Source organism: Photinus pyralis, unplaced genomic scaffold, assembly GCF_008802855.1.
Source record: "Photinus pyralis isolate 1611_PpyrPB1 unplaced genomic scaffold, Ppyr1.3 Ppyr1.4_LG10, whole genome shotgun sequence".
Taxonomy (NCBI): Eukaryota; Metazoa; Arthropoda; class Insecta; order Coleoptera; family Lampyridae; genus Photinus; species Photinus pyralis.
The window spans coordinates 19,507,023-19,761,471 of NW_022170250.1; the positions used below are offsets into that span (position 1 = coordinate 19,507,023).

The window sequence follows — 254,449 nt, forward strand, 5'->3', positions numbered from 1 at the left end:
AGCATATATTGTGCGTATGTTCTATCCATGATTTCATAAATATTTTAAGGTGGATAACCCACTTCAATAACTCCTTGCCCCCTACAAATAAGTCTTCATGAGTGCTGATAGGATGGCGCAGAAATTTAGCATGAAGAAAAAAAAAGGATGTGCATGAATTATTTAAAAAATAAACTGTATATAAGAAAGCTCTCTTAACGGCGCTCCCCCCTATAACATTTCCTATAATAGCAAAACAATTTCTTACCCCCCTAAGATAAACATTCCCAAAAGTAGTAGATTACATACCGAGGTGGGAAGTGGTTCATTACCTACGCCGAGAGGCTTTGGGCAATTATTTTGAGGAATATAATATGAGGTACCCGTGACATCCACGCCTGTCGGTCAATGAATTATTTTTATTTGTTACTCAGTTGTAAACGTTGATTAACAAGACAAAACGCAAACGGGTAAACGTCATCTTTAAACGCTACTGACTTGTAAAACTGACAGCTGACCTGTAAAACTGACAGCTGACCTGTAAAAATTTTACAAGTTAGTAATCTAGTAATTTCATTGGCCAGAATTAATGCGAAGTCTCGGTTACATGGATAATATGATATTTTAGAAATTTCTTCGAGATCAATTTAAGAACTAATTATTTACGTTTACCAATGAGTAACAAATAAAATATTGTACATTATACGCCAGGTAATAGTTTTTACTGGCTCTAGGAGATGACAGGCTCGCCTGACGGCTCGCCAGTCAACTTCTCCTATCGCCAGTAAAAACTCACTTACCTGGCTAATAATGTAAAATACTATTACATTACAGTATACATATAAGCAAAAGTACCTATACCTCGTTTTGGTCTAAGATTTTGGTATTCAACGTTACAGATCCTATTTTCCCCTAGACACTGCAAAACTAATTAGAATTACGGTTGGGGGCCTTTTCGGTAATGTGCTTCGCCTTTGAAATTCGCCCCTTTATAAATCGTATCGACGTAGCAGTGGAGTCATGCTATTTAGAGAACTGGAAACGGAAGGAAGAGGTAACAGGTGAATAGATTGAGGCTGTGTATATTTATGAGCTCCTCATTTTTGGCAGTTGTGATAATTCCACCACCGCTGCCGAGGGCTTCTTTCTGCGTAACAGGAACCCGCGCTACCCGAATTTGTTTGGCGTTGATACAATTCCTTTGGGAATAACTGAGGTAGTTCACATATAACAAGCGCCAATCATCGCAGTCAACCACTTTCAAGGTCACGAGTTGAAAATATAAGCTTAGCGATGCTTTCAATCAGTACAGTAGTGCTAGTAGTCCCTATACTGCTCGAAACAGTTGGTGAATCGGTAGCAGAAAATGGTTATTGCTATTGGCGTTCAAGGATTTAAAACATCCACAACGACATTTACGCCAAAGGAGTTGGCGGTATTTAATGGGCACCAAGTTGCACATTTTGTGTTCAAACCTCCATTTTCATTTAGCAGCTTAGATGTGAACTATCAAAGACAAGCAATCTGGCTGATGCACAACCACCATTGTATTAAATGGGAAGAAGGACATACACCGCCCCACTTATTTCCGATTATACTTCGCCGGCTAGTATCACCAATGGAGGCTATATATGTGAAAGGAAAGGAGAAGGCAGAATTTATACGAAAAACCTTATCGCAGGATGTCGTCGAAATCAACGAGGAACCTGCATTACCTAAATTGGAAGCCAGCTGTTTATATCATTCCTATCCAAAATGTCATTGTGCATTGGCAAACGTGTATTACATACATAACAATTATACAATGTCGTAATTGTTTAGTAAATAAAGCGATCAAAGTTTAACATTTATTCTTTCTCTTAATACCCTATAAATAAGGATGCCTATGTGCAAAACGATCGCAAGTGTACGTCTAGTGGTGGGGACTGGACGAAAAATCTTGGATAGAAAATGATAATATCGTATTGTAATTTTCGCTGTAAATTAATAAATAAAAAAAAACAAAAGCTTTTTTGATCTTTTTTTATTTTTCCTTCCAATTACCATACAACATATTTTTCATTTTTTCTAGTAGTAGTAGTAACGCTAACAAGAATATCGTACGTTTTATGGTAATCGTTCAGCAGCGGCGAGGGCCATATGCTGCTATCTGGACCACACCTCCAACCCAGGAGAGCGTTAGGATCTTGTGTACCGGTTCTTATATTTTTCAATAGCCACTCGTAGATTTTCCAATGGTGAGCATCTTGCCGTGGACTAAAATTATACCTAACATTCGACTCTTGGCAAACATCAATAAATATTTGCAGCGCATTAAAGTTTGCGTATTCTGCCACTGTGCACATAGCATCGTTAATGACATACGAACTATCCTTATACATACTACTACTAATTACATTATTTACACTATTTGCTCTTAAATCTGCGATAAAAGTTGTAAAATAAAACGATCCGCTTTGAGACGATCGTACTTTTGCTGTATCGCTTTACGCGCCTGAACTATTCGTCGTTTCAAGGCCATCTCCTTATTATCCATGATCAACGGAACAGGTAAACAGATATCAAAAAACAGATCAACTGGAACAGGGTCTGTTCCCCAATAAAGCTGTTATAGCTGTTATAGCTGTTCGGCTGTTATACCTGTTCAGCTGTTATAGCTATTCAGCTGTTATAGCTGTTCAGCTGCTAGGAAAACGAATGCAAATAATTGACGTTAAGACATACATGCTTCTTAAATTGAGTAGGATAAACATAGCTATTTTTACAGAAGGCCAAACGTATAAACTGGTAAACAGATAAACTAGTAAACAACTGAACAGGTAAACAGATAAACAGCTATAACAGAAACAGCTTTATTTAAAAAAACAGATATTGTTTACCTGTTTATCCGTTTACCTGTTTATCTGTTTACCTGTTTATCTGTTTATTTTGAAAGCTGTAGGTATAGGTACTTGATAACCGTGTTTTTTCAACTGAAAAATAAGCACGTTTTCACGGTAGGTATTATACATAGTGATCGAAACCTTTTCTGAAACGATCGTTTTGCACATAGGCATCCTTATTTATAGGGTATTAAGAGAAAGAATAAATGTTAAACTTTGATCGCTTTATTTACTAAACAATTACGACATTGTATAATTGTTATGTATGTAATACACGTTTGCCAATGCACAATGACATTTTGGATAGGAATGATATAAACAGCTGGCTTCCAATTTAGGTAATGCAGGTTCCTCGTTGATTTCGACGACATCCTGCGATAAGGTTTTTCGTATAAATTCTGCCTTCTCCTTTCCTTTCACATATATAGCCTCCATTGGTGATACTAGCCGCGAAGTATAATCGGAAATAAGTGGGGCGGTGTATGTCCTTCTTCCCATTTAATACAATGGTGGTTGTGCATCAGCCAGATTGCTTGTCTCTGGTAGTTCACATCTAAGCTGCTAAATGAAAATGGAGGTTTGAACACAAAATGTGCAACTTGGTGCCCATTAAATACCGCCAACTCCTTTGGCGTAAATGTCGTTGTGGATGATTTAAATCCTTGAACGTCAATCGCAATAACCATTTTCTGCTATTGATTCACCAACTGTTGCGAGCACTATAGGTACTACTGGACTACTAGCACTACTGTACTGATTGAAAGCATCGATATAGCTTATATTTCCAACCCGTAACCTTGAAAGTGGTTGACTGCGATGATTGGCGCTTGTTATATGTGAACTGCCTCAGTTATTCCGAAAGGAATTGTATCAACGGCAAACAAATTCGGGTAGCGCGGGTTCCTCTTACGCAGAAAGGAGCCCTCGGCAGCGGTGGTGGAATTATTACAACTGCCAAAAATGAGGATCTCATAAATATACACAGCCTCAATCTATTCACCTGTCACCTCTTCCGTTTCCAGTTCTCTAAATAGCATGACTCCACTGCTACGTCGATACGATTTACAAAGGTGCGAATTTCAAACGCCAAGCACATTACCGAAAAGGCCCCCAACCGTAATTCTAATTAGTTTTGTAGTGTCTAGGGGAAAATAGAATCTGTAACGTTGAATACCAAAATCTTAGACCAAAACGAGGTATAGGTACTTTTGCTTATATGTATACTGTAATGTAATAGTATTTTACATTATTAGCCAGGTAAGTGAGTTTTTACTGGCGATAGGAGAAGTTGACTGGCGAGCCGTCAGGCGAGCCTGTCATCTCCTAGAGCCAGTAAAAACTATTACCTGGCGTATAATGTACAATATTTTATTTGTTACTCATTGGTAAACGTAAATAATTAGTTCTTAAATTGATCTCGAAGAAATTTCTAAAATATCATATTATCCATGTAACCGAGACTTCGCATTAATTCTGGCCAATGCAATTACTAGATTACTAACTTGTAAAATTTTTACACGTCAGCTGTCAGTTTTACAAGTCAGTAGCGTTTAAAGATGACGTTTACCCGTTTGCGTTTTGTCTTGTTAATCAACGTTTACAACTGAGTAACAAATAAAAATAATTCATTGACCGACAGGCGTGGATGTCACGGGTACCTCATATTATATTCCTCAAAATAATTGCCCAAAGCCTCTCGGCGTAGGTAATGAACCACTTCCCACCTCGGTATGTAATCTACTACTTTTGGGAATGTTTATCTTAGGGGTGTAAGAAATTGTTTTGCTATTATAGGAAATGTTATAGGGGGGGGGCGCCGTTAAGAGAGCTTTCTTATATACAGTTTATTTTTTAAATAATTCATGCACATCCTTTTTTTTTCTTCATGCTAAATTTCTGCGCCATCCTATCAGCACTCATGAAGACTTATTTGTAGGGGGCAAGGAGTTATTGAAGTGGGTTATCCACCTTAAAATATTTATGAAATCATGGATAGAACATACGCACAATATATGCTCGGATGCAACTGTGATTATGCAACCACACTAGTGACAGTCCCATTCTGCATTCGGAAAAGTATGATACTGTGTTTAGTTGCATTAACTGCATCTTCGCGAAATGTCGGATGCAGTGTTGCAACCATACTAGCTCGCTTCTGCATTCTGGGTTGCATAACAAAGCTATTAATTTACATCTTTCAATATAAATATATTTTAAAAGTGAACTTAAGAAATTCTTCAACAAATTGAAAATCCTTTTTTCCAAGCGCCTCTCTTTTGGAAGAGTCCAGTTGTTTTGTCGACGGTTTGCGCATCCACCAGTTTGCAGCGGTATCCATATTTTTTAGGCCCGCCCGTAGGTCTTGTGCGCCAGTTCCTTACAGGTCGGTCGCTTCCAGAGCCGAAAAGTAGGCTGACGCTTTTCATTAGGTCTTCTTGACCTTTGCCGCTCGAGGGTTGTTGATGTGGTTGTGTGACTGTAATCAATCATCGGTTACGGTTCTACAAAATATTTCCACAAAAACTTACGGTACATTCGTAGGATTGGTTCCACACCACCTGAGTAGATATTAATTGAAGTTAATTTAAGGCATGCGATGGTGCTGGTATCCCAAAGTGATAAAGCTATGCAAAAAGAAAATATGCAGCAGCAACTCCATTCTATCAGCTGTGCTATGACCCTACTCGAAATGTTCCCCCATATTTACTGTAAACAAGTTATTATTTTTAACATGCGTGCGCAAAAATAGTAGGGGTGGGAGAGAAATATAAAACAGTTTGTACCTACTTCCGCAATAGTTGACCAAATTTTTTAATTATTAGATTCAAATTATCGTCGTCCTTCGTATAATACCGGGGGGAAGCGGGGAGGTCGCCGGGGGTGCACTGCCACTGCGTTTTTCTGCAGTCCTCGCATTATTTTAGTTAAGGACTGTTGTTGTTAATTTGGTTGCCGTTTTTTTTGTAAACTCTTCCTTTGCATTTCCGGTTTTTGGTTGTAAGGTTTGGGTACTTTTTCGCCATGACGTATGTAAGAAGAGAGACGCGAATGAACTAATGGAAAATTTCAACCAGTGTCTTTAGCGGAGAGAAGAGGGATGAGCTGCTACATGATGCTTGCAACAGACGTCTTTGTTTCAACACCTGCAGGGTCCGGGGGGGAATGTATTCGATTTAGATTCCAAAGTGCAAGCGCGCTATACAATTTTTCTTTGGTATACTTTTCTAATTTACCAATTATACCTATAGCGCAACTTGCCGGTTTACCTACTGTAAATGAAGATTTACTAATATTCGTATTTACCCTCTTATACGTACCTACTCTTATTTAGTTCCATACGTAGTTGTATGTCTACAAAATAGATTCTCAATGATAAGCAATTCGTGGAAACCAATTACAGCCACACGTAAATTATATCCTTGCTTTTTGGAAATTTTCCCCCGAGCAATGTAGTGCCCTTTATACAAGAACAAGGAAAACGCGATGTAGGTGCATAAGTACCTACGTATATATAGGCAAATGCCCCCACTAAACGCTAATGGAAAAGGTGCTTATCTAACTGCTGCTGCTGCATTTCTTTACTGCCTTAACTATTGCAAGCATTCTCGCGAAGTAATGATTAATTAAAAGGTGATGGGGAAAAAATTACTCTTCCAACTTTTTGACAAAAAACAAACGACTCGCAAAATCCTGTCATTGTTTTTTGATGTTCCGCTAACAGCTAACTGGCCAACTGCGCTTTATAGACAGATAGGTATTACGAAAAAAAAAAACCAATTTAAAATTTATTTCGTATGAAGGGCTACCGCAAAATGCGAAACTGTATTCTAGTTCTCCGAAACCACTATTTCTAATGAGGAATATATATTACGAAATGCTAGTAGGTACGTCCAATATTAATTACCCTAACGAGACATGTTTTATTTGATTTTAACCAAAACTACTTACCTAGATATCCTAAAGAATAAATAGGTGACTTCCTTGACGTATTTTACCGCGTAAGGCGTTTTCAAAAAAACAAAGCGCCCTTGTTTCCGACCGTTATTCCTGGAAATGGGAGTATGCATTTCAGATCTAAAACAAAGAATGTATCGTTTTCTCACTCGTTACACGTTCCGTCTTTAGTTTTCCGCTACGATCGCAATTTGCCTCCTATTTACTATAGTTAAACGTAAAGTGCGCGCGCGAGTCACACACAATATGACATCACGAAAATTCTCAACGTTTCGAGCATCGGGCGCGAAAATTTCGCAACAAACATTTCTAAAGCCACCTGTCGATCAACAACGGCTATCAACGACACGTTGGCGTTGGCTCCAGAAATAAACGCTGTGGTAAACAACGCGGTGTCTCTTAGGTAAATTCGTATCAAAATGGGATTCCATTGAAATAGATGCCCGTGTCATCACAATCAATTCGCCCCACGATTGTGTAAGTATACAACATTACTCTGATACCTTTTGAGTTGGGGCATGTAGATACTACGTTAAAAGTAATTGTTTTCTTGTTTTTACAGAACAGAAAATTTAGTGGACACACATCCGTAGCGCGGTTAGAAGGAGGATTTGCTACAGATTTTCTGTTTGCCTGGTGGGTTAGTACCTTCAATAAACGATTTTTTTTCATTCTCCAATTTTCTTTTTTAAAGTTGAAAATAATCCCTCAAATTGCTGGAAACGATGAGATCACCTACACTGCCTCCACTACCAACAGCTCAGGTGGAGCCCATGGTTGAAACTTTATCGTAACGGGCGAATTATTGATTACAGGGACGCAAAACAACTTGAATCTCTCTCGATGCCCTTCGTCGTTTTTCCGCACCAAAGGTACGTTGTGGTTGGAGCCCATTTAACGATCCAAGGGATATTCGCAACCTACACCTTCGAGGGGATTGCAGCGCAAACTACATATTTCAACACAAGAGGCGGGATGGAATTCAAAGGATGACCAGAGATGGCATTTTTTCTTTTCTTAATGAAACACGATTATTTGTAGTCTAATGGTTTTATTTACAACACTATTTACATAATCTTTTTTCAAAAATAGCTAATGTTTACATAAATTTTAAGTTTGTGGTCTTTCCTGACGGTCCTGCACTTGTAATGAACACCTCGTTTGTCTTCAAGGATTCTTGGAACTCGCTCAGCCGATTACCTACTTTGAAATACTCGTAGAACCGCAGTGGTAGTACGCATTTATAATTTTCTGTTTCCAGTACTATTCGGTCACCATACTTTGTGTTTATGATATCGATATTCAGAATTTTAAACTTTTCCTCCACTTCCATATCCTTAACGTTCTTAAATGCTTTACAGAATGTTTCATTGTTGAGCGCATTAAGATCCATTTTTTAACTGTTTGGAAAGCACTATCGGACTGAATGAAAAAACGCCCTGCAGCTCACCTTATATTTCCAAAGTGTGGCCTTGAAATCTACAGTAATAGATTTCTGCACGGTGATTGACAGGAGATAGAATTGTTAGCCCGGACGCAAACCCCGAAAGCAACTTAGTGTGATTTCAGTCCTACATTATTGAGAGTAGCTTTACTAGTTTTACAAACCCCAGTCCAGAACCGTACAAGCAACACATTCGAACCCACGCAGCACATATACAAACCTAGTTACTTGAAGGCCCCGATCAAATTATCCTACCCCGGAAGTAAACCACCACGATCAAATTGCCTTAAACGACCTTGAAACTTCACCGTCACCTGACAACAAACCTCCAGCCCAAATAGCTCGGACGCAAACCTCCGATACTTTATATCGAGCACAAACCTCGACTCCTTGACATTGACGTTAGCACAGGTGCAAACCTCGCTAGCGCAGTTCAGAACCACTCAATCCTAGTGACTTTTCTAGGGGGATTTTAGTGTGATTTAGAATCACCCGTACACTGCCATCGACAATACCCCTCGACTCAGGCGCAAACCAAATTACTTTAGCTCGGACGCAAACCTCCGATACTTTATCTGGAGCGCAAACCTCGACCCCTTGACGTTAGCACAGGCGCAAACCTCGCTACCACAGTTTAGAACCACTCAATTCTAGTGACTTTTCTAGGGATTTTCATCTAGTGAGATTTAGAATCGGTCATATATTACTCTCGACTCAGGCGCAAACCAAATTACTTTAGCTCGGACGCAAACCTCCGATACTTTATCTCGAGCGCAAACCTCGACCCCCTTGACCTTAACTTTAGCACAGGCGCTAACCTCCGATACTTTATCTTGAGCGCAAACCTCGACCCCCCTGACATTAGCACAGGCGCAAACCTCGCTACCACAGTTCAGAACCACTCAATTCTAGTGACTTTTCTAGGGGATTTTCATCTAGTGAGATTTAGAATCGGCCGTACACTACCATCGACAAGAACCGTCAGGCACAAACCGACTTACTTTAGCTCGGACGCAAACCTCTGATACTTTATCTTGAGCACAAACCTCAACCCCTTGACCTTGACGTTAGCACAAGCGCAAACCTCGCTACCACAGTTCAGAACCACTCAATTCTAGTGACTTTTCTAGGGATTTTCATCTAGTGAGATTTAGAATCGGCCATATATTACTACTCAAAACGTAGCGGCGAAGATGCAGAAGCAAAAAGATCTAAATTCATAGTGCGTTTTCTAATTGTCGAAACGTCCCTTTCGGATAGGGAGTAACTGGAATTTCTTGGTTTTTGGTATACCATAAAAAAACTAAAATTTATTAATCGGTAATTAACGGACCTAAAACTGGCAAAAGAGGTTTCGGTGGTGCTAAAACAATTTACATATTCCTAGAGGAAAGGTTGCAAAACTAATAATTCACTGCTTAACTCATGTGCACTATCAGGGGAAAACAAAATGAAAACACAGAAAACTCACTCCTCGTCTCCAAGAGCAAATAAGTAAATTCAGAAAGATCTTAGTAACGAAGCGCCAAACTTAAAACGCTTCTAGATACCGAGTGTTCAGCAAACCTGTCGACTCGACAAATATACGGTGTGGTCATATCTTCGGGTACGAAACTTCAGAGCTTCTGATATAATTCCTGTACGAAAGAAACTGTAAATCGTTGCGGTAATTTGCAAAGAAAATTTTAGTTTCCTATTTTTATGGGTAATTCAACTGAACTTAATTGGCAAATGTTCTTTAATTTCTTGAAGAAATTGTATTGTATAATTGTCGTCATATTAAAGCTTCAGTTAGTGAACTCATTGTGATTTAAGTGTAGCAGTGCATCCTATATGCATACGATTATTAAGAAATACGGGACTAAAGTGTCACTTTTTTCCCAGCAGTACACAATGAAATGTAAGAAAATTTGAACATTAACCGTAAACTTGTTTTTTGGATTTGAGAGGCATAGCTTCCTCGGGGGCGTTTTAAATAATCACATCTGCATTAACAAAAATCTTAAAATGAAACTGATATTTTCTATTATACCCTAACATAAATAACATTACAAGGTATCTTGATTCTACAATCAAACAAAGTTGTTTCCTTTAAATATTGCTGTAACTATTTATGAAAGTGCAAAAAATAGCGTGTACATCACAGGACGAGCATCCTAATGCCTGCACTCCCGGAACTAAAAGACACAACCACTAGCCAATGAGGGCGAAAACATTTATTTTGCTGATTTTAGGAGCGGTACAAATGTTCGTTGCGACATCTCCTGCTTCCAACGGAAAAAAAATGTCATAAAGGTTCCAGATTGTTCAAAGACAGCCATGAGATGGACGATCACCTTTGATGGTTCACTCTCGACATTGTCTATACAGAGTGTTATCGTTTTGATCCATCTTAAAGATAACTAATCGAAGTAGGTACATGTTTAAGAGCAAAAAAGGCTAAATTGTGCGTCTTCTCGTTTCATGGCCAGGTGTAGAACATAAAAACCGCCCTCGTACGATCATGACTTAGCAAAGTATACAATGGACTTGGCAGTCAACGTCATCCCACCTCAAAAATTATGTTAATTAATGTTTAGGTTTTTTATTGCCAACTTTTATAATAGAAAATTAAGTACTTACGTTGCTTATAATTACAGCTTTAAATTCCGGAATATCAATTCAAGGTTTATTGTATCTCCAAACGCTGTAACGCTCCTCCTAGAATTTTTGTTCTTACATGCACCGGTAATAGAATGGTTTAGGGTAATTGTGGTCGTAATTCTATATCGCTCTAAGCTAAGGCATAATTGGAGCATCTCGAAATTGGAGTGCCAATTACGTTTAAATTACATTTAGTTTCCTCCTATAATTAAAATCGTTGCCTATAACGAGCATAGAAAGAAAACGGCGTATTCTTAAAAGTGTCTTTCGTAACTTTATTTTTTCTTGTTAAACTTCTCGCATAATAATAAGATATTTTTTTCGAAGATGCGATTAAATTTACATAATACGAGAATAAATCTTGGGAAACTTTTGAGCATTAATACGTATCTGTGAATGCTAAACACTGTTTGGAATTTTTCTCGCCTTAGATGTGTGTATTTACCTTGTTGACCTAGAAATGTTTCTGTGTGGAAGGAATTTACGTAATTTGTCGAAACTTCTCACATTAAAGCAAATGTACCGGTAAAACACGTGCAATTATGTTCAATGATAACAATAAATCGGATAACAATATGTATCCTATAATCTTTGACTTATCTGAAAAATGCTGATATTGTAACCGCAGAATACATGCAATAACAATAATATCCATTCACGGTCCCAGTTCCCCAATCTGGAACATCTCCGCATTTAAGGTGCAAATCGTTCCATTACCAAGAAATAACAAGTTTAAAAAGTCAATATGCAAACATAAATGACGAGAGCGTATTTTCCTCCTAATAATATTAATGCTAGGACCAGGAAAAAATACCGGTAGGCACGAGATCCTTACCCCATTCTCTTTCAAATAAGCCGCCTATCGTCGAAGTCTATACAGTTTAATGAAAAATAGTGGAGCGTATACAAATACATACAAATTAGGGCGGTATGGAACACACAGAAGGAAACAATTATCTTTTTCCCAAAACTATCATGACAATTTTGAGATAGGGTTATAAAGTGTCCCTTAAGCAAAGCTACATTCTCTCCCAAAACGTTCAGCCCTTAGAACTTTCGTGTATGTCCCAAAAATGAAAAATTTCATGACACTCCCTACAAAATAATTATAACCATACTCATTGTCGTAATCATTTTGGGGGAGAGCGTAATACCGGGTGGTCTTGGGAGTATGGCAGGAAGAAGGAATCAATTACCGTTTCCCGAAAACCACCATGACAGTTGATTTTGCGTAAGGATCATCAATTCTCCCTAGTCCATTTTTCTAGTTTTCAGGGTCACAGAATTTAATTTCGCCGGTTTAAAAACTTCCGTTATTGTTCGTATTTATTGTAATAGTTTCTAACTCACAAGTTATCCTTTGAATTTTAGGGTCAGCAAATTTTAAATGACCCGTTTAAAATGTCATGCGTTTATACTTCGCTACCGTAGGCGCACGCAATTTTTTCCGCAAATACTCTCGGTTATTAGCTTGTCGCCCTAATATATGGAAACATTCTGCGGTGGCTGGCTTAACTGCGCTGGCGGCTCGTCGGAAATCAAATAACACACAATAAAATCCACCCTACGGTAAATTACAGGTGACCGGATTAACTGCACGCTTATTCAAATAACATAAAATGCGATCTGCAGTCACTTAGAGGAGGGCGACTTAACCGCACTGACCGCTTCATGCTACTTTTCTCTTGCAGTTTGCCGCGAGACAAAATAAAATCCACCCTAAGGTAACCTACGGGTGGGCGACTTAACTTCGCTCACCGCTCAACGCGCAATACCTGACGGTCCTCCCCGAACAACCAACTTCCCACCACATCCCACGACTCACCGGCGCCGGCAGCTTTCAAACGCATTTAAACAGTCAGACCGTATTTCAGGACCGCTTGCCTACGTACAAAATCGAAAAAAACGGTGGGGCTGGAGATGTGACCAGCCTAGGCACCATTTGCCTGGCCATATCTTTTTTGATCAAATCAAATGCCATTCTTGCCGTTGATGTGTATGTATTATTATAAATGTTGCTATGCGTTGTTTTGATTTGATTAATTCGATTTTAAAGTAAAAACAAAACAATCTACGCCACGCTTACTTTCTTTCTAATTTTCCAAGTTGACTCCATTTGCAAATAGCGGCTTTAAAATGTAAATAATCAGAATCGACCGTTTCCGTAAAGTTTCTAAAGTTCGGAGGGTTGAATTGACATTTGTTTGATAATAAACATCTTTGATACAATCGAGAGCGTCGAATGGCGAAAGTTTCCCGCTGATTATACATCCGCGAAACTGTTTGCTTTCGGAAGATGAAATATCGTTAATATTCCCAACATTGTCATGAACTAACGCTTTCTCTTTTCTTTCTTGCAGCAGTGGACTTGGATTTGTGTTCGAGCAGTGTCCAAGATGCGTTCGTTATTGCTGTGGAACAACAAGCGCGGGAGCGACTCGAGAGGCTCTCGGCTCTCAAACGGGTTACTCCCGTCGACATGACCAAACTTTCACAACAGGTAATGAATATTTTCAATAAATGTCGTCGTGACTAGTCAAGTGGAAATGTATTTCCTTCACGCAAGGAATAAGGAGAACAATCCCAGGGAGTTGTGGATATTATCGATTATACAGAATTTAAACAAGGGAGGTTTCTGCTTGAGAAACTAATGTTTATCTATTTGCCTACTCAGAAGGTGCGAGTTTCCATATTTATCTAATTACCTAAAGCACGCCCGATTGGCTGCTCTAACCTAAATTTCACAGATTTCGCAATCCTTTTTTAGATTCGAATTAACAAAACCCTTGCGCACTGTTAACTAAGTACCATATCGACAATATCCGCGACTTTTCGTGCATCTACCGATTGCGGTCGAGTACGGTACAATCAACACTTGACGCGACACCACTGTCTTCTTTTCTGTTTGACTAAACCGGTAACTTCATACCCATACAAAACATAAGCATTTCCAATGCTAAAAAGACCAAAAAATCCTTTTATCTATAGCTAAAAGCATTACAAGTGTACACACAAATCGTGAAGTCAAACAGTAATTAGAATTACACGCCTCGTTTTCTTGTGCTCCCCATTTGATATCAAATAGGCAAACATTATTCCAAAGTAGATTGTTTGTACAGTTTAACGTACCTTATCTTTTAACGCAAAACAAAGGCTATTATTTGCAATATTGATTTACTCGCATCATATCTTGTACCTAGAACAGAGCCAGCTTGAATGCGGGAACGTATGAAAGCAAATCGTTCAAGCGTTTGGCATTTCAATAAAGCAGCCAAAAATTAATTTACGATTGTTGGATGAACGTGTACCTATACATCACTCTAAAATTAGTCCACATTTTAATTCCATAATAATGACCTCAGGCAAAGTAGAGATGGGTGTAAATTTAAATTCAAAAGTAGGTAATTTACAAAAACTCGTAGTCAGAAGATACTTATCGAAATATACTTCCGCAACACAAAAAAAATATACTAATTACAATTTGGGCCTATGGAAAACCTTATGCACAAACGTCATTTCACGTAGCTTCGACGAAATTACCATTGAATCTTGGCGACGGCCGTCTGAATTCAGAAGGGCGCTTTCTGCCAATAATTTGCGATCAGGTAAAAACACTAAACAAACAGAGGAGCATATAAAGTGTGAGAAAAATCTAACGTTTGTCACGTCGAGCAACTCGAATACTGAAGTTGTAATCAACACCTAACGAAAAGCAATAATTCAAATGATTTTAAACTAGCAAAAGCAAAATGTTGATCGACAACGAGCCGTCGGTAAGCGGTGATGTACCTAATCCTAATTTTGGGTAAATCGGTGTTTCGTCAAAGGATTTCGATGTAGATAACAATAATCAGGTAGACAACCACGAAGTAACATGAAGAAAAGAGAATAAACCAGAAAATAAAAGCCTAAAATCAGTATGTCATGGTTATTACGCAATTGCTAGCACATACCGTAAACAGCTTAATTTGTAGAAATATATCAGCAAACTACACGATGGAATTTTACCAAAGTATAAGATTCCAAAATGGCCACAGCACACATAATGGCGGCATGTTCTTTCACAAGTAACAATCGACTCTGTTCTACAGTACAGGTAGTGAATAGTACAGTGACTTAAATTAAAAGTGAATAGTAAATTTGTATGACCTCTACCTCTAGCGGTAGAATATGAAAAGTGTTGCCAACAAAACTAACTACAAGGCATTTTCACGAGAAATATCTAGATAGCGCAACGGTTACTAAAAGGATTATAAACATTTAAAAAAACGTTACAGATGGAAGCAACGTAATGGCCTGGAGTTTGGTAGGAGAAAAGTCACATGGTCGCGGGTTGGTAGCTACCCTTTCATTCAAGGTATCAACGCCGTAAAGATGAGCTTCGAGATTAACCGGAGTTGGATTCGCAACGAGTTTAGTTACAGTTATTCCCATCCCTAGGCTTGTTGCTTTACGGCGAAAGTATGCGACGAACTTTGTCCGTGCACAAATGGCATGATAAATTAAATAAACAGTAGTGGAATAATGTTTATAAATTAATTTACAACAAAAATAAATAAATGTACAAATTATAGTCACTAAATCATGTGAGTAGACGAAAGTAGCGGCAGTCGGCGGTAGCATGGGTGTTCTGTTTGGCGGACGGTGGACTCGAGCGCCACCAAGGGTACGGCCTTGCCCATAGTCAAGGTCGGAGGTTGCAGCGGTTTGGCGGATCGGTCTTGGAAGCCTCGGACAAACTCAAACGGCAGCTCCACGAATTCTAAAGAGCAAGTGGCGGCCGGCTACTGGTGATTGTAAAACAAAATTAAAGTGCACAGTAAATATCTTAAGTGGGAACAGTAAATAATCGGATTCGGTAGCGGTATATACGAGAAAGTAAATACAGGAAAGCGAAACAATATCCCCCCCTATAATCAATGAAACGTAAAGTCACAACAAACTACCTTGCAATTAAGCCGAGCAGTAGAAATTACTGTGCAAGAAAAAGTAACAGTTGTAGACACGGTGCGGTAAATTTAATGTAAAAGCAAAAACTAAACGTGTGAATGCAAAATACATTTACGGAAAACTCAAAATTACGGTACCTACTTACAAAACGTAGCTAACGAAAGTGCAAAACGCAGAAAAATCAACCACAGATACAATACACAAGCAACAGGTTGCTAACCTTATGCATTTCATTGCATTCAGGTATATTTAAAAGCGCCATCTAATAAGCAGCAGTATAAACATGTACATTCCAAAACTGTAAAATTACGCTTATGGATTTATGCATTAGATTTTGCAGCAAAAGCTCAGTTTAGCTCCTATCATATCATATCGCTGTAATAATACCAATAATAAGGAATTCGAATTGTGCCAACTTTAGCGCGTTAAATTTTTTGCAGCCACATTTAATGAATAAATCCATTAGCGTCATTTTACATGTTTACACGCTACTTGTTTATACTATTACTTAATAGAGGGCGCTTTTAAGTATGCCTAAATGACCAATGCAATACATAAGGATCGCAATCTGTTGTTTATATCTATGGATCAACTTGCTATTCGGCTAAACACCAAAAGCGATCGCTGATTTAAATAAGGTACGGTTTCCAGTAAGTAAAGTAAATTTACGAAAAATCTCAAAAATTACGGTACTTACGAACGTCGCCTAAAAATACAAAAGGTATAATGATCCCGTCTAAACAACTGCTTTGCCTTTTATACGAGTACAATTCGGCTATGGCATGGAGAGATCGACGGTTTTCCAGCTTTTTTAATTAATTGTGCGGCTTGCTGAAAAATTTGTAATTGATATCAGCGCATGACCTTGCGGTTTTAATGCTCGTTTTAATTTACCATAGAAACAAAACAACAAAACCCTGCTAATAGTGGCTTAACATGGCTGAAATTCTAAAATATTAATTTGCCTCGTCTTCTAAATGACAAGAACTTTCGGACGCGACAAAGACAATTGAAATACCCTAACGGGAACGGTTGCAAACGGTGAATTAATTGCAGCTTTATTAACGGTAGCGGCGGCCGAAACACAACTATAGAAATTAAATCAAATACCTTTACCTTCTATCTTCAATTCCTAGAACCAACACAAATACTTTCGGCGCGACACTTTTTGTAAAGATGCCCACAACTTAAAACGCTTGCTTCTAGATACCGGCTCCACAAATATACGATGCATAACTTCGGATATGAAACGTCAAGGCGAAAAATAGGTGCTTCGTTACAAGTCTCTATGAACATCAAACAATTCGTTAACTTCCACTTGAACAAATGACCAAACATGAAAATGAAATGCCAATACCGAGTGTTCGCGCTGTTACGAAGTTAAAAACACCCATATTAACGTAAACAACATGGTATCAATTGTTCTTTTATCAAACACATTACTTTTAACACACCTAGTCAGCTTTATCCAACAATTTTGCAATACCATATAATTCCATAAAATAATACACCTGCACATTTCATACAATTTAAATGTATTATTAAATGAAATAAAACAATCAATCTTGGGCGTCCATCTGTCTTACACGTTTATGAGACGTTTTACGGTTGTGTTGAACTTTTCTGAAATTTTCTGTCTCACAAGAATTTTACGGATATGCAGATTTTATTCGTTGGTTTGTGTATGTTTAAGAACGAACTCCGGTGTATGATTAAAATGAAAATTTCTGTAACTCACTAGAATGTCAAAAACGTTATTTATACTTACACCAAGATCGTTGGAAAAAAGACCAAGAGCATTATCTTAATGACCAAGACATGAATTTGATGCATTTTTTAACTGTATTTAGTTTTTCTTGTTTAAATATTTTACTGCAAAAATAAAACCCATAAACGTTTTTTGTGCCCATGGGTATTTTTAGATATATCCTTATACTATTTTCCATTATCTAAAGCAACAGACTGCTTGACGAATACCTACTTCGACTATTTCGGTACAGGTTTGGGTATGAACTCAAAAAATTTCAGTTCATCTTAATATACTATTATCGAGCTATACGTATTTCAAGTCGGAAAAATTTTAATTAATCTTTTTTATCTAAAATTAAATTTGAAAATTTTTATATGTTCTGAAATGTATTTGAAAAATCTTCCAAAAATTAAAATCTCACAACGCGAATTAAATTAATCGATTAAATTAAGTCCAAATTCCACGAAATAATTGAAAATTCTGAGATGTCCTCGGAAACATCATCGATCACGTGATTCGTGAAAGGGACAAGAAAAATCGACATTGATTCCACTTATACTAGATACAAACGATTCAAGACAATAGCTAAGATAATAACCCATTTTACGTTAGCCAAGATAAGAACCACTTTATCCTTACGTAGGTACATAATATAGCGGCAGGCGTGCATAAAACCAAATAAGGTCGCTCATTAGTTACGTCACCGGAGGAATCCACGAGTGCCAGGTACTGGAAGGGAGGGTGTACTATTAACATGTAATCCACACAAAACAGAGATACGAACGTCACCCCCAAATTAGAAATTAATTACGCGTTTCATTATTATTACCGCACTAACCATGAGAGTTTCCGCACAAAGCAGCTCGAAATGACCACAAATTAATGTTGAAGAGGATTAAGATCTTGCACTTGGGGAAGGTCATTTTATGAAAAATAGAAAAAGCATTGAATTCTACAAAAGCCTAAATGTTCTTTTTAGTTTTGTGTTGGGTGTTTCTTTTTGTTTTATGATTAGCTGTGTTAAATTTGTCTGATTTTGTTTGCTTCTTCCCGTAAGCGTAACAGTATTGGCGGCTACACACAAAGAGCCGAAGCCATCGAAAATTTTATGAATGCGTGACGGGAACAAACCCACCAACCTGTCTCGGGTCGTCTACAAAATTGTCGTTTCCGCTACGGCCTAGATCCACAAAATTATTTTTGTAATACGAGAACGTGTCACTTGAGTGATCTGCGATATGTTACAAGTGATGAATAGGGCGAGGGCTAACGCACACAGCGAAAAGCGATTAGGGGTGGCGCCTTACGTAAAATTTGGTGGATTTCTTGAAAGCCATATCCAGTTACCCTTAACCTACACCCTTAACATACACGCATTATGTATACTTGACTTTATCAACGTCACCAGAGCCTGAGCAATATGTTCAAAATATCGATGTTACTTTTAATAATTACCTACTCACCTCACTACCTACACATAGGAATTATTTTTAAAACAGCAAGTACTATTAGATGAGTATTACTGAGAAGTACTTGAATATGAACTTTTACCATTTAATATAGATATACCATACTTTGGTTATTAAATGCCCTTTTGTTTTGTTCAAAATTTAAGAGTTTTAAATTGGTTTACCATAAACGCACAAACCGTTTTTGTCTCCTAAATTGCGTGTGACAACCTATTCAGTTGGGCGCCTCTAATCCCATTACTCTAAAATAATCTTTAAAATCAATCTAACGGCGACATTTGGGTACATACTTATCGTTTTTCCATGCGTCATGTCAGATTAATATTAATTATGTTGTCTAATTAATAAGTCTGCCGGTTCGATTGGCTGATTTGACGTATCTAATTACGGAAAATTTGGAAGCGAAAGCATCTGCATATAGCGGGCTACACAGGTTCTCTATAAAACCGTACTCTCTGCCTGTCTGTTCGGGGCGGTTAACACGATGAATCAATAACAAGTAGAATCTTTAATTCTGGCACGTTCGTCTAGAAAATCGATAAACAATCTGAACGATCCGATAGATTCGAAAAATCTACAGAAAAATTTAAAGAAATCGACAAGGTTGAAATGAGAAAAATTGAAAGAAAAATGGATTGCTTCAAAGAAGAGTGGAAGAATATGGACATATGGTTTGAAGACTTTCCAATCCTCCGATACTTTGTTTCTTTTTCTGTTCTTCGAAGTTTTTTGAATTTTTCGATTACTCTGGATGCTTGGGATTCTTCAGATATTTTGATCTTTCTGTGTTCCATCGGCATCGTTGGTATCTTCGGATTCTTTCATTTCTCCGAAATCTTGTAATTTTTGTCTATACTTCTAGTTTCGTACGATTTTTTAATTTTTTCAGTTTCTTCAGATTGTTGGCACTTTTCTTTCTTAAACATTTTTTCGATTCTTTTAGATTCGTTTCATATTCCTTTTTGTAGGGCATTTCCACAAAAATAAAAAATAAATGCGCTATTGTGGCCACTTTGTCCGTCCGGCTGTCCGTCCGTTCGTCCGTCCGTCCTCTCGTTCGTTGAGACGATACTAGTTTTTTTTATCTTAAGAGCTATTGTTCTACTTTTTTCGCTAAATGGTTCGTTATGGTGTCGAGGCTTGCACCGAGGAAGGAATTTTTTCTGCATTTATTGCTAAAAAAGTTATTGTAAAAAAACCAACAAACCGTTTTTTACATGTTCCATAATTGTACACTTTTGCCGTTTATTAACGATCCTAGAGATCGTTTATAATTTTGTATGTCTGTCTGTCTGTTGGTCTGTTCGTCTGTCCCTTTGTCTGTCCCTCTATATGTCCGTGTGCTTGATAACTTTGGTTAGAAATGTCTGATCGCTTTGACATCTCCGTTAATTATGAACTGAATTGCATGAAATTCAATATGGGCATAGCTTTAGCCATATAATACGCAATGCCAAGTTGAGTCGAATCGATTCAAAATTCACAGTGCTCTTTTTGCATCTCGACTATTTATAAACCGAATTGCAAACTTTTTTATTTATAAAAGTATTTGAATGAAATTTGATACATAGGCACTTGGAATAAATGAAAATCTAACGCCAGTTTCAAATGCGCAGTTCCAACTTTCTTATTTAGAAAAGCATTGAAATGAAATTCTTCTTATAAACAGAAATTGAAGTAGCACGTCAAAAATGGATTGCACATGTGCAACGCTATCTATCTTTCATATTTGTGGCGGATTTTTACGATTTTAACAGAAGTTGCATCTTACAAATGGGAAATGAATGCAAGTGGAAATGCGCATTTTGTAAGTCGTTTACGATTACTTTTTAACTTGTTTCTGATTCATGAGACCTCAGATTGTTCGAATTATTCAAAATCATTTGATCGAATCTTTCTCGTTGTCCAATTTCAGGAGTATTTAATTTTTTCGATTTTTCAGTTTCTTTAAATCTGTGACTAGGTATTCTTAAAATTACTTGAATTTATAAAATTCATTAAGTGCCTTGAATTTCTTCACTTTTCTTACAAAACTCATTGTAACTTGAAAATTATTTCTTCAACTCAGAAACCTCATGCATTACAGCCACCTTCAATAGCCTATTAGTTAATTTGGGTGCCCTGGATTGAAACGCCTTTTTTATGGAACTCCGGTCTCGTGACGGGACAGGGGATTATTTTGTTTTGTTTTCCCTCAAAAGATGAGATACTAGAGGCCAAGGTTGTCCTAGATATTCGCCCTTTAGTGCGACGGATATTTAAATACGTGGTCAATTCAACTTAATAAATTTGCATTTGCATTCTTGACGCAAAACAGTCTCATAATCAGTTTACTGTCTCGAGAATGAATTTGCTAACCTCTTTTGAAGGGAAGTTAATCCCTTCGATCTGCACGCATATCCTTTAAGTATTTATTTTCGTTTGGGCGATCACATTAATTTTAATTGTGTGATGTAGTGTGTCAATTGAATCAAAAACAGTGGTGCCGCGCAATTTTCTACTTAATTCTTCTTGCTACCTCGAAATTTTCACGTTAGGATACCGGTACTTGCTGACCTTTTCCAAACGTAATCCCCTCGGTTTTTTCGTAATTTAGTTTAATGTATCCACTCACTTCCGCCAGAAAAAGAGGTTAAATCGACCACATCGATTCATTAACCCATGCCTTGTGCATGTCCAACTAATCATGCACGCGTTTGAGCACAGCGCTCTATGATCTCTTCATTAGTAAGTTTTGGTCACGCAAAACACATTAAGATTGCATTATCACCCGTCAGACTGGCGCTGATAACTTTTCTCGAGCCATTAACCGATCACGACGCATCCGGAAACCAGTGACCCGGCAAATACATTCTTCTCTTCAAAATATTTTGGTCCGGTCTATCTGCTCAAGTGGTGGGATACTCTTCACTGTAAAGCGCTATTAATCTCAAATTTTGTCAATAAAGGGAACGCGAGAAAAAGTGCCTTGTCCAGCTGTTAATATTATGGATTATTTATTTTTGTTGTCATTAGGTAAGATGATTACTACTACGATATAGACAAAAGGATTAATGAAAATCATAGGATCTATGGTTTATTAAGGATCCTCAGATCCTTTATAGTTTTGTATTGTCGTCCGTCCGTCCGTCCGTCCCGTCCGTCCGTCCGTGTGCGCTCTAACTCTTTTTAAAAGTGGCCGATTGTGTTGAAATTTGGTATACGGGTACGTTGGACATTAAGAACGGACGCTATTGATTTTCAGGAAGCTGGTTCAACAGGAACAAAAGTTATACGACTTCGAGTGAATCGGGAACAGGAAAAACTGCGAACTCAATATAATAAAAATTAACATATTTCATTCCCTAGGTCATGTATCGAGTTCGGACTTTCGCTAGATTATTCCCTATGACTCTTAGATGTGTAACAATTCAATATAACTCTTCTCTGTGGTCTCGGTCAAAAGTTTTAGAGCAAAATGTACCCAAAATTATTCTTTACACATGAATTTAGAGTTGTAAAAGCTTTCAAACGCATTATCTTGATGCTGAAAGAGTTGATAACGTGCACGTTTGATAACCGCATGTGTGTGATTCAAAAATGTTAAATTATTTTTCTGAGGCCACATGGATTTTGATCAAAATATGTCAAAATCGTTAATTATGCACCAAAATCGTTGGGAAAAAGACTACGCGCATTATCTCAATGCCCAAGACATGAATTTGATGCATTTTTGGCGACCACGTGGATTTTGATCAAAACATGTCAAAATCGTTATTTATGCACCAAGATCGTTGGGAAAAGACTAGGCGCATTATCTCAATGCCCAAGACATGAATTTGATGCATTTTTGGCGACCACGTGGATTTTGATCAAAACATGTCAAAATCGTTATTTATGCACCAAGAGCGTTGGGAAAAAGACTAAGCGCATTATCTCAATGCCCAAGACATGAATTTGATGAATTTTTGGCGAAAACGTGGATTTTGATCAAAACATGTCAAAATCGTTATTTATGCACCAAGATCGTTGGGAAAAAGATCAAGAGCATTATCTCAATGATCTAAACATGAATTTGATCTATTTTTATGGACCACATGGATTTTGATCAAAACATGTCAAAATCGTTATTTATGCACCAAGATCGTTGGGAAAAAAAACCAAGAGCATTATCTCAAAGCCCAAGACATGAATTTGATGCATTTTTGTTAACTATAAAATGTATTTTGTAAGATTAAAATAAATTGTCGTTAAAAGTGATTGTAATACTGAGGATCCTTCGATATTTCGTTGTATCGGTTTATTTTGGTTAGAATTATAGTTCTGTGGCGATTTTAAGTTGGCAAGAGAGTGAGGACTGCGAAATAGTGGCGTGTGGTCGTGCTGAAAAGTCTTTAAGAAATAACCAAGTTAGTGGCTAATTCTTGATCCTCGAAAAGGATCCTAACAATATTCAGAAGTGGGATATAGAACGTCAAGTGTATTGTGGTCGATTAATGAAAGATCAAGCAAAATGGCGACTGACCAGACGAAACTAAATTGGGAAAATGCGAGAATCCACTTAGTTGCAGGGAATGGAGGTTAGTTTCACGTAAGGGGGGTGAAAATCCGTTTGCGGCCAGAGTTTGAATTCGAGTTCAGGTTTGACTTACGTGAAAGTGTGTCAGTTTCGTGGAGACGCATGGAGAAACGAGTACAAAAGTATTTGCATGAGAAACTGAGATTGTGCAACGTGCTAAATTTAACCTTTAAGAGAAAATTGAGTCTGAATTGGAGAGAAAGTATTAATTTCGTGTTTAATGGTCAAGGAACAAGGCGAGGCATGGTATGGTATCCTTGCAAAGAGTAACACGACTCGGTGAGATACAAGAATCGTGGCGACTGGAGAAAACTAGAGACACGATGCCGCATGTAAAGTCAAAGAGCGCACACAGATGGTAAACTGAAATAAACAGTGCGATGTTTCTATTGTGCGTCCGAGGGACATTATGCCAATGAATGTCCGCGTCCGAAAGATTATAATTTGTTCTTCAAATGTAAACAACCGGGTCATACAAAGGACTACTGCACGACACGGAACCTACAGGTAAAGAGCACACCCACACATGAACGTTCTGCTGAACAGACAACGATAAATGCGAACAATTCCAGCAGACACAGCGTGATGGATATCAGCGACCACTATTAGAGACACCGTGGTAGCTCCACCTCCTGTATACTCTCGTCCCAATTGAACTCAAAATCCATTGCCGTCATTATCGCGGGAAGCGCGTTCTACTTGACCATTTGCCCGAGGCCACTGGGCCGCGTTTAGGGAAAATACAAAACACGTTAAGATGCCAAGGAATTTTCAGAAGTGAACTGATAGGCGATGCGGTGATGTTGAGGAGTTTAAATTTCTCCCGGAGAGTCATTTCGTCATTTCACCACAACAGCCCAGGTTAGTCAGCTGAAGCTATACAAACTACCTAACGAAGAAGAAGGCGCATCCGATGACGAAGATGTGTATCTATCAGAGTACAGTCCAGGGAGAATCTTGATTTTTAGTTTTTTTTGTAATTAAATTATGATGTTAACTTACCTACAGGAGGACGCAATGTTGGCAGGACGCCCGAATTGATAGCATCTATGGTTTATTTTGCTTGGAATTTTGTTCTGTTGAGATTTTTAAGAGAAGCGTGTGATCGTGCTTAAGTTGATCCCGAATTTTGAATTAAACAATTATTAAATAACCGAGTTTGTGGCTAATTCCTGATCCTTGTTTATCGAAAGGAAGGCTAACACAAAGAAACGCCTCATATCCGTTCACTTGCGAGATAATGTTAAGATTTATCGACGACAGCGAGTGCAATTTTAAAATAAAATTGCGTTGGTTCCGTTGTGGCTAGACAGACGCCACGAAAAAAATGTAGTGTAAAAACTTAATAGTACGGAAATTGTGGTAGTGGTATTGAAATTGATTAACGATTCGGACGTCAGTATCGAGGACTTAATATAAAACTGTTCAAGTTTGCAACGTGAGAATAATGCCAATGCCAATGGTTGTTTCAAATTTTGTTTGATTGTGTGTCATTAAAATTGTACAGGTTATAATGTATGTGATGGTGATACATCTTTTTTTGTTCCAGCTAAATCAGCAAACGACAACAAGCGAAGACTTGAACGGTTTTTTAAGCAACTCCCCAATATACGTGACATCTTTGACCGCCACCGAACCTTTAAACAACAACCCCACCGTAAGCAAACCAAGCAGCGGAGCGATAACGACGGCGGTAGTCTCATCAAAAGAATCAATCACAACATCAAAATTATTGCCTCCGAATCAAACGAACGGACATAAATCTAGTGATATTATTTTAACTCAGCAATTTGGAGATAATTTAGATTTAAGTAAAGTGCCAAATGATGTTAGAGTAACGACCGCGGAGAGGGGTAAACCGGTAACGTTATCAAATCAAAATAGTAAGGACACCCCGCCTCAATCGTTAGATATAAGAACATTAGGTGATAGAAGATCGTCCTCGCCGTTTCAAAATGGCCGAACGGAAGTGCTTATAGGAGCGGAAGACAATAAGCTCAAAACTACCGCTATTGTTGAAAGCAATAATAATAAATTGGCAATCGATCCTGAAATTCGGTAAGTGACTTTTTTGTTACCTTTTGATTTGAATCAGCAGAATATGCCACAGAATTTATTACAAATGTAAAGTAGTAACAACAAATAACCAATTTAAACTATTTGTAGGTATTGCTAAAATATGGTACGACACTTTTTGTTTTATTACCAAATGGAAAGAATCATGATTCTACCTACATAGCTAGTAGGTACCTAGCAATTAATAATGTAATAAGGAGGTGTAATTAAATTGTTATCAACAATTTCTATGGAATAACGCAATTCTACATTAAGGTGTCTTGCTAGAAAATGTATGGGAACTATTTAACCTTGTGAAGATGTAATTTATATTTTAAATTAAACATCGTTTAAAATCAGAAATGCGGTTTCAACAACAAAAACAACAACCAAATCTAAATTACATTCAATTTGGGATCCAAAGCGATTTTTTTAGAAAATAAACAATAAATAAAACTTTATTCACACAAAAATGAAAAATTAAGTACCTACATTCATTACTGTGACGTAAATTATCGGAATACTAGATTTTGACTTTTTAATATAATGTTAGATTTCTTTCCTCAAAATTTACCTGCGGCTAGCTCAATGTTATTGTTATAACTCTTTTTTGGAAAGCAGACTGTGCTCCTTTACCGGAAATAAAATATTTAAAAAATCAACAAATTCACTCTATACACGGTGTCAACAAAAGAACATTTTTGTTTTTCCAAAGCACTCTTCTCAAAAAATTAAAAATTGTATTTTTAGGAAAAATGTGATACTGGACCACCATGTGTGATATATCGTTGTAAAGAGAAAAAAAGACGTAATCTCAAAATGTGAAAATTCAAAATGGCGTACATAAGAAAAACTAAAATTGCCACGTGTTTCTCCGTCATCTTGAAAGTTATTAATAACAGGATGCCATATTTGAAATCTCCATTAAAAAGTGTCCGAATAATGTGTTAATTAGAAATGGGTACTACGATTAGTTTATCATAACAAAATTAAAAACGAAAATCAGACATTTTCGTTTTTTCGCGATAACTTCAAAACTATTAAAGATATTTCAAATTTCTCTTCAGATTCTTATTCAGCACGAAAATTGGCAACTTTCTATCTCTTAAGATAAGTGAGATCCCCATAGTGGCACTCGAAAAAAAACCTTTTATTAGTTTACGATATATTCTATAAAAATGGGCAAAAAACAATGTTCATATATTTAGGCGGACTGTGCTCCTTTTCCTAAGAAGCATTTAATATGCTGGCGATATATTTTGAGTAGGTATTTTCAAAATGCGACCATCGTAGTCCACATCGTCTATTTGCGTTATCCGAATCGACCACGAACCATGGCCGCCAGCATTTTAAATGCTTCTTGGTTAGAAATCGGCATTTTAGAAAAGATTACAAATTAAAAACACTGCACTTTCTTAATGTAAACACAGCAGAATAATTTACAAATTACGGCTGTTATTATTTTATAATGCATCGTGTTTCATTTGTTTAATTTTCCAAGGCCTACCTAAAAGTGTAGGGTCCTTTTCCAAACAATCTTTCGCGCCAGGGACAAATACAGGAAATACGTCAAATAAGATATTATTTAAGCATTTTTATTAATTAATTAATTAATCTCATTTTCCCAATATTTGTGGTTAGGAACTAGATTTTGAAAAACGGTTTTCACCAGGGTTTTCACTGACCTGTTTGGGTGTTATTTGACTACTTTTTCATAACGAAAAAGTCATATCATTCCATTTGATTTTTTTGATTTTTTTAGGATTTTGGATCATAGTGTCAAAACATAGTGGCGGAGAAGGATTCAACTAAATGAACTATATTTTGGTTGATTCTTATGGCCCAAGGAATGCTCTCTTTTCAACAATACCAAATTTGTTACAATCGGTCAAACGGTATAGAAGTTAAAGCAGGTTATTGCAAAAACAATTGAACGCCCCACGCCATCTTTGTTTTTGAAATAACTAAGTTTATGTTTTTACGAAAATGATAGATAAACTCTTTAAAAATGTTAAAAAAGAATGTTTAAGTAGTTTATTATGCGAAATTTAAAGAAAATGCAATTTTAAAATTTAAGATGGCAGTTACAACTTGAAAATAAATTTATCTACGAGTAAAAAATTACACATTCACGGAATTTAAAGTTTCCAAATTGTCAGTGTTGTGTTTATCTACGTTGCCAACTTAAAATTTGTCAACGTAAAAGATGTTGCCAACTTCAGACAGATTAATTCTAAAGTTTCCTGTAGTTTTTGTTAATTACTTTTTAATTAAATTAAAGCCCCGAAATAGAAAAAATAGTATGAAAAACACGTGTTACAATGCTTTATTGTAATACTCCTATCTTGTGGACACTCGTGGCTCCGCTTCGCTACGCCACTCGTGCCACAAGATAGTCGTATTACAATAGGTCGCATTGTAACACTTGTCTTTCAATATACTATTCCAGCGATTCTTCATAAGCGATTTACCCAATAAATTTTTTTACCCTAATTCATACGACAAACGGTTCCCGAGATATGGTCGAGGAACAGTCTTATTGGGTCACCCGGTACAAAGTACAATAGGTACTACTCAACACTAAAAATCGCGCAACCCTAAAGAGATCCAACTCCAGACCTTTAAATGCCGGAAAGGAGCGTTCAGTGGCTTCAACTATTAAAATTTAACGTTACTCGAACTATCTCATATCAGTACTTACCATTATACTCGATTTTATTTTTCAATAGAAGGGTCACTAAATTTAGCCGCCCCCGTGTGATTTAAGATTCATGTTGAATTTGCGAATTGCGTGATTGCCAGTTAGGGTATGATTTGATGTTTGGTATTCCGTAATACCATAGCAATAGCATTCTCTAAACAATCATCTTACCATTTACCATGCAATGAACAACTGCAATATCTTATTCTAAATTACTGGTAGATGCTCATTTCAAATTAACAAATTGAAATGAAGTCTAACGAAGATTAATTATTATTGCAGTTGTACCATTATCCGTGTACTTAGTTTTACGCAAATGGACACGTCTTTCCATTTTGATTACAGCAACCTATTGATTAATGTAAATGTAAGACGCCATTTACTTCTTGAAAGTGCATTGTACTCGTACTCGATATCTGTTAAAGTTAACTGAAGAACGCCGTTATTCTGTATTGCCTCTAACATTTATACGTGTTTAGAAGGAAAACCATGTTCGAAACACTTTCCTTAACTAGGAATGGAACATCAATTTCATTTTCATTTAAACTAACGTAACAGTCACCCAGGAAGTGCTCACAATAGATTATTACAGCCAACTGTTGTCTTCTTCGATTTGGATATGATAGCAGATCACGGAGCTCGAAGGTTGTTAGGTATAAAAAGCTGCTATCATGGAAGCAGTATTTGGAAATTTTGAAACTGGCGTTAAATTTTCTTTTATTCCAAGTGGCTATGTATCAAATTTCATTTAATTACCTTCATAAATAAGAAAGTTTGCAATTCGGTCTGTAAATGGTCGAGATGCGCAAAGGACACTGTGAATGCTGATCGATTAGGCTCATCTTTTGGAATTGTGTTTTATATGGCTAAAGCTATGCGCATATTGAATTTTATGCAATTCGGTTCATAACTAACGGAGATGTCAAAAGGGCCTACTTTATTTTTTGGGCTACATTGCCAATTCACGAACTCCGATCTACAAATTTTATAAAGAACCCACCTGCAAAATTTCATCGTAATCGGTCCATTCGTTCATGAGTTATCGTGCTAACGGACGGACGGACGGACGCTAGGAGCTCGTTAATAAGTTTTGAGTTGGATCCATCGTTCCTCGAAATGGGGGTTGAAATATATTGTGTGATCAAAACTCTCTAAACCTTCCCCATATAGTTTTATTCGTTGAAGTTTTTTAAAAGTAAAAGCGACTATAGTTTCGGCGTACTGCCATCATCAGGCGACTAGAAGTGTTAAAAGTAAAAGCGACTATAGTTTCGGCGTACTGCCATCATCAGGCGACTAGAAGAAGGCAGTACGCCGAAACTATAGTCGCTTTTACTTTTAAAAAACTTCAACGAATAAAACTATATGGGGAAGGTTTAGAGAGTTTTGATCACACAATACTCGTTAATAAGGCCTAGGAGGGACGAAGAAAGGGGCCATAGGTAATACAGCGCCTTCCAACATGAGTTGTAAAATGCGCTATCAAACTTAGTAGTGCACCCTCCCCCCTCCAGCATAGTCAGGAAGTTCAGGAAGAGAATTCCTATAGACGGCTACTTTTCTTAGGGCCAAATTTTTATGTTATGTTTTGCAAGCCATGCTCACTTGGGACTTTTAATTTTCATTGATAAAAATGTGGGAAGCAAAAACCGGTCATAATTTTCAAATGTAGGTGTATTTCTGAGAATATTTGTGTGTGTCACAATCCTTCTTGGGTAGCCTTTTTTATTGGGAACGAATTTCGATTTTTTTAGTCGGGCACGTTTTTTTTTGCATAAATCACGTATTAAACGAAAGTAAACTTTTGGAAGGCAATTTTCATACAGCGCACGGAAAAGAGGATAAAAACACTAATGAATCTCTTTCTACCTAGCCAGCGTAAATTTCTCCTTCGTCATTGATGGAATTTCTCAGAAAGATTAAAATTCCGTTTAAAATGAAAATCCGCAAATGAATAGGACCGAAGTGAGATTTACTCAGGTAGCGGTGTCATAAAAGGAAACATGCAGCTTTTAGTCGCGTGCACCGTCGTTTATTTACATAAAAGAAAATGTAAATAGTGACGTATCGCGTTGCCGTCAGATGGATTTTTTTCTTATAGAAATGCAATGAACTTTAAACTTATGCAGGTACTCTACGGTGGTGGACAGACGAAGGGAAACGTGGGAGTTTATCGTTCCATTGTTTTGTGTAGACAGGTGTGTCGTCTAAGCTTTTACATTTTTACCTGTTGCTCGACGTCAGAGCCCTGCAGGAATTTCACCCTTGGAATGGTCGAGGGTGCGTGATACCAAAAAGGGATTTTTCAGAAACTACGCGCGTAGTTCTGTTATGATTAAAGTCGATCTTGTAAAGCCTCATTAATTTTGTGTAATCTAAGAATGCCCTGACTACTCTTCTGGTCCATTAGAAGAAACGTTCGAGTCCGTCGCCCTTTTTTGAATCGGTTTGTAGCATGGAACGTGCGCGGTTAGTTGCTCTAAACTAGTTTCCTATGTACCTGTTTACACCCACTTGTTCTGCAGTTGGTTAAGTATAGAATCTCCTCAACATTCTTCGCTAACATGTTATGTATGTAGTTAGTTTCTTGTAGACGGTCATATGTTCATGGTCATTGTTGGGAATCGGTGCCGGTAGTGAGTTGACTCGTATCCAGATCTAGTTAGTGATTGTGACGCGCCATTTATTGTTTAAACAAATGATAAAATAAATATTACCTCGCCACCCACTGTGTTTACACTGAAACAAAATTCCCATTTAAGATGAGGATTCTTAAGCATTACTGGTAAGTGCCTTTCCATGTTACACTTGACCTTATCTCAAGAAAGTTTACGGTAAACTAGGCCCGTTTAAAATTACCTTAGAGGTACTTGAACGGTTCTGTTACTCGTTAATTCCTTGTCATTAATTTGTTGACCACTTTCTCATCATTAACTTTCTTAGCGCTAGTCGTTCCAGTTTTGTTTGGTGAACTGGCCTGGCCATCCAGCGTTTGACTTAATGACACACTATCAAACTGTAATAAACCACTTTGGGGTCTTTAAATGATGTTCGCGCGCTTAATTGCGTATAGATTCTCATGTCGTAAAATTTAGTTATTGAGTACACCAAAAGACGGATCGTTTTATGTAATAATTTAATAATGTGTCAGGGAGATAATAACATAAATCGAGTAAGTAACATCCGAAATAATCGCACAGGCACAAAAGAAGAATATCAGCTGCTTAGGTATCTTTTTTATACAGTGGATCCAATTACCAAAACGAATTTTGTAATCAAGACAGGCACCCTGCGAAGAAGATCGTAACGCGCATTTTCTTACCCTACCGGTAACAAGTCATGCATTTTAATATCGTTGGCGTTTCCTGTAAACGTTAACGTCTGTTTTTACCTGGTAGATCGATCGTTGAAAATATGAAACGGAAACATAAATATTATAGAGAGTGAAATTCGAAATCAAATCACAATAAAAACTTTCGTATGATGATCAAAATGGAAAGGTTTAATTATCTCGGATCATTGAAAATCTTTCGAGATAATTTATGTTTCGGAAACATTATAAATGTGGGAAAATATATCAAGGTGAACTTTTAATTTCGTTTCTTAATTATGACTGAGAGAAAAGAACTTATTATTCAACCACTGATTATTATTATTTAAATAAATTTCAACGACCGAGAATATTCAACAATACTGTTTGGCAAAAGGTACTAGTCGTACATAAAACACAATCTCGAATGGAACTAATCTAATTCATCAGACCGGAAAACGCGCCAAAGCACAGAATGAGATAGTAGCCTTCAATAGGTAAGTGAAATTAAGCCTTTGACATGTCGCAGCATAACATAGAGAAAGCTCTACTCGCTACTGTATAGCTGACACTAGGTACTAATTGATGTAAACACGCTGGAATAACTGGTGGAATAGTTTACTACCAAAACCTTTAAACCTCGATCTGTCCAATTTTATACAATTTATTTCGAGTTATGAATTAAATTAAAAATTCAAATGTCTAATTAAGCGAATTTTCAGTTACATGGTATGTTCAGAATTAAATTTCCATTGCCAACTATGGTGCTGAATTTTTTAAATCGCCCACTTCCACCACTTATAACTCAAAAACGGTTGGACAATTTTTATGACCTATGTTAGATTCGTCTCCGGCCCGAACAGCAGATTACGCGGCAGAATAACTATTAAAATTTCGAAAAAAAAACACGACCAAAATATAAAGAAAATAACGATGTGCTTTAAGAGTGGATTTATGTTTGGTGACGAAATCGCACTGGACACATTTTAAATCCTTGGAAACCTTGTGTTTTATAATTAGATTTATCATTCGTTGCATAGTCACACTGGACACATTTTAAATTTTTGGCGATAAAATGCTATTGGGCATGTGCGGTGCAAAATATATCTCTGCTTGTGTTAGGTCTGTTGGCACACTTGCTCCTTATTGACAGTAGGTAAATAGGAGCCTATATACGTATAAAAATAAGAAATTAAGAGTATGTATATGTATACTTTAACTCTAACTAACTCACAATACTTTCAAATATTTAAAATGTGCACACTGTAATGGCATATGAAACGGTTAGGCCTTGTTAATGTACCCATATATGCGAGCTTCGCCGGGATAAGCGATACAACGTTCGTCGGGTCTGCTATTATCTATATCAGTGGTTCTCAAAGTGGGAGCAAGTTGCCGCAAGCACTTCATAAGGGTGCCGCGAGATTTTTAAATATTTACTTAATAAGCTTAAAATTACATAAATTAAAAAAGGAATTAAAATAATTATAAAAAATGAATGTTCGTTTTTTATTACAATTTTGTTTTTTAGTATGGGGAATCGAAAACGTCCTATTTTGGTTTTGATCCGTAACCATATTCAAGGTTGTTGAGGGTGTCAACATTTTAAGAGTTATAACGGCTTTTCGCATAAACTGGCCAAAATGACTCAAAAAACTCTACAAAAAAGTTCATTGCAATTTTTTTGTGGGTTCCTTTGTTTTTGAGAAGTTTTGAATTGAAAAGTTAAACTATTTATTTTATTTCACTACAAGACGAAGTTCTTTTGTTGCTTAATAAACGCCTCTTATTATTGGTTTTGTTGGAAAAGGTAAAGGTATCTCCCACTTAAATCCAAGACAATAAATTCGTCAAAAATGGTGGCATAATCGTCAGTTGCGTGACTCATTCAGATTCTTTTATATACTGCGGTTATACGGCTTTCGGTTCGAAATTTAACTACGAAATTCCTAAACAGCGGACGAAATTTTTTTGGTAGTTACGGGTCTAGCAGGAATAGCTGTAACAAATCAAAAATTAGAATTTGCAAACCAAAAAAATTCAACTGTAATTCACCACGGACCACAAAAAAATGGGCGGAGGTTCCTGTAACTTAGTGGGTACACTCGAGGGTACACTGTTTGAATATTTTAGAAACAGAACTGTTAATAGTTTTTTTTTAATTTTTAAAAACTATGTCCAGTGTCATTATCTTCTCAAAAATACTCAAATAAGACTCTCAAAAATTGGGGTAGAAATTTTAAGAAAATGAAAAAATCAGAAAGAGAATACCCAAAAACCTAATCCAAGAATTTTATTCCATTAATTGTCACCCTTTTTAGTCTGCAGTAGTTCTAAAAATAAAGCACTTCATTTCAAATTGTGACACTAAATTAGTATTCAAATTTCACTAATTGCTTTTTCTATTGTGTGTATTGACCCTCTTTTCCGCCGCTTTGTCCTGCAAATTACATACATACGAGTACATACTTAGCAGAACAATAAGGTAGGGAATACATTTCGAATTCGGATACTAAATTACTGACACACTAAGTCGATTTCTGGTGTGCTTTTCTATCTACATGGACAGGAATGGAATACAGAACAGGAGCAGGTCTTGGAGGACGCGGCACGAAAAAAAAGCAAACAAGGTCGCAGTAATAAAATATGCTTGTTCAATTAGATAAGAACTAAAGTAAATGAAGTTACTCAGATTATGTAACTACGACTCGGTAAGGCCTTCGGAACGCAGATAAAAAGAGCTTTTGCGATTGGCACAGCATTTTTTTAATAATTTGTTTTTTGGGCCGTCTTTATGCAAATAGCTTCAACTAAACGTATCTGTTGGTGATTTCAAAACTTTAGTGCCAATATTTCAAGAAAGGAGTATCGGAGGAGGTACTTGTTGACCTTCGGTGTATATTTTGTAGGTATTATCAGGAATAACATTTTCCGATTCACATCGCGTGGCAATTGGTATTCCTTAGTATACTCAAGATGTTTAGGGCGCATCCCTGCCTGTTTGAGCCTCTTTATTCCGCATTGGGCTCACAGCCACACAGTTTTGTTATGATTCGCTTAGATCTTATCGGCTGATCTTTTAAGAGACACCCCATTACTAGCCCCACGCTCTACTTTCGTCCATTAGACACCACAGAGACCTGTTCGCACCATCTTCTCTCTCTTTATCTAGGAACTTTCTCAGGAACCACCTAGAACTTCTTGGAGAAATCCTGCGCTCTTAGACGCCACCTAAATCTTGTTCCTGCTGTCTGAGACTATGTTTTTTGAAATCATAGAAAGATTGTAGCGGTTTAAGACTCGGACTCTAACCTCACAGGTTGAGTTGTTTCTTTTTCTGATGATTTAAATTGATTGCAGAAAACTGTAGCGTTTTTCGACTTTCGGGTTTCTTTTTGTGGTTTCATCGTCATCTCATTTCCTGGTGTATTTTTCTCACTCCTTTGGCGGTAGTCATAATTGTGTTTCCAGTCTTCACCTTGTATCTAGCCACCATTTTGCTTCTTAATGCAATTTGGGGTTTCCGATCCACAAGTCTCAGTCTTGTCATCTTGTTTCTACTACCAACTTACTTTCTGGTTAACTCATTAACTGTTTCCAGGGTTTTTGGAATGCAAACCATGGCTGTCTCGTCACGATCCTATTTCTTTACGAGGCAAGTTCATAAATATTCGAAAACGGCACTTGATAAGTGCCTACAGAAGTGACTACTTCTTTGTCTCTCACAATCTTTCACTCCTTTCTTTTTACCGCGATCTATTATAGGAAAAAAACGCGCGCTGTGGGGTTTGAACCCGCGTCATCATAACGGAAAAGCGGTGGCTTTTCAATGGCGCTATGCACCGTCCTATTTCATGTTAAATATCGCTTATATAGCAACAAATTAATCCGTACGTATGTGGCAAAATAAATAGTACTGAAATTATGAAACGTTTCTTATTTATGTATTTACTTTACATTATATAGCGTTCCAAACATTATTCATGACGACGTGCTAGATAAAACAGATATTCTTGACGACCTCTGTTCAGTTTCAAACAGTATTCGTAGCATTCGCGAAGGTTCACAAACATTGAATAAAGGTTGTTGCATGGCACGAAAATACCTTGAATTTTAACCCGCAATTCCGTAGTCCCATATGGTGGTATGGTACGGAAAACTGCATCTTTCAACATTCCCCATATGTACACGGTGGTTCAAATTTGTAGATTAAATGGGGGCAAAGTTGTCCCCTTTTTCGACTTAAAAATGCATTTGACATTTTTGAAAAATAACTGAGATATCACCTTAATCTGAATGTGTTATTAGAATTTTTGTAGCACGCTAGATTTAGAAGCTAGAAGCTACTACTTTTCTTATGGACGCCATATTTGATTTTTACGGAATGAGATAGAGGACGCAAAATAAGGAAAATCGTGACGGGTCACACTCTATAGTCGCTACCTTTACACAAATTTACAAGAAAAATGTCAAAATCAAATGTTTTGCATTCATTTCTCAACAAAACATCCACGGGTAATTAGATGTTGCTGAACCAACATGGTTATGTAGGAGATTCAAATGAATTTTGTCCTCTATTTCATTCTGTAAAAATCCAATATGGTGACCATAAGAAATAAGAAAGCAGTAGCCTGTAACTTTTATATCTAGCGTGATATCGAAATTCTGATAACATAGGTATTCAGATTCCCCGAAAAAATGTGGCCATAGAAGGTGCTATCAGGAACCGGTCCATTTCCCTGTTCCCATCGTTTAAGTTGGGCAAAATGAAAACGAAATTTGACATTTTCAGTTTTTGGGTGATATCTCGGTTATTTTCAAAGATTTTTCACAAATTTCAAAATTTTGTTTATCGTCACAAGAAGGGGCCCCCATTTAACCTGCACGGCACCTCCTACTGTTACGGACATCCGAATGGCGAACTAAAATTTTGAACCACCCTGTAGGAGTCGGATGGTGTTAGGTCTGGTGAGTGCGATGCGAGGTGCGATGGATGTGAGAAATCAGTGCCACGTGAAATAAACTGTTCAACTCAATCTAAAATGATTGCGCAGCATTCCAAAAGACTCCCTAGCCGCGTGACAGGTTACGCCGTCCTGATGAAACCATTGTTGATTACGTGGTAGGTTACTGGCACGACAAAATCGCTCAAGATCATGCAGGAATGGAGTAGCGCTCTTAATACAATTTAACGGGGTTCCATCGTCATCGTCAACCAAATACGGGCCCAATATGCCATGTGAGGATACAGTATACCAAATGGAAATGGTATCACGGTCACTGAAGGGATTGGTCGACGGTTAGATCGAGGCGTTCGTGTATCCATTTAAATGAATATGGCGAGGAATATGGCTTTCATCCTACAACCAAGCATTCGACAAGAACGACCCGTCCCCATAATCCGTAGTTACGTTCGTAGTATTCGGCTCTTATCCGCTGCAGTCAGACGCTGTCGGGTCTATTGTCAATTGTGTATGCAAATTCACCAGTGATATTCATTTTGAATGATGACCTTCGCAGGCTCCGCTTCGGCGATTCTGATTCAAAACCGAAACCTTACGATTACCCACTTTCGGAGATACGCCAGACAAACCGAAATTTGCCGATTTCGTTTTTATTTTTTTCTGATGTTATTTGAACAGATACAAAAAACACTTTCTCAGTGCCACTTTTTGGCTCTACAAGACACCTTTGAGAGATTTTCAGTACAACATTTCGTTTCGGAGAAATCATCAACTTTATTTTTTTTATATGGCTCGCAAATAAAAAAATAAAAATAAATAAATAAACACCTTCATCGGGCCAATTTTCCATTTTCCAGGAAATTTGTCCGAGAGGTATTCCTACATGATTAAGGCGTTGTGCGCGGGTGCACCATCCTGTTGAAACCATCACATTCCGACTTTTGTTTTTTGTGTCGTATTTTTGTATTATGTATCTTATACTTAAAATTTTAATATAACACATTAGATATCTCTCGAGATATCTAAAATTAGTACATAGTTTTTGAGAAAAATAAACATTTCGGTTTTTTGACTGGAAATAAGGGCGTGAAATGTCGCATCGTAAAAATATTTTGGTTCGATCAGAAAATCTGTCCCACTTTTATGTGTAAAGTTAAAAACAGTTTCCCAAAAACGTCTAAACAGTGCACTGTACAGTCATATACCGCTGGGATTAATTTCGCTTCTCTAATGATCGTATCTAGTAGTTTGTCCCAAGACTTCTACAAAACAGGAAGCACTTTTACTTAAGTACTTACCTACTCGTTTTTACCATGCCGAATGTAATTAACTACCGATATCCTTTTTAGGCTTCTTTAACGTCTAATTTTCCCATATCATTAGATGAGCAAGAAAGTACATTTTGTAATTGAATTGTTATGAGAGGCGCAAGCATGGAAAATTGTCATAATCAATTGTAGGAATTTTGTATACCTATTTGGATTTTTCTGTTTACGAAACACAAAAAGTGGTTATGCTTATGATAACCATACATTAGGTATAACTACATGTATTATTTTAATGACTTACTTATCTACTAAATAGTTAGGTAGTTGTTAAAATTGAATGCTTTGTTAGTAACTAATTCGAAAAAACCCGTAATAATTGTCGGTAAATCACTGTCTCCACTCCATGTTTCTTCTGGTTGCAGCTGCAGTACACAGAACGTGCAAGTTATAACGCACAGGCATAACTAATAAAGGAAATCAAAAAAGTAGCACAATGCACGAATAAGCTGCCATACTTGTATTTCAACTCTATGAAACTTATATTTCATTAGTTAGTCCTTTTCTGATTTTTTTAAATTCTATGTGTAGCGTACGTACAAAATCAATGCAAAATGAGGTGCAAATTTGATCATTACTACGAATGTAACAAGCTGCTACATTTACATAATACAGAATATGCGGCAATGGTTATTTTACATGTGGAGTCAGCACGCTTTGAGTGAAGTTACGAAAACGTTGAGTTGGCAAAATAAGTGATGTCTTGCGACCTATAAACACTGACACATATCGTGTAAAGTAGTGTACTACAAATACTACGCCATTCATAAAGAAGTATTGTAAGGTGTACCTATCACAGAAAACAGAATTAAGTTAATAAGTTTCCTTATTATTTGAGGTGAGTCACTTTTGTACCATCGTTATTAGGCTAAACCATTGATTACATACTACGAACTATATAATCAATGGCTAAACTAACTTATTGCAATGGACTTTTGATAACTTACTCCGTTTGACTTTTTGATGTCTGCGTCTGCCTAAGCCCTTGCTTCGAGGTTCGAATAGTCAAGTTTACAAGGTAGGTGAAATACCAAGTTTCACTTTCGAACTTGATAGCTATATAGTAACCAAAGAACTATGTTCTCCAGTTCTCTTCCTAATGGTAAAACACACCAACGGTCATTGGTTTTATCCTCTTCATCAGTGGCGCAATCAGAAATTTGCTTTGGGGGGTGCTAGAATTACGAGTTGTCTTAGTACCTACCCTTTGGGGGGGGGGGGGGGGTTGCTGAAAGAAGTAGTCCAAAACTCAATTGTATAAAATGATAATCAATGAATTTATAGCTAGCATTTCTTTGGTAGGCGATTTTTGTTAATTCAAAATAAATACCATTTTATTTTGTCGTTTTATTGTGAACTTACTTCAAAAACATTGCGATTTTGGACGATTTAAGAAACCCTCAAATTTTGCGATTTTGGGCGATTTCCAGGGGATATTTAAGCGATACGTATGAAGTAAACGTTGACAACCCTGACGCTAAGATAACTGGAACATCGAATTCATTTCATTTGTCCACTTCTTGTCTATGTGTAAGCCCTTACTCTCTTTAAAATTTTGGGGGGTGCTTTAGCCCCAAAGCACCCCCCTGGGTTGCGCCACTGCTCTTCATAAGCGTTAGTCATCACACGAGCATTGATTTAAATAATTTTTACTAGCAAATGAAATGAAGAATATCATTGCATGTCTTTCTCTGTTCTCGTTCTCTGTACCTCTGTATCTCAGCTGTTTTTAAAGACAGAGCTTTGGGTTTTTTCACGACCCTGTGCCACTTTTTTTGTGAAACTTTTAATACCACAAACACAATCAATCTAGCTGCGTTTGTTAATGAGATACAGGGCGAAAAGTTTGACTTGGTGAGCTGTTACTACCCATGTAAGATAGAAAAAAGTTAAAAACTGCCTATTTTAGATATTTTTACGTAGAATCCAGTGGCGTGGTTAAAACATTTACTGGCCACCGTTTCTGAGATTTGATGAAAAGTTGATAGTTTTTTAATGCAACACCCTGTATATCTTAACGTCAACTTTTTGCATTCATTTTCCAGATGTACGAATATCACAACCTATATTTCTTTTTATTTTAACCATGAATCAAAAATAAAAAACTTATTTTTTAGTGTTTATAAATAGTATGCCATGGACTCGGCCATGGATTCATGGAGATTTTGTTTTGCTTATTGTATCCATGGTAACTAAGACAGCCGATACCACGGTATAAGATAGTATACACCGTGGCCGATACCAATCAATATAAATGTGCAAAATATGATATATAATTATATAAAAAAAATGTAGGTCTTTTTCACACTATATCTAAGAAACAAACGTAGCTAGATTAATTCTGTTTCGATGTTAAAAGTTGCACAAAAAAGTGGTACAGGTCACGCACTACAGCCTCAATCAAAATAGGACACACGGTGTATTTGGACCTCTCATATCTTTCTTGTATGATTCACTGTTTACCTTCTTTTTTTTAACTAATCAGCCGTCTGCTCAGGAAATGTAATGTATCTATTTGCTTCATCTATAATTGACTTATCAACGCATTAGGTAAAGTATATAAAAGTATATAACAAAAACTGGGTAATGGAGGGACCAAAACAAATATGTTTTCTAAATAAACATTAATACCCTGAAAGTCACATTTCTTTTCTTTAAATTGTTTCTCGGCAATATATCGGAGGATCCAACTAAAGAATTTACTTAGGTTTTTTGATTTTGGAAAACTTCATACACATTTCTCCGAATTTCACGAGATTTCACGGCATATTTCTCAGATTTCATGTCGGACGTCAACAATAATGGACTCCCGAGTACACTTCACTTTTTAATTATAAATTCAAAAAATCTAATTAATATTTGAATATTTGCATTGTGTTGCATCATATTTTCTTCGCGATTTTGATAAACTTTGTATTAAGGTTATTTTTTTTTGGTATACCAGGTATAATGAGGGTGGGGGTGACTTTTTTTCATTTCCACTGTAGGGATCTCGTAAAACGTAAGAGATTCAAAGTCTGTTAATTGGGCAAAGTTATGCAGAATTTTATGCTGATTAATTATCATATTATTCATCATTTCTTGTAGCTCTACAAATAGCAAAGTTATGACCTAAACACGAAAAAATGTCATTTGCAACAATGCGCTGGCGTTCACTCATTTTCAAAAATATCAAAAAATACTTTTAACAAACTCTTAGTGATTTTTTCTCAGCTTTCTGATTGTATTAAAATATCGTTCATTACATGTCCAGAAAGGCTTTTCCCGTGTTTGCATGATTTCCCAAACGTCATGCGCCCACGGAAAAATCTTCCTTTCTGGATTGGTAATGCAATATACTATTCCTATCGAATTCTAACACGAAAATTATATAAATATGAATGGCATACACTCGGTTATACCCTTAATTTAGGTTCAATCATACAGTGTGTTCAAGATAAGAATGCACAGAATGGGGAAAGTTGTGTATTTTAAGGGTTAGTAAAATGATGTTTTAGAAATTCCGATCAGTTCCGAAGATATTCGAAAAAAAAACGAAATTAATCATATTCGTTTTTATAACACTTCCTCATAGGAACTACTGCTGAATCGGTTAGGTACTGTGCGATCAAAAATGAGTTGCTGTCGAGTCACCTTTGGAACTTTTGTTTACATGGAAAATCGTACTTAACTTGAATTTCCAAAAGCGATTCGACAGCAACTCATTTTTAATCGCCCGTTATATCTAACTTAGGTATATTATATATTCTATATTAGGATATATTATTGCTATGTTAGCTAAAATTTATAAAAATCCAAACAAACATTAAGTACGTCATTTAAAGGAATCATCAATGAATTATTTTGGCATTTTGTCAACGCCTACTACACAAAAATATTAAAAATGTAACAACAAACCTTTTTTCTGACTTAAATAGTAAACAATTTTTAACATTTTGGTGTAGTAGGCGTTGATAAAATATGCAACTTTTTCTGACTGTATCTCTTATGGTTTGCGATTACCCCATGCTTTGCATTCTTATCTTGGACACGGTGTAATAATCATAATGCCTTCTTTTTTGGACTTTCAACTGGAAATTACCATTTTTTTAAAATGCAAATGGGAATTTCGAGGGAAATCTTCGATCTCGTCCGAGTACAGTCTTTAAGGTTTAGTTCACCTCCTGAAATCTACTCTCTACTCTTCATGTTTACTCTCGTGTTTACTCTTCTTTAGAGTCGGTAGAATACATTCGTTCGGAATTCTTTTTGAAATATTTAGAATCAAGGTCGTCGATTCTGGGGTAAGTATTATACACGAACTTATAAATTAAGATGAACTGCTGATCAAACAGTTGCATAGAGGTAGAAATGGTCCTAGCATGGGCGCGGCCATGACGTTTTAGTTATTTTCTAGGGGAATTTTCCTAGTGCTCAAATTTTGAGACTATTGCATCCTTGGAAAATGACATGTGTCACAGTAATTTATTTAGGAAACGTGAGGTGAATGCTTGTTCATTAGTTGATTTGAATTTCGCGCCAAGTGAGTGGACATCATGGCTGCCCCCATGTAGGTGTCATTTGTCAATTCAGCATTAGCGGTCCACCTTAATTTATAAGTTCGTGGTATTATAGTATCATCGAGGCAGTGCCATTGTCATCATGTTCAAATTGAACTTCCGACTGAACTTCTTTCTGTGGAAATATTGATGGGTATTCATCCTAAATGCAGAGTGCTTTTGTCATTGCTAATTGCCAGATTTAAAGCACATGTGAGAGCCTCCTCTACTATTTTGTTTATCTCCTCCTTAGACAAATTAATTTTCTGAACTCAGGCTATTTGTTGTAGAGAATGACCCCGATCGCAAGTTGTGATAAAATCGCTCGTATATTTCACAAATATTTCCTCCACCACTCCGTTTCGAGAACAGCGGGTGATGGAGGGGTGTTGTAAATTGGTTTTATGGAGGGTTGGGGAGGGTCATCAACTTGTTTTCACTGTCATGGCACTCTAATGAAAGGTCACAACGGAAGGAATTAATTTCTGCCAACCACAGTTTTCCTCCCCGACCCCTTATACGCAATTTAGGTATTAATATACAGGGTGCTCATTATGTATGGAATATACGGTATATCTCGGTAAATATCGAATGTATATCAAATTTTTCTATATGAAAGTTGTTTAATATTTTATTTTCCCTAATAAGGCGACATTCAATTGTTTTCAGAATGTTACATCATCGAAAAGAGAAAAAAATCTCTATCAAATAAGCCTAATGAAAAGGTGCACTGAAATTTAAAAAAAAATCAATTGTTTTTCGTTACTCATTTGCTTTCTGACATAAAAACAATTGAATGTTGCCTTATTATGGGAAATAAAATGTTAAACAACTTATATGTAGAAAAATGTTGTATACCTTCAATATTTACCATGGGCACCCTGTATAAATAACATTAAATATAACTCTCGCTAGGAAAGATTGCCGGTCACAGCACACCTTGTGTCGATTGACAATCTATATTTTTCTTGAGATGCGAGCGACTTCCGGAATAGGATCGTGCCAATGTTGAACGAAAAGTCTTTTTGTTCAACATTGACACTATACTATCCCGGAAGTCGCTCACATCTTTAGAAAAACATAGATTGTAGACCGGGATCAAGTGGTCTATGACCGGCAATCTTTCCTGGCGAGAGGTTTATATCATTTGCAGGCACCATCAATGAATTATTTTGACATTTGGTAACGCCTACTGCATTAAAATGTTAATAATTTAATAACAAGCCTTTTTTCTGGTTTAAATAATCAACAATTTTTAACATTTTGGTGTAATAGGCCTACATATGTCAACATAATTCATTGATGGTTCCTTTAAATGACAATGAAGAATCACGTGGCATACATCGCTGTATTCGTAAGAAAAAATTCTACTCAGTACAGTATCAATCTTTTTCCGGCTCCTATACAAATATAAAGTTGATTATGGTTTCTCAAAGATGAAACGTCGCAGTGAAAAAGTGTGACATCATCTGGTAGAGTTTAAAACGTTCCTATATTTGGTTTTTAATATCCTTCCAAAAAGGGCAAGAAAAAAATTAATTGAATATGGTTAATTACGCTTCTTTCGAACATCTTCGGAACTGCTGGGAATTTCCGAATTTTTAAAACATACGGGCTATGTCAACACCTTAATTTATGTCCCATACACTTCAGATTTAGAAAAAGGTACCTATTTTGGAGTGCCTTATATTATTATTAAGTAAGTCGGAACTTTGCTTTCATCTCAACTAAGACTAATGTGGGAAACATTCTTAATTACGATAAGTAGAGACGTTAAGTGCACTTCAACATTTTTAATGTGAGGTAGGGCAGTGCTCTAATTTCTCATTGGAGATATGTAAACTATTTATTCGTTTAATCGACAGATGTTCTGACAACATAATTTTACATTGTAATTAGCGATTGGAGTTAATTCTGAACAGTTGCAGATAATAGAACTTGTAGTGCAGTAGCACATTTTTTGTCATGGATTTATGAACATCAATGTAGGACTTGTAGATTTTAACACACCTAACCGTATCCAAGAAATTCTTGTTGCTTCATGCATGTCGATACATTTATGCGTAGGTACTAGTGGTACCATTTATTTTCAATAGCAGCACTAACAGTTCAATTATTCGATATATTAATTGGTGAGTGCCATTACCAATTTCAAAGTCTTGTTGGTACGGTACGTAGAGATACCGTGGTTTTCTTTCAAAATAATCTCCTCAAATCAAATGAGTATACGGAGGAAATTCAACAGAATTTTGGGGTAAGTAAATAATTGCTATTTTGTAACTTTGTGATTGCATAATTAAGGGGGTTATCGAAGACTCCATCAACGTAAATTAAGCACAGCAACGCCACGAGAATGCTTGCTTTCATACAACACGTGCGTATAGTCTTACCATATTTTATAATAAAATTACAAGCAAAATTAATTGGAAGAAACTACGAGAAACGAAATTATGGCGTGTTGCTTTTCAGCATGCTTTATATGTCCCTTGCTGAAATAATTTATAGTCTAAATTGGTTTATAGCGTCTCGCTTGAAAGGTAAACGTACGGCCATAAATAAGGGGCAAACTCGCAAGTGACTTCACGCGCTTTTAAACTTTTCCATTTTTATCGCAGATTAACAATTACCCTGAATATGAGCAACTTTACACGCAACGCCCACTTGCACTGATTTCCATGTTCATTAATCTCCGATTATAATCCGAAAAGGCAGGCATTCTGTACCATACAATACAAATTACAGTGAATTGGGCGCAAACGAATGCAATAATTGTAACTCATTAAATTTAATCTTTCAGTGAGATAATTGCGATTCTAAGTGAACATTGATAACCATAACTGGTTTAACATTCAGTACGCGAATACGTTATTTTCGAATTCCTTCACATCAAGTGACGGCAAGACGTATTAATTTGTAATATTTATAAATTTCAAGTTATGGGTAAGACCTTAAATGAATTCATTGTATGCTAATATTTCGTATATTGTGTGCTTACAATAATGATTGTGTAGGTGTCTGTATGACTGAGGATTTGAATGTTAATCACTCATTTGACGAGACATTATTAATGTTATTTTGAAATAAGGCTTTAACGTGGGTCACTTGGCATGTATGGAGCCGCTAATCAAGTGACTTTTAAGTTTCAAATTGGCCACACTGGTACCTACCTATGTTCATTAACCGTTGTCCAAAAGTGACTAGGACGTATAAATTATCTTGAAAACCAATCTGACAAATTGTCTAATCACATTGTAAAGACAAAAATATTAATGAAAATCCACAGGCGGATGTTGCAAGGGCAGTCACCCGCGCCAAAATGGCAGTTTTTTTCATATTCTCAAAAAAAATCGGTACATAATACACTTCGATTCATTCATTCTATCTAAACGGTAACGGTTTTGAGCATTGTTTAAAATGGAGAGCATCCTATTTGACTCGCTATTTGACGTGCATTAAGTTGTACTCCCGATTTAAGAAAGTTAAGAAATCCTTGTTTTGTTCGTCAAATGTCAAAATTAAGAGCCCTATTTAATTTTTGATTTGCGATTACGACTTTAAGGCTGAGAGCGAAGGTAGGTAGGTATAGGCACAGACAACATAAATAGTTGTCTGTGGTACGGAATTCGTAATCTGGCAATAAATACAGCATTACTGACTACTAACATTTCCAACCGTGTAGGTACCAATTAATATCGTAATTTCCCCTGTTCTTACTAATTTTTGCGACACCTTAAAATTAACGGCTGCGCGGCGGTGAGAATTCTTGCACTCCTACGTTTTGTGTACCCTTATTAAGCGGCAGAGCAAAGCGATGAAAGCTTTATAGGGGAGTCGATGGTATCCGTCTGTCCGTGAACACGATAACTGTCAAACGCTTGGACCGATTTGGTTCAAACTTGCACAGTTAACATACAGAGTGGCCCAACGAGAAGTATATAGAGGGCTTTTAGGGTATTAAATTCAGAAATTTCGAAAAACCTCGAACACGTCAATTTTGTATTCGAGGGGGACAACTTTTGGAATACAAACCACGAACCCAAGTCTTCACCCCTCTACGTAGGGAGCTGAACCCCTAAAATTTTAAATGGAATCCTATGGCTAATGGCACATTATTTGAAAGTCAACGCGCTGCACTTGCTTTTATTCCAAGTGGCTATGTATCAAATTTTTTAAATGCCGAATGGTTATATTTCTTCCAAACGTCCCAATCGCCCTTTGTAGGTACTTTCCTTTGACAATTACTCTTAAGATATAAGGAATTATAACCGATCACGATAAGGGATCGAGGAGGAAGACTATGGTTAGTATAAATTAATTCCTTTCGTTGAGACCTTTCATTAGAGTACCATGAAGGAAAGATAAGGGAACCGAATCGAAATTGAGATATGGCACATTATTTGAAAGTCAACGCGCTGCACTTGCTTTTATTCCAAGTGGCTATGTATCAAATTTTTTAAATGCCGAATGGTTATATTTCTTCCAAACGTCCCAATCGCCCTTTGTAGGTACTTTCCTTTGACAATTACTCTTAAGATATAAGGAATTATAACCGATCACGATAAGGGATCGAGGAGGAAGACTATGGTTAGTATAAATTAATTCCTTTCGTTGAGACCTTTCATTAGAGTACCATGAAGGAAAGATAAGGGAACCGAATCGAAATTGAGATATTCTGCACACCAGTTTTCATACGACTCTCATGAAAATATTTAGCGGCCCATATTCACTGTGTGTGTGTTCCACTCCCCCCCTTCTCCCTCCGCCCCGTACTTTGATAAGAGGACAAAAAGAGGGGCAGTAGTAATTGTTAACCCCCCCCCCCCCCCCCCTCAGGCCCCGTCGCTCACTGATCTCGAAAAAGAGTCGCACGGGAAAGTTATAGTTTGTACAAACCAATTTATTTCGATGAGACCTTTTATTAGAATACCATGAAGGGTAGAACATGCTTAACGTGGCTGAAATTTTAAAATATTAATTTACCTAAATGGCAAGAGCTTTCGGACGCATCAAAACTAATCGAAATATCTTGACGAGATCGGTTGCAAACGGCGAATTAATTGCAGCGTTATTTACCGGTAGCGGCGGCTGAAACACAACGCTAGGAATTAAACCAATTATCTTTATCTTCTATTTTCAACTCCTAGAACCAATACCAGTACTTTCGTTGCGACACTGTGCGCCCAACTTACAACGCTTCTAGACTCGCTTCTAGATACCGGGTGTTCATCTACAGAGTGGTCATGAAAGTATGTAAACTTTAAGGCGCAAAACGGGTGCTTCGTTTGTAACGGCGGATTAAGTTGGCGCTTTTACTCTCACACCTGCCGCATAAACGGCCAACTAGCTCAGGGTTAGGAAACAAAAAAATTTTGAGATAATCTTCGTTTATTCGTAACAACTTACCAATGGGCCGAGCGCCACCTAGTTTCTTTAAACTATAAGAACTTACCCTGTATATAAAAAAACGAGAAAAATATAAGGGAGACTAGCAATAATAAAGCCAATAGGAAACGATTGGTATCTATTAATCTTCAATGACATTAAATATTAAATTAGCAATTGAAATCTAATCTCCCGCTCTCCTACATAAACTATTACACAGAATATTTTTCATTTTTATTAATATTTTCACAGAATGCAAAAATTTTGCCTATACTCTTCACCGATACATTTGAGATTCCTATTCTACATGTCCATTGACCTAACAGAGCAAGGTCAGCAGAACACAGTCAAACATATTGCATAATTAGGTGCCCTATTCCCGAATTAAATGCTCCTTTTTTTTTAATTATTACATGTTCTGCCAGGTTCATATGAACTCAGCAGAGCACTACCTTAAAAACCCAAGAAAATGAAAAGTGAACTAAGTATAATTAGGTGCTAATTAAGTGTCCTATTCCCGAATTAAATGCTCCTTTTTTTAAATTATGAACCTGGCAGAACATGTAATAATTTAAAAAAAAAGGAGCTCGTAATGCGGTAATAGGGCACTTAATTATCACCTAATTATAGTTAGTTCACTTTTCATTTTCTTGGGTTTTTAAGGTAGTGCTCTGCTGAGTTCATATGAACCTGCCAGAACATGTAATAATTTAAAAAAAAAGGAGCATTTAATTCGGGGACAGGGCATTTAATTAGCACCTAATTATAGTTAGTTCACTTTTCATTTTCTTGTTTTTTTGAGGTAGTGTTCTGCCGAGTTCATATGAACCTGGCAAAACATGTAATAATTAAAAAAAAAGGAGCATTTAATTCGGGAATAGGGCACTTAATTAGCACCTAATTATGCAATATGTTTGATTGTGTTCTGATGACCTTGCTCTGCTAGGTTCATGGACATCTATTCTACGCCGATCTTCTCAAGATTGTTACAAGTCCCTCCAACATTTTTTAGATAATTTCCGAAAGATTTTAAAGAACTGCTAAAAAATGCTTGATATTTGCTAATTTATAACGAACTTGGTAATAACAAAGTTAGCAATAAATCAACCACAAAAAAACTAAAATTTATGTGTTTCTTCCCTTTTTTCTAAAATCATCTTCACCCATTCCTCTCCTCTTCCGCCACTTCAGTCCTGCTTTCCATTGCTGTTGCCACCTCTACGTTCCCATACCATATGCTCTTTATCTTCCTATTTCTCTCCACAAATTTTGCATTTCCTTTCTTCTTTTCTCCACCTCTCCTTCTCTCTCTCGTCGTTTCCGCATCTAAACCTGGCCAGTATTTTGATATTTTTTCTTGCCGACGGCGTTAGATATTTCGGCAACCGACTGTTTCGTCGTAAGTTCTCGATGTTCACCCTGTTGCTATGCCCCTTTTTGTAAGTTCATCTTCCATCCTTTCCTCTATTTAGCTGCTCCTTTCTACATCAGCCTATCCGTTTTTGTTTGAACACCCCCACATCTACGTTCCATACATAACCAATCACCCCTTTCACCATTGCATCAAAAAATGATTGTCTTATTCTTCTTTTCTGTCTCCTATTCCCCACACGTGTATCATCGCCACGTCCTCCTTCTTTTTTAGTTCCCTTGTTATTTCCCTTAAAAAGGCATTTTCAGTACATCAGTAGGTATCATCATAACACTGGGTTATTTTTCCCCAATTTTTTTCTGTTATTATAAATTAAAATATGGTATAACTGAATATACGTGCCGAGATGCTAAAATGGAACTATTGGGATTTGACATTACTCGAGTGCTTCCATCTAACAGTCTGTAAATTATAATGTAATCTAAACAAATACTTGTAAAGTGGCCAGCAACATTCGAAGAATTGTAATGGTAAAAACCAGTTTACAACCCGTCACTTCTATAATGATAGGCAATTATAGTAATAATGACATAAAAAGGTTAGTTTACAGCTAAATATCAAGTTAGAGTCAATCTATACAATGCCGTTTATTGAAAAAGAACGAAGATATTTCCGCTTATGCTATTAAAGCTAGAAACGTTTTAAGATTGGCTTGCCATTATGCTAGCGCACTTCAATAACTGTTCAATGAGGAATTTGAAAAATTCCATTACTTGAAACCTGAAACGATTCTCTGTGTTACACTGCTCCGTTAAGTTTTTTTAATGTGAAATTTTCGCATATTTACGTGCGACCTTCTAGATTTCGGGTCTGTCGGCGAGCATAAAAAAGTATTATTAGCTGAAACAAAAGAGGTTTCATAATACGACTGAGAAAATAGTCTTTGTTGGTTTTAGGTAATGCTTCTAAACCGAATATAATTTTAACTATTAGCGATGTAAGTATTAAATATGCTTTATGTACTAAAAACATCTGTATTGCCAATTGGTGACATTTTCTGTCTTTAATCATGAGAAATTCAATTGTCAGTGGGCCATGTATGTACCCTTGAGGAACGCCTTAATCAATTCGCATATTTTATAACTTGTTTTTTAAGCAGTAAGAAATGAATTTTAAGAAAATATTTAAACTAATGTTTCACATTACACCATTTTTCCCCTGAAGACTGTTTGCGAAGGGCAGACGCAATTGTTTTGTAATAGTTGTGATGATCTTAGAGGTCTCGAATTCAGCAATACAATTTTGAATGACCCTATACTTACAGTTGGCTACCCTGGAAAAGCAGAACTATCACACTTTCATGTCAAGATGGCAGACGTTTCGCGCCAGTTTCAAATTTGATAGTAGTTGACTCGGACTGGGTTCTACGTTATATTACTATGGCGATGGCGGTCCCGGTCCTACCAGTAATTGCGACTGTTTACCATTCAATTCGGGCAAGACTTATTTATTTATTTAACCACAGGTCTCATTAGGAAGGGATTTGACTGGAACTGAAGTGTAGTGCGTAAAAAAAATGAAATATATTACGTCCGAAAAACCAGAAAAAAAAACCAACATGGAAGAACACAGGTACAAGACTATGACAACAAAATGCAAAAGAGAAATACATAAACCAAACATAATATATATAATATATCATAGCAATCTGGTAATCGAGTAGTTAGAGGACCTCCCTTCTTGTATTACTAAGACATAACTCACAAGAGCTGCAGTTCGCACGATACGAGAAAGAAACGGTTACAGCGAAAAACTGTATCAGACGCTTTCTCCACTGTATAAACGGTTAATAGAATCATACAGAGCAAGACACTAGAGAATCTCCCCTCTCATGAATACATAAGTTAATTCTTAATAAAATAATACAAAGGCATAATCATATGTACATTATAACAAAAAATTCACTTTCGACTCGGCCGATCAGGTGTAGGTAGATTTCTATAAGTGTTCGCCATTTTGTCCCAATATGGCGGAATTGTCTGATTCACGAACATGACCGAGATATTTATCAGTTTCAGTTACACCAAGTCACCAACCCTTAAAGTTTGGTCGAAATCGGTTCATAATTACGAAAGTTATAGTGTTTCTTGGAAGTGATATATATATAAACAGCTAAAACATGGTAAACCTATAAATCTATAAATATACTGGTACCCGAGCTGGTACCATTACAATAGTTAGACGAAATCTACCTAAAAAACATTATTCTAGGTACGGTATACAAAACAATAGTTTGGACCACGCCATGCTTCAATAAACAGATATCCAAATTTTTTTTTAACATGATCCATCGTTCCTCTAAATGTATGGGGAAGGCTTTGAGATGCGATTTTCTTAATCTTTGACAGATATCAAAATGTAAATAATAGCAAATTGTGACACGAATTTCACGTAATTACACTAGTAATTACACTTTTCAAAACAAATAAAATAAACATTGAGAAACAGTTATGCTGACACGTTATTCGAGCAATCGAAAAATCCTTGTTTCCAGCATCGGCTCAGAACGGTTAAGGTCGAAGACTTATCACGATTACTGTATACATAGCGTTTCGTATTTTTTTCCATACTACTATTCTTTCAGCTGTAAGGCATATGGCACCATATAGTGTATAATAAATTTAAAATTAAAACAAAATGCGTCTTTGAAAGTGACCACTTGCTCGAAATTTCCTTTGGCGAAATCTTTTTATCAGCATAATACCCGACCCTTGGGATAGGAACTACTCCCCGCGTTCGGGTTTCCGGAAAATGTTAAATGATCGGCTTATTATTTACATAAAAATAAACATTGTTTTTGTTTTCAGGCCAAGACGTCGTTCGGGCAGCAGCATAGTCGTGCTAGATGGCGAATTGGACACGGTAAAGAAGCCACCCGACGAACTCGAATTACCCGATTACAATATGGTTATGATGTTGGCCGGCGACAATGGACCGCATCGCGAAATGGCCGTCGACGTTCCCGACACGTTCATCGCAAGAAATAAGACGCCCCCTCGATATCCGCCACCCAAACCGAAACTGCAGGTACTGTCCACAAGTCGCACTTTATTGCATGTCTGTCATTTATTTATTTATTTTTTTGGTTGTTTATAATTAGGTAGGCTATAACCGTTTACTTGGAGTAACGTTTGGGGATAGCAGTAACGAGCGTGCTATAGACGTACCGGATACTATTTTCGAAAGTAAAATACCAACATCAAAATCTACATCTCACGTTAAGGTAAATAGTAGCATTTAACGTTGGTCTCTTATCTTTGTATATAGCTACTGGTTTCACACTCAAGTATTATCGCACGCCTCGGCTGCCACACTTAAAAATGACCCACTGTATATGGTTCAGTGCATACTTCCACGAACAGTATTTTTTTAGGTTAGAAACAAAAACTATTACAGGGTGGCTTGTTTTCCAATCCACAATTCTCCTCTTCTGTTTCTCTCATTCTTTGGTCCTTGTGAGTTGTGACCACACTGGACGTTCCCCTTCCTCTGTTGCGTTTTTCTACTTTTTATGTTTCGCGATTCACATTTCTTTCCTGCTTTTCTTCTTTTTCTGTACCTCGCTATACAGGGTGTTTCGAAATTCGCGCACACGAACTGTGGGATGGTGTTGTACAACGAAAACTATATAAAAAGTTCCTCTACCAGTTTTTGATCAGACCGGCACTTTTTTTTTCGACGTGCTGAAGCTTGTTGTAATTACGTATTCTTCATAATTATAGTTTATTTTGAACCTTCTTTTGTTTTTAAAAATGTGTTATTATTAAGTTTCACCAGTGGCGCAGCGTAGGGGGGGGGCGGACATTTTTGAAACCGCTGTAGCTCGAAAATAGCGGTCTGATGCAAAACTGGTAGAGGAACTTTTTGTTCAGTTTTTGTCATATAACATCATCCCATAGTCCGTGTGCGCCAATTTTGAATCACCCTGTATGTCCAGTCCGGGTGGCGTTTTTCACGTTACATAGTCTACATTGCCTTTCCTCTTCTTCTCTCCATCTTTCATCTCGTCTTCCCATCGTATTTAACCTTTCAATTTTTTTGAAATTATTTTTTTTAAATTGTGTTAGGCAGAACTTGAAACTGTCCATCGCTGAGTTGAAATAAAAACAACCAAATTTTGTAATGACTGTCAAGGTCGGTTCTCTAGGTCTCTAATTTTTGTTTAAAATGAGGGACTGGCAGCTTTTCTAAATTGAACGACGTAATATATCGGTGCAGTGATACTCAAACTGCGGAAAGCCAGCAGTTGCATTTTCAAATGTCGCAGCCAAAGTGGTTTGAAGCAATGGGCACGCACGCTCTCTACAACTACTATTTCTACAGAACTACTTCAAGTAGCATTGTATCTAGTGTTAAATAGTTCTTTTCTTTGTAATGTAATATGGGGTTAATTTACCCACTCTTTCGGGACTAAATTAACATTAACATTTGAATACATTTTGCAATCTAATGACAGTTAAACTTAAAAGTAAATACCTACTGTGATGTAGGATGCATCTAATTTGTGACAATTCAAGCTTCCAATCGTGTCTTTTGAAAATGTTTAAAAATTCCCAACACTTTGATTCGTTTTTCATTCTCATGGTTCGGTTATAATAAATTTATAGTAGCACGGAACAGCAATTTTGATTCGCTATACATTGTTCGTAAACATCCTGTATAAATGCGTTTATACGACCGCTGTTCTTAATGCGGAAATGAAATTTTTGATTTGAACGTGTCATAAAAAAACAACAATACGAACCATTTTGTAATGAGAATACTTAATGGTTGGTACTCTGTATAATTACAGGATGGGTCACTATTGTAATGCTAGAATATACAAATCACACAAACTGCCAGAACAGGGTCACGGTCGTCTGTTGCTCCACAATTTAAACGAAATTACGCATTTCATTTTCTCACATTTTTCCCTGCAACTCGCATTGCTATTTTTTTACTTTTTATCTCGAAGACGAAAGGAATTCTAAACATTCATTCTAATTACCTTCATGTCGCAATTCAAATTCAAGTCTACGGTGTATAATATTCCAGTGATTATAAAGAGTAATAAAGCGATAAAACAAAAATTGTCTTTTATGTTTCCAATGAGAATATTCAGGATAACATAGCATTTGATTGACAAATTGTACCCGCCTGTCGACTGTGGATGGTGTTTTTTTCTACTGGTAACAAAATAAATGTTAATTAATAACAAATTTTTAAACGAACTTGATTAGTATATGATCATGGAATTTATAACTATCCTATAAATTGTCCATTTCGTGTTAAATTAATTGAATACACTTCGTAGTGCAAAAAATTGACTACGGCTCTTGAATGTGCTTTTTGAAACATATGCCATACGCTCGTCATCCGTGCTCTGTGGGTTACATACCATCCTCAACAATTATCTAGTTCACTTACTTTCAGCGACTTTTATCAGAGTATACTTACTCTTTGCTTTTGTACAAAATATGGAATTATTAAGTGATATTGAATCCATATGGTTGAACTCTCATAGTCATTACTGTGTTAATTAGTATTGCACTTCAAATTTGATCTATATATAGTACTTACTTCTATTATTTCATGAAATGGCGAAATCGTCCAAATATTTAAATAAAATATTTTCATAGCACGCTAGATGTAGAAGTTACAGGCTACACTTTCTTATTTCAAAAAAAGAAATTCATTTGAATGCATCGCCATCATGTTTTGTTGAGAAATGAATGTAAAACTTCTAATTTTGATATTTTCTTGTCAATCTCTGTAAAAGCATAGAGTGTGACATGTCATTATTTTTTTTATCCTCTTATCTCATTCCGTAAAAATCCAATATGGCGCCCATAATAAATAAGAAAGTAGTAGCCTGCAGCTTCTAGCAATGTTTGAAAAAACCCGTTTTTTTTTAAATCCCAACCCACTGGGCCCAAGTGGGTTTTTTCGGGTAAAAGTGGGTAATAGTACTTTTTCGATCGGAATTAAACAATTCCACAACATGAAAAAAAACGCGGCGCAATATTGTGGTTGTGTTCTGGTGGTTTACTTTTACACGAGCTTTTACATTTTACTATGGGTAAGAATAAGAATACAAGTTTTGAACTGTTTTGAATTGTTAACTAATACCAAACGAACTCAAATGGATGTATCTATGTTTTATTTTTATATTTTAAAAATTAAAAGTGATTCGTGTATATGTGATTTAAAATATACTTTTGCCATATAAATTTATTTCAAACCAGCCCAAGTCAAAAAACTTAATTATTTCAAAATAAAAAAACCCACTAATGAAAAACCCTAGTGGGTCCAACCCGAAAAAACTCAGTGGGTTTTTACGGGTTGGGTTCATTCAGGCGAACCCTGGCTTCTACATCTAGCGTGTTATGGAAATTCTGATAACAGATTCAAATTTTCCGAAAAAAAACTGCCCATAGAAAGTGCCAACGAAAACCGTCCATTTCCGACCGTTTAACTTAGGGAAAATGACATTTGACATTTTCAGCTTTTCAATGATATGTCAGTTATTTTCAAAGTTTATCAAAAATTTCAAAGCGTTGTTTTAGTCACAAAAAGGAGCAACTGTGTCCCCATTTAACCTACACTGTAGCTCTCACCGTTACAGAGGTATACAGGGTGTCTTAAATTGAGTAGGATAACATCGCTATCTTTGTTATGATTATACAGATTCGGTTAAATTGGCAAAGTTGTGTAGTTTTTTCTGCTAATGGATATTCCGATGCGATATTTTGAAAAAAATAAATCGTTTCGTAGATAATTCAAAAAAGTGAAAATCGCCATTTTTTAAAAGTTCAAATATTTTAGTAACAAAGAGAGCTATCAAATAAAAGTTTGAAGATTGGATGGGATAAATGCAATGAACGTACTTTCCGAGATATTGACATCAACTTCCTTATTTTAAATGGACGCCATATTGGATTTTTGGATTTCACTCGATATAGAAAAAAATTAGAAAACCAGTGATACTAAACACTTAATATTTCATTTGGGAATCAACCTTACATTTTTGCCTCACAGTTTACAATGTAATATCTTTTGGCGCTAGTGCGCGTTCCAGTATAATGAGACCGCTTGGGATGTGAGACATAATCGGGTAGGGAATTGAATAAAATGCAGAATTTCGTGCGTACGAAAAGACAAGAACATATAAAATATATTACGCACACTAAAAGGCTATACCAAGGAAACCTTCTTCGGGACAAAAACCCCTGAATAGCCCACACAAATACATGAAATAAATCAGCACCAAATGTACGATCAATTCGTAAAATGATAAATTGCGTGTACATAAAAAACATTCAAAGCATCGATCTGCTCCAAGCATCGACTTCAATTAATTTAATACGGACAATTCAAGTGAGAAATGCCAGTAGTATTCATGTTCAAGTCGATTATCGTACAAGCAAATCACATAAATAGGAGAAATGTCTTTTCTCGTATTACTAAGACACGAGAGCTGCAGTCCGCACGAGAAAGAGAGCAACATATACAGCGAAGAATCGTACGGTATTAAGTACTTCCTTCGCTGAAATTAGTTAAACTACTCATACAGAGAAACATCAAGTTAGAGTATCCCCTTTCTCGTATATGCCAAGACACAAGAGCTGCAGTCCGCACGAGATGAGCAACAACACGCGCGATAATAAACTCCCACGTGAATACATAAATAAAAACCCAATAAATCAATATAGAGGAAAACTCATTTCCTTTATGGTTTTTCTTGCGATAATGTGCGGCTTTTGCCCAATTAGAGGGCGAATTTGATGCAAAATCAAATTGTGTCTCACCTTTAGTAATATTAACCGTTGCTGCTATAATCTAATTGATATACTCATATTTTTTACACACAATTTTGTGGTTATCTTAACTGTAAAATACGGCTCGTGTAATGACATGACACCACAGTTATTTATACTCGTAAAATACGGGTAGTGACAATTTTTTTTTGCAGATATTAGAGGTACATGCGAATTGATCTGTAGATGTTACAATGTGAAACCTTTTTTTAAGGGCTCTATATTAATTTTTTATACTTGGGGGGGGGGGGGAATTGATTAACTAACTATACGTATTAAGTTTGTCGTATTTATATTAGTATAAGCAAATATTATGAAGGCTATCGAAGCTCAGTTGCATACCCGTCGTTCATTGACTTACAACAGTCGGAGATGCGGGTTCGAACCCTAGTCCGCGCGATTTTTTCAATAATACATCACAGCAAAAAGAATGGAACCAAGGAGTATGATAGATAATAAAGTGGTCACTTTTATCGCACTCAACCAGAGCCACGTTCGAATTTTTTTATTGCTTTATCTTGTTCTTTTTGAATATTGGTCCTAATGGAGGGATCTAAAACGAATTTTAGGTGAGCTGCTGAAAAATGGCTGCTATGGGAGAGTTGCATGCACAAATTTGTTTTGTTTTGTAAACTGTGTAATGTAATTCGAACTAATTTGTCACGTCAGTCACGATTTAATTTGTGCTACAATGGTCTAGTGGTAAGGCTTGCACACGGGCGGGTCGAATTCGTGGTACGAAAATTGAGGTATATTGTATTGGGGTAAAAAATGCCCCCCCCCCCCCCAATCAAACAAAATTTCTGTCTGTTGGTCCGTCGGTCCTTCTGTACTCTCATTTCCGGCTAAACGGCTGAACCGATTGGAACTAAATTTGGACTTTGTACACATATTCCTCGACATAAAAGGAAGAGCGCAAGTGTTTCTTTCAAGCTCTCATTTCCGACTAGACGGCTGACTCGATAGGAACCAGATTTGGTACAAACTTATACAAAAATGCTCCAGACATGCGCAGTGTATGGAACGGACTATCGTCGTTTCAAGCAAGTAGGGCGTAGGGTGCTATTTTCTGGCTGCTAACTTCACACGAGTTTAGATTTCTTGTGCTAATAAAAAATCGCCTAACGGTAGGCAGCCAAAAGCGCATTCTTCCAATCACAATAGGTAGTGAAAATTTTAAAGTTGCTTCTCGATCTGCTTATTACAATGACTTAGCGTTAGGGAGTACTTTTGTATTAAACAGCATTGACACTAAAAGAACGGATCGATTATGTATTAAACTGTTACAATAAGTAGATAATGTGACTGTTACATAAGACAACATAAACTAAACATGTTTTTGCCATAAAAAGAATAAATTGTGTTAGCCTTCTAGTTAATAAGCGTAGCTGCAGACGACTATTAATTTTGTATTCAGCCGGCATTTCTAATACAATGTATAATTTCAATCTTTCTGATCTAGCAAAACAATGTTAGCTTCCACCGCAATTCCAGTGGTACCATGACCTATTTCTGTCATTTACGTTCCTTTGACGAGAATGTGTCGTAAATCAGATCGCAAATATCTGCGCCTTATGTGGTGCAAACGAAAGTCATTTAAAAGTTTTAATTAGTTAACCACAAGGGAATAGTCTTGTTCTTAGCGTTTTGCACTATTAATAATTACGGACATTTGAGTTTGTTCAACTAGAAACGCGCAGAATGTGTTAGAGTATCCTCGTGGGACGTGGGTAATTTTTCGCCACGGTCCAGCAATTTACTTCCCGTTTCAGGAGAACTATTTTACCTTCTTGTTAAACGCATTGGAAGCTTGTAGTTTTCGCTAATATCCTCTTAGTTTAATTACGCTTCTCAAATTGTAGATTATCCAGAACGAATGTTGTAAAGTTTTCTCTTTGATTTTAGAGTGGATTAAATGGAACGGCGGCGTCGCCCGCCCTCAAGCCGGTACCGCCACCAAGAGATCACCTCAAAATCGAGAAGGACGGTCGACTTGTAAATAGAACTCCAGCACCTCAACTACCAGCTAGAATAACAAATAACAACAACAATAATATCACAAGCAGTCCCGCTCAGCTATCGACCACCATAGCCACAACAGCTGAACCTACACGAGAACAACTGGATAGCATAAAGAAGTATCAGGTGAGTTTCAATCGGTCACCGTTGATTTTGCGTAATGAAAAATGTTGGTTAGTCACGTAAAATAAGTACAGTACGGACGCAGGAAATTGCGATTAAACCAAGGAAAAGTTCAAAGGTTACGTTTATTTTAACGGCGCTTCTTAATCAATCAAGCTGACTTTTATTACTTGCTCACTAATAAAAATAAAACATCAAGTCCTAAATGGCATTGCATACTAATTAAGTAGGTAAACCCGTTAAATCTATTCGAAGGACGAAATTATGGTTTTGGCGTTTTGCTCTCTTAATCATAACTCAAATAATTAACCAAGTAGGTATGTTTTGTTTAGGTAAATTTGGAACAAATGGTTTAGAATTAACTCTTTTTAAACTTCATATGAAATCGAATGGAAAAAGTCCTAGAACATACAATTCACAGGTGGTTAACAAAATTAAATCTTCCATAATGAGAGATAAGTGATTAGTCTAGATTAGTCTACTTCGAGAATTCACAACATCTGGTTAATCGCCATAATACATACCGCCTTCTGAGTTTCAGTGGTTGTAGGAGGGTTGAAATCGAACGCTTACATTTCCCATTAAAAATTTTGCGAAGACCGTTCAACCGTTTATCAATAATCAGCATTTAAATATGTGCAAATTTTTTCGCATTACTTTAAACGTATTGTCTATCGTAAACCGGAAATTCGCCCACTCATTTAAATATTATTCATAAACAATTGGAGATGAACATATGTCATGGCAGAGTTTTTTGTTAAACATTTAGTCCTCTACATTTGATGTTCAATATTTTTTCCTATGTCTATATCGTTTGCCCATTGCTTTGAATTAAATGCGCGCGATGTGATTTTCTTAAAATACCACCATAAGTCTTCACTGAATGGATGGATAGACTAAGACTACTAAGAGCAAACTTATTATTTGAAATAATTATAACGTCCACGTTATGGGTTATAATTACAACGGTAATCGTGTTCACAATGGCCAATCATCACTCGTCTAGACAAGATGCAATCGGCGATGGTAAGCTCCAGGTAACTCGAATGGAAACGCCGTTCCCAGGAATTCTAAAGGGCAAGCGGTGGGCGGCTTCTGATAAATGCTAAAACAAACTTAAAGCGCATAGCAAATTCTCTAAGCTGGAATAGTAAATCATCGGATGCGATAGCGGTTTTTACGGGAAAGCAAATGCAGGAAAGCGAGACAATATACCCTTTATAATTAATGAAACGGAAAACAAAAGTTTGCAAGTAACGGAGCGGTAGGAAACTGTGCAGTAAACTTAATGTAGAAGAGGATGAAAGCAAAATAGATTTACGGAAAAGCTCAAAATAGCGGTAGTTATACAAAACGTACTTTGCAAAGATGCAAAAGGCAGAAAGGAAAAATTTAAATACAGTTAATTCAAAAAGATCCCTTATATAAAGTTCGGCTATGCCGTGGTGGGAACGTACGAAATTCCAAGTCGAACGGCGTATTCGGTTATCTGGATCCAAAAATGACAACTTCTGTAATTAATTACGTCCTTCCCAGACGTTTTAAAAATACGGGACCGGTGTAAAAATTCAAGTTTTTTAACGGCGCAGCCGCACTTAACGGATTTAATCGGAGGCTGTTATCTGTAACCCATTTAACTAATTACGGTTAATTATACCTATCCAAATAGTCGGAATGAAATCTCCGAATTCGGTAGTCCAGCAATCCCTTTTGTTTTTTTGCAATGTGAGGTCAAGCGGCATAATCTTTTATCACGTTGATATTTTTCTTAAACTGCACGACTATAATCTAAAAACTATAATCGATTAATGGGTAATTAACAGACCTAAAACTGAAGAAGATTGATTCTTTCTCTTCTTTCTTGGGAACAGAGCTTTCAGCGGCTATAAAAACCATATAAATATTCCTAGGGGAACGGTTGCAAACGGCAAATTAAATACGGCATCTTATTTTCCTTAACGGGCGGCTCTACAAATTAACCCACTAATTCTATCGTATATTTTCAACTTCTACACAGAAATAAATATTTTCGGAGCGACAATTCGTCACGAAGGGCCCAACTTAAAACCCTTCTAGATACCGGGTGCTCAGCAGAGCGGGTCCACTCCACAAATATACGATTTGATCCTAACTTCGGGTATGAAACTTCAAGGCGAAAACGGGTGTTTCGTTACAAAATGAGACGCAACAGCAAAAATATTCTCAATATTCGACCTAAAACCGGGATACTTGCAGATACAACTCGCGTTAGATTCACGTGCCTTGCCACTACACAAGCCCAGATGGAGGCAATGTCCCAATGATGTCATTCGGTTAAAAATCGAGCCATCAACTTGTTAAAGCAATAGGATACCTAGGAACTTTTCGATGGTCTGCCATTCGTAATATACTTCAACACCTAGGAAGACCATCTGGACCACATGCAACTTGTCGTAGCACGGCCCCAATAGCAAACACTCAGGTTATTGTGCCGAGAAGTGTCGTCTAGGGATGACTTTACTAAAGCATTGATTACATCATCGGTGAGACCATTACCAGAGTCAGAGCGGAGGCTTCCACGACCAGGGTCAGTAAGATGCGAGCAAATATCGGGATAGGGGTAGACCGGAAGTCGCTCACAATCAACTGGTCGAGAGAGTACGTACTATGATGCGTCGGGATACTAGGAACTCTGAACAATCTCCTCAAGAAAGGTCACTTTGTGTGGACCCCCAGTGGCGACTAAAAAGCATTAGTAGTCCCCACTACAAAAAATCCTTCAAAAATTTCGTTTATTTACATGAAATAATCACCGTCTCAAAAATTAGGCACATCATTGTTGCTAAACTCATTTCTTCTTTCTAGTTGTAATTGCACCCAAAATAGCCCTACTTTTATAGGATAAGCAATATCACTCTCAAATAATCGCGTCGCGATCATACAAATTTCACGAAATTTAAAATTTGCAAAATTCGTATCGTCAGCTGTGATATTCTTCATGAGCTCGTAGAGTAGCATTTTAATGCACGTATTAAATTGCACTCCTCTCCGAAAGAGGTTAAAATGAAAAATGAAGGTTTTTCGACAACAGCTGGGCCAAAATTTTTATCTTTAAATATATAAAATTCTTCTGTACGTATGCTTGTGACTGAACTCCTCTTAAACGGCTGGACGGATTTTGATAAAAACAATTTTTATGTGCCTGTGTGTTCCCGCATGGTTTGTAATCACAATTGGAGCCGATCGAATTATAGAATTTTTTAACTTCTTTTTTCGTTGATGTCGCACTCTGCTGTTTCGTGTACCGATCGATATATCCGCCAAGTCACTTGTGTCGTACCGTGACGATCTGTTTACTGTTTTAAATTCTGTACGCTGGGTTTCCGGTATCATATATCCGTCAATATTGAGCGTGCGAGAATGGGGGGGATCTAGTTTCTTTTAGTATATATTTTAGTCCTCGTTCATTAAAATAGTGTGTTTTTCCTTTTTCAAAGGCATTGGAGAGCAAACATAAAGATCCCTAGTTTCAATCTGCGAGAAATTCCATTTACTGTTCGATTTTTAAAATTAACAAAAACGAAAATCCGAGGATTTAAATTGTGGCCAAAAAAAATAAGCCCAAAAATTTTAATTGTGCTCAGTGTCACTAGAAAACTTACAAGAGAGAGTCGCTACAATTGTACCTACCACTTATTTCTAAGTACATTCCAACTCCCAAATCCGAAGTGGCCAAGACATCATTAATAATTACTTGATGTTCGTAACCATTTAAACCTATACATCTCTAGTAGCACTAAGGACTTCTCACTTCTGTATAAGGATCATAGGAGAAAATAAGAACCATAAGAAGCATATCGATCGTTAGAGGTGACGACGAGGTCAAATTCACGAACTTTATTTTCCATCTTAACCTTACCATTTGCCTTACCTTTGTTTATGTGGGGAAGGTGTGAAAATTTAGATCCGGATTTCTTCTGGAGGTTGACACAACAAATTATCTACTCTTGACATTGCTTATTTTGCAGTCGTTACAAACAAACTTATAAGTAGCTATCTAAACGTCTCAGGAATGTTTAAGTTCTTTTTATTGCCGCTAGAGGTCTCACCCTTATAATTAAAATCACAATTAAACTCATTCTAGCCATTGACATATAGAGATGAACTGCGCGTGCCAATCATAAGCGCGGATACTGCAGATGAGAGAGAAGGGCCTGATGTAAAGTTGCTAGCAGGATTAAAATCAAAGATAAAAATCGAAAGCAAATTGCGGCAAACCGAAAGATCAACATAGTCAGTTGATAAAACGGCGATCCAAAGGAAACGGCGGAGGTTAAAAGGCATAGGACCTTTCGTCAAAAATGAATCCCGTGGAGTGGGATTGCGATTTTTTGGAAGTAGTTTCTTTTCAGGATCAGAGTTAGAATTGTTATTCGCTCTTTGGCAAATCCAAACATCAGATCTGATTGAAGTTTTGCATAAATTATCATCAGTCTTCCAAAAAAAGTTAAAATTCTCGGCCTCATCCAACACGACTGAAGAAGCTGAAACAATAACATTTCTAAACTTAATTCAAATTTAAGTTAATCGAATTTCTTAATAGAAATTTATAACAAAAATAATGATCATTTAGGAAGATTAGGTAAGTCACTAATTAATTGTTGCAGATGTTTTTTTGTAATTAACACAATTCATGTTATTCTATTCTTGAAAGTTTTCTAAAATAAACTCTAATTCCGTCTACAGTCTTCTGAACGAGCTAAATTCGTATGTTAAACTCTGAATTATGCATTGAATGTGAGGAGCTTGTTTCTTACGCCAACGCATCGAAAAAGGACTCGAGCAAATCCATTTCATTAATTAAAGGCACGACGAGAACCCTACGTATATCCAAACAGACTAACGTTTCACTTCCAAATCACCCAAATTCATAATAATGAAATTAATTTGCCCACATCACAAACATAATCATTAAACCCGGTTATTGTGTATCCATATTAATTTGTAGGTAATTGGGATAGTCCGCCTTAACCCTTCGACATGTTCACCCAATTTAGCACATAACCCATATTAGATCAAATAATTTACATGATTCAGAAGTTCCACGACTAGTTTAGAACTTGTTACCTCGCTGAACTATTCTTAGCATATTTTGTAAATGGCGCTAATTAACCCAATTAAATTCTCGCATTCATCGCTCAGATTACGAATCGAAGGCGGTAACTAAAATTCGTCCCTTATTGTCGAAACGATTGTTTACTTTCCGAATGAAGCGACGCGACGCGACGGCAGAAAATATATCCCCTTTAAGAAATTAGGCAGACTGTTTAATTAGATATTTGTAATTATGTTTGACGCACTATCAACTTTTAATTGCGTTGCGTAGGAACGTGTGCAGTTCGTTTCTAATCTCTCTTAATTATTTTACCGTCGGAATATTTTAATAAATTTTATGTGAAAATGCTTTCAAGTTACATGTAACACTAATGAGATCCGTTGTATAGTCGCACCAAACATGCACTCCCACAAAGCTTTGGATCACTTGAAAAACTTGGTCAAGCTTTTTCAATTGTGGAAGCTTTATTATTATTCGAGCACGTCAATGTATAAACTTGAACTAGATACTCGCCATATGAGCTGTATTTAAAGTAGTTGTGTAATTTACACGATAAAGTAATGACCTAAAGTTTTTGAAACTACACTGCGTTCAACATTCAGCGCATCTTAATTATGCTGAAAATTATTAAAACCATTAATATATTTATTGGTGCTAGTGATGCGGACAAAAATAGACTATAAGATAAAGCGATTGTGGTTAGTAAGGGCCGTAAGCGAAGTTGTATGTTCCAAATTTTCATGTTTGTGAAGTTTCTATAATGTGATCATGATCATTTATTGGGATGGTATCGTGGTGCCTTCTATTGTGGTTGCAATTTAAATTTATTTAATGCCGTGGTATGATCATTAAATTATAGATGTGTTGTGATCACTTGTTTTCCAGTTTTTGCAAGTTTCGCTATTGCATTCTTCACAAATGCGCAAAGTTTTTTCGCTCGTTAATGCTTAAAAATATAATGTTCTTGGTTTGGTGCCGGCAGTGCCGGTAACTGCCGGGAGGCATATTTGTAAACGGCAGATGCGACCGCCTGGCCGCGAAAATTGACTCTGCACCACAACTATTTCAGAATGCGAACTCAGTTTAATCACGATTGAATGTGTGCAATAATAGTCGAGTAGAAAGGATACTCGACTTGCAACCGGGCGACTCGGGTTCGATTCTTTGCATGTACAGTTTTTTATGCGACAGGGAGAGCCTTAAGATATGTGCAGAGGGACAAATACAATGGTGTGAATCTTTGATTTCAATACCTAATTATTGAATTTGTTCATTCAAGAGTCCTTGAAATTCCCTCCTCTCCGTAAGATCAAAGCCCTTGTGATTTAAAGATCTATAACAGGTCAATTAAGAATACCTATGAACCTCAAAAGCCCCTTCAAAAACGTTTGGGAACATTAAGAACCGCGTCTTTAAGGGCTTTTATTGTTTTTGGGTGTATTCACGAGTCTTTAAAAGATTTCAAAAGCCTCCAAGATGTTTTTAAAACCTTCATTGGAGTTTAAGAACGTTTAGTTTTGAAGCCGAACCTTGAAAGTCTTTGATATTGAACCTTTAAAGTCTTTAATATTTTAGAGTGGTGTATTTTTCATTAGTCTTTGAGAATATGTACAGGTATGCGACGAGAATCTTGCAGGGCCTTCAAGAGACTTTAGGCGCTTTTAGATCATTGTTGCATTTGAAATCTTTGCTATCTTTAAAGGTCTCAAAAGACTGCCAAGAGTCTCTGTGAGCCTTACAGCCTTTAAAAATGCTTAACACATTTTAGAATTGTCCAAAAGATTTGCTTTGAAGAGGCCTTTGGATTTTCTATGGGGTTTCAAAAAATTTTATGGCAGTCCCAAAGAGATTTCAAGAGCCTCAACATATTTTGGTATACATTTAGTCTTCAAGAGGCCTTAATAGTTTTGGTCTTTTTAAGGGTTGTAAAACCGAACCTTGAAGAACTTTTGCGCTTCTTGAGGGACTTTTATGAGCTTTAAGGGAGTCTCTAAGCACCTTTAAGAGTTTGTAAGAGCTTTCAAAGGTCGCTGTAACAACTTAGTTCATTTACAGGGGTTGGAAACTCCTCTTGTAGAACATAAATTTTATTCTTTACGGCACTGGTAAAAATGTTACAATGAATTTTTTGTACTGAAATAATTACGGCTAGCACAGTAATGAATAAATGACTTACTTTGCGGAAAGTTAGTCCTTTATCACTTATAATCTGAAAATTACCCGATGCCCTGTTTGATCATTGTCAAATAAATACTCATATAAATTGCCTTGTTTGAATATATTGCTGAAGATGATCTCGTTCCAACTCCAGTATTCTTTCCATTGCTTGTAATTTAAGAAAATATTTATGTACTTCATGTAACTCATATTTAAATTTCTATATCGCGATCACGTTTACAATCTAATTAATTACCTAGATTTGTTAATATTCGTAATTAATCAAACATCTGATACAAAATTATATTCAAAATAAATGTATACGTCTCTGGATAAATTCCCGTGGGTCGACCTCTTCAGGAATGTTAGAATTACTGTAAACATAAACCTTTTATACAAATTCCGCACAAATCGACTCCTATGGTTATACAATGCAAAAAATTCGCAATAACTTACATTTATCGATGAGTCAACAATATTTTTTCCAATGGATAGTTGATTTTCTCCTTTGGAAAGGTACCAGCTGTTTGGAAAACTGGATGATGGAATGCCTTGTACAATACATTCGGACCTTTTGTATCGCCAGGTTTACAACTGAGTAACAAATAAAAGTTTGTTTACTCGTTGAAACGGAATCTCGAAAGATGGTTGACGAATTTGAATCCAGAACAAATCGCGCTTCAGGTTTCTTCTTAGTTCCAATTTGGTTTATTTACTGGAAATAATTACCAATGTTCCGCAGTATGTAAAGATCCAAAATTATCCTTATAACTTAGAGTTTTGATATCCAATAAAGCATGAATTAATTGTCTTTAACCATTTCACCTGTGGCCGTTTAATGTAGATCTAATAACACTCCGTATACACAAGAGAGGTGAACCGATAAAATTGAAAAACTGTTTTTTTTATCGTAACTAGCTACTCCAAAGATAGCGCAATTAAAATTAAAACCAAAGGTATGTCGTGACAAAAGAACCGCTCTGAAGAAAATTCCGAATCACTGTTCACAGAGGTTTAATATGGGGGGAAAATCTGGAGCAAGAGAGGTAACATTGGAAAACACACTTTAGATACATCACATCGACAATATACAAAAATTAACCATTCAAGGAAGTAACATCTAACGTTAATGTAATACAAAATTTGATAAGCTAAAGAATGTCCATCCAAAGGAAATTTAAAAGCAACTCCAAAACTTTTCCACTTGTGAAAGTTACATAAAGTACATGAACTACATTGTTAATTAGCTGGCCCTCCTCCAGTCCAGAAGGTATCTGAAGGTCCTGGATACGGTAACCTTAGACTAAAGTTGTATTTTCAGATGAATGCCGTTAATCACTCCGCCATCTACCTCTGCGTGGGTGAAAAAGTTAAATTACATTATTACACTAAAAAAAGGCAGATTCGTACAGAAAAAATTGAAGTTGCTGGTTAATCCAAATGAGTTTTAAAAAGGAACAAGACATTACCAAAAAAGTTTGCAGAATATTATACATCTCGTCATTTAAAAAAAAAAGTATTTATCTGTTACGCTTTTGTTTTAAAAAAATTCAAAAAATCAAACATTCTAATTTATTTATTTATTACCCCACTCTTGTTCTGGACCCTCAACAGGCTTGCACCTAGAGTGAACCGCATAATGCTTTTTTAGAGGTGCCTCTGCATAAGGTTTTAAGTTGTTCTATACTACTCGGGCACCTTACGAATTAGGAAAATTGCAGGAAAACCTAATTCGGAGTGGTCGGCAGAATGCTCGAAACTGATCAAAGGAAATTCTCATCTCTGTCATAGATGAAAAATTCTTACCTGAGCCCAGGTTCGAACACCCGACCTCCGTCTATATAGCCTTACCGCTCTACCACTGAGCCGTATACTCGTAGTCAGTGATAAAAATCAAAATCAGAATAACTTTTATTTGAAACGTATTTTCGATATAATGGAGATTTACAAAGATACATATACGATATTTATTCCATACTTTTGGGACAGCCTGTATAGAGCACTGAACTATACTTATACATACTGGAACAGTGACAGAAATCGCGCCTTTGCGCGCTATTTCTCTCGACGCGCTATGGCAGGACACCGCCAGTTCGCGTTCCACTTTATGTATAGTTCAGTGATATAGAATTGTACGTAGAATCTAAAAATGAAATAACCTATAGGGTGGTCCATTTAAAGTGAGCAAGTTAGGTACCATGAATTTCCGGTTGTGTCGCCTACTTAAAAATATTTTAGTACCTATACTGTCAAATTTTCAAAATATACCCTGGCAGCAGTACGTACCAATTATTCTGATAGCATTTTTTCTTTTCCAAATTGAGTCAGTACCATCGAAGAATATGTTATGTGGTAAATAGGAAATTACACCCTCTTAAAAAAAGCGACATGAGAAATAAATAAGTCTTCACAGAAAGGAAGAGATGGATTAATTACACGGTAATGACACCCCTGAATGCGTCAACGGGTACTTGAAACAAAATCGGCCCTTTATATACACAAAGGTCCGCGTCCTTGTTTCGAATTTTGTTCCGACGATAATAACTAACACTTTGTCTTTTCGCCTCGCCGATCAAAGCGAATGTTTCTTTCAAATGTACCCCACCTGCCAAAGGTTAAAGGTGTCTTAATTGAGTTCGGTATAAAGGGATGGATTAAACAGAATTAGGGTGCATAAATGTCAACTTTTAAATTACGCTCATTTCCAATAGAGCACACGAAATAGACCAGGCGGGGGAGGGAGCGTGAGTAGGTACTACCTGTTTAAATTTTACACACCGTGACATAACATTATCTTTCTCTGTCGTACTTACATGGAATTTATACTAATTGTGTGTTTCCATAATTACACGTGAAAACCTGTTAGTCGCTGGTGGGTGCCGTTTAAATTATGACTCGGTGATCAATTAATTTGAAAAGGTGATAATAATTGGATGTTATCGCAATCTCTGATAAGGTAGATTGCTTATGTCGGTCGATTCGAAGTGATTTTTGTGTATTAGTAAATTTCCAAAACTGATTACTGAATGAACATGGTGTCTTCGTCGCCCCCATACGAAAATAATAGAAAAAGTGTTATTAATAATAATTATTATTGCGTTCAGGTATGTTTTACGAGGTATTGAACGTTTCACAACACGCTTATTGATGTTCAAGGTTTGCGGTTTGCGATTGTATCATGTTTATTTAAAAAAATATTTAAAACAATCGATACTTTTTTAATGCATAACGTGCACGTAATAGATACTTTACCTACTGCAATTGTATGGCAAGAAAGTTGCGTTTCTCATTAGTTTAAATGTAAATTAAAAAGGTGATTAGAAATAGAAAGTACATAATTCTCATAAAATATTGGTTTGCGTAATTTGCAAATTCAAAACGTGCTCCAATCGGGACATTTTCCCTAATACGTAATTTCCCATATAAACTCCGCATACTTTACTTTTTAATTTGTATTTAAGTTTTGGCCTACGCATCAAATAAGATGTGTTAACTTTTAACCTTAATAATTTGCTCTTTAAATGCTCAAAACATTCGTATATTGTAGTAAAAAAATGGGAATTGCCGTGTTCCGAAACGCATTATTTACTATCAAACTACAGAAAGGACAAAAATTAAAGTATAGCGCGACACATTTTGGTATTGTTTTAGGGCATTTCCCCAAGTTCCTCTGTTGTACATACAAGATTTTCATTTCGAAACGAACGACCGATTCTAAAATTTTACATGGATGGATATATCCTAATAGTCCAGGAGGCAGCGACATTTTTTGTGCACTCATTTCTACAAAGCTGGTTTTCTGCCATTTTATTGTTTTGATAGTACAAGCATAGTGTAAAGTTACACTAAGGTACAAGTAAACAAAACGGTAGTCTACCGCGTCGGCGGTGTTGCCTAAATTGGCAACAATGTTCTGAACATGTTAATAAATAATATGTACATGCCTCATTTCTACAAGAATGAAAGTTTGTACAGTAATTAAGTATACCTAAAAATGAAATATGGTAATGGTCTACCTAGCTGGAAGCGTTACCATCACGTCTATCACCCACGCAAGATGCATAAAAAATTATTCGATTGAACTTATTTCTACAAAGATGAAATTTTTGTTGGAAAAAGTTGATGTCATAAGAAACCAAAAAAAAATGGTCTACCGATCGAGTGGTGTTGCTAAGGTCTCGGTAGACACGCTGGAAGGTACGATTTTCCGAGAGCAGCTGCTGATGCCCTGCTCTGCTAAAAGTACCTCTAAATTATTATATACACGGGCATAAAATAAAGATATTTCAAAAACGAACATAGGCAATTAACATGGGAAAAAGGTTTTTTTGCAGATCGTTGCTCCCCATGATAATTTAGGTCTTAGCGGGTTTATTATGACACCAATCGAAAAAAGATTTTTTTTTTCTTTATCTAATGATATACGAATTAGTTCATTTTCAATTGTATTTCTCATTATTAACGATCCTCGAGATTGTTTATAATTTTGTATTGCTGTCTGTCCGTCTGTCTGTTCGTCTGTCCGTGTGCACGATTACTCATAACTGAATAATATCATTGACATTGGCTATTTTGTGTCAAAATTTAATGCTACTGTTCATAGAAAATCGTGAACAAGTACCAGTTTCCATACGATTTTTTGACAAAAAAAGCCCGGTAATTTGATAACTATGCAAAAAATTTAATTGACTAACCTGTTGAGAAGCGAGATATTTTAGTTTTCAATGAATTTGAACGTTTTTCGTATTTAGGTTTTTTCCCAAAGTTTTCAACTTGTATGTAATATTATTTCTAAGTAATTTTTGTGGTGATGGCATTTTCAAAATTTCTGTACATAAAGTCGAATTTGTGGTTGAATTGGATTTTTCGCAAAAAATTTTTGAATGAGGTGGAATACTTCTCGTTTCTTTGAACGTTTGATTGCAGTATGAGGTAGAAGGGCCATCTTCTTTGTAATTTAAATCTTGAAAAAATGTATCAGTCATTTCTCAAGTCATTTTAACGACAAAAAATAATATGGTTACCTTGTTTTGAGTAAGGCAAAGGAATTGAATTGATTCTCAATAACTTTCGATTGCCGCTTTTGTAAATATCACATGAATTAAAGTGATTTTCACAAACGATTTTATATTTTAATTCTTCATCGTCTAACCCGGCAATAACAGAATTTCCACAAATTATTTTCCTTGCCGTCCTCGTTTGTTTTTGATAGGAAATTTAAAATAACTAATGTTTTTAGTTTTCATTATTTTATCAAAAATTCGACAATAACTCTAATTACCAAAATCATGTTAAGCCATGAAAATTTTCTAAAGACTTGACACAGACGGAGTGGGACGCTCATTAAAATGCATGGAAATACTTTTTCCTCAGTGAATAAATTTTACAAAAAAAATTATTGACAGTTGTCGTAAACTGATATTCATTTCGAATTGAATAACGAATAACGCATTTTTTATTTAAAAAATCTGATACAACTGAATACCGAACGATCCTCGAGATCTTCACGCATCCATTAATTTTACAACGCGCCTTAAGGGGTTGATTCTGTCCCACCAGATCGGAATAGCTTGTAAAACACATTGTTTGAAACGGAGTTAGCTTTACTTTTATTCCAGGTGCCTAGATACAAAATTTCGCTTAAACATTTTAACAAAAAAAACAAGATTGCGCATGCGCAAAACAATTTTTTTTCATTCGGCGTTAGTTTTACTTTTACTCGAGGTGCCTACATATTAAATTTCAATGAGATATCTTAACAAATAAAGAAAATTGAGATTGTGCAAATACAAAAGTAGGGTTGCGCATGCGCAATTGTTTTTTATTCATTACCTGGGGCTTAAGGGACATTTACTAACACAGAAAACCCGGCATTCACATGTGCTTTGTAACAAGAATTATAAAAGAAACCCTTTTTTGGACGTTTGCGCAGTTTTTGAGCTGTAATTTTTTGCCCCGTTAGTCTACGTAGCGACCTTTCTTATATCCTTAAGAACAGCTGTTTCAATTTTCAAAGCGATCGGGCGTTTCTATAGAACGTTATTCAGTAATGAGCTATCGTGCACACGGACAGACGAACAGACAGACGGACAGACAGACAGCAATACAAAATTATAAACGATCTCGAGGATCGTTAATAATGAGAAATACAACTGAAAATGAACTAATACGCATATCATTAGATAAAAAAAAAATCTTTTTTCGATTGGTGTCATTATAAACCCGATAAGACCTAAATTATCATGGGGAGCAACGATCTGCAAAAAACCTTTTTCCCATATTAATTGCCTATGTTCGTTTTTGAAATCTTTTTATTTTATGCCCGTGTATAATTTAGAGGTACTTTTAGCAGAGCAGGGCAGCAGCTGCTCTTTGAAAATCGTACCTTCCAGCGTGTCTACCGAGACCTTAGCAACATCACGCGATCGTAGACCATTTTTTTTTTGGTTTCTTATGACATCAATTTTTTCCAACAAAAATTTTATCTTTGTAGAAATAAGTTCAATCGAATAATTTTTTATGCATCTTGCGTGGATGGCATTTTCCATTATCATAGTGGCGTTATTCACAGTCGCTAGATCTCGCTTTAGGGTTGTGTAATGTTAATATACAGTTACTCAAAGTAGAAATTATCATTGAGCTGATTGGTATAACCGAATTAGGCGATTTTACTATGGTACCAATAATGCTGTCACAATTGTGTGCGGCAAGATAAATCTTGGTTTCCAGGTTAATTTTTACCTCCATTTTTACCAATCCGGTGTATTTTGCCAAAGCAGGCGGATCTCCCAACTACCAATAGAAAATAACACAACCGTATGACCACACTGTCACAGAGTCACTGTAATTTAATTAAAGAGACTTTGTACGAGACAGTGGCGACAATAGAGTGTCTAATTTTTTTGATTGGTTATTGAGATCGGCGGCCATGTTGCATCGAGTTTCTGCTACGTTATTGTGTGCAACTACACACCACATCGTATTGGTAATTGATGATCTCTAATTTGAATTTTCGATGCGACATGGGACTGGACGGAGTGTGGTATTCTTTTTGAATCAGCTTGTATTTCACAAAAAGTGGTCCACAAACAATAAAATTATCTAATCTTATTTTTTCCCACGTGATTTCAGTTTGATTTTGTAGGAAGCATCTTCCGCTAAAATTTTGGAAGAATTGGATCACAAATAAGAAATGTTGCGCATACGTAATATTTTTTTTGCCATCATTACCCTGTAGATAGTCTAGTTTTCATTTATTTTTTAGGAAACACTCTTTAATTCCAGAAAGATCCGTCCACAAACAAGAAAGTGCACATAATAAATCAGGGTTTCAAATGATACAACAGAGTACATTTTTTTCACTATCATAGCCGAGATCATAGCAACCGTTTCCACTTATTTCAATGGTTTCCACAATCAACTTGGGATTTAGATCAAGATTTTCGATCTCTCTGATCCAAAATCATCGCTAAAACTGAGCAAAGTAGGTGTGATGCAATGTGAGAGTGGGAACATTCTTGGGACCGTGGGAAATATTTCAGCAGTTGGCCCGGGCCAAATTTTGACTTCAGCATCCAAGATGAATGGTCCAGAATGCAAGATGGCGGGTCCAGCATCCAAGATGACAGGGCCAACTTTCAAAAGGCTCCTGACCAACCTCCGAAATACCCCCGGACCAACTGGCAAAGCGTCCCGGGTCAACAGTCTACTTCCCACGCTCAAGTAGCGTCACACTTACCGAGCGAGCTCCATGTTTTTGATTTTGGGCTAAAGGCCGCTTGACATGGAGAAATACAACGCGTATAGTATTTATCAGTACAATAAAAGGCAAAATTTTAAAATTGTGAAAAGTGAAAAAAATGGATTTTTGGCTACAATTGTTTTTTTTTGTAAATGGCACATGAAAAATTCTTTCCTTGGTGCAAGCCTCAGCACCATAACGAACCAAATAGCGAGAAAGTAGGGCAATAGGTCTTAAGATAAAGATGAAGTGGCACAGCCGTAGGGACGGATGAACAGACGGATTTTTTGTATTTTTATGGAATGGCGTTGTAAAGATTTTCGACATAAATGGAGGTATTTTATGCAACGGTAAATACACCCTAGTATTTAAATTGTTTGAGAAACGAACCAAAAAGAATGACGTTATTCTAATGCACCATCTGGCCGTAAATTAATATTACAGGCACGTGACCGAAAATCCACGAATCAGAAAAAAAGTTATAGGCTTTTTCTCGCCATGTTTAACCCGCCTTCCAGCTCTGAGTTTTTTCTTTAGGTACATGCTGAAAGTTATTTCATAAAAGTCGAAATTGAAATATCTTTCCGGAAATTTTTGAAGTGCTTTACATGCTGCAATTGAATTTCACTCTCAAGTGAAATTTTGCTAACACCAACCTAAACAATATAGAGATCGACGCTTTTGATCCTTTGCTTTTCTTTTTTCTGTTATTGCTGTATTACTATGATTTATCCCGTATCGTAACAATTCCCAAAATCGATATATTTTTCACATTTACTATAATTAAGATCAAAGAGATCATTTGCAAACTTTTGTTTATAGAGAGAAAGATAGACAAATCAGAGCTTTTCAAATCAAGAGCACATAAAACGTTTCCAATAATAGAATCACGATTACGTATATTTAATTTTTATATGAAGTTTTCGACGCAATCGCGAATTAAAATTAAAAATTCGTGGAAAAACTAATCAGTATTCGCTCCTTTGTAGGAACAATTAAGGAAACGAAAAGAAGAAGAGGAAAGAATAGCGGCCCAAAATGAATTCCTAAATCGATCGCTTCGCGGTTCACGAAAACTTCAGGCACTTGAAAGTCATCCTCAAGGAAGTATAAACGATGCGTTTACGGACGACGATACACGCGAGTCGTCCAGGTCTCTGACACCCGCATTTCCCGGTGAAAAGGAAGTCGTTCACACACTTTATGGTAAGTGATTGGTGAAATACACTATTTGCTATACATAGTTATTTATTTTAAATTATGTATTTGCGAACAGCTCTTTATTTCCGGCGGGGACGGATGTTGCCAGCATTCCCAACTCGTTACTAAACCTTTCTTTGTGTCCGGTATTTGTATGCAAGCCTTTCTTTTGCACCAATTCCAGTTGATTTGAATCCGTGAAAGCGTTGTCAATAATACAAATTGAATAATATTGATATTTGGTTTGGTTCATTAATTCCGGAGGCGTAGATATTTTGGTTTCCAATTTCATGTGTACTAAAGTACATAATATATTAAATATATACCTACGTTTACACCTTTCTCACATTCTACGCACGTTACGCTATAGAAACTGAAAGTATATACTTGGACAGTTGCAGACGGTTTGCAAGATATTTCAGTGTGTGACCAATATTTTCTAGCAACACAACTAACAACCACTACGATTATTTGGAGCTAGAACATCCAAGGATATCTCTCATAATCATTTTTCAATTGCCAGTTTGCGGTTTCCGGTTTACAGTTTTCAGGTTCCACAGTTTCAATTCTCACTTACCTACCAGTAATTTTAGCTTCCTAGTTCAAATTTCTATTATTAACTTTTAATTTCCATTTTTCAAATGTTCTAAGCTTCTAAATTTCAGTTAATTTCCTAACTTTAAGCTATACAACCAGGCTAAGCGTGAGCGCAATATTTAGCGAGTACTTAAATAACATCGCAATCGTACGCGTCGTTTACCATCCAATGGCAACGCTGTATCCGCAATCTGTGGGAAATGACGAAGCCTTCGCACTTTGCCTGCATGTTTAGGCATTTCGCGAAATCCCTAAGGAGAGGCAGGCAAAGTGAGAACTGCAGCTCCGTTTCTCACTTTGACTGTTGTATTCGTCATTTCGCTAAATGCCTAGGATTTCGCAATTTGCCGGTAACATATTCCGATTTCATAATTTAAATTATAATTTCTTTTAGTTCGGTGACAGGTTGCCTACTTATGCGCAATGTCCACTTTCCAGTTTAAAAATTTCCAATGTCTATATTGGAAACTGCAACAAATTATGAATGCATGTTAATAAACATGGCACTTTCGGTGTACTTGCTTGAGTGTAAAACTATTTTCGTATCGCCTAGGGACACATTCAAAGGAAGGCAGCTGGGTTGGCCTCTCCAAAGTTGCCTAACTTCAAATTCTTCGGATGCTACAAAATCTTTCATTTCTCCAGATCCAGACCCATCTGATCTTTTAGGTTCTGTTAGGGTTCATCAGTCTTCGAATGCTTTCGATTCTTGGGTTTCTTCAAATTCTGTTGAACTTTCATATTCTTTCGGCATTCTCCTTCAGATTTTTTAAATGTATGCTGATTTTTTGTATTCCTTCTTTTGCAGATTCTTCCTTTTAATTGTTTTCAATTTTCTAGTTTTTTGTAACGGTTAGTTAAAAAATGTTACTTTTCGTTTCTAATGATCTGGGCATAAACATGTTGACAAATTTACAATCTTATCTCTAAGGCGCTGACGCAATGTTGGTACTTAAATGGGAGAAGCTTCTAAAACTGAAAATTTAATAAGATAACATAAAACTAGTTCAAAATTAACCGCCCCCCAGTTAAGTCCTATACGTTCACAGGAAGTAGAAACCTTAGTTGCTAATTGAAAATTTTCACATTCTCGTAATATCTTAGGGGTTCCTTCTTTTTAAAGTTAATCTACTTAAAATGAACCTAAGGTATTTATATCAGAGTTTTTTAGATTACAACGCCCAGTAAACGTACGTTCGTTAATTTTACGTTTTCTTAACGTGTCAGTGGTAAATTTTATGCGAAGGTGAACTATATCACCCATATTTCACGTACAATTTACGTGTTGTCGAACCTTTTGACAAACGTATAACATTTACACTATTTTTTACGTATAATTATCGTTTAATTCGACCGAAAGTTTTCCGCCTTATTATTTATCGCCATATCCGGTATCTCGGATACACCTGAAAGATTGCGTCTTGTGGAGACGTTCAAGTACGGGAGCCGACCACCACCCTGGCGTTTCTAAATCGGTGGTCGCGTTCGTTTAAATATAGTTCCACATGAAACAATTATTCTTCAAAACGCACCACTCAATAGCGCTTCCTCGCCACATAAAGTGGTCCGTGTCAAAAGACTCTTAGACTTCAACTTCTTTAGTCTTCAAATCATATTCTTGAACAACATCCATTTCGTCTTTCAATTGTTCGAAGTCCGCCAAATCGTTCAGACTCTTAAGAGCCGCACTGCTGCGGTTTATGCCGATAAGTGGCGAAAGAGTAGAATATCATCTAAATTTTAAGCATGTTTTTTACGAATGAGTAGAAAGTGTTTGAAAATTGTATTCGAAAACAGAAGGTTTGGTTTAGGTACTCAGGGTTTTACACGCAAATCGATAAGAAAAATAATTTGGAAACTGTCATTGCTAGTGTCATGGTGGTGGGTGACAAAGGTGTATTTGATATTGATTGTGGGGTTAGGATTATTTACTAATAAATGACTGCCTTTGGGGAAGAGAGTTTATTTACTACCTAACTCGTTCAATGCAAGTCTTACACACTACTGATTATCAATCGTCGTCAAACTCAATCACCTGCGAGTTTGCCAACCTTGCTACTTACTTCTAGATTGCTGTAATAGCCAATTTCATCATATATCGGCGGATATCCTGTGGATATTGACTTTTACACAATCATAAGTTAATAACCTTATATTATTACACTACATGATAAAAAGCAGCCAAAGTGGGTAAAGAATTGATACAACCGAAATTCAAAAAATTATATGAGCAGCAGTACGATGCGTTTAGGTAAGAAGTAGAGCTGCATACAAAATGTGGAACAACCTACTGAAATTGCCTTGTTAGTAATTTCATCCTTCCGGGATTTTCGTCCAAATTTAATCCCGGCGGGACAAAAAGTGACACTTCAGTACTTGTCATAATGGGGTGAAGTTGTTACTTTAGTCTCGGAAGTACGAAAAATTTCAGGTGTGTCAATTATAGGAACTACAAAGTGTCATTTTAGTGTATCCACGATTACAAAGATGTCGCTTTAAACAAACAAGAAATCCGACATTATATAGTAATATTACCTACAGATTTACAATTGATTGGCAACCCGCCTATCAGTGAGGACTTTGAGCATATAATATAGTGTTTTGGGTGGAAATTGTGCGGTTCTTACACAAACATTTTCTTGAACGTAACTAGAGACATCTATCAATGACAAGCAGAAGTAGCGCGAGCGATATTAATTTATGCACTATGTGTATGTATGTCATTGCGCGCCTCTTTCGGTAATTGTACAAGTCAAAGTAATAAGTGTATCCGATTTCTATAATCGTCTAATACTAGAAAATTTTCAGATTCTTTATAGATTTTTCATTTTCCTTCCGATCCTTCAGATCATTTTTGAGACTGTAATTTCTTTAAATCCATCAACTTGTAGTAGATTTCAGACGTTCATACCGAGATCAGCAGTCGGTCAGAGTTTAGGTACTCTTGCGCACGTTTGTCAAATTTGATATTTCACATTTTGTTATTTTTTATGTTTTTTGATATGTTATACTATTGATATATTTGTTTACTTTCGAAAACCCCGTTCAATTTAGAAATATGGTTCCATTTTATTTCTACTACATATTGTTCTCAATTTAAAATGGAATTGAGCCGCAAAATCTAGCGCGCTGTTGCTGGGAAAAAAAAGGATTGTCAATTATTATTTTTAGTTAGTGACCTGTGACGCGTTGCTTTTCTTTTAGAATATTAGATAATTTTCGATATAAGTACTGCACTTGATGACATGTGAAGTTACATAACTAATAGGGTGCAACCTCAAAATACACCACTTCTACCTTTTACATTATAGGATATAGTGATGTATCGCTTATTTGGATACCTGGTACTAACCCGGTACAAACGAAATGTGAAGTGCTCGTTTTAGGATAATTGTGAATAGCGTATTTTGATCTCGAACACGGATACGATAGGATGTATACCTCGCAAGGCAAGCCTAAACTCTTCGCTTAAAGACGCGTTTAGACGTATCCAGTAGCTGGCGCCAGTCTAACTTTTCTGGGCTAGCAAAGCGCTGGCTCAGGTCGTTGGCACGTATCCAGTAGATGGCGCTAGTCTCACTGGCCGCAATTCTTGGTTCTCTATTGCATAAGCATTCCTGCTTTCTGTATATAGTTCAACAAACTAAATAGTTTCTTTTTCACTGAATTTACGCGCCATTTCATAAAAAAAATTAAACAATACGCCAATCAGCCTTGTAAGGTTATGGCAGCGAGACATCGACCTGCGCTAACGGTGGCGCAGGTGTACACGGTATGGGATTGGCAGCTACTGGCAACAAAAATAAACGCGCTCGCTATTCGCCCCAGTGTTGGCAACTAGCGCTGGACTGACACGAAACAGTATTCACACGATGCCAGTAATATACCAGTGCTGGCAGGCCAGTGAGACTGGCGCCAGCTACTGGATACGTCTAAACGCGTCTTAAAACGGAAAGCGCTATAGACAGTGAACACTGGGCGCGGCAGTCGGCGGACAGCAGCGTTTAATTTTTTCACGCAGCAAATCCACTGAACGCCTATGCTTATATAATCAGATTTCTGTCAGAAGCTGTGCGCAATTTACTCAGCGGGACCGCGCCCACTGTTTCGTAAGCATTGACATGTGCCACATAAATTACTAGAATTTAGGGTATACTAGGGATTTTCGCAATGCCAACAGACACCGAAGCGCACCAAACGCGTTTCAGGTGACCTAATTCTAACTGGCCAATGAGAAACGTATTTCGCCATATATCCTAAGTTTAACGTTTAACCTTTTGTATACCGTCCTCATAAAAACGTCTTGATTTGACAGTCACTGCAGCATTGTTGTTTTGATGCAGGTGTAACGTAAAATGAATGGCTACTTTGATTGAAAGTCGAAATACGATCACCCAAAAAATTGAAGCAATCTAATTATACATTCCCTTGTATAGGTACCTATAGCAAAACCTGTTCTGTATGATTATAATGTAATGCTGTCAATAGACATAGTGGCGTAGGTAGGTACTACCTATAAAAATCAAGTCAACATCAACTGCGATTATATTTATGTGGAAGTTTAGAAAGGTTCCATCACAATGAGATTAGGCTAGTGTACTAAAAAGCTTTTTTTTTTCACTACTAGCGTCTGATGACATGATTATTAACCTTTTTTCCACTTGTAAAGTAGGCTTTCTCGGCATTTGTTCAAAGTGGTTAATAATTTTTTATTATTAACTAGTAGTCAATAATGAGAACTGTCACGCTGTCACTTTTAGAAAACACAACCCGAAATTTCGCTCAATGAACGTTTAGACAAGTTCTCTAAAACGAATAATTGCCACCATTCGCAATTTCCAGAGAAATTACATACCTAAAATTATCACATTTTGAAAAAATTCGAACGAAATTACTCTTTGAAAAATCTCAATGACAGAACAAAATACGGCCTGTTTGACTTGTACTTCCACGTACTTGATTGACATGTTAAATTAAGAAACAAACAATTCTGTCCAATCGTTAACTCTCTTATCAATATAATATGTTAATTTAGAGGATTTCAAGTGCTAGTAGTGAAAAAAATAGTATATATACCACGGTAGAGAAGTCTATTATTGCCTTCGCACCTTACACCCCTCGGCGCAAGCGCCTCGAGATGTAATCTTGCTGCTCAGGCAATAATAGTGGACTTCTCTACCTTGATATATAATGTACTATTATTATACCTGAATCACAATCTCCGTTTTAAACACTCAAATGCGTGCGAAAAAGGGCCTTTAAAACACACGTGCTTTAAAGTTGCTAAGTAACGATACTTCAAGTATTACTTTTGAAACTGTTATCTGGATAAAATAAAAAATCCTCTTAGGTCGCTTTCTGTAAATGCAGAACATTTCTTTGGCTTTTATACCTATCCTTTGGTTGAAGCTTTCACAAACGCGCGTAATTTAGGGTATGCTTCCAAATTTGTTCCACTTTTTAATCGCAGCATTGCTTTAAAGATTTGAATGAATTCACCAAAATATAGAAGATTTAAATACCTTTGACATTTCCTTCATATATGCCAGCATTATGGATGCATTTAAGACTGTATTCGTAAGTAACTTCCTATTCATCCATGGAAAGAACTTTTCATATTCTTTATAATAGGCTTTACTGGAGTTGGATTTTACACCTACCAACGTTTGATTAGATTTTACAACAATCGATTTAATGCCGGTGTATTATCTTTTTCAACGGAAATCGTTTAATTCACAAAGACGATGATTTTTATAAGCAAACGTCAAGTGACATTTCCATGGCAATCGTGAAATACGAACACCCAGCCCACTTAATTAGACATGTATTCGAGTATACCTAACGTCAATATGACTTCATTGTATTTCCTATTTTTAAATTATACTGCAGGTATAATAAAAAATACTATAAGATACACGTGTATAATTGATCTTTAAAGCACTTGCAACGTTAAACTCGTTGCGCGTGCTTTAAAGACTTGATTATACACTTGTATCTTAATTAATATACTATTTTGCAGTTTGTGAATTTGTTATAATTTATGACATTTTTACAGGATATGGTGACTTAGTAGCAGCAGTACAACGCCTTCAATTACAGCTGAAAAAGGCCGGTACTGGGGGAGGACTGGGAGGGCTGGAAGGCAGAGTGGCAGCAGTGCAGTCGCTATTGCTATCGCCCCAGTTTGGTCGTGCCTTGGCCGTACATAATAAAGTGCAAGCTGTCAGATCAAGAACCGCGCACCGAGCTACCATCAACGCCCAGGCAGCTCTTAGGGATTGTTTAGACGCCTTAGGTAGTTCCCAGAGTGCGTACGCCGTAGAATTGGCAACACTGTTAACAGGTATTTAAATTAGTTCTGATTTCTTTGATGACATGTTCCCTTTTAGGGTATGAGCTTGAGGCGCTCATGGTTGCGCATGACGATGTTGCGTCAACGCTACCTGCCGATTCCACAACTCCAACGCTTCCACCTACAGAGACAATACCACAAACATTACCTGACCAATACGGATCGGATAATATAAAAATTATCAAAATTGAAAAAAGTACCGAACCTTTGGGTGCAACAATTAGGAACGATGGTGACGCAGTTGTCGTAGGTAAGTTACAGTTCATTTAGCTTTGGACGACTTGATTGAGTTTTTCTCTCAGGAAGGGTGGTACGAGGAGGAGCCGCAGATAAAAGCGGTCTACTACATGAAGGTGACGAAATATTGGAAGTGAACGATATAGAAATGCGTGGGAAGAGTGTAAATGCTGTCTGTGATATCTTAGCGGCTATGGAAGGAACCCTAACGTTCCTTATAGTCCCCGCTGCTCAAGCAAGAGGCCACTCTGGAAGAGACTCTGTTTTACATGTGAAAGCACATTTCGATTACGATCCCGAAGACGACTTATACATACCATGCCGCGAATTGGGTATAAGTTTTCAGAAAGGTGACGTTTTGCATATCATAAGCCAAGAGGATCCCAACTGGTGGCAGGCATACAGAGAAGGTAGACGGCGTAACTTGGCGCTTCGTTTTTTTATAACTCAAGGTTGACCGTAGGCGAGGAGGATCAAACGTTAGCTGGTCTGGTGCCTTCTCAAACTTTTCAGCATCAACGGGAGAGTATGAGACTAGCTGCTAGCGAACGGTATCCTCGCGCTCAAAGGAAAGCGACGACTTTATTGTGCGGGAAAACGCCGAAACGTAAGAAAAAGAAAGGCACTTACGCAGAAGGAGGATATCCAATGTATACTAATGCAATAGATGGTAAATATATATGTTTACTATATAACGTGTATAGGTACACGTCTGTGTAAACGAACTTTGTTAATTCTTTTTGCTTTTTCACTTTCCTCTTGTTGTTTTTGCATCTATGTGTAATTCTTTGTAGATCAATTCTTTTTACTTTTGTAAGATTGTAATGTTTTCATATGTTAGTATTGTCGTATTTATTTTCATTCTGGTTTTCCTACGTGTTTCTTTCTTCCTTTTTACACAGTGTGCTGTCATTTTGTAACCTGCTTTCTAATATTTTTCTATATATGCGTTTATTATATAATAGGTAGTCAACGAAGTAATCTCTCTGTAAATTTTTACTTGTGGTTTGATTTCCTCATTCTACTTATTACCATCGAGTTTTGTTTTTTATAAGTTTCACAAGTCCCTTTGGCACTGCTCATTTTTTTAAAAATTTTCTTCTAACTTTTATGTATGTTTTAATTTTTATTTCAATTTATTCAGCTGTGTTTCAGTGTATACTTGTGTTACACTATTCTTTGAAGTCGTTGTACTCTTGACTCTCACATCCACTACTATTTCTTATGTCTTCTGTCTATAAACACATAATCTAATTTTGTTTTTTCTTTTCTTTTTCTATTCCCCTGATTTACATCTCATGTACACAAAAATCTTATTATTCCTCTTGCATTATCATTGAAACATTGTTTATAAAAATTGTGGGAGTATGATTTGCTAAAATAATTATATTTGTAGAATATGAACCTGAAGAAATCCTGACGTATGAAGAAGTAGCATTATATTACCCCCGCGCAAACAACAAAAGGCCAATAGTACTCATAGGCCCACCGAACATCGGCAGGCACGAGCTGAGGCAAAGGCTAATGGAAGACTCGGAACGATTCGCCGCTGCAATACCTCGTAAGTTAATCCGCATCAGTCACATTTGATTGATAATTGTTTACTTAGACACGTCGCGCGCGAGGAAAGACAACGAGGTGGACGGACAAGATTATCACTTCATTACGAGAGCGCAATTCGAAGCGGATATTCTGTCGAGAAAGTTCGTCGAGCACGGCGAGTACGAAAAGGCGTACTATGGAACTTCGCTGGACGCGATTCGATCGGTGGTCAACTCTGGGAAAATATGTGTACTTAATTTACATCCACAAAGTTTAAAAATTTTACGAACTTCTGATCTTAAACCTTATGTTGTGTTTGTAGCACCGCCCAGCCTTGAAAAATTAAGACAGAAGAAAATACGGTGTGGAGAAGCTTTCAAGGTAAATAGTTTCTACTTTAGCAATACCGAAACCCTTATCTAAAGCTCTGTGTGACACAAAACTAAAATATTAGTACTAGATGGCATTCAAAAGCTCACTGTGTATCACATTTTATAATTTTTAGTCTACATTGACTCCTGTGTGACACAATACACGTTTAAAAACATTGTTTTTCAACACGATATTTAAAAAAATTCCCCATGATAAGATATTCACTTAGTTGGTTTTTAATTTAATAGGATGGTGCACCCTCGCACCATCCCTTAATCGTGCAAGAATACCTATCGGAAGAATTTCCTGGTAAATTGATAATTTGTTCGAGAGGTATTCACGCACGATTATGGCCTTCTGGGCGAGTGCACCATCCTGTTGAAACCAACAGTTTTCAACTTTTTCGTGCGCCATCGTTGATAATAAAAAATGCTACTCAATACAGTGTGTACTTTTTGTACGTGCCATATAAAAAAATGAAGTTGATTATGGTTTCTCCGAAATGAAATATTTTACTGAAAATCTCTCAAGGTTGTCTTGTAGACCTAAAAAGGTGGCAATGAGTTTTTCCTCTTTACCGTCGTCGTATCTTCTATATGGTTACCGAGATGATTAGGTTCACCTAAGAAATATAAAAATAAAAAATGATTAAAAGAAATTCTTTTATTTGGTACCTGCACAAGAGAAACATTTATAGGTTAAGGTAACGTTTTCTGGTAAAACGGATTTTACATAAAAAATTCAAATTTTATACACTATCCATTACTATTTTTGGAACGGGCCACTTTCTATCAACAATTCAAAAACATGCATAGGTCACAAGAGTTCATTTGTTTTTTTTTATATAACATTTCTTCTAGTCATCTCGGCGACGGCTCGTAACTTAATTACTCCCATTTTTTCTCTACAGTCTTCGCAACAAACATTATAAACTCCGGTATTGATTTCGTGCGGCGGAGTCGCGAGGCTTGCTTCGCCAAATGAAGAACTGCCTCGCGCCAAAAGCCACCTCTCCTTGAAGCACCTGACCTACAATCGCTCTGTTTGCACGCCGTTTATGCATTATTTCTGCCGCGCTCGAAAAAGATCAAAATGCCATATCTTACAATTATAGTCTATCCATACTGTAGGCGATTTTTTAAGAACTCTTTCATCCATTCGTCAGCGTTTCTTGCGATTTGCTAAAATTCGATGCGTCACAACGAAACTAATGACGTTAACGTAGGTCAAAACTCTGAGTTGTCAAAAACACTACATTCCAACTACGAATCTAATACTGACATTGAACTATATACTCTGTAACTGGAAGATTTTTTAATATGAAGTTTGTAACTTTAGACCTAACAAAGAAAACACCCTGTAAATTTATTTTTGATTTAATTTTTACTTTAACCAGGGTAAAAGATATAGAGACCCTGGAATCAAAATTTAAGTAGTAATTTTGACAACAAACTGATGACTGTAAATACCATTTTTTTCTTATAAATCTAATTACCTTTAAAATTACCAGTTCTTCGTATATTAACCATATACATAATAAAAAGAAGTCGCACCATTAAAGAATGCATTCAAATACAGAGAGATAAATGTACCTTTTAGCCCTACTTTGTGAACGCACTCTGTATAATAAAATATATTTTTAAAATGAATAGAATATTCAACCATATCATAGTACAAAAGCAGTCTGTCGAAAAATATTATCTTTAAGACATCTCCGCGCAATTGTTGATTCGCCCTGTATATTTAAAAAAAATATAGGTACAAAATATACAACTATGCAAAAATTAGAGTGGATGAGGAGCCCGAAACAAACGTCGTTTCCAACCAACAAGAACTAAACATGTATTGTTATGTAGTCATTTTTGTACCGGACCCTAGATAAAACATATTTTAATCCCTTCACTCACAACAGTCACAACAGTAGATTCAATTACAGTTTACATTTCGTATTACAAAAAAAACACCTTGAAATAGTTGTTAGTGTGTGTGTTTGCTTACGAAAGATAGGATCACATCCACTTTTATGACAAATAGCCTAATCCGAAATAGAAACAACGAAATTTATATATCAAAAAATATAAACTGTTTAATTTCCCACAAAAATCAGAGTCTGCGCTATGTCTTCAACCATTTGGGAATAATCAGCATTTATAGTTTACTTCTGTATTGACATTCACAATTTTTGGAATGCTCATGTGCTTTAATTAATGAATCTGATTTCAAAATAATGCGAGTGCAACAACACATTAATTGTGGTAGAATATATCAATAAGTTCGTGTAGAATATACATAACAAAATATAAACAGTTGGAAGATGTGACATCACATTGGATACCACTCGGGATACCATCAGTAGCTAATAAAATCAGAGAATATACCAACATAATACCAGGGATTTCCAAAAAAACACCAATCGTGACTGCAAGAAAGATTAGGTATACTTTCATCAATTTCATATTTTTAAAAAGTGCAAGAAACCCGTCCTGAAAAATCCCAAAATTGAATTACATTTTTTTAACATTTTTCCCCAACAACCATATGTAACACATAAAAAGATCTGGCTAACGGCTTTACCTAGGTCGGTGAGCATGCCCTTTCCAATTTTTCAAGAATGTCAACAAAATTCTTCCTTTGCAACTCTAAATGGGGTAGGAAGGGAATTTAGTATCCCACTACTCCTTTAAATGGATGCTGTTAGAATATTTATATTAGTTTCGCATTATCTTAATTAACATTGCAATAAATTTGCAGGAAGAAGAATTGAAGGACATCATAGAGAAAGCGAGAGAAATGGAGAACAAATACGGCCATTTCTTCGATATGATAATAATAAACAATGATACAGAACGCGCTTACCATCAACTATTAGGAGAAATAAATAGCTTAGAGAGAGAACCACAGTGGGTGCCAGCTGCTTGGGTGAAAGCACTTTAGAATTTATTTATATTATTTATAGTACAAATTAAAACATGTCATCACATTAACCAGACCTTTTATATAATTTGGCAATTTGAAGGGCGAATTTTTTGATAGCCTAAGAAAGTAAGTAGGTACGGAACAGAATTTATTCCACTTCAATTGAACTTTCTCTACACTAACAGCTCTACCACTGCCAATAAATCAGATTGCAAGCATATCTTTTAAAATTTCACAACCCGATTACTAATACATCACAGAGCGTACTTGCAGTTCTTTAGGCTATGAAAAAGGCTCTTAATTGAACATCACATAAACGTGCTGTGATCATGTACTGCGAATTGACAGTGTTCAAGTCTTGAACCAGTAAAGGTATTTCAGAGATGGCAATAATGATTGTACATAAAAACATTATAAAACGTTTAAAACGTATTTTATCTGTGTATAGAGTGTATCTAGCCCTCGAATGTTGTATATAAGAGTTAAAATATATTTGTCTTAGGAATTATCGGAACAAAGTCGCTAATGTGTTTTAGATTGTAGACGTCCTTATTGTAAGTCTTTTATTATTGTTAAATAATTTATATTTCAAAATCTAATTGTTTGATTCCGGTTTAAATGTATTAAGAATTTATAATTACAACGCAAATTATCTATAGGTATACTTGATTCCGTGTAAGATAATAAAGAAAACTGAAGATTGTTGTGTTGTTATCACTTCAGTATATTATTATGTATAAATACTTTTTATTGTACCTACCACTTAATATTCACTCCGATCTTTATAGGTAACCTTCCAATTCCAGTTCTTACAATGGAATAATTAACGATAGTTCTAAAGTCATAGATTGTATTTTCTGTTTTATTTATTGTTATGATTTTTATGTAAATAATAAGCGATATCAGATGTAAATAAAGAAAGATCAGACCCTATGGTGTCTGTTGAGAGCATCATGTATAAAGTTTTAATTAGTTTCTCTTAATACTTAATAGAATGATGTGACGTGTTGGGGTTCCTTTACAATTAAATATTTTACTATGCATAAATCTGTTTTAGAATTGCAGAAATAAATATTTCTCACTATTAGCAAATGTTTCATTCATGGTAGGTACCGCTATTCCTGTGCTACTCATCGTGATATCTATAATTTAGCGTTCTATGTTACTTCCCAATGACTTCAGTTAGCTTTAGTTACCTTTTTGTAATACAACTTTGAATGTAGCATAAAGGCAACATTTTACTTTATTACTGTTGCCATGGGTAACCAATGCTTTGGGCCGAGGCCTACGATACTTACAGGCCGGAGCGCTCGAAAAAGTCACGTGACGTTAGGAGTCATATGAAATACATTACGGCTTATGGAAAATCCGTGCGCGGCTCCACTATTTATTTTTTTTACTCCTGATCCGTTCAACATAGAACCACGAAATTTCAATGAGAGCTTGTCAATAGTACACACAATCAAATTATGGTGTTCGTTAATTTTTAATAACACTAAAAATAATTAATTTTTAGGTTTAAAGTATTGCAGATAAAACGATGTTAGTAAATCCGCGTTTTTCTGTCTTTACATCATCATATTTCTTTTTCTAGGAACTATATCATTATAATCCTTTCGGTGTCTTAAACTAGAATGATATGCGCCTCCAATTATGCGTATATGATGCCTAATCTGATATTAGTATAGTTTTAAAAGGCCCTACAAAATCGCGCATTTATTATCCGCGCAGAGAAAAATTCACCATGCGAGAAACTTTTTTGTTATTACTATAATTGTATCACATATATCGAATGAATTGTGGCCAAAGGACACAAAAATGTTCTTCAGAAGGAATTTTTAAGAAATGGTCTCTTGTTTCCTTTTTTTCAGCAGCTGAAGTAAATAGCGCGATTTCAAGAATAAGTGAACGCGCAAAGGAATTATTATGTTTCAAATAATTGTTAGTAATCCATTTTCAAATTGTGTTTGTGAGATTCAAATTTACATTAAATTATAAAATTAAAGATATTATCAGTCAAAAGTATGGAGTATATCTTATATCTTCGTTAATATGAATTTTGCAGTACATAAAGTATTTTAGTTATACCTTCTCGTGTTAAAGTGAAATGGGAAATTTGCATTGTCCGCCTAAGAGGCCTGGTAAGTATCGTAGGCTTTCATCTTCATTCTATGAATAAATAAAAATAACCTTTTGAATAAGGAAGTTTTAAAAAATAGCATTTTCTATCCAACTTACAGCAGTTTTAGTAAAAAGTACAGCTTGTAAGGAATAGGCAGTGCCGTTTTTTTTTTTCGTTTTCAGAAGTAACTGTTGTGTCGTTTTCTAAATCTTAGAATATTTCAATACTTATATTTAACATCGCCTCATCTTCTGCTAAATTACACGACGAAACAAAATCTTTGATGCAAAATACTCCTCTTGAATCTCACAAACACAATTTGAAAATCGATTACTAACAATTATTTGAAACATAATAATTCCTTTGCGCGTTCACTTATTCTGAAATCGCGCTATTTACTTCAGCTGCTGAAAAAAGGAAACGAGAGACCATTTCTTAAAAATTCCTTCTGAAGAACATTTTTGTGTCCTTTGGTCACAATTCATTCGATATATGTGATACAATTATAGCAATAACAAAAAAGTTTCTCGCATGTTGAATTTTTCTCTGCGCGGATAATAAATGCGCGATTTTGTAGGGCCTGTTAAAACTATACCAATATCAGATTAGGCATCATATACGCATAATTGGAGGCGCATATCATTCTAGTTTAAGACACCGAAAGGATTATAATGATATAGTTCCTAGAAAAAGAAATATGATAATGTAAAGATAGAAAAACGCGGATTTACTAACATCGTTTTATCTTCAATACTTTAAACCTAAAAATTAATTATTTTTAGTGTTATTAAAAATTAACGAACACCATAATTTGATTGTGTGTACTATTGACAAGCTCTCATTGAAATTTCGTGGCTCTATGTTGAACGAATCCGGAGTAAAAAAATAAATAGTGGATCCGCGCACGGATTTTCCATAAGCCGTAATGTATTTCATATGACTCCTAACGTCACGTGACTTTTTCGAGCGCTCCGACCTGTAAGTATCGTAGGCCTCGGTTTAATCTTATTTGTCAATATACATGTGTTAATTATTATTAAAGGTTATAATAACAGACCAGGTTTTACGTTGATTCTGGGTACCTCTTTTTGATGTCATCCATAACACCGGAGCTAAGTTTGTTACCTCCCAAACGTACACCTCTCAATGAGATTAGATTGTTGAAGACGTCCGGGTTCAAGTCGCTTATCTCATTATGCTCAAGGTTGAGGGAAGTCATTCTGTCAAGTCCTTGGAACATTCCCTCATTGACATGCTTTAAGGTGTTGTTAGACAAATCCAACTCCAAAAGCGACTCAAAACCCTCGAACGTACCTGGTTTGATATCATCAATTCCGTTGTTACCTAACTTCAAGTACTCCAACATATGTATGATTGGTATCGAACCCTTTTGTAACGTCCCCAGTTTGTTGAAGGCCAGATTCAGCGACGAAAGTATGTCTATCGGCTTGAAGATGTCGGTTGGCAAACTCTTGATACCGTTCATATGCAAGTCTAAGACTGTCAAGCCGCGGGCGGTTGTAAATTCGTCGCCCTTTAGGTTTTGAAGGTTGTTTTGTCCCAAGTAGAGATGGCGCAAGTATGGAAACACCTGGAAGCCGCCTTTGTCGATTGAAACGATTTTGTTATCACTCAACGTGAGATTTTGGACGTTCCGTAGGCCAGTGAACATCTCTCCTTTGATTTCTGAAAGCCGATTTTCATGCAAGTGTAAGGTGGTGACTTCGCCTAATCCCTCAAACGCGCCCACTTCTATATGGTCGATGCGGTTCCCCGACAAGGAGAAGTGTCTTATCTCTCCCACACCGGCGAACATCCCTTTATTCAACCGCTTTAGCCTGGAGCTGTTAATGTTAAAAAACCTTACTTTTTTCAAGCTGGAAAAGCATCCAGAAGGAAAGGCTTCTACATCAACATTTTCTATCTGTAGCGATGTCAAGGATGATAAGTCCTTAAAAGCCTCGCAGGATATGGATCCAATGGGATTCTTTGAGATATTAAGGTATCCCAACGAACTTAACCCTTCAAACATCTTCGTTACTATGCTACTCAGCTGATTGTTGCTGAAGAACATGAATCGGACAAGCTTCAAATTTTTAAAGGTACCAGATTCGAAATTCATAATCTTGTTGTTGCTCAAATCTAGGTTGGACAGATTGGGCAAGTTGTCAAAGATTCCTTTTTCCAAATAGTAGATTTCATTATCTGCTAAATAGAGCGACTCTAACTTAACGTTCTTGTCGAACGCTCCACGTGGAAGTAACCTGAGCCTATTTTTTGTGAGAGTCAGGGCTTTTAATTCAGTTAGACTATCGAAAGAGGCGGGTTCAACTGTACCGATCTTGTTGCCGTGGAATACAACGTCTTCCAATGCGTGTGCACCTGAGAACATTCCAGGTGAAATCCTCTCGATTTGGTTTTCTGCCACATCCAGTACGGAGAGCTTGGAACAGTCGGAGAAGGTGCCATTGGGAACTGATGACAGAAGGTTTCTGGCTAAGTAAACTGCAGTAAGCTCTGAAAGCCCAGCGAATACCCCATCCAAAGCTGTCAGTTGGTTATCCGAAAGATCGATGACCCATATATTATTCGTTTGTTTGAAAATGGTGCCTGGGAGGCTGTGAAGTTTATTCTTGGAAAGATAAAGATTGCGAAGGTTTTTTAATTGCGCGAACAAGTCACTGGGTATATCCTTTACAGTGTTATTCTCCAAGTGTAGCTCATACAATGAGCTTTGATCGTTGAAGACTTGAGATGGTAACGTCTCCAAGCGATTGCCATGCAGCCAAAGTGTTTGGAGCTTAAATAACCCTCTGAACATGTCATTATCTAACTGAACCCAGTCGTTCTCGCTAAGAAACAAAGTTTTCAGTGATACCAATTTTGCAAGCAGGTTGTTTGAGATTTTCACATGCCTGTTTGTATGAATATACAGATGGGTAAGATTTGGGGAACTATCAAAGGCACCTTCATCAACTTCCTCCAACTCGTTATCGTGAAATTCTACTTGGAACAAAGCATGCATGTCAGCAAATGCTTTCTTGGCAAAGCGCGACACTTTCGTTCCAAAGATTTTAAACGATTTCACATTAAACATTCCTTCAAACGCTTTATCTTCAATATTGCCTACTTTGCTAGAGCCAATTTCGAACACTTCCAATTTTTTTAAAGGTTTAAAACTTCCATTGGGTATATTCGTAATGTTGCTAGAAAAAAACCATAAAGCTTTTAAATGTTGGTAACCTACGAAGGTGTTCGGCTGAAGAAATCCAATCTCACTGTTTGTGAGTTCTAATTTAATAAAATCCGCCCTTGGAACTTTGTCTTTCTCAATGCATTCCTCAACGCTTTTCTTTAGCTGATCCAACGAACTTATACCGTGACAGGTTATAGTTTTCCAATGGTGATTGTTGCAGAGTTTCGATTGTACATTGGCTAACCCAACAAGAAACAGTAGCTTTACGATTTGTCTCATCGTGAGCTAACTGAAAAAATAAATTACCTCTAGAATGCTGTAGCAACGATACCTACCAGATTTTGAAGTTGGCCACGACAACTTTGAGCACGAAACGGATTAACACTCGTTTAAATATGGAAGATTAGGGCTTTATCATACTAGGTAAGTGGATGGTGCCTGTTTACATCGCAACATTAAATAATCGCCGGATGCACAACACTCGAAGATAAGCAATCTATAAGCACCTAAAAAATAAGGCTTTTATGGCTTCCCAAAACGTTTAAGCCTATTTTAAGGATGGCGTGAGCTAACGCTTTTTGAACCAATCTAAAAGGATAAATATGCCAACAAATTAATACCAGCACAACATAAATTATATCATATATGCCTTGAAAGGACACTTGCCAAGCAACCGAGTATACTGGGTCAAACTGGGTCGGTGTGCGGTAAATTCGCCCCGGAAGACTCGCCCCGGTAAATTCGCCCCCGAAAATTCGCCCCCGGAATATTCGCCCCCAAGTAAATTCGCCCCCGGAATATTCGCCCCCAAGTAAATTCGCCCCCGGAATATTCGCCCCAAGTAAATTCGCCCCCGGAATATTCGCCCCGACAAATTCGCCCCCGGAATATTCGCCCCGACAAATTCGCCCCCGTAGCATTCGCCCCATAACATTTATTAACCCTCGGAAGTAATAGGTTGGTTTAAATTAATTAAATAAATATTTGCAAAAATTACGATATTTGGAACTCAATACGGCGAGACTGACAACTCGAAATTGTTCATATTCAATCGTCTATTCGTCTCTCAACGGTTCAACGTCAACCGTATGTTTACAATACATTTTACAACAAATTGCGTTTACAAAGGAGTCTAATTACTCAGCCATTTATGGATGTATTGAAATGTTTTTGGCATCAATGTATAAACAAAGGATGATTCTTTCTTTAGACTTACATTTGAAAATTGGCTCAGATTTGATGTAAATTTGTGTTGAAAAAAACCAACATTGATGAAGTTTGCTGAAGTATCAAATCATAATTAAAATATTCTAAAAAAATCTAACTCGAAACATCCCATTTCTTTAAAATATAAAAAAAGTTATATATTTATTAGTGAAGTAGTAATTAGTAGTGAAGTGAAGTAGTAATTAGTCTGCTATACGGTACTCTTGTACTCGTTCCAAATTCAGCCCGTCGGATCAGCCTTAAATTTGAGAATTTTGGTAAAAAATGTGCAAATGCCATAAAAGTTTTAAAATGTCCTATTATTATGTAAGTATAACAAGTTAAAAAGTAATCGTAAACGATTTACATAAAGCGCATTTCCACTTGCATTCATTTCCCATTTGTAAGATGCAACTTCTGTTAAAATCGTAAAATCCGGCCACAAATATGAAAGATAGCGTTGCACATGGGCAATCCATTTTTGACGTGCTACTTCAATTTCAGTTTATGAGAAGAATTTCATTTCAATGCTTTTTTAAATAAGAAAGTTGAAACTGCGCATGCGCAAACCTAAATTTTGAAACTAATGTTAGATTTTCCTTTGTTCCAAGCGCCTAAGTATCAAATTTCACTTAAATGGTTCCATAGATAAAAAAGTTGACACTGCGCATGCGCAAAACCAAATTTTGAAATTGGCGTTTGATTTTCCTTTATTCCAAGTGCCTATGTATCAAATTTCGTTTAAATTCTTCCATAAAAAAAAGTTGGCACTGCGCATGCGCAAAACCAAATTTTGACATTGGCGTTTGATTTTCCTTTATTCCAAGTGCCTATGGTATCAAAATTTCGTTTAAATTCTTCCATAATAAAAAGTTGGCACTGCGCATGCGCAAAACCAAATTTTGAAATTGGCGTTTTGATTTTCCTTTATTCCAAGTGCCTATGTATCAAATTTCATTCAAATACTTTTATAAGTAAAAAAGTTTGCAATTCAGTTTATAAATGGTCGAGATGCGAAAAGGGCACTGTGAATTTTGAATCGATTCGATTCAACTTTTGGCATTGCGTATTATATGGCTAAAGCTATGCCCATATTGAATTTTCATGCCATTCAGTTCATAACTAACGGAGATGTAAAAGCGATCGAACATTTCTAAACAAAGTTATCGTTCACACGGACAGATAGATGGACAGACAGACAAAGGAATAGACGGACAGACCAACAGGCAGACGACAGATAGCAATGCAAAATTATAAACGATCTCTAGGATCGTTAATAAACGGCAAAAGTGTAAAATTATGGAGCATGTAAAAAACGGTTTTTTGTTTTTTTTACAATAACTTTTTTTGTAAGCGGTACAGAAAAAATTCCTTCCTTGGTACAAGACTCGACACCATAAGGAACCAAATAGCGAAAAAAGTAGAACAAAATAGCTCTTAAGATAAAGAACTAGTAGTGTCGCAAAGTTAGCGGACGGACGGACGGACGGACGGACGGACGGACAAAGTGGCTACAATAGCGCATTTTTTTTTATTTTTGTGGAAATGCGCTAAAAATGACAATACGGATTACTGATGCTATAAGAGTTCCTTTTTTGCTGTTGTCAGTTTGATTTTCAGATTTTTGTATTTACTTTATTCAACCTTATCTTAATTACCTATTCATATTTTAGTTAACAGCTATTTGAGTGCTATTATTCTACCCCCTTTATATACACAGTTATTACAAAAAAAATTAAAATTAAACAACATTCATTTTATGAACTGCTGGCCTTGTTACCTCCAAGGATTAATAAATCTTATGGGGCGAATCCTACGGGAACGGAATCACCGGGGGCGAATTTGTCGGGGGCGAATTTGCCGGGGGCGAATTTTCCGGGGCGAATCGTACGGAGGCGAATAGTCCGGAGGCGAATTTACTTGGGGGCGAGTTTTCTTGGGGGCGAATTTTCCGGGGCGAATCTTTCTGGGGCGAATAGTCCGGGGGCGAATTTACTTGGGGGCGAGTTTTCTTGGGGGCGAATATTCCGGGGGCGAATTTTCAGGGGCGAATTTACCGGGGCGAATTTTCGGGGGCGAATCATCCTACAATTACTGGGTCACTGGGTGAAATTGTGTCACTTGGTAAAACTGGGTCACTGAATCAAACTTAGTCACTGTGTCAAACTGGGTCAATCTGAGCAACTGAAGAGAGTATGAATTGACCCAGTTTAACCCAATGACCCAGTCTCTGCTTCCAAATGGTTTGGCAGGGCCTAAAAGGCCATGGATCGCCAAAACTCAACCATTTAGGTCGTGTGAATTCTTGAATTTGTTGGCAGTTCTAACTAAGAGGAATCGAAGATGACGTCCTCGTTGGTTTTCCAGTTTTTCATAGTGGTGTTTCGATTGCCATTGCAGATTTCCAAAAATGTATAAGGACCAGAAGGCCATAAAGGTCCGAAAAGGCTTCGGCTGCTCTGTAAAACATTTGTACGCCCCATATACACCCCCGGGATCATCTACGTGATCTTTCAAAATCCACAGAATGCTTAGAGAGCGTTCTAGAAAGTCCTTCCCATGTTTCCTCAACCATTGCACTTAGCTGTGATAGTGTCAAAATGGATGGAGGAATGAGACGTTTGAAAGTCATGGGAAGACCCTTGATAACCTTAAAGTTAGGCTCTTAAAAGACTTCAACTTACCCAGTTTGAAAAACACCTAGCAAAAATTCAGAAAATGAGATTTATAGAACATGGAAATGTTTCCTTGAATCTGTAATATTGATAATGAGCTTACAACGCTTCTTCCGAAGATCTTCGGAATATTTGTAAGAGTCGGTTGGGTTGCCTACATACAGGCGTGAAATTCCAGAAGATAAATTTGGTTCTGGCGCCCTTATTTTAGATTTCCGACCCCAAGTGTCCTATATCAAAATACTCCCCTAGGCACCCCCTATACGCTCCCAAACGGTGGCAGGTACTATAGGAATCACCCTGTATAAACAAACTGGATAGCGTTAATTAATTGATATAAATCAACGACGTAATTAAATTTACGTTACAATACGATTCTGTTCTTGTATCATGCATCCTTTTTCTTCTTTCAATACTTTGCTATTTACTATGACCTGTTACCCACATCCCTCCTGATCCATTTTCTTAATAGCAATTCTCCTTCTTCTTTTTCATTCTTTATCTTCCCGTTGATATCAATCTTCATTTATTCACTGCTCTAGCGTTTAGACCTCCTCCCCTCTTCCAGTTACCTTCTAATCTTTCTAAAATCATTTATAATTTCCCTGTTGCAAGTCGTTAATTTGTGTTCGTATGTCGGTTTTTAGTGCGAGCTCTTAATAGAAATACTTAAATGTAACTGCAAGAAAAACAGATGTAGGTACATATTTTTATCGCATTTTTTAAGAAGGGGGGGGGGTGACCACATATTCTACCCTTGATGGTATTCTAATGAGAGGTACAAACTATAACATTCCCGTGCGACTAATTTTCGAGATCAGTGAGCGACGCGTCCTGAGGGGTGGGGTGGGGGGTTAAAAATTAATTTGATCTCTCATTCTATTCTAATTAAAGGTCTCAACGAAAAGAACCGTTTTCTACCAACTACTATAACTGTTGTTATATATCTGTAGATAATTCATTACCAGATCTAAAAGATGTTTCTACGACCTTGAATGCACGACGAAAAGACGAAAAATTTAGTGAATTGAAAACTTTACGTGAGCCGAATTCGTGTCTATCAAAGGTGACAGACGTGACTAAATAGTATATTGAAAGGAAAGGTTATAATAAAGTCTTTAAAGCGCACGCAACGAGTTTAATGACACGACGCGTAACGGAGATACTTCATATTGGCGTTATACTAGAATACCTACATGTTTAATTTAAGTCGGCTGTTAATTCGTAATTAAAAGATTGCCATGCGTATGTCACTTGTTTGCTTATAGAAAAAGCCGTCTTTGTGAGTAAAATGACTTCGGTTGAAAAAGATCCATTGAATGGCTTGCTGCAAAAGCAGAAGAAAAGTTGGTAGGTGCAAAGTCCAAATCCAGTAAAGCCTATTTGTTATTCTTAGGGCATATTTGTTCAAAACTCAGATTGGGATAAAAATTATCTGTAACACGTGAACCTTGCGACAGAGGATATTAAATCTTATCGAAATCGAAAAAAACATGTTTGCTATATTGGAGAGGTTATTAAGATAGTAAGAAGTAGAAGTGTTTTGGATAATAATGGCAAGATAATTATCCGCAATTTGTTTTAAATTATATTTAATATGGAAGCTTAGGAGATACGTTGGTGGTAGCTGTTTATATCGCAACATTAAGTGATGACCTAGTTATCGCAAACAGATTAACATATTTGTTGTTACGCACATCTTTTACAAAATTTAATAACGATTTTGTTTGCTTTGAAAAAACAGGTTGACAACATTTCCCCTTATCCTAGCTTTTCGCGCATGACAACCACAAAAGGAAACGTTAACTTTATTAGTTTTATCGGAAGTACTGGGTAAAATAAATGTTGCGGTGGTAGCGCCTTACATTCAACAATTTCGTTTATTTGTGTAACATGTAGGTAGGTTGATACAGTCATAAGAGAGTAAAGGTTTGGGGTGCCCGAACGGGAATTTGCCATAATTACAAACTTTTATTTTTCCCTTATTTCGCTGGTTTCGTTGCCGACATTAGATGCGGGTTATAGCAATGATCCTTTTTAAAACATTGTGTGCAGCCGTGGTAGAAGCACCCCATTGTTTCGAGGACTTGATGCTATGTAAAATGTTTCTGGGAAATGACCAATAAACCATCTAGTACGATTTCTTTCCCGTTAACAGCGTGCAAGATGTTACTTTTCTTACTTTCTCCTCTCCTATTTACCACTCAATTGCTAATTTTGATTTATTATCTTCAAATCGATACCCGTGTGTGGGAATGAAATCAATAGCGCCTGGTTTCAAAAATTTTCCGATGACATTGGTAAATAGTCTTCCCCTCGGCGTTCCCCGACCCAATTTCTTTGTTTTCCTTGAATTTCGATCAATTTTCAAGTTTATTATAATGATGTGGGAAAATTATCTTTTAAACCATACGCTATAGGTAGTTTGACTAGAGCCATTGGTTCAAAGAGTCCAAAAATGTGACATTTTCGATAGAAATAGAAATGATTTTAGACTCTCATAAAATCATCTCCGGTTTAAGTAAAGTTTTGGTTCAGTTGTAACTGTAAGTCTCAAGAATCCCTAAAAACCTTTTATGCCATGATACTTTAACACTAATACATGTAGCCCAATCAGGATTGGCCATAGCTTTTAAAATTCTTAGAACCTAACGCATTTAATTACTTTTCTGGATTTTAGATTTCCTTTGAAGTACAGTACAGGTCGAAACGGCCTTATTGACCTCAAAAAGGGCTCGTATACTGCAAATCTGTAAACAGACAAAAACACAACAAACAACAAGAGGCACTGCACAAAATATCGCGTATAGCAATGTAATGTCTGACACTGAGGCTAATCGTATACTGAGAACTGCAAAAAAATGGCTCAATAACTCGAATGGCTTTAACCTAGCAAAAGTAAAATTTGGTTCTGGCTATTAAATAGCAATGTAAAAGAACTAGTCTGAGTAAATTATTTGAAGCAAAACTAACCGTAACTGAAAGATCGTTGGTTTTGGTCTCGGACCAAGTATCGTTAATTTCAAAACGTGTTTACAAAGCAACGGTATCTAATATCTTAAATAACACACCTAATCGGAATAAAACTAACAGAAATGAATAACAAAAGGGATCGACAACAAATTCACTTGTCGGACGTTATATCCTTCGTAACAAAGCAAGTAGGGTAAGTGAAATCGGATGTATCGGATCAATTTACACAGTTACAATCTTCAAACGATTCGTAAAAGTTACTTGCGATTGGATTTCCGGAGCATATGGGTACATCTCCAGGTATAAATCTAGAAACAGGTCAATTTTGATAGAACGAATTAGGTTAACGAACTTCTTGTAATGCGAATGTTAATGCGTAATTGTTACATACCCCAAAACGGCCTTAAAACTTGAAAGATAAATCCGCAAATAGCGTCAGCGAAGCTTGAAAGTAGAATAACGAAAGAAAACTTCACTCAATTTAACACAGCGCCAGTATATCCCAAAAATAGTCGCCCAAATTGTCAAATAAGCAATGGCGTGTATCGTCTTGCAAGTAATAATCGAGAATGCGTCTTGTACTAGGAGTGCGCGCGTCGGAAGACGGAAAACGATTCAAAGAAATCTACCACAAGGGAACTATAAAACTAGTGAATTACAAAGAAGTTACCTAGATGCTAACACGTCGCCCACTATAAAATAAAGGCAATAAAATAAAAAATAAAAATAAAAATAAATAAAAATAAAGCGTCGCATCCAGCAAGGGTTAAATCCAGATCGATAATATCAAACGAAAAAAAAATCGTCACAGTCTTATTACGGCAGTGTACTGGCTGTACAAAACATCCTTCGGTAATGGTCCCCAATTGTAGGGCTACTTCGGTTTGTGAAGTGTGTAATGATCTTAGCCTCCTACTATCTTGGCGGTCTAACGCCAACTTCAAGTCACGCCGGAATATTTGACCATATTCCGTAGTAGCGGGAACGCCAAACTAACATGGCTACCTATTTGAATATTCTCAGGGGCCACTCCGAGTGCACTAAAATCGTGATCGTCATGTAGGACACCTACGTTGTGTAATAAGCAGGCACTGAGGGCGTTTTATGGGCAAGGATCACCAAAAGCAATAGCTGATTAAGATTATATTGAAACCAATACCAATACGGCGCCCCTGCAGAGGGTCTTAAGCGGTTCTATAATACTACTCCGGCATTTACCTTACGAATTAGGAAAACTGCAGGAAAACCTAATTCGGAGTAGTCCTATAATGAACAAAACCTACAGCTAACATCTAATGTACAGCACTTTTTAGCCCTCTAGAAACCGGGATAAATACTACATGCACGCTATGAGTAACCAAAATGGAATCGAGCCATTCCCCAGGTATTACAACACATACATCAGACAAAACTAAGAGATATTAAATATGCCTCGCCGGGCGGTAGGATTACCCAGGCCCAGTGAGGTGCCTGTAGACGTGGGCTAAAGTTGTTGGGTTTCGGAAGGAGTGAAAATGTTAGTGTTAGGTTCACCAAGGCCCGTATAAACTTGAATAACTTGAATCCCCTCTAAACAAGCATACTTCCCTCTTGATTACTCACAGCCCCAATTAAGCAAATATAATGAAATGCAATGAAATAATCGAGAGCGACTAAAAAGCACAATACACATGCATGTATGTACAGCACAGATACAGCCCTACCGACAATGAAACATGATTGCCAATGCCAACAAAGGTTACACATTAAGAGGTACAAGTGATTGAATCCAATAAGTACATAAGTAAAGGGTTACAATCTGCATTCAAATTACACACATTTATAGATTAATTGAATAAAGCAAATACCTCACCTGATATAAAAACCAAAAGCACACAGCAATGATTAAGGTATAACAAAATATTTCAAGATAAGCCGTACTTTACACTTAAGCCGGTTACAAGAAAAAGGCCAGGAACACACATGTTAAATCGTATTTACTGACTACCCCAAGCCACGCTCTAACTTGATCTCTTAACACCCCCAAAAACCACCCCGAAAATCGCCCGTTCCCTGCATTTCACGCATTTCTAGGGAAAAACTGGACTGCAGGTGTTTGAAATGGTAAACACATGTGGTCTTCCGAGAAATTCCATCCGTCTCATCTTCGCTCTCTTTCCCTTTTCTGTAATCCCATCAGATTTCGGTTGGCAGCTTGTTTGCTAAGGTTGGGGCATCTCAAATGTGATTCCTGATGTGCACTGTTCTAAAATTCAGCCATTTCTATTGCTTCGAAGGCTGGTTTGTCAAAAGCCCCTTTTGTATCTATGGATACTCCCAGTGTGGACTGTTTCGGTTCCTAGTAGGTAAGTAACACCAACATGAGCTCACTTTGACCTTGAGTTATGCTAGCGCCAACTCCAAGCATGGTTGTTTTCTAAACCCACTGAAGGTCATTGTGGTTGTTGTCTCAACTCACTGAAGGTCATCGTAGTCGTGTCTAAAATCAATTCGATCGTGATTGCTGTCCAAACGAACTAGGGTTCTTTCCTGAACTATTGTCATTGAAAGGTCAACGTGGTTGTTGTCTAAACTAAAAACCCACTGAAGGTTAAACGGTGGGGTGTTTTTCTGGACTAAAGCGTCACTTAAGGTGAAACGTGAGTTCTGTGCTACGCCATCACTCGATCGCAATGTTGACGTTGAAGGTCAAACTTAGACGAGAGTTCGGTGCGCTGCATTCAAGATCCTAGGCGAAGGTTTCTTCCCCAAACCTAAGCAACCTGACTTTTGTATGATCTTTATTTGATATTAAATAGGGTTTGATTACAAAGACATACGATTCATGTTGGTGGTACGGCTACGATTAGAGCCGCCTCCCCTTCCAGCACCCTTAGATTCATCTCACGTGTGGAATGGCTTGAGTGATTTTGAGGGGACGGACGACTTTAGTCAGGGAGGTAGTACAAAGGTCTGAATTTGAGACAAAGGTACGCATGGACCCTGTCCATCGTCCTATCGAAATCTAAAATCCAGAAAAGTGATTAAATGCTTTAGGTTCTAAGGATATTAAAAGCCATGGGAAACCCTGATTGGGCTATATGAGTGTTAAAGTACCATGGCATAAAAGGTCTTTAGGGATTCTTGAGACTTACAACTACTGATGTTAAATTACACGTTTTTTTTAAAGTGCGTAATATTACGAGTAAAATTACCAATTGTTTATGTTTTTTATGTATTTTATGTAATTTATGTAACGTACCATTTTTTTTAAAAAAAACGTAATTTTACAGTAAAATAGATAAATAGATAAATAGATAAATAGATAAATAGATAAATAGATAAATAGATAAATAGATAAATAGATAAATAGATAAATAGATAAATAGATAAATAGATAAATAAATAGATAAATAGATAAATAAATAGAATAAATAGATAAATAGATAAATAGATAAATAGATAAATAGATAAATAGATAAATAGATAAATAGATAAATAGATAAATAGATAAATAGATAAATAGATAAATAGATAAATAGATAAATAGATACTAACCCTCACCTTTAGAGAGGAAAACCCATAACTGGGCCTCCCCCCCCCCCCTGGCGATTAGGTTACCCTGATCGTTTTCCTCAATGCCGAATACTACCAGCTTCCCTTGAGGTTGATCTTTCACGGCTCTGTGAAAAAGACACCAGCAGGCTGCTTACCTCCGCCCAGGAATATATTAGTTAATAGTAAAAGGAGCGATCAGTGTAGGTGCTCTAAATGTACTGACCTAATCTGCCCTAATACTTGAACTTGACCCATTATCGGCAGCTTCAGATCGTGACCTTTTCGATTAATCTTCTCCTCGATGAGTTCATTGCAGTTCATACTGAGATTCGTTTCTTAAATGAGCGTTCAGCACTGCTAAGTAACCAAGTATTCGTTCTACAATTTTTTAAAGAGCAGCATGAGATTATTGATTTTAATAATTGGACTAACCGCTGTCCAATCAAGGGACTGCAACCTGGACTTGTCAAGTATAACATCGTGTAACAGAATAAGTTCTTTGGAACAATTTGAAAAAGGCATTCGGGAACGAGTGGAATTTGATCGTGTACCAATTACAAGGATCTTCAGATTGGAGTTCAAACACAGTGCGATAGGATTTCTTGATCCGAACGCCTTTCTCAATTTGGGTCACTTGCAATTCTTACGGATTCGTTACAGTAACATCACCAGTATACCTAGTGGAAGCTTTAAAAACTTACAAAAATTGGAAGATCTTCAAATTGGATCGAGTACGATAGGATACATCGAGGATGGGGCTTTTAAAGGGATGTTCCGTCTACAAGGAATGCAAATTTACGACACTGAAGTGATACGCTTCCCCAAAGATTCCTTTATTGACATGAGCGCTTTGCTTACAGTGGACTTTGATGATAACAAGCTGGAGGAAATTGAAGAAGGCGCCTTTGACAATTCTCCAAATTTGAACAGACTGCTCATATGTCGTAACAAATTTGAAGAGCTTCCAAAAAAGCTCTTCGCAAAATTGTTGTCCTTGGAAACCATTGACCTCACTGGGAACGAATTGAATGCATTGCACGATGACGCATTTAAAGGATTGACCAAGCTCAAAACCCTCCACCTGGGAGGCAACCGCTTGGACAAATTACCCGCGGGACTCTTCCACGAGGTAAGTTCTCTAACCGAATTGCATTTGGAAAGTAACAGATTAACTGGAATACCCGATGGTCTACTGGCAAGCTTGAAGAATCTTGAGAAGATCTACCTCTTCAAGAATAAAATTGAAGGTTTGCCGGGGAGTCTCTTCAAGCATAATTTAGCGATAAAAACCATCGAACTTTCTGATAATCAGCTGAGGGAACTGGATGGTAATACGTTTTCAGGTCTCCCCTACCTCAAACAGGTTACATTAGCAAGAAACCAGCTTACGTCACTACCAGATGGCGTCTTTTCGGGATTGCCAAGGCTCGTAGAGCTCGATTTTGCTGCAAACAGAATCGAGACCATCACCTCTGGTGTGTTTTTGGGTGTAAACTCACTGAAAGAGGTTTCATTCAGTGCAAATAACTTAAGCAAGATTGAACCTTCATCTTTGGATGGACTGACTCAGCTCGTCGCCCTAAATCTCGGGAAAAATAAACTCGAGTCGCTTCCTCGTGGAGTTTTTGACAGAAACGCAAAACTGGAGTTTCTAGACCTCAGCAGGAATGAGATAGCTGAACTGAGCGAGGGGATTTTTGACAGCTTGACCAACTTGAGAAAATTGTATTTGCAACGGAACCAAATCAGAAGCCTACAACCCCGTATCTTCCAGGGGTTAAAGCGGATCGAGTTTCTGTCAATCAACGAAAATAAGCTGCACAGCATTACTGCAAAGATGTTCGAGGGTTTCCCTTTGGACAACCTCTTCATTTCAAAAAATCCGATTAACCACATAAACTGCGAGGCGTTTCAAGATCTATCATCGCTCAAGTCGTTCGAAATGGAAGACCTCCGGGTCAACGATTTCCCATCCAGATGCTTTTCCAGTTTGGTGAACGTGACCTACTTCGGAATTGAGGGGTCAGGGGTAAGCGCGCTGAAGAAAGAGAGTTTCTTTGGAATGGAGAATTTGAGGTCTCTCCACTTGGTCGGCAACAACATTTCGCGCATAGAAGATGGCGCTTTTAAAGGACTGGCAGGGTTACAAGCGCTGTCTTTGCACAAAAACCGCCTGTCGGAAATTAAGCGGGATATGTTCGCCGGTCTGGACAAGCTTGATACGCTCGTTCTAACTGGGAACAATATTTCCACGATTGACAGTGATGCATTTGATCTACTTCCTAATTTGCGATTCCTTAGCCTTCCCATACTGAAAGGGGTGCGCTTGGAAGGTCAAAATGCAACTGGTGCAGTAATTGAAGTTTTTAGGAACTTTTCTATTAATCCACCTTCAAACGTTGATTGGAAGATGCTATGCAAAATAGATTCCAATAAAAAACGATACCTGGTTTGCTGAATGGTCTTGAATGTGTCAATGGTGTTTCAGAGGGATTTTCTAGTAAGATGAATCTATAAACAAAGTCTCTACAACCTGTTTGAACAAACCCAAAGTTTTGTGCGTCGCGTGTCGACTATGTGACTAGTTTCCGTTCGGAATTAGTGTTTTTTTGTGATTTATTGCGATTTGTAACTCGCAAACTGTAAGTAATATTAAAATTTCTGTTTAAATTGTAATCGAACGTATATGCGGGGTTTGTTTATTAGTAGTCCCATTTTGTTAAATATTTAATTTGTGGTCGTAGAATAAATTTTGTATATGTAAAATCATGCAAGTCGTGTGCTCATTCGATCCCTTTAACGATTCAGAGAGATGTCTCATGCTCAATTACGATTAGTCTTACTGAGCCGTGCCAAAAGTTAATTTCAAGTGCGTTCAAAATTTGGTGGGTGACCTTTTTGGAGTTTAAGGAGCTTGATCTTACCCATTTTGCTTGGAATCAGAAATTTTTTTGTGCCTGGGTGTAATGAGAGGAATTTCATTAAAGAGCTAGTGAGGTTTGAGGTGTTTTGTATGCGACCAGAAATTTAAGGGCATTTTTTATTCGCTTGAATTCATTTTTTTGTGTATGGTCCTTTTTTGTCGAGCAAATGCACACAGCAATATATTATGAAGATAGGAATGTCAAGCGGGTTTCTTCAAGGGCACTGCTCTTGTACCAAATGTATTTTCTGATTTTTTTGTAGTGACTTACATAGGACACTTCGTAAATGTATGGCACTAGGGTGCTTCAAGGGTCTACCCAATTGTTTTTTATAGACATACGAGGCTAGGAACTTCGACCGAGTGACCTCTAGGGTCAAGGAGCATATTATTGCTTTCAAGGTTCGCAGAGGAGATTGAAGGTTCCACAAAGCAACGAACGGCCGTGATAGTTTCTTAAGTACTTTCCAGGGCATTGAAAGGATTCCCCATTGGGGCATTTTAGGCATCTTCCGGATGTCTGTAACCATCTCTTGTTAAATCCATCTTGTTTCCTAGAGCAGTTAAATGCTTTATGGAGCATTCAAACGCATTCCCAAAAAATAGAATTCCCGGAGTATGGAGGAGAAATATACTGAAGATACCCTCAACAGTTTGAGCTATAAGTTATTTGTAAAAACAGCCGCCTTTGCTAAGGTATACCTCGCCCGTTTGCCACCACCGGAACAACATTTCACCGAACTTACCACCAAGTTCAGAAGTATTTGGGAGTAGAAAAACATGCCACTCGATGTGGATGGAAGAAGATACAAGAGGGGATCATTTCAACATCGATGATGAGCGAAGTGGCGTCCCTTGGAAGGCTGCAGCGGGGGGGGGGGCTGTACCTGCGTGAACTCTGTAAATTTTGCTCCGGTTTTGCTTGCCATAGCGTCGCTAAGCTTTAAATTGCCGAGGAAGGAGAAGACGCCAAATGAACTTTGATGGTGAAAACCTCCGTGAATTTGGCAGTACTCTTTCAAGAAAATGAAAAACTATTATAGCTACAATTTTATGATATTTACTTCTAAGGACACAAACATTTGTTTTACAAAAAAATTTTTAACTAAATATTTTATATATATATATATATATATATATATATATATACTCGATAATTTGAATCATAACATCCCAAATATGGATCCACCAATACAATTCTAATCGTTGTCCCTTTCGTAATACTATAACAATGAAATCCCATTAATAACAAGTTTCGATTGGATAATATGATATGGTAGTCAATATTAGATAATGACAAACAATTTTTGGAAATTCATTTACCAAGTGTTTAGTAACGCTGCTGATTTTGTTTTTGTTTTTTTCTCTATCGAATGACATAAAAACTCAAGATGTCGTCCATAATAAATAAGAAAGGTGATGTAATTTACTCAAAACTCACAAGTGATAAAAATTCTAGTCTAGGACCATCATAAAGCTGAGAAAAAATTACTAAAGGTCTGTTAAAACTATTTTTTTAAATCTTTGAAAATAAATGAAAATAGTCATTTTTCAGTTTTTTGACCATAAGTTCGTTGTTGTAGAGCTACAAGAAACTCTGAAATCTACATAAAATCCTGCAATTCTTTGCTCATTTACGCGACCTTACATCTCTTATGGTTTATGAGATCCCCATACTAAACATCGGAAAAAACTCACCCTGTATATTCGATAAACAGCATGGATTTATGAAGGGAGGGGAGCAATTTGGACATATTGTTGTCGATTTTCCAATCACAAATGATGACTCCAACCAAAACGGAATATCTTTAAAAGATATTACAAAGTATAAATTACAACCCAAAATTATAATGTGACCCGACGCTGCTGATTGTGTGTGTGTTTTTTTTAAACCAGTCATAAATTCGGTCAACTATCTTATTATTTTTTTGTTTTTCTCGGAAACAGAAAACGTTGGAATCGTAATTTTTGAGGACAAAACAGCACTAACGTAGCACTAACGATCGTATTGTTTTTTTTAAACAAATCAAGGGTGCAACTGCATGCAATATTTTTTGTTTTTCTTAGGAAAGGTAGAATGTTAGACTCGCAATATTGGAGCACAAAAGAGCACTAATGTAACACTAACGATCGTATTAGTTTTATTTAATAACGAGTCATGGGTGGGGCCAACTTCACACAATAGGTACTTTAGTTTTTTTCGTTTTTCTTGCAAAATGAAATGCTCAGGGAAATGCTGAAATCGAAATATTTGAGAACAAAACAGCACTAACAATTATAGTGGTTTCATCTAATTAAAAATGTATGGGCGGGGCTAACTTCACGCTTGACTTTTTTAGGAACAGCGAAAGAATTTGACCGTTTGTCTGGCATTTAATAGTACTAACATAGCGCTAAATAAATGTCGAGTGGGAAGTTGGCCCCTCCCCGGTTTTTTTAATTTTTCTCATATTATGTTGCAGCACTAACGATAAGCTTCGAGCACTAAAGAGCACTAACGTAGCACTAACTGTCGACAAATTTTTGTCAATTTATTTCATGGCTTTAATTAAGGCAGTTGGGCACTAGGAAACAAAAAAAATATTTACTATGTCAAAAACCGTTTATATCTTAAAACTGTTCCCCCATTTTGTGCCGCTTCTTTTGAAATTTGTCTATTGGAATAATATTTTTTATTTTTGATTATTAAAATATGTCCTTACGGAAATTTTGCTACCTGGAGCAACTGTGTGCGATGAAAAAAAAATATATTTTTCATCCCCTTGAAAAAGAGGTGGTTTTTCCAGAAATCGTAAGATCTCGGAAACGGCCCAAAAAATTGTTTCCTTTTTCATCATAAGAGAAGCTATTTTTCCTCCAAATTTCAAACCCCTACGTCTTTTTTTTGGGTTTTTTTGGAGCTTATGTGAAAATAATTCAGATACAAAAATTTTTTTAAAAAATAACTTGGTTAGAGCTATTTAGCGTGAACTAAAACCGTAACTTCCATTCAAAAAATCAACTATGAGTTACTAAAAGGACTAAAAAACAAACGACTTAAAAGCTGCCCGAATAATGCTAAAGCAATTTTGTTCTAGCTTCAAAAATAAAGAAGTTACAACAAATTAAAGGAAAAAAAGTCACGGTTACTTAAACCGTTTTCATTCCCATCGAAATAGGACCACACTGTACATAAGTAAGTACGTACGTACGTACATACAAACGAAAAAATTTTATTCTTTAAAAGTTACCTACTTACAATGATCTAAAATGTCGACATTTGATGAAATCCCACAAAATTTGAAATATCGATACCGTGTCTCGCACAAAATTTTAAATTAACAGAACAAATTAACACAAAATGACGCCACATTAATGCAGTAAACAATTTTGAAAATACCATTGTTGATACTACAGCGTGAAGTTGTGAAGTATCATCAGAAAAAGTTGAATTTCTCATTAACCTGATGAGCACAAAATTTTAAATTAGCAGCACAAATTAGCACAAAATTATTAGATACTTGGAACTTAATTTCTTTCAAGTCGACACTCCAACTTCACGGATCCTTTTTCGAGGGCTGTATCTTGCTAACTAATGAGCCTGGTATTGAACCTGGTCTCAAATTGTAGCAATTTTAGTCTACTAAATGGACCTATAGCAAACATTTTTTTTAGTAAATCCCATAGTTTGAGAACATTTTTATTGAACGTTATAATTACAGACCAGAGTCTAGTATTGTATTATCACCTCTGGTTCTGGGTACTTCTTTCTGATGGCGTCCATAACGTTGGAGCTAAGTTTGTTACCTTCCAAACGTACACGTGTCAATGCGGGTAGATTGTCGAAGAAGTCCGGGTTCAAGTCGCTTATTTCATTATGCTCAAGGTCGAGTGAGTACATCTTCGTAAGCTCTTTGAACACTTCCCCACTGACATGCTTTAAGGTGTTGTTGGACAAATCCAATTCCAGAAGCGATCCAAAACCGTCGAAGGTACCCGGTTTGATGTCGTTAATTTCGTTTTCATCCAACCTCAGGTACTCCAGCTGCGGTACGATGGGTATCGAACCTTTTTCTAAGGTCCCTAGTTTGTTGAAGGCCAGATTTAGCGTTGACAGTGAGGTTAGGGTTTTGAAGATGTCAGCCGGTAAACTCTTGATGTCATTCATGTACAGGTCCAAGATGGTCAACTTGGGAGCGGTTGTAAATTCGTCGCCTTTAAGTGTGTGAAGCTTGTTTTGCCCCAAGTAGAGAAAGCGCAAGTTTGGAAACAGCTTGAAAATGCTTTGATCGATTGAGGCAATTTTGTTATCGCTTAAAGTAAGCATGTCGACCTTCGACAGGCCGGTGAACATCTCTCCTTTGACTTCTGACAGCTGATTTTTATGCAAAGATAAGGTGTTGACTTCGTCCAATCCCTCAAACGCCCCCACTTCTATATGGTGAATCTGGTTCTCCGACAACATGAGGGTCTTTATCTTGCCCAGACCGGCGAACATACCTTTATTCAACCGCTTTAGCTTTGAATTGCTAATCGTAAAGTACTCTAAATTGCTCAAGCCGGAGAAGCAACCCGAAGGAAAGTCCTCTACTTTAACATTTTCTATAGTAATTGATTCCAAGGCTGCCAAGTCCTCAAAGGCCTCGCAGGCTATGCTCCCAATCGGATTCTTTGAGATGAGCAGGTATGTCAAGGAACTTAATCCTTCAAACATCTTCGGCTCTATGCTACTCAGCTGATTGTCGTTGAAGTACAAGGATTTGAGTAGCTTCAAACTTTTGAAGGTGCCAGATTCGAAATGCTTAATCTTGTTGTAGTCTAAATGTAGGCGTACCAACTTGTGCAAGTTGTCAAAGATTCCACCTTCCAAATGGTCTATTTCATTATCTCCAAGATAGAGCGACTCTAACTTAGCGTTCTTGTCGAAAACTCCACGTGGCAGTGACTTGAGCTTATTTTTCTCGAAAGACAAAGTTTCAAGTTCGGTTAAACTATCGAACGAGGCGGGCTCAACTACACTGACCTTATTGGTGTGGAACACCACCTTTTTCAATCCGCTTAGGCCTGCGAACATTCCAGGTGTTATCCTCTCGATTTCGTTTTCTGTGAAATCGAGTTCGGAGAGCATGGAACAGCGGTAGAAGGTACCGTCGGAAATTAGTGACACATTGTTTTTTGTTAAAACAACTCGGCTAAGCTTGGAAAGCACCGTAAATACTCCATCCAAATCGGTCAGCTGATTATCCGAAAGATCGATGGTCTCTATCTCGGTGGTGTGTTTGAAAATGTTGCTTGGGAGACTATGAAGATTATTTGAGGAAAGATAGAGACTGTGAAGAGTTTCTAATTTTGCAAACAGGTCGCTGGGTATATCTTTGATAGCGTTATTTTCCAAGTGCAGCTCCATTAATGCGCTTTGATCGTTGAAGACCTGCGATGGTAACGTCACCAAGCGATTACCCTCCAGATATAGTGTTTTGAGCTTAGATAACCCTTTGAATATGTCATCATCTAACTCAACGAAGGCATTCTCGTTCAGATAAGCCGTTTCCAGTGATACCAATTTTGTAAACAGATTTTTCGGAATTTTCGCAAGCTTGTTTTCGTAAAGATACAGCTGGGCTAGACTTGGAGAATTGTCAAAGGCCCCTTCATCCAGTTCTTCCAACTCGTTGTTGTGAAAGTTGAGCTCGACCAGAGCGTGCATGTCCGTAAACGCGTCTTTGGCAAATCGCGACACTTTTACTGCATAGATTAGAAATTTTTTAACATTGAACATGCCTTCAAACGCTTTATCTTCAATGTTGTCTACTGTGCTAAAGCCAATTTGGAACTCTTCCAAATTTTTTAAATGTTTAAAGCTCCCATTAGGTATATTCGTTATGTTGCTAAAAAGAAACTTTAAAACTTTTAAATGCTCGTAACCTTCAAAAATGTTCGGCTCAAGAAATCCAAGGTCACTCTTTTCGAACTCCAACCCAATAAAATCCTCCATAGCAACTTTGTCTTGCTCAATGCACTCCTGAATGCCCTTCTTTAGCTGATCCAACGAAGTTATACCTTTGCAGGATATACTTTTCCAAAAGCGATAGTTGCAGACATTCGATTGTACAGTGGACAACCCAACAAGAAAGAGCAGATTTACGATTAGTCTCATGGTCACCTAACTAGAAAAAAAATTAGCTCCAGAATTCGATAGCAACGTTATCTACCGGTTGTTGATGCCCACATTAACTTTGAGCACGAAACGGAATAACAGTCGTTTAAATAATAACGCTTAGGAGGTTATCATGCTCCGTAAGTTAATGGACGTTAGGTAATGACCTAATTATCTTACACAGATTAACATATTTGTGATACAGTTTAGACCCATGTTTTTAAATGGAATTTCTTTGATTTCTTTGAAAAGGGTGATCTTACGTCATAGGGCACCTTGGAGGGGTCTGGGTTGAGCTTATAATGCTTTTTAGATCCGCTTCTCAAGGTCAAGGTCTCTGAGCAATTTGAACCTTCTTCAATGTTCTACTTTCCAAAACCTTCTATGATCGTTATTCTCAGATTAATGCAGGTTTCTTCTGGGAAGTGGTTTTCAAAGAACATCTGAATGGGAGATTTTTCCATTGAAGCCTAGGATACTTGGACTGGGCGTGGAGATGGGGATGGGTAACAACACAACAAAAAAGCTCCAGGGGACGGTCCTCAGTGCTGTGAGAAGACGCTTTTTTGGGTCTCTTACTCCCTAGTTCGGGCTAGTTGCAAACTCTGAAAGCAATATAGTACACCTTTGGAAAATCAATGGCTTAAGAATCATTAACGAAAAAAAAGGTTTTTATAGTGAGACCCTGAATCTGTTCGCGGGATTTTATGTAGGTAAAAGAAATTCCGTTTAAAAATGTGTGCGTCCATTTTAACACAAACATGTTATTCTATATGAAGCGATTATTTGATCAAAGTGTAGCATTACTTAACGTTCGCGATATAAACACGCACCACCAACTTACCGAGTATGATAACCTCGTAAGTTTCCTTATTCACATGACTGTTATTCTGTGCCGTGCTCAAAGTTAATGTGGGCGATATCTGAAAGGTAACATTGCTATCGCATTCTGAAGCTAATTTATGTTTTCAGTTAGCTGACCATGGGACCAATCGTAAAACTATTGTTTCTTTTTGGGTTGACCGCTGTACAATCGAATGTCTGCAAATATCGCTTTTGGAGAGGTATATCCTGCGAGGGAATATCTTCGTTGGATCAGCTGAGGAAGGGAATTCAGGAATGCATTGAGAAAGACAAAGTTGCAATGGAGGATTTCCTTGGATTGGAGTTGACAAAGAGTGACATTGGATTTCTTGAGCCGAACACTTTTGACGGTTACGAGCATTTAAAATTTTTAAAGTTTCTTTCTAGCAACATAACAAACATACCTAATGGAAGCTTTCAACATTTACAAAACTTGAAAGAATTCGGTATTGGCTTTAGCACAGTAGACAATATTGAAGATAAAGCGTTTGAACGCATGTTCAATGTGAAAAAGTTTCTAATATTCGAAACGGAGATGTCACGCTTATCCAAGGGCGCGTTTACTGACATGCACGGATTGGTTACACTCTACCTTTTCAATAACAAGTTGGGAGAAATTGAAGAAGGTGCCTTTAACAGCTCTCCAAATCTGATCGAGCTGCATCTTTATAGAAACAAGCTTACGAAAATACCCAAAAATCTGCTTGCCAGGTCATTATTGCTTGAAGCAGTTTACCTGAACGAAAACGCTTTGGTCGACTTAGACGATGGCACCTTCAAAGGGTTATCTAAGCTCAAAGCACTTCATCTGGAGAGCAATCGCTTGGTGACTCTGCCGCCACAAATTTTCCTCGACCTAAGCTCATTAACCGTGCTGCACCTGGAGAATAACGCCATAAAAGATATACCCAGTGGCTTGTTTGCAAAATTAGAAAACCTCCAGCATCTCTACCTTTCCACGAATAAGCTTGGCAGCCTCCCAAGTGACATTTTTAAACACACTACCAGAATGGAGACCATCGATCTCTCGAATAATCAACTGAGAAACCTGGATGGGATATTCACGGGGCTCGCGAAGCTTGACCGACTTGTTTTAGCCAGGAACGGGCTGTCATCAATTTCAGATGGTACCTTCTCCGACTGTACCAAACTGTCCCATCTCGATTTTACAGAAAACGAAATCGAGAGAATTACACCTGGAATGTTCGCAGGTCTTGGCGAACTGAAAAAAGTCGTGTTTCACACCAACAAGGTCAGTACAGTTGAGCCCGCCTCGTTCGATGGTCTAATTGAACTTGACACGTTGAGTCTCGAGAAAAATAAGCTCAAGTCCCTTCCACTTGGAGTTTTCGACAAGAACGCGAAGTTGGAGTCGCTTTATCTCGCTGCGAATGAGATCGACCATCTAGAAAAAGGATTTTTTGACAACTTGTCTAATCTCGTACACTTAGATTTAGACAGCAATAAGATTAAGCATTTCGAACCTGGTACCTTCAATGGCTTGAGGCAGCTCAAATCCTTGTACTTCAGCAACAATTACCTGAGTAGCATAACGCCGAAAATGTTTGAAGGGCTAAGTTCGCTGACATACCTTCTCATCTCAAATAATCCCATTGGAAGCATTGCCTGCGAGGCTCTTGAGGACTTACCAGCCTTGGATTCAATTATGATACAGAATGTGAACGTAGAGGAGTTTCCTTCTGGATGTTTTTCCAGCTTGAAGAACGCAGAGTATTTGACCATAAGCAAATCCAAGCTGAAGCGGTTGAATAAGGGGATGTTCGTCGGTTTGGAAAAAGTTAAAGGACTCCACTTGTCGGAGAACCACATCTACCAAATAGAAGCAGGTACGTTTGAGGGATTGGACGAAGTCACCGCCTTATTTTTGCATCAAAATCAGCTCTCAGAGGTAAAAGGTGAGATGTTCACCGGGCTGTTAAAAGTTAATATGTTCTCGTTGAGCGATAACAAAATCGCGTCAATCGACCCAAGCATATTCAAGCTGTTTCCAAATCTGCAGTTGCTATACTTGGGGCAAAACAAGCTTCAAAAGCTTAAGGGCGACGAATTTACAAACGCTCCCAAGCTGACCGCCTTAGACTTGGCTATGAACGACATCGAGACCTTGCCAACGGACATCTTCAAGCCGCTAACTTCACTTTTGACGCTAAATCTGGCCTTCAACAAACTGGGGACGCTACAAAAGGGTTCTATACCCATAATACCGCAGTTGGAATCCCTGAGGTTGGACGAAAACGGAGTTGGCGATGTCAAAACGGGCACGTTCGACGGTTTTGGTTCGCTTCTGGAATTGGATTTGTCCAACAATACCTTAAAGCACGTCAACGTGGAAATGTTCCAGGGGCTTACGAAGATGCACTCCCTTAACCTTGAGCATAATGAAATAAGCGACTTGAGTCCGGACGTGTTCAACAATCTACCGGCATTGACACGTGTACGTTTGGAAGGCAACAAACTTGGTGCAGCTGTTATGGACGCCATCAAGAAGAAGTATCCAGAACCAGAACCAATAGTTATAAGCTAGAATCTGATTTGTAATCATAATTGGTTTTGTTTATTTTGAAATTAACTCTTTTTTTTCACTTAACATAAATTTTACGGTGAAAATTTCTATGCTTCTGGAAATTGACTTCAAAAACTGATTTTTTAAATTGTTTCCTTGTAAAATTAAACTCAAAGTGGTCATGCGTCCATGACTGAAAAATCTAATAATGAAATATTTCCCTTCCCATGTTTTCCTATTTACAGCTTTAGCTAGGAATGTTGAGCCAACTACATTAATTTTCGTGGCCACGGTCCATTGAACTACCCTTAACTTAGTATGGAATATAATAACACCCTGTATCTAAAATATCTCTTAAATTCATCCAATTGAACTCATTCATTGGGAGATTTTCTTTACTAAAATTGAAGCAACTTAATTAAAAACTTTTTTTTTTCTAAAAATTCCAATACCAATGAGTTAGACAATATTAAAATACATGCAATACCAACAGCTGTACTTCGCCCAGAGATGATTATCTTTAAGAACATACAATTCTTCAATTTTTCTTGTTTTTACACATACCACGCACGCAGGCGGGCGACAAACAAATATTAAACAACCTTAATTACTTACAGTTATTAAATAATCCAACCAATCTGGTCGTAACAAATTTTAGATATCCGATCAAGGTGCTGGGAATCGTACTCGACTAAAACTTGAGCTGCATCTAAGCACTTTAAGTACCTATGCGCGCGACACTCAGTCGAATAATGCTCAAAACGGTCTGATGAGCGTATGATTGGAGAGAAGAGAGAAGCGGAAATCCTGGACAACGACGTTGGTAAGGGATGTCAGGGAATGGAGAGGCACGGGGAAAATAATCGTAAGGACCCTTTAAGAGTAATAAAAGCACTTCTAGACACACAAAAGCTCTTGAAGAGAGAGAACCTCAAAACCTTCAAAAGCTAGATACTGATGTCAAGCTTCGGATACCAAATACCCGTAAAGACCCTGAAGACCCTTTAAAGATTTGTTGGAATCGCCAGTAAAAGGCTGCGGATACACCTAACATGGATCTAAAGAGTAAGATTCTGGGTATCTGAATCCGGTGAATCACTGAGCTCACTGATTCTATTGAACTTGATGAATCTGAATCTGAGTATCATAAACCCTAATGGAAGAAATTGGCGTTTACTACTTTGAATTCAATGAATCTGAATTTATTTACAAACAGAGTAGTTTATTTGAATATCCATTTATTGAACTGATAATCAAATGTCCCCAAGAGCTTCTAGCTCAGCGAAAAGTCATCTAGGAAAGAACGCCCTCGGATACGTCTGCGTAATTGCTTCCTCAACCCTTGCATCGAGCTTGTTTCCTGCGATGCCAACGTGTTCCAGATTGGGAAGATAGTCAAAGACGTCCAGGTTTATGCTAGCAATTTCGTTGTGCTCCAAGTGGAGAACGCGAAGATTTTTCAGACCGCGGAACATTTCCGAGTCGATACGTCTCAAGGTGTTGTTCGACAAATCCAAAGTCGACAAGAAGCCAAACTCGTCAAACGTACCCGTTCCGATTTCGGATATTTTATTCATCCCTAAGCTGAGCGATTCCAACTTGGTGATGTACGAAATGGAACCCTTTTCTAGCGCTTCCAGCTTGTTTCCGTTCAAATTGAGGGTTGTTAGAGAGGTTAGCGGGGCGAAAACCTTCGGCGGTAAGCTCGTGATTGCGTTGTCCGACAATGTTAACGTGACCACCCTTTGTAACCCCAAGAACGTGCGCTCCCCGATGTCCGACAGACGGTTCTTATCCAAGTGTAGCTCTGTCAACCCACCCAATCCCTCAAATGCGCTAGCTTCAATGCGCTCGATGCTATTCCCGGTTAGGTTTAGGTAGCTCAACTTCTCCAATCCGATGAAAGTGGCCTCACTCAGCTTCCTAAGCATCAATCCGGTAATTTGTAAGCGGTTCAGCTGTTTCAAATTGGAGAAGCACCGAGAAGGAAACCCTTCAATCTTCACATCTTCAATGGAGAGCCATTGTAGCGACGGTAACTCCTGGAAGAAATCGCAGTCTATGCTTTTAACAGGATTTCTGGCAATTTGGAAGAGTTTCACGGAGGTTAACCCTTCAAAGGTCTTGGCGGATATCGTCGACAACTGATTTTCGTTGAAGTAGAGATGCTCCATACGCTTCAGGTGTCTGAACAGTCCCGATTCGAAACTTCGAATTCTATTCTTGTCCAAATCCAAATGAAACAAATTGGGCAGCCTGTCGAAGACTCCGACTTGCAATTCCTCGACCTCATTATCGGCAAGAAACAGGAATTCCAAAGCGGAATTCTTGCCGAAGGGTTTTTGCGGGAGCGATTTCAACTTGTTACCCTCCAGGTTTAGTGTGTCTAGTCGAGTCAGGTTGTCGAAGGAAGACGGTGCGATTTCTGTTAGTCGATTGGAGGCCAGTAGAAGTGTTTTTAGTGCGGGCAGACCGCGAAACATTTCGGGTGAGATTTTTTCGAAATGGTTCGACGCTAAATCCAGTAGGATCAGTTTCGTTGCTTTGGAGAAGGTACCATACGCAAACGAAGACAGCTGATTTCTCGCCAGGTACGCGCGCTTCAGACTTACAAATAAACCACCCTCCAAACTCGTCAGCTGATTATCGGACAGGTCGAGCGTTTCCAACAAGTGATTACTCTCAAAAAGCGTGCTTGGTAGAAATTCGATTTGGTTTTCCGCGAGGTAGACCTCCTGAAGATTCTTCGCGTTGGAGAAAAGGTCACCTCGTAAGCCCTTGATGCGGTTGGATTGCAAATGCAAGTCTTTCAGTGAGCTCTGGTCTTTAAAGAGTAAAGCTGGTAAAGTTTCCAGGCGATTATTCTCCAAATGGAGCGTTTTCAAACTTGTAAGCCCAGCGAAAACGTCTTCATACAAATGATCCAGGAGATTCCCGTTAAAATGGATAGCTTCAAGCGTCCGTAGCTTTCGAAGCAGAGCTCTTGGTATTTCTGTAAGATTGTTACGAGAAACGTACAGCTCTTCCAAGTTTGGCGAGCTGTCAAGGGCACCGTCATCAATTTCCTCCAACCGATTGCTTTGGAAATTCACCTCAGTTAACGCGTGCATATCTACGAACCACTCCTTCCGAATCCTTTTCACTGGGGTGTCAGAAACAATGAACCTTCTCAAAGTAAACATTTCGCTGAACGCATCATCTGCAATCTGATCTAGTCTGCTAAGACCAAATTGTAACGATTCCAAATTGTGCAAGTTCCTAAAGCTTCCACTTGGAATAGCTGTGATGTTGCACAAATCAAATGCGATTGATTTCACACGCTCGAAACCCTGAAAAATGCTCTGGTCGAGGGAAACAAAGTTGCTCTTTGAGAAAACCAAGCTAAGAATGTTCTTCTGGTCACCATTTCTTAGTTGCTCCAAAGCATGGATGTTCGTACAAACTAACTCGTCTCGAGCTCGATAGCTGCACTCCTCCGATTGAACAGCGACAGCTCCGATGAGAAGCAGCAGCTTGACAGTTAAAGCCATGGTAATCTACGAACATTCAAATTGATGGACAGACAAGACTAACCGCACTTACCAACATTGGAAGTAGTTCTGTACCACCAGCTTTAAGTAGAGAGCTTGTTCACAAATGATATCATAAATCGTTATCTTTGTTTTTGAAAAGCGGCGCACCTTGCCCAATCATTATACTGCTGATTATGTGTCATCGGATATCAGCACAGTCAGTGACCCGAAGTTTACATTTTTATGACAGTCGTGGTACAAATCAAATATTTAAAAGGGACAATTTCTGGTTTGTATAACATTAGGACAGATATTAAAGAACAATTTATTGACGTATGACGAGGTTTCATGTTATCTCAAAGTGGGGAATCCTGAAATGAAAATGGGAAACCCCAAAATAGATAAATAAATAAATAAAATAAAAAAACTCCCTTTCTAAGAGCAGCCGATAGTACTCTAATGATAGTTTTCCAAAGGGCATAAAAACTTATTTCTTGGATTCGTTTTTTTGGAATTATCCCCTCAAGCCCATGGTGCTATGTTTCTCCTAAAAATTTTTAGAGCCTAAAGGCATGGAAGATTTTTTATGAGGGGTATTCCATGAGAGTCTATAGTCCTAGAAAATTCGTTCCTGGATGTATTCCATCCCCTCTCCAAAAGATTTAAATTTCGGGAAAAAAAACCTAGAAGTATTCTTTTAGTCCAGTGTAGTCCTTTGTTCTAGATCTCCCTTTAAAGTGTTTAAAGCCTAAAGGCATGGAAACTTCCGTGTCGGTTCTTGGGCACATCCCATACCCCCACGCCCCAAGTTCTAAGTTGTTATCCAAAAGATTTAGATTTTCGGGAAAATAACCAAAGATTCATTCGTCTAAGTGTATTCCGTGCCCCACTTTAGCTCTTAGCCCTATCTCGTCCTTGAAAGTGATCCAATCCCAAAGCACGGAAACTTCTGTGTGTTCTGGTGGGTATTCCATGCCCTCAGGGTACGGTCTGCTGGTATAAAAGATTTAGATTTTAGGTAAAAAACCACAGAATCGTTTTTTACAATATTCCCTACCCCACTCTAGCGCTTAGCCCTATGTCGCCCTTGTTAAGAGCCTAAATGCAGGCAAATTTCTTTGCGTGTTTAGGGGGATATTCCATACCCTCAGACACCCCGCTGCTACCTTCTGGTCCAACAGATTTAGATTTTCGGAAAAAAACAACAATCATTTTTTTAGTGTATTCCCTACCCCATTCTAACACTTAGCCCTACCTTGTTCTTTAAAGTGCTTAGAACCTAAAGACGTGGAATGTTCTATGTGTGTTCTGGGGGGCGTTCCATACACCTCCATACTACGTTCCGGTCCTAAAGATTTAAATTCTCGGTGTGTGCGGGGGGGGGGGGGTATTCCAAACCCTCAGACCACGCGTTCACGCTCTGATCCAAAAGATTTAGATTTTCTGTAAAATAAACCTCAAAATCTTTTTTTTACAGAATTCCCCATCCCACTGTAGCTCCTAGTCCTATCTCGTTTAAAGTGTTTAGAGCCTAAAGTTATGGAACCTTCTGTGTGTGTTCTGGGGAGAGCGGTGGGGGGGGGGGGGTTCCATATTCCCCGTTTCCCTCGGTGCTGCATTCTGGTCCAAAAGATTTAGATTTTCGGGAAAAACCCACGAAATCATTTTTTTTAGAGTATTCCCTACCCCACTCTAGTTCTTAGCCCTATGTTTTCCTTTAAACTGTTAAGAACCTAAATGCAGGGAAACTTCTATGTGATGCTCAGGGGGGTATTCCATACCGCCCGACCAAAGATTTAGATTTTCGGAAAAAGAACCACAGAATCATTTTTTTTGTATTCCGTACTCACTCTAGCACTTAGTCCTACCTTGTTCTTTAAAGTGTTTAAAACCTAAAGGCGAGGAAACTTCTATGTGTATTCTGGCAGGCGTTCCATATCCCCCAGACCCCCCGGTACTACGTTCTGGTCCTAAAGATTTAAATTTTCGGTAAAAACCCATGCAACCATTTTTTGTGTATTCCCTACCACTCTCTAGCTTTTAGCCTAGCCCTGTCTTGATTTATAAAGTGTTTAGAGGCTAAAGGCATGGAAACTTCTATGCCTGTTGCCTCCCCCCCCCCTCCTCCGTGTTATATAGTGACCCAAAAATTTATATTTTCAGGCAAAAAATCAAAGAATCATTTTTCTGAGCGTATTTCGTACCCCAATCTACCTCTTCTGTGTGCGCTCTGGGGCGGAGGGGGAGGGGGGTATGTCATACCCTCAGAGCCCCGCATTCACGTTCTAGTTCAAAAGACTACAGAATCATTCCCTACCTCACTCTAGCTCTTAGCCTAAAGTTACGGAACCTTCGGTGTGTGTTTGGGGGGGGGGTGTTCCATATCCTCGGTGCTACATTCTGGTCCAAAAGATTAAGATTTTCGGGAAAAACCCACAGAATCATTTTTTTAGAGTATTCCCCCCCCCCCCCTCACTACAACCTGTTGCTACGTTCTCACCCAAAAGAATTAGATTTTCGGGAGAAAACCAAAAACTAATCCTTTACCCCAATCTAGCCCTTAGTTGTACCTCGTTTAGAACCTAAAGGCACGGAGGCTTTTGTTCTGGGTAGTATTCAATAACCCCTCAAACCCACCTCAAGAGAACGCCTGAGAGTATTTCGTACCTCCCTCTCGCACATGGGCCTACCTTGCCTTCAAAGTGCTTTGAGCCTTCAGTTCTCACACGATAATAGCTACGGACGCCCTTTTCCAATCGCCCCAATTTTTGTGTAGAGCTTTCCGCCCGCTTAACGCTTGTAGCCCTTAGCACTTTAAGATAGTTCTCCCCACAAGCACATCCTCTACTCCCTACCACCCAAAAGATTGATATTTTTCTGAAAAAGGTCAGTCTTCCGTACCCTCCAGCCCCTAGTTTCATCAAATACATGCAAATTTCTTTCCGGGGGGAGGGAGGGGGGGCTTCAGTTTCACGATAGTAACCGATAAACTTCTATGAAAGCTGGTTTCCCTAAGGGGGCTTGTGCCCACCCTCCAGGTCCCCTGTGTGGCTTTCCACCCGAAAATCGTTTTCAGTACTCCATCCCCTGCTTCTATCTCTTTCCACCAGCAAAACGTTTGGAGCCCTTGGGTACTCTCCCCATTGTTTTGTTGCTTTTCAAGGGATTTTCGGGGACCATAGAAGTATCTTTTTCTAGGTATATTTTCGTACACATCCCCCCCCCCCCAGCTCTGGCATATGCATAAAAAACAACACCAAAAGGGCATGGCTCTAGTACAATAATTAATTTAATACGTTCATGCGAAAATGCCAGCAGTATTCATGTTATTAAAGTCGATTATCCCACAAACAGAATCACATAGACAGAAGAAAATGTTAATTTTAGGACTCCCCTTCTTGTATTGTTTACGCACCGCCCGGAAGCCACGTGATACAGCGAAAAATCGAAGCGGTGTGAGGTCTTCCTCCACGTTTAATAGAGTCATACACAGCAACAGCACATTGATAATATACTTCCACCTGAATACATAAATGAATACTTAATAAAACAATAATATAATAGTGCTTTTCACGATTGTTGTAGATACAAAACGTTTCGTATTTGTTTTCCTATAGTGCTAGAGGGGAGTGGAGGTTGATAAAATATGCGCGAGACAATGGGAGTTGCCCAAATGCTTCATAAAAGCTCGCCCTCGATTAATAAATCCTCAAACCCCTTTCGTTTGTTTGTCTCTGCGAGGTGGAAAACTCGAATTTCGAAACCGCGCTGGGAAACGCGCCGCTCGCCGTCGGTTTTGTCCCTCGAGGTAACAACAGCAATAAATATAAAACGAAACTCATCAAGTAGATAACGATCAAATTCGAAATTAGGGTGAATCGATATGTTGAGGGTTCGTAAAAGGGACGGATTCCGATTTTCGGGGGAAGGAGTTAACCCTCTCCCATCATTTATTAAGCGCCATTCTAACATCAACCTACAGTAGGTAGTTATTCACTGTCCTAAATATAATTACCTTTCGGTTTCGTCTGACTGGAAGGGCTTACGATGCGCTCGTAAATTATTTTAGTGTTCACGTGGAGTTACGAGCTTTAAAAGATTGAGGTTAGAATGATCTACGTCATTTTATAACCGAACCGTGAGTTGGCCGGAAATTTCAATTCAATTAGAGTTTCACCAAAAAATCCAAACGAAACAGAATTTAAGTCGGAAGCTCTGAGTTCTGTGACGAAAGTTTGAGGGCGAAATGTTTAGGGCGAGAAACGTCTTGGAGGTGTTACAGCTTCTTATGGGTTATATCCTCCAAGCCTTTAAAATCTATAAAATACTTTGGAACCTTTTTAAAGGCAACCGTGTAATTTCTGAAACTTTAGCAGGAGTTTATACCTTCAGAGACGCATTTTAAAGAATTGTTCAAATCTGAAGGTCGTGAAGGACGTTTTTTGAACTACTAAGACTGCTGGTGGGCTTTAAGAATTCTTGATGCCCTTTGATGTCGGGTGCGGTATGAGGTGATTCTTTAAGAGGTTCCCAGGGAAGGTAATAACAACAACTTAATCCATTAGATCTTTACTCTGCCTAGGTCTAATTTTAAAACTCACCTGTGCGTGGAGGTTTAATAACGGACCTATTTTAATGCCGAACGAACCGAAGGTATGCAAACCTAGGTAGAGTAAAGGTACTTACTACACCACACCATTACTATGTGTAGTACTCTGCCCAAGTGACAGCGAACGCAAATCAAGTTCGGCACAAACCTAGGCAGAGTGGTGGTCTGAAGTCATACCTTTACTCTGCCTAGGTTTGTGCCGAACTCGCCTTCGGCTCGCTCGGTACTTGTTTTAAAAATATCACTTTTGTGTAAAAGTTTAATAACATGGCTATTTCAGTGCCCAACCAGCCGAAGCTGTGCAAAAGTGACACCTAGGCAGAGTAAAGGTGTGACTTACTTCACCATACCATTACTCTGCGTAGTACTCTGCCCATGTGGTAGGGAGTTCAAGGCGAATTCAGCACAAACCTAGGCAGCGTAATGGTCTGTTGGGATACTTTTACTCTGCCTAGGTTCATAATGATCTTTCAAATGTTCATAAACGCCCTTACATACTTTAAAGTCTTGATAGGGTTCTTAAATACTGTACTGTAGCTCTCATTGAAGGAAAAATCTCAAGTTACTCTTACAGTCTATTACAGGCTTTTTGAGGTGTATGGTGGGCTTTAATGATCCATAAAACGCTTTTAAGACAAGGCTGTAGAGCATTAAGAATTAGTCTCAAAGAACTTCCTAGAACACCAATAGCAAGATTTTAGTGTGTAATTTTCTCTTCATTAGTATTGGAGCCTTTGGAAGCTTTTCAAAGGTTTTTACAAACTCTTAGATGCCCTTTGACGTTGCATGCGGTGGCTTTATGAGGATCCAAAGTTTTAGAAACACTTTCAAACCTTTACGAGTTTTTCAGAATATGTATGTATATGCGGAAAACCTTAAGAGGTTTTACCGGCCTTTAAAAAAACACCCAAAAACCATTATACGCTTTATGAATGTATGAGAGGCTTATCTTAAAAGTAACCACACACTTTAAAGCTTTTTTAGGCCTTAGCTCCTTAAGGACTTAGACGCGATTTAGATGGTTTTTGAGAACTTTTAAAGACGCTTTAATGCTCTTGTTTGAAGAGCCTTTAAGAATTTTAATTGTCTTTAAAAGCTTCCTAGCCTTTTAGTAGCGTTAGTAACGGTAATTGAGTGAAAATTTGAAAAAACAAACATACAGATTGTTAATTAACTGATTGCCGATAATACAGGGTGTGAATCCACGGGTGATTTTAAAGAAAAAAGTTTATTTTCAACATATGTCCCAAACCTCTTAGTTTTTGAGCTACAGTGTTAAAATTTTAAGGAAAAAGTGAGTTTGTTATCGTAATTTTTATCACTCTTAGATATTTTAATGAAATTTTGTACACACCTTTTCATCACTAAGGAGAATTTTTTGACGTAAACGATTTCTTTAAATTTTCACCAGTGACGTCCGTACGGGGTTTGAACTGACAATTTTATTTATTAAATTTAGAACATATTGCTGATATTAAACTTTCTCCTGAAAATCACCCGAGGATTCACCCCCTGTATTATCGGCACTCAATTAATTAACTCCCTGTATATCGTGGTCGTTGTCATTTTGTCAATTAATGCGATAAAATTCCCGTTGAACCACCGCAGCGTTTACAGTTTGAATTATACTATTGTTAAATCATTTTTCGAATCTCGGGGACACCGGGTAGAAGTAGTGACACCCCGGTTACAACAATTAGGATCGTAGTTCAGCCAGCTCACGCAGTTCTGGAATTGGGAAAACGATTGAATTTCTTTTGTAAAGGAAAGACTATCTGCACTAACGGCATCTTTACTATTAGTGTACATGGTACAATACCCAACATTCCCCAAAGCAACGTTTTATACTATAATTAAGGGCTAGGAACAGTGTTTCAAGCTAGGAACATTTTTCATGTACAGTTTCATGAGTCCATTCATGCTTCCGTATAGCAAATCCTGAGTCGGCGTCGCCAGATCCACTATGATATTCCCAATACACTCCGCTGTATGTACAGCCTCAAGGGCCACCGGTGGGTCGCCCAAGTCCTCTAAGCAGTGCATAAGATCGTCTTGCAGATGCAGTGGCTTCAGTAGACTATGTACACTCTTCATAAACACTGCAAACGCCACTTGTTCAGGGGCGGTAAGATTGGCCATTTTTTCGTTGATGCAGTCGATTGTTTTTTTTAATTTCACCGCGTTACTCGCAGCTGTTACGATCAAAATTAGCGCAAGACTGACAATGTTAGCCATCACTCACCTGAGCTGCCAATCACCTGGAACGCCACGAAAGACAAGATGAATACCAAGTAGTTCATTTCTGTAGGTACTAAATTTTGAGAACATTTTTGCCTTTATATACAAAAGTTTTCGTCGAAAACATCTTGTTTTTGTTATATCTTCAGTGCCATAAATTTCAAACAATGTGACAGCGAACTCTAGTGAAATCAAGGCATTTGGCGAAATTGATCCGTAGAAATTTAACAAACCAATTAACACTCTCCCCCACGTAAAGTTTCCAGTTTAAAATTGCATTTCTGATGAGGTTTGTTACGGACACGTGGAGGTAACCACAAATTACACCATGTATTTGCGCAAGAGATATCCACCGTGACCAAACAATGGTGTTTGTGCTCTGTGTAACAATTCAGTCAACAGTGTGACGAAATTTTTCCATGTTTACGTTCCGAAAACAAAAGCGACAGTTTACGTAAGAACATAAGGTCCACCTCATAACTTTTCACAGCTGGCACCCGTCATTTTTTTGCAGGACACTGCCGCCTCTCTCAAAAACGCACCCTTACACTGATGAAACGTGGAGTGAGCGGATTTCAATATGGATGAAACGCGAAAAAAAACCAGGCCGATCTTAAATTCGTGATTAACTTCACGTGGCGAGTAATTGTGTAAGATTTAATTAAGGGCGCAGTATGTCGTCCCATTTATGAAAATTTAATTCCAACGGCCGAAAAACTCCGCTTAGAAAAGGGACCTAATTGAAAAAGCGGGGGGACCTCTTCATTGGAAAATAAATTTAATTGAAAAGGTAATTTGAGTTCACTCAATTAAATCTGGATATTCGTCCCTGCTACTTACATCATGTCAATCAGCTTTCGAAATGAGCAATTGACATTTCGGATTATCCACCTTCTTGGGTTTATGTCATCCTGATACAAGAGAAATTTATATCAAAGAACATAACTCGTAAGCGCATGTTTTAAAAAATCCTTGCGCATCTATGATTCTAGAAGAACAGTAAGAAGACGTCTCTGTCAATAGGGTACAGGCCGCGTTCCTGTGATCCTGGTAGAACAATTTTTAGGCTATTGTATACCTCCCAGCTTTTCTGATATCCTGACTAATAAAAGATGTATTATATGAATATAACACGTACGATAATTCGCAAGTGGGAATCAAAAAACGAGTTCGTCTTCGAACAAACTCATCCCTTGAGCCCTGATTCATCTCCTACATATCCTGTCGACTTCGGACCTCCTCTATAACTATTAATGAATCGATTGCAAATAGGCGATTACCCAAAGTAGTTTTGTTAGTGATGAGAATGTTTCTTGGATCCCAGGAGACTAACGTCTTCTTTCTTCGTTAATTTTGCGGGTCCTGAAATGAGATTAAGCTCTAAATGTGCATCTAAAGGTCTTTAAAAGTCTGCAAGGGCATCCTCGAACACCAATACGATCCTTTCTCAAGATTTTAGTGCCTTTGTGATTCTCCCTTCAATATCCTCCGAGCCTATAAAATACTTTGGAAACGTTTCAAAGGCAACCATGTAATTTCTGAAACATTTAGCAGGGGTTTCTATCTTCAGAGACGTATTTTAAAGAATTGTTCAAATCTGAAGGTCTTAAGGACGTTTTTTTAACTACTAAGGCTGCTGACGGGCTTTAAGAATTTTTGATGCCCTTTGATGTCGCGTGCGGTATGAGCTGCACCTTTAAGAGGCTCCATGAGACGTTAATAACAACAGTCTGCGTTTCGATGTAATAGTTTAAAAATCAGTGGCCAGCGAACCCAAGGCTAGTTCGGCACAAACCTAGGCAGAGTGGAGGTCTGACTTACCCTCCTCATACTTTTACTCTGCCTAGTTTGAAAACTCACTTTTATGTGTAAGTTTAATAATAGGCCAATTTCAATGCGGGAGCAGAAGGTATGCAATAGTGAAACCTAGGTAGAGTAAAGGTCTGATTTAGTACATTAGACCTTTACTCTGCCAGTGTTTGTGCCGAACTCGCCTTCGACCCGCTCGACACTGGTTTTAAGACTCACTTTTACGTAGAAGTTTAATAAGAGACCTACGTTAGTGCCAAACAAGCCGAAAGTATGCAAAAGTGATACCTGGGCAGAGTAAAGGTATGACTTACCTAACCATACCATTACTCTGCGTAGTACTCTGCCCATGTGGTAGGGAGGTCAAGGCGAATTTGGCACAAGCCTAGGCAAAGTAATGGTCTGGTGAGATTTTTACTCTGCCTGGGTTCTAATGACCTTTCAAATGTTCACAAAGGCCCTTACATACATAAGCCTTGATAGGGTTCTTAAATACTGTACTGTAGATGACTGGAGAACACCTGAATGTTTGAATTTTATTTGTTTAAGGCTCTCAATGAAGGAACAATCTCAAGTCTTGTTACTCTTACAGTCCATTACAGGTTTTTTGAGGTGTATGGTAGGCTTTAATGATTCATAAAGCGCGTTTAAAGATAAGGTTGTAGAGCATTAAGAATTAGTCTCAAAGAGCTTCCTAGAACACCAATAGCTTTATATGATCCTCTCGCAAGATTTTAGCTTATTTCTCTCTTCATTAGTATTGGAGCCTTTGGAAGCTTGTCAAAGGCTTTTACAAACTCTTTGATGTCCTTTGACGTCGCATGCGGTGTCTTTACGAGGATCTAGGATGTTAGAAACACTTTCAAACCTTTACGAGTATTTCAGAATATGTATATGTGGAAAACCTTAAGAAGTTTTACCGGCCTTTAAAAAAACACCCAAAAACCCTAATACGCTCTATGAATGCATAAGAGGCTTATCTTGAAAGTGATCGCGCACTTCAAAGCTTTTTTAGGCCTTAGAAGCATAGTTCCTTAAGGACTTTTACGCGATTTAGGTGCATTTTTACGGGTGTCTGAGAACTTTTAAAGACACTTTGGTGCTCTTGTTTGAAGAACCTTTAGGAATTTTAATTGCCTTTAAAAGCCATTCCTAGAGCCCACCCACTTCAAATGAAACAAGAAAAAGCAGCCTCTAAGAGCCTCAACTCGAATCCGAACCGGGGACTACTAGTTCTGTTCTCATGTGTTCGATGTTGCCAATTCATCAAAATAAGATTGAGGAAAAATCAAAGGAAACTCTGATGGAAACTCATACCGAGGCAAATACATTGACAGTGCTAGGGCTCATGTATTTCTCCAGACCCTAATAGTTTCTTTGAACGGACCATCGGGCAGCAAATCGCTACGTGTCCTATTGGATTCTGGGCCACACTACACATACATTCTTCAGTCGAAAGTGAAGGTCTGGGCTATACGTCAAAAAACACAATCAAATTCAAGTTTTTAGCTTGGGTACACAAAATTTGCACTTAAAAGTGCATTTTCTTCGAAACAACGAACAAACGTACTAAAAAAATGACTTTTTGAAACCTGGTGGATGTTTTTGGCCAGGGTGAAACATGATTCTATTGGCCTTGAGCCCTTGAGAGGTCCTTAAAAGGCTTTAAGGGACTTCCATTCGTCCATTTGAATCATGAATTTCCTTTCAAGGCCATCCAGGGAATTGAGGGGATTTTAAGATGCATTTAATAGTTATTTACGTAAAAGTCCGGAAAATGATTAATTACTGGCGAGGAAATATTGAAGTGCGAGGCCCCTTTGGGACCGAGTACTTCAATTTCCGAGTCAGGTGTCATTTTACTGACGAGCTTTGTATTAAATTTTTTCCAAAACCGTCCTTAAACCTTCATTTTCATGCCTACTTTCTGTCAGGAAATTTGAGTTTCCATGACGGAGGCAGAGCAGTCTACGTTTCCTGCGGCTTGTCACTTTACTAGCTGCACATTTCACTTTACCGGCCGCATTTGTGACATTGGTAAATGTTGTAAATATCAGAAATTCACCCACTAGTAGCGACATCTGTTCTTCTTGTTTTTGTTACGCGCTGCCTACGCATCGCTTGCTTTTAGTGAAGTATGTAAAATACAGTACTTCGGGCAACACGCGTCTCTTTTATTCCTGCAACTATTAACAGCATTCCCATCTTCTTTGCCGCTTCAGAAGCTAAATTATAATAGGTTATGGGCCCAGTGTCATAGAAGATAGGAGAATCGCGTAAATAATAGGGTAATATAAATTAAACGCAGTTTAGTGTCGTGTCCGTTGTGATAGATTAAGTAAGTGACAAGGGGAGAACCGGCAACAAGGCAGAGAGAGTCGGACGGAGACGCAAGTACATGCGTTCAGTTAATAAAGTTATGTTAAACAAACATGTCGTTTCCTTTTGTTTTAACATATAACACATGGCGCAGTCGGAAGTAAATTTGGTGGTTTTATTATTCGTATTGTCAGGGCACTCTGGTTAAACATTTTGGGGCTTATTAAGCTACCTACTCTACTGTTATCTCGCTTGATGAGAAAATGGCGGTCTCGTGCAACGTACCAGCAAAACTAGTTTTGGAAGGAAATCTAAGTGAAAATTGGAGAAGATTTGCCCAGTCATTCGACATATACCTCTTGGCTAGTGGACTTGATACACAACCTGATAAGCGCAAAATTGCAGTCTTACTAAACTTAATTGGTGACGAAGCTTTGGAAGTTTACAACACGATCAAAGGTAATACTACAAATAATGAACTTAAAGATGTTTTAGCCAAACTAGAGGAATATTGCAACCCTAAGAAAAATGTCTTGCATTCACGCTTTATATTCAATCAACGTAATCAAAAGGAAGGCGAGCAATTTAATTCGTTCTATACTGATGTCAAGTTACTAATTGGAGCCTGCGAATATAGTGATGCCGACGAAATACTTCGGGACAAACTTGTTTTCGGGTCAACCAATCAAGATGCAAAAACTAAATTAATCAAAGAAGGGAACCCCAAGCTAGATGAGGTGGTAAAATCTCTAAGATTGGCAGACATCACGGATATACAAGTTCAAAATATCTTATCAACACAACCTAATGTCCACTCTACCGTTACGAAACAAACAAGACCGAAAGCAAGGCCAAGTTTTATCAAAAAGACTGACATTTGTGATAAGTGTGGTCTCACTCATTTTAGTGTAGGAAATTGTCCCGCGACCAATAAGACATGTGCAAAATGCCAAAAAAGGAACCATTTTGCAAAAATGTGCCGATCAACGCGAGGATCAACGCAAACCCCTACGTACTCTCGCAAGCAAGTTCATGAGAACATCCTAGAGGACGACGAGGAGAATTACTTTTGTGGCTCCATTATTCAAGCCAACGTAGATTCTGTGGCGTGGATGGAAACTGTCAACATTGAAAATAAAATGGACGTCATGTTCAAGCTGGATCCAGGTGCGGATGTTAACATCATACCAGTTCCCATATATAAGAAGTTGAAGAAAATGTCGCCATCAATAAGACTACAGGGTTGTACAGCACGTCTAGAAAGTTGGAACGGTTTCAAAACTAATGTTGAAGGAATCGTATCTTTAAAAATACAAATAGGTAAAAATTCAAGTTATGAACGTTTTTATGTCGCAGGTCAGGAACAGTCCATTCCAATTCTCAGCAGAGACACTTGTGTGAAGTTTAAGTTAGTTAAGCGGCACCATGTGAATGAAGCCAAGGTGCATATGTTAAAGGACGATTTTGTTAGTGAGTATAAAGACTTGTTTGAAGGTATAGGTAAAATAAATAAACCATATACTATTAAGCTTAAGGAAGGTAGTATTCCTACTTCAAAGCCACCACATCGTGTGCCGATCAAAATTCAACCACAGTTAGAAGCTGAATTACAAAAATTAGTAAGTCTAGATATAATAAGTAAAGTTGATAATCCAACCGCATGGGTAAATAGGTTAGTAGTAGTAGAAAAACCGACTGGTGATATACGCATTTGTTTAGATCCCCGTGAGCTAAATGAAGCAATTGTTAAAGACTATTATGGAATACCAACCCTAGGGGAATTATCATGTAAAATTAAGGATGCCAATTTATTTTGTGTATTAGATCTAAAAGATTCCTTTTGGCATATACCATTAGATGATTGTAGTTCCAATTATTGTACATTTTCCACTATGTATGGCATGTATAAATTTAAAAGGTTACCCTTTGGCTTAAATATTGCCTCAGAAGTGTTTCAAAAGTATTTAACTGAAATATTTGGTGACATTAGTGGTGTGTTCATATATATTGATGACATTTTAATATTTGGGCAATCCAAAACAGACGTTTGTGCTACACTAAATACAGTTTTTGAAAGAGCTAGTAAATTTAATATAAAATTTAACCTAAATAAATTTAAGTATATGTTGCATGAAGTCAAATACTTAGGTCACATATTCAGCAAGGGCACTGTGCGACCTGATGTCGAAGTAATCAAAGGTATTTGTGATTATGATATGCCGACTAATAAGATTGAGCTTCAGCGATTTCTGGGTGTAGTTAACTACTTAAGAGCTTTTATTCCTGACCTAGCAGAAATAACAGCTCCTTTAAGAGAGTTGTTAAAGAAAAACATAATATTTACGTGGCTAGATTTACATACTGAAACTGTCAACAAATTAAAAATGATAATTACCAAACAGCCTGTATTACAAAACTTTGATCACAACAAACCTGTAGTTATACAAACAGACGCTAGTAAAAATGGTATAGGATGTGTACTCCTACAGGAAAACAAACCCGTTTACTACGCATCAAAAGCTTTATCTCAAATAGAAATAAATTATGGGCAAATTGAGAAGGAATTTCTTGCCATATTGTTCGCTTGCAAAAAATTCCATAACTTCATATATGGAAGAAAAACCACTGTTTACACAGATCACTTGCCACTTATTTCTTTAATGAGAAAAGAGATAATCAAAATTCCCTCCACAAGACTTCAGAGGATTAGATTAAAACTCACAATTTATGACATTGATGTCAAATTCTTGCCCGGATGCAAAATGCATGTAGCTGATGCTCTTAGCAGAGCTTGCTCAAAGTCGGAGCGATGTGAAACTGATTCGTCGTTAGCCGATGTTGTCCATTCTGTTAATATTTCAAACGATTTGAAGTCTAAATTTCAGGAGCAAACAAGAAATGATTCAATTCTGGCACACTTGGCAAATTATTTCCAAAATGGTTGGCCTAATTGTAAAAGCAAAGTACACGATAGTGCAAAATTTTGGTACAACTTTAAGCAGGATATTTCTGTCCAAGATTCAATTGTATATAAAGATAATAAACTAGTTGTTCCGCTAGCATTAAAGCCGGAAATACTGGCAAAGCTTCATGAAAGTCACTTAGGCATGACAAAGACCAAGGGTCGGGCCAAAAACTTGTTTTATTGGCGCAACATGAACTCAGACATTGAAGAGTATATAACCAATTGTAAGACTTGTCAAAAGTTCTCCAAAAACAATGTTAAAGAACCAATGTTGCTAAAAAGTCAACCAGATCTTCCGTTCCAGATAGTAGCTTGTGACATTTTGAATTATGGCAACAAGGATTATTTAGTATTGATAGACACATTTTCTAAATGGATAGAACTTGTACGACTATCATCAAAAACTGCCGATTCAATAATTAAAGTACTGAAAAGCATATTTTCTACGCATGGTATACCTTCCAAGTTGTATGCTGATAATATGCCTTTCAACTCGAGACAGTTCAGACAATTTAGTCAAGACTGGTCATTTGAATTGACATTCTCCAGCCCATACTATCATCAAAGTAATGGGCTCGCAGAAAGAGGTGTGGGCATTTGTAGGGCAATGTTAAACAAATGTGACGATATCCAGGGTGATATATTTAATATAATGCTGGAATATCGTAACACTCCAGTCTTAGGGACACCATACTCACCAGCGCAATTACTGTTTAGTAGATTATGTAGGACTAAATTGCCAATTACCAATGAGTCATTGGCTCCCAAAGTAGTTTCTCAATTTCGTGACGAATTGCTTAAGAACTCTCTTACGAAGAAAGCTTACTATGACCGAACCGCTAGGACTCAAACTCACAATTTCGTGCCAGGTCAAAAGGTGTTGTATAAAGAGAATGATAAAAGTAAGACGTGGTGTCGTGGAGAAATTGTGAACTTAGGTGACAATCCTAGATCGTTTAAAATTAAAGACCAAAATGGTCGAATTAAACTTCGAAATACATGGTTCCTCAAACCATTACATTCTAGTAATAATTTGAGAACTCAGCAACAGATTATACCAATTACATTTTCTGATAAACCAAAGTTCTGGTCTAACACATCGAAGTTGATAGAGATAGGAGAAGGTGAACAATTAATTGCAGAAAGTAGGGATGAGGTAAATGAGCAGAGCACAATAAGACCAATTAGACAAGTAAGACCACCGATGTACTTACGCAATTATGTTTGTAAATGACTGTAAACAATTGTTTGTAATATTTTATTTATGTAATCTGTAATTGTTATGTAATTATTATGATAAGGGAGATGTGATAGATTAAGTAAGTGACAAGGGGAGAACCGGCAACAAGGCAGAGAGAGTCGGACGGAGACGCAAGTACATGCGTTCAGTTAATAAAGTTATGTTAAACAAACATGTCGTTTCCTTTTGTTTTAACATATAACACATCCGTTAAGTGTAGTCGTTCAACAAAATGGCCGTCAACTACTTGACCAGTGTGCCAAAGCTTCTTGGTCGCGAGAACTACGACGAATGGTCTTTTGCCGTGGAAAATGTGTTTGTACTTGAAGGATTAAGTAAATGCATGGATGGCACTGAAGAAGATACTACTCTCAATATGAAGGCGAAGGCGAAACTAATTCTAACCATAGATCCTTCTTTGTTTCCGCACGTGAAAGAGGCGAAAACGGCTAAAGAAGTGTGGGCGAATTTAAAGAAATTGTACGACGACAATGGATTTATGCGGAAAATCGGGCTCCTGCGTACATTAATATCCGCTAGACTGGAAAATCACGACTCGATGGAATCCTACATAAATCAAATAGTCGAAACATCGCAGAAGTTACGCCGTACCGGTTTCAGTATTGATGAAGAGTGGGTGGGATCCTTGTTATTAGCAGGATTACCAGAGAAATATTCTCCCATGATAATGGCGGTTGAGCATTCCGGTATAAGCATAACAACGGACTCCATTAAAACCAAGCTATTAGACATGCAGATAGATGGCAGCAGTAACAACAGTGGTGCTTTAGTAGCGAGCAAGACAAACTACAGATCGAGTCACCGTAAGGGATCGAAAGGTGGCGCTAGTGGTTCGTGGTCGCGTGCCAAAGAATCAGCTGATGTTGCAACCAATTCGCAAACAGCTTCGGTAAACAAAAACAAAAGGGACTTGAACAATATCGTGTGCTTTAAGTGCAGGCAGAATGGACATTACATGTCAAAATGTCCCAACAACAACAACAAAAATGAAGGAGGTTTTAGTGCCGTCTTTTCAACCGAACAGTTTACTACTTCAGACTGGTACATCGATAGTGGTGCTAGCATTCATTTGACTGCGAATAAGGAATGGCTTAAGAATGTAAGTAAGCCTTATTTATCGGACATTGTTGCAGCTAACCAATCGAGACTTGTTGTTGAGTGTTCCGGTGATGTTGAAATTGAGACTGTGGCTGCTGACCTTCAGTATCGCGTTTTATTGAAGAATGTCCAATATGTCCCGGGTTTGACGACAAATTTATTGTCCGTGTCACAACTCATCAGTAATGGTAACCAGGTATGTTTCGACAACAATGGTTGCGAAGTGTACAATCCAAAGGGCATTTTGGTGGCAACGGCTAGCTTGAACAACAATGTATACAAGCTGAATGTCCCCAATAATGGTGCTGGTTGTTTATTGGCAAGCAGTAACGTATGGCACCGACGCTTGGGTCACATCAACAACTCCTATTTAAATAAAACAAGTAAATTGGTCGAAGGGCTTGTTTATAAGGGTCGTGCTAATGTAAGCAATTGTCAAGTTTGTTGTCAGGGCAAACAAACACGAACATCGTTCCCTAACAAAGGTTCCCGTGCAAATGGAGTACTGCAGGTAATACACAGCGACATTTGTGGTCCAATGGAGACAGTATCGTTAGGAGGTGCTCGATATTTTTTAACATTTATCGACGACTACAGCCGCATGTGCTTTGTTTACTTTGTGAAGACCAAAGATGAGACGTTCGAAAAATTTAAGAATTTCAAGACATTAGTTGAGAACCAACAAAATGTAACAATCAAGGTGTTGAGAACCGATAATGGAGGAGAGTATTGCGGCAAGGATTTCCAGGCGTACCTCAAGGATGCTGGCATCATCCACCAGAGAACTAACAGTCACACTCCTGAGCAAAATGGATTGGCTGAAAGGTTCAATCGAACATTGGTTGAAAAGGCCAAGTGTTTGATGTTTGACGAGAATGTAAGCAAGTCTTTGTGGGCGGAAGCATGCAATACAGCCTGTTATCTGAAGAATCGCTCAATATCAGCAGGCATTTCAAAAACACCATATGAAATCTGGACTGGCAAAAAACCCAACGTTTCCCATTTGCGTGTTTATGGCAGTGTAGTTATGGTTCACGTCCCGAGAGCAAACAGGAGGAAATGGGATCACAAGTCTGTGAAGCACATTCTAGTGGGTTATGACGACAGTATTAAAGGCTATCGTTGCTATAATCCGGTTACAAGAAAGGTAACGACCAGTCGAGATGTGATGATAATGGAAAACATCGACACAACACTATCAACGAATAATGACACCGAGGTACCAGATTCAGTGGGGGTGGAAGACGAGCACATAGAAGATTCGTGTGCAGAAGAATCCATTTCTGAAGGAGACCTCAAAGACACCGTCGACTTCACAGACACAGATAGCGAGTATGTACCCGACACAGTTGTTGAACAGGAGCCACCTATCGCAGTGCAACTTCCGAGAAGGACCGAGAGGCCTCATCAACCAAAGGTATGGGATGATTATGTCACATATCTAGGTGGTAGTAATGTTGTAGAAGGACCATCCAATGCAGATCTTCCAAAAACTGTTACCGAAGCGCTTTCCGGGCAGGATGGCTGTAAATGGAAACAGGCGATGTTGGACGAGATTCACTCATTCGAGGAGAACGGTACCTGGGAGTTGGTGGACCCTCCAGAAAACGCTACGATAGTGGAAAACAAGTGGGTGTTTAAATTAAAGTGTGATAGTGAAAATAATGTTCGTTATAGAGCCAGGTTAGTGGCAAAAGGTTATTCACAGAAAGAAGGTGTGGATTATAATGAAACTTTTGCGCCTGTTGTTAGACATTCAACATTAAGAATCTTGTTATCGTTAGGTGTACAGTTACAATTAAGAATTACTCACTTAGATGTAAGTACTGCATTCCTTAATGGTATTTTAAGAGAGAATGTTTATATGAAGCAACCTGAAGGTTTTGTTAAACATTGTAGAAATAAGGTTTACAAATTGAACAAAGCTGTGTATGGCTTAAAACAGGCCAGCCGTGCTTGGTATGAAAAGGTTCATGCAGTTTTGCTCAATATTCATTACAAAAATTCAAAGTTTGAACCATGTCTGTATATTAAAAGGGGTGAAAACAATTTGCTAACGATAATCGCCTTGTATGTTGACGATTTTTTTGTTTTCTGTAATGATAGTGTTGAACTACAGTTTCTTGAGAGTCATTTAAAAACTCATTTTAAGATAAAGAATCTTGGAGATGTTAAGCAATGTTTAGGATTAAGAGTTACTCAAAATCATAATGAAAATTTCATTGCTATTGATCAAGAAAATTACATTAATGAAATTTTAAAACGTTTTGGCATGTTAGATTGTAAAGCAGTTTATACTCCGTTGGAAAGTAATATTGGTATAAGCAATGTAGACGGTGAATTTTGTGATGAAAAATTTCCTTATAAAGAGTTAATTGGTAGTTTAATGTATCTGGCCGTCATGACTCGTCCTGATATTTCTTATGCCGTAAGTGTACTTAGTCAGTATAATACTTGTTACACGAAGGTTCATTGGCAGTGTGCCAAACGATTGTTAAGGTATTTAAAAGGAACTAAACACTTTTCCATGAAATTCATTGACAATCAGTCAGGTTTAGTTGGTTTTGCAGATGCTGACTGGGGTTCTGACAAGCATAATAGGAAATCATACACTGGATACGTTTTTAAATTAAATGGAAATTGTATTTCATGGAGGAGTTGTAAACAAAGAAGTGTAGCTTTGTCAACGACAGAGGCCGAGTATATGGCTTTAAGCGAAGCAGCTAAGGAAGCCATGTACTTGAATAAACTTGTCTTCGAACTGACTGGGAAATCGGATTGTGTTGTAATACATAATGACAATCAGAGTGCTCAGAAATTAGCTAACAATCCAGTTTTTCACGAGCGTTCAAAGCACATCGATATTAGATACCATTTTTTACGAGATGCTGTCGCCAACAATGAAATAGATATACAATATATTCCCACAAATGAAATGGTAGCTGATGTGTTGACCAAGCCTTTAGCTAATCGAAAACATATGACTTTTGTAAAAGCTTTAGGTTTAAGTGATTAAAAGTACAAATTTGTGTGAATTTATGATAAGTGGGGGTGTTGTAAATATCAGAAATTCACCCACTAGTAGCGACATCTGTTCTTCTTGTTTTTGTTACGCGCTGCCTACGCATCGCTTGCTTTTAGTGAAGTATGTAAAATACAGTACTTCGGGCAACACGCGTCTCTTTTATTCCTGCAACTATTAACAGCATTCCCATCTTCTTTGCCGCTTCAGAAGCTAAATTATAATAGTAAATGTCTATAATGACTCATGTCATCACAGACAGATTGACATTAATCAAAAGTTTTATGTACAAATTGAAATGTTATATTAAAATACGATTTCGGGTAAAATTTAATACAAAACTCGTCAGTAAAATGGCATTACTTGACTCGGAAATTAAAGTACACAGCCTGGTACTTTTCCTCGCCAGTCATGTGATTTTCATGACTTTTATGTAAATAACTATTACCCGAAATCGTATTTTCATATGAAATTTTATTTTTTATATTAGTCCGGGAAATAGAGACTGAAAATGGGCTATTTCCTGCAAAACGAGAAGTAGTTCCAATTTTTTTGCATGTCATGGAAGAATATCTGGTGGGTAAGAATCCAAGTTTTCGACCTCCCACCCCTTGTGCTTCCCCCGTACCACCCTTAAAACCAAAGAAATTTGGTTGGTTTTTTAGTTTTTCAATCATATCTTTTTATAACTACACTTTACAAGAAAATATTGTTATCAGAAAATGTAGACCATAAAATTCTACACAACTTTGATATACACTACTTTTTTGTGAAATATTTATTAAAAAAGATGTGGAGCTTGAGAGTTGGTTATATTTTTAAGAATTCTAAAATTTGTATGTAGATGTTTCAACAAAATTTTATACTTTATCTCTATAATTACAAGTTTTATGAGAAAATATTTTGAACTTATCCTGGTATAAATCTCCCTACTCTGCCCTCTTACCAAAGGGGATGCATAATAATTCAACTTTCAACCCTTGCTAGTGGGGTTATTTAAACCACTGTAAGATTGTAGGGCTTTTTAATATACGTTTGAAACAAAAAAATTATCTCACTTCAGTTCAGCTTCACCCCCCCCCCACTACAGCGGTAGGCATAGATATTTAAGAGGATTAGAAAATATATGTAACAAGCGTTGTACTCTCTCACTAACTTATCAATCGCCACAAGAGCGTTTAAATATCTATGCCTACCGTTGGGGGGGGGGGGGATTAAATTTCAAGAGTTTTGGGGTGGTACGGGGGAAGCACAGGGAGTGGGAGGTCGGAAACTTCCTAACCACCAGATGACTGTCTATGACATGCAAAAGAAATCGGAACTACTTCTCATTTTGCAAGTTAAAACCCTCTATTCCCTGGACTACATAGAACTTTTGATTAAAGTCAATCTGTCAGTGACGACAGGTCGAGTCATTGACATTTGAAAATGTCAAAAATGCGGCCCGTAAAGTGACAGGTGCGGCCAGTGAAGTAACAAGCGGCAGGAAACGTAATCTACTCTGCCTCTGTCATGGAAATTAACACTTCCTGACAGAAAGTAGGTATGAAAATGAAGGTTTCAGGACGATTTTGGGTAAAAACCTTTAAAAACATTCGACAGCTTTTAATGATCTCCAAAGGTTCAAGGTTCCAATTACCTTAGAGCGCCTTTCGTTGGGTGTTAGTATCCATAAATGTCGAAAAACCTTTTATGCATCACTATAAGTCCTTTAGAGCCTCCAACAACGCCCGAACGCCCCTTGAGGGTTTTTAAAGACCCTTTGAGATTTTTTGGACTGTAGCACTTGACCCATCTGCAGGTCAGGTCTAAGGGTATTTAAGGGCGTCTAAGACTACCCGAGTTTTGTTCTTTCTTAGGAGCATTTAATAGACTCTAAAAGGTAAACGGGTTGATTCGTTTTCTGTTGCTCTTATAGATTGTAGAAGTCCTCTACAAGAGTATTAGAGCTTAAAGGCTTTAAGAGCCCTTCTTCTTCTTTAAGAATAGCCTTGTTTCTTGGATAGATCCTTAAAGAATATAATGGGCTTTATCAATGCTTTAGAAACCTGTCATAAAGAGTTATGCGGGTCCTTAAATGACTTTAAGTTCTGAATGTGCATCTAAAGGTCTTTAAAAGCCTTTAACGGCTTCCTAGAACACCAATAGCTCTATACGAACCAACCAAGGCTGCTAACGGCGTTTATGAATGTTTGATGCACTTTGATGTCGCATGTGGTATGAGGTGAATCTTTAAGAGGTTCCATGGGACGTTAATAACAACTCGAATTCGAACCCGGGACTGTTAGTGCTTTATTTTGATAGCGTTAGTAACGGTAATTGTGTGAAAATTTGAAAAAATAAATATACAGAGTGTTAATTAATTGAGTGCCGATAATACAGGGTGTGAATCCTCGGGGGATTTTAAAGAGAAAAGTTAATTTTCAGCATATGTGCTAAACCTCTCAGTTTTTGAGATACAGGGTGTAAAAATTTTAAGAAGAAAGTTTTTTATCATAATTTTTATCACTCTTAGACATTTTTATGAAATTTTGTACACACCTTTTCATCATTAAGGAGAATTTTTTGACGTAAAAGATTTTTTAAACCAGTGACGTCCGTACGGGGTTTGAACTGACAATTTTATTTATTAAGTTTAGAAGATATGCTGATATAAACCTTTCTCCTTAAAATCACCCGAGGATTCACCCCCTGTATTATCGGCACTCAATTAACTGTTTATTATTAGCGCTTCTTGACTATTCAAAGGCATTCGACACTGTGAATCATTCTCTGCTTGGGTCCATTTTAGGTTACCTAGGTCTTAACGCTGAAGCAGTTGCATTTTTTCGTAGCTATTTATGTAATAGAAAACAGATCGTGTGCATGGGAAATAATCAATCAAGTCCTGTTACAGTACAGTCGGGAGTGCCTCAGGGTTCCATACTCGGTCCCCTACTTTTTACGATTTACACCGCGTTTTTATATAAGGACATAAAGCATACCAAAGTCCATATTTTTGCAGATGATACTCAGATCTATATCTCATTCCCTAAAAGTGAATTTCAAAGCGCAGTAAACAATCTAAATCTGGACCTCCAACAATTGTCAACAAATTCTAATAAATATAATCTTACCTTAAACTCTAATAAATGTAAAGTTATGCTATTTGGGAGTAAGAGGAATAGACTACCGTTAATAAATCTCACTCGAGTATCCATGAACGGTACAATACTCCCACTTGTGGATAGTGCTAAAAATCTTGGGCTCATTATGGATTCAGATTTGCGATTTAAGTTGCATATCTCAAAATTAATGCAAAAATCATATTTTACGCTGAAATTGTTGTATTCTCATAGGCATTCATTAAATCAACATTTAAAAAAGTTGCTTTGCGATACTCTCATTTTATCGAATTTTAATTATTGTGATGTCGTCTACAGTTCAAATTTGGATTCCTGTGAAATAAGACGAATTCAAATCGTTCAAAACTCCTGTCTTAGGTTTATATTTGGCGTCAGAAGAAGGGAAGGAATTTCCCATTACATTAGTAAGGCAGGTTGGTTGAAAATGGAAGATCGAAGGAAGCTGCATTGCTACTGCACTTTTTATAAAATAGTTGTCAATAAATGCCAACAATTTCTAGTTAACAAAATACGGTTCAGAACTGACACTCATAATATTAATATACGAAGAAAGGATTTACTTATTACAATCCCTAAGCACAATCTTCAGTTATATAAAAGGTCCTTCTCTTATTTAATAGCTTTTTATCTAAACAAACTAAAAATTAACTTTTCATCTATGTCGCTAGCACAGTTCAAAACCTTAATTAAAAATAAGCTTTATTCTGGTGAAGTGTAATACCTATAATTAATGTACATTTGTACCATCTTACTCAATTGAAATCATTGACTTATAACTTTCTCTCCTTTTCACAATTTAATGGATGTAAGTAGATTTCCACGACTGAAGTATACCTCTCTATGGCGTATTGGGGCTGAGTGGTAGACCAGATGGTTAATATTTTTGACCAATTTGAATCTTAACCCCTTGGGGGAAACTGGAAGGACTAAGAAATTGTAATGATCATGTACCTGATGATGTATTCCATGTTAAACCCAATAAACGATTTATTATTATTATTACCGGGTAGAAGCAGTGACACCCCGGTTACAACAATTAGGATCGTAGTTCAGCCAGCTCAAGCAGTTCTGGAATTGGGAAAACGATTGAATTTCTTTTATAAAGGAAAGACTATCTGCGCTAACGGCATCTTTACTATTAGTGTACATGGTACAATACCCAATATTCCCTAAACCAATGTTTTATACTATAATTAAGGGCTAGGAACAGTGTTTCAAGCTAGGAACATTTTTCATGTACAGTTTCATGAGTCCATTCATGCTTCCGTATAGCAAATCCTGAGTCGGCGTCGCCGAATCCACTATGATATTCCCAATACACTCCGCTGTATGTACAGCCTCAAGGGCCACCGGTGGGTCGCCCAAGTCCTCTAAGCAGTGCATAAGATCGTCTTCCAGCTGCAGTGGCTGCAGTACGCCGTGTACAGTCTTCATAAACACTGCAAGCGCCACTTGTTCAGCGGAGGTAAGACTGGCCATTTGTTCGTTGACGCAGTCGATTGTTTTTTTTAATTTCACCGCGTTACTCTCAGCTGTTACGATCAAAATTAACGTAAGAGTGACAATGTTAGCCACCACTCACCTGAGCTGCCAATCGCCTGGAACGCCACGAAAGACAAGATGAATACCAAGTAGTTCATTTCTGTACTAAACTTTGAGAAACGTTTCCGCCTTATATACACAAATTTTCGTCGAAAACATCTTGCTTTCGTTATATCTTCAGTGCCATAAATTTCAAACAATGTGACAGCCAATTCTGGTGAAATCAAAGATTTTGGCGAAATTGTTCCGCATAAATTTAACAAATCAATTAAGGCTCTCGCCCATGTAAAGGATACCAGTTTAAAATTGCATTTCTGATTGGATTTGTTACGGACACGTGGAGGTAACCACATATTACACCATGTATTTGCGCAAGAGATATCCACCGTGACCAAACAATGGTGTTTGTGCTCTGTGTAACAATTCAGTCAACAGTGTGACGAAATTTTTCCATGTTTACGTTCCGAGAAGAAAAGCGACAGTTTACGTAAGAACATAAGGTCCACCTCATAACTTTCCACCGTTGTCACACGTCATTTTGATTGCAGGACACTGCCACCTCCTTCAAAAACGCACCCTTAGGTACACTAATGAAAAGGTAAGCGGATTTCAATTGATGGCAGATGAGATGCGGAAAAAAGACCAGGCCGATCTTAAATTCGTGATTAAGTTTACGTAGCGAGTAAGTGTGTAAGATTTAATTAAGAGCGCAGTATGTCGTCCCATTTATGAAAATTGAATTCCAACTTCGCTTAGATAAGGGACCTAATTGAAAAAACGAGGGGACCTCTTCATTGGGAAATAAATTTAATTGAAAAGATAATTTGAGTTCTCTCAATTAAATCTGGATATTCGTCCCTGCTCGAATCCAGTAATATACAACATTAATGTAACTTTGTCTACTTAGATCAGGTCAATTTAAACTACCAGTCATCAGCTTTCGACAATTGACATTTCGGATTATCCACCTTCTTGGGTTTATGTCATCCTGATACAAGAGAAATTTATATCAAAGGACAAAAAAATTCTTACGCATCTATGATTCTAGAAGGGCAGTAAGAAGACGTCCCTGACAAAATTTTACAGTTCGCGTTCCTGTGATCCTGATAGAATAACTTTTAGGCTACAATATGTGTCGGAACAAAACAATACACGAACGGCTTTAATAGAATGTGAAATATCAGAAAAGCATAATGCCAGAGGCACTATCTTCTTTCATTGTCATCATGATACCTTGTTATTAAACAAGAACGTTGTCAGAAGGATATAACACAACGCAAACGAAGACGTGACAGTATAAGTGAGGACCGTCTAGATAGCAAAATAGGTACTAGAAAATTTTATACCTCCCAGCTTTTCTGACATCCTGATAGACTACTAAAAAATTTATTGTAGGAATACGCTAATACACAAGTGGGAATAATCCAAGAGTTCGTCTTCGCACAAACCCTTCTTTTGGGTCCAGCTACATCTCCATTATTAAAAAAACAAATTTTGGACCTCGCTGCTACTCTACGCCCATAACAAGTCTCTGCTGCGCCCTAATACGGCGACAATTTACGCTTTTCTACTGTCAACACAATGGGGAATGAATAGAGCTCCTTTGGACGCACGATACAATCATTAATTAACTATTTTATCATGATCGCAGAAACGCTGGAAGACATTTTACTGCTTTCCTGATACTAAATTGCAATGTTATGTATTTGTAGCATAATATTCTTTGGTATGTATGGAGTACAGAAACGTAGAAAGATGTAAGTTTTGCTTGCAGACTTCTCGAGTATTATGCTCTCCTAATAGAAATCGCTTTTCTTGCTTGGTTTGCATGCAACATACCATTTATTTTACCATTTATAATTTCCGGATGCAAGTGTTTCTCCATAACCTCCAAACCCGCCGGTATTGGCGTGCAGTCTTAAATGTTTGAGGGAGAAAGTGTTATTGGGGGGTCTGGAGGGTATAGAATACTCCCTAGTATACAAGACAGTGCACCCCCGACAGTTTTCACATAACCTTCCGGAGATGATTAACGACTCTTCCGTTTCATTGGGGGTTGGGGGAGGTTACTCCATAACACCAAGGCACTTCCCCAACAACAGCCAAGAAAGTCCTAAATTTCAAACGATTTGTGAAAGAGAGTGTTACCGGTTAGTGAGAGGGGGGGGGGGGGGGGGGGGTAAGGAATAATGGATGGTTTGAGTGCTATTTCCAGAATCCCCAGCGACTTGAACATAATTTTCCATAGATGGTGAACAGCTTTTCCGTTTACAGGAGGGTACTCCATTAACCCCCAGACCCCCTGGTGCTACATTCTCTCTACAGTTATGGAAAAGAGGTTCTCATGCACCTTCCTCAACTACTGTCAAGCGAGTCCTGAACTCTAAAAGGTTTGTGGAGTAAACTGTTATTGATGGTCTGTGGGGTATGGAATACACCCTAGTATGCAAGACAGTTCGAGTGCCACTTCCAGAACACCCCACAATTTTTACATAATTTTCAGGAGACGGTCAACGACTTCTCCGTCTGCTGGGGGATATTTCATACCACCCAGACCCCCCGATGCTGCATTCCCCACATAATAGAGAAGAGGTTCCCATGACCCTTCCCCAACTACTGCCAAAAGAGCCCTAAATTTCAAACGATTTGTGAAAGGGAGTGCTACCGGAGAGTCTAGGGAGTACCAGAGACAGCTCGAATGGCATTTACAGAGCCCCCGGCGAATTTTACATAATCTTCCGGAGATGGTCAACGACTTTTCCATTTTCTGGGAGGGGGTAGGGTATTCCATACGCCCCAAACCCCACGGTGCCACATTCTCCACAGTATGAAGAAAAGGTTCTCATAATTTTTCCCCAACAACTGTCAAGGGAGTACTCAATTTTAAACAATTTGTCAAAGATTCAAAACAGTTCGAGTGCCATTTCCGGAACTCCCCCCCCCCCTTAATTTTTTTCATAATTTTCTGGAGATAGTCAACGATTTTTCCTTTTGATGGGGGGGGGGGGGCAAAAAATGTAACCAGGGCGCTGCATTCTCCACAACATTTTGCCAAAGGGAGAGTTGCCAAGGAGTCTAATAACCCCCCAGTATACGAGACAGTTCGAAATCCATTTAGAAAACCTTCGGCAATTTTAACATAATTTTCCAAGATGGCCAAAGACCTTTGCTGGGATGCATTCCATACCCCACAGGTGCTACATTCTCTAGTGGAGAAGAGGTACTGATGCCGACTCCTTCTTTCCTGGGTGGTTTTTGATCCCTCGGCGACTTTTACCTAAGTTTCCGGTGATGGTCAATGACTTTTCCGTTTCCTGAAGGGGGGGGCATTCCAACCCCCCCAAACCTTCCGGTCTGTACAGTATAGGGAAGAGGTTCTCATGATCCTTCCCGAACTGCTGACAAGCGAGCCCTGAAGTATAAAAAGTTTGTGGAAGAAAGTGTTACCGAGGTTCGAGGAGGGGGGGGGGTATAGAAAACAGCCCTCCAGACCTGATTACCTTTTTGCAAAAGTTACTACGGGGGTGCTGAGAGAAATAAGAAGGAACTATCGTGTTCTTCTTTGTTGAGGGTACTGCTTCCCTTTTGTGTCCATCCTTGTTGAGCAGCATTCCTCAGCAATTCACTTTCTCTCCTTTCCTTGAATCTTCCCGCCCTGCATCCCGAAGCTATCCTTACCTTACCCATTTTTGTTTCCTCCAGCACTTTGATTTCCTTCTCCTTAGTCTCAGCACCCATTTGTAACACATTTTTTGGATTTCTCCTAGTTCATCCCATTCCTTTCATCCCCACATCTCCGTTCCATACATCCATACCCCTCTCATCGTCTCCTCAAAAAGGCGTTTTCTTATTTTGAACTTGTTTTTGAATTCCCTCTCTCCTAGTCCACACACCTGTCTCATCGCCCCTCCTCCCTTTTCGAATTCCCTTATCTGTGCATTATTTGCGTTTCCATTTCTTGATATTCTATTTTTCCTTTTTTGACCCAGTTCCATCAACTATTTTATTTCTTCCAATATTTTTTCGATTACTAGTATGTAAGCAATTACCGACCTCCCTCTTCCTCCCGTGTGTGCCCGCCCCTACCATCCTCCACTCCGTTCAAAATTCTCCATCCTCTCATTTCTAGTATCAATTCTCCTTCCTCGTTGATTTTCTTCCAATCGTTGCCCACTTTCCATTATTCTGTGCTCTGGCATCTCCTCCAAATATTAACCCCTCAACCCCCGTTCATTACCCATATTTTCTATTTTATTGTTGATTCCTTCTCTGTGCTATCACGCATTTTTTTCTCTTGGTCCTCTCGCCATTTCCTTATCTGTTTCTTTACCATTGTTAGTATGCCTCCTTTTTCTCTTCTCTTTACGTTACTCCGCTTCGCAAGTTGGTTCTTCCACTCAGTATCCTATTCCTTATTTTCTCCCAGTGTTTTTCTTCCTTCAATCTCCACAACATTAAATCTTCTTACAATTTCCCATAATCGATTCATGTTACCCCTCTCCATTTCTATTTCATGTTGCTCCCTTCTACTGTCGTTCGTTTCTCTCTCTCTCTCTTTCCCTCCAGGTAATAATGTTTAGATTTTCTTTCAGAAGTTTCAGAAGAAAGCTATCCCACTTCTGATTCCAGTATTTTCAATTAACTGAATTGCTACATTTTTGATAACAATTAATTAAATGAACTCGATGTTATATTAGGAAACGTGGCATGGCAAGTAATGATAATAAACGAGAATGGATAGGGGAAGCTCAATTAAGGGAGCGAACGTCGCTAGCATTGTAAAGCAAGACAAAAGACCATAATTTCTCATTCCATCTATTAAGTATGGCAACGTTTTACTACAATTAGACGAGTATTTTACTGTTTAATGAAGGGCGTAATCAAAGCGGCCCTTGTTCCTGCAAACTAATTTCGATGTCCCTTTTCTCCATTCACTTTTACATTCTGAATGCCTCCTACGTTAGAGATGAGATTACGTTTAGTCAAATCGCAGATAATTTACATCTTTGTGACAGATTTAAGGCCTGTAAGGCAGGCACGCTCGCGACAGGATCTCTATCGCTCAGAATGAAATCCGCAAAATGCTAATTACCATAAATCGAGGGTTGAAAAATGACACGTAGCGCTTTAAATTCGAAACCTCACTAAATGAAGACGTTCCGCTTGTTAATTTTTATGCGGTTATACCCAAACACAGCGTAAAGGGTTGGAATTAATCGACTTCGTTGGAGCTTTATGTTTGCTTAACTGGATTCCTGTTGAATTTTATTCCCGTGTACCTATTCAAAGTGTGCTTGGAGGAGGCTCGCTTTTGCGTTTATTTGAAAAGGGCGCGAATTAAATATTAATAACGCTAAACGCAAAAAAAAAGGAATGACACTAAACACCATTCAGATGGGAGAGTTTTAGTTAATAATTTATTACTAAAACACACAGAAAAAAAAGCAAGTTAAAATCCAGTAATTGAAAAAGTACATTTTGTGATAAATTTAAAACGGGTAACTAATGGAACATTTAATCGAAACTTTTACGTGATTTCGGAATACTTCAATACAAGGTAAATTCTATTCAAATAACATTAATTAAATAAATATTAGAGATATAACATTTGCGAGTAGCGTTTATAATAGCTGTCCGTTTGCTTGCTTTTCTTGTAATTAACCGTGTTTTCATTTTATTATTCCCTGATCCACAGGGTTCTTGTAAATAATTTTACTGTGACTGCTAGTGTGGCCGAAAATGAGCCTTCAGATTTTGGTTCTGTAAAATGCAGGACATTACATCCCCCAATGCCAGTTCCGCGTTCCCGTGGACTTTCGGTCTCGAGTACTGTCATTTATCGCTCGTTCGTAGTAGTCTACGAAAACGGTGAGTTTAAACTCGACTCGGCTTCACCGCTTACGGGGAAACATAAAATGACATACAAAACAAATAAAATCTGGCCCAAAAGACGGGTGACGTTGCGGTTGTCGGGTCTTTCTGTAGAGGTGGTCTATCATTTAGGAGGTCTGAGTCTAGGTTAGGTGAGTGGTACAACAAGCAAGTGTAATTATTACTTCAAAATCCTAACAACAATTAAGGGCTCTCAAAGTGTCTGCAAAACCCTTGCCGTTTTTTGGAAGCGTTTGAGTACCCATAAATACCGTTTAAAACTAATAAAAGTTCTAATCGCCCTGAAGACCTATTTACGAGCTTTGTTTAGATTTTAGAAGTTAGTTGTGCCAGTACTTGGCGTAATTATGATAGGTGCAAATGGGGCCACGAATGGTTTGTTAAAAGCTTACTAAATTACTCTCTCCTTTCCGTATTTACATTGTTACAAGCTCTCGTTGAAGTAGTCACAAGTACTTATGAGCTTTAATGATGTTCAGTAATTCAGTGAAGGAGGACTACTTCGTTACCCGAGCAATATCGGCGGTGCTTTAACTATAATTTATTTCGAACGTTATGTTTTTTAACACAAATTAAATTGGAACGTGAAAAACTGAACCTAATTGCGCCTGAACGGAAAAATTTCTCATTCCACATTAGAAGTGGCAAAGTGAATCCCCAGACTTATCCGATATTAATCTTCCCGCTGAGCCGAAATCGCATCCGTCGATTAGTGATTAGGATTCCGCTCGGACAGGAGATTCGCTCCTACAAATTCGCGCCAAACTCCGCCGGCTTAATTGGAATAAGCCAATAAAATGGTTTAGTATTCGGAACAACATTCGCGATTGAATCTAACAAGGAGCTTTAAATCCGCCGAGATGAATTTGCGTGCGGCCGGAATAACGATAAAGCTTCGAGCTCGTTGGCGAAAAGCTTTCGTGAAACAAGAGATGTGAGAATGGGGTTTAAACTGGGGCAGCGTGAAATACAGTAATTTGTGTGGGTTACTGTTTTCGCAGTATAGATAATGTGTTACGTTGTAACGTAAATGGCTGATGTAATGTTTAAAATTGTTTATAGAAGATAGTTACATCATTCTTATTTTTGTATCAACAATAGCGTTTATGTGCAAAAGTTACATTTCTTACAGGCGGCACCTCTATATATACCATTTATGTGATCATGGTCTCTGTCTTTTAAATTTTGACTCAGATGCCAAAGAAGAATTCCATAGTACAGGGGGGGGGGGTATTCGGTATGCAATATCTTTCAGTATTCGGTTCCCCAGTCTTTAGTTAATATTTTCCCGAAAACAATAATAAAATAATAAGTAATAAATAAGAACAGGAGGATCATTGAATCTTCCTTCTTTAGCTGGAGGTTGAAAAACGCGTTAGCAGATGACCGAGCAGTACTCAATACTTCCAGTATTCGGTTATATTTTCCCGAAAACCGCCACCAGATTGCTTAAAGTGGAAAAAGGGAGAGAATCTTGAATATTCCTTTTTTGCTGGTGGGATGAGCGCTTTTGTTAAAAAAATAGTTGCAGAGGGTCGGGGCTATTTAATTATTTAATTACATTACGTTAAAAATCGTTATTTGGTTACCCTTTCCAGAAAATTACCATGAAAGTTCTGGGGGGTGTTAGGGTGGAAAGGATTATTAACTAAAAACGAATTATCAATACTAGTGTTCTGATAAAATTTGATAATTTTAAATTGAAATTGCAACTGCAACACGCTCCACCTCAATATTTACCAGTTATGTGATCATGATCCCTTACTTTCATGCCTAATAAAAAAAAATCAAGTAAATTAAATGTTGTGAACCATTTTACTTAGAAATCGCTGTTAAAACACGTGTTTCATATGCCGCTTTTAGCTTCTCAACCACAAAAAACCTTGCCTTGACCCTAATCTCCTTAATCAGGACAAAAAGTGTTAAAATAGGAAAATGAAGTGAATTGAGACTCAAACAGTTTGAGTCTCAATTCACTTCATTTTTCCAATAAGCAATTACTCAAACATTTATGGAGTCCTTCATCAACAAAGTGTTAAAATAGCTTAATGTACAAAGATGAGTATTTTCATTTGATTGTCTCAAGTAAAACACTGCTATGACACTCTCACAAACAGATTCAAAAATTCAGATCCTTTGATTACCATTTCAGTTTCCTTTCACGTCTGTTATTATTCGACCTTTAATAATGAATTATTTACAGAACACGGACCCGTTTGAATGGCATCTACTCCTGTTTCTCTTTTGTGGTTAGCACGGTCGTTAAATTTTTAATTTACGCTCCTTTCAAATAAATTATTCAGCCTCGAGTACACTCTAAACATATTTAAAGTTCAGAATTTTAAACAAGAGCAATAAAAACCCAACAGAAATCCACTTCAACAAGCAAAAACCCCCTACGAAGTCAAGTAATTGGGTCTATTATGCGACATTTGAATATAACCGCATATAAATTGATACCGGTTCGAGTATCGTCGAAAATCTGGGCTGAAATTTGCATTAAATTAATAGTTTCATTATTGAGATTTAAAAATACAAGGCTTTGCCGTTAGCCATTTGTCAGCTGTAAATTGTTTTATTGCAGACGTGTTCTATGTTAGAAGTCACAAATTTGTCATCAATGTGTACAGAAAGGACACCTATCTAGTCACTGCAATATGTACTTTTTTTTAATGAATTTAGATTAATTGTTTCAATTCCACCAACTGCGAAAAGTGCGAAGGAAACATAGAATTCACCCCATACTAACGTTGAAGAAGCCTTAGGAACACGACTAAGCATTTCTGGGTCATTAATGGATCCCAAGAGCTCTTCAGCGCCCTTAACTCTCCCAAAAAGCTTGCTGGGGGATATTCCATACCTCCCAGGCCTCTCGATGGGATGTTTTCTACAGCACTTCTTAGGTTCTTAGGTTCCAGTGGTCTCAGGGTGTTAATATTTCGTGGTCTTAGGTTGCGCTAATTGCACTGAGAAGTTGAAGGATACTCAAGCATCAGTGCTCCACAATCAGGGTCTCAAATACTGCAACTCTGTAGGTCCCTAGAAAATTATATCACTTCACACAAGCTTGAAAGCATTTTATAGCCGAAGGATAATCTGTCTCTTTTGTTTCAGGTGAGCTCTCTTCGCACTATATCGTATCAGGTAGGTTTTTTCGACCCATCGTGACATTCCGTAATACATTTAAATAGTACAAGTAATTTTTTTAAATGAGAGATATATACGAAAGGGTATTCTCTTGGTATTCTGTGGTATTTATCACATTTTATTTACAAAGAATACTAGATATGGAACACTACGAGACATCAGTGAATACCACAGAATAGCGAAGAATGCCACTTATATCGTCTTTTTTTTGTTGGAATAGATTTGCGTTTTTGAAACACTCAGTATTTTTAATACAGTCTGAACTTATTACACAAAATAATAACGAAGCCTTAATTAAATTAACATCCGTTTGTAAACGACTCATTAAGATAGATGGAAATACTCCCAGAAAATTTCGACTCCGAAATTTTAATCCTATTAAAAGTTTTAATTAAACAACGAATTCAATCACACTGTCAAATGCTAATTCCTATTTACGTAACAGACTTCGGACGAAAGTTTATTTAGGGGAACTCGTGTGCGAATTTGCCAATTGAAAATGTTTCCTCGATATTTCTGTAGATTTTAATTTACATTCGAATACGACAACACTGGGACAGAATGTTTTAGGGTAATCTCTACGAACAAGTTGCTGCTGGCACTTCTGTAGTGCTTTCTAAATCAATCTACAGGATTATAGCATCTCGCCGATAATGAGAGCACACGTTTAGTTAGAAAATTCAGAGCTAATATCTTCCGTTTTGAGTTGTATCTAAGGTAGCACAATTTTTTGTGCTATTTTAGACAAGAGGCTAGATGCTATTTTGTGCTAAATCTGCCTAGTTCTCAGACTCGCCTAACAATGACCTCAATACCGTGCACTGTGTCCATAAAGTCCGAAAGTTGATCCACAAAAATTAAATCTACACTATGAACCCAATTTTAATGCTAAATTTGTGCTACTTAGCCCTGGTGCCACATATCCCAAAAACATTTCAAACGTAGGTGTATTAATCAACATAAGTCACTTCTGATACGCTACCTGGTGCTACATTGTGCTCTCCCCATTTGTTTTCAGGGTAAAGTAAATAAACAAATAAAAAATATTTTTTTAGTGTACAGAGTGGTTAAACAAATTAAATTGGCATTGAAAAGCGAATTCAGTGCGAAAGTTTCATTTAATTTAGCACGTCTGAGTTTTGGTGGAATGAAAAAATAAGACAAGAACTGATCCCTAAGGTAAATAAACAAATAAAAAATATCTTTTTAGTATACAGGGTGGTTAATCAATTTAAATTGACATTGAAAAGTGACTGCTACCGTTGCAATGCAACTTGGGTTTTGATTGCAATGAAAAAGCACGACAGAAAGTGTTACCCAAACTAAATAAACAAATCAAAAATATTTTTGAGTATACAGGGTGGTTAAACCAATTAAACCGACATTTAAAACTGAATGGGATCCGCACAGTGCGAAAGTTTCTTTAATACAGCGCTTCTGGTTTTTAGTGGCAATGTAAAAACAGGACAAAAACTGATCCCTAAAGTAAGTAAACAATAAAAAAATATTTTTTTAATATACAGAGTGGTTAAACAAATTAAATTGGCATTGAAAAGCGAATGGGGGCCATTCAGTGCGAAAGTTTCATTTAATTTAGCACGTCTGAGTTTTGGTGGAATGAAAAAATAAGACAAGAACTGATCCCTAAGGTAAATAAACAAATAAAAAATATCTTTTTAGTATACAGGGTGGCTAATCAATTTAAATTGACATTGAAAAGTGACTGCTACCGTTGCAATGCAACTTGGGTTTTGATTGCAATGAAAAAGCACGACAGAAAGTGTTACCCAAACTAAATAAACAAATCAAAAATATTTTTGAGTATACAGGGTGGTTAAACCAATTAAACCGACATTTAAAACTGAATGGGATCCGCACAGTGCGAAAGTTTCTTTAATACAGCGCTTCTGGTTTTTAGTGGCAATGTAAAAACAGGACAAAAACTGACCCCTAAAGTAAGTAAACAATAAAAAAATATTTTTTTAATATACAGAGTGGTTAAACAAATTAAATTGGCATTGAAAAGCGAATGGGGGCCATTCAGTGCGAAAGTTTCATTTAATTTAGCACGTCTGAGTTTTGGTGGAATGAAAAAATAAGACAAGAACTGATCCCTAAGGTAAATAAACAAATAAAAAATATCTTTTTAGTATACAGGGTGGCTAATCAATTTAAATTGACATTGAAAAGTGACTGCTACCGTTGCAATGCAACTTGGGTTTTGATTGCAATGAAAAAGCACGACAGAAAGTGTTACCCAAACTAAATAAACAAATCAAAAATATTTTTGAGTATACAGGGTGGTTAAACCAATTAAACCGACATTTAAAACTGAATGGGATCCGCACAGTGCGAAAGTTTCTTTAATACAGCGCTTCTGGTTTTTAGTGGCAATGTAAAAACAGGACAAAAACTGATCCCTAAAGTAAACAATAAAAAAATATTTTTTTAATATACAGAGTGGTTAAACAAATTAAATTGGCATTGAAAAGCGAATGGGGGCCATTCAGTGCGAAAGTTTCATTTAATTTAGCACGTCTGAGTTTTGGTGGAATGAAAAAATAAGACAAGAACTGATCCCTAAGGTAAATAAACAAATAAAAAATATCTTTTTAGTATACAGGGTGGCTAATCAATTTAAATTGACATTGAAAAGTGACTGCTACCGTTGCAATGCAACTTGGGTTTTGGTTGCAATGAAAAAGCATGACAGAAAGTGTTACCCAAAATAAATAAACAAATCAGAAATATTTTTGAGTATACAGGGTGGTTAAACCAATTAAACTGACATTTAAAACTGAATGGGATCCGCGCAGTGCGAAAGTTTCTTTAATACAGCACTTCTGGTTTTTAGTGGCAATGTAAAAACAAGACAAAAACTGATCCCTAAAGTAAGTAAACAATAAAAAAATATTTTTTTAATATACAGAGTGGTTAAACAAATTAAATTGGCATTAAAAAGTCAATGGTACCGTTGCAATGCAATTTGAGTTTTGTCTGCAATGAAAAGGCAGGACAAAAAACTGGTTTCTGAAGTAAATAAACAAATAACATAAAAAAAATATTTGTTGAGTATACAAGGTGGTTAAACAAATTTAATTGACATTTAAGAGTGAATATGAGCCCCGCAGTAGGAAAGTTTTGTTTAATAGAGCGCCTCTGAGTTTTGGTAGCAATGAAAAAACACTACAAAAACTGATGCATAAACGAAATAAACAAATAAGACGTATTTTTGAGTATATAGGGTGGTTAAACAAATTACATTGACATAGAAACGTGAATTGAAACCATGCAGTACGAAAGTTTTTTTCTGTTCAGCGCCTCTGCGTTTTGGTGGGAATGAACAAACTGTACAAAAAGTGATCCGTAAACTAAAGAAAGAAATAAAAAATATTTCCAAGTATACAGGGTGGCTACACAAATTAAATTGACATTGAATTGTGAATGGGAATCATGCAGTGCAATAGTTTTTTTAATACAGCGCTTGTGGGTTTTGGTGGCAATGAACAGACTGAACAAAAACTGATCCCTAAGGTAAATCAACAAATAAAAATATTTTCGGGTATACAGGGTGGTTATACAAATTAAATTGGCATTGAAAAGTGAATGAGAACCATGCAGAGCGAAAGTTTTTTTAACACCGCGCCTCTGGGTTTTGGTGGCAATGAAATGACAAAAAAATATTTTTTAAATATACAGGATGGTTAAACAAATTAAATTGGCATTGAAAAGTCAATGGGAGCCATGCAGTGCGAAAGTTTTTTTTTTCTGTACAGCGCGTCTGGGTTTTGGTGGACATGAAAAAATAGGACAGAAACTGATCCCTAAACTAAATAAACAAATAAAAAGTATTTTTGAGTATACAGGGTGGTTAAACAAATTAAATTGACATTAAACAGTGAATGGGAACCATGCAGTGCGAAGGTTTTTTTTAAATAGATTAAGAATTTTTGGTTGGGTGCGAAAAAGGCATTAAATTGAATTGATTGTGTGAAATCATGCGTAGTTTTTTAATTAGCGCTTGGGTTTTGGTGGCAATAAACGGACTGGGACAACTTGATCCCTAAGGTAAATCAACAAAATAAAAATATTTTTTAAATATACAGGATGGTTAAACAAATTAAATTGGCATTGAAAAGTCAATGGGAGCCATGCAGTGCGAAAGTTTTTTTTTTCTGTACAGCGCGTCTGGGTTTTGGTGGACATGAAAAAATAGGACAGAAACTGATCCCTAAACTAAATAAACAAATAAAAAGTATTTTTGAGTATACAGGGTGGTTAAACAAATTAAATTGACATTAAACAGTGAATGGGAACCATGCAGTGCGAAGGTTTTTTTTACAGCTCCTCAGGATTTTGGCGGCAATGAGAAAACGGTATATAAATTAATTCAAGAGTTAATCTCTCCTAACGTAAATAGACAAGAAAAAATATTTTTTGAGCATACAGGGTGGTTAAATAAATTAAATTAGTATTGACAACCTTAGAATACAAAAATTTTTAAAACGGTACCGTTGGGTTAGCGTAACTAGTACAAAGGCAATACAAAAGCTGATTATCAAAGTAGAAAAACAAATAAAAAGACGATAGAATATACAGAGTGGTTACACAAATTAAATAGGAATTAAATGGTCCATGAAAAAGTCAAAACTTCATTGCTAAAATAGATAAACAAATATATATTGTTTTTTAAATTTTTAGAAGGTATACAGGGAGGCTAAAAAATTAAATTTTGTCAAGAAAAACCGAATGGATAGTACGAGTTGTTTTAATACAGCGCCTTTGGGGTCTGGTATCAATGCAAAGGCCGGACAGAAACTGATCGCTGTAGTAGATGAATGAATTAAACGAATACACAGAGCGGTCAAACAAATATTAAATTACCATTAAAGAGTGAACAGTAACGTTTCAATGCAAGGGTTTTTTAATCTACGTCTTTGGGCTATTGCGGCAACGTTCAAAGGCGACACAAATAAAATAAAGTATACAGGGTGGTTAAATAATTTAAATTGACGTTGAAAATTGAATGATAGAATCCAAATATTAACCTAAATTAATGCCTTAGGAGACTTAGTAGCCTTGATTCCAAAGGATGAACTGCACCAATTTTCATTAACACCTGACACAACTCTTGGACACGAGAAAAAATCTGACATGAACACTGGGTTCGAATAAACACACAATTAATTGATTGGCGCTGAGAAAAATGTATTTCAAAAGCTTCTTTTTACATAGTACCCCGTAGACAGACGGTCGATAGTCAAAACAAATCTTAAATGACTTACTGTTTCTTTCTTTGTTTATAGTACAAATTAACTCTTCATAACAAGGTTTGCGATAAAAAATCGTTAACAGCTTCCGAACCTTAACCTCGCCCTTCCTCCAACCGAGGAAAATTCCAATTATAATAAAATACGTTAACGGGCTCCCGTTACAACTCAAATGGCCTAACTCCCCTCAAAACTAGAAACACGAAGCATGAAAGCTGAATCCTGAAAATCAAAGTCAGATCCTAGGGCCCGAAGTGTGAATCTCAAAATAAAACTAGAACATCAAATGATTGAAATGTGGTGATAAGGAAAACAGATCCCCAGATATCAGAATGAAAAACTGTGACGAAATATTAGACGAAGACGAAAAGGACAACAAATCGTTCGAAACAGCCAACAGACAGAGGAAAATAATTACAAGTGAATGAGCCAGGATAGATGGGGATTAGTTTACATACAAGTTCAATTCGTGAATTAACCCCAACTGTCAATAATGTCCATTTGTATTATTACAATAATTAATCATACCTAAAGAGGTTAATTAATTTGCCAGGGACGTACAAGCATATGTCGCCTAATTTATTTATCCTACCCACACAAACAACATCGACGGAAATATCAAATTTAATAGCGCCGTACCGACTTTATTACCCCGACTATGGCAGTAAACGTTGATTGGCTAATAACAGATTCATGCCGGTACATTAATATCTCCGAATAGGTAATTTCAAATTACGAGCGAAAGCTTGATCAATAACTTTGGGGCGCCCTCTTCCAGTACGGCGCGTAAGTGCGCCTAGAGATCTGCAAGCCGGTCGATTAGTTCGCGGTTCGAGCGTGGGCCGGCGCGCGCTTGTTGCATATTAAATAACGTACCTGGATGCCCTTGAACTTCCGCGTTTTGTCCTAGGTCGTCGTTTCGGTATTGATTTAACGAATTAACTGGGTCGCGAGCTCGCGCGTTACGTCAGGTCTCCTCGTAAACAAAGCGTCGGCGATTAGCGCCAAAATGAAACAACCTCAAGCGCTTCGTTAATTCGAAATACCGCGAATAATGCGGTAGTATGATGTGCCACATTGCTCTCCGCTTTGTTTTGCGCATTCCGTGCGATTCCCCTTCTCGAATCGATAGCGCGTCGTCTTTCAGAGACTCGTATTTCCAATTTACTACTGCAATATTTCGCGCTCCAGGCATCAACTAAATGACGAGTGCGGAGTACAGAGAAGATTGATTACTTTTGACATTTTAGGTCTACGTAGTATATATAAATAAATAAAATAAATAAAAAAAGGTTGTGCAGATATCTCCGCATACAAAGCAATTGTTTTGATTCTTCAATTCTGAACACGAGTGTTCATTTTTACATTTTTAAAGAATGGCTGGCGAATTTACGGGGGGGGGGGGGGGTTACCTTCTAGCACCCAATACTGCAATTTCAGACAGCGTCAAGTTATAGGGAAAGCATCGAGTCTTTCAAGCTGGTGGTTGTATGGCTCGCCCCCCCCCCCCCCCCCCATCACGATAGTATAGTAGTAACCACCATGAGTAGCGATAGGGTGCTTTCACTGCTGGCGTGTTCATTTAATATCCTTTCTGATGAGAAGGTCATTCCCCCCCCCCCCCCCCATTTCCCGGTGATACGAAGACCGCATTATTCTTTCCCAACAACTGTCACGCGAGTCTTACAGTCCAAAGGGCTTGCGAAACAAAGTGCTACAAGGGGTTCTGGGGGAGTATGGAATACCCATTCTGGTTTTAAACCATCAAATCTCAAGGAATTATTTCCTCTACATCTTCACAGCCCCTCAAATTCCGACACCGACTTAAATGGGCAGGCGTGGCTAGGCCCTCGGGTTTCCACTACCCTAGCTGAGTACACGTGTCGATAAAATTTCCCTTACCACCTTTATCGAGTCATGATCGAGTCCTATTTTTCGAAGCTCTACCCCTGTATCGACAAATGGCAATCGACCAAATGTCGACCTCGTACGCCTCAGCAATCCAACATACGGGAGAATGCAATGCAGCATTTCTGCTGCTTAGTACAGAGAAACAAACAACTGTCATACGAGTCGCTTAAAGATAAACGCCTTATGGGAGAGCGGGGGGCTGGGGGGTACAGCAAACCCCCCAGTACACACGCCATTTCCAGGACACCACCATGAGGGCACCAAGTTATAATATATTATGTATATATAGCTCTTCATTGCTGGATGATCATTGAGTATTCTTTTTGGTGGGGGGTATTCGATACTCCCCCAGACCCCCCCCCCCCACCGGTGACACGTTCTCTGCAGTACAGAGAAGATGACCTCATCATCCTTGCCCAACAACCGTCATTGCCAGTCCCTTAAGGCTAAAGCAAAGCGTACCGGGGGGAGGAGGGTCTGAGGGGTATGGAAAGCCTCCATTTCCGGAACACCACCATGAAGGCACTAAGTTATAGGGATAGAGTCCTTCACTGCGGGATGGTAATTGTATCTTGTTTTTGCTGGGTGGTTTTGCATACCCCTCGGTAGCACTACCTCCCAAAAAGCGTTTAGCCTCATGGGACTCGCAATGGCAGTTGATAAGTAAGCATGATGAGGTCTTCTTCCCTGTAGAGCACAGAACGTAACAGCGGGCGGTTTGGGGGGTATGAAAACCCCTCCAGCAAAAAGAAAATTAAATGACCAGTCAGCAGTGAAGGACTCCCTCATCACTTAGTTTTGGAAATGTCAATGAAACTGCCGAGTGTACTGGGGCGTATTCCATACTCACCAGACCCTCCAGTAGCAGTTTCTCCCATAAACCGTTTAGCCTCTAGGGACTGGCAATTATATACTAGTTATATACTAATTAAGTCAGCATGATCAGGTCCTTTTATGTATACTGCAGAGAACGCACGCAACACCACGTGCCAATGCTAAGCACGGATACTGCAGATGAGAGAGAAGGGAAAACTAAGAGGGCAAGTGGTCTCTTACGGTTATACATCTGATTGGTTGTTTCACCAGAAGCGATCGCGATCGCAATCAAAATAAATTGAAAGGACCAACCAGATGCATAATCGTAAGAGACAGATTGCCCTCTTAGTTTTACCCTCTCTCTCACCTGCATTGTCTTAGCATTGGCACGCGCTGATGTAAAGTGAATGACTCTATTCCTGTAACATAGTGGCCTCGTGGTGGTGTTCTGGAAATGTCAATGAAACTGTCGTGTATACTGGGGAGTTTCCCAGACCCCCCCAGTGGCCCCAGTAGCACTTTCTCCATAAATCGTTTGGCCTTAAGTGACTGGCAATGACAGTTGTTGTGTAAGCATGATGATGTCCTCTTCTCTGTACTGCAGAGAACGCAACACCACCGGGGCCATTGGGTTTTCACATACCCCTCAACAAAATGAAGATGCAATGGGGATCCTGCAGCAAAGGACTATATCCCTATAACTTAGCGCCCTCGTGGCGGTGTTCTGGAAATGGCGATGGAACTGTCGGTATATTGCAGGTAGTTTCCCCCCTCTCAGATCCGCCGATGTGAAATGAATTACTGTGTCCCTGTAAGTTACTGGTCTCATGGTAGTGTATGTCAATGAAACTGTCGTGTGTACGGGGGGGGGGGGGGGGGGGGGCACGATGAGGTTCTGTACTGCAGAGAAAGAAAAACGGGGAGGGGGAGAACATTCAATGACCCTCGGCGTTCTGGAAATGGCAATGAATCTATCGTGTGTACTGGAGGGTTCTCCATACCCCCAAGTAGCACCTCCTTCCATAAACCGTTTGGCCTTAACTATGAACAGAGCTGGGTCGAGCGTTCTAAAAAAAATGCTCGCGAGCTGTTTTGCAAAGCGAAACCGCTTGCGAGTGCCGATCACCCCTAAAAGTGCTCGAGCGCTCGGGAAAAGTGCTCGTGAGCAGAAAAAGCGCGCGCTTAGGAGCGGAAAACCGCTCGCGGGCAGAAAAAAGCACTCGAGCGCCGAGCATTTTAAGTAGCGCTCGAGTATCGAGCACCAAGCGGCCGCTCCGAACAGTGCTCGCGAGGGCTTCTTCGGCTTGAAGCGCTTTCTCAAGCAAAACGCTCGCGAGCAGTACCCAGCTCTGGCTATGATCCCACTAAGTTATAGGGATAGAGTCCTTCAGTGCTGGATGGTAATTGAATTATCATTTTATTGGGGGTATTCCAGATCCACCGGTCTAAGGGGGTACAGCCGACAGTATCATTGCCATACCGGGGGGGTCTGAGGGGTATGGTAATAGATTCGACTGCCTTCTATCCAAAAACTATCGGTTGTGTAACCCGAACGCTTTTGTTTGATGGCGTAATACCGGGGGCTCTGGGGGGTATGGTACACCTCCGAGAGTTCTTCCCAGTAAAAGAGCGCTCGATAATTCTTTCCTTATTACCAATAGCGCAGATTAACACTAGCATATTCATGGTATTGACAGAAGATGGAATCGAATCGTCCTGCACATTGGAGAGTTCGATAATCTCATCGTTCTAGGAGAAGAATGAGATACCGGGAGGTCTGGGAGGTATGGAATATTCCCCAGTAGAGAGTACCTACTTGCCAGTAAAAGAACACCACCATGAGGCCACCAAGTTCTAGGGACAAAGTCATGTTCACATCGGCGAAACTAAAGGGGCGGGGGGATGGAATACCACCCAGTACACTGTCATTCCTAGTCTCATAAGACCAAACTGTTTATGGGAGGAAGTGCTATCAGCGCATCTGGAGTGGGGGTGTACCCCTTTGCGTTTTTTTAACTTACCATTAACGTCGTCAAGTCCTATGCTATGTCCTTCCAAACCAACTCCTCTGTCTTCTTGACGCCCCTTTGAAGCGTCACTCATTCTCCACGAGACTCCTTGTTCAGATACTAAAAATGTGCATAAAGTGGGAGATCCGCATTTTTCTTCAATTTTGGGTCCTCGTGCTCCCGAATTTGTTTAAAGTGGAAGATCTGCTGTCCTCTCCAATCTTTGGAAGTGTGATCCTCCCGAGATATTCAGACTTTTTCTTCACGTCACCTCGAAGTTTTCTCTCTTGATTCTCCAAACATTTCATGCCTTTTTCGACATTTCTTGATTGACCTTCCAGGACTTCTTAGCATTTTTGGTTACATTTTCCACTTCGAAGTAATGAAAAACTCTTGACATTAATTTTCATAAAGTAAATTATAACTTTCATGAATACGCGGTGATCCCAAAGGGAACTTTTCCCATACCACGTCTTTTCTGCTCTCTAATTTGGTAAAGTGTATCAAACTTGGACATTTCAACTAAGCCCACCACGGAAAAATGAGTGAAATATACTCCAAAAATCCCTCGAATAAGGCGAACGACCTCAAACGCACACAAAAGATTGATGACCGAGCACAATCTGAAAGGAAAATGCGCAGTCACCCCAATTCGAAAAGATAATAAGTGCGAAATGTATCCCTCGACGCCCTTTCGCAGCCGAACTCAAAACTCTCAAATTCGGCAAAGACAAAGGGAAGCGAGAGATAAAAATCGTCCGGGGCGCGCTCGATCTTGAAAAGCTGATGAACCTTCGTTTTTCCAATCAAACGACCCTTCAACGGGGATGCCACCCACCTTTCGGGTGATCCGAGGCGTAATAGAAATTTTGAGGGATTAACATTATTTCAAACATTTTTCGTTCGGCGAACGTGGGCCGAGGTAATATTAATTAAGGGAGAAGAAAAAATTTATGAACAGCGAAAACTCGTTACGTTGTTTGTTAACTAAATGAAACGAGTTGGTGTTTTTTTTGTGTGTGGGGATGTCATGTGAATTATTTGTTAGCCTTTCGTGTAGCATTAATATTGAAAATTCCCACGGGGCAGCCTTAGTTAAGTAATTTCACGCAAAATAAAGTGATTTACAGCCCGCGTTCTCAGACTGAGATCAGCAACTGCAACTGTAACTGCAACTGTAATTGCAAGTGTAATTGCAATTGTAATCGCCACTGTAATTGCTACTGTAACTGCAACTGTAAGTGCAATTGTAACTGTAACTGCAACTGTAACTGCAACTGTAACTGCAATTGCAACTGCAATTGCAACTGCAATTGCAACTGCAATTGCAAGTGTAATTGCAATTGTAATTGCCACTGTAGTGGCTACTGTAACTGCAACTGTAAGTGCAATTGTAACTGTAACTGCAACTGTAACTGTTACTGCAACTGTAACTGCAACTGTAACTGCAACTGTAACTGCAACTGCAACTGTAACTGCAACTGTAAATGAAATTTTGAAAAATTACGATGAGGGATTGGGAAACTTTCTCTGTCTGTGGAAACACAGGAAAGCATAAGCATCCCATGGGAAAAAGAAGAAATTCAGTGTAAACATAAGGACATTTTGGACAAACGTCAAAAAAGTACCATTTTATTGTAGTGAAAAATATAGCAGTACAATTTTAATAAAAATTACAGCTGCAATTGCATTTGCAACTTCAGCAACAACTTAACTGTAGTTGCAATTACAGTTACAACTTTAACGACGCTGGCAGTTGCAATTACAGTGAAAACAAGGGTTATAGGTACAATTACGTTTGCAATTACAGTGGCTATTGCATTTACAATTCCAATATGATGGTTATGGTTCCACTTGCATTAGCAATTAGACACTGCATTAATTATTGCGATTGTAATTACATTTAGTACTGATAATACTAACTTGCAATTGACATAAGTTGTGGTTACATTTGCATCTACAATTACAGTAAAAGTAACAGTTGTAATTACACTTACAGTTCATATTTAGTGACAATTGCAATTGCGATTACATTAAAAATAACGGCTGTAGTTACAATTGCAGTAGCAATTACAGTGACTACTTCATTTACAATTACAGTTGCAGTTGTAATTTTTACAATTGTAGTTGCAATTACAGTCTCAATTTTAATAACAATTACAGTTACCCTAAAACTAGCGGGGTTGTAGTATTTCCACTTGCCATTATATTTACATTCACATTTGTAATTTCAGTAAATATTGCACTTAAAATTAGAACGACAATTTAATTAGAAATTAACAATTACACTGACTACTGCAATTTTTTTATGTCAATTACCGTTGCAGTTGCAACTACAGCCACAATTGCAGATGTGGCTTTTCCTATTGTAGTTGCAACTAGGGTGACAGTTACAATTGCAGCTACAAATTTAATTTTAGTGACAGTTGCATTTGAAATTAGTAGTGCAGTTGCAACTCCAGTGACTGCTGCATTTGAAATTACGGCAATCACAGTTTCAGTTGCAATTGCAATAACAATTGGAGTTGTAATTTTAACGACTCTGATTTTTACGCAGAAATTACAATTGCAATTGTCGTTTCAACTTTAATGGCATATACCTAAAGTTGCAATTACAGTGAAAACAAAGGTTGTAGTTACAATTAAATTTGCCATTACAGTACAGTGACTACTGCGTTTGCAATTGCAGTTGCAGCCGCATTTGCAACGACAGCCACAATTGCAGATGTGACTTAGACAGTTACAGTTACAATTTAAATGACAATAGCAGGTTACAATGAAAATAATGGTTGCAACTATCATTTTAATTTTAATGACAATTGCAGTTGCAATTACACTGAATTTAACTGTTGTAGTTACTACTACAACTGCAATTATAGTGCCTTGTGCATTTGCAATAAATTACACTGCAACGGTAATTGCAACTGTAACTGTAACTGCAACTGTATATACAACTGTAATTGCACCGGTAATTGTAACTGTAACTGTATCTAACTATAACTGTCGCTGCAACTGTAACTGCACCTGTATATACACTGTAATTGTATTTGTAACTGTAACTGCTACTGTATATGCAACTGTAAATGTACCTGTAATTGTAATCGGAACTGGTCCTGCAACTGAAACTGTTACTGTAATTGCAATAGTAATTGCAACTCTAGTTGTACCTGCAACTGCGACTCAAGCTGTAATTGCAACGTAATTGCATCCGTAATTGTAAGTGTAACTGTATTGAACTGTAAGTGTAACTGCAACTGTATATGCAAATGTAATTGTAACTGTCACTGCAACTGTTACTGTAATTGCAACAGTAATTTCAACTCTAGTTATACATGTAACTGTAACTGCAACTGCAACTATAACTGCAAACGGTAACTGCAACTGTAACTGCACTGTAATTGCAACTCTAATTGTAACTGTAAGTGTAATTGTCATAAGAAAGAATTAAAAAATATCCGGGGTAGGTAGGGAGCAAGAAAGGTGAGGGATATACGATGAACTGAGAAATGGAAATTCTGAGGAAATCTTAAGAAAATAAAAACAAAATATGTAGGGAACTAAACAGGAGATTTGATGTGAGGAAAGTGAGGGACTATCAGAAATTATTAACAAATGTGTGGAAGTTGGGGGGTGGGGTCTCCCGAGAATATTAAGGAATTTATGAAAGTAAGGAAATTCGGAGAAATTATGATGAGGGATTGGAAAATTTTAGGTGAAATATTCTCTGACTGTGGAAACCCAGGAAAGCATAAGTACCCGATGGGTAAATAGACAATTTTAGTAACAATTGCAGGTGCACTAAAACTAACCGCTGTGCTTATAATTCAAGTTGCAGTTACTGTGACCACCGCGTTTGCAATTCCCGCGATAATTACAGATGCAACTTTAGAAATTGTAGTTGCAATTACGGTGACAATTACAATTGCAATTACAGTTACAATTCTAACGACATTGGCAGTTGCAATTACAGTGACTACTTCATTTACAATTACAACAATTATAGTTGCAGCCGGTTGCAGCTATTGAAATTGCAGTTGTACTTTTAACAACTGTAGTTGCCAGCCAAAGCCACAATTTCAGATGTGGCTTTTCCTAGTGTAGTTGCAACTACGTTAATTTGATTAAAATTACAGTTGCAATAACAATTATAATTGCAGGTGAGTTTGAAATTGAAATCACAGTTAAAATTACAGTTTCTACTGCATTTACAATTGTAGTTGCAGTTACGGTGATAATTACAGTTACATATTTAATGACCTTTGCAGTACAATTCCAGTAAGAACTGAGGTTCTATAGGTCTGATTACATTTGCAATTACAGCGACCGTTGCATTTACACTTATAACAATGGGAAAAATTGGAAAGAATTTGCCATAGAGGATGTTTGAAAACAAATTGTAGAGACGTACAAGTGGTGTACATTTTAATTACATACAGGGTGCTTCGAAGTTTTCCATCATGATCATTTGAAATACAAAGACTTCTGTTACCGCAGTGATATCTCGGAATGAGAGCACCTGTTAAATAAATTAACGTGCCCAAATAAGGTTCGTTATGCAAACTAAAATCTGTGGGTATACAAACTCGAAAGCAACGTGTACGTATACGAACTAAAAATCTCCTAATGAGTGGAATCGTTAAAATTCCATCATGGCGCGGCGTCAATGTTTGCGAACGGTAGGTATGCAAATTGGGGTTAGGGGGTGGAAGTTCATGAAACTTAAAGCGTAGGATCTCGCTTTATGGTGTCCCCGTAAATTGTGATTAGTTTAGTTTACATGTAATTATTGTAGAAAGGCGGCATCGCCGACGAGTAAAATATTTAGGGTCGACCTTTTAGCCGAGATATTCTCGTCAGAAATTCCGTCGTCCTGTCCCTTGCGACCCTTTTTCTTGCGTCGCTTATCTGCAATCTAAATGTCTCGTACGTTCCCCATATCTCTGGGAAAACGTCAAGTGTTCTTATATAGCCTCCCTTTGTGTATTTTTAATGCCGCGACTCTTGCGCGTCTTTTTTAAAGTGGGCGGTTTGTGGCGGGGAAAAAGTCAAAAAGGGGAATGGGCAGCTGTGGGGGTTCAGAATAAAAATGTGTCTTCATTCGGGCTAGTGCATGTTGAACCTTAACGCGGTCGTAGAATGCGAAATATCCCAAAGAACAGAAGGGATACGAGGAGTAACAAAAAAGTTGAGGCTGACAAATATCCGGAGATCCTAGAGATCTAAAACCAGAAAGAATGGCAAGTAATACAAATAGGAAAGTCGTTCTTGGAGGAAGAATGTAATACAGGCGGGCCGGGGGCCATACCCCCCCCCCCTACTACCCCTACTCCCCTGTAGAAAGTACTTCCTGGTAAAAGAGCGCCAGATAATTATTTCCCTATTAACAGTAGCACACGTTAATGGTATTTGGAGTGTATTTCACTAGGGGGGTAATAATCCATAGCCCCCCCCCCCCCGACTTCGCATGGAATCGTCATACACGTTGAGGGGGTATTTTTCACCGGAGGGAGGAGGGAGAGGTATTCCCTGCCAGGTTCCGCGGTCTCATCGTTCTTTCAGGAGAATGAAAAACCGGGGGAGGGGGGTTCGGAGGGGCGTGGAAATAGATTTGACTGCCTTATTTCCAAAAACTATTATCATTTGTGTAACCTGAACGCTTTTGTTTGAGGGGGTTACACCGGAGGTCTGAGGGTAGGGCGTAGAGAGTAAAAGAGTTCCCCGATTTGTCTTTCCCTATTACCACTAGCGCATTCGTGGTATTCCTCGGAAGATGTAATCGAATCGTCCTACACATTGGGGGGGGGGGGGGCTCCCTGATAGGTTCGTCAGTCTCATCGTTCTTGAAGAAGGAAATACGGGGGGGGGGGGATAGATTCCACTGCCTTATTTCCAAATACTATTATCATTTGTGTATCTTGAACTCTTTTGTTTTAGGGTGTAATACCGGGGAATCTGAACTCCCCCCTCCGTAGAGAGTACTTGTCAGTAAAAGAGCGCCCGATATGCTTTCCCTATTATCACTAGCACGTTTGTGGTATTCCTCAGAAGATGTAATCGAATCCGCCCTACACATTGGGCGTATTTTCACTGGGAGTTATTCCATTCAGCCCCTGGTATTGGAGTTATTCCATACCCCCCACAGCCCCTGGTATTGCGCCCTCAAACAAAAGCGTTCAGATTTCACGACTGATAATAGTTTTTTTTTTTAAAGGACATCGATAACGTTTCTTAGCGTTTATGTAACAATTCATTGAACTGTAAATTTCCAGCAATAACTGGGATTTATGATCCCGAAAGATTTCACCCCTGGCAAAGCCCACACTTGATTTTGTTTAATGCTCAAAACAGCAAAAGCTGTTAATCTAACCCATACAGTTAACACTACGGTGACTCAGAAACAAATCTCTCCGCGAACAAATCTACTTTCGAACTACACATTGTTTGAGCTCCACGCGAGATCGCGCTGTTAGCCCAAAACCAAATGAATTCAAAACTGCCTCTCTCTAGTGATCCCTACCTATTCTTTCTAATTAATTAACGCCTACAATGTACGCGGTTCTTATTAACGAAGACGGACATCTTTAATCACTTATTCTTTTGTTCCTGTGGTGCGTTGCCCACAGTACAGAAATGCACTAATCCGCAACTTTGCGGTTTGGAGCAGTTAAAATCAAATGAGCTCGTGTTACCCCGACATTCTGTCGCCAGAACTTCGTGAGCCCATTATGAGAACAACACTGTATAGAATTGAAATACTCAGAACAAAAATATGGGCTTCAAAATGGAAACTGCGAACCTTTATAGTTATTAGTTAGTTTTTAACGTATAAAAATTTTATTTAAGAAAGACCGTGGATGTCTAAGTAATTTCTAAAAAACCCACTTCTCACGAATTAAAATTAAACTCGAAAATTTTTACAAGTTCTGAAACGTATTTCAGATATCATTATAAATGTTATGCCGATATTGACGTTATATTACTTGTTGACTGAATTGAAATTACAGAACGTAAAATAACCTAGAACTACTTCTTTACGCAGATACGACTCTGAGTACTTTTTCATTTGCAATCGGTATTCCCGAAAATTGAACAAAATCGTCCTTTCATTAACTTCCTTCGGAGTCTTCTGCCCCATGTCTTAAATAACTCGTCGAGAAATTCTAAACCTGGATCAAAAGTAATTTTAAGAGGAATCGATACTTTCAAGCGCACTCGGGTGGCCGTTCCAAATTTTGGACCGCTTCTCAGATGGGGTGGAAAGGGCCCTTCACCACCACCTGCCAGTTACTTCCTTCCTTAATTAGAAAATCATAAAGTATTCAAAGCGAAACGGTTTAGTTATGTAAATAGCAATTTCTCAAAGCGGTTTCGGAAAATTGCTTTTGCTCGGATGGAGAAAACCTCAGCAGCCACCCACCACGCGAGATCTTAAGACGTTTAGCGTTGTCCTTTCATGGCGCGAATTTCCCAAATCAATACGGCCGGCGAAACACAAATGAATTCCAATGGAATTTTCCGGCCGAAATCACGTCCTACAGTTTTCCCTGCACACTCGCAATGAAAATCGGAAAAATTTCTAAATTCGCGCGATCATGTTTAATTGACGGCGGGTGGAAGCCGAACGTGCCCGATCGCTTACAATCTGAGCTTTCTTGAAGCTTTCGGCAGTAACTCCCCGTGCCACGGTGTCTGCTAGTGCAATTCGCCCGGCGCGTTTTAACCCTCGAGTGCTAATACGTAAGTTTTCTAAGTTTCTCGCCCTGAAGTGCGCCAGTGTCCCTAAATCTGCCCGAAGGTAAATCTCACCCCACTCGAAATGGGGTAATCGGCGCGAATTTGGTAAACGTGAATGAGTGCGTGATGTTGTTGTTGCCGGTTTTATTAATGGGCGCCTAGTAAGGGGGTTGTTGCACCGTTGAGCGGATCAGACGCCCTAAGGGTCGTCTCCTTTTGCTACTTCCGCTTTTCGGCTCCTCCAAGCGCGACAATTGAGTTTTTCAGTACGGAAGCGGGATGAAAAACGTCGACGTCGCGTTTCTGGGTCAACGCGCCTTTCTCTCGCACCGGAACTTTTCTCTCAATGAATTCATTCTTGGAAAAATAAACGCCCGCTACATCCGGGCCCATAACCGGGATTGACCACGTGCCATTACCGCCTAAAATCTTGTCATTTAAAGTCAAATTGTCACGACCGGCAAAACATTCAAGGTAACAAGAATATTCGAACTAGTGTCAGGAGAATAGGATCTCTAGAAAGATATAGACTAGCGTGTCCTGTTCTCCTGATACCAACTCATTTTTAAAAAAATACTGAATCCTCTACGATTGGTATCAAGAGAGTAAATCTATGTCTTCCTTGCGATCTGTTCTCCTGATGTAAACAATTTTCAAGCATGGTTTAGTTTCAAAGAGGAAGGCCTGAAACAAGGCATACGCTTGCGTCTCATGTTCGCCTGATACCAACTAATTTCTAGGAAATTATTGTCATTATGGAGATAATAAAACCTAAACACTCCTGAAAGTCTAGGCTCCTGATAGGAAGCCTATTTCGAAGAATTGTTTCAGTGTCAGGAGAGCAGACCTCCCGTGGCTTCGTGGTTTCAGCATTGAGAGAGATTTAGATAATCATTATCACTGTATGCTCTCCTGGTACCAAACAGGTTGCTATATCTAGCAGGATAATAAAATCAAATGCATAAATCTCAGGTATTAATGTTCCCCTGATACCCGCCCACTCAAAAATAAAGGCAAAATAAAATAAAAAAAATTAAAAAAAACCGTACCGCGTAATAAAATATGATACCACTGACCTTTGATGAGCTTGAAAATGAAATACACCACAAAAAATGATGTCATTGACCTTTTATAACTTCGGAAATAAAATACAACACACCCCAAAAATTTTTGATCATCAGGCGAACAGAGCTGGAAGATGAAATCTTCCATATATTCTGACCTCCCCCATTCTGCTTCCCAGATACCAGCTCGTTTCCAGGAAATAGAGGCAATGAAACAAAAAACTTTAATATTCTCAACATTCTTGTTTCCTAATCCAAAATCATCACAAGAAATAGTTTCAAAATCAGGAACGCAGACCTTTAGAAGCATCTATATTGAATGCACAAGCGACTTCACCACGAGGTGAGCATGAAACAGAACTGAAGGTTTATAAATATTAACTGTTCCTATGTTCTCCTGGTACTAACTCGTTTCTAATAAGCCAAAGTCTGTACCAAGAGAATAAAACTGGCGTAAATTAAACTTGAACCATTCTGGCCTCCTGGTAAAAGCCGTCTCTAGGCGTGGTGTAGTGTCAGGGGAATGAAACTGTAGCAAAATATACACTCGCGCGCGCGCCTCACGTTCTCCTGATATAAACTCATTCCTAAAAGATAATGAAAAAGTATCTTGAATACTCTACTCTCCTGATACAAAACTATCTTTAGGGACGACTTTTGTATCAGGTGAGCAGAGCTAAAAAAATATTTAGATTAATGGTAATAAGCCTTTCCTAATCAGTATTAGTATCAGGGGAATAAAACAGGTAGCCTAGACCTTCCTTGTTTTATGATTTCCTGATGCATCGCATCTCCAGGATTAGTCTTGTATCAAGAGAACTGAGCAGTATCCTCACGATCTTATGATACGAACTCGTTTCTAATTAAAACCGAAAGCCTGAATTATAATTGTGCTTTTGTGATGTAAAATCAGTTCTGGGAATTATTTCAGCATCAGGAAAGCACCTGTTTCCATCCGCAAAAAACAGCGAGTTCAAATGATATAAACCATTTCGATGAATAGTTTAGCCTCCAGAGGGTAGACATGAGTCAAGGTCTTATTAATTCACTTTCATAAGATATCATGTATCAGGAGAATAGAAGAGGAAGTTCTAGTTTTTCTCCTGATGGAATTTTTCTCGAGAGCAGACCGAAATGATTTACATTAAAGGGAAAACACGCACACTAATAGTACGGTCTCTTGATACCAACTCGTTTCTAAGAAATTAGTGCCTGGAACCTTCTTTGCACTATAGTCCTGATACAAACACTCATAGCTGTCGAGAGAATAGGTTTGTAGCACGATATATGACTAACGTATCCTGTTCTCCTCATCTAAAAATCGGTAGCTTAAACCTCCCTCCTGATACAAAGCATTTCTATTATTGAAATATCTTTCTCGCTCCTGCTCTCCTGATATTTCAGTGGAGTCTTATGTTCCCTTGAAACAAACTCGAAAGGAAGATTTAAAATATTTGACAAATCCTGCCATCTTCATATGTCTCCTTGACACTAATTCGTTTTAAGATATTACGGTCTGTATCAGGAGAACAGAATCGGAATTATTCCTTGAATTATCCTCTCCTGATAGAAACACAAATTGTAGTGTCGCAGGACTGTGCCAAGATGTTTCCCTGATACCAACTAGTTTTTTTAGGAAAATAGTATTCCCACAGAAAATAACTGCCACATTCTAATCTCACGATCCCTCGGGGTGATTTTAGGATCAAGCTGTAGACTCATTTAAATTCTTCAATGGTCACTCCCGTTTCATCAACTACTTCTAAGAAATTACTGTCTGTATAAGAAGAATACAATGAGACGATTCTTGCATTGTTCTAGAATTGGATTTGTATCAGGGGAGCAGAACCTTGGAAAGGTTTCATGCTTTCCTAATACAAAACTATCTCTAGGAATGGTTTATTATCAGCTAAAGGAATCAGTGGAGCAGAGCTGAAAGATGATTTAAAGACATCGCGTCTCATTAGTTTTGATACCATTTTGTTTCTTAGATGTTACCATCTGTGTCAAGAGACTCTTGCATTATGTTCTCCTGGTACAATTCATCATGAGAGCAGGACGAAATAACAATTTAGATTTATTGGGAAATACGTAGGCTCATCTTATGTTCTCCTGATACCGACTGGTTTCTTAAAAATTATTGTGTCTGGAACTTTCTTTGCATTATAGCCTCCTCCAAAAAAAGTATAAATTTAATGTTTCCTCTAAAGAGAGCGCAAGTGTAAAGTGAGCAAGTGACACCCTTGACACTAATTCATTTTTAGTATATCACTATCTGAATCAGGAGACCAGAACCGGAATTTTACGTATTCACTGTATAATGCTCTCTCGATACAAACCGTCTCTCGACATCCTGCATTGTCGGAAAACTGTACCAATGTGTGGGCTCGCGTTTCATGATCTCCTGATACCAATTCGCATTTTGCTATGAAACTACTGTCTCTATAGAGATAATGAAACAAAACGTTAACCGATACCAAATCATTTCTGGGAAGGGTCATGGGAAGATTAAATTTGATTGACGTACACTTCATCTCGTCTTATTTTCTCCTGCTACCATTTCGCTTCTAAGAATTTATTGTTTGTATCTGAAGAATAAAACTAGAAGCTTAAATCTCCCCTTGCTATAACTACTAAAAAATCAAGGCATCAGGCTTAAAGGGAATTTCAATTAATTGACCGCTAATCATGAACTCCTGATCGTTTCTAAGAACTTACTGAATGTATCAGAACGACAAAACCTTCCTTCCATTCTGCTCTTCTCACTAAAATAGAACTGTACGAGGAGTAGATTAGGTTTTTCGACAGTTGCATCGTATCAAATCGTCTTGTAGTGCGCTCTTCTGATACAAAGTACCTCTAGGGGTGACATTGGCATCAGGAGAGCGGCACTAACGGAAGATATTGTACTCATTTGTACATTTGTACTCCTATTACCATGTTGTTCCAATATGATTGTTCCAATAGATATTTTCTCTGTATGGAAATGGTAATCGCTTAGTAGAAGAGAAGCAGAGCTCTCGGAAAAATTATGAATATGAGAGTCACATTTTATTAGGAGATAATGAAAAAACTTTGCGCTTCTGATACAATCATTTTGTAGAAATTATTTCAGTGTCGAGAGAGAGCAGAGCTAAACGAAGAATGAGATTAATTGACAAACATCTATTCACATTTCTGCTGCCCTGATACCGATCGACTTGTTTCATATATCAGGAAGTTTGTATTTCATTTACATTATGTGGTAGTGATACAAGCCATCTAATAATGGTTTTAGTATCAGGAAATCAGTTCTTAAATTCGTTGCGTTCTGTTCTCCTAACCACGAGGCATGGTTTAGCGTAGCTGAAACAATCCACCTCGTATTCTCCTGATACCAACTCATTTCCAACGAATCAGAGCCCGTGTAGAATACTCTTTGCATTCTGCTCCCCTGCTACAAACCAAGTTTAGACATTTGTATGTTTGTTGAAGTATCCCTGGAACCTTTACTTTAAAATCAAGCCCGAGAAGCTCAAAATCCCTTAGCTCACCTCGGCCTATCGCTAATTTTTTTACCTTTTGATTACACCGAGTATCGATTTGTTATTTATTCCGTCCGACCTCCAATTTCCCGATTGCGGTCGGCGGACCATTCTTTTTTCATCCTGTAAGTAACGCGAATGAGCTATTTCTGGAAGAAGGATATTGTTTTCGAGTTGTAGCGGGTGTGGGTCGCTTCGCTCTTATTGAAATTCCGGAGAAACGCGCGTGAGTGTCCCGCGGGGCATACTCGCCGTATCCTGAAAAATATATATAGCCGTTACCTTGTCTTATAATAAAAGCTCGTCCCGTGTTTTCTTGTTCTTTTATTGGGGCGTGACAGAAATCGAGATTAATTAATATAATGGAAGGGTTTTTGTCTGTCTTCTGATCATTGATTTTCGTTTGAGCACCACCGCCATTCATTAGTTTCTATTTGCTTGCAGAGGCACCTGTACGGGGGTAGATTTCTTACATTTCAGGGATTTCCTCGGGAAAAAGTTACGTAACTAAGAAGTGACCTTGTTTTGAGGTGCAAGGTCGTTAGGAGATGATGTAGGGATGCTGACAGGGCAACGCTACTCTAAAAATATACAAATTAGATTCGAATTTTACAAAAAAAGAAACAAAGCAAAAGCGTTCAAGAAAAACCAAAATAATAGGCTAATGTTGAAGCGTGTGCGGAGAGAAAGAGTTACTGTAAGTTTGCTCTATGGTAGATTTGATATTACTTTAGTCCTTTATTTTCGCCGCTAGAGGCCATCCGAGTGTTATAGGTTTTATTGCCCTTTTTCATTCTTTCACCGCCAGAGGTCATGCAGATGTTTTCCGCGACACTTCTAATTCTACCCCTTCTTTAATTTGTTCTTGCGTACAGTTATTTTTTTTCCTTCACAGTGGTTTCTCTTGATACGCCATTACTTTTTTATGTCTACCTGAAAATGACTCTTTGTAGTGGATACTATCATATTTCTTTGGAGCGTTTCTCTCCAATTCTGATTTGTTGTGGTTGCTCCATTGAATACGCTTAGCGGATTTATATTTGCAAGTAATTAGTGTGACGTATGTAAAGATTATGACTGCATTATTCTTAATCCGTTTTAGGGCGTTGTTTTCTCTCAGTGTTCGCTTTATTTATTTATTTATTTACGAAAGATACACTTTCCGAGACCCGATTTTCTCTACGTTACTTTTGTTACTCCGAAGAGTTTTTTCATACTATCTTATTTACATTTTGAATTGATTAGATCATTGCTGTTGTAAAGATATCTAGTTGACAATGCGTTTTCGCTCAAAATTTTGGTTTTGTTAGTGTAAAGTCATTCGAAATATTGATTCTAATTGAGTATTAATTGTGGGTTTAGTATGCGAGTGTCAGACGTTAGATATTTCTACCGCAATATTTATTTGCCGCGCTATTCACTACCACTCTTGTTTGTTTGTGTTATTGTCTGCTACAGATAAGGCAGAAAAGCGCCCATCTGAGCTCAAAAGGCCGTTCCGGTAATCTTTTTGATCTCCTTGATATAACTTTTGATTACATACTGGTTTTGGACACAATCAAATTGTAATTACATTTGTTTGATAAGTCATTTAACAATGTTTTTCTGTGGAAGCCTGGAAGCCTGTCTTTAGAGGTACATAGCGACAATTAAAAGAAAATCGGGTTCTCATGTTTGAGTTAATCTTATCTGATAGATATCCTCATTTGTTAATAGGTTAGCGAGTATCCCAGACATCCGGGCGCCATCCAGTCGATATAATATATATTAGTCACCGGCGATAAAGAATGAAATTAAAATATGACACGTCTCGTGGAACCCTTTGAGAATATTCCGTAATTTTTTCTACAAACTTTCCGTTTGCTGTATAAGCAAATGGCAGTTCCAACATCGATGCCGAAGTAATTATTAGTGAAGTTGCATAGAAATTACCAGGCAGATAGTTTTAAAATTAGCATTAGAAACGGGTTAATGGCCTTAATTGCTGTTCAACCAATTTAGAAGATCCTAAAGACGTGCGCCTTCAGCACACCTTCGTAAAGCACAGTAAGCACAGGCAAAGTAGTGGTGGGTCGGGGAGGTTAATTGGTTCTCGTTCACAACAAGCTGAAGTCATACTGCCGTGTGCGATGGCGTGCGGTCACTCCACCACCCACAAAACAACTGTCCAGCTAGCTCAAACACATACAGACTCTATCTGGGCCGCAGGAAAGGATATAACACACAATTAATTGATTGACAATGACAAAAATGTATTCCGAAAAACATAAAAGATAAAGATAATATCCCTGAAAGAAAGAGAAGCTTAAACAGCTTGTATGAACTTAAATGGACCCCGCACGCCAGCGGTCGATAATTAAAACCTCAATCACAATAGACTTGATAATCATAGCTTTGAAGGAACGCGCCAAAATTGCTTACGCCGAAATAACGCGCAATTCTTCGAAACACCTTATCTCTCCTAACAACGACACGTGCGTTAATTAAATTTCGTCCGATAATAAAACTCCTTATCGCAAACGACCAGATAAGTCTTACATTATTATACGCAATTACACGTTTAGACAAATCTGAATAGACAAGTTACAAAAGCGATTATTATTAAACAACAAAATTGCGCAATTGCAAATAATAAAATGAGAAAAATGGACACTGAGGTAACAAATTCAAATACAATAAACCAAGTTTGTGCTTATTAAGGACTTATACATCCTTCTCAAAACCTCTGGAATACGTTTACGAATCTCTGGAGGACTTTAAAAGAATCTAAAAGCCCACTCTAAAACCTCCAAGCATTTTGGAGGCTCCTGAAAACCTTCGTAGGTTCATAAAGGCAGTGTCGCGTTTTCATACTTAAATAAAGACCCTCAAATTCAATTAGAAGGTACTATATTCCCTTAGTGGTTTACGATTAATTTTAGGGGTTATAATTGCTCGTCAAAATTACAGATTATCAAAAACGTTTAAAGCACCATTAAAAGTCCTTAAGAACCTGTTAGGGACGTTCTTAAAGGCTGTTATGATCTTAAAGAAATACTTTCAAAGGTTCTTAAAGGGTCGTTCTCCAACTTCGACTTGACCTCCTTCCACCATAGGTCGGGGTCGACGTTTAATTCACGAAGTAGATTCTTAAAACTACCCTCCAATTTTTTTTAGCCGTTTGCTTTCTTTATTAAAACGCTCCTTCTCCTTTCTTTTCCGTTAATTACGAATATCGTCTTATGAATCAATTTAAAAATGGTCACGAGCGTATGGCTTGGTGTGAAAATACGAAAAATATCCTTTTGGACATCCCAAAACATCCTCGGAATAATGATGCGTTATTCAACAAAAACGCCTACAATGCATGAATCATTGGTTAAATGTACAAATACGAAAAATTTCCCGTCGGACAGCCCGACCAGTACGCCGGATAAGATTGTGACTACGGCGTATTCGACATCAAACACGTTTAATTGCGGAAGGAAGTCGTTATAAATTGGCTTAGTCTGTAAACATTCCCATTGAACACCGGCGTCAGCAGGTAGGGTAAGAGTGACTTCTCCACCAAAGGGGCAATCTTGAAATCTCTGATGGAGACAGTTTGCGAATGTTAAACGCCTTTGAAGGCTTTTCCCCCAGTACAAGACAGTTCCGTCGCCATTTCCAGAACACCGTCTAAAGCGAAGTTTCCTGGAAGAGTAGGCAAGAACGTGGAAACTTTGGACGGAAACGATTTTCCGTCACCATACACGTAGCGAAAAGTGTGAGAAATTCAAATGGAAACACCTGAAACGCCACTTCCGAAGCAATTTGACTACGTTCGATCGAGCGTACGTCCGGAGGGATCGGCCAACCTTGTCCATCCCTTTTTCAATTTGCGTGTCTCCCCGCTAACCTTGTCGTAATAAAGGCGACCAGATAAGAATCAAGAATACCGTGCCAAGGAGTACGCGATCGTGACCCGACGGCCGTCGCAAGGAGTTCGCTCTTTCTCAATGGAATCGCCACGAATCGATAGTTATACTGTGTGAAAATAGACGAGCTCTTGACACAGTTTTTCTTCGACCAAAGTTACGTTCCGCGTAATTAACTCGATCAAATCCACTTGGATGCTCAAGTGTTTACGAGAGTTTGAGGAAACAATTTAGTGGTTTTCTTTTAGCAAACGCGTTCGTAGAACTTGCTTTTCAGCAACAGGGAGAGCATCTATTTTATAACAGAGCGCCCTTAAAGAGTCACCTAACAGCTTCTAAAAGCTTACAAAGGTCCGCAAGAGTCTATAAAAACTTGTAAGGGCTTTTGGAGTTTTCTAACCATTTAAAATCCATGAAGAGTACCTTTTTTTCACGTTACTGTTAAATACATCTGACAGTTAACGTCAATTAAAAGGAGCGACTTTTAGAGATTTTGTGAGTCTTTCAGATTCTGAAAGGGATTTTCAGTCTTTAAGAGCCTTTGGGAAACTTTAAGAGGCCTAATGTTTTCTGTCTAAGGGTAAGATATTAGAAGAGCCGTCAAGACCATTAACGGAATATAAGGACCTACAGGTTGTAAAGGCTTCCAAAATCTCCTAAGTCAAAGTCAGAGGGGAGACATCCACGGCCACAGTATTAAGATGGGAGCGACTTTCCAGGTAGAACGCCCACGTTCGTAAGGGGATTCATCAGGTCAAGTAACAAAACAAAAATTAAAATAATCCTGGTGAAACCCCGTACAAAAGTGAACGTCTACAAGTCTTGAGAACCACTAATTGCCCTTAAGAATCTTTGAAAAAATCTCTTAACACGCTTGGAAAGTGTTTAAGGGTGAAGTCCTTTTAGGGGTCTTTAAAAGTCCTTGAGAGCCAATAACAGTTTAAAAGCCTCCCCAGAGCATCTAAGGACCTCAAAAAATTGCAAAACCTTCCATAGCCCTTTAAAGTCCTGAGAATGTCTTCTCTTCAAAAGCCGAGCCTTTGGTTTAAGGATCCTTATGAGCCTTTAAGAGGCAACATGTTTTCTCTTTCACAGTTTTCAAAGGTCCACACAAACCTTAAATGACAGTCGGAACGAAGTCTCGACAGCAGCCTTCTCAATCCTTAGAACTCTTACAAAGCCATACTTGCAAAAGCCTTCGCGAGTACATTTTAAGGGCCTTTAAAAGTTTTTAGGAATCTCAAGGGTTGCGAAATTTCAAGATTATTTACCGAAAATTCCAAATTCGTCCATTTTCTAAAAAGTCGAGTTCGATGGGTTTCGAAAAACTTGTAAGTTCGCCGGAAAGGTTTTGAAAAGAGAAACAGAATTCCAAGAAAATCCAAGGAAGGTTTTGGGTTAACCTCAGGAAGTGATGATTTGGGTAATTTCAAAATCTCAGTGAAATTTTCGAGAAAATGCACGCCCAGATGATCTTAAGTGGAGCTCGAGAGGACCTGGAGACCATAGGGAGATTTAGGATGAAGTTTTAAGAGCCTTATACGTTTTTATGGGTAATTAAAGGACCTTAAATGTCCCCAAGAGCGTCCAAGGGTACCAAAGGGTCTCCTTTAAGCCTTTCGAGTTCTAGAGTTTTCCTTATTTTTAAGAGATGAGCCTTTGAGAGCCCTTGTGAACGCCTTTAATAGGCACAATGTTTGCTCCTCAGTACTTTCCAATAGTCTACATAACCCTTTAGAGACCTTTAAAGGACCTTTGGTTATTTTTGAGAACATCAATATCGATATTTTACCTTTAAGACCATTTAAGGGTCTTCAAAAAGTGTTTTGTTTGTCCCTCAAGGCCTTTACACGCACATATCAATGGGTGTCTAAAGGTCTTTAAGAGCCTTGAAAAAAATGTTTAATTTCTGCCAATATCAATTTTTGAATGAGATGTAAGGGTTTGTAACTGGATTCGAGGTTTTATAAAATCCTCCCTTAAGGACCACCCCTATACCTAAGTGTACAAGAAAATGTTCTAGAGTGTTTAAGTGCTCAAGAGCAAGCATAAATAAAAATAAAAATAAAAATAAAAATAAAAATAAAAATAAAAATAAAAATAAAAATAAAAATAAAAATAAAAATAAAAATAAAAATAAAAATAAAAATATCTTTTAAAAGTCTCTTTAAAGCACCAATCTCCAATTTTTAACGAGCCATAAGGTGTTGTAATTGCATTGTTTAAAGCCCTTAAATGCCACCCCCGATCTTCCAAAATTCTCAAAGGCTACAGGAAATAATCTGAAGGCTTTTAGGGTCTTTAATAACGAATCAATTTTTCAAGTTAATTGAAAACCACAAATAGCCTTTTAGAAACTTTGAAAATGCTCAAAAACACGCTTAGAAAGTGTTTAAAGGGCTGACCATAAAATCCTTACAGTCGCCTTCTCAATCCTTACAACTTTTACAAAGCCTTATTTGCTTAAAAGTCTTCCCGAGTCTTTAGAGGGCCTTTAAAAGTTTTTATGGATCTTAAGGGTTGCGAAATTTCAAAATTATTTACCGAAAATTCCAAATTCACCCATTTTCTAGAAAGTCGAGTTCGAAGGTTTTCGAAAAACTTGCAAGTTCACCGGAAAGGTTTTGAAAAGAGAAACAGAATTCCAAGAAAATCCAAGGAAGGTTTTGGGGTTAATCTCAGAGAAATTTTCGAAAAGATGCACGTCCAGATGACCTTAAGTGGAGCTCGAGAGGACCTGGAAAAGGCCATATGGAGATTTAGAATAAAGTTCTCAGAACTCTGCGGGAAGATTTGAAAAGAACTTCAACAAATTAGAGAAAAGGAGCTGAGAAATTCAAGTGGATCTTAATCGAGAAAATTTGTAGGTTTCGAGGTTATTTCAAGGACATCGAAATAATTTGGATGCGTATATTGGAAAATCTCTAAAAGTCGTTAGGAACCCTTAAGTGTCCAAATGTAGCCCGTTAGGGTCCCTAAAAGGCTCCTAAGGTCTAAATGCCATCAAGTTTTTTTTAAAAATAATCTTTAATGGTGCCATTATCTGAATGTTCAAGTATCTTGAAGATATTTAATGGGATATGTGCTTCTAACTGAATTTAAGACTTCCTTAAAAGGCCTTTAAAGGGTACAAGTAATCAAACATCTTTAAAATCGAACCGATTTTTCATACCGACCAATAGAATTTGTAGGTGTCATGCGATTCCAAACGTTACTAAGGAAGAGATTTTTTGAAAACGCTTAGGAGCCGAAAAATTTGTTGACACGCTTTAAAAGCGCTTAAGAGGCTGGTTTTAAGGGCCTTAAACGGCTTTTATGGGTAATTAAAGGACCTTACAGGCCCTTAACTATCCCCAAAAGCGACCAAGGGTCCCAAAGGGTCTTCCAGAAGCCTTTAGGGTTCTAGAGTTTTCCTTATTTTTAAGAGATGAGCCTTTGAGAGGTCTTGTGAACCTTTAATAGGCACAATGTTAGCTCCTCAGTACTTTTCAATAGTCTACATAACCCTTTAGTGACCTCTAAAAGACCTTTGGTTATTTTTGAAAACATCAATGTCGATATTTTACCTTTAAGACCATTAACGAAATAAAAAATTAATTAAACGCATTTAAGGGTCTTCAAAAAGTGTTTTGTTTGTCCCTCAAGGCCTTTACGCGCACATATGGGTGTCTAAAGGCCTTTAAGAGCCTTGAAAAAATGTTTAATTTCTGCCAATATCAATTTTTGAATGAGATGTAAGGGTTTGTAACTGGATTCGAGGTTTTATAAAGTCCTCCCTTAAGGACCACCCCTATACCTAAGTGTACAAGAAAATGTTCTAGAGTGTTTAAGTGCTTAAGAGCAAGCATAAATAAAAATAAAAATAAAAATAAAAATAAAAATAAAAATAAAAATAAAAATAAAAATAAAAATTAAAAAAATAAAAATAAAAATAAAAATAAATAAATCTTTTAAAAGTCTCTTTAAAGTACCAATATCCAATTTTTAACGAGCTATAAGGTGTTTGCATTGTTTAAAGCCCTTAAATGCCACCCCCGATCTTCCAAAATTCTCTAAGGCTACAGGAAATAATCTGGAGGCTTTTAGGGTCTTTAATAACGAATCAATTTTTCAAGTTAATTGAAAACCACAAATAGCCTTTTAGAAACTTTGAAAATGCTCAAAAACACGCTTAGAAAGTGTTTAAAGGGCTGATCATAAAATCCTTACACGTCGTTGGGTGACCTTTAAAAGTCCTTAAGAGCCCTAAACAGTTTCAAAGTCGCTCAGAGCATCCCAGGGCCCCAAAAAGTTGCAAGACCTTCCATAACCCTTCACAGTTCGAGAATACTTCCAGATTTCACAAAGATTGGGACAAAGGAAAGCAACTTTAAGACACTTGGTAACTTTTAGAGCATTTAAAGCACTTAGAATTTGTCTTTAAGGCCTATCATTTTTTATACTTTTGGGGCTCTTAAATGCTTTTAGAGTAGTTGTCGTGGTAGTATGTGTGTATAAATCTTTCAAAATAACAGCATCTTTAATTCTGTAATTTAATTACTCGTGCTATGCTGTTTTCCTGCTTGAATACATTCTTTGAATTGGGTTAATTACAAGTAATTGTAATTAAGTGTAAGAGAATCGGAAATCTCGGTCGCCCACTTGTTAAGTTCGGTCAAGCCTATCGAAATCGCAACACCCTGTACGGTACGTTAGAATGTGAACAAAATTTGCTAAATAAGTGAGACAAAAGCAATCAGCGACAACACTTCTAGCGCAAACAGGGCAGATTTACGGATTACGGCGTTGGCGTGAGCGCCGTAATTTGCAAAATGGCAAAGGGTCGACGCTTAGAGGACACGGTAACAGTATAACAACGTGTAATTCGCAATTTAGCGACGCGCGAGACGAGCAACAATAAGCAGCGATGGTTCATCTCGGGGTCGGAGGTCAATATTTCATGGAGAAGAGCAAGTCCTTCACCGGCGACGATGGGGAGGACAACGTGTCGATCGAGGCCAAACGAATTGTAAGTACTTTTCCCTGTTTCAAATACAATTTGCAAACTACGCGGGCGGAGAGAGTAAAACAAACAGCGGAATAATTTGATTTTTGTACAGTCTGTTACATAGCTGCACATCGATCGATTCCATTAACCTGGACAATTATCGAAGAATCGGACTTAATTTCTTTCTAATATGCGTATAGGTTAGTGACGTCTACATATTACACTTGGTAGCGAGAGCCGATAAAAATTGCGCCATTGTGTCACTGTAAAAAGACAAAAACTGAGCATAATATTGATTGCAATCATAAAGAGAGAAGCCAAACCGAATTACCCAACGCTAGCCTTACTGACGTATAGGTTAGTACAGTCAAAGTAGGGAAAATTGAAACTAATTAATTAAGGATAATTTATCTGGACGAAATTGCAAATTAATAATTTCTGACAATTATGGACAAATTCCAAACATAATTTAAGTAATTTCAATTAAGAAACTAATTACATTCCTCGCACATGTGACTTTCTAAATAATTAACACAAAGTTTAATTACGACAACTAATTAGCGGAAAAGGTCAAGTGAACAGAGGTAACTAGAGTTAATTAGCAATGGAAATTCTGATAAAATCGGTAATTAGTGCTAGTTAAAATGCGATTCTGAAGCGAAAGGCTCCGATTGATTCTTTCAACAAATTTTAGTGAAGTCGAGGTCACCTCCGATAACGATTTCACGTTGAAAGCCTGAAAAGGAAATTACAGCGAACAAGAAGGATATTCGTACGAGCCGCTGGAGTGGGAGAATTTCTACGATTATTGCGCGAAACTCATTTTGCAAAAAGATATATTTTGTCAATAACGTTTTAAAAGAAAACGAGCGAGTCCGCGCTCGAAGAATATTTTCCCATTTCGCCTTTCTCCCATGAAAGCAAACTAACTGGAATGTTTGCTTTTTCAAATTCTAAACGACGGAAATTACATTTTTCGAGTTAAACCGCGCAAAAGAATCGCGGAATGTTGGCAAAGGTTTTTAACGAGGGCATTTAATTAAGTTAGAGCAACTAAAATGTCTATTCCTTTATGACAGAGGACGACCCAACTAAATTAATTATAGATTAATTTGCAGGTTTAATTTAGACAGTTCACGACGGATTGCCCCATGAAGAGCCGAAAGGAACACATTATTAACATCCATCAGCCCCCCACTCCAAAGCTTCTCGCGCAACTTGCTACCTCGCAAATGCAATCTAGTGACATATACTGAGTGAAGAGCCCCTAATTGGGCATTTGTGATTATATTGCATTACAGCAAATATGTTTGCTAATTTAACGCAAATTCAGCTAATTTTAGTTAATTCACACATCAGAGAGGTACATGCCCCCTCCCACTAAAAGGGAATGTCATGTGGAATTAAAGATTGGGGGTGGGGACGGCAACGTCAAACATTAAAAAAAACTTTGATTTTTGAAACCTGGAACACGATTTTGAGCAAGGGATGCCCAAAACCCCCATTTACAATACATGGCGTGCGTCAGACTGGGTTGCGTACACAAATTTTGCACTTAAAAGTACATTTTCTTAGGACCAATGGTCACACCTACAAAAAAACTTTGATTTTTTGAAACCTGGAACAAGATTTTGAGCCAGGGATGGCCAAAACCCCCCAGTTTTTAGGACCAATAGCCACACATACTAACAAACTTTGATTTTTTGAAATGTGGAACACGATTTTGAATCAGGGATGGCTAAAACACCAAGTTACTAGGCATACGTGCGTCTGTTTGGGTTATGGATGCACAAAATTCTTCTTCAAAAACCGATTTTTGAAAAAAACACAGGTAAATGCAAGCTTAAAGCATTTTTGCACTTAAAAGTGCATTTTCTGAGGACCAATGGTCACACCTACAAAGAAAAACTTGATTTTTTGAAACCTGGAACAAGATTTTGAGCCAGGGATGGCCAAAACCCCCAGTCTCCTAGACATTCGTGGGTCAGACTGGGTTATAGATGCACAAAATGTTTCTTGAAAACCGATTTTGTGATAAAAATAGTCAAATGCATGTTTGAGGTTTAGATGCACACAATTTGCACTAAAAAGTAGTTTTTTAGGGCAAATGGTCAAACATAAATTAAGAACTTTAATTTTTTCACACCTGTAACACGAATTTAAGCCAGAGATGGCCAAAACTCCCAGCTAATAGACATTTGTGCGTCTGTCTGGATTGTGGATGCACAAATGTCTTCTTTAAAAACCGATTTTTGAAGAAACACAGTCAAACTCAAGTTTGTAGCTTGGGTATACAGATTTGCACTTAAAAGTAGTTTCTTAAGACATATCAGGGAGCAATGGTAACGCCTACTAAAAATCTTGATTATTTGACACCTGGAACATGATTTTGAGTCAGGGATGACCAAAACCCGTAGTCACTAGGCGTCTGTATGGGCTGTGGATGCACAAAATAGTTGTTCAAAAACCGATTTTCGGACAAACATAATCAAACTCAAACTTACAGCTTTGGTACACAACATTTGCACTTAAAAGTACATTTTCTTAGGACCAATGGTCACAACTACAAAACAAACTTTGATTTTTTGAAACCTGGAACATGATTTTGAGTCAGGGATGTCCAAAACTCCCAGTCACCTAGACATTCGTGGGTCAGATCTGGGTTGTAGATGCACAAAATGTTTCTTGAAAGCCGATTTTGTGATAAAAATAGTCAAATGCATGTTTGAAGTTTAGATGCACAAAATTTGCACTAAAAAGTACAGTTTTTTAAGGCAAATGGTCAAACACAAATTAAAAACTTTAATTTTTTCAAACCTGGAACACGAATTTGAGGTAGAGATGGCCAAAACCCCCAGCTACTAGACATTTGTGCGTCTATCTGGGTTGTGGATGCACAAATGTCTTCTTTAAAAACCGATTTTTGAAGAAACACAGTCAAACTCAAGTTTGTAGCTTGGGTATACAGATTTGCACTTAAAAGTATAGTTTTTTAAGACATATCAACGAGTAATGTAACACCTACTAAAAAAACCTTGATTATTTGACACCTGGAACATGATTTTTAGTCAGGGGTGACCAAAACCCCTAGTCACTAGGCGTCTGTCTGGGTTGTGGATGCACAAAATTGTTGTTCAAAAACCGATTTTCGGAAAAACATAGTCAAACTCAAATTTATAGCTTTGGTACACAAAATTTGCACTTAAAAGCACATTTTCTTAGGACCAATGTTCACACCTACAAAAAAAACTTTGATTTCTTGAATCCTGGAACAAGATTTTGAGCCAGGGATGACCAAAACTCCCGGTCACTTAGACATTCGTGGGTCAGACTGGGGTTGTAGATGCACACAATGTTTCTTGAAAACCAATTTAGTGATAAAAATAGTCAAATGCATGTTTGAAGTTTAGATGCACACAATTTGCACTAAAAAGTACAGTTTTTTAGGGCAAATGGTCAAGCATAATTTAAAAACTTTAATTTTTTCAAACCTGGAACACGAATTTGAGCCAGAGATGGCCAAAACCCCCAGCTAATAGACATTTGTGCGTTTGTCTGGGTTGTGGATTCACAAATGTCTTCTTTAAAAGCCGATTTTTGAAGAAACACAGTGAAACTCAAGTTTGTAGCTTGGGTATACAGATTTGCACTTAAAAGTAAAAGTACAGTTCGACACCTACTATCAGGGACAGCAAGTGGTGACCAAAACCCCTAGTCACTAGGCGTCTGTCTGGGTTGTGGATGCACAAAATTGTTGTTCAAAAACCGATTTTCGGAAAAACATGATGGTATTTGACACCTTAGGATGAACTTGATTTTGAGTCAGGGATAGACCAAAACCTCTAGTCACTAGGCGTAGCTTGGGTATACAGATTTGCACTAGTGCAGTTTCTTAAGAAATATCAACGAGTAATAGTAACACCTACTAAAAAACCTTGATTATTTGACACCTGGAACATAATTTTGAGTCAGGGGTGACCAAAACCCCTAGTCACTAGGAGTCTGTCTGGGTTGTGGATGCACAAAATTGTTGTTCAAAAACCGATTTTCGGAAAAACATAATCAAACTCAAACTTATAGCTTTGGTACACAAAATTTGCACTTAAAAGCATATTTTCTTAGGACCAATGGTCACACCTACAAAAAAACTTTGATTTTTTGAAACCTGGACCAAGATTGTGAGTCAGGGATGGCCAAAACCCCCAGTCACCTAGACATTCGTGGGTCAAACTGGGTTATAGATGCACAAAATGTTTCTTGAAAACCGATTTTGTGATAAAAATAGTCTAATGCATGTTTGAAGTTTAGATGCACACAATCTGCACTAAAAATTACAGTTTTTTAGGGTAAAAGGTCAGACCTCATTTAAAAACTTTAATTTTACGAAACCTGGAACACGAATTAGAGCCAGAGATGTCCAAAACCCCCAGCTAATAAACACTCGTGCACCTGTATGGGTTGTTGACACAAAATTTGCACTTAAGAGTACAGTTTCTTAGGATAAACGGTCAAACCTACTAAAAAACTTTGATTTCGTAAAACACAATTTTGGGTCAGGGAAGCCCAAAACCACCAGTTACTAGACATTCGTGGGTCAGACTGGGTTGTAGATGTACAAAATTCATCTTCAAAAACCGATTTTCAGAAAAACACCATGAAATTCAAGTTTGGTACACAAAATTTGTACTTGAGAGTACATTTTCTTAGGACCAATGGTCACACCTACACAAAAACTTTAATTTTTTGAAACCTGGTAGATGATTTTGGACCAGGGATAGTCAAAACTCCCATATTTAGGAACACCTTGATAAGATTCGATTTTTTGAAACCCGAAACACGATTATTGATCAGGGATTACCAAAATCTCTAAAAATTTACGAATTACGTTTGAAAACCTATATCATGCATTTTGTGCCAGGGATGTCCAAATTGTTTATATTCGTTGCAGTGCCCTCTACGGCAGTCGTATTTTTTTCGTAACAATGTGAAACGAAAATACTAAATTGTCATTTTTGACGCCATAAAATAGAGGGAACAAAGTATTTTAAATTTGAATATGTTGGTGTTTTTTGAACCAGGGATGCCCAAAAAAAGTATCAATAATTATTGTTTTCAAATTCCAATATTTGCACCGAAAGGTCCACATATGGTACAATGACTAAACGTCAAGATTACAGGGAGGTCCAAAAGTGTTTGTAAGCGTTTAAGCGCAATTTTGAGTGCGGAAGCCCAAAATTTTTACACTTTTTACACTGAAACGTAATTAAAAATGCAAAACATATAAAGAACTCTTTAATTAGTATAAATATTACAACTTAATACATATGGCAAACAATCACAGACAAAATCCGGTAGGATTGATAATCGGTTCCATTTTCGAATGGCACTTCCAGTAAGTCTTCTCGCACAGATCCACCTCACTCGCGGCGACGTTGCCGATAGTCCTCCACATCGTAGCCAGCTTCTTCACTAGGAGCAGCAACTGCAAATTTACCAATTACCAAAGCCGAAACCGCCGAAACCTACCAGACAGAATCCGTATCCGTCCCTTTCTCGCTCCTGGAACTCGTGGCACACCCTGTGCAGGCTACGTATGAAATCCGCGTGCGCTCTGGTCACGCTCTCCAAACCGTACGCGTTCTCGAACGACCTCTTGAACTTCAACGAGAGCTCGGAGAAGACGTGCCCGAGAATGTAGTGTTGGATGTTGCTGAAGATGTTCACTAATCCGAAACGTAGGATCACCAGTTTTTTCGTTGACCTTGCAAGAGGCGCGGTGGATTTCTTTGGCTGTAACTCGGTGAAAGATAAGTTGTTCAGTGTGTACAACGCCCACTTGATCTTCAGGATGAACTGAAAGAGATAGCTGTACATTTGGACGTCTTCGTCGCGTATGATGATGTTGATCGGCCACTCGATTTTGTATTGGATGTTGATCTTTTGGCAGACCACTACGGGATCGGCGCTCAACTGCCAATTTTCCTTGAGATCGACGGTGGCTTTGTTGTACAGTTTGGGGTAGGCGTCCGCGATGGTGTCTTGCAAGTGGGAGGTTAGCGAGGTCTGTACGCTCCACGAGCGGTTCGAGTCCAGCTGGAAGCGTGCGGTTTAGGGGTGGTTGGGCGTTGAGGATTACTTACAACGTGGAAGAAGAAGTGGTAGAATGAGAAGATCATGTCGTCTTTGAAGAGGAAAACGTTCTGCAATAAGAGGAAGTGCCTCTCCAGTTCGCAGTCGTTGACCAAGGCGTTTTTGACCATAACTCCCAACTTGCTGTAGCGCTCGTCCAGAATTTCCATGAAGGCGCCCGGTAGGATGTTCTGCGCGGGGAACAAGCCTTGGGTCAGATCTTGAACTCTGCAAGATTTCGTTACTCGGTTTTGGTTTGGGGCTTTGGACTCACTTCTCGAACAGGCTGGGCTCGCAAACCGTCACCTCCTGCGGCCTTTTTACGAAGTACGCCGCGAACGCCTTGATCAAGAAGCCGTCCCCGGTGTCCACCAGGTTTTCCAGTTTGTCCATTTCGGTAGGATACTTACACTCGTCGGGACAACCGACCGGAAATATAAAGCTGGGCTGATCGGCCTCCTCCGCCGTGTCCGGCGTCACCGTCGCGAACTCGCGGTCGAAGTACACCGCGACCTTCTCCAAGACCTTCCGCTTGAACATCTCGTAGAAGCTATCTGCGCAAACACTTTCGCTCACGGTTCCGTCGGTCGGCGACTCTCACCTTTGTGAAGCTCCGTCGGCTGAGCGGAGGGGTGCCTCTGCTGCATCAGCCTTAGCAGATGGAAATTCTTGCCCAATTCCAGGATGTGGGTGCAAATCAGTTTTACGATCGGGTCGTCTGTCTCGACGACCTCGCGTACCGAAAACCGAAGACCTTGCCCAGGTGTGCTAGAAACGCAGTTGCCATCAGCGAAACATGCGATTTGCTACGTTGAATGAAATGAGCCTCAACGCTAAATTATTACGACCGCGTTCTTCGTTCTATTTTAACGTCAAAGAGGATACCTCTCACAAAGGAAAATCGAGGACGTGAACGAGATCAAAGCGCGTTTGAGAATAAATTGAAAATCTCATAAGGCAAACATTACCTTATGCAATTATTAATGGCGCAGCATCCGTGAAAGAAAATTACGGTTCCCAAGGAACTAACGAGAACCTACTTTATGTAGGTTGGTTTTGAATAAAAGCGTGGGTGATAGATCTCTTGTCGAACGAGATAATGAGTGATCGATTGTAAGTTACACTGGGACGTTGCACTCACCTTCGTCTACTTTCCAAAGTCACCACCAGGTGGCGAGCGACTTGAACTACACTACCTTCTCCCCCCACTTTATCAGCTGAAGATGATAATAACAAAACTTTGAGCATAAAACGCTACCGTTGAGAATAACGTATACAGGGTGTTTCCGAAATCGCATTGAAAGCATCAAACTGCTTTTGAATTAATTTGTTACGTCAACCAATGGATTCTTTTTTCTGTAGGACAATAATTATTATTATTTATTAACAAACCTGGAGCCTTGAAAGTAGTCCACCGATCGAGCATCCTTCGGGTTTTCACTGTGAACAAACTAAGAGTAAGCGCACCAACCAGGGGGTCGTTTACGACTTACTCGAAGATAAGAAACTCATTTCTGCGATCGTTTAAAATGTCGCTCTCCAACCAATTATTGATGATCGTTAGGTACTTATACAAACTATGAAGATACAACGTTAAATAAATGTCCTGCTCCAGCTTGGAGGAGGCGAAACGTAGCCCCCGATACAGACGGGAGAGTAGCGTTGTGGCGTGGAGCGTCGGCGAGCCATTGGTTAGTGTGATGTTCCTGTGGATGCCCAGTAGAAGCTTCACCGTCTCAAAGCACTGCCTCAGACAGTTCGCCAGTGATAAAAGCGTGAAAGTCGACTCTGTAACGGCTGGATTGTGGCGCGCTCACTAGTGGATTCGGCTTACCTTGCGACTTTGATCTTCTATCTCCCTTAGTCGCGCGAAGATAGGGTCGAGTATCGTTTGCACCCCGACCGCGTAGCTGTGGTACGTATCGGAATGCTCATCGGTGAGCGAGTCGCAGAACTCCCTCAGCTCCTGTACCCACTCGATATAGTCGACGAACTCGTTCAGTAACGACTCGCACGCCGCCTACAAGAAAACTTAGCAACCAAAGGCGCACGCGCTCTAGTTTTACGTACGTGACGCACGCTCGCGATCGTTACGTTCGACTTTACCGTCAACTTGTCGTTGAGAAAATGGAAGCAATTTTAAGCGTCCGAGATCATTGTAGAGTCGATACCCTTCTCCTGCACGAAACTGTCCCTGCAAGAATTAGGGACGGTTTCGATGCTCAGCATTCGTCGAACGAGATCAAAGCGCGTTTGAGAATAAATTGAAAATCTCATAAGGCAAACATTACCTTATGCAATTATTAATGGCGCAGCATCCGTGAAAGAAAATTACGGTTCCCAAGGAACTAACGAGAACCTACTTTATGTAGGTTGGTTTTGAATAAAAGCGTGGGTGATAGATCTCTTGTCGAACGAGATAATGAGTGATCGATTGTAAGTTACACTGGGACGTTGCACTCACCTTCGTCTACTTTCCAAAGTCACCACCAGGTGGCGAGCGACTTGAACTACACTACCTTCTCCCCCCACTTTATCAGCTGAAGATGATAATAACAAAACTTTGAGCATAAAACGCTACCGTTGAGAATAACGTATACAGGGTGTTTCCGAAATCGCATTGAAAGCATCAAACTGCTTTTGAATTAATTTGTTACGTCAACCAATGGATTCTTTTTTCTGTAGGACAATAATTATTATTATTTATTAACAAACCTGGAGCCTTGAAAGTAGTCCACCGATCGAGCATCCTTCGGGTTTTCACTGTGAACAAACTAAGAGTAAGCGCACCAACCAGGGGGTCGTTTACGACTTACTCGAAGATAAGAAACTCATTTCTGCGATCGTTTAAAATGTCGCTCTCCAACCAATTATTGATGATCGTTAGGTACTTATACAAACTATGAAGATACAACGTTAAATAAATGTCCTGCTCCAGCTTGGAGGAGGCGAAACGTAGCCCCCGATACAGACGGGAGAGTAGCGTTGTGGCGTGGAGCGTCGGCGAGCCATTGGTTAGTGTGATGTTCCTGTGGATGCCCAGTAGAAGCTTCACCGTCTCAAAGCACTGCCTCAGACAGTTCGCCAGTGATAAAAGCGTGAAAGTCGACTCTGTAACGGCTGGATTGTGGCGCGCTCACTAGTGGATTCGGCTTACCTTGCGACTTGATCCGATCTTCTATCTCCCTTAGTCGCGCGAAGATAGGGTCGAGTATCGTTTGCACCCCGACCGCGTAGCTGTGGTACGTATCGGAATGCTCATCGGTGAGCGAGTCGCAGAACTCCCTCAGCTCCTGTACCCACTCGATATAGTCGACGAACTCGTTCAGTAACGACTCGCACGCCGCCTACAAGAAAACTTAGCAACCAAAGGCGCACGCGCTCTAGTTTTACGTACGTGACGCACGCTCGCGATCGTTACGTTCGACTTTACCGTCAACTTGTCGTTGAGAAAATGGAAGCAAGCGCTTTGGTGCGGCTTGTAGAACTGCCAGATTATCTCTCTTAGCATTTTGTATTCCGAGATCATTGTAGAGCTGTCGATCGGAACCAAACCCTTCGTGAGGTCCTGCACGAAACTGTCCCTGCAAGTATTACCAAATTAGGGACGGTTTCGAGGGGAGATGCTCAGCATTCTGAATTCATCCAATTTTTCCTCGCATAGCCACCCAGATGTAAAAAATCTTCAGTTGTTCTTTTCTTTTGTCGGCGCACAATTGGCGCATAATTACCATGCGAATAGCTATTACGAAAAAGAATAGCTTAAAAGTTGACAAATTCGGCCCAATTTCTAACACAGGGACGAGAAAATTAAAACCGAAATTAAACAATTAGTTTAAACAGCGCATAATTGGCGCATAAAGTCCATTCAAGATCTTGTCATATACAAAAGCAAAGTTTCCCCCTTTCAAAAAAATGCGTCCAAATATAAAGTTTTTTGCCAGAATGTCACGGGTACATTTTTTAATACAGAGTATATAAGAACAAGATCGTATAATTCACATTGGTTGAAAACATGTATACAGGGCGTTTCACAATTATTGTTGCTCTTGACCTCAAGCTTCCGGCTTGTCAAAAATATGCGTCAAAATAAAGTTTTCAACAGAGAATTTTTTTAACATATACAGGGTGGATAATAAAACATCATGTAATTTACAAGATTGAATCAATGCAAAAAAAAAGTAACATACAGGGTAGTCCCAAATAATGGTTGCTTTGGACCACAAACTTCCCACCTTTCAAAAACATGCGTCAAAATGAAAGGTTCCTCGCTCGAAATCACATATACAGAGTGGACACGATTGCTCAGCATACGCTAGCCATGCCATGATTATTTGATATACACGACGAGTGGGTTATATAATTACTGCGCCCCACTATGGAATTAGCAGAGATCAAAACCGTTAAGCTAAAGGGTTTAAGAACTCAGTAGACAACGGGTTCAATAACCTTTTATCAAAAGGTCAGTGCCTTTGAGGTGAACGACCTTTAAATTGAAAAGGTCATCCTCCCGTACAATAAAGTTAATGACCCATCTACAATTAACAACCTTTAACGCACAATGACCACAGCTCAAGGTCATATTTAGAATCGGCATTACCTTACTACTGGAAAACATCACACCATTTACATACAATTTTAGAATTGCATCAATGAAAAAAATGTAACATACAGGGCGGTTCCAAATGATTGTTGCTCTTGACCACAAACTTCCCGGCTATCCCAAATATACGTCGAAATAGTTGTTCTACAGAAATCACAAAGCAACTTTTAAACATATACAGGGTGGTTAATAAAAGATCATATTATTTACATACCTTGAGTAGACAAAAAATCGTATGATCCACAATGCATCATCAATTAAAAAAAAATACAGTGAGTTTCCAACGATTGATCACAAGCTTCCCACTTTTCAAAAATATGCGCGAAATGAAGAGTTTTTTTGGGAGGATATCACAGCAATATTTTTTTAATACAGGGCGACAAAAAATTGTATGATTCAGGTTGGATAAATACTCATTGGAAAAAATATAACATATAAGGCGTTTCAAAATTGTTGTTTCTCTTGACAAGCTTCCAACTTTTCAAAAATATGCGTAAAATGAAGAGTTTTTCAATATAATATCACATCAATATTTGTTAAAGAAAAATAGTATGATTTACATATCATATCGCGGTTGGGTTAATAATTGAAAAACATATGACATACAGGGCGTTTCCAAATGATTATTGCCCCTGATCACAAGCTTCTCACTGTTCAAAAATATGGGTCGAAATGCAGTTTTTCCACCCAATATTAGAAATATATTTTTTAATACGTAGTATACATTGTATTAATAATTAAACAAAAATACTTACAAGGAGTTTCGAAATAATTGTTACTCTTGATACCAAGCTTCCCACTATGCGCGCAATACAGTTTTTCGAAATGGTATCACAGTAATGCTTTTTTTAATAGAGGGCGTACAAGAAGAAATCGTATGATTGTGGTCGTCCTCATTAGAAAAAAATATAACGTATAGGGTGTTTCTATTGATCACAAGCTTCCAAGTTTTTCAATATAATCGCACCAATAATGTTTATATACAGGGTGGACAAGAAATATAGTACGATTTACATATCAATTCGGGGTGGGATTAATAGAAATGACAAATTTTTCAACAGACTATCACGACAATATTTTTAAGGCAGAGTGGACAATAAAAAATTGTATGATTCACACTGGATCAATAGTTGCAAAAATATGACATACAGGGCATTTAAAAATAATTGTTGCTTCCCACAGAAATACTTCTTTAATACAGAGCGTGCAAAAAAATCGTGATTCAGGTTGGATCAATATTAGAAAGAAAAACATACAGGGCGTTTCGAAATAATTGTTTCTTTTGATCACAAGCTTCCAACTTCTCAAAATATATGTAAAATAAACTTCTTCAATATATCACATCATTTTTTATATACAGGATGGACAAGAAAAAATCGTATGATTCACATTGGATCAAAACTTTGTCATACAGAGCATTTAAAAATGATTGTTGCTTCGCACATATCAAAATATGCGTCACCACAGCAATATTTTTGTTAATACAGGGCGTACAAAAAAATCGTTATTCAGGTTGGATCTATATTGCAAAAAAGTATAACATATAGGGCGTTTCAAAATTATTGATCACAACTTTTTAAAAAAGTTTCTCAATATAATATCGCACCAGTACTTTTTATATACAGGGCGGACAAGAAAAATAGTATGATTTATATATCAATGAAAACATATAATATACGGAGCGTGTCCAAATGATTGTTGTTCACAAGCTTCCCACATTTCAAAAATATGCGACGAAATGAAGTTTTCCCACCCAAAATCACAGCTATATTTTTAATACCGAGTAAACAAGAAACAATTGTATCATTCACATTGCATCAATAGTTAAAAACATATGTTATTAATACAGAATGGACAAGAATATGATTTGGATCAATAGTTGAGAAAATATGACATACAGGGCATTTAAAAATGATTGTTGCTTCTCACTTATCAAAATATGCATCGAATCTTTGATAATCACCATATCTTTTTTAATACAGAGTGGATAAGAAAAAGCCTGCATCATTCACATTGCAGAAAAATACAGAGTGTCTCCCAATGATTGTTGCTCTTGATCACAACCTTCCTATGTTTCAAAAAGAATGGAAAAGAAAACATTGTATAATTCGCATTGCATATACATACACGGTGTTTTCAAAAATATAGACATATGGTCAAAATATAGAAAAAATGTTTCAACAGAATATCACGAAAACATTTTTTAATGCAGAGTAGAGGGAAAAAAATCGTGGGATTCACATTGCACCAATATTTAAAAAAATATACATACAGGGTGTTTCAACAGAACATCACGACCAAATTTTTTTAATACAGGGTAGATAAGAAACAATCGTATCTTTCACATTGCATCAATAGTTAAAAAATAGTAGTCCTGTAAATACAGGATGTTTCCAAACAATTGTTACTCTTCCAACTTCCTACTTTTCAAAAACATGACTCAAAATGAAAAATTTTTCGACAGAATATTACAATACATTTTTTAAAACACAGTGGACAAGAAAAAATCGTATAATTCATATTGGATCAATAGTTGGAAAAACATTACAGGGAGTTTCCAAATAAACGACAGACGGACAAAATCTTGAACCGGCTAGGTGGCTCGGTAATAATCGCTATTTATCACTTTTGAAAAATGTAAGTCAAAATGGAAAATTTTTTGACAGAATATCACGATAATATTTTTAAATACAGAGTGAAAAAGAAAAAATGGTATTAGTCATGCTGCATCAATGTTGTTAGAAAAATATACTTATAGGGTGTTTCGAAATAATCATTGTTCGTGACCACAAGCTTCCAACTTTTCAAAAATATACTTGAGTCGAAATGAACAATTTTTCAACAGAATCTCGCAATATTTTGTTTTAATACAGAGTGAACAAGAAATAACCTGTATCATTGACCTTGCACTAATGGTTAGAAAAATATACTTACAGGGTGTCCCCAAATAATATTGCTCGTACTTTTCAAAAATATGCGTCGTAAAAAGTTTGTCAAAAAAATATTACAGCAAACTTTTTTTAAGTACAGAGTAGACAAAAAAATCAAATGATTCACATACAGTCAAAAGTTGAAACATGTTAAACATACAGGATGTTTCCTAAATGACTGCTACTCTCGACCACAAGTTTCCCACTTCTAAAATGTGCCAAAATCAAATTTTTCAACCCCATTACATAGCTATATTCTTTATACAGAGTGGACAAAAAATTAAAGAATTTAAACAATATACTTACAGGATGTTTCCAAACGAATTTTGTTCTTGATCACAAGCGCCCTGCGTCGGAATGAAAAATTTTTCAACTGAATATCACGAAAACATCTCTTAATACAGAGTAGACGAGAAAAAATCGTATAATATTCATATTGGATCAATGGTTTAAAACATATGATACAGGGAGTTCCCAAATAATAATCACAGCTATCTCAGAGCATTATTTTTTTGAATATATACAGGGTGAACAAGAAAAAGGTTGTAGGTACTACACATCAAATTCAGACACAAAAAATGTAATATATATAGGGCGTCTGAAAATCATTGATGTTCTCTGACACATGTCTCCCTAAGAAATTACAGCAACGCAAAAGCGTGAGATTTAATAACACACTATCTCGTGTATTATTTTCTATATCTAGGTTGAAAAATAACATAGCACACAGGGAGTTCCAAAATGGTTGTTGCCCTTTAATCACAACCTTCACACTCCCTAGAAAATAAAATGCAATATACAGGGCCTTATAAAACAAGTTTTCCTTGATACATCATAACTGTTCACTTCTACCATGCTTGCTATAATAGAATGCCAGAGTGTATATATAGATTTCCTTATAATATACAAGGTGGTCAAAAATTAGATCAATTCAAAATGTTAAGAAACCCAATCCAGACAATTTAAAATTAAACAAACCATAGCAGAGTAACATTTGCCTCACGGTCATCGCTGGGCGGTTGAAACTGACATTTCTCTCGACTAAACCAGTACGACTGCACACTATTTTCCAACTTCGTTCTGCTAAGTTTATATGTCAAAGGAGGGATCGGTTCTGATTCGACAAACTGCAAGTGATTGATGTTTGCCACCGGTCGACCGGCAACCGTGTCAATAACACTTTCGTCCACCACATCCGAATCGGACTCCTACAAATTGCAAATTAGACCACTATGATGGGGGTGGGTGAGACTTACGCTACTGTCGACATCGGGCGGAGGCGTCCACCGGGGAATCCCCTCGCGTAAGTACCTGGGCCAGTCGACTACCTCCTCGTCGTACTTGCGAATCTGGACACGCGCCCTCTTCTGCACGTTATTAGTGGGACTCTCGGCGAGAGAGACGAGCAGCTTGACCACGCTCAGTCGACGGGCGATTTCGTCCTCGGTTCCGGACAGGAGCGCGCCGTAGCCACGCTGCAGGTCGCCGGCCTCCTTCGGGAAGCCGTGGAAACGGAACTTGTCGCACAAGCTTCGCACGACGCGGTCGATCTCCTTGCGATTCGGTCGGAAGGAGGTGTCGACGTGCTGCAATTTGCGAAAGGTCGCCTTTTCGATGCATTTGAACTCGTCGGACTCGAGCTGCGAGATGTTTTTGTATGTAAACAAGGAAATTTTGAGGTTAGGACTTACCTGGAAGCCGGAAACGTGGTGAATTAACTGCTGGGTGAGATTGTGGAGATTCTCCTGCAGTAGAGACATTTGCCTTGAAGGCTGGTCACATTAAATAACTGATAATTGATGGAAAATGTTTCAATTACTTATGGCTCTTATTGAATTGTGCAACAGCGCAATGTCACGCAATTCTGGACGCTGATTGGTGCATTTTGTTTATCGATTTTGGCGCGCGCGTCTTTAACCGTTATTGATTTAATTTAAAATTTATGCAATTATTTTATTAATTAGCGTATTTCCATAGCGTTCTGGGTGGTTGTCCCGCTGTGCTTTCATAAAAGATGCTTACAGTTAGTTCGATATGAAGGTAACAGTGGCGTAACTAAAATTACGATTTCCCTTGCACTAAATGTGGTAGGTACGCTTTTGTTACATTTGGGAAGTGGTTAAAGTCACGCTTTCTTCACCCATTCACCTCGCATCACCATCTAGCATACTTCACCCACTCTTTAAGTCTTTTTGACCATCATTCGCGCCCATAGGTATGTACAACCCCTTGAATCACCTGCCTACACTATCAGTCTGATTCACCCTGTTTTGTTTACGGAATCTTCACTTCATCCATCTCACTCTTCCCTACGCGTCCTCTTCTCACCCTCTACATACTGCATGAACGTTTTTGTCACTCACGTACCTTTACGTTTACTTGACGCCACATTCCCGCCACTCTCTTACGTTTCTTTCACTACACCACCACCCCCACCCCCGCCCCCAATTCACCTTGCTTCACTTTCATCGAACGTATTGCCAAAGAATACTTAATAATTTACTCTTTGCTATTGCTTTAGTTTACCCCTTCTTTCATATGTGCTCTTCACTCTCACTCCACGGCCACCACCCTCTACCCTACCTCGTGTCCCTTGAGCGGATTGCTTTAGTTTCTACTAGCCCGCTAAATGCACGTTATGGTCATACGTTTCTCCTTACTCCCCCACCGACCGCCCTACACCCTTCGGCTTACTTTGCCGCTCTTGAATGTATGGTTCTCCGTCATTCTTCCAGGATGTTTGCTTGTCGCGTACGTCACGCCTCACCTACTGCCCCTTTTGACACCTCCTCCCTCCCACCTCTCTCCGACTGCATCGAATCTTCTGAACTCGTGCAATTTTTTTGCAATAGGTATATCATAGTCCTTAAATGAGTGCCAAATTCCAAATTTTATTGTGTTAATCTCCCCCCCCCCCCCCACCTGAAATTTTTTCCTCGTCACCCTGTTTCGTAAAGAGAAACGCGCATACATGTCGCAGCATGTCGTTCTAAATTTTGCATACGCATGCCTCTAGGGGTGCCATGTAAAACATTGGAAATCGGTGTCACGAGGGAGAGGGGGAGGGGGGCATACACACTCTAACGTTCATAGTATTCTAATGAAATGATTCATTGAAAGAAATCGGTTTATACCAACTATACATTTCCTCCACGACTCCTTATCAAGATCAGTGTGGGTGTTTGAAGGTGGGGGAGGAGGTAGAAACTGGTTTTAGCCTGCATGGTACAATTAAATGTCTCGACGAAAGTAATTAAATTCTACAGACAACATCCCACGTCCTCAACCCCTTATATATAGTTCTTCATATCTCAGCAGCGGAGTGTCGGTTAGGAAGGTACTCCAAAGGGGCCCTCTTTCTCTTCACATTTCCGTTTCTCACCTTTCAACTTACTTCACTTCTCTTAAACGAATTATGTTAGTTGCTTTATATCATCCACACCCCCTAGTAGATCCCCCCACCCCCTCTTTAACTACAACGAATGCTCTGAACTCTGTACGTTTTATTTATATACGTTTCACTCCACCTCAGGAAACTCCTTCACATCTTCAGCGCGGATACTGCAGGTGAATGAGAGGCGCTCTCTTTATCGCGCTTGTGTTGGTCGCACTGGTATAGCAATGTCGATTTATGCGACCAATGGAAAAGCGGTAGGAAAAGCGTTGGTCTCTTAGTTTTCCCTCTCGCTCACCTGCAGTATCCGCGTTTTGATCTCTTTCGAGACTTTTCACGCCACCTCCAGCTTTTCACACTCCTCGAGATTTATTCGCCCTTTCTTCGATATTACTTCACGCTTCCTTCAAGATCTTTCATGATTTCATCACGCCTCCTTCGAGATCTGTTCAGGCTCCCTTCAACCGCTCTTTACTTCCCCTTGACCCTCCTACGTGCTTTCTTTACAATTCCTTTGAGGTCTTTTACGCCGCCTTTCTGGCGTTTCTTCGAGTCTTCCCTGTACCTATTTAGAGTTTTCTTCGCTCCCACTTGGAGTCTTTTTCGCGTCGCTTTCGATATTTCTTCACGCCTCCTTCAATACAATCTCACGCCTTCATGGACCTCCCTTCACGCCTTCCATTATAGCCTCAAACACGCCTCTTTCGACCTTTCTTCACTCCTCCTTTGACCTTTTCTCGCGCCCCCGAAATCTTTGCGCCCCTATTTGCACCTCCCCCAAGATTTCTGCACGTCTCTTCGAGGTCTCGTCACTCTTCGCCCTTTAAGCCTCTTTCGAAATTTACTCATCCTTCGCGAGTTGTTCAATGTTCGTGGTAGACCTTCTTCCCGCTTACCTAGTGTCTCCTTGGAGCTTCCTTAAACTTCCCAACTTTAAGCCCTTGATACCCCTTTTAACCTCCTATAAACCTCTTGACGACTGCTTCAAACTTTTTGGTCTTTTTCGAGACTTTTCACTCCTTCGAGGTTTTTTCGCCCTTCCTTCGAGACTGCTTCACGTTTCCTTCAGACCTCCTTACAGTCTTTTTCGCGCCTCCCTTGACTATTTTGTGTTTTAGATCTGTTCAAGCCGCTTTCAACCGTTCTTCACTTCTCTTTTAATGACCTGCATGATAGATTTCTCCTTTCTAGATCTTTACGCTTATCTTTTGAGTCTTCTTCTTTATCTCTCCTTCGCTTTCTTCATATCTCTTTTGAAATTTATTCATGCAAGCTTTCAGCCTTCTTATCGCTTACCGAAGACTTTCTTCGAGCCTTATTCAGGCCCTCTTCAAAATTTCCTTACCTACTTCTCTTTTTCGACCACATTTCTGCATATCTTTCTTCTATTCTCCTTTGAGATTTCTTCACTCCTTTATGTTTTGTTTACGCACGATGCCTTAGGTATCCTTCACGCCTTTTACACACTTCACGAATCCTCCAAACCATCTTTGGGCCTGGTTCAGTCTTTCTCTTGGTGGATTCTCTAAGCTTTCTTCTCTTCTTCTCTTTTATGGTCTACTGTTAGTTTCTGTGTGCCTTCTTCACGCTTCTTTCAGTTTTAATGCTTCTCCCTCTCCTTCTTCGATCTTGTTAACGCTTTCCCCTACCCCGTTAGGCTTTTAGATGACCTTCTTCACGTTTTCTACATCCCCTGCTTTACTTTAACCTTAACCAAACCCTCCCACCCTGTTCGCCTATTTCATATCTCCTCCCGCCTTCCTCACGCTTCCATTAAACCTTGTGGCGATCTCGAGATCTTGAGACCCTAAAAATTTTAGTCTCGAATGCATCTTTCCAAAGAACATCTCGATTTTGTAATCTTGGAACTTGCAGTAGGATAAAAAAAGACAGCTTTGGGATTAAGTAAGTGCGTCAGAAAAGGGCAACTATAAACCATGAAACATTTAATTCTAAACTGTGCAGTCAAAGTCAATGTACATCGTAACCGCTTCCTCCTCGGGCCCTCTCTATTCATCCTGCCCCCCTGCAATTGAAGAAGTGAGACACATGAGTGCCACAAACGTCATACCTTTTTTGTCGTAATACTCAGCTGTGACTTTAGGGTCGTCGTACTTGTTCCTCAGGCTCAGTAACCGACCGACGCTCCTTCTGTCACGGTTTCCGTACGCTTTCTTCTTGTTGAGCTTGGTGGGCGTTTCGTAGCGGTAATCTTCTTCAGGGGGCCCCTCCTGCGATGAACTGCTCGCGCTGAAATCATCGTAACCGTAATCAACTGCTACGTTGATGCCCCAGCTTGTTTCCATTGGACGGGGATCGTAAAAGCTGTAATTCCGCAGAAGATTCGAGAAAAGCACGAAGTCAATTACGTTCTTCGGACTGTCGGATGCCGTCTCCAATCTGTTGTCGACGTCATCCATTTTGTGAATCTGTGCCGATAGTCCCTGAAACGATAGTGCTAGACCAAAGGTCTTTACCACCCGCCGCCCTTACTAAGATGAGGGTGAAGGCGTAGACGGCCAAAACGTTGGCGGAACGTGTCGTTGCCATTGTGCTACTGATCAATTCAGGCCACATCGCTCAGGGACGCACGTCGAGTGTGAAGGGCGGCGAGATTTGTATCTGCAACATTGAAAAATGAACCTCCGCCGTAAATTGCAATTGAACTAATTATGGAGGTGGAGAAACTGAATAATTTAATAATTTCTACGCGAGCGCTTCCTTGGAAACGTACCTACGTATGTGAGCACTTAAGGGATGCCATTAAATTAGCTCATTAATGTATATAACATTGTGCTCTAGATTCTGATTTACGCTCGAAATCGCGCCGTGGCCTTAATTATACCATTTCCCGCTTGATGTGAACTTGAAATGCGATTTAAAAAAATAATAATTGCTCGACGTTCCTTTGTGCCGTAAATATTTACCACTCTTAAAAGCCCCTTATGGTCCATCGAGCTTCTTACAGGTTTACCTCTTAAACATTCTTCAAGCCCATACCTAAATACAAGGTTTCAGAATGGCGAAGGCCATAAAGGGTAAAAGCATAACATTTTAAAGGCTCGCAAGGACTTTGATAAGTTGTTACTGAATCCAATTAAAGAGGCTCTCGAAGATCCCTGAAGACCTGCTGCTAACATCTTTCATATCTGTCAGGATGAATGAAGATTCTTGGGAAGAAAACAATTGATGACCCTTTAAAGTTTCTTAAAGACCTTTCTAGCAAAACTCTTTAAAAGCCATAAATTCACAAACCAAAAAATTCCTATTGTTGAAATTGTTGAGGTTGAATGAAAAATCTTGCAACTAAGGACCAAAGGCCTCTAGGAGACCCTTAGAGACCCTTGGGGCCCTTTAAGCACTCTAAAACTGTTAAAGATTTCGGCCCTTCAAAGTTCTGTAACATGTTTAAAGACTCTTAGGGTTATTAGGATTTTCTTAAAAACCATCTCAAGAGCTCCCAATGACTCACAACAATTCGTGTGTCAGATTTTATGGAGAGGAGGGAATTTCACGAACCCACAAAACATTTTTAATGCTCATCAAACTCCCATAAACTTATTAAGCATTTCTGAACGCCCTTAGTGACCTTTATTTAAAGGCTCTCAAAGCATGTAAAAGACTTTGGCGTCTCTTGCAGACTCAAAAGGATCTTAAAGGTGCTTATAAACCCTTAAAAAACTTCTTATAGGCTCGTGCAGGTTTTTGGAAGGCACCATTAAAAAGTCCAAAAGGCCCTTGGTGTTAGCCTTAGAGGTTCTTCAAATTCTCCGAAGCCCAAATCTCCTAAAGTATTAATTATTGTAAATACTTTGAATCGTTTAGAAAGTGTTGAAAAGGTTCTTAATGACCCAAGAAGATTTTTAAAAAATCTCCTCTCTATGTCTTTTGAATGCTGTTGAAAATCTGAAAACTGAGACCCGGTTCTTCGAAGGCCGAAAAGGTCTACAAATCAGTCACACTTTCCAGAATAGGTATTAAACGTCACTAAAGAGCTACATTTGACAACTTGGACCGGCCTCGAAAGCCGCGAAGGGCCTGCCCCTTAAATGTCTTACAGGACTTAGACAACCGCTGGAATTCTATACCCTGTCAGGAGCTTTTTTAACGTCTTTCTTAAATTTGAAGTATCTTCCACTACTTTCTCCTAATGGGAGTGTCGTCGTAGGTCCTTTATGGAATTGTTCAGGTTCTACTGTACCTGCAAAGAACCTAAAAACCACTGGTAGGTACTAGAAAGCAAAAAGCGCCTTCCAAAGTCTCCTAAATGTATTCTAGGTTAACGTAAGGTTAGGGTCCGATGATCCTTAGATGCTCAGGAACACTTTAAGCGACCCATAAAGCACTTTGATGGCTTTTAAACCCCTCTAAACGCTCCTGAATGGTGTCTCCTAAAAGCGCGTTAAGGAATGTTAAGGAACCGTAAGGAATTTTAAAGTGGAAGAAGGTTCTTTTAAACTCTGTTGACCTTTAAAGGACCCTAAATGCCAGCTCCAGAAGATGCTTGTTGGCGACTATTGCAATTGTTGATTTGAAGAAAAGCCTAGGATCCTTTAGGAGGCGTTTGAATAGCTCTAGCAGGACATTAGAGTCTTTCACACTTTCGTAAAGGCTACTTTCAAAAGGTGAGAAGAGAGTGAGTATGGAAATCCTTTGCGGTTTTTGCAAGACGTTGAAACTGCATGCGACCCTTAAAAGTTGTTTTAGGTTTAGTGATATAGAGGCTTTTATAGAAGATAGTTGCAGTCTTTTGGGGGCTCCTTAAAACCTTTGGAAGCTCAAGGACACCTCTCACGCTCTTAAGGCATTTAAAAGTTCTTGAAATTCTTGACAACTGTTGAAGCGAACAGAGCCGTTAATAAGGCTTAAAAAGAGCGTCGAGAAAGCGTAAAAGATCAGGGAAAGGCCATATATAACAGTGAAACTTGAAGGAACCGCGAAGAAAACGTAATCAGAATCATTTTAAACAGGTCAAGGGTGTAAGAGAAGATAAGAAAAACGCCTTTTCCTTAGGCTCGTTTTACAACCTTTAGACTATACCATCTTAGCTAACCATCTTCACCGGCCTTCAATCTTTCCAGCTGCTTTCCTCCGTTTCCAAGGAAACGTGTTGGGAGCGTCCAGAAAAGTCTTTTGGAGCCTCAGACCATTAAAAGCCCTAACACTCTTTTACGATCTTTGAAAGTCACGAACAGTTCTGAAAGCGTTTCATATTGGAAATCTTTTTGAAGCCGTCGGAGTTCTCTCCTCTCTCTAAAACCAGAGACTTCAATAAATTGTATGTGTCATTGAAAACATTTGACATTTCTTTTAGCCCATTTGCGTTTCCTCCAAATCTCTCTTTCCAATCTTGCATTCAGTTTTTATACCATCGCGTAGATTCTATATGCCGGTAGTTATTATTATTTCCTTACATATTCTTTTGTCCTATTTTTTCAATTTTCTCACAACCTCCTCCTTCTATCTCTCCCTTTCTTTCTCTCCCCATCATTGTTAAGTATCTGTTTCTCTCTTTTGTACACTCTCTGTCTCACCCCTCCTTTCTCTTATGCCTCCCTACCTCTTCCTTTGTATGTTTCCATGTTATTGCCTTTTTAATACTCTCCTTCATATTTTTCCACTCTTTTCGTATACTTGCACTTCTAGTTCCCATCTATAATCCCCCAACGTGTACGTCTTTTGTCCATAATTGTATCTCCTTTCTTCTTTGAATATTTCCATTTATTGCTCTTTTTATCTTCCCTGTTAGCTTTATTCCCATCGGTTGCTGATCCGATTCCGCCCTCCTTCCTTAAAATCTTCTATTGCTTCATTTTTCCGTTTACTATAGTGCGTAATCAATTATCGACCTCCCTCTCTCTCCCATGTATGTGCATTGCCCATTCATATCTTCCTCCACGCTTCCATCTTATATTCTCCGACCTCTCTTTTCCGTTAATTCCAGTAACAACTCCCCCTCTGTTGCATTCTTTATCTCTTAACTTTCTATCTTGTGTTCCTCTTCCCCACTATTAGCCTCTCCTCCGCTTCATCTATAATATTTTCTAATTTATTTACATTCCTTTCCCTCCACTTCCACTCGTCTTTCCTGTATGCTTTCTTCCTCTTTCGTTTCATTCCCACTGTCTTCTTTTACCCTTGTCAAAATGCCTCCTTTTGCTCTTCCCTTATTGTTTTCTCCCTTTGCGAATTAGTTCTTCCATCTGTATTCATTTGGTAACCTATTCGTTATTTTCTCCCAGCTCTTTTCTTCTATCCATGATTCTACCAACCCCACCACACCACGTCATATTCTCTGACAAACTCCCAGAATTTACTTTTACTTACTATCTCCACGACATTCCAGAACAACATCTTTATGTTACTCATCCCAGCTTTGCTCCTTCCCTCTTCTGTTCTTACCTGTCTCCTTCCCCCCCCCCCCACCCGTCATCTCTTTTCTTATTAAAATCTTCCCCTAAACCTTGCCTTTCTCTCCCACGTTTTCTACTAATCCTTTTTGTTTGTTACTCCAACGTATTCTACATCTTTCACCACTAATCTCTTATATCTCCATCTCTCTTCTTGCTTTACCTCTTTCTGTCACCGCTATCTCTTTAATTTCTTTCTGAACCCTTCTTTCTTCATAAGTCAGTTTATCATCTATATGTATATGCTGCTTCCTTTTATCTTTCTCCTACCTCCCATAACCTTCTTTTCTCAGGCTTCCGCGACTATTACCTACTTCATTTCCCCCAACTTCAATTGTTCTCGCCTTCTCTCTTTCCCTCTTTCCATCCCTACTCCCTTAATCGTTATGTTATTCTTTGTTTTTTCTCTTTCTTTTCTCTCATTTTCTTCTTCGAGTTCGTCTATCCATTCTACAAGTTCTTCTTTTTTCTTATCCTCCCTTAATCCTCTCATTTCCTCCGTCATCTGCCCTTTCATTTTTTCATTTTACCCATTTGTCTCTTCAGCCGCCCTTCTTATCTCCTCCTTAACATCCTCCATCCCCTCTCCTCAGTTCACTCTCTTCTTTATCTCTGCCTCGGCTTTCCTTTGTTCCAGTGATCTTAAGACTTTCTTGCTCTCCTAACCACCTCAAACCACCCTTCCTCTTTTACTTCTTTGCTCTTCTGAATCTCTTGCGCTAGGGGATTGCCCGCTTCTGCAGCTCGGAGACATCCGCCCCTCTCAGTCTCTTCAGTGGCAAACGTTTAAGAAGCTTTCAATGCGTTTTCGGCTCCGAGTATTTTCTCTGCAAGCTCCAGGAATGGCAATGGAATGGGAATGGAAGAACGTAGACAAATGCTTTGAACGCTCTGGAAACCGATTACGAGACTGTAGAACCCCTTGGATAATTTTGAAAGCCATGCAGGTGTCTTGAGGATACCGAATAACCGAGATAAAATGCCTAGATGGTGCAGAAAAACTCAAGCAATAGCTAAAATCCCAGGTAAGTGCTTTGGAAAACGTATAGAAGCTCTGGAAAGCTCTTCAACCTTCTTACTGAGTTCCAGAGTTCTCTATGTTCTTTCGATGAATCGACGAATTCAGTAAAATTTCGTAGATAGCGCAAGAAAGCTTAGGAACGCGCCAAAAGCTTCCGTAAAAGTGTTATACCTTGAAGAAAATTTAGGGGTCCTGGAAAGCTCCTCAATCTCTTTATTGTAGATTCTTTTAAGAGGTCGAAGATCACCAAAAGGCTCAGTAATTATTTCAAATGCCATAGAAAGCTTTTAGGGTACTGTGGAACGCTACCTAACCTTACTGATTTCGAAAGCTCCATAGTTTCCATTTGGGGGTAGGTAAATCGCTTAGATGGAGCGAGAAGTCTCTGGCAAGCCCAAAGAGGTTCTGTACGGGCAATGATTGCTTTGGAAAACGTGTAGGGGTCATGCTCATATGGTGCACGAAAATTTTGGGAAGCAGCAAAAGGTCCCGTAAGAGATTTGAACGCTTTGGAAAACCTTTGGAAGGCTGAGAGACGCCCCTTATAAATATTGGGAACCATGTAGAGCCCTTCAGACATCCGAGAGTTCTAGATAAATTACTTAGATACCGTAGGAAACCATGGGAATTACTAACAGATTCTGTAAAAGCTCACGGAAACGCCACAAGTTCCTGTAACAGCTTTGGAAACCGTTCGGAAAACCCCCTAACCTCCTTACTGACTTCAAGAGTTCTGTAGGTCCTTTCGAGGAGTTCGCTCAGGAAAACTCCAAAGGATTGGACGTTTTGGGACAGATTTTATTAGGGGTCCTGAAAAGCTCTTCGAGCTTCTTATACTGGTTTCGAGATACTTTTGGGAGCTCGAACGTCACCACAGTCTCAGTACTAGTTTTAAACTCTTTGGAAAGCCTTTAGGGGGTTGTGAGAAGCTACCTAACCCCCTTGCCTATTTGGAAAGCTCTATAGTTCCCGTTTAGCAGTAGATAAATCGCTTAGATGGAGCAGAAGTTTCTTTTTCAGGGGCCTAGGAACCGAGATAAATCGCTTAGGTCTACAGGAAAACTTTGGAAAGCACAAAAAGGGTCTGTAAGGTCATTAAACGCACTGAAACGTTTAAGGGCTGGGGAAAGCTCTTTAAGCTACCCACTTAATGTGAACGCTCTGTGGTTTCCTTTCAGGGGTCGGAGAAACTAAGTGGTCAGACGGCAGAGGAAAGCCTTGAGAAGTAAAAAGGCTCTGTAAAACCTTGTAAGCTCCTGAAAGCGTTCTTGTGGAAAACTCCTTGGCTTTCTTACTGATTTGGTGAGCACATTAGGTTTGTTGGAAGGATTCTTAGAGGACACGGGCTTTGGGAAGCACCAAAAGGGTCGGTAAGAGTTTTGAACGTATTGGAGAACCTTTAAGAGACCTTGATCTCCTTACAGATGTCTGGAGCTCTGTAGTTTCCTCTTTCAGGGGGCGAACACTTAAAAAAATTGATAAGTTGTTTATAATAAGTCGCAGAGGAGTTCTGGAAATGACCAAAAGCTCCGGAAAAACGCACTGGAAAACGTTTGGGGGGCTGTGTACCGCTCTTTCTGCTAATTTAAAGAGCTCTGTAGTGCCATTCAGGTGTCCAAATAGTCCTAGATAAAGGAATTCAGTTTTTCTAGAACTACCCTCAAGTCAGGATTTTTGTCTAAGTCAGAATTCCGACTTGATACACTCGCGATTTTCTGTTTTACAACATAAAATCAAAAATTCCAGATTTAGATAAAGGTGTTTAAGTCAGAATTATCTAGTTAAAGTCAGAGTAAGTTATTCTTCAAGAAAATTTCAAATCTAAAATCGAACATTCTGATATTATCCCGAAAACTCCGGCTCTCTCTGGACAAAGTCAATTTAATATAAATATATTTTCAAGTCAGAATTTTTGAGTTTAAAAGTCAGAGGTAAAACATTAAGGGGCTATGTTGCCTTAAGTATTTCCTGACTCGACTCTGCCATTCTGACTTCAACTTCTCCGTTCAATTAATTCAGAATTTTTAGGTACAGTCAGAAATATCTTGAAAATGTTTACATTATATCGAAGTCAACAAATAATTATGTTAAGTCAGAATGTCTAAGTCAAAATCCCTTTCTCTTGTTTCAGTTAATGATGCAGAAACGGGACATTATCCTAACTGCAGTCTTCTCGAGCTTGGCCGCGCTAATTCTGATAGCGGCCATCGGAGCCGCGTGCTACATCTACCACAAGAAGCGTCGCAAGCGCGACGAGGACGAGGAGGACGATTTTACGGCGGACAGCACGCCCAAAAACGAGGGCGTCCGCGAGAAGAAGAGCAGGCTGAACGGATTTCTCAGCCTGAAGACGCCGCTCATCTCCACAAAGACGCTGGGGTAAGTCGCCAATTTTTTTCAAATTTCAAAAAAACCGCGCGACGATTTAACGATTTTTCAAGCGCGGGCGCGAACCGTTCCTTTACGACGGCGACGCGTTCGCCGATCGCGCGACAGATGGCGCCAGAGGAATCGAGATGAGGGCGCGAAATTTGCGTTACGTAACGCATACTGCGTTATTGATCTTTCGCGAGGACGGGATTCGAGTGAATCTGGGACAACGGCTCGCTTGTAATTCAGGAGGGCTTACGCGTAAAGAACTGGGTTTACGGTTACGGGGACCCCACTTTATACTGATTACGTCCGAGTTTTCTCGGAGGAAGTTTCGTCGAGGATTACCCTCCGTGAATGAATGAAGGGCTACAGTGGAAATCATAACTTATACGAACTGTGTAAGAAGAAAAAAAAAGGGGTTGGGGGTTAGTTAAGAGGGACAATTACAAAATGTACTAACGTTCAGGATTTTGTTTAGGGTTCAGGTTTCAAGACTTAAGAGTTTAGGATTTCAATCTCGGGGTGTCACGATTACAGTTTGAGGGTTTAGCATTTTAGCTTGAGTTTCCAGTTTTGAGCTTTTGGTTCCGGTTTCAGGGCTTATAATAAGAATTCAAAGCTGTCTACCCAGACCTTAACCGTTTTGCTCCAAATTATAGGATTCAAAATTCAGTCTCAAGTTGCGGTGGCAAGTTTTGGATGCAAAAAGCAACCCTGTTGGATTTTGATTTGAAGGTTTAGTTTAAAGGTTCAGTTTTCAAGGTCGAAGCATTGCACGCATTGTGAAGATTAATGCCTCTGGACGTATATGGGAAGCTGAAGAGTTTTTGCCAGCAAGGTCCCACCCATGGGAAAGGTAACTTTGACCCTCGTTCGGGCTTTTCAAGCTTACAGTTGAGATTCGGGGGAGGGGGTACTAGTGCTTGAAAATGAACTATTATGTAAAAAAATCTTTATTGGCTGCACGATCCTCAGACGAACGTGCTAATTCGATACATAAATCTCCCTCTAAATTTGAACTGATCAGCGCTTGTCTTTGTCCTTGTATATGTAGAATATATTGATCACAGTTCCGTTTGTGTTCGTTGGCGCGTTGGGGATGCACCGAGTGACTGGTATGTCCCAATTTCCATTGCCGCACACCTGCATTAAGCTGAGTGATACGTCGGCACAAGGAGTCATCGCCACCGTCCCGTGAACAGCGTTCGTGCACGATTTGAGTGGGGTGTTCTCGTACTTGCACTCGGTATGAGCGGACGAAACCAGTGCTGGACATGTACCTGAAATGGTACAAATAGTTTCAAATGGCCAGGGACAGAGGCACTTACGCGTGCAATGGACAGGGGCAGGTGTCCACGTCCCAGAAGCACAAATGGATAGACTCCCCTCCTTTGGAGGGGTTGGAGCGTAACCCTCATCGCACTTCGTTCGCAACACGGCGAAGGTAGGGGCGGTCTTAGCCCTCCTGTTCAAAGCACCTGTACCAGATCTGACTATCTGATGTTCGCCGTGATCTGGGTTTTTGGGAATAACGCAACCAATTTCGTCTTCATCTGAGGAATGTTGAGGTGGGCAGTTCTTCTCATCTGAACCGTCCCAACAGTTCGCCGTGCCATCACAAACAGCGGAAATGGGCACGCATCCGCCGTAGTCGCACTTGAGAGTGTTGTGCGGGCAACGTCTATACGCACAAAATTCGAAAGTTTCATCCGATCCATCCGCACACTCCCTCTTGCCATTGCAAATGTCCCCTTCGTTGATACATTCGCCGCTGTCGCACTTGAACTCGTACAAAGCGCACTTTGTGCTGGGGCTTAAAAAAAAGTTCTTTCGGCTGTGAGGTTCGAACTCGGGCTACTTACGTTGGAGGTGGAACGGTAGCATATGCGCACCCGGTTTCATCAGACCCATCAATGCAGTCGATAACTCCATCGCATCGCCTCTTGGTGTTCACACACGCCCCATACTTGCACCTGTAGCTGTAACGCGGGCAAACCATCTTCTCGCAAACCTTTGGAGTCTCATCGGAGCGATCCTTGCAGTCGATTGAGCCATCGCACACATTCTCCGAACTGATGCACTGCCCCGAATCGCAGACGAAGTCGCCGCGCCTGCAAAGACAATCAGAAAGTATAACCTCCGCGTCTATCCTCGTCCCACGCCCACCCTAAGAACGGCAGTCGGGTGCGACCGCAGCGCTCCTCATCTGAGCCGTCGGCGCAGTCGCGACGCCCGTTACATTGCGACCGTTTGTGAACGCACGCGCCGTAATCGCAGCGAAACGTGTACGACGGACAAACAAAGCTCGCGCAAGCGTCGGCCGTTTCGTCCGATTTATCGCAGCAATCGGCCGTGCCGTCGCATAGCGAACTTGCGTCTATGTATTCGCCTGAGCTACATCGAAACTCTCGCCGCCTGCAAGAGGAAATCGTGTTCAGTTGTGATGATCGACGAGGACAACAAAAACACAAAGAAGCGGCGTTGAGAGGAAGCGACATTGAAGAAACAAAAAAGCAGTACATAAAAAGAACACAAAACACAAATGAAGGGATAGTTGGGGGGAGGGTCTCAGAAACGCAAGAATGTCCCAAAACACCGTCTCATTCTGCATGCCTTATAATACAACAGCACAAACACAAACATGTATTAGTTGATAGGGTCCCACTTATCATCAGAGTTGGACTGGGTCAAGCATAGAGTGACCCAGTGACCCGGTGACCCAGTTAGTTTACTGACCCAGGGACCCGGTGACCCAGTGACCCGGTGACCCAGTTGACCCGGTGACCCAGCTTGACCCGGTGACCCAGCTTGACCCGGTGACCCAGCTTGACCCGGTGACGCCAGCTTGACCCAGTGACCCATCTTGACCCAGCTTTACTCAGTGACCCGTCTTGACCCGGTGGCCCAGTAATTAAATTATTGTTAGGTATCATCCAAAACAATTTCAGGTAACTTTTAATTAAAAAAAAAACTTCCTCAATAATATTCGGCAACAAGCACGTAGCCCAATTTCATTCAAGAGAACTAATACCTAAAAAAATCAAATGCATTTGTTTAGAGTTTGTAGTCAAGTAGTCAATGAAAGTAGTTAGAGAAAAGATTTATTTGGATTAAGCTAACTAGTAGAAAAAAATTAAATGTGAATGAACATCTGTAAGCAAACTGGTAAGCCCTGAAGCAAAGAAATAACATTATTCTAATACAATTCGGGACATGGAAAGTTTTTTACGGCAGTATTAAAGCAAACATCACAGAAATGGCAGTTGTCAAGCAATCGAGTACTATTTTTAACAAACCAGCATTTCATTTATTTCATCACAGATAAAATATCTGTGATTTCATAATCTGTACACTTGAACCGAGGGCACTGACTTAACTGCGTTATTCGATCAAACTAGGTGACTGGGTCGAATTGGGTCCCCGGGTGAAATTGGGTAGCTGGGTCAAACTGGGTCACTGGGTCACTGGGTCAAACTGGGTCACTGGGTCAAACTGGGTCAAGTTGGGTCACTGGGTCAAACTGGGTCACTGGGTCAAACTGGGTCACTGGGTCTAACTGAAAAGAGTATGACGTGACCCAGCGACCCAGTGACCCAGTTTAATTTAGTGACCCAGGTGACCCAGTTGACCCAGTGACCCAGTCCAACTCTGCTTATCATGCTCTCCTTCTAAAAGAGTATATTTAACCCTTGTCGCATCCGGTTGACAGAAAGGGAAACAGAAACACAAGAACGTCCAATTATATGCCTCCGAAGCTGACGGAAGATTTACTCACGGAATGTTCGCCTAGGCCATTGTTAACCTCCCACCCCACCGAGTACTCTCGCCGAGATTAGACTCACTATCAGAGTAGCTGCCGCAGGCACAGTGATACAAATTTGCCTCCTCCATAACGTTGTATAGGGATTGCAGAAAATTTCTCTTTAGACGAATATTATGTTTTCCTGTTACCAGTCTATTATCGTAGTGCCAGGAACACAGAAATGGAAGAAGGTACAAGACTTGATAGAAAATGAGGGATTAATCCCAGCTTTAAAATAGCATATTTAGATGAAAAATATCAGTTTAAAACAAGACCATGAATTTTGGGTTCAATTAGGGGGCTAAATTTCACCTTATCGTAAAAAATGTCACTTAACTTAACTTTTCGTTTTTTTTTTTCGAAATTGGTTTCTAGTCTATAACTTTTGATTGAGAAGTCTGATCGAAAAAGTACAAATTGATTTGGATTCTACGCACCCAAATTAATAAGAAAAAGTGTTTTCCCGAGAAATTTTGGTGTAGTCGATTTTTGGTAAAAAAGGAAGGTTATACACTGCTTTTTTTTGAGCCCCGAAAAAAAAATTGTCTCAGATCGACCCGGAAAAAAATTTTCTTATAGAATGTGGCCTGTAGAATCCATAATTTCAAACAGTTCCAAGATTGGGCCACTAGTTCAAAAGTTACAGCCCTTTGAATTTTTTTTCGAAATTGGTTTCTAGTCTATAACTTTTGATTGAGAGGTCTAATCGAAAAAGTACGATTTGTTTTGGATTCTACGCACCAAAATTAATAAGAAAAAGTGTTTTCCCGAGAAATTTTGGTGTAGTCGATTTTTGGTAAAAAAAAGGAAGGTTATACACTGCCTTTTTTTGAGCCCCGAAGAAAAAATTGTCTCAGATCGACCCGGAAAAAAAATTTTCTTATAGAATGTGGCCTGTAGAATCCATAATTTCAAACAGTTCCAGGATTGGGCTACTAGTTCAAAAGTTACAGCCCTTTGAATTTTTTTTCGAAATTGGTTTCTAGTCTATAACTTTTGATTGAGAAGTCAAATCGAAAAAGTACGAATTGTTTTGGATTCTACGCACCAAAATTAATAAGAAAAAGTGTTTTCCCGAGAAATTTTGGTGCAGTCGATTTTTGGTAAAAAAGAAAGGTTATACACTGCCTTTTTTTGAGCCCCGAAAAAAAAATTGTCTCAGATCGACCCGGAAAAAAATTTTCTTATAGAATGTGGCCTGTAGAATCCTTAATTTCAAACAGTTCCAAGATTGGGCTACTAGTTCAAAAGTTACAGCCCTTTGAATTTTTTTTCGAAATTGGTTTCTAGTCTATAACTTTTGATTGAGAAGTCTGATCGAAAAGGTACGAATCGATTTGGATTCTACGCACCCAAATTAATAAGAAAAAGTGTTTTCCCGAGAAATTTTGGTGTAGTCGATTTTTGGTAAAAAAGGAAGGTTATACACTGCCTTTTTTTGAGGTCCGCAAAAAAAATTGTCTCAGATCGATTCGGAAAAAAAATTTTCTTATAAAATGTGGCCTGTAGAATCCATAATTTCAAACAGTTCCAAGATTGGGCTACTAGTTCAAAAGTTACAGCCCTTTGAATTTTCTTTCGAAATTGGTTTCTAGTCTATAACTTTTGATTGAGAAGTCTGATCGAAAAAGTACGAATTGTTTTGGATTCTACGCACCAAAATTAATAAGAAAAAGTGTTTTCCCGAGAAATTTTGGTGTAGTCGATTTTTGGTAAAAAAGGAAGGTTATACACTGCCTTTTTTTGAGGCCCCGAAAAAAAAATTGTCTCAGATCGACCCGGAAAAAAATTTTCTTATAGAATGTGGCCTGTAGAATCCATAATTTCAAACAGTTCCAAGATTGGGCTACTAGTTCAAAAGTTACAGGCCTTTGAATTTTTTTTCGAAATTGGTTTCTAGTCTATAACTTTTGATTGAGAAGTCTGATCGAAAAAGTACGAATTGTTTTGGATTCTACGCACCAAAATTAATAAGAAAAAGTGTTTTCCCGAGAAATTTTGGTGCAGTCGATTTTTGGTAAAAAAGGAAGGTTATACACTGCCTTTTTTGAGGCCCGAAAAAAAAATTGTCTCAGATCGACCCGGAAAAAAAATTTTCTTATAGAATGTGGCCTGTAGAATCCATAATTTCAAACAGTTCCAAGATTGGGCTACTAGTTCAAAAGTTACAGCCCTTTGAATTTTCTTTCGAAATTGGTTTCTAGTCTATAACTTTTGATTGAGAAGTCTGATCGAAAAAGTAGGAATTGTTTTGGATTCTACGCACCAAAATTAATAAGAAAAAGTGTTTTCCCGAGAAATTTTGGTGCAGTCGATTTTTGGTAAAAAATACTATGCGAAATATTCGAATACTTCTCAAAGTATTCAAATACCTTGCGAAGTATTCGAATACTAAATATTTGTGAAAGTATTTGAGTTACAAAAACAAATACTGCTTCCATAAAAGTATTTAATTACAAAGTATTTGAATACTTTGAAGGATTTGAATACTAAAAAGTATTTACAAAATCGAATACTGCCCAGCTCTGTTTAATTTAACTTTTCTTCTTTGTCGCAAAAGTTCATGGCCAAAGCGCTAAATTTAGGCTCAGTCCCAGTATAAAAACAGTATTTTTGCATAGAAAATGTCAATGTAAAACGAGACCATTGAATTTTGGGTGCAATTAGGGCGCTAAATTTCACTTTACCTTAAAAAAATGTCGCTTAATTTTACTTTTCGTTTTTGGCGCAAAAGTGCATGCCCAAAGCACTAAAGTTGGGTTCATTCCCAGTATAAAAACAGTACCTCTGCATGGAAAATGTCATTTTAAAAGGAGACCATTGATTTTTGGTTGCAATTAGGACGCTAAATTTCACTTTACCTTAAAAAAATGTCGTTTAATTTAACTTTTCTTCTTTCGCGCAAAAGTTCATGGCCAAAGCACTAAATTTAGGTTCAATCACAGTATAAAAACAGTATCTTTGCATGGAAAATGTCAATTTAAAACGGGACCATTGAATTTTGGGTACAATTAGAGCGCTAAATTTCACTTTGTCTCAAAAAATGTCGCTTAACTTAACTTTTCGTTTTTGGCGCAAAAGCTCATGACCACAGCACTAAATTTAGGTTCAGTCCCAGTATAAAAACGTCACTTATGCATAACATAACGAGCAAAACTATCAGAATTTCCAGTGAGCTTGGTTTCCAAATGTCACCATGCACTGGAGCAAGTATTAAGCAGCAACACCCTTGAGCTCGCAAGAATCAAAGAGCATGCTGGAATGGAAGGAAGGTAATGAGAAAGCCGATGAGTTATTCCGACTGGGCTCAAAACATGTGTTTTATAGTCCAGGAGCTGCCTCTTCTACTGTAAACAACTTAATAACTCTGGACACCCAAAACCAGCACAGGGCTAGGTGGAACATGTAGTAAATGAAGATGTGCAGAGGGTCCATTGGTATTTGATAATGTGGTTTTCCAAGTTCGTCAATTTTCGCAGAACAATTTCTAACCCATATCGATCCAATGACGTCATACCGAACACTCGATAAAATCGTGTCCGATAAGCCCGAAACCGTAACCGTGACGAGATTTGATGTAGTTTGGAAAAGCAAAGGAGTCGACCTAATTTGAGATTTCGGGAGTGTTGCAAAGTTTGCCAACTATTCCCTTATGGTTGGAGAACTCACCCGCATTTTTTGCACGCCAATGCCGTCTCGTCCGACTTATCCTTGCAATCGGGCGTCCCATCGCATTGTCGAGCTTTGTTTATACAAGCACCGTAATCGCATTGGAACAATAAATCACTGGCACATCTGGAAATCTTCGAATTAGCTTAGGGCCCACTTTTCTCGCAACGTACGGTATAATATTGAAACAGTCCCTCGTTTCGTCCGAGCCGTCCCTGCAGTGCACTGTCCCATCGCAAAGGTGATCCTCAGTGATGCACTCCCCCGAATCGCAACGGAACGACGACTCACTGCCGGAAAATTTTTAACTCAACACACACTCAAAGACAAAATGGCTTACTTGCAGAACCGCGTGCGACGAAACTCGGAGTAATTTTCGGCGTACGTTCCGCCATTCGCAAAGTTCGCAAACAAATAGCCTAGAAACAAAAAAACCGGTTACCAACAAAGCCGAGGTCGACACGCATTCCAATAAACAACTTACTACACGTGAGAAAGACTAAAAAAAGTAACATCGTTACACTTTCCGCGCACCTCAACTATAATTTGGGCCAGTGTTTATTTACTAATAATCGACAACGTTGTAGTACTACCTACTTAACGCGGTTATATTAAGTAAATACTGGCTTGGCCTGGGAAAAACGTCCCAGACTTCAACTGGTATTTCCTAATCTAAACTATAGTGAGCGTCATCGTATTATTACGAAGTAAATCCGAAGCCGCTTATTCATGATTTTGGCTGAATAGGCAGGTTATTTACCTTTTTTTTTTTACCGATTGTAGTTCCACATCCGATTTGGGTTCTTTGTTGGGGTCATCGCCTAGGAAGATCCGAGTACGTCACATTGCTCCTCTCCAAATTGGTGATTTTGAAATGTGCTCGATACAATCTATGGCAAAGGTCAGTTTTTAAAACTGACCAATTGACATGGATCTTATTGACACTTACTATCTGAAGGTCTACAGATTACTGCGTTTCAAATAATAAATAATCTAATTTCTATTTTGTGTTTCCTAGTCTCCATCGTAGGTCGTTCTCCACGATACTTTCTCTTTCTATGTGCTGGTTTCCTCTTCTACCTAATTGTTTCATTCGTTTTTTTGATATGGTAATGACGAAAGAAGAAAGGAGGAAATATGAGATGAAGATGGTAGAGAACTGGACATTATTGAGCAAGAATTTTGAATTGTAGAACCCAAAAAAATATAACCGCCGGAATCTGCCAACTAAAATATGAATAAAAAACGAAGAATTAATGAGCAAGTTGTTCTATCCTAAGACTGAGATTGAACAATAAAACCGATTGGAATATAAACGAAACGAAGAGTCGGATACGGTTTTCAGAAGAGGAATTTTTTGCCACTCGGCTCGCATTCGTTAACACTGATCCTTGAAATTGTAGAAATCGATTGGAGGTTTGACATTGCTGTATGTTTTCGATCTCGAGTTAGACGAGGAACGGACAAAACCATGGAGTAAGAGAAATTTTTTCGAAAAATTCCCCTAAAAGAAACTGTGTATATAATGTAAAGTAAATTTAAATATGGCGTTTATTTATTTACAAATAATTAACAATAAATTTTGCAATGAATGGATTCATAATAATAAAAAAATATTTAATCGTGAACCATTTATTACTTCAGCGTCGAAAATAGAACTGTCGTGTATCGCAATCCGAGTGTTCCCGAGTGGTCGCGAACATTCTTGAACAAAATACGTGACATTTTCCGGAAAGATTACAACACATCCGCCTTTGTTCTTATCGCCGATGACTCGATGTCTATCGGGATTTCTGAAATATTCGCTACACTGCCCCCCTGCGTCTCGCAACCCGGACGACTGTTGTATCGGAGACACAGTCCCAGGTAACGCGCCCCCCTCGTCTATCTTCTATTCTTGAAGAAAGGGAAATTCAGCGTCTGACGAATCACTTGCGAGGTTCCACTGGGCTCAATGCAACAGACTAAACCCCCCCCCCCACACACACTTCCAATCAAAATTCTACGACTGACATTGTTTAAATTAATTATCTAAGCGTCTTTAAGAAGAGCTGTATCCTCTTGAGATAAAATAATCTTCATAGGATTCCTTCTCTGTTAACACATTTCTTTTTAGATTGTGCCATATGTTTTAATTAATTTACCAACCTTTCTTTTACCTATATCGCAATCCGAAACCCATTTATTAATGGGGTACGTACGTTTCAATTAAATGGATTTGGGTTTGATTTTGGCATTGGAGTGTTTGGATATATTTTTCTTTCTACGTTACGAACATTGGGGTGATCGTATTAAAGAAGTACCGTGTTCTGGATGAGATGCAAAAACTCACTTTCGAATTGATTAGGCTTAGGGTTAGGTTGATTAGGGAATAGATCGTTAAAAATTTTTGAGGCTCGTAGGGTTCCTTTTCGTTCATTGCGTTGTCATGATGCCAATTAATTTATCCTTTAAAAGTGTATCAGGATCACAGAAAAACAGCAAGGCGGCAGTCACCTAAGTTTCTCTCTTAAATAGTTGTACCAAAATCATATTAAAGCCAAAACAGTTTGACAAACCCCTGATAAGGTGTGCTCTCTTGGTATTAGGAGAACAGATTGGCAATAAATATTCACATATTATACTCTCCTGATACAAATTTCTCATATTTTGAATTTGCAGCCAACTCCTCATGATTTGTGTTCTCCTAGTACAATCTCCCTTCTGATGCTTGTATCAGGATCTCCCCTTGCTATAATAATTACATAAAGATAAAGCTTCTAAGGCTCAAATGATCTGAAATATTCCGACTGCGCGTTGAGGATTTTTAAAGTCCACTTCTAACTTCTCTAAAAGATGAATAGAGGGATCCGTTGGATTATCTTGGAAACCTCTGGAGACTCTTTACAGGGAGAGAAAGAGAACGTTTATTTAATGAATGGGGTGTAATTGTCGACACAATAACAGAAAAGTGTAATAATGCTCTAGATCTTTAAAAGAAGGTTACCAAAGGTTCTTAAAAATGAAGGCCACTCTTAAAGGCCTATTAAACATTGCAAATGCCACTAAAAGTCCGTTAATGAATCATAAAATCTTATAAAGAGTCTTCAGGAGAAGCCTCTTGGCGTCTCTAAAAGTGTAGTGCAGTCTTTAAGACTAATTGAGACAAAAACCCGTGAACGAAGGTCGTGAAAGGTTTTCAAGGCTCTTTAATAGGCCATAAGGAAAGTTATCCGGAAGGATGTAATGGAATTTCAAAGACAAAAACCCTCAAAGCCTCTAGCAAGCTCTTGGAGACCGTCGAAAGCATTTTTAAACCAATGGAAGCTGTTCAGGGCTCTTTAAGAGTCTTTGAGATTTTTGGAAGCCCTTACAAGCTGTTATTGCATATGACCTCTGGAAGTTCTGCCGGAAAAGGGCATTATCTAATAGAAAAAGGTCTGTAGGATCCAAGAAATTCAGAACCGACAAAATTTGACTTTTGCAAGTAAAAGTTGAGCCATAAAATGCGAAAAGGTCCTTAAAAGTTACAAAAGACTCAAATTTATTCTCTCCTGACCTTTAAAGTATGCAGGCTCTTGAATACCTTTACAGGTTCTGGAAATGCTTTTGTAGGACCACACTTTAGAAAGCTCCAGAAGAATCTTGAACCCTAAATCAAGAGTTGAAAGTGGCTAAGGCTTAAAAGGCTGCGACCCTTAAGACTTTAATTTGGATACAGATATAGGAGTTTCAAGAGTTTTTTAATGGACTTAGGAGTCTTTAAAGATTAAGTGATTTTGAAAGGTTAAATCCCCTTTGGGCTCTTATAACGTGTCCTTTATAGTTTCCGAGATTTCTAAACGTTCTTGAAGACTTTTAAAGTTTTCAAAGGTTCTTAAAAGGCCTATAAGAAAGCCCTTAAAGGTTCGGCTTTCAAGTTGAAGCCCTTGCAAACCGTTTAAAGCTGAATAAAAGTTTTTAGAGACCTTTAAAGTCATCTAAGGCCTAATTAACGCTAGGAAACGTTTTTACACTCTTCAAGGGCTGGAGTAAATTAGGTCTCTTAAAGATTACAACACCGGCGCTTCATTTAAATAAAGGTCTGCCAGAGGTTTCAAAGGTCATTCAAAAGCTGTGTAGAATTTTAAGGAGTCATAAAGGTGCTTTCAAAGTTACACTGTAACCGTATTAAGGTACTAAATAAGTCTGGGAGCCACTTGAAAGCTTTTGAATGCTCATTTAGGAGGCTTTCAGAAGGCGTTAATGACACTTAAAGGCTCTCAGATTTTTAAACCTAGTAAAAGGCCACTAAACGCTCTCAAAAGCTCTTGGTGACTATTAAAAGCTATTAGAGGCTTTTTGGGTACTCTCAAGGCTACTATAAGGCCTTGAAGTTTCCTGTAGACCTTCGGAAGGTCAAATTCTCTCAGCGACCTTTCGAGCGCTCCCAAAGCTCTCAAAGATCTCAAAGCATTTTTAAAGGCTTTAGGTAACTGTAAGGGTTTTAGGGACCTTTGAACATTTTTGGAGAGAAATCATTTGATGGCTAATGAATAGCCCTCAGTATTCTTAATGAACAAGAAATCCCGTAAGTGTTGTTAAAGATTTTTAATGATAAAACTTATTAAGGAATGTTAAGGACAAATAAAGGCTTTAAGAGGAGACGTACACGTCTAGGGTGAAATAGTATGGTTTGTGGTGAACCTATAAATTCATCTGAGAGTTTTGTCCATTCGTCCTCGTAGACGTCTTAAAGACTCTCTAAGATAAAGAAATACATCTAAAGGCTTGACCTTTAAAGGTTTGAATCGAGATTCTTAAAGCCTTAATGAATTTAAAGACCTCTATAAACGCTCTAAAAGAACTTTGAACACTCATAATATCTCTAAAAGGACATTCAACAAAGTCTTAGCCGATTAAAGGTTTTTTAAGGACCGAATTTCAAAGACTGAGGTTTCTAGAGCCTCTGTAATATTGAAGGTCTTTAAAGACTCGTGGAGACTTTAGATGGTTTTAGGTGGTTAGGTGATTTATGCAAACAAAGGGGTAGCGATAAGATTAGACACACTTCTACGCATTTGGGTGCGAGTAACGCTCTGTAGATTGGGCAGGAGTGGAGTGCAAGAAGTGCTGGGAGATTCAGGAAGAGGGCCACAGATGAAGAGAAGGCGCACCCAGAGGAAAAGCGATGCTTAAATTGCGGAGAAGTAGGACATCTCCAGGATAAATGCCAAAATACAAAAAATCATATTTGTGTGAGGTAGAAAAGTCGCTCCTCCTCACTATGTCGTGCCCCAAATTTAAGAGTGCCGTAATTCAGGTAGAACAAAGTAGGAGGGCTATCAGGCTGGTTACTAAATAGCATGATAGCTCACTCACGAACAGCTTCGGGAGCAAAATTTATCGAGGGGTGCCACAAGGTTCGGTGCTGGGGCCACTTTTATGGAATATCGCTTATGCTGAAACTGACCCATCCGAGAGAGGATGTTACAGTTTCTGGCAAACTTACAAATTCATTTGTTAGATCCATTCTTTGTAAATGTCTGATTCATATCTTTGGCTTTTAAAGAAAGGAGAGAACTACATACGTGCTACTGAAGCGCTTCACAGCATTTTTTGTAGAACTTTGTGGTTATAATCTGAATAAATTATGTAATTAATTATAGTAAAATTTGCATTAGTCGATGACTGTACAAGAGGAATGTAATGTCATTAGCATTTTACTATGATGTTTGATGGCATTCTTTCTGTTTCGCTGATGGTTATCCTTTTGCGTGCCTAAAAACCGTGATTTCTTGGATTCGACCGATGACTATATCAAAATCCGCGTCACGATTGACCCGAGGCGCTTTTCGTAACGAAGTTAATTTTATCTTCGAGAAATATGGAAATTTTGTTTACAATAAGTCGATAAAAATAGCTACGAAATTGATTTAATCAAAAATATAATGCGCGCCTCCAATCGTAATACTGGTAGATGGTACCGACACGCAGACCCGGACTAGTTTATTATGGCCCATCGGGAAAAAATGTGGGATTGGAATTTGCGACACTTGAAAACTTTCAAGAATCTTCCAGCACAAGCCTTTAGGAGCAACTAAGGTTTTTCTGGGGTCCTCAAAAGTTTGTCCTAAAGTCTTCTGGAGCCTTCTGGAGTTGCAATGGTCTTTAAAAATCTCAAAATTGTTTCTTACCTACATCTCCCTATTTAAAAATCGAGCCTTTAAGACCTTGGGGTGGGGACGAGTCCTATTAAATGATCTTGACAAGTCTTTAAAGGCTTGTGAGAGCCCAAGAGATTCCATAAACCTCAAAGGGTTGCAGTGTCTTAGGTTTCTTGAAATACATTTTATACCCGGGGTTTTAAGAACTTTTGGGGGTCCTCGACAAACTTAATGATCGTTAAGGGCCTTTAGGACCTTAAAAAACTTCTCCTCGGGGCCTTTAAGAGTCTTTAAGGGCGTAAGCAATCTTGAAAAGCTTTCAAAGGCCACAAAAGGTCACCAATAATCCTTACAAACCTTGAAACACCTCATATCTCTCCAGCAACAGTCAAGAATTTAAAACCTTTTGAGAGTTCTTGAAGGATATGTGTCTTAAGGAAGTTTTAAGAGTCTTTAAGGGCTTAAATAAACCCCAAAAGTCGCTGACAATTTTCTAGGGACCTTTACATACTTATTCTGTGTCGTCAAAAATCGAGCCTTTAAGACTCTGGAGAAAGTAATGCGCCCTATTAAGTGGTCTTCAAAGTTTTTTAAGGCTTTTTAGAGTGCAAACAATTCCATGGACTTCCAAGAACCTCAAAGTGTTGGTGACACTTTTGTAGGGTCCTCGAAATGCTTCCCTCTCTTTAATAGTCGGAGTTTTAAGAACTTGTTGAGGTCCTCGGGAAACTTAGTGATCGTTAAGAGCCTTTAGATGCTTGCGAAACTTCAAGGGTTGAGATATCTTCTCTTCGAGGGCCTTTAGGGGCGTAAACAAACCCGAAAAACTTTCAAAGGCCTCAAAAGGTCACTAATAATCTCTTACAATCTATGAAACACTCATCTCTCTACCAACAGTCGAGCTTTTTAACCTTTTAAGGGTTCTTAAAAGATATAAGTGTCTGATCAAGAGACATTAAGGGCTTAAATAGTCCACAAAAGCGTAAAAAAGTCGCTAACAATTTTCTAGGGACCTTTACATACTTCTACCTATTCAAAAATCGAGCCTTTAAGAGACTTTTTAGAGCGCAAACAATCCCAAGGACTTCCAAGAACCTCAAAGGGTTCCTGACACTTTCTTAGGATTATTGAAATGCCCCCTCTCTTTAATAGCCCGAGTTTTAAGAACTTTTTAGGGTTGTCGAGAGACTTAATGATTGCTAAGGGCCTTAAGAAACTCCAAGGATCGAGCTATCTTCCCTTCAAGGGACTTTGAGGGCGTAAACAATTCCGAAAAACTTTCAAAGGCCTCCAATACTCCCTTACAACCCTTGAAACACTTATCTCTTTCCGCCACCAGTCAAGCATTTAAGACTTTCACAGAGTTCTTGAAAAATATAAGTGCCCTACATGAGTTTTAAGAGTCTTTAAGGGTCTAAATAGACTACAAAAGCGCAAAAAAGTCCCTGACAATTTTCTGGGGACTTTTAGGGGCGTAAACAATTTCAAAAAACTTTCAGAGGTTTCCAAAGATCATCAATAATCCCTTACAAACCTGGCAACACTCATCTCTCTCCGCCAATAGTCGAGCCTTTGAGACCTTTGACTTATCTTAAAATATGTAAGTGCCTCAAGAGCCTTTAAGGACCTAAATGGTCTCCAAAAGCGTAAAAAAGTCGCTGACAATTTTCTAGGAACCTTTACATACTTCTGCCTCTTTAAAAATCGAGCCTTCGAGATCTTCGGGAAAGTAATGCGCTTTTTTTAGAGCGTAAACAATACTCAGGACCCCCAAAAAGCTAAGCTCCGCTTAAGTTTGTCGGTGCAAACGGCCATAAGAGCTTTATGAGTTAAGAAAGATTAGATGTTCCAAGATTCTTCAGATTCTTCAGATCCTTCAGATTCTTCAGATTCTTCAGATTCTTCAGATTCTTCAGATTCTTCAGATTCTTCAGATTCTTCAGATTCTTCAGATTCTTCAGATTTCAGATTTCAGATTCTTCAGATTCTTCAGATTCTTCAGATTCTTCAGATTCTTCAGATTCTTCAGATTCTTCAGATTCTTCAGATTCTTCAGATTCTTCAGATTCTTCAGATTCTTCAGATTCTTCAGATTCTTCAGATTCTTCAGATTCTTCAGATTCTTCAGATTCTTCAGATTCTTCAGATTCTTCAGATTCTTCAGATTCTTCAGATTCTTCAGATTCTTCAGATTCTTCAGATTCTTCAGATTCTTCAGATTCTTCAGATTCTTCAGATTCTTCAGATTCTTCAGATTCTTCAGATTCTTCAGATTCTTCAGATTCTTCAGATTCTTCAGATTCTTCAGATTCTTCAGATTCTTCAGATTCTTCAGATTCTTCAGATTCTTCAGATTCTTCAGATTCTTCAGATTCTTCAGATTCTTCAAATTCTTCGGACTCTTCGGACTCTTCAGATTCTTCAGATTCATGAGATTCATCAGATTCTCTCTTAGAGTTCTTGAAATACTTCTTTCTCTTTTCGAGCCGGGGTCCTCAGGAGAGACCTGAATGTCTTAAATAATCTTTAAGGATTTTTAGAATCCTATGGAACTGTCAGTGTGATGGAAAAAGACCTTCTCCACCATCATGCACTCCTGATGGTGTTTTAGAATATTCCAAGAAAGGGAAGGGCGGTGAGTGTGAATTATTGAGTCTCTTTATATCAAAATTACCGAATTTTAAATTTGTATTTAGCCATTTACTTAGACGACGACGTCGGGCGCTGTCGGATCTTGTACCCGCGCGCAAAAGACTGTAATTGACTTTGATTGGGTGGATGGACCAATTTACGTAGAAATTACTGTAGAAGATCGATACTTCGGAAGCGTGCAAGTGACGCGCGGCTGTTTCGTATTAATTCAACCCCTAAGATTAATTAGCACGCGCGGTAATAATTTGACGAAGATTGATGCCATCCAGTTTCGTCTTGGAAGGCGCTATGCCACTGACTGGAATTAATGAATAACGCTAAGGGTTGTATTGTTGCTAATAGGTCCGCGAGGACCTGCAGAGAAACAACAGCGAACCATAATTCATACAGAGCTTCTTATGCAAATCACACGTCGTTCCTTTTTCTCCTGCGGGAAAACCGACTTAAATTGGGGATTCGGATCCCGGACCGAAGGTGGGCAAATACAATAAATTCTAACTCGAAAGGGTGCAATCGATGAGTGAACTCGGCTACCTTTATCGTGTAGGGTGGATTTAGAACAGCCAAGAATTACGTGTAATGTACGGGAGATTGGGGTTAATTATCTTAAAGAGAAGGAAACGATAATTGTAGACCTCTCACTATCTCCCCCAATAACTCACCCTCTAAGACACTCTTATAATCGCGATTTTCGTGGTTTCTGGTTTATTTCCTCGTTTGAGCTTAGCGATCGTGTTAGCTTATGTTTTAAATTTGTTTGTGGTCAACCAGGGTAGTTCTTGTAGGTCGTTGACGTATTTAAAGCACTCTTTCAGAAATCCAATAGTGTCATATGCGACTACCAAAATTCTGACGTAGGAAGAAAAGAAGAGCTTCTTTTAGGGTATCTAAGGGTTGTCAATATACTTTAAGAGAGATTTCTTTAGGGGAGAATTTTTGATTTTTTATGGCATCTTAAAGGTATTCACAGCCTTTTAGTAGCCTTCGGAACTGGAGCACGTTTTTTTTTAGATTTTTTAAAACAATGCGCTTATATTGCAATGGACTTCGTTTGTGCTCGTTCGTCGCCCGTCTGACTTTAACGTGACCAAAACGTCTGAATCGGAATTAGCACCATTTTGAAGGCGTTTTTTGAGGAATTAAGAAAGCGGGGATTGCGGTCATTATCTTCTATTAAGGGTCTACACACTCCACAGCTCTTTAGAAGTTAGAAGTTATCAAATCTCTCTTTCCTGGGAGGTATTCCACACCCCCCAGAGCCCACGGTGCTACGCTCTTCCCCAAATAGTGAAGCCACATCAACTCTCCCGCAAGAAATATCTTCCAGAAAAAGAAAATTTGATGCCACCCCTATAAAGTAAATAAAAACATGATGATTTTTGTCAACATATTGGGGATAAACCTAACAGCGGGGATCTGAAGGGTATGAAATACCCCCCAGCCCAAAGAAGAAATCAATTCCCCCTCCCCTGCCCAATACACAGGAAAAATCAATACCTTTTACCAAAAACTCTCGTGGCAGTATGACCCCCTTTCGCTTTGCCTCAAATAGATCACTCCCTTCAACCCCCAAGAATGAAGTATCTTTCACAAAAGGAATACTTGATGGCACTCCCTAAAAGTAATTGAAGGCATGTGGATTTTTGGATTACCCCCCAGCGCACAAGATAAATCAATTAATGTTTTTCAAAAACTAACGTAGAGTTGCTTTCCAAAAAGGATTATCAGATTTTTCTTTCCTGGGGGGTATTCCATAACCCCCAGATCCCCTGGTGCTTCGCTCTTCCCCAAACAGTTCAGCCCCTGGAACACTCCGGTATGCCATCTTCCAGAACATAAAAATCTAATGGCACCCCTTACAAAATAATCGAAAGCATGTGGATTTCTGTAAAAGTTTTGGTGGAAAACGTAGCACGTAGGGTGGGGGTGAGGGGGGTAGTCAATTATTTTGGGGGAAACGTAAAGTGCCTTTACAGAAATTCGTACCTTTTCAAAGGCTTAAGAGCCTTTAAAAGTCTTTACAACCTTTCAGGAGTTCCGGAGAGCTCTAAAGCGTTTCCAAAAATAGTCTTCCGGGGTACAATCTTGCCATAGCAACAGTTATAATCTCAAGAGAAAATGTGTGGCAAATAAATCGCGAAATGGATGTACGTGAGACGAATGAAGTCTTAATCGACGTCATTCAGGCGCCGTAATCGCAATTTCAGTGAGGGAGGTAAAACAGAATATATATTAGAACTTGTAAGCGACAGGCGTAAACGTCGCAACATATCGATTTGAAATGTCTCGTTCATTAATTAAGCTTTCTACCGGTAATTAGTATTTTAATTGAAAGCTTTAAGGTAAACTAGAATTGCCAATGTCTTGCAAATGAGCGGGACTCTTGTAGAAAAAAAACCCTTTAAGCGTGTTCGTGCAATTTTAGAGCTTTTGTGTCTTTGAGGTCCTTCAATTGTCTTGAAATTCCTTGAAGAGACCTTAAGAGCCTTAGACCCTTCAAAAAATTTTTAGACGAAATTTATTTATTCAACGTCTTTGAGGGCTTCCAATGGACTTCAAAGATCTACATGGGCTGATACATTTATTTTTAGGCCCCTTGGGGTCATTTGATAGCGATTTTAATGTCCAAGCGTTTTTGGACCTGCCAAGTAAAAGTTTAAAACTATTCCAGATAAGTTCTGGCGTTTTGCACTGGATTGCATCAATGATTTGCTATAACTCGATATGCTTGCAGCATGTGATCATGGTCCACCACCGCTGACAAAACCTTTCTGTGAGCCCACTGCTTCAAACGTACTCCCCACTGCTTCAAACGTACTCTTTCATGGCGCGCTATAACAAATATGTATGATTAAGGGTAGAAAGGAATTTCTTATGAAATATGTACAATTTCTCTCTGGGAAAAAGAAAAATGCATTGCCTTGCCAGTCAGAAGCAATATTCTTCATACTTTTAATCCGTACTATTACAAACAAGGTATGCAAGACATTTAAGCATATTTTGAACGCTGAATTAGAAGGGTGGGGGATTTTCATTACCGAAAAATACGAGCGCTTCGCTAGGAATTATTGTTTCTACCAGCGCTGCTAACGAAACAATACTTCATTATATTAAAAAAACAAAGGCGGTCTCGGTCCGCGTGCAAAATATTTTCATTTCAGCCCGCGCGCGCGCTTCGCAAATGAAACGAGGCGAAAGGAAAAAATTCAAAGGAAGGGTGCGAGGCCAACGTCCGGCGTTCCGCACGTAAAAGGGCAAAAGTAAACCATTTACTTCTCCGAATGCCTTTGACGGAGGTGAAGGAATAATTTTTGTTCCTTAGGTAAATCGAGTTAGCACTGGAGATGAGGGAGAGGGGAAAGCCTCAATTATCTCAAGACTGGTGCTTTAATTGCTTTCGTTAGTGGTAGTGCGATTATTTCCGTTCTTTGTCCGCAAAGTCTCGTTTTGTTAACTCGCAACCGCCACGACGGTGTCTCGATTTACAAATAGTCATGGCTTATATACAGGGTAGTAATGTTCTCGATTGACATACTAATTCAACTCTTTTCTTTGTTTCAGGTGAGTTATCCATTCACTAGACACAGCGCGAACAGATACACAGACGTTCGGGGTCTCTGAAAACATTGGGTGCCGTTAAAAAGAGGTAACGTTTTCTCCTAGCTGGTAAGCTGGACACAGCCTAGGTTAACATAAGCCACTCAAAAGGTTAAAATCAAACTTTTTTTGGACTCAGAATCCGTAAAAATATTACACCAATAATTCTGTAATCCTGATAAAAAATGCCGAGAAGAAATTTTTAACAAGCATAGGTAAATGTGAATCCGTCCTTTTAGTGCTGTTATCCTGATAAGCCAATCTCTTAGAGGTGGAGTACGTGCAGAGATGCATGCCAAAAATGTACACCCATCCTTGCGTTTCTCTAATTCTGATAGAACAATCCCAAGACAGAAATTAACAGGAGATTTGAATTAAATTCTAGAGCCTCTGTGATACTGATACCGATTCGTAAAGGAGAAACTTTTCTAGAGCCCCGCGATTGCGTGCGAAAGTGTATGCCAATAAAATATGCGGTTCTGTAGTCCTGATACAGCAACTTCTGCTTCAGGAGGGCATAGCATGTACGAAGTACTAACACATCTCGACTCGCCCTGCGATCTTGATACACCAATATGTGAGGAGGTCTGTTCCAATTATTTCTGATTCTGTGATCCTGCTACAACAATCGCTGCCATACACTGCCTTTTTTTGAGCCCCGAAAAAAAAATTGTCTCAGATCGAAAATTTTCTTATAGAATGTGGCCTGTAGAATCCATAATTTCAAACAGTTCCAAGATTGGGCTACTAGTTCAAAAGTTACAGCCCTTTGATTTTTTTTTCGAAATTGGTTTCTAGTCTATAACTTTTGATAGAAAAATCTAATCGAAAAAGTACGAATTGTTTTGGATTCTACGCACCCAAATTAATAAGAAAAAGTGTTTTCCCGAGAAATTTTGGTGTATCGAATTTTGGTAAAAAAGGAAGGTGGGAAGCAGGTGGGAAGAATCCTCGTATTTCCTTGTTTAGTCCTTAAAAATCATTAGAAATGCCGAAGACTCATAAAAGACACGTTAAAATGGGGACTATTACAACCAATAAACCACTTAAAGGCCCTTAAAGAATTTTTAACGGACTATTAAGGACTAATAAAAGCTATCCAATAAATTAGAGACTCTTAAGGACATTCAAAAGAGATCTTTAAGGCTCGGCTTTAAAACGTTTAATAAATTAAGTAGCTATTAGAGATACTAAAAGCCTTTTGGAAGCTTTCAAGGATTAAAAATAGTCTTAGACGTTTTAAAGGTCCTTGGAGAGTTTTAAAGGCCGCTCAAGATTCTTCGAAGGTTCACAAAGCACCCACAGACTCGCTTAAAAGACCACGAAAAGGTTTAAAGGAGTTCTGCAGGACTATTGGACGCTGTTTGAGGCCTTAGCAACTGCTTGCGACCTTTGGACATTTGGCAGATCTTAGAATTGGTGACTCAAAAACCTTTTAGCAGCCGGTTAAGACCCTTAAAACTTCGTAAATACATTTAAAGGTCCTGAAATTTGTACTTAAATACCCATACAGTTCGTAAAAAAACTATGAAAAACTTTGACGGGTTATAAAAGGTTTTAAAGGCTCCTCAAAGAGAGTCTCCAAAGTCTACAGAAGACCTTTAGAATCCCTTGGGGACTCTTGAGAAGATCTGGAGTCTTATGCACACCATTAAACGCGCTAGACGGCATTAAAACGCGCTAAAAAAGTTTACGTACCTTTAAGGCCCTTAATTTCAGTAGAAAGTTTTAACGGCTCTTGGAACTTTCGGTGTTTTAAATTCTCTTAAACATTCTTAAAGGCTTTATGGACCCTTAAGGGCCCTCATAAGCTCTTCAACGGCGCTCAGAGGCTCTTAAAAGCGTGAAAAAAGTGACCTTAATACTCTCTCATAGCAATTTAAGGGCCTATGAAGGTCTTTAAGGGACTTCAATAGCTCTTAATCGTTTAGAGGCTCTACAATAGCGGAACAATAGGTGGTCCAAAGGTCGCCAAGAGGTTTTCATAGCGTCCAAAGCCTCTCAACAGTGTAAACGAGACTTAAGGGTTTTATAAAGGCTTTAATGGTCTTAAACTGGCTTTTTGAGTTTCTTCGGGTTTTTAAAAATCGCTAATACGCTTTGGGAGTGTTTGGTACCCCTGCCTTCTAGGGCCATTGGCTCCTTAAAAGTCACCACAGTTGCGCCAGCTGTAACAGGTGTTTAAGAGACTCTCAAAACTCTCAAGAGCCCCTTAGAGCTTCAAAATATTGTTAAGGGGTATTCTAATATCTGAACCTTGAGGAGTCCTTTTACTTAAAATGTATTAAAATGCGTTTAACGGATTCCAATAGCTTCTAAGGTCTCCCAAGGGCACCCAAGGGCCTATAAAAATCTGCGGTCTATGAGATTTATTAGACCTTGAGAGGAAATGTATGTCTCCTACAGTTTGAAAGATACGCCAAGGGCCTTTAGTTAAGCCTTTAAAAATCCTTTAAGGATTTGACGTCCCTTAAAGAACTGTTAAAGGCCCTTTAATAACTTTTAAAAGCTTTTATGGACCTTTAAAAGTCACCAAAAGCATTTAATAGTCGCAAAGAATTTGCAAAACGCTCCCAATAGCTTGAAGGAACCTCCAATGGTCTTCCAGAAGTTATTGGAATTGTTACCTCCCTTTAATAGCTTATTTAAGCCTTTGGTGGGCACATTTTCAAGGAAAATTACAAAACTATCATAGCCTCTAGAAGGGGGAATCTCTTGCAGACCCTTTAAATGTTTCATGGATTCTTTTGGTAACCTAACTCTTGAAGGCTCTTAAGTATCTCTATATACTGCCAGACCTTTGAAAGATTTCTAAATTAAAATAGCTCAAACGTTATTGAAGCTGAAAGATTGCGAGAGATACCCTTAACCGCTTGTTAGATGCTCTTAAGGCCACTAAAATGCCGTTGAGACCTTTAAGGAACGCACTAGACGCTAGGCTTTAGAAGATTGGTACAAGGCCTTGAAGGCTTTTGTGGGGCTACTGTTGGCGACCAGAATGCGCTTAAAGGCCATCAAAGTCTTGCAAACCGTTGGCGATCCCTAAAAATAAATGTAAAGTACATTTAAAGACACTAAAGTGCTGTGTTTTTCAATATTCAAGTACTTTTTAAAAGTCTAGTATTAAAAACAAACCGCAAGCAAAAAAGGAACAATGCGCCGTAATTTTAAAACAACACGCTACAAATTTATCTATCCATTAAGAAATGGATAATTTCCGATTTATCATAAATGTCTGCTCGTAATTATTAATGCACTTAGTTTAGGGCTCCGGTTAATTTTAGCTTTTGCTACCATTGATATCTTCAAGACCTAGTGGCACTCAAACATCATTAACATCTCTAAAAGAGGTGTATTAACTTCTGGAAGATTTTGAAGGATCTTAGAAAATTTGAGTAGCCTTTAAAGACTTAAATATGATTAAAGGTCCTGAACTAGATTTAAAGGCCGTTAAAGGTCATACGTTTTTGATGCTGAAGTACTTTTAAACATTATTAACAGCCCTTAAAGACCTTTGACGGTTCGCATAAGCCCATAACTGCCTTTTAGAGGCTCTAAAGGCCATTATAAGGCTGAGGTGAGAGTCATAGCAGGACTAGACGGCTTGCTCTAAAATGAGGATTTAAGTTTTCTAAAATAAAACAAACTTGTACGGACCCTCATAAGCAAATTAAAGGGCTTCAAAGCCTTTGAAACACCTTTAAAACCACTTGCAGGTTATTGAAAACTTTAGGCTCACGTCCACTTACCCCTTAGGAGATCTGTATAGCTCTTGAAAGATTTTGTTGAATCTTAGAAACCATTGGCGACCCGTAAAAGCCCCAGAATGCGCTTCAACGTCATCAAGGTCCGTTGACGCACCTTTAAAGGCTGTGAAATCGTAAAACCCTTATTTTCGATGTTCACATACTTTGGAAAACTATTAAAACCTCTTAAAGCTTTAAAAAGTCATGAAAGTCAACTAAAAGCTTCCTTGAGGTCTCTTGGAAACTCTTGAATGGATTTAAAGGATAATAAAGACATTTGAAGGTTATTAAACGCTCTAATAACCTTTAGCAGGCCTTTCTTAGCCTTTAAGCTCTTGCAAATCGTAAAATATTATACAACGTCTTCAAAAGAGCCTAAGTTTCATAGAAACTTATGAAAACCATTGAGCTTAAGTTTTTTAAAGGCTTCAACAGCCTTTAGAAGGCCTTTAAAGCTTTCAAAATATTTAAAATGCATCCAAAAATAGAACTAGTTCTTAGAAACTTATAAATTCGCCTGAGAGTTCTCGTGGATTCGCTCTCGTGTAATCCACCCCCTTGAAACAAGACGAGATCCTTGTATTCGAATATTCGAAGCGAGTGAATCCGTCGAAAGTTTTCCACTCGTGAAATTCTTCTATTCCATCACGCCCGACGAATTAATAAGGGACCGTACGCTGAAAACGTCGATTGAGAACGTCAACAAGTAAATTTTGAAATACGACTCGAGTACGAGACGCCCCGCCTGCGGAGAGCTCTTGTGCCCCGCCGAGCTTTTAACGCATGGTCCTACTGACTGCGGCCGATACTGAAAATCGCAGTTTCCACGGACCATGGTACGGTTACGCACGGGCACCTCTTAAATTTCCTCTCACCTTCTCCTTCTCTAATCTGTACGCACTCTTATTTTTCCATTCAGTGTGCCGAAACGTAAATTTAAACCCCCAACTGTGCTTTATCAACGCAACCTAAGGTCTAAATATTCATTGTTAATGGTTAAGTAACTTTGTTAAATATTTAGTGAGTTATTTGTTGTGCGCCAACCGCAATTTTTGAGGTATGTGAATTTTCCCCCAATCCGACGCCGCCGAGGTAATTTGTGCTTTCGCGTGCGATCGTTTGTCTTAATTTTTTACGGCGTTCGGGCGGCTTTGTGATTGCACCAACAAAAAAATGTGATGCGGGACAACCGGCAGCTGCGTCGCGGGTATGCAAAAAAAAATCGACCCGAAACCCTTTAACAAGAAATTTTTTTATTACAACCCAAGGCGTTCGATTACCTTTAATCTCGAAGACACTGATGTTGCAGTTTTACGAAGCGAAATTGAGAAACTAACGTAAGGTAAACGAAACGTTCTAATAAAGAAATTGGATTTCCTCGCCTGAGAGTAAATTTGCTCTCTTTCCCTTGTAGAAAATCCGTCTTATCTCGAAGAACGACGTAAAACAACGTGTATTTTATCCTGGGTATACACTTACATCATCCCGGTAATTGAGTTAGAAATTAATAATAGACAACAAGCCAATAAATCTCCAGTAATGACATATCAGCTCCGTACAGATTCATTACATCCAGATAGGGTCAATTTTTGTGTTTATAGCGGACCAAATGGACAATTTATTAGGTTTAAAGACGAGTAATCCTCACGAGCGAATGTAATGGTCCATTCGGACACTGTACTGATTTATGTGCACTCTAGTTGTCAGTATATTGAATGCTTAAATTTATCTCGCCTCTCAAGATCATCATTTTCAAGCGATCGAATCTCCATCTGGCCATTAAGAATCTAGCCCCATACACTTTCGCCATTATCATTCCCTCCGGCATATTGAAATGCAGGACGATATAGCTGTAATGAGTATAGTAAACAAAGCGAATCTCCTCCGGGCTTTTGTACAAGGTTTATTATCCTCGACCGAAGCACTTTAAGAGGAAACGCTGTACATTTTGAAGGATGGACACGTGCAGAAATCAATGCTCGATGTTGTTAAATTATGTAAAATTGAAAAATTTAGGGACTAACGAGGTTAGCAAGTCATCCTCGATAATGGGCCCTCGTTGTGCGGGTGGGAATTGCCCCAGAAAAATACTCGACGTGGATTTATGGAAGTTGAACGGGAATGCGTAATCAAAATAAGAGAACGATCTTTCACATCGTTTCGGTTTGCATTATTCATAAAGAGGTCGGGCGGAGCGTCATTTGGTTAAACGCGAAAAATAAAATGACGATGTCATAACACGTCGTCTTGTCTATTTCGAGTTATTTACGGCGGTATTGATTCAATTTCGCCATTCATTTTCCCTTCTCATTCGTACAAGTCGAGCTTCGAGTGACTTACAGTTTGTCTTGCGGATCAAATAAGATGCACGCCTCGGGCCGTTGAAATAAGAGCGGCCGTTTCTATAAAGTAGGCTACGGAGCGATTGTATTAACAGTAACATTCGGAAATTTAGCTTGGTTTGCTTACTTTTGTTGCCAACTCCAACACAATAAAGATACAACAACACTCAATTTGTTTATTTAGCATACAAAAGGCTTCTAGAAAAGGCCCCCCTCTTAAAATAAACTTGTAACATCATAAATTTGCAATTATTATTTTAAGTACTGTAGCACATTCCAATCGAGATAATAAACAAAGAGCCCGCACCCCTCTAGAAAGCTCGTTGTTGTTTTTGCACCACAGGCGGTTGAATTTGTTTTTTAAACGAAGAAAATTAGTTGGAATCGAAAATTGGTTTTCGCTTCCGTTACAGTACCCCCCGCTTTTTGTTTCATAATTGACCATCTTTGTAGTTTGGGGTCTGAGACCTTTGAGGTAAAGGTGTGCAAAAAAGCAACGTTCCATATTTTAATCACACGATATGGATTAGTGCATATTTTTGCATATTTGGGAAAATGCAAAAATACGTAGTCTGACGACAAGGCTTCCAATGTAAATGTATTGGACAGTTAAGCACAAGAATCCCATGATAGCTGTATGCATGTAATATGTGAGTTTGTTAGAAGATACGCTAAAATATGCTTTCGCATCGCTATCGTAACATGAAATATATTTTAGGGCGCATTTTCAAGTGTTTTTGACAGTTCGTTTGATCTTTGTATGCCATTTGACGTTACCCGGTAAGTGTGAAGTTGGATGTGGTGAGGTTATACGCAATTTTTCGTTGACTGAGTCTACTACGATAGGCGTGGATAACTGGTAGTACTCAGTACCGATTGGCCACGGAAACTGGTATTAAGGATTTTACAAAATCGAGATTTAAGGCGCAATTCTGGCATCACTGACAGTTGCAGTAAACTTTTTATAATTACCCTAAGCCAGAACAAGTGCCTAAATCTGAATTGTCACTGCTGCCTCAGTGGCTGTATATCCTTGACAAGAGATGTATTTATTTCGGGACAAGTAAACCACACGCAAGGTTGGTGAATTAGAAAGGCTACGTTCAAATGACCATAGAGGTACGTAGAACAATTTTTTTGGTTACTGTAGAAAGCTCTTGGAGGCAGATGAAGGCACTTGAAAAGCTCTTGAACACATTTAAAGGTTCGATATGGGTTTTTGATTGGTGTCAAGGGTTCGTCAAGTTTCCAATTTGAGATATTCTTAAGGTAAGTGTTGTGAAAAGCTTTTGGAAACCGTTGGCGCACTCCAAAGGCTCTAAAAATTCTTTCTCATAAAGACTTCTAAGGTTTTTAGGCACTTATATTTCTAAAAGGCTCTTCGAGAGTTTTTCGAATTCTTTGGATTCTTCGAAATCTTTCGTATCCATAATATTCTTCGATGCCTCAAGAATCCTTTGGATTCATCGGATTCCTCGTAGGTATTGCCGGATTTTTTGGATCCCTCAAGAATCCTCCGGATTCCTCGTATTCTTTTTTCGCATTTTTGGGATTTTTAGCATTATTATCCGTACATCCCTCACGTACCTTTTATTCTATTTATTCAAATTCGTTGGATTGTTCGGATTCCTTGGATTCTGGAAATTTTTCCGATTGTTTAGAATTCTTGTGATTCTTAGAATCAATCGCATTCTTCTTGATTTTTGGATTCCTTAGATTCCTCAGTTCCATTGGATTCAAGTTTCAAATTTTTCCAGACTTCCAGAAATTGTCGGTTCGTTCGGATTCCTAGGAATTCGTTATTTCTAGGATTCTTGGGTTCATCGGATTCTCCGTATTCTTCGTAAAACAAAAACTGTACGCAACTAACAGTTTTAAGTTTTAATTGAAGTGTAATTTTTTTAATGAAGGACAAGTATTTTGACGGTACTAACTCGTACGATGAGATTGGCTCTTTTGATCCAAATTACTGTTCACCCGAACAGTACATGTCGTATTGTTCTAAATCGAGAACAATGTTAATAAAATTAACCAATGCCTGGCAGTCCACGAACTTCACTCTACTATTGTGTTTCAGTAACCGACCTATTCGCTCATAAAAAGGGCTGAGATCTTAAAGATTAAGATCGTAAAACAATCTACAAGGCCCTTAAAGAACTCTTGGAAGCCTTCTGACATTATTGGAGACTATAGCAGACCTTTAGAACTGAGGAAACCTTTTAAAGGTTTAGTTCCTAGACACTTTTATTCGCGTTTAAATCCTCATAAGTTTAGAGAACTCAGGAGGTGCTTGAAAATCGACTGTAGGCGTCTTTTAAAGGCTTTTAGAGATTAAGTCTCCTTAAACGTTTCCGAAAAACTTTGGAGTTTCTCAAAATAACACTCAGAAAAGGAATAATATTAAGCACTATATGATTTCATGAGAATTCTATTGAGTCCCTCCCTCTTTGAGGCCGTTTGTACTACATAGAAACCCTTAAAGTCGTTGAAAGATTTGTGAAAGCGCCTGAAGTCTACGAGACCCCTGAAACAGAAATCGGCCATTAGAGTCCAGTTGAATGTCCCTCTTATAATAAAGAGAGTCCTGTACCCTGTCCAGACCTATTCGTCCCCTGTAAACCCAAGGTTCTTGTATGAGGCATAACCCATAAAACCTCATAAAGATTATTAAGGTCCCTAAACATATTTGAACGCTCTTTAAAAACCTTTAACACTCTTAAAAGCTCCCAACAGCTTACAAAATCTCTTCAAAGTTCGGCTCTTAAACAAAAGACTCCCCTGGAAGGCTCTTAAAGGCTCTCGGGGCTCTGTCATTGTCGCTTAGGCTCTTTTAGAAGGTGTTACTGATTTTTAAAGGCTAGTAAGGACTTTAATAGACCCTAAAAGCCTCTTGTAGGCTCTTGAAGACTCTTGAGAACCTTTGAAAATCCTTAAAAAGTGTTAGAGGGGAATATCTTTAGGAGACATTTGTAGAGACTCTGTTGCCTAGTTTTAAAGATCCTTAAATGTGCATAGGGGCCTCTAAACCTTGCGAATTTTTTTAAAAAATCTTTAAGATCCGGATGTTAAATACTCTTAACGACCCTCAATACTCTTACAGACCTGATGGATGCTCTAAAGGTCACTATACGAATATTTGGTGATTCTCAAAGGCTCTTACTACGACCTTTCTAATTAAACAGATCTGAATTCGCCTCTGAATCTTGATCTACTTCCTAATTTAACCTCAAGTTGCGAAACCCAAGCATCTACTTTTCAAACCACTCCGAAAAAGCTACCAACTTTTGCACCTTGAGCGTCGAGCAACCTTTGAACTTTGAACGGCGATCAACCATTGGACTTTGAACCGCGAGCTACCTTTGGACCTCGAACTGTACACTTAATTTCAAAGATCACTACATCGTTAACCTCTGAGACCTCTGAGAACGCGAACTCGAACGTGAACACGGACCCAAGCGTGAACTTGAACCTGAACGTAGCACCTCGGGCTTAAGCGCTTGCTTTATCGCGTAAATAAAATGTTATCAATTATTTTCTTCTCCAAACCCATTTACTTTAAATACAGATGTCCCTGTTACACGAACATAAGACCTGATAAATCATTTGTAAAGATAAGAAAACACTTGCACCTTTATCATTTTACTATGTCGTACCATTTTAAATAAAACCAATAAAGGCGAACCATCCATTAGCCTTTCTGATAAACAGAGTAATTACCCAAACAATATTATACTACTGGAATCCGACTGGCTTATCAGGACCTACTTCCTTAATCCGCTTCGGCGTACTTTCTATATCAAAAATCATAAAAAGTCTAATTCCTACGATATCGATGTCGAGCAAGACGTCCGCATAAAGTTTTATCGCCTTAATACACTATGCGCCCCCAAGGGTTCTGAATTTCAAATACGAAACCGATAAAACCGATAACAAGGGAGAAATGCAAAGATCCGTTCGTCATAAAACGGAAACAATCCCTCGGGGCTAACGTCAGAATAAACTTTCGCAATGCCTGTCAATTAAGTTATTAGTCCCAATTTTACTGCTCGAGAGCGAATTACTATTAACATATCGTCTGTAAAGGACGCTACAATAGAATACTAAGAAAAAGGGGGGCGCGCGGGAGAAGTAAAGAGAAGAGAAACGACAGCTTTGCTATTACGTCGGCAGCGTAAAAGAAATGACAACGTGCTGGCATTAGGTAAAGCCCCATACAATGTCGAATGCCTTTTTTTCCTCGACTCATTTTCGAGACCTGATCCTTGTGAACGTTACGAGTGTTTAATGCTGTACAAAAATCGATTATCAATGCGTAGGGCACGTGGAATTCGATATATTCGAATTCGTAAAAACGGTAGCTGGGAGCCCCTGTGTCTCTAGTGCATATGCCAAGCTTACCGCTATTCTACAATAACCAATCAATGATCTAAAAGCCCGTAATTACCGATCTAGTTATAAAACTAGACAGGACATTACGGACGCTGACCCACAAAATTACTTTCAAAATGATGCGCTACCCTATAATATCCACTAAATTGATAATGAGCTCGTGATGTAAATAAACAGGTCAGTTTAGTGAAAGGTGCGTAATACTGGATAAACTTATAAGAAGTGGTTGTGGACCAAAAATTATAACTTAATTACGGTCCCAGGCGTCTCAAAAATAGGGGACCGGTGTCAAAATTCAAGTGTTTTAAGGGCAAACCTAACGGATGTAAATAAAAATAAAAAAACGGACGTAATCGAAACTGTTACTGTAACCCATTCGCATAATTACGGTTAATTATACTTATTCAAATAGTCGGAATGAAATTAACGAACCTAACACTTAATCAGATTAATTCTCTCTCTTCTTCTCTGACAAGAGAGCTTTTGGCGGCTGTAAAAACAATTTAAATATTCCTAAAAGAAAGGTTGTGAACGGTCTCTTATTTTCCTTAACTCCCACACAGAATCGACAATCTTCGTAACGAAACGCCTCGAACTTAAAACGATTCTTAATACCAGGTGTTCATCTACAGAGGGATCACTAAAACTGGTAATTTCCAAACGGATGCTTCGTTACAAAAAACTGTTTTAAATGGTCCCATTACAGTACCCCCTTCTGTTTTTATAAGCGAAAAATAGATAACTTGAAAATCGGGATCTGGTCCCTAACCTACCTAACATATAAAAAAAAAAAAACTTCTACCTACATGTGACTGCCAAAAATCCTGATCCAACATTTTTGAAAGCAGGAATTCGGATTAGAACAACATTCTTTGAGGGTGATGTGTGTATCGAGAGATCATGACATGTGAAGTGATGCTTGTCTATAAGATTTAAACTTAGTTTCGTTTTTCGGCTCCTGATATATCTCCGGATCTGGAAAACATGAGAATGTGCACGCCGCCAATAGGCTTTATCCTTCATTGCGTTTCTTTCATCCTAATACCTTTTTCTTTAGCATAAAAGATGCATAAAACGTGAGTAATCTCTCCACGTTCCCACGGTGTATACGTCTTTTATGTTTATGAACTAAATCTGACATCTCTTCGAGTGACTGTGACCTTGATACACTATATTGAGGACGATTATGAACATGAAATGCAATTCCAACCCCATACATTCCAAAAGAATTAACCCCATTCTCAATTCACCCATTTCAAGATCCACATGCTAAACACAAAAGGTAGAGGGACCTCCTTCCCGTATTGCTTAGGTACAAAAACTGCAGCAGGCGCGAGATGAGAAAGTAACAAATACAGCGAAAGTCAAAACTGGTAAATTGAGCAATTTAAAAACGAAGAAAATTACGCGTCTAACAACATTTCTAAAAAGAAAAAAAAACACTGAAATACAAATTCAAATGAAACGACCTAACTTTGTGTTTATTTCGTAAATAATCCTCCACCTTTACTTCCCAGTATTATTAGTTATTGCCTAATTTTAGTTATCGCCAGCGGTGTTTGAATACATGCTACACTATTTGGTTTATGAACAAATTGCTTTCCATATATCAGCATTGATTAATTGCAGGGCTGTTCTACCGTGACACCGCCACCTGCGTAAACAAACGTTTCCGATATGCTGTTTATTAGTATGCAACATTGCAGTTCAGTAGGGAAATGGGATTTGTATTACTTATTGTCAACTGCTGTATGCTTCACTGTTTTATCACATTTCATTCTACCTTCCCATCTTCATTGCTTTTTTTTAACTACATTCTCCGACTTTTGCTTCTTTTACGTTTGATTAGTCTTTTAGATCTTTCAGATCTTCCGCGACTCCTTTTTCCTCTTCGTCTGCGTTTTCTATATCTTATAGATTCTCCTCGGTCTCACCGTCTTTTACCTCGTCTACGTATTTTCCTTCTCCTACGTCCTTCGCAACCTCCTCCACATTCTACTTTTCCCATGTCTTCTCGGTCTCCCTAGTCTTCTCCTTGATCTGCGTCTTCGGAGTCAAAAACGTCTTTCGTGTCTCCGTCGTCTTCCGTGTTTTCGTCGTCGCCTTTTCCATATCCTATTACTGAACCTTTACATCGTCATTTGCAACCTTAACGAAGTACGGCAGCGTTTCAACGTCCACCAAGTAAAAAAAATCTTAACAACGGGGCAACGGTTCACGGTTACCACCAAAGAAACCACGATTCACGTCCGGTTCGCTTACTTAAAACAATTTCCCTTCCTTTTTCACTTTTCTCTTTTAACTGCCTCGTCGAAACTAGCATATGCTTACTACTCTACAATTTCAATGGCATACAAGGTCAATGGTTGCATTTTTATATGCTGTCAAATAAACGACATTTTTGAGGTCATCCAAGGACAATAAACCTATTTTTTGTGGTGACAAATTATATTTTCACAGTCATAGAAGGTCAATGACCTTTTTCATGGTGCCCAATTACATTCTCGTTTTAAAGGTCATAGAAGTTCAATGACCTCATCTTTTGTGGTGGTCAATTATATTCTTGAGGTCATTCAAAGTCAATGACCCCATTATTTGGCGTTAAATTACATGTTCGAGGTCATTCAAGATCATTGACCTCATTTTTATGTGGTGTCAAACAAGGAAAATGACCAAATTTTGCGGTATCAAATTACACATTTGAAGTAATCCAAGGTCGACGTCTTCATTTTTTGTGGTGTCTAATTACACTCAAGGTTAGCCAAGGTCAATGAAACCATTTTTACGGTGTCAAATTACATTTTCAAGGTTGACACCAATTTTTCGGCGTAATATTCTATTTTTAAGGTCATCAGATGTGTCAATGACCCTACCCTTCTGGCGTCATATTTCATTTTCAAGGTTATCAGCGGTCAATGGTTTCATTTCTTGCGGCATAAAATTTCACGTTTAAGTTCATCCTAGGTCAATAACTCCTTTTGGTGTCAAATTTCAATTTCAAGGTCATCCACCACATAAAAATAAGGCCATTGACTTTGGCTGACTTTGAGAATGTAATTGGAGACTAAAAAAACGACTGACCTCAAAGGTCCTTGAAAATATAATTTGATACGGAAAAAATGGGTTCATTGACCTGATGACCGCGAGAGTATAATTAGGCACCACATAAGGAGGTCTTTGGAGCCATTGACCTTGTATGCGTTTGAAAATGCTATTTAATACCCAAAAATGGGTTCATCGACCTTGGATTACCTCGAGAATGTAATTGGACACAAAAAAAAGAGGGCATTGACCTTCTATGACCTTGAAAATGTAATCTGACACCACAAAAATTGGTTTATTGTCCTTGGATGACCTCGAAAGTGGAATTCTACATCACATAAAAATGCAATCATTGACCTTGTACGCCATTGAAATTGTAATTTTACAACACAAAATGGGGCCATTGACCTTGGATGACATTGAAAATGAATCTTGACACCAGAATTGAGGTCAGTGCCTTTAGATGACATTGAAAATGTCATAATACCACAATTGGAGTCATTGACCTGGGATGACTTCGAACATGTAGGTAACTTAAAACCATGGAGCCAATGACGTTATGTGATCTTAAAAATGTAATTTAACACCACATCAATTGACCTTGAAAATTTAATTTGACGCCCCAAGGAATGTAATACGATAACTACAGCTTTCCCTTTGAGTTTTACCGCGACCTAGTTTCCAAGGTCACCGCCCCCGTGGCACAATATTTTCACCTTGACCTAACTTCTAAGGTCATCGCCGACGTGACACGCGACTTTTACCTTGACTTAGTTTCCAAAGTCACCTCCACATGGCACGCGATTTTCACCTTGACCTAATTTCCAAGGTCACCGCTACGTAACCTTAACATACTTTCCAAGGTGGCGAGAGACCTTGAACTAAGCCAGGTTCGGCCCTATACATCTACTTGTCTCTCATGCCAGAAACGCTTTTCGTGTCTTCATCTTCTGCCTTTTTCACGTTATCTACTACTTCTGCGCATTGAACATCTGGTTCTCCTTTTACGTTTTCTGCATTTTTTTGCGTATTATACGACTTACTGTGTCGCCTGGGTTTTTCGGATCTTCAATCTTCTACGTCTTCTTCAGCGTTTTCCTCTATCTCTATGCCTTGTGCGTTTTGCGTCATTTTCTACGTCTCTTACGACTTCGAATCCTTCTACATTTTCTGCGATTTTGTATCTACTACTTCTCCTTCGTCATTTGCATTTACTTCTTTATCTACCTCTTCTATGTCTTCTGCCTTATCTAACGTATGTCTTTCCTCCGTTTTTATGTCTTCTTCGTTGTCTGTATCTTCTGCATTTTATGCCTCTTCTACATCTTCCATCCCTTCTAAGTATTCTACAGTTCATCTACGCCATCTTCGTTTTCAGCATCTCCTTGGTCTTTTTGTCTTCTCCGCGTTCTATTTCTTCTACGTCTCCTCGCTGTTCTGTGTTTTCTGCGTCTTCCAGGTCCCATTAGTCTTTTCCTTGTTCTGCCTCTTTCTGTGTCTACCGTGCCCTCTGCTTCCACTATGCCTTCTCCGTCTTTTGCTTCTTCTGTGTCCTCCTCGTGTGTCTTCCTTTCTACGAGGATAATGGGATTACGGACTTATATAGATATCCCTAAGTGTAAAAAGGGTCCTAATTATATAGTACCTTGTTAGTAGGGTCGTTACATGCCATTTTCAACTGGACATAGATTCCACATTCTGTTTAGATCATTTTACCCCTAAAAAAATTTTGTCGCGTGACGATCAGTGAAAGTGGGCGGGAAAAGCCTAGCCCAATCCAAATGGAGCAATTAATTCTAATAAAAACATTCAAAAAGCATCTATTACGGCGAGTTTTGTAATAGCCCTTTAATTTTTACATTATAATTGCCCGCCCAAAGCACTCCTTCGAGCCTCGAAAAGCTATTAAAGTACATACAAAAAAAGTTGTAATTATAAACCAAGATTGTACTTCCATTAGCTGCAAATCTCCAGACGCATGGTAAAAATTAATACCGCACAAAGAGCGTTTGCGACCTTTGAGCCGTTGCGTCATTAACTACTCTGCGGCTTTTAAAAACGTACTGTGAGATCGCCCCTTTAGGAATGTTTAATGGCTGGACATATTCCGCTGTTGGCCGTTTTTGCTATACAATTTTGTGGAGTGTTAAAAATTGCTAGAGGCAAATTATTGATTGGGGCTCAGTTTTATAAAATGTATTTAGGTAATTCATTGTGCCTGTTTATATACTTCTTTCATGTACCTACGGGTTCTATGTTGCGGAGTTAATCTTTCGCGACTACAGGCTTGGGCGTTGTAAATTATATGAACGTAGCTGAAGAGAGGAAAGGGTACAGGCAAAACAAAGCGATGGATTCGACTTCATTTCCTCCCAACGACATGTAAAGAATTTATAACCTCCACCCTACGAAATAAAACGCAGATAACCGCCTTCGCCACGTGCGTGTTTTCGCAGTGCAAAAAAACAAATTGTCAAAGAAAAAAATTGGACAGTTGGTATCGAATTTACCCAATTCGATTCGCTCGAATAGACAATAAAACTAAATGACCGGTATCGTACTAAAATAATTGAAAACCGAGCTAAATTTATCACGCTGTTCTCCCAAAGGGCACATGGACAGAACACGTGAAATTAGGTACATCGATTGCGTTGCAGTTCGTTATCGTTATATACTGTGCCTTTTTACCTTTGTGCACGCTTTGATGTTGTGCCCCCCGTGCTTTTCGACGAAAATATACAATCATTAAAATTGATGGGGTCGTTATTCCACCAAAGACACTGCCAGAAGCGGGACAATTACATATGCAATACACGTACCGACGGGAGTCTCTCAGGCGAGGCAGATCGCGAAACTAATTAAGATACAACGCCAACGTTCATTGTCACTTTGTGTACAAAATGGCCTAGAAAAATGCTTTCGGTTTAGAACTTTGGGCGATTTCATCGTACGGGTTAGTACCATCTAAATACTCTGCCGGATTATACTACATCTACACTTCAATTAAAGCGTAACAATTAGTCGCATGCAATTTTTACACTTTTCTATGAAAAGGTTAGATTTCATGTCGATGTAATTTTTTTAACGGTTCAAGACCATTGTCATTCCATGGTGCAGTATAGGAGATCAACTCATTTTAATTGCAATTTACTAATTTGCGTTTACTTGAACACGGGTTGCCAAGGTTTAGGACACTTAGTACATGTTACGGGGTCTGTGTGACGGAGGGAGGGAGGGGGCGAATCGCAGATCGTGAACGTGGAAGCGTTGGTTCCGGCCAGGGCTTTTAGGATGTGCGGTCCCGTCCACTTGGGATGGAAGTTACCGGCTCTCTGATCCCGGTTCTATCCCATTACTCGCGCCCTTACTTGATACTAGGCGAACGCGGACCGTAACGGCTTCTGTAGCAGTGTAGGTTTTGTTGCACCCGCCGACTGGCCTCCTGGAGATCTTCGCCCGTGGGTGGAAGTTCCTGTGTTCGCGTTCGCCACTCTTCCGGTCTGGTCAGGTCGTAACCCAAGAGGGCTTTGCTTCGGGCGACGCCCGTGGCTACGTCCTCTTCGAGAAGGTGGGTCGAAATGTATAAGCAGTTCTTGGAACCGGGGCATTAATGATGTGGGAAACCCATGGTTTGGCGGAGCGCGCCCAGTGGGTGGTTTGTCAGCGTTCTCTAACACAGTGGACACATTGGCGACCGTGATCTCGTGGCGAAGCAGGTAATCTTGACCCAGGATAATGGACGTTTCGCGGTCGTTGGCCACTAAGAAGATTTTTCCGTCCGTCTCTCCGCTTTCTTCACCATCTACGGCGTCTTTCTTCTTATTTCTTTGCAGAGTCCGGCATCCTTCAGGCCTCAGGGGCAGACTACTCAATGTACCTCATATTCCAGGAATGCGAAAATTTCCAAAAGATCATCAGAGAAGAATTCCCGTAAAAGCCTTCACCAATTTCTGAACACTCAAAAAATTCCAGAATAGTATGTAATTTAAGAAGTACGTCCCGATTTGTAGCGGCTCGTGTATCTGGTGGATGACGACCGAGGAATAGGCGGCCGCTTAGACGATTCCTGAGATTCCCTGTCGTAGTCCTTGCGCCACGGGGAAGTCCCGATGAAGTGACGCTCGTGACAGTAAATCGGGAGCGGATAAAGAAGCTTGCCTCCTGGAAGACCTGGCGGTCTCGTGACTTCTTTGATTATCTCGAGGAACTGCAGCATCTCGGTCACATTCTGGGGAGCTCTTGGCGCATGAACGGTTGCACCCTGGTTTGCGAAAAATGGTAAGCGCTCATTGACGTTGAAGCGCAACCGTGCAGCGAACTGGACCTCCTGCTGGAGGAAGAGCAGGCCAGATTCGGTCTTCTGATTGCGGTTGTAGAAGGAAGGAGGTGCACGGCTTCCACCAGCTAGCGGCCCCTTTCTGAGTTCGGCCAGAATCTAAAGGGGCGGCGTTTGCGACGAAGTATTTCTCCAGGTCGGAAAAGAAGGTAAAAAGGCTTTGGAGTTGGCACTAGAGTGTTTGGAGTGCGGCTACCAGATGGTCGAAGGTTTGAGTCTCTGTGTCGGAGATTCTACGGTGGCGCGGTTGTACTGTTGGAAGGCACGGCGTGGCGTCACAGCGTCTGGTTGGACTGATGGGCCTCAAAAGTAGAGACCGGATGAGCCGCGACTACAGCCTCAGAAGCCGCTTTAAGGTGTAAGGAGATTTTTCCAGCGCTACTGACTCTTCTGGTGAATTCGACGTTGCCTATACTTACTGCGGGAGGCTCGCTATGGCGTTATATTGGACGACCCGCGTTGATCCACTGCAGGGGTGCTTCCTTGGTCGGCCGGCCGGTACATCTTCTCTTGCTTCCCTGCATAAAGCGCGCAAATTATAAATTTTACCACCTTCCGATGCCATTATTCCCTTGGAACCTACAAATTCATTGAACTCTCGTTAATATTCAAGATCTTCCCGTTCTTCAGATTCTGGAATTCTGAGGGGTTTTTCTTAAAAAGCCTACAAATATTTTTGGCTGTCCGTCAGGGTGATTGCCATATTTCCTATTATTATTATATATTATATATTATTACGTGAATAAATACTGTAATCACCTCGGCGGGCTTCCATCAATGTATGTAGGCTCAGGTGAGGTTTTGGAAAGAAGCGCATCTAGATCCGTCGTGATGAATCCTAGAACCATTAACACATTGAGTGCCACGAGAAATTTTTGAAAATTTTTTATCGGGCCAAAAACTATTTTAAGCATTTTCGGATATGTTATGGCGGGTATAATGGCAAAAAGTTACAATATCATGATACAGTGTGTAAAGCTTCAAACCCCAAACTCAAAATCTTTCCATGTTCCATGCAACCTCGAAACCTCCAACACATCTCAATTCAAAATCATTTGCATCATCTTGCAGCTTTTTTGAAATTTTTCAACTTCTGGCGTTCTAAATTTTTTTCGGAATCCACTCGAGGTCCGCTCAGGATAATTGAAAACCAAAATGTTCTTGGCGGCCTTGTAATGGTAGAATGTACCAATGCAGATCAACAGATCAATCCTTCGCATCCTTTTCAGAACTCTTGGAGGTTTTGGATTTCGACAAAATCAACTTGTAAATGGGCATCTTGTAGGTAACTGTTAAAGTTGACAACGAATGACAATGAAGGTATCGAATTATTACTTTATTTGAACATAGTTCATACGAGATTTGTGTACGATCACTGTCACTTAACCGCAACATACAAAAGTGCGGCACATTTAAATTGCAATATACATTGTTGCATTGTAGAAACAATGCCATTATTTATCCTTCGCATAGCTTTACCACACAGGTTCGTGTAACTTTGTGTAAACCTAAAGTTAGGGGCTTATCATGTTATTATGCAGCTGTTGTCCATTGATGTAATTGTATTGTAACGGCGGCATAAGGTGCTGAATTAAGACTAGCTGCTAACTTTATCGCAATCCGCCGAATCTTCTCGTACCAGTTCGTACCAAGACGTAATTGATTATTAGATTATATTCTGAGGCTCTTTTACAATCGGCCACAAAGTTAAATCTAATTCAATCGTATCTCAAGGAACAACGCATAGCTTTGCCATATGGGTTAGTAAAGTTGCTAGTTCCAGTTTGATATGCAGCGGTTATCGACTGGCGTGTAGTTCCAAGTTGCAATCGTAAGTAATTAATTATCATCTAACCGTAAGGAGAAAAACTGAGCCAACGGACAGGGACGTAGACGAAAAATCGATTTAGCCTCTACAGACTCCCACCTACAAAATTGAAACCTGGAAATTTATTCAAAACAGTAAGCAGCTAACGAGAGCATTCTCATTCATTAATTGAGACCGGAGAAGCGCTTCGTTCCGAATGGCTTGCCAATTCGGCATGTAACTGTTTGCATAATGATAAACAAGTTTGGCGAAATCCCTCACATACTCCGCATCTACCTTGAGCGATCACAAAGCGCCCCGGAATTCGAAAGGGTTCGCTCCGATACAAGTTGAAAGATAAATTTTATCGCGCAGAGAATGTGACGCTGTAAAACTAATTAACCGAGCCTTCCTCGCATCTCGAACGTACTTCAATTCACTTACCTCTTTCTAATAACTAAATTGAGCCGGCTACAGTCATAATTCCATAACGCACCTGAGCCGCGGCATTGACCAATAACAATCGGCGAGCGGAATTTGCAGTGCACCGTTGACATGTGTGTTCGCCTGGTTGGCGGAATGGTCCCTTAATGCCTTCCTGTTATTTGCGTTTCGCAAGCGCTCTATTTGCAAAGTATAAATCTGTTTAAAGCGCGTGCACCATTAATCATTCGTTGTAAATAAAAAAAACGAACTCGTTATGGTAGTAAACGTGAAAGCTGCGCGACGCACAAAGTAAACCGTCGACGGAGTGCGGGTCGTTATTTACGAGCAGGTCGGAAACTTTGCTTGGCATACCTAAACATGTGCAAATGGAAACTAAATTGATGCAAAATTTAACGGTTTCTGTTGTGCTCGTATATTTTCACGAAGAAGCTTAAAGGGGAATGAGGGTGATACTTCTGCTCCGTAAATGGATTTATATGTTCTGATAAAAATAATAACAATAATTATGGCTTTTAGAAGCTGTATAATGTCCGAAAAGTTTAACAGAACCAGACGAACCAGGAAATCCAAAAGATTTGGAAGATCCGCAAATGAGATCCAGATGCCTGGGAATCGATAAGATCAAAAGAGCTGAAAGATGCGGAAAAGTGAGCAGAATCAGAACGCCAAACGTTAATCTGGAAGATGACATGCATAGAAGGCAAAGAAAAAAGAAAGGTGGAGAACACGCTTAGAAGAAACAAGTGACAGGTGTGGAATAAGCGTCTACAACGAACAAGACGCAGAAAATACAGAAGATTGAAAAACGCAGATGGCATAAAAAGTGTGGAAATTGTGAAAGTTCTGGACGCCGCCGAAGAAGATGTAGAGGACCTAGAAGTCGAGGAAGACGTATAGGATGCATAATACGCCTGAGATTCGGCGACACCGAAAATGGGGAAGACGATGTGAAAGACGTAGAAGACCTGGATGGGCAGAAGAGTAGAAAACATAGTAGACTTAGAAGCAATGGTAGACATAGACGTAGATGCAAAACACGTAGAAGAGGCAGAAGAGTCGGGCGACGGAGAAAACAGGAAAGGTGCGGAGAGCGCAGAAGACGTTGAATCTAAAAAAGCACGGAAAAGGCGGAGAAGACGAAGAAAATGTAGACAGTGTAAAAGACGCAGGAAACGCGAACCACGGGGGGAATGGGGAAGGTGCAGAAGACGGAGACGACGTAAAAGCGATAGAAGACGCCGAAAACGTAATCGACATAGAAACGAATTTCTGAGAGAATGGAATGAGAGTGATTGGGCAGACTGTCTTGGGGGAGAGTGGTCTGGTGGGTTAGCAGAACCCCCCCAGTAAAAAGAAATTTCAATGATCCCTTCCTTACAATCATCATTATCACCATGACAACATTCGTATACGCATATAAAAAAACCTTCGTATACGGGGGGGGGGGGGGGCATAACCCCTCCATACCCCAGGCTGCTACGTCCGATGACGTTTTACATACAACTGTAATGAGAGTGTTCCGGCAGATGGTTTTGAAGGACAATACAACACCAAGAATTCTGAAGGGAGGGGGGGGGGATATCCTTGTACAATCATCATTATCACCATGAGAGGGTAGGAGAGGAATTCCGTACCCCCAAATCCCCCAGTGCTAGATGACGTTTTGACGTTTTACACACAACTGTAATGAGAGTGTTCAGGCGGACGATTTGGGAGGAGAATGCAGCACCAAGAAGTCGGGGGGAGGGGGGGAGGGGGAATACCCCAGTAAAAAGAAAGTTCAATGACCCTTCCTCTGGAATCATCATTATCATCATGAGCTCATTAGTATATCCATATAAATATACTCTTCGTAAACTGGGGGGATATTCCCTACCCCCAGAACCTCGGCGCTACGTTCGATGACGTTTTACCAAAAACTGGCATGAACGAGATTAGATGGACAATCTTGGGGTAAAACATAACACCGGGTAGTCTGGTGGGTTAGGAGTACAACATGTAAAAATGAAATTTAATAATTCTTTCCTTACTTCACCATGAGAACATTCGTATGCTCATATAAATAAACCATTCGTATGCTTGGGGGGGGGGGGGGGGTATTCCGTACGAGAGTGTTCAGGCAGACGGTTTGGGAGGGCAATACAGCACCAAGAATTCGAAAGGGGAGGGGGGCGGAAATGTCCTTCTTGTACAATCATCATTATCACCACGCGAACATTCATACACTTATTTAAATAACCCTTTCGTATATGGGGAGGGGGGGGGTATTCCATACTGTAGTGAGAGTGATTTGGCAGACGGTTTCTGGGGAGAAAACAACATCGGGGTGTCTGGGGGATGTGTGTCCCCTGTAAAGGAAAAGTTCAATGACCCTCCTTGTAGTACAATTATCATTATCGCCATGATAACATTCGTATACTTATATAAATAAACCCTTCGTATACTGGTCGGGGGGGGGGGGTGCATTCCGTACCTCACGGGCTCCCAGGGCTAGGAGGTTCGATGACGTTTGACATGCAACTTACCCATGCCATATACATACATACATACCATATACGCTTCGAGTGCTGGGGGCTGTCCCCCCCCCCCCCCCCCCCCGACTCATCCATGACTTTTACAGAAAACTAGAATGAGAGTAATCAGGCTGGCGATTCTGGGGAAGAATGCAACAGCGGCATGTCGGAAGATATAAATAATATATAAGATATAGAAGATATAGAAGATATAGAAGATATAGAAGATATAGAAGATATGGAAGATATAGAAGATATAGAAGATATAGAAGATATAGAAGATATAGAAGATATAGAAGATATAGAAGATATAGAAGATATAGAAGATATAGAAGATATAGAAGATATAGAAGATATGGAAGATATAGAAGATATAGAAGATATAGAAGATATGGAAGATATAGAAGATATAGAAGATATAGAAGATATAGAAGATATAGAAGATATAGAAGAAGAATATAGAAGATATAGAAGATATAGAAGATATAGAAGATATAGAAGATATAGAAGATATGGAAGATATAGAAGATATAGAAGATATAGAAGATATAGAAGATATAGAAGATATAGAAGATATAGAAGATATAGAAGATACAGAAGATATAGAAGATATAGAAGATATAGAAGATATAAGAAGCGTAGAAAGTACGGGAGATATACTCGTAGAAAATACAGAAGAAGGCGAGGAAAATGAGGGGCCAAGAAACGAGAGAGAGGAAGGAAGGGAGATACAAATGCAGCAGACGCGAAGAAAGGATCCTATTAGGGAATGAAATACCGGGATCGCGGGATCCCGAAATACCGGGATCCCGCAGCATTTTTGCGGGATTAATCCCGCACAAAAATGGAGCGGGATCCCGCGGGACTTGCGGGATTGAGGAATTGGTCAACCAAGGGGACGACTCTGTTTGCTTTATTAATGAAACTCATAACGGAGAAATTATTTTTAAAACAATTGTTAAACTTTTTTCGTTAAAAATGTACGTCTCAATCAAAAGTTATGGGCAAAAAACCAATTTTGGCAAAAAATTCAAAAGGCTGTAACTTTTGATCTAGTAGCTCGATCTTGGAACTGTTTGAAATTATGGATTCTACAGGCCACATTCTATAAGAACATATTTTTTTCCGGTCGATCTGAGACAATTTTTTTTTCGGGCCAAAAAAAGGCAGTTATTTACATTCCTTTTTTACCAAAAATCGACTGCACCAAAATTTCTCGAGAAACAACTTTTTCTTATTAATTTTGGTGCGTAGAATCCAAAACGATTCGTACTTTTTCGATTAGGCGTCTCAATCAAAAGTTATAGGCAAAAAACCAATTTCGACAAAAAATTCAAAAGGCTGTAACTTTTGATGTAGTAGCTTGATCTTGGAACTGTTTGAAATTATGGATTCTACAGGCCACATTCTATAAGAACATATTTTTTTCCGGTCGATCTAAGACAATTTTTTTTTCGGTCCAAAAAAAAAGGCAGTTATTACCTTCTTTTTTTACCAAAAATCGACTGCACCAAAAAAATTTCTCGAGAAAAAACTTTTTCTTATTAATTTTGGTGTGTAGAATCCAAAACGATTCGTACTTTTTCGATTAGACGTCTCAATCAAAGGTTATGGGCAAAAAACCAATTTCGACAAAAAATTCAAAAGGCTGTAACTTTTGATCTAGTAGCTTGATCTTGGAACTGTTTGAAATTATGGATTCTACAGGCCACATTCTATAAGAACATATTTTT

At 38.4% G+C, this 254,449-nt stretch overlaps 12 protein-coding genes and 2 long non-coding RNA genes across 21 annotated transcripts in view; 6 read left to right on the forward strand and 8 right to left on the reverse strand.

Annotated features, from left to right (window-relative positions):
- Nucleotides 1-4,844: 4,844 nt before the first annotated feature.
- Nucleotides 4,845-6,647, reverse strand: LOC116162124. Of its 2 annotated transcripts, none has more exons than XR_004143495.1 (3): nucleotides 6,183-6,647; nucleotides 5,390-6,130; nucleotides 4,845-5,337 (listed from the first exon to the last, which is right to left on the reverse strand). It is a non-coding gene; the product is annotated as an uncharacterized LOC116162124 (long non-coding RNA). The 2 variants fall into 2 exon arrangements; XR_004143494.1 differs by having other exon boundaries at nucleotides 6,179-6,647.
- A 508-nt stretch (nucleotides 6,648-7,155) lies between these two features.
- LOC116162125 lies at nucleotides 7,156-7,922 on the forward strand. Of its 2 annotated transcripts, none has more exons than XR_004143497.1 (3): nucleotides 7,156-7,292; nucleotides 7,378-7,455; nucleotides 7,510-7,922. It is a non-coding gene; the product is annotated as an uncharacterized LOC116162125 (long non-coding RNA). The 2 variants fall into 2 exon arrangements; XR_004143496.1 differs by having other exon boundaries at nucleotides 7,378-7,451.
- A 5,336-nt stretch (nucleotides 7,923-13,258) lies between these two features.
- LOC116160943 (MAGUK p55 subfamily member 5-A) lies at nucleotides 13,259-88,437 on the forward strand. 2 transcript variants are annotated; one of them, XM_031474094.1, is made up of 12 exons: nucleotides 13,259-13,402; nucleotides 25,179-25,687; nucleotides 52,144-52,363; nucleotides 59,038-59,277; nucleotides 75,257-75,473; nucleotides 82,120-82,407; nucleotides 82,454-82,666; nucleotides 82,719-83,063; nucleotides 83,117-83,323; nucleotides 84,050-84,214; nucleotides 84,263-84,576; nucleotides 87,319-88,437. In XM_031474094.1, exons 1-12 carry the CDS (start codon nucleotides 13,382-13,384, stop codon nucleotides 87,499-87,501), a joined length of 2,922 nt encoding a protein of 973 aa, XP_031329954.1. In that variant the 5' UTR covers nucleotides 13,259-13,381; the 3' UTR covers nucleotides 87,502-88,437. The 2 variants fall into 2 exon arrangements, with proteins under 2 accessions (XP_031329954.1, XP_031329955.1); XM_031474095.1 differs by lacking the exons at nucleotides 13,259-13,402; nucleotides 25,179-25,687 and adding exons at nucleotides 30,947-31,170; nucleotides 52,437-52,559.
- A 2,231-nt stretch (nucleotides 88,438-90,668) lies between these two features.
- LOC116162418 (insulin-like growth factor-binding protein complex acid labile subunit) lies at nucleotides 90,669-93,080 on the reverse strand. The gene has a single exon (XM_031476033.1). The coding sequence runs from the start codon at nucleotides 93,078-93,080 to the stop codon at nucleotides 90,669-90,671; it is 2,412 nt and encodes an 803-aa protein (XP_031331893.1).
- A 10,511-nt stretch (nucleotides 93,081-103,591) lies between these two features.
- LOC116160953 (insulin-like growth factor-binding protein complex acid labile subunit) lies at nucleotides 103,592-105,924 on the forward strand. The gene is made up of 2 exons (XM_031474107.1): nucleotides 103,592-103,674; nucleotides 103,853-105,924. The coding sequence occupies exon 2, from the start codon at nucleotides 103,962-103,964 to the stop codon at nucleotides 105,648-105,650; it is 1,689 nt and encodes a 562-aa protein (XP_031329967.1). The 5' UTR covers nucleotides 103,592-103,674; nucleotides 103,853-103,961; the 3' UTR covers nucleotides 105,651-105,924.
- Nucleotides 105,925-109,780: 3,856 nt separating this feature from the next.
- On the reverse strand, nucleotides 109,781-119,409 carry LOC116162419. Its single transcript, XM_031476034.1, has 6 exons — nucleotides 119,222-119,409; nucleotides 116,933-119,175; nucleotides 115,189-115,420; nucleotides 114,656-114,945; nucleotides 114,247-114,337; nucleotides 109,781-112,257 (listed from the first exon to the last, which is right to left on the reverse strand). Exons 1-6 carry the CDS (start codon nucleotides 119,225-119,227, stop codon nucleotides 109,825-109,827), a joined length of 5,295 nt encoding a protein of 1,764 aa, XP_031331894.1. The 5' UTR covers nucleotides 119,228-119,409; the 3' UTR covers nucleotides 109,781-109,824.
- LOC116160952 (insulin-like growth factor-binding protein complex acid labile subunit) lies at nucleotides 113,042-115,845 on the forward strand. Of its 2 annotated transcripts, none has more exons than XM_031474106.1 (2): nucleotides 113,042-113,181; nucleotides 113,228-115,845. In XM_031474106.1, exon 2 carries the CDS (start codon nucleotides 113,234-113,236, stop codon nucleotides 115,658-115,660), a length of 2,427 nt encoding a protein of 808 aa, XP_031329966.1. In that variant the 5' UTR covers nucleotides 113,042-113,181; nucleotides 113,228-113,233; the 3' UTR covers nucleotides 115,661-115,845. The 2 variants fall into 2 exon arrangements, with proteins under 2 accessions (XP_031329966.1, XP_031329965.1); XM_031474105.1 differs by having other exon boundaries at nucleotides 113,043-113,181; nucleotides 113,224-115,845.
- Nucleotides 119,410-125,594: 6,185 nt separating the features above from the next.
- On the reverse strand, nucleotides 125,595-126,234 carry LOC116162530. The gene is made up of 2 exons (XM_031476163.1): nucleotides 126,003-126,234; nucleotides 125,595-125,952 (listed from the first exon to the last, which is right to left on the reverse strand). The coding sequence occupies exons 1-2, from the start codon at nucleotides 126,058-126,060 to the stop codon at nucleotides 125,621-125,623; spliced, it is 390 nt and encodes a 129-aa protein (XP_031332023.1). The 5' UTR covers nucleotides 126,061-126,234; the 3' UTR covers nucleotides 125,595-125,620.
- A 3,905-nt stretch (nucleotides 126,235-130,139) lies between these two features.
- LOC116160967 lies at nucleotides 130,140-131,777 on the forward strand. Its single transcript, XM_031474121.1, has 2 exons — nucleotides 130,140-131,596; nucleotides 131,656-131,777. Exons 1-2 carry the CDS (start codon nucleotides 130,390-130,392, stop codon nucleotides 131,658-131,660), a joined length of 1,212 nt encoding a protein of 403 aa, XP_031329981.1. The 5' UTR covers nucleotides 130,140-130,389; the 3' UTR covers nucleotides 131,661-131,777.
- A 10,936-nt stretch (nucleotides 131,778-142,713) lies between these two features.
- Nucleotides 142,714-143,351, reverse strand: LOC116161829. The gene is made up of 2 exons (XM_031475299.1): nucleotides 143,180-143,351; nucleotides 142,714-143,129 (listed from the first exon to the last, which is right to left on the reverse strand). The coding sequence occupies exons 1-2, from the start codon at nucleotides 143,235-143,237 to the stop codon at nucleotides 142,798-142,800; spliced, it is 390 nt and encodes a 129-aa protein (XP_031331159.1). The 5' UTR covers nucleotides 143,238-143,351; the 3' UTR covers nucleotides 142,714-142,797.
- A 26,495-nt stretch (nucleotides 143,352-169,846) lies between these two features.
- Nucleotides 169,847-254,449, forward strand: part of LOC116161281 (synaptotagmin-7) — a 650,310-nt gene continuing 565,707 nt past the window's right edge. Inside the window, exons 1-3 of one of the 2 annotated variants that reach the window (XM_031474596.1) lie at nucleotides 169,847-169,921; nucleotides 183,278-183,410; nucleotides 210,008-210,255. In XM_031474596.1, the coding sequence (XP_031330456.1) occupies nucleotides 183,309-183,410; nucleotides 210,008-210,255 (350 nt within the window). In that variant the 5' untranslated portion in view covers nucleotides 169,847-169,921; nucleotides 183,278-183,308. Of the gene's footprint in view, nucleotides 169,922-183,003; nucleotides 183,411-210,007; nucleotides 210,256-254,449 lie in introns of those variants that run through there. The other variant, XM_031474595.1, reaches the window with a different exon arrangement.
- On the reverse strand, nucleotides 188,669-199,310 carry LOC116161271 (gamma-tubulin complex component 5-like). 2 transcript variants are annotated; one of them, XM_031474580.1, is made up of 12 exons: nucleotides 198,743-199,310; nucleotides 198,308-198,691; nucleotides 198,030-198,259; nucleotides 192,916-193,102; nucleotides 192,676-192,865; nucleotides 192,335-192,629; nucleotides 190,911-190,958; nucleotides 190,120-190,286; nucleotides 189,793-190,072; nucleotides 189,530-189,746; nucleotides 188,916-189,482; nucleotides 188,669-188,871 (listed from the first exon to the last, which is right to left on the reverse strand). In XM_031474580.1, the coding sequence occupies exons 1-12, from the start codon at nucleotides 198,809-198,811 to the stop codon at nucleotides 188,725-188,727; spliced, it is 2,781 nt and encodes a 926-aa protein (XP_031330440.1). In that variant the 5' UTR covers nucleotides 198,812-199,310; the 3' UTR covers nucleotides 188,669-188,724. The 2 variants fall into 2 exon arrangements, with proteins under 2 accessions (XP_031330440.1, XP_031330439.1); XM_031474579.1 differs by lacking the exon at nucleotides 190,911-190,958 and adding an exon at nucleotides 192,234-192,281.
- LOC116161294 lies at nucleotides 202,343-206,596 on the reverse strand. The gene is made up of 3 exons (XM_031474610.1): nucleotides 202,939-206,596; nucleotides 202,517-202,889; nucleotides 202,343-202,471 (listed from the first exon to the last, which is right to left on the reverse strand). Exons 1-3 carry the CDS (start codon nucleotides 203,020-203,022, stop codon nucleotides 202,455-202,457), a joined length of 474 nt encoding a protein of 157 aa, XP_031330470.1. The 5' UTR covers nucleotides 203,023-206,596; the 3' UTR covers nucleotides 202,343-202,454.
- Nucleotides 211,187-218,385, reverse strand: LOC116161273 (very low-density lipoprotein receptor-like). 2 transcript variants are annotated; one of them, XM_031474585.1, is made up of 8 exons: nucleotides 218,205-218,385; nucleotides 218,061-218,139; nucleotides 217,894-218,010; nucleotides 217,721-217,846; nucleotides 212,416-212,664; nucleotides 212,112-212,360; nucleotides 211,578-212,062; nucleotides 211,187-211,529 (listed from the first exon to the last, which is right to left on the reverse strand). In XM_031474585.1, exons 1-8 carry the CDS (start codon nucleotides 218,233-218,235, stop codon nucleotides 211,273-211,275), a joined length of 1,593 nt encoding a protein of 530 aa, XP_031330445.1. In that variant the 5' UTR covers nucleotides 218,236-218,385; the 3' UTR covers nucleotides 211,187-211,272. The 2 variants fall into 2 exon arrangements, with proteins under 2 accessions (XP_031330445.1, XP_031330446.1); XM_031474586.1 differs by lacking the exon at nucleotides 212,416-212,664 and having other exon boundaries at nucleotides 218,205-218,383.

Bases quoted from the DNA above. Each gene is read 5' to 3' on its own strand.
- LOC116160943 (XM_031474094.1), top strand. From the start codon at position 13,382: ATGACCAAACTTTCACAACAG. The intron at 75,474-82,119 runs GTAAGTGATTGG...ACATTTTTACAG, and splicing joins AGTCGTTCACACACTTTATG to GATATGGTGACTTAGTAGCA. The intron at 82,667-82,718 runs GTAAGTTACAGT...TTTTTCTCTCAG, and splicing joins TGGTGACGCAGTTGTCGTAG to GAAGGGTGGTACGAGGAGGA.
- LOC116161294 (XM_031474610.1), bottom strand. From the start codon at position 203,022: ATGTGGCCTGAATTGATCAGTAGCACAATGGCAACGACACGTTCCGCC. The intron at 202,890-202,938 runs GTAAGGGCGGCG...CTATCGTTTCAG, and splicing joins ACGCCTTCACCCTCATCTTA to GGACTATCGGCACAGATTCA.
- LOC116162418 (XM_031476033.1), bottom strand. From the start codon at position 93,080: ATGAGACAAATCGTAAAGCTACTGTTTCTTGTTGGGTTAGCCAATGTA.
- LOC116161273 (XM_031474585.1), bottom strand. From the start codon at position 218,235: ATGTTACTTTTTTTAGTCTTTCTCACGTGTA. The intron at 218,140-218,204 runs GTAAGTTGTTTA...TTTTGTTTCTAG, and splicing joins TTTAGTCTTTCTCACGTGTA to GCTATTTGTTTGCGAACTTT. The intron at 212,665-217,720 runs GTGAGTTCTCCA...TTCCTCTTGCAG, and splicing joins TTGGCGTGCAAAAAATGCGG to GCGGCGAGAGTTTCGATGTA.
- LOC116160952 (XM_031474106.1), top strand. From the start codon at position 113,234: ATGGGACCAATCGTAAAACTATTGTTTCTTTTTGGGTTGACCGCTGTA.
- LOC116161271 (XM_031474580.1), bottom strand. From the start codon at position 198,811: ATGTCTCTACTGCAGGAGAATCTCCACAATCTCACCCAGCAGTTAATT. The intron at 193,103-198,029 runs GTTTGTTTAATT...TAATACTTGCAG, and splicing joins GCAAATGTTACTCTGCTATG to GGACAGTTTCGTGCAGGACC. The intron at 190,073-190,119 runs GTGAGAGTCGCC...GTGTTTGCGCAG, and splicing joins GCCGACGGAGCTTCACAAAG to ATAGCTTCTACGAGATGTTC.
- LOC116161829 (XM_031475299.1), bottom strand. From the start codon at position 143,237: ATGAACTACTTGGTATTCATCTTGTCTTTCGTGGCGTTCCAGGCGATT. The intron at 143,130-143,179 runs GTGAGTGGTGGC...TGATCGTAACAG, and splicing joins CCAGGCGATTGGCAGCTCAG to CTGAGAGTAACGCGGTGAAA.
- LOC116162419 (XM_031476034.1), bottom strand. The intron at 115,421-116,932 runs ATGACTTTTCGC...ATCCAATTCCAG, and splicing joins CCGAGGGCGTTCTTTCCTAG to AAGCGAACCAAAACCGTCGA. The intron at 114,946-115,188 runs GTAAATTCGTCG...TCTATTTGGTAG, and splicing joins CGGTCAGCTTGGGAGCGTTT to ATGTGGTTCTCCGACAAGTG.
- LOC116162530 (XM_031476163.1), bottom strand. From the start codon at position 126,060: ATGAACTACTTGGTATTCATCTTGTCTTTCGTGGCGTTCCAGGTGATT. The intron at 125,953-126,002 runs GTGAGTGATGGC...TGATCGTAACAG, and splicing joins CCAGGTGATTGGCAGCTCAG to CTGCGAGTAACGCGGTGAAA.
- LOC116160953 (XM_031474107.1), top strand. From the start codon at position 103,962: ATGTTCCGTCTACAAGGAATGCAAATTTACGACACTGAAGTGATACGC.
- LOC116160967 (XM_031474121.1), top strand. From the start codon at position 130,390: ATGGCGGTCTCGTGCAACGTACCAGCAAAACTAGTTTTGGAAGGAAAT.